At 41.2% G+C, this 230,237-nt stretch overlaps 1 protein-coding gene across 7 annotated transcripts; it reads right to left on the reverse strand.

The window, feature by feature from the left end:
• Positions 1-27,938: 27,938 nt before the first annotated feature.
• Positions 27,939-169,802, reverse strand: LOC121286943 (ankyrin repeat domain-containing protein SOWAHA-like). Of its 7 annotated transcripts, XR_005945119.1 has the most exons (15): positions 169,554-169,801; positions 155,178-155,239; positions 135,315-135,353; positions 134,697-135,068; positions 126,336-126,485; positions 113,447-113,509; positions 83,068-83,169; positions 80,150-80,162; positions 57,315-57,319; positions 53,880-53,966; positions 43,022-43,027; positions 36,440-36,512; positions 33,857-33,917; positions 33,027-33,122; positions 28,240-28,379 (listed from the first exon to the last, which is right to left on the reverse strand). XR_005945119.1 is itself a non-coding variant. In XM_041204261.1 (14 exons), exons 1-14 carry the CDS (start codon positions 169,693-169,695, stop codon positions 28,195-28,197), a joined length of 1,392 nt encoding a protein of 463 aa, XP_041060195.1. In that variant the 5' UTR covers positions 169,696-169,799; the 3' UTR covers positions 27,939-28,194. The 7 variants fall into 7 exon arrangements, 6 of the variants coding, with proteins under 6 accessions (XP_041060195.1, XP_041060192.1, XP_041060194.1 ...); XM_041204261.1 differs by lacking the exons at positions 33,857-33,917; positions 57,315-57,319 and adding an exon at positions 71,879-71,881 and having other exon boundaries at positions 27,939-28,379; positions 80,151-80,162; positions 169,554-169,799; XM_041204258.1 differs by lacking the exon at positions 33,857-33,917 and having other exon boundaries at positions 27,939-28,379; positions 169,554-169,799.
• Positions 169,803-230,237: the final 60,435 nt, after the last annotated feature.

The following is a 230,237-nucleotide window of genomic DNA, read 5'->3' on the forward strand; positions in this document are numbered from 1 at the left end:
CTACTGGGATAATCAGTTGAGTTTGTTCTTTTTACATTGCAGACACAGTAGAGTGGCTCTGAATAATGGCATGTAGCAATGGACACATGCCAGTAGGATGTCAGGCACCTCTGGCATCATTTTATCCATGTTGCCAGGCAGTGGTAGTGCTGCTAGGGTAGAGTTTCTGAATTGTGAGCTACGTGATATGTATTTTGTTCCATCTTTAATTTTCCCTCACATTTTGCTCCCTTTATTCCTCTTCTCCTAAAGAAAGTGGTTCACACAGGGGTACATTTCCTCATGGTATCTTACCCAGGTGTGCACTCTTCATGTGTGAGGCTAGATGGAGACCATTGTAGACTTCCTACCTACCAAGGGGGAGCAGAACAGCAGAGCCCAGCCCTGTCCTCACTTTATACCTGCAGTTAGAGGGTCATCGCAGATGGATCAGAACTTTTTTTTTTGTTCATGGGATGTGGGCATCACTGACAAGGTCGTCATTTATTGCCCATCCCTAATTGCTCCTGAGATGATGGTGGCGAGCTGTCTTCTTGAACGACTGCAGTCCATATGTGGTCGGTACACCTACAGTGCTGTTAGGAAGGGTGTTCCAGGAATTGACCCAAAGGAATGGTGGTATAGTTCCAGATCAGGATGGTGTGTGACTTGGGGGGGCTTGCAGGTGGTGCTGTTCCCATGCATCTGCTGCCCTTGTCCCTTGAAATGGTAGAGGTCACGGGTTTGGAAGGTGCTGTCAAAGGAGGTTTGACAAATTACTGCACTGCATCTTGTAGATGGTACACACTGCTGCCATAATGCTCTAGTGGTGAAGGAAGGGAATGTTTAAAGTGGCGAATGGGGTGCCAATCAAGTGGGCTGCCTAATCCTGAATGGTGTCGAGCTGCATGAGTGTTGTGGGAGCTACACTCACCCAGGCAAGTGTATTCCATCACACTCTTGACCTGTGCATTGTAGATGGTGGACAGGCTTTGGGGAATCAGGAGATGAGTTACTGTCTGAAGAATTCCCAGAAATGGTAAACTTTGCTCTTTTTCTCTCATAATGCACTGATGAAACAGAGATAGCACAGTTCTTTCTGTCTGGCTGCACCTATCACATCATCGTGTGTACCTCAACTGTACTGGTGAAGGGTCCGCCACTGCTTAATATAGCAGTGACTATCATATCTGTACAGCACACTTAACCTACAATGGAGTTCACTATTTACATACACAAAGAAAAGGAAATAAAGCCTTGTGTGTCCTTTATAAAGGAAAAAAAATGCATCAGTATTGTTCCTTAACATGCCCTCAGACATTCCAAAATATGTTATAACTAATGGAATCCTTGTGAATTGTAGTTATTATTGTTACCTGGTCAACTTCAGAGCCAATATGCCAATGACAATCCAGTACAATCAGCAAATGAATGAACCAGGTGATTTGTTCCAGCTCAATTTGCAATTATTCAAACTTTTTCTTTTTGCATGCCCTCTCTCCTGCTGCTTCATTAGTGGCCTGAATTACTGAACTCCAAGCCTAATGCCTTTGGTCTTGACATATCCATCCCCATTTTAAAGCCCTCCTCAGAACTTACCTCCTCAGTCACTTCCTCCAAGCTGCCACCCAAACTCCAGTCGGTGGCTTCATCCTCTTTGTGCAGCATCCAGTGTTTTCTAAAAGAGCTCCATCAGGGCAATTGTTATTGTTCAAATGTTCCCTATTTCTTCAAGGCCTGCTTGAACACTCTTGTCTGTGCCACTGACAGAATAATTCAAAACCAAACTGGTACCATGTAACTATTATATCCCACTTTTGACTGCTTTAATGCATTATATTTTAAATAATATGCAAAACATTTAATAGCTGTGATTTTAATTTATTTTGATAAATAAACACAGTACAGTTGATATGCTAAATGATAGTTATAATTTGAAAATCAAATGACCTTCAATATACCAGTCAGACGGTTCGGTGCCTAAATACAATGCCTAATGTGCTATTGACCAATAGAATACAAGAGCACCCCAGGTTGTTTTATGGTCTATGCTAGGTTTGCTAATCTGTGTCAAAGCAACAGTTTGTAAAGCAACAGTTTGTAACTGTTGCTAATTGTAACTACACAGTAGCACAGAGTATAAACAAGATACTGGAAGCTTGCCAGAAAGGTACAGCAATAATCATGTGGGATACATATAGACTGGAAAAATCAGATGGGCAAAGGTAGAGTAGATGAAGAGTTCATAGAATGTTTGCGGGATAGTTTCTTAGAACAGCACATTCTGGAGCCAACCAGAGAGCAGACTATTCTAGACCTGGTATTGAGCAATGATATAAGATTAATTGATAGCCTCCTAGTGAAGACACCTCTAGGTAGCAGCAATAATAATATTGAATTTTACATTCATTTTGGAGGAGAAACGAGTGCGTCCATGACTCGTATTTTAAATTTAAATAAGAGCTTTTATGAGGGCATGAAAGCAGAGCTAGCTAAAGTGAACTGGCAAAGGGATAGGCCAATAGAGGTTCAGTGGCAGACATTTAAGGGGATATTTCAGAATACACAGAATATATACATTCTAATGAGAAATAAAAATTCCAAGGGGAGGGCCCACCATCCATGGTTAACTAAACAAGTTAAAGACAGTATCAAACTTAAAGAGAAAACATAATTATGCAAAGACTGGTGGCAGGTCAGAAGATTGGAAAGAATATAAAGAACAGCAAAGAATGACCAGAAGATTAATAAGGAGGGAAAAATTAGAGTATGAGAGAGAGCTAGCTAGAAATATAAAGATGATAGAAGAGGTTCTATAGATATTTAAATAAGAAAAGAGTTAACAAAGTGAGCAGTGGTCCTATAGAATGTGTGTCTGGTGAATTGTTAATGGAAAATAGGGAGATGGTAGATTAATTTGTTACTGTCTTCATTATCAAGGGCACGAGTAACATCCCGGAAATAGCTGTAAATCAGGAAATGGAAGGGAGGGGGTAACTCAGGAAAGTCGCCAGGAAGTGGTATTGAGCAAATTGTGGGGCTGCGGGCTGACAAATCCTCTGGTCTGGACGGACTTCACCCTAAGGTATTGAAAGAAGTGGCTAGTGAGATAGTTGATGCACTGGTCTTAATTTTCCAAAATCCCCTAGATTTGGGGAAGATTCCATTAGATTTGAAAATCACAAATATAACTCCTTTATTCAAAAAGGGAGGGAGACAGAAAGTAGGAAACTATAGGCCTGTCAGCCTAACATCTGTCGCAGGAAAAATGTTAGAAGCTATTATTAAATATGTTATAGCAGGGCACTTAGAAAAATTCAAGGCAGTCAGGCAGAGTCAGCATGGTTTTGTGAAAGGGAAATCATGTTTAACCAATGTATTGGAGTTCTTTGAAGGAGCTACATATACTGTGGATAAAGGTGGATGTACTGTACTTAAATTTCCAGAAGGCATTTGATAAAGTGCCACATCAAAGGTTGTTGCAGAAAATAAAAGCTCATGGGGTAGGGGGTAACGTATTGGCATGGATAGAAGATTGGTTCACTAACACGAAGCAGAAAGTTGGCATAAATGGGTCTCTTTCTAGTTGGCAGGATGTGACAAGTGGTGTGCCACAGGGATCAGTGCTGGGGCCTCAACTTGTTACAATTTATATAAACGGCATGGATGAAGGGACCAAAGAAATTGTTACTAAATTTGCTGATGACACAAAGGTAGGAAAGTAACTTGTGAAGAGGATGTAAGGAGGCTACAAAGTGACATAGACAGGTTAGGTGAGTGGGCAAAGTTCTGGCAACTGGCATTTAATGTGGGCAAATGTGAAATCATTCATTTTGACAGGAAGAATAAAAAGCTTATTATCTAAATGCTGAGAGATTGCAGAGCTCTGACTTTCAGAGGATCTGGGTGTTCTATTGCATGAATCACAAAAGCTTCGTACGTAGGTACAGCAGGTAATTAGGGAAGTTATTAGAATGTTATTGTTTATTGTGAGGGAAAATTGATTACAAAAGTAGGGAGGTTATGCTTCAGTTGTACAAGGACACTGGTGAGACCGCATCTGGGGTATTGTGTACAGCATTGGTCTCCTTATTTAAAGAAAGATGTAAATGTGTTAGCAGCAGTTCAGAGAAGGTTTACAAGGCTAATACCAGGAATGGGCAGGTTGTCTTATGAGGAAAGGCTGGACTGGTTAGGCTTGTATCCATTGGAATTTAGAAGAGTAAGAGGTGACTTAACTGAAACCTTTAAGATCCTGAGGGATCTTGACAGGGTGAATGTGGAGAAAATGTTTCCTCTTGTGAGAGAATCAAGAACTAGGGGTCACTGTTTAAAAATAAGGGGTCATTTAAGACAGGCATGAGAAGAAATTTTGTCTCTTAAGAGGGTTGTGTATCTTTGGAATTCTCTTCCTCAAAGGGTGGTGGAAGCAGAATCTTTGAATATTTTTAAGGCAGAGCTAGATAGATTCTTGATTAACCAAGGGGGTGAAAGGTTATCTGGGGTAGGCAAAAATGTGGGATTGAGGTTACATTCAGATCAGCAGAGCATGCTTAAGGGGGTAAGTGGCCTACTGCTGCTCCTAATTCATATGTTCATATGTTAGTTAAGATAGCACTGTAACTGGCAGCAATCACAGTTCTACATCTTCTTTACTGTCCAGATAGAATATGGATGCCAGATTTGGGAATATTTGCGATGCACTCTGTGGATGAATAGTCCAATATTCACTTGTCCAGCTTCACATATGGGGAATATATCAATCCATTTTGGTGAGGTAGTGGAAGGCAGTGCCCAAGTTACTGTACTCCAACATGAGCTAGTTGTTCAGGAAAGTGGGCAGGGTAGAGAGGGTAAAAAACAGACCACAAGTCAAAGGAAAATTCTTCACTTATTGTCTTGGGTTAATTTTCCACTCTCTTGATTATCACCCATTTAGCAAATGTACTATTTCCTCACATTCTGAAGACTTGGTCCTTTCCTCACTCTGAATCTATCTGTTAAGAGATTCGGGCAGCTAGAGATTATATCAAGTACACAGGCTTGGCTGGTGCAGATGTAAGGCAGATTTGATGAGTTAAAGGAAAAGGGTTAAAAATAAGTAAAAGTAAAGATCGCATAATGTTTATAATTCTTTATTTTCCATTTTTTCCATGGATATCAAAACTTCTTGGAAACTTTACGTTGTGAGGTCATGCAGAGAACTAATTACTGACTTTCATGAACATTTTTAGGGAAAACATAGAATGCGAATTCTGAACAAGGCAAACGGAGAGCTCTGAACAACAAAGGGAGCTGTAATCTGAGTCTGAGCTGCACTCTACACAATGCTCAGTTGTTCAATAGAATGTGCAGCCACTGTAAGACAATGAGCGTCTAATCTTCTGAGCTAAAGGATCAAGCATTTACACAGCAGTTTGCGCTCTTCCAGCCTCATGCAGTGAGCCAGTATTCTCTTTGCCACAGCATGACACCTCAGGCTCCCCAACAGTGAGTCCGAGTTGCCCATTTGTTCTTCGGCCTACAACAGTGGTGTCTGAATGCATTGAAGGGACAGCACAGAAGTTTTGGATTATGGCTAATGTGCCACCATAGGCCTATAATCTCTTCAGAGAACTGGGTCAAAATAAGTATCTGTTACAGAAACTGCCTTCATCTTACCCCCTTCTGAGTCACCCAGCTCTGATACCTGACACTGAAACAACTGGGGCCATTCTGCACTAATCAGGCATTAGCTGCTAAAGCCGTATGGAGAACAGTTAATCTCCATATTTACTCCATCTGTGCACCTCAAACTGATTTACACTGGGCTTTGTAGATCAAAGGAACTTTGTAAAGTCAGATTATTGGGGTAAGGGGATGAAGAACTGTGCTAGTGGCCCAGCTATCCACTGATCTCATTAATGCTGCTGGAGTTTGTAAAAGACACTTCTTATAGTTAACCCTCAACCAGTTGTTTAGTGTCTTCAATCCTGTTAACACTTACTGCAGCATTCCTGAGCAGAGTAGAAAGACTCCTTAAGCTGTGTTATATTGGTCTACATTTTTTTCATATAATATACATGTATGGCAAACAGTGCAATCCTATAGAAAACAAATAATGGCCTTTAAGATCTCTTAACTTGTGTGTGTATATATATATATATATATATATATATAAAGGTGGTGTCTTTCATGTAATAAAATGTCCCAAGGTGCTTCACTGATACATTATCAAACAAATTGAGACACATCTTGGTTGGGTTTTATTGAAAAATTCCCTACATTAGCATTTATTGAGAGTTTGTAGTACCAATATTGAGGGATGTGCAGTCTGTGGTTTTTGCCTGCATAACACAAGATGGACAATTATCATTTATATAAGTTTAATGTCCCTGGGTTATTTGAAGAACCATGACCCAGAACCACTCCCTTCTCTGTTGGTCACTTTGTTTAACAGGGAAGAGGGAGAACAGTAAATAAACACTTTAAGTACTTAAAATACTGAACAACACCAAAATACATTAAAAGAAAATAAAGCCCCACATTCCATGTTGATGAGTGACTAAAGGCAATGCTTGGTTTGCTGTTGGGCTATATAGACTTGAAAGACCCAGCTCTGATATTTGCTCTGTGAGAGCTACCTGATCTCAGCTGGGACATTAAGATGCTACAGTTAGCTTTCCATCCAGCCAGCCTTCAACTATAAGGAGGAAAAATCAGCCAGCATTCCTACTCTTATCCTTGTTCAATCACCCTTGCAGGAAGGAGTATTTGTGTCTGTGTGTGTGTTTGTGAGTGAATGATGTGTTTTATAAAGATTTATATGAACAAGATCAGATTTGACTGTGATGCCTTTTAAAAAAGGCTTACATGACCATTTTCGCGACCACTGGATGTCTCCAAAGCGCTTTACAGCCAATGATGTACTTTTTGAATTGTAGTTGCTTGGTGTCGTCTGGCCACAAATATGCCCAGCCTCATTTATGAAAAAAAGGCTACATGGATGAGTTAGCAGAGGACTGCTGACATGTTTGGAACTGCACCTCAGCAAGAATCAATTCCTTCAGGTGAACAGCTTGACTCTTCAGTTGTGTAAGAGTGAACAATCCAGCTCATTCAAATTTCCCTCCATTGCTGGTTACACCATCAATTACCGCAGCTTCCAGGGGTTGATCTTTACACATGTTCTGCTGAGAACAACTGAAACATTCTCTGTCACTTTCCCTAAAACTACCTCGCCCTTTGCCCACCAGTGAGTGCAGGCAAGTTTACAGTAGGTGTGAACAGAGGGAACACCTAATTGAGAACACAAGAGTGTGTGAAATAGAAACTTTATTTGTAAATAGCTGTATGTTATTTGTTGTTTCATGTTACATTTCTGTGCATTGTGGATGAATCTGGAGGGCATTCCTAGGAGCCTGATTAGTAAATTAATTAGTTTGAATCCAATGAGCCTCTTGACATCATTTAGTAATTTTCCTAGGACCCACCTAAGTAGTTGCCTTGCCTTCTGCGCATACCCTCCAAACCAAAACCTGAACTCATTCAAGTGCAGCTGGAATACCAGCATATTGTGGATGGTTGCATTGGCATCATGTCCTTAATGAAATCTCTCCGACTGCTATAATTTCCATCACTTACCTGTCAAGACCGCCTTGGTGACATTGTGGTACTTAATTGTCCTCTGGGCATCTCACCTTGTTCCACCTCTCCTTCAGAATCCTTGTTCTATAACACCTTCCCAAATACACAAAAGATTTTCTCACTGAGATATCTTGATTGCTTTTTCCCCTCAGCTTCTGGACTGAACAACTTCTCATCCTGAGTGATTTTAACCTCCACCTCAATTTATCATGCTCTCTTCCCCTGAGTTCACTTCTCTTATTCTCCCTAACTCTCCCCCTCCATGTAAACGCCCCAGCTGATATACACAGCCACTGTTTTGACTTTGTCATCTTGTGTTCTTGATAGTTGTACTATTCTTAATCTTTGAAAGATAGTTGAGAGTTAGCACTATCTAATCAATCAATCAGGATCGACTGTAGCCAATATGGTGGGATGTTGTGTTTAACTCGAGTTCAAGATGGAATATAACACACTAGTTATACAGCAAAAACATACAACCATATTAAAGTACCAGTCTAGATTGGGCAGGCTGGCTGGCATATGCGGACATCTCTTTCTTTCTTCTTCTTCCACTTCTCAGTGCCCCAAGTCTTCTTGACTTCTCAAACCACTCAGGAGTGTTTGACTGGAGTCTTCCATAAGAGTTATTTTCCTCTGTCGACTGCACTGAGCTCTCCCAAAGTCTTTTACGTTTTACCCTTTTTCCAAGGGTAGATACCTGGATGACTTATTGACAAGGCCTTTTTGCCCTATAAATGATTTACTTTATTTTGAAAAACCCTATAAAATGTCAAGTTCTTCAGCTTGGGCTGAAAATTTTGCCTTTAATGCCATTCACCTGCCATTAGCTTCTTGAGCCTTTGCATATCTTTCTGGACTTGATCAATCACTCATCTTTTCCATATCACATCTCAAGCTTATCCTCCCAGTAACATTCTATCTCTGTCATTAAACAAACTCCCAAATTTGTATCTATTCCACTATCAGTTATATTTATATCCAAGGTTATTCATAATACCTGCTAACAAGCTGTTCATAATGGTCATTCAGTTCAGCCATCTGGCTATTGAAGTATGGTGTTGTTCAGTAACTTCTATTCTACTTGGACACACTAATGGACTTACTTTCCAGCAGACGCCTAATTAAGCAACGTTAAATGAAAAGCCTAACACAGCTTTGTACTATGGTTGTTTGCTCTAAGTATCTACCATTTGCTCTCACACTGGGCCTTGTCTGCCCATGCATCCTATTCATGCTAGGTACCACTGTCATTAAGAATAATCATCCCACTAGCATTGTTTCTAGTGCAACAAAATCTTGAGCAGTTTCCAGTAGAACAAAACTTATTTTACCTATTTTGGGGTTGCTTTATACATACATATAGGTTAGGTATAACTTTCAACATTATCTCACCGTATCAATCACGGTTAGGGCCATCTCTGATCACTTTCTCGTATCACTCACCATCCACATCCTTCTTCCATGCTCGATCCCTACCTCCTTCTGTACCCACCCTAGAAAATAACTTCCCCAATTCACTTACAACTGCACTTTCAAATACCCAACTGTCTCTCCATTCCCCAAAACATTTCTGCAGCTACTAATAATTTAAACAGCACTCCCTCCTTCACTGTTGATGCCCTAGTTCACAATAAAATCATTACTTGCTCTCACCCTAGATGTTTCCCCTTGTATGGCTTTCATCTCTACCCCCTGAAGTTCAAGGAGGCAGACTTGAAAGGATATGGTGGACAACTTTTTTATCCATTCACTGCCAGGTCTGGCTAAACCACATAAAACACTACTGGGTCCTGCTCTCATCTGCTAAAACCACTCACTGTTTCAGGATTACCCTGGAATGCAAAGATAACCCGTGGTTTCTTTTCTCTACTGCAAACCATTCTCCTGTGTCTTCTCCACCTTCACCTCCAACAAGAAGGTCAAGGTCATCAGATCCGCTGCCTCTGCTGTGTCCCTCTCTTCCACTCACCCACCAGGCAAAATTTCTTCTAAAGTCCCCTCGCCTGTCCTAGCCCTAAACTTTCATCTTTCTTTAGTTTCTCTCCTATCTCCGCTCATGCCCTCTCTGAACTCATTTGTTCATAAAATCCACCTGCTGCTCCCTTGATCCTATCCTCTCTAAACTGTTGAACAACCAATTTCCCCTCCCCAGCCCCTATGTTAGCCAATATTGTTGCCGGTTCTCTCTCTTCAGGTATTGTTCCACTTTCCTTTAAGTCTGATGTCATCACCCTCTCATAAAAAAAATCCTCGACCCCACTGCCCTTGCAAACTGTTGCCCCATCTCCAAACTCCTTTTACTTTCCAAAGTCCTTGAACATGTTGTCACCTCCCAAATCCATGCCCATCTTTCCTGGAACTCCAAGTTTGAATCCCTCCAATTACATTTCTGCCCCTACTGCAGTACTGAAATGGCTCTTACCAAAGTCACAAATTATATCTTATATGATTGTGAGAAAAAATAACTAACCCACCTCATCCTTCTCAACCTGTCTACAGCCTTTGACATGGTTGACCACACCATTCCCCACCAATGCCTCTTCTCTGTGATCCAGCTAGGTGGGACTGCACTCACTTGGTTCCATTCTTACCTATTTAATCATAGCCTGAGTATCAATTGCAACTTTTTTCTCTTCCTGCTCCTGCACCATTACTTTTGGTGCCCCCAAGGATCTATTCTCGACCCTCTCCTGTTTCTCATCAACATGCTGCTCCTTGGCAACATCATCCAAAAGCACAGCCTTAGTTTTCACACTTATTCTGATGGCACCCAACTCTACCTCACCACCACCTCTCTAGATTCCTCCACTGTTGCAGAAATTTCCTCCAATTAAATATTGGGAAGACTGAAGCTATTGTTTTCAGTCCCTGCTTCAAACTCTATTCCTTAACAACTGTCTCCATCCCTCTCCCTGAGACTAAACTAATTTGACCCCGAGGTGAACTACCAACCAATATAGTCATGCTATCACTAAGATTGCTTATTTTCACCTCTGTTACATCACCCAAAATTGCCCCTGTCTTAGCTCATCTGCTGCTGAAACACTCATTTGTGCCTTTGTAACCACTAGACATGATTATTGCAATGCACGCCTGGCTGGTCTCCCACATTCTACCCTGCCTAAAACTCTGTTGTCTGTCTTAACTCATACCTGTTCACCTATTACTCTTGTTCTCACTGACCTACATTAGCTTCTGGTTAAGCAATGTCTTGATTTTAAGATTCTCATCCTTGTTTTCAAATCCCTCCAAGGCTTTGCCTCTCCGTATCTATGCTCTCCTCCAGCCCAACAACCCTCCAAGATATCTGTGCTCATCAAATTCTGGCCTCTTGAGTATATCAATGATTTTAATCACTCCACCATTGGTGGCCTCACCTTCGGTTGCCTAGGACCTAAGCTCTAGTATTCTCTCCCTAAACTCTTTACTTCTCTTTCAAGGCTATGGGCCAAGTGCTGGTAAATGGGATTAGGTAGGTAGGTCAGGTATTTCTCACGTGTCGGTGCAGACTCGATGGGCCGAAGGGCCTCTTCTGCACTGTGTGATTCTGTGATTCTCTCTTTGAGACACTCTTAAAACCTGCCTCTTTGATCAAGCCTTTGGTCAACTGACTTAAAACCTTCTTATGTGGCACTCCTGTGAAGTGCCTTGGGATATTTTACGTTAAAGGCGCTACATAAACAAAGTTGTTGATCATTGATTCCAGAGTTTGTTAACTTGGTATTTCATGGTATGATATTAATTTGCATCTTCATATGTATATTTTTGACAACATTGTTTTATATCTAGAATGTGTTAGCTGCTCCCAATGGTTTTGCCAAGGCAAAAGAGGGAATCAACCTTAACTCCACAGCTGGAAGAACTACTGAAAAACAGCAGGAGATAGCTATCTACACATCAGGTTCAAGCTGTCGCACAGTGGTAGCATTGTTGCCTCTGAGGCCAAATGTCATGGAGTCAGGCTCCACTTCAGAGACTTTATAATCTAGGATAACAAATATGTACAACATTGAAGGAGTGCTGCCCTGTCAGATGTGCTGTTTTCAGCACGAGAAGTTAAATCAAAGCTACATTCTCAGGCAGACATAAAATAAACCATGGCACTAATTTGAAGAGAGTTTCTCTGGTATAATAATCAATATTTATCCTTCCCACTAGCATCACTAAAATAGATTATCTGGTTATAATCTATTTGTTGTAAGTGCAATCATGCTGTGTGCAAATTGCCTGTCACATTTCTTACATTTCAATACTGACTACACTTCAAAAGTGCTTCATTGGCTCTAAAGTGTATTGCGACATTCTGAAGTTGTGAGATATATAAATGCAAGTTTTGTTTTAATAGAAAGTTACTAAGTGTACACAGAGTCACAGATATTAGAATGTAAATTTGGCCAAGTCCAACATCTCTTCCTTTACTTTTCTCAAGATTGTTGTCTTTCCTTATTTGTCTTTGTGGGTGGCAGCTGTATCCCACCCATTGGATTATTCTTCATTTGTGAGCGTAGACAGTGCCAGTAATCTAATTGAGCTTGATCTGGTTTTGCTCCAATTGACTCCTGCTGGAAAGTGTGTACAATGCATAGTGATCAGGAACCTAGCCCTGCGATACTAAACCAATTGCAGAGAACAAAAGTTCACCTCAGCAGGGATCAATATGCTGAAGTTTGAAGCTGACACCTTTGGATCAGAAGGGCCATTGTAAAAGCTCCAACACCCTTTTCTAAACACAGCAAAGCTAGTAGTGCAAACTTTTGATCCACAACACAAAGTTTCCATTAGTACAGTGTAGATTACTGCAGTGTACAGAGTTTTAAAAATTACAGCTACAAGGCTTCAGACTAATTCATAGCACTTTTTGTATTTCAGAACTGCTTTATGAAATAATTTTGCAATAAAAGTTCAGATATTGAGTACTTTTCATGTTAGTGTGATAAAATACTTTGGGTATGTCCCAAATGAAAAAGGTCAATATGGTTGAGTCCAGAACTAGAGGTCACCCTTATAGGACAGAGATGAGGAGAATTTTTTTTTTCCCTCAGAGGGTCGTGCAACTTTGGAGCTCTCTGCCTCAGAGGGCAGTGGAAGCGGGGTCACTGAATATTTTTAAAGGTAGGGGTAGATAGATTCTTGCTGGTAAGGGAATCAATGATTATTGGAGTGGGGGGGTGCAGGTGGGAATGTAGAACTCGAAATACAAACAGATCAGCCATGATCTTATTGAATGGTCGAGCAGGCTTGAGGGGCCAAATGGCCTACTTCTGCTCCTATTTCATAAGTTTGTATGTCATTAGCTCCCCAAGGGCAAGGAACCTACCACCTTGTGAAGACTGTTCTTATAGGATAGGGACAAAGTATTTAAACTTTCTGCACTAATGTCATTAATTGGACATTCAAGCTAACCATGCATATATAGTGTGAAATGGTTAGGTTAATAATGCTCTTGCCAAGTCATTTTATTCACTTAACCGTTCTATTCTTTTATCAGTTTTAATTATTGAATAACATTTGATAAGGAGTCAGAAATGGAACACAGACTGGATTGCAACGACAGGACTGCAAAAACAGTCGTGATAGCTAAGTGTAATCGTCATTTACCACATTACAGCAGCTGTAAAAATAGATGACACTCGTTGAGCAATAGCACATAGTATTAATACTTAATCTTTATTTTTGAAACAGTTCATCAATTAACACATGCCTTTTAGCTGCAGTCACCCCTAGCTGGTAGAATGCTCAACATGGATCCGATGATACAGTGATATTCCAAATAATGTCTCCATTTAGCTAAAAATGATATTTTCAAAATTTGACGGGCCATGATATTGTAGTCCTATCCTCTAAATCTTCAATTTTGCTCCTTTCATCACCAAACAGATTCAACAATCCCAGCATCACAATACTCCCCAAAACACACCTCAATTCTAATGACTCTGGAGTTTGAACAGCATTAATCACAGGAGTTTCCATAATTTTATCCAGTCAAAATACTGTTGTATTATCATATCACCTCTGAACGTATTTCTCTGTGTATTTGCACCATCACACGTATGATATCCAAAATTGTCCGCTGTCTGTACAGTTCATTCCCTGATTCAAATGCTTCGAATATTTGGGATGAGCATCCCATTCTGATAAATTCTGACCGATGCCTTAGTCTAAAAGCTGGATTGCAATGTTGTATTTTTTTTGAGAGGGGAAGGGGCGGTTGCGGGGGTCATGAAAATCAGCTTCACATCAGGTAACACTGCGTTTGGACAAGCGCTATATCAAGAAACAATAATCCAAAACTACTGGAAAAAGTCATGGCATCTGCCACTATGAGTGTGCAAAAAAAAAAATCCAGCAATTGTAATGAAGGCGATAGGCCCTGAGGTTTGATTTTCTGCAAGTTCTCTCATGATCGATGCAGCTCCGCCCTTAGCCTTGCCAAAACCTGAAAAATCTCAGCATATGAGTCTCTCCATTAAAATTAATTGCAAATCATGAAATTGCTGGATTCGCATTGTAAATGGGAATTAATCGTACACTGGTTTTTGGGCTGGGAATTCATGTCAAAATGACCCATTAATGACGTGGTTCATGGTTCCAACTTGAACGGAGGCTCAGAAAAGGAACAAGCAAGTCTCATTCTAGCAGATAGTGTATTGTTCCTAGATACTTTTAAAACTTTAAAACAAAAATCCATCTTGGCAGCATTTTTGGGCTAGTCTTGCCACCCATGTTAAGGGCAGAAGGCAATAATTGTCAGGATGTAAAATGGTTCTGACACTCAAATGTAAATAGATAGATTTCTTTCAGAAAATCATTTGGGATACCATAAGAAAGTTTGTATATTTTGCACATCTACTCTGCCATTCACACATAAGAACATAACAGAACATAAGAACCAGGAGCAGGAGTAGGCAATTCAGCCCCGCCATTCAATATGATCATGGCTGATCTCATTTCGGCCTCAACTCCAATTTCCTGCCCTTTCCCAATAACCTTTCAACCCATTACTAATTAAAAATCTGTCTATCTCCTCCTTAAATTTATTCAGCGTCCCGGCATCCACTGCACTCTGAGGTAGTGAATTCCACAGATTCACGACCCTTTGAGAAAAGTAATTCCTCCCCATCTCGGATTTAAATCTACCATCCCTTAGCCTAAAACTATGGCCTCTCATTCTAGAATGCTCCACAAGGGGAAACCTCCAGTCCACATTTACTTTGTCTATCCCCTTTAGCATCTTATATACCTCAATTAGATCTGTCATCCTTCTAAACTCCAGCAAGTATAGGCCTAAACTGCTCATTCTCTCCTCATAAGACAAGCCCCGCATTTCTGGAATCAATCTAGTGAACTTCCTCTGAACCGCTTCCAATACGACTACATCTTTCCTCAAGGGGACCAAAACTGTGCACAGTACTCCAGGTGCGGTCTCACCAATGCCTTGTACAGTTACAACAACATTCCCTATTTTTATACTCTATTCCTTTAACAATAAATGCCAAAGTTCCATTTGCCTTCCTTATTACCTGCTGTACCTGCATACTAGCTTTCAGCAATTCATGCATGAGGACACCCAGATTCCTCTGCACTGCAGCATTCTGAAGTTTCTCTCCATTGAAATAATAAGTCGCCTTTTTATTCTTCCGACCAAAATGGATAGTCTCACACTTACCCACATTAAACTCCATCTGCCAAATTTTGGCCCATTCACCTAATCTATCCATATCCATTTGCAAATTTCTTATTTCTTCATTGCAAATTACTTTCCCACCTATTTTGCTGTCATCTGAAACTTTAGCTATAGTACCTTCTATCCCTAAAAGCAAGTCATTAATATAGATTGTAAATAGTTGGGTCCAAGGACTGAACCCTGTGGCACCCCACTAGTTACAGCTTGCCATCCAGAAAAAGATTCATTTATTGTGACTTTCTGCTTTCTGTTGGTTAGCCAATCCTCTATCCAAGCTAATATATTACCCCTAACTCCGTGTGATCTTATCTTGTGTATCAATCTTTTGTGCGGCACCTTATCAAATGTCTTGGAAGTCCAGATATACTACATCTACAGGATCCCCATTATCTACTTTGCTTGTCACATCTTCAAAGAACTCTAGCAAATTAGTCAAACACGATTTACTCTTCATAAGATCATTGCATTTTGGCTTTCCAAACGCCCCATTACTACTTCCTTAATAATTGATTCCAATAATTTCCCAATGACAGATATTAAACTAACTGGCCTATAGTTTCCTACTTTCTGCCGCCCCCCTTTTTGAATAAGGGTGTTATTTTAGCATTTTTCCAATCCACTGGAACCTTTCCAGAATCCAGGGAATTTTGGAATATTATAGCCAATGCATCCACCATCTCCACTGCCACTTCTTTTAAGACCCTGGGATGTAGGCCATCAGGTCCTGGGGACTTGTCACCATTTAATCCCAATAGTTTGCTCAGTATTTTTTCTCTAGTGATGGTGATTGTTCTAAGTTCTCCTTCTCTAGACGTCCGCAACTTTTCAAGCGCCAGTACAATTCTCAAGCACTGTTACAATGTTATCTTCTGCCTGTTCTATTTATTAATATTTTTGCACTTTTCTCTTTTAATCCATTATCCTTTTCTCTCTCTATTTCTCATCCTATATCTAATCTGACTCTAATTCACTCTACTTCCTTCTCTGTCATTTGCTGATTCTTTTGCTATCTTTAAATGTCATTGGTAAAGGGATGGACAATTGGGCACGATGCTCACGAGGTCCCAGATGCAAAGTTGACATCAGCGTGCCATTATCAGTTCTCATTTCCAGCAATTTTCTGTGTAAATATAATGCAATCTGAAGTGAGAGGAAAAAAAATCCCAATATCACTTGCCATGAGGTACACCAATGCAGTAATTTCTGGGACAATAACATTGCTGCCGAGATTTGTTTAACTTCTGGAACCAGTCTGAACGTAGATGCTGTTTGCTCTATATGGCACTTATATCTGCTGCAAATAACCACTACAAAAGCATCCTCAGTTCAGGCTTTTGCCAGCAATTAAAAAGCCCATTGTTTCCAGATCCATCTAAGTTGACGCACATGATGATGTCGACCAAGTATTTTCTTTAAAAATTGTGATTATGGATTGTTTTAAAAGACAAAATTCCACCTGGAATTGCTCTGAAAGAAAGATCTGAATCATCATAATTGTAAATTTCAGATGGTGCATAAATTGAGATCCAATGTGTTTCCAATGCTCTGTTGCTGGTTGATCAGCATCGTGAACCATTCTAAAGTCAATGTTGTGTCTGTAACTTTGAAGTGAGACAATCAGCCATTGTTAGGATCTGACTTACCTAGAGCTCCTGCCAGGCTTTTTTTTTTAAAGCTTTCAGCTGTGTAAGCAGACCATTTATTGGAATGTGGGCTGCACAGGCATTCTTAAACCAATGCCACAGCTTTGACTGAAGTGTTATTCTCTCCTCTCTTCCATTTTCTTTCTGGGTTTGTATTCTGATACTATTTATAACTTGATCTTTATTTTGTGACATGTACCCCAACCTGGGGGGACTTTTCGGCCCGTTCAGCATGACGGATTACTTTCACTTCGGAAGAGAACCTTTCTGTTTAGAGGTGGTGTTCGCTTTCTTCCCAGGGTAGGTTTCTGCTACAGGGGCTGGTCTGCCGTTAAAAATGTTGGTAATTTTATTTAGCTACATAAAGGCTGAGCCCCTGATGGCGTGGTTTTCCTAAACAAGTGATGCTCATACCCATTATTTGGTGAGCTCAAGCATCCGATAAGGTGAGAGATTAGGATATCAAATTGGTTATGGGCAATTTTCATACCCAAACAATAAAAAAGCTTAACACAAGACTTAGCCAGGCAGTATAACACTTGATTGAACAAATTAAGATTTATGCAATTTATTTAAATGTCTCATTCATTTGAAAGGGACAGCTATCATTGAAAATGGATTTGTGCATGGAGATTTTCTCAGACTTTTTAATGCAACTGTTCACTTAAGGCTATGGCTTTAGTTTTGACTGAAGTGCCTCATACCACTATTGATACATACATCACAGTCATAGCACAGGGGATTGACCAATTCAGTATTTGGAGCTACAGTGAAACATTGCTAGTATGCTCCTGAGCTCTGGCTTGATTACACACTGATTGACTAACTGCTGTGAAAATCATGAGCCCACCTGTCCAAATCTTAATCAGCCTGGCATAGAGGCAATGCAGATGGAAGGGCTGCAAAAGTATTCCTGCCAAATAATTACATCTGATCCTCCACCACCAAGAGGTTTCCAAGGATGTTGAGATCCATCAAGGATGGCTTTATCTGAGGGAGATTTTTTTGGAATAGCACTGTGCTGACAAATTGAGCAGTAGTCACCTCATCAGGAGTCTAACTTCAGGGATAAGGATGGTGGGTTGCTCTCTGAGACAGTGCCTTTTCAAAGCTTACATTTCCTTGTGTTGGATCATGAGTTACAACTCAGTGTATACAGATATATTCATGTCAATGCAAATTGGCTTTGGCTGCTTATCCACCCAAAAACAGCAGCATAGGCCAGAAGGCTATGAAGCACAAATCAATTAGGTTCAAAACCTTTTTCCCCAAAGTGTAGTGTAACTGGAGCCTTATGTAATGCTGGTATATTTACTATAATGGTTTATTCAATTGATTAATTGGGGATGTTTCATACTGATGTATTTTTGTAACGTCATAGTAAAATACAAGTATTTAAAAGGAAGACAAGTAATACTTGTATTTAAAAATTAAGTTGATAGAAGTATCTGTCTTAGCTTGCCTATGTTGCTACATTTTCCATTCCTTTGCCTTCTTCAAAATAACTCTGGGTTTTATGCTCCATCTCTTCCTCTCCCATTTCATATTTTTCCTTTTTTATTTGTTGCCATTAAAGCTGCTTTAGAGTTGTAGGGCAAAACTTAGATATTGTTCTGGATATAATCGTCAATCTAGTTAAAGTGACAAAATAAAATGTTCAATGGATGATGGTTAAAGAAATGCATCAGCTGGCAATGATTATTACACTTTCTCGCTTGCCATTTTCTACTCCCTCCTTCTCCTGAAAGCATTGACTCCATGTTGGGGTTTATTATTGATGTGTAAGTCTAAACAACAACTGACAGCATCGACAGACTACTTGACTGCATGGGGCACCACAAAGGAACTTGATCCTGACCTCCCCCAACATCTCCACTCATCAACTTGCAGGAGTTGTTGGATAGCTATCAGGAGTTGGAACCTTGGCTGACATCCCTGGTCCTAATCAGCATTGAAGCCAAATGTGGTACCCCTGCATTGTCTCAATTAAAATCAACTAACTCAGCAAAGGCCTAACTAGGATCAGTTTCCCCACTGATCCAATCACTGACTCAATAGACACACTTGCAGCGCCATAAGGGGAGTTTGGGGAAACTGATTTGTAATCATTTTCAAAGTGAGTTTAATTTTGCACCATCTGCCAGTCATGACATTTTCACTGTTGCACTAAGTCAGCTCAAAGTAAAGTCAAGAGAAAAACAAATTCACAGGTCTCTGCTTCAGGAGATAAAGTGGGGAAGGGATAAGGCTAGAAGAGTAAGTGACACAGACCAGCAAAGTCAAATTAATGCATTTATCTTATCTAGGATTAGTCAAACTTTTTTTTAATTCTTTCATGGGATGTGGGCATCGCTGGCAAGGCCAGCATTTGATGCCCATCCCTAATTGTCCTTGAAATGAGTGGCATGCCTCACCATTTTAGAGGGCAGTTGAATCAACCACATTGCTGTGGGTCTGGAGTCACATGGCCAAACCAGGTAAGGATGGTAGATTTCCTTCCCTAAAGGACACTAGTGAACCAGATGGGTTTTTAATGACAGTAGACAATGGTTTCATGGTCACCATTATAGAGACTAGCTTTTCAATTCCAGATTATTAATTGAATTCAAATTCCACCAGCTGCCTGGTGGGATTTGAACCCTTGTCCCCAGAATATTAGTCTGGGCCTGTGGATTACCAGTGCAGTGACATTACCACCATGCAACCATCTCCCCCATCACATTATTTCATTATTATGTACATCATTTCCCAGTATTTTCTAATAAGTACACAGAGGTTATATTGGGCTATGATGCACTGTTCATAGCTTGTCGGAGGCTTGCTTCTGCCTTTTTTTCTTTGAATTTCTACCTTCTTCTCCTGAAGGCTTTGTCTTCTTAGTAAAGTTCCAAAAGTCCTCACTTAGTATCCACGTGCACAAACTCCAGCAAAGGTTGCTATGACCAGTTGTAGGGTGCTTACTGATGCCCAAGCCAAGAAGAGATTAAGGACCATACCTGGGACCTTAGTCCACATCAACGAATACAAATTTGGTCATGTTTTCAGATGCTAAACTGGTGGATAAATCACCTACTTCGGGTTACTCAGCCACACAGTGGCCGTCAATTAATAGTTATTTTGGAAGAAACTTAGAAAGTGTAGGCCAAAAAGGTACCTCATCTACAGATGGGTCCTAAAACATAAACATAACATTTACAATGGAATTTTGCCCATTGTTACGATCCTTAGCCAGGCCCTGGGATATGGGGGGAAATCTGGTTAGGGACCAATAACATTTGGCTTAAAGTAGATAAAGGTCAAGATTCAAGACTCCTGCTTTTGGAATGAAGCCACAAGGTTCCACAGGTTTTGAACAAACTAAAAAAAAAATACTATACAAGTTCAGAAAGAGAAAACAATTTACAATATGTATCTTATACTCTAACATTAAGGGTGATGTTAATTAACAGACAAACTGTGTTGGACACACCACACTACAGAGTAAAAGACAGATGCAACCAAGACAGAGTCCATGGATTTCTCAAGAACCCACACAGATGTCAGTAAACACCAAATCAAATAATCTCGTTGAAACTCTGTCTCATGAGGGATTCCCAGCTTCACCTTCGAAGATCAATCCTTTGAATTCTCTCCAAAAGTCGCTCTCACTCGGACAGCTTTAACAGTGGCCCACCTCACAGGATATTAATCTTGCCTTCTGAGTTTCCTTCTCCCTAGATAAATTCCCGAGTACACTCAACACTAGCTTACAAGCACACTTTCAGATCCATGGCCATGCCAAGTAAAACACCACTGCTCCAAAGGGGGTATCTCTGCCCCAACAACCCTCTTTACTTAAAGAGTGCTCTTCACAGCTCTCTACCTTAACTAGGACCTGTTCCTGCCTCTGTGACACTTGCAGCCTGACTCCCCAAAACTGACTCTTGAACTGGTCTATTGACCTATCAAAACACTCCCTGAGGATGCCACTCTGGTTACTAGGCAGGAACCAATGTAACAAGCATTGGACCATCCTGTACCTTAAGTGCTAGAATCTCCACAGACTGCTAATTTAGCACCCAGGGACACAAAGTTTAATGATTTCATGACATAAAAAAAAATCATGTTTTAATAGTAAATATACTTTATTTAAGATTGGTAACACAAATAACACAATTTATTGGTAACATACATACTAATATATTAATATAACATAACATATGTATTTTTCCATGGATTCTGCTTGGACCTGAGTGGTTCCAGCATTTTCTGGTTTTATTTCAGATTTCCAGCATGTTGCTTTTATATTGTTGATATAACAATTGGTTGTAGAAATTTTGACATTAATAATTGCTGATTTAACAGAAAGAAAACTGACAAAATACAGATGAACAAAAACTGAAAAGCACAGCTTTGTGAAATTTGATGAACTTCCAAGTATTTCTGCCTCTACTGGGATCAATTACAGCACTGTCTGAGGAACACACCTCATGGTGTAACTCTAGACTCAATAATAAAGCCATTAACTTTTTCATTGCATTATATATATAAATTTAACCAGCTGGAGCAAATGCTCCATTTACTGGGTTCTCAAGCATTTCATATACCTGTCCTTTATCTAAAAAAGATAAAATTGAGTCAATTATAAAATAATTAACCATTCTTAAATATTAATTCCCCAAAGGCTGTCCACCAACCACAAGGTATAAGTCAGGTGTGTGATAGAATACTCTCCACTTGCCTGGATAACTGCAGTTCCAACAACAGGGCAAAGCAGCCTACTTGATTGGTACCTCATCCACCACTTCAAAAAACATTCATCCTTTTCACCACTGGCAGACAGTGTGTACAAAATGCAAGATGCACTGTAACAATTTGCCAAACTACTTTCCTTAGCATCTTCCAAACCCATGAAGAAGGACAGATGCAGTATTTGTATGGGAACACCACCAACTGCAAATTCCCCTGTTCCCCTCCAAGCCACACATCATACTGACCTGGAACTATATTGCTGTTCCTTCACTGTCGCTGGGTCAAAATCTGGAACTTCCTCCCTAACAATGCCATGGGTGTACCTACACCAGATGGACAGCAGTGGTTCAAGGCGACAGCTCACCACCATATTCTCAAGGGCAAATAAGAATGCACAACAAATGTTGGCCTGGTCAGTGGCACTCACATTCCAGGAACAAAAATAAAAATTAAGAGGTGCAATAGCAATAATGGAGCAAAGGGAGCAATGATAATTACAGAACAATTTGTATTTACATTGCACATTTGTGTAATATATCACAAGTGACATAAAGCAAAACTTGACACTGAAGCACATAAGATGACATTAGGACAGATGGTCAGAAGCTTGGTCAAAGAGGTAGAGTTTACAGAGTCTCTTAAAGGAGGGAAGAGAGATAGAGAGTCAGAGATGTTTAAGGAGGGAGTTTCACAGCTTACAGCCTTGGCAGCTGAAGGCATGACCACCAATGGTGGAGTGACTGAAATTGAGATGTATGAGAGACCATCATTAGAAGAGTGTAGATATATCAGGGGATTGTGGGGCTGGAGATTGTGGAGGTTGAAGATAATGGAAATGGACAAGATCATAGAGATAGGGATGGGTGAGACTATAAGAGGGATTTGAAAAAGAGGATGAGAATTCTAAAATCGAGTTGTTTAACCAGGAGCCAGTTGGTCAGCGAGGACAGGTGTGATCTGTGAAATGAGGCTTGCTGCAAGTTAGGACATGGGCGGAGTTTTGGATGACCTCAAGTTTATCAAGGCTAGAATGTGGGAGGTTGATCAAGAGTAGAATAGCCTAAAGGTAACAAAAGCATGGATGAGAGTTTCAGCTGATGAGTAGAGGGAGGGGGCAGAGCTGGGTTATGTTATGGATGTGGAAATAGGCATAGAGTTATTGAGGTCTACAGCACAGAAAAAGGCCCATAAAGTCTGCGCTGGTCAAACAAGTACCTAACTATTCTAATCCCATTTTCCAGCACAAGGCCTTGTATGCTATGGTATTGCAAGTGCACATCCAAGTACTTCTTAAATGTTATGAGGGTTTCTGCCTTTACCACCCTTTCAGGCAGTGAGTTCCAGATTCCCACCACCATCTAGGTGAAAAATTTTTTCCTCACATCCCCTCTAAACCTCCTGCCCCTTCCTTAAATCTATGCCCCCTGGTTATTGATCCCTCCATCAAGGGGAAAAGTTCCTTCCTGTCTACCCTATCTATGCCCCTCATAATTTTATATACCTCAATCATGTGCCCCCTCAATCTCCTCTGCTCCAGGGAAAATAACCCCAGTCTATTCAATCTCTTCTCATAATTAAAACTCTCCAGCCCAGGCAACATCCTGGTAAATCTCCTCTGCACTCTCTCTAGTGCTGTCACATCCTTTCTATAATGTAGATTTTGCATGGGCAGTAATCTAGTGGTGCAGATTGCTTGCCCATTTTAGAACTTGCCCCAGCTTAATGAAACCCTCTAATATTTGTCACCTTCCAGTGTAAGTTCCACCTTCCTTTGCTATTAATACTGATTTGATGACATGTTCTCTGCAGTACATAATCACCTTATAATTTAAACAATATAACAGTAAACAATGTTGTTAATCACATTAAAATTGCAACATAGAAACAGATATTTGCCCAGCCAGTCTGTATTTGTGCTAGTTCTCCAACACAAGCAGGAGTCTTAATCTGTTTCTATATATCTTTATTTCCCTTTCTTTCACTACCCTATCTAACCTATTCTTAAATATTGACATGGTCCCATGCTTCAATCACCATGTCTGGTAGCGAATGCTACAGTCTCAGTCCCTTGTGTAAAAAATGTTTCTTCTGCTCATTCTGTACTCTTCAATCATTAGAAACTGTTTCTAATTATCCTGACCAATCTGTTCCATCAAATCACACCTTAACCTTGAAAAAACTCAGCAGGTCTGGCAGCATCGGCGGAGAAGAGTTGTATTCACTCAGTTCTGTTGAAGGGTCATGAGGACTCAAAATGTCAACTCTTTTCTTCTCCGTTGATGCTGCCAGACCTGCTGAGTTTTTCCAGGTAATTCTGTTTTTGTTTTGGACCTCCAGCATCCGCAGTTATTTTGTTTTTATCACACCTTAACCTTTTCTGTTCTAAAGAAAGCAACCTCAGTTTTTCAAGTGCTTTTGTATTTGCATTTCTCCACACCAGGCAGTATATTAGAGAATCTGTGTTGTATCCTTTCTGTGGCCTCAACATTCTCTTTATAGTGCGGCATTCAGAACAGCACAATACTGTGGTCTTAATAGAGTTTTATATAGAATTAGATTCCCATCTTAACTTTTATATTCCAAGTGGACATTCCATTAGCTTTTTCTATGGCCTTTGTCACTAGCGGTGATGCTTATAATGTCTTGCAAACATGATCCTCCAAATCTCTGTCCTTCCATATCACCCAGTTTCCCCCAAGTATAATGCACCATCACACTGTGGATAAAGTCTCTACACGAGCAGTCATAACCTTACACAAACCCTCTAATGGATGGAAGGGGCTGATACAGAGTTTACAGTTCGGGACTACCTAGCACACATAACAATTCTGCTGTTAATATTAAAGAAAATAGTGCTAAATACAAACAATTTAGAGCCAGCAATACTATAGGCTATACTTCCCACTTATTTTCTTAAAACTCATCTTTTCAGGATGCTGTTAGATCAGGAATTGTGTGGTAATGTGCACATTTTATTTCATACAGTTAGACATCTTTGTATTTTCAATCTGCTTTTGATGTTTTTGAAATGTTTTAACTGGACAAGACTTTTTCCCCTATGTCCAGTATGGCTAATCCTAGCTACCTACTGACCAATGCAATGTTGCAGGGCACAATGTCTTTAAATTAAGATGTCACTTTGATTCGGAGGCTGGCATTGCCAAGAAGGGAGTTTGTCACCTGGTACCTGAATAAACAAGTTCCCCAATGTCCCTTCCACCCTTCACACCCCACCCCCCCCCCAGCCAATTAGCTCAAACAGTTCTTCTGAAAAGGATAAAGAAGCAGAAATACTTTTTCTACAGCACCCTCTTATGGCAAAGGCCACATCATTACTCACCTGTGCAATTTCACATATCATTCATTAAATGCAAAGATTTCAGAAAGAAAGTTATGAAAACACTCAGAACTAATTAATCTCTGCATATTTTGTAATTTAGTGGAACAAAAAGCATTTGGAAGGATAAACGTAGCATTCCTGCAGCTTTTTGTTCTGCTATCCTTACCATTTACTGCTTGATGATATTGAACAGTTGCACTTCAATATTAATCTGAATAATCCATTTCCTCTGATTTTCCTGAAAGCTGTGACTCATACTATGATAGGAGTCCATAAAGCTACCTTCTTCTGACATCTCACCAAACTGAAAATTTTCCATAAATGAGCCATGTGTATCTGGTTTATTTGAATGCTAGAGCATCTCAGCTGAGCCTGACTCTGTTCTCTCTTTGGATTTATACTTGTGGACTTCCAGTTAATAGCAACTGGCAATACCTCAGTACTGCTTATTAATCGACCAACTCAATAAAACAGCAGAGTTCAGTCTTGAAATTGTTCTGGTCAGTGTAGCTAGATTGTACACCACACAATGGAGTTACAGAGTAAAGCATCAAGAGCACTTTAACCTCCACTACATGCTAATTCAATGTATGAAAAATATATGTCTAAAACAACTTGAAGAATCTACATCAGGTTAAATGTGTCCATATTTTGAAGGTGATACTAAATAATTGCAAACTTAGTGATACAAACATTTTACTTTGGTGTCAGAAACTTGAAAGGAGGACACATCACAATTTGAACAACTCAAATCTACGCATGTGAACTCAGGTACTGCATTAATGTAGCAAAATATAAATTCAAAGTAAGGTAATTCAAAGTGGAGACATATAGAGAAACTGCTCTTCACTCTCTAAAGCTACAGTTGTACTGTATGTCATTTCCATATGGAAGACCTGTTAAAGGTAGATATTTAAGCAAAGGAACTTACAACTTATCAGAGCCTGATCTGATGCAAAGAGCACTAAAGCCAGGTGGTATGACAGACTAGCCAAGAGACTGCCCATACAACTTTACATTTGCACCAGCTGTAGAACAACTCCAGTGAGTTTGATCTTATATTAATCAGTATTAATCCTGTTTACCAACTGCACGTTCCACCTCAAACGAAACCAGTGGCTTCATGTATGACTGCAAAATTAACAAGACAGTAAAATTAATTGTGTAAAGTTGGTTACATCACTTTCACATGAGGTGACATTTTTATCCCTTCACAAAAACAAAGGATATAATTAGAAACATTATTGCAAGTTTGCTTGCAAAAGTCATGGAATAGACAATAATCTGAGTATATACCCTCATTGTTCTTGCAAGTTTATTTTATTAATGGGGGGAAACACCCAGTGTAATCCTGCTTCATGTCTACCTGCAACTGGGCTCACACACATTTTAGTACTCATGTTACATTCAAATAATTTGGCCCATTTTCAAATTAAATTCTGTCACAGAATTGCTGGTATTTGAGTAGCATGGGCCTACTTTCCATGAATTGGCCAACCACAATTCTATGCAGAAGGGTCGACAGAACTATAAATCTTTGTTCTCTAAATGAAGCACAATATGTCAACCGCATAGATTTATTTTTCACTTCATAGCCAGGAGTTTTAGGATTGTTAGGTTTCCCTTCCTGTTGCCTGAAGAGTCGGCAGCGAATGCATCCTTGCTGACATTGGCTGCCCCGCAGCCATTTAACACTTCAACAAGCATTAATTGATTGGAGATAGGACTTCCACCTCTCATTCGAGAGGAAGTCCTGCCTCAAAGAGCTGCCAGCCAATCTGATTGGCCCACTGCGCTCTGGTCCCAGTTGCGCCAGAAGCTGTAGTGGATGGTACTATGACTGTAAGAAGTCCCCAGAGTCTAGGTCCCAGGAGTCCAAGACCAGGCAACCGTGGGGGTCTCAGGTGAGGGAGGGGAGGTGAGGTCTGGGAGTGCGGGCAGGGGCTGGAGGGGGAAAGAAGCACTCACAGGGGCCAGACCTTGTTTGGAAGGGGTCACCCGATGTTGAAAGGAGGCTGTTGAGGGAGGTGCCTCCCCGCCTCCTGCCAGAGGCCCGAGCAGGATCACTTTCAGGGCCTGCCGCCGCCCTTGAACACCTCCCGCCAGCCTGAAATTGGAGGCTGGGTGTGAAACAGTCCTTAAGGGGCCAAATAATGACTGCTTAAGGGCTTCAACTGGGGCACGGGCAGACAAGCTGCCTAGACTTTGCCTGTCCTACTGTAAAACTGAGGAGAGGTGGGAGCGGGCAGAAGCCTGGTGGAAGCAAACCTGTTGGTGGGGGAATGTATAATTCTGTCCCAGGTTTCACCACTCTGGATTACTTCTCTTCCCAAGGTCCTTTATTCTGGTTGACATAATGGCATGATAGGTGCATCTGGCCTCCCAGTGCTTCCCCAAATGACTATACTCATATATGATGCCATATTGATCATGTTTGCGCTAGAGGCCAGCATAATGGAGTCAGATCATTGTCCTCCAGACAGGCCTCAATACGTGCTCATGACAAGTCACTGGGAGCTACAAGGAAAATAGACAGCGTTTGTTGAGCACCCATCCTTTGTGATGTAACAAATGGCTGGGTTAAGTGTACACAAAATTACTCGAATGTAAGGGCTTTGGAGTCTCTTAATTGCCTGGATGTTTATCGGTACAGGCACTGAAATAGAGTTGTTGAAATGTTGAGCTTTCTCCTACCCAAAATATAGGCCCAAATGTATATATTGCAAATAAATAGGTTCAAAGCAAATATTAGTTGCACCACAGAAAGGGAAAACATAACAAAATTGGCATACAATGCAAGAACCACCTTCTGCGCAGCCCCCGCCACCACCCCTCCCCTGTTGTTAATTAATCATGACCCTTCTAGCCTATGCACAAAGTTCCCCATCCCTGACCTTATGATAGGAGGCAGGCAGAACAAAGAACTCGAAAGTGTGTGCAAATAACTTTGTATTTGTGAAACCAATTAACTTGCCATTACATATCAAAAATTGCAGTAGGAATTTCCTCTGGTTTCTGTGCATGGCAACATTATACAGTAGGAAAAGAAGGCCCCAAAATACAGTTGCTTATGAGTGTCAATTTGCTGAACATTGGTATTAAGTCAAAATATGTGCAGTTCATAAAAACAATATTATAACAGGCCCACCAGCTTATATGAATCACACTTTCTAGTTTACTGGAGTGCCTTATCTGGAGAACTTGCGCACAGCTTTGTATGATGTCGGTACAGACAGGAATATGGAGCCATCTTTGTCTTCCATTGTCAGGTTCTCTACTGAACCCCAACTCTTTTTACTGCTTCCGTGGCTCTTCGGCAGGAAGAGTCCAGCAAGTTTTCGGTTCCGTCGTTCTCCCCGAGACTGCTGGAATTCTACAACATGAGAAAGGGGATCAGTTACCACAAACAATAAATGGAGCAGAGACATCAAACTTATTGCTTGACTGTATAGCAGTAATTCAAAGTAAACTACAAATATTAATAACGCAAAAAAGATTGCTCCAAATAGTTGTTTGTATGAAAACACAATCAAATAAATAGCATGTAGTTCTATTAAATTGAACGTCATATTCAAAGGACATTCCTGCTAACTAAGTCAACTTTTGGTTGGCATCACCCTCTGAAATTCTATTTACCGAGTAATTCAAATTAAATGTCACAGGTGATTTAAAAAAAATTCAAAATTTGAATTATCTAGTAATTAGAATGAAGTGACGGAAAATTAACAGCAATAGACTATGGCCAAAATTTTTCCCTTGATGGGCAGGTGGGCCCCACCGGCTTGGTGGCGGACGGGCAGCTGAACTCAGCCACCGGAACAGGGCCCACCGCCATTTTGAGTGGGCGGGCCTGAAGTGCTATGCGCTTCCTGTGCGGTGGGGAGGGATTCCCCAATCTGTCAAAGGGTGCTCTTTCGCACATGCGCGAAAGAGCGCACATTTCCCTGAGACTAAGTGCTGTCTCAGGGAGATTACTGACCGTGTAAAAAAAAAACTTGAAAAATAGAAAAATATAAAAATTAACATGTCCCCCTCATGTGACAACGTCACACGAGATGGGACATGTTAATAAGAAGCACATAAACTTTATTAAAGTTTTTAAAAAGACATGAAACCTCATCCCGCCAATGGATGAGGTTTCATGTATTATCAGAAGCGCTGGGGCTCCTGGCCTGCCCGCCAACCTTAAGGTTGGATTGGCAGGGTCTTTAATTATCTTAATTATCCTGTCAATGGCCTTAATTGGCCATTGACAGGTCAGCAGGCGAACAGCTGATTTCGTTGTCCGCCCGCCTTCCTCAATATTTAAATAGTCCGGGATGATGCCGGGGGTTCCTCCCGACGTCATCCCGTGTCATTTTCCTGTCGGCGAGCGGGCCCCGCCCCCAAATTGCTGACGGGAAAATTCTGGCCTATATCTAAAATTTTAAGATAAAGTTAAGCTGTCTTCAGACTAGAAACAAGTTTTATTATACTGCCAAGGAGGACGTTCTTCATTGCAGTATACAAATATCTGTTCTTTATCAAATTTACATTTCACCTTAACCGTATTTTTTTTTAGTATATTGAATTTTTCTCATGCCTCTATTGAAGTTGGGACTTCTTGTTAATATTTAATTTGGGTGAGAACAGGGTCAGGTTGTGATGCCCACATGGTTAAATAGCCACCAACATTCACTTACCAGGATCACATTTGAATAATAGGTTATAATATGTAGATGAGATATGGTTTACACATGTCAAACTATACCCCAGCAAGGAATCAGTGTGTTCAGGAACTAATAGTGGAAGATTATTGAAAAGCAATTGTGTGACCAGAATAACCTTTACACTGTTAGACTGACTAATTGGGAATTGGCTTTTGAAGCCAATTTTTAATGAAAGATCATAGTTTGGAATAGATTCCCTTTTATAAATGGACAATGGAACTTGTAAGACAAAGAAAATTAGGGTAAAGGGACAATTTTTAAATTAAACTGCCTAGAAGGTGGTATCGAACTGACTGCAAAAGTTTCATTTGTTTAAAACATTTTAAAACCAAGAACTGAGTCAAAAATTGGAGATTTTAGTGAAAGTGTAATTAGTATATTTTAAAAAGAATTTTAGTGTTGCTTTGTCACAACCACATTGATTCTTGACAATAGAATACCTCCATTCTGGTAATAATTGCTTGTTTCAATGTTATGGTGTGGGAGATGAAAAAATAGTCAGCCTCAGGCAACTGGAATCTGCCAGGACTTACCAGCAATTTATCTGTTTTGAAGTTTAAGAACTGATGCGGATTACTGTTATTACCTTTTACTATCAGCATTTTTGAGCCAATATTAACACTAGATCAGTCCCAGACAGATTAGCATGTTTTAAAAATATAACTCAATTGTTCCCCAGACAGCAATAATTTTAACTGTGAATACTTTCATAATAAGTGTTTATTGTGCATCTCAGTCAAAATAACAAATTTAACAAATGGCACATCATCCTGCTGCAATGTGGGAGACAAGACTCAAATATTGAAATGCTTTGTGAATGCCCACATTTGTATGAATCAGTAGGGGGTTCCCTCCACAGGCTGATGAAGAGCCTGTTTTGGTGGGGAGATGGAGTGTCCCATGTGGTGGCACAGCTGAAAACTAATGGAACTGAGCACACACAAATCAACGGAAGGTTATAAAGTCAGATAATGTCTGCAACAATATGCCACTGGCTATCTGCAATATTATAAAGATACCCACTTTTTAAAAAAGTATTGCAATAACTTGTAATAAACTTTATCCTAAACCTGTGAAATACTAAACTGAGACATTGCAATCAGTGTATTATAAATGAGGAAAAAAAAACAGCAAAAAATAATTTAGTGGCAATTTAAGCTCTTAGAATAACTTACAAATGTGGACTCTTGATAGAAACATGCACTTACATCTGTCAAAATAAAATGTCTGAAGCATTACATACAAGTGTTATCAGCACATTTTGACAGCTATGCGTTGTCATTCCAGCAAGATTTATGCATATTGGATCATGTTGATTTACAAAAATGATGGGGTTTGTTACTGTTTATTGTTTTAGCTTGCTTTAATAATACATGTCACACTTCAAGCAAAATAAAGCTAGAAGTACACCATTAGAATGCACAGAAAATAATTTGATGAGTCTGCTCAAGTTAACAGCCATCTTAAAAGGAAAGAAAGACTTGCATTTATATAGCACTTCCATGTGTCCTTAAGTGTTTTACAACCAATGACATGCAATGACTGTTGGAATGTATGCAACCTGGCAGCCACTACCTGCAAAACGAGGTCCCACAAACACCAATGTGATAATGACCAGATAATTTTTTTTTAAAAAAAGTGATGTTGGTTAAGGGATAATTATTGTTCAAAACATCAGGGAGAACTCTCTGGTTTAACGTCTTATCCTAAAGACAGCACCTCTGACAATGCTGCACTCCCACAGTGTCAGCTGAAACTCTGTGCTCCAGTTCCTGGCATGGGTATTGAACCCACAATATAGGCAAGAGTACTACTAACTGAGCCACGACTGACATGCAGTCTTAATTAAAGATCTTCCTCACATTGTAAAACACAGTTTCAAAGATAGCCAATCGCACAGAAGTTTATATAGTATTAATAATTAAGAGACACCTTCATGCAAATCCACTTCATATAGAATATGCAGCACAAAAACAGTATATTCTACCCTACCAGTCTATGCTGGCTTTTGTTCCACTAAAGCTGATTCTAATTATAATGCAATACATTTCATAAGTAGTGTGCACATCATGTAGGAACAAGCTGTACTAAGTCAATTGTGAGTGAGCCCATCCAATGACAGCCACCAGTTTAAATAGTATCGAACAGGTCACAAATATCTCTTGTTTTTTTCTGATGCATCTCCTCTAAAAAGTTATACCCATCCATATTCCTATGGTCACCAACATTTGTTTTCTCTCTTTCTGCAGTATTAGTGAGAATGTGGCAATGATCATTAAACCAAGCTGGAAGCTGAAGGTTGGACTTTGTTCCATGTTTGATCCTCAGAATTAACTGGTTTCAGCTAAAACTTGCTAAAATTGCCACAGCAGCCTTGGGTTAGGGAAGGGAACCTTGGTCGGGGTTCCCTCTCCTGATCACAATCCAATAATTCCTGCTGGATGTGTGTGTTAACACCAGTTGAAGAACAGTTTGAGCTCAGGTGTGACTATTTTGATATTTCAAGGATTCTAAATGTACTTGTGACAGACACAAAAACTGAAATAACACACAATCCATATAGCCATTCACAATTACAACAGTGTGCTGAAGCAGCACAAACTATCATACTTTAAACACAAGACATGCACCCATAAGGAAGCTGTCTGTATTCCTGCTGTACCGCATGCTGTAGAAATTGAATACGTGTCAAAGTCCAATTTTCTCCTCTCCTCTTTTGAAGCTGTGCTTTACCTTTGCTAAGGTAATTTTGCATGCATGTTGTCTGCCTTAGCTAAATAATCATTCTTCAGGAATGCTTGGTTCAGCTATTCAATGCTTTATTTAGCTCAGCCACTGGGGAAAAGACTGAAGGTTTTAATGAAAACAAATTACACTTATTGTAGGTATTATAAACTCACAAATATTGCAGTCTTAATCTGTCGTACTTGTGAGTTACAGTGGCATTTGTGGTGGCTTATTTATCATAACCACTGGTGTGTGGAAATCAACATAATGTGCATATATAACAAATTTATCATTTGCAAAATTCAATGTGAATTGTTGATTGTTGCCAGCACTTGAAACCCAAAAACACTTTTCTTCATCTGTATCACAAAAGTTTTGGATATTTAAAGAAACTAGTGGACTGGATTGACCTTCACAAAATGCATTGTAAAACAGTTCATTTCTCAGATGACTTGTCTGATTATCTGAATACAGTCGTCACTGTCAATACACTGTGCACCATATTGTGAAGATGAATCAGACAACCAGAAAACAAATCATAAGATCCAGTCATCAACAACACCAGTGGTATAAAAAAAACTTACGTGAAGAAACGTTTGAGCAATCAGTCGAGTCATCATTCTCTTTCAGATAGTGGGATGCAAACCGTCCACTATAGTCTCTCACATTTGTTTTTGCACCTGTTTAAAAAGTTTAAAAAGTGTTATTTTATATGGCTGTTTATAAAATCTCTTGCAAAAGTAACATTGATAAGTGGGTAAGTATAGCATTAAAACATTTCAACCACATGCTTTGGTGTTAATGATGCAGACAACACTATAAATGTTAACTGTCAATAATTCTTGTTCTAGTGAAGCTAGGAACTATTAAAACTAGAATATATCAACTAGAATATATTAGACTATTGAGTAATACTTTAGTAACATTGCTTAAAATAATTTGAAACCATTTCATAATTAAACAAAGTTTTTCACAGCACTATAAACAGAAAAGAACAGGCGATGCTCATCTGGTTATTAGGGTAACTATAAAAACTCTGCCTTACATGGGCGGAATCCACACCTGACTTGTAACTGCACCGATGGTATCTCAGTTCAAAATAGAAAATAGACCATTAGATCCATCTCTGCACCTCTTCATGTCCTTCTATAGTACACGATCCCCCAAGTCTCAGACTGAATTCTAACTGGAGCTGTAGTGCCCTTTACGCACAAATAACTTTAGTTATTTTAGTTGTCAGTGGGCCAGAGGCATGAACACAAAATGGCTTCAAATTCTAAAATGTGACAAGGTATGTCAAAGCACAAGAGTCACATTGGTTCAGTAGGGAGTTTGGTGGGGGGGAAAACGTGCTCTTCTAAAGATCAAGGTAATTAGAAGGGATATCCTGCCTTCTGATGGGCCAAATCCATACCTGACCCAGGAGTACTTGAGGCGGTCTCTGGGTTCAAAGAAGAGACACCAATAGCACCATCCTTTAGTTTGATGAGGACAGATGTGCAAGAAAAAGAAAGCAACAATGGAAGGAGATTGATAAGGAGGATAAAATTGAACAATAGGAAAAGCGAACAAAAAAATTAAACATTTTTCTGCAATTATCAGGATATTTCAACAGATGCCAAACTATGTACTTATGCTTTAATAATGGAGATACAGTGCAAATTAGAGAATAATGAGTAACTCAAAATGAATTACAACATACTAACCCAATCATGGAATTCAAAAGATTTGAAATTAAAATTTAACTGGCTTATGTTTGTAATATGAACACCAAGATTAGATTACCATCTTAAAATTGGCCAAAATGTACAAGATGATAAAATCTACCAATATGCCGAAATGTAAATAAGATTGTTCCAGAAATAGAAATCTGAGTCGCAGACAACGAAAGCAACAATAAACACAGCACAGTATATTGAAAACACACTTGACATGAATGCAGAATATATCTACCGTCATTTGATATTGCTGGAATATTTCTGCAGAATAAGTTTGTAATTGACTGAAGATGAATACCTAAGAATAACAAACAGGCCTGGAGTTTTCTGCATTGCACTTAGGCAGAAATTATACAAAAATTTAGTTTTCTACACCAATCTTGCTGACAGGAACACAGATCCAAATTTCCCAAGAATTATAGTAGCAAACCAGCATAAACAGTTGGAAAAAGCAGACAGCATATGTGTCTATCTTATTGATGTTATGGAAATTAAAATTTGAAGCCATCAAACAATTGCTTATGAATATTAAGCACAGCATGATTAAGAAAATGCAACTATGGAAGCTTTTGTTATTTTGGTATACAGAAATAGAAAAAGTAGTGCAGACCTCAGTTTGGAGAGAAAATAAATTGATAAAAAATGTCAGAAGTAGTGACTTTGGGTCCTGTGCACTTTAAATTTTTAGTCTGAATTTATATCCCATTCAGGACAGTAAACTCTCATTTACTGGTCTTATGCATGGCAGAGGTGGGCAGAAAGCTATATTAATGAACCAAGTGGAGTTTCATTTGGGAAGGGCATATAATGAGGTTTTGGAGTAAAACTGACATAAAACAATTACACCATTATTTTACGGGACAAACAAAACAGCATAACTTAGCCCTGAAATTGTACTTATGCCAAAATGTTTTTGGAAATTTCTGTCCTTATCAGTACCAGGAAGAGATAGAATACAGTAACACTCAAGGGTTCGGGTGAAGTCAAACTGAAATTGTAAGATCATTTGTAACCCAGGATTATGTACTTAGCTATTTCTCCAACCTGTTTCAGTTCAAACAGTACATATACAATATATAGACATGTACATAACATCATGTTTACACAGAAGTGATAAATTCAGCTTCTGGTGTATTATCAGTGAAATTCCTACCACATTTTATGCAAAACTCTACTATCAGAACAGAAAACTGGGCCAGTGACAAAGGGCACAAACTCAAAACCTGAATAGGAAACTTTAACAATGGAAGGGGCCATGCTGACCAGAATGGTCAAGGAACCCAACCTGATGTGTCCTAATTTTCTCCACTCCTCTCGTGACTCTTCATTGGAGTGCAGTGGCATGGACACTAGTCACTCTCCTAACCGAACCTAGTCGCGTCCAATCCTAATGTCTCTAACCACAGCTGATCGAGATTTTCTGACTCAATCTGGAGTTAACTGATATCAGTCTGGTTGATGATTGGGACTGCTACAATTGACTCCAGTACTTCTGGTGTAGGAAGGGGAAAACTGGTCACAGATTCAACTGTTAATTACATCCAAAGGTCCTGTGTGTATGTTGAAGTTAGATGAGTATAAAATTCAGGCTCCAACTGTTTAATGCCTCCCACATCAAACATCCCATCAACCCTTGGTACTAAAGCTTACAAGTGAATAATGGCTAAACAGGCGCTACACTGGAGGATGACCAAAATTCATGGAACGGTACTCCAGTAAGGAGTCAACACCTTGGAGCTAAGGATAGAATCTTGAGGAATGGAAACAAAGTAACAGAGCATTTATTGAAATTTTACAATAGCAAACCCACAGGTCACAATTTGAATATGAAAATCCTATGGCAGATATATGATGTAAAACAACAAATAGCTGGGAACGTTAGAGCAATTTTAAGATATTAAAAGATGATGGCACCTTTACAATGGCATTATAACTGATTGAATTATAGTTTCAGGCCCTTCTAGGATGTCCATTATTTAAAGTTCATACATTAGGAAAATGGTCCTGTATGACTTGGGTGACTGGAAAATGTCCAAGTAACAAAGACAATATGTTTTCTGAATACTATAAGACACAAATTCTTAATATTTGATCAATTAATTTTTGTATTATTTGCAGTATGTTATATATTATCCATAGTTTTAATGGAATAGGTTTCCATACTTCAGAATTCTAGTCTAAGGGGGATAGTTCACACATCTGCATTTTTGAATGTCTAGCAGCAATGAATAAAACAATAAAATATTACAGCAATAGACATAATTCAGCAGGAATCTCACCATAATTATGAATTAAAAGGTCCATGATGTTTACATGGGAATGGAGGGCTGCTATATGCAGTGGTGTGTAACCCTGGGAAAACAATAATAATCATTCTTATTTCAAGTGTATTTGCTCAAACTTGGTCAGCCAAAGTAACACAAAGATGTTTTGTTGGAATAAATGGAAAACCTTTTATTCAACTGTTAAGTAGATGACTGATATTTTCACTAAATGCCATTTGTCATAGTTTGGAAAAAAACGGTCAGCATGGCAGTCAATGTACTGAAGGCATCATGATTACTTCAACAATATTGCTAATTGTAAAAGAACATAAATCATTGGAAACTAGTTTTTTCCCCCCTTATACAGTAGCCACACTCAAACTTCAGATAGATCACAATTTCTAAAATTAAATCTTGTAAAAGAACATAAATCATTGGAAACTAGTTTTTTCCCCCCTTATACAGTAGCCACACTCAAACTTCAGATAGATCACAATTTCTAAAATTAAATCCCTCTTTCAAACATATTAAAACCTTGCTTCATGAGGGGGCCTTGTGAGATACCCTCATTATGTTAGGCATTTTGGATAGCTATAGACAGCTTTATAAAACCTTCTAGTATACACTTGCAGAATATTTCAACAGAATTAAACGAAGTGGTTCATGAGCATGTTCATTTACAGTTATATTACTTTAAAAGCTGATATGTTATTCACCCAGGCGTTGTTTAAAAGTGTTGCCTTTGTTGTTAGGTAGGATTGAATTTCACTATTGCAGTGCAAGTTGTGAAGCTGAAGGGGCACCATCTTTATGATCGTATCTGACAATCTTTTTATTCATTTATTTACAATCCCAACATGTAGTGATGCATGGTGTTAAAATGCAGCATGTTAAAAACATGGACACTTTGTCTTTTATTTCTCCCTCACTGGGGGAAAAAAAATCAGTTTTTTTTTTGTGAAAATTATATTTACCAACAAAAATTGATTTGGTTGAACATTAACCAAGAACTACAAGGGGGAAAAATGTACAATCAAACATTGCAGCAGTCCTATCCCTAAACATCAGTCTATGATATAAAGTACTTTATGTGATTGGAAAATTGGAATTAGATTGGAAAATAGTTATTAGTACACATAAATCTTTTAATAGTAACTCAGTGATTGCAAAAAGCAAAGTAATGTCATAACTTAGCATCAATGTAAAATAAAAAAATTAAAGGACATGCAATACTCACTCCCTGTAACAGAAGCAGAAGGCAAGACAATCACCAAAAGCAGAGAGGAAAGAAGAATAATTTTAATTAAATAAAGTACTCTTTCACGACATAATTTACAAGTTAACATTTTATCGAGACTCCTTTTTCCCGTCTGAGTCATTCCCCCATACTGAAGGCAGTCTCTTCAATGGAATTCCTAGTCAAACCCTTCCAATGCGCAATACACAGTAACATCAAGCTGTTGGGAGATGGAAGGAGAAATGGGTAAATATACTTCAGTCTGACATACTAGTTGATGAAATGGCAATAAGAGGGCACCAATTTAAGATAATCGTAAAAAAAGTTAGAAAAAATCTTGAGTGAGTGTGATTTCATTGTGGAACTTTGCCATAAAACATATTGAAGTAGAATCCACTAATTATTTTAGCAACAAATTAGGAAGTTACCGAGGAGTAGTATTAAAATTGTTGGCAGTGAGCAGGAGGTTGGAATTAGACTAGGTGGAGCAAAGTACAGGCACAGACTTTTTAGGTCAAAGGTGTGTTTCTATGCTATAATATTATGTGATTCTAAAGCATCTAGGCAGCACTGTTCGACAAATGTTGATCACTACTAATCTCTCTATACAACATATTTTGCTGCCCAGTAACATGGAATGGATTACCAAGCAATAAGCCTGCAGTGATAATCATCATGACTAATCCTTCATTGAGGACCCATACTGTATATTTTTCTTTATATTAAAATTGAAATTGTAACAGATTTTAAATCTTGAGATAATTTTTCTCTTTACAAGTAGATGATCACATTTGACCAAAGAAAGGATAAGGTAGGGGGAATCTGGCTTTCAAAAAATGATCTCAACAGCACTGTCAAGAGCACAAGAAATAGGAGCAGGAGTAGACGATTGGCTGATGTTGGGCTTCAACCCTACTTTCCCACCCACTCCCCATTTCCCTTGATTCACTGAGACACCAAAGATTTGTCTATCTCAGCCTTAAAAGTATTCAATTATAGAACATCCACAACCCTCTGGTGTAGAGAATTCCAAAGACTCACAACCCTTTGAGTGAAGTAATTTCTCCTCATCTCAGTCTAAATGATTGGCCCCTTGTCCTGATTCCCCAACCAATGGAAACAATCTCTCAGCATCTACCCTATCAAGCCCCTTCAGAATCTTGAATGTTTCAATGAGATTGTCTCATTCCTCTAAATTCCAGAGAATACAGGCCCAATTTACTCAGCCTCTCATCATAGATCAACCTCCTCATCCGAGGGACAAATTTAGTGAACCTTCGCTCTACTGTCTCCAATGCATATGTTGCAAGTCAATATTCTTTTTAGCTGAGTAACCAGGCAGTCCTTCTAAGTGCAACAGGAAGTACAACCTCCCAGTCAATTTCTCAAACAAGACTGGCAAAAATGGGACAATCATTTGAAGTTGGGTTTGAACACAAACAGAGGGGTCAAAGTTATATGATTGCAGTTACAAAATTGTCCTATGTTTGTAATTTGGTAAATAAGTAATTACTGTGACTAAACAATATTCAGCGCTATCACGGCTAGGGCTAGAAAAACTATAGGTCAAGGCATTGGCTACCTCATTTTATTAAAGAGCTTGAGCATGAGAGAAGCTGCTGTAGGGATGCTTCAGTGACCTGGGTTTGGGAAGATCCAAAAACAAATCACACCTAATTTACGCCCATTCCTTACACCTGTCACTGGGAAAATGTTTGGATCCATCAAGGAAGTAGCAGCAGGACATTTGAAAAAGCAAAATAAAATGATGTTGACTCTGCTTGATTGTATGAAAGGAAAATCATGTTTGACAAATTTATCAAGCTCTTTGAGGATGTAACAAGTAGGGTGGATAAATGGGAACCAGTAGATATAGTGTATATGGATTTCCTAAGGTGCCACAAAAAAGGCTACTGTACAAGATGAGAAATAGGATAAGAGGTATTGGGGGTAATATATTGGCATGGATAGAGGATTGCCTAACAGAGTAAGGAAAAATAGGTCATTTTCATGTTGGCAAGCTCCAACTAGTGCAGTGTCTCAGCTATTTACGATCTATTTAATGACTTGGATGAAGGAACCAAGTAATTTACAGCCAAATCTGGTGATGATACAAAGATAGATAGGAAAGCAATTGTGAAGAGACACAGTCTTGCAAAGGGATACAAACAGGTGAAATGAGTGGGTAACATTTTGGCAGATGAAGTACTAGTGTGGGAAAATGAGAGGTTATCCATATTGGGAGGAAGCACAGAAAAACAAATTCTCTCTTAAATGGAGACACACTACAGCATATTGCGGTATAGAGCGGTCTGGGTGTCCTCAGACATAAAGCACAAAGTTAGCACGCAGGATGGGATGTTGGCCTTTAATCCGAGGTGGGTGGAGAATAAAAGAATGGAAATCTTGCTATAACTGTACAGGGCATTGGTGAGACTACATCTGGAGTACCGTATACAGTTTTGATCTCCTCATTTTAAGGAAGGATATACTTGCATTGGAGGCAATTCAGAGAAGGTTCACAAGGTTGATTCCTGGGATGAAAGAGTTATCTTATGAGGAAAGGTTGAGCTTCCAGACACTCAAAGGACTGTTGTGGATCAGGCCCCCACTGATACAGGCCTCTGGACACGGCCACAAGAAGCCCGCTGGAAATATGGAAGAGGTCAGGAGAACATATGGTAGAGATGTCAGGGATTATTTTCAGCATTGTGTGGCGTATTTGGGAGGTAGGGGGGGGTCCATGCATGCCATGAGTTCTGTGTATCTCAGATATGTGCGCACATGGTTTCCTCCATGGATAGGTAGGCAATCGCTGTGGGGATCAAGGTTGAGCAATTGATCCATGTGCTTTGACCCGCACTCTGTTGCTCCAGCCATTGACTCCATATAGCAGTGGTTAGGCGAGGGGGGGCTGGAAATGAGACACCTTGACCTCTATCCAGATGTCCCTTCTCCTCAGGGAGACAGATGCGCACCCAGATGGGGCATGAGCTCATGCCAGCATTTTTTAAAATTCATTCATGGAATGTGGGCATTGCTGGTTAGGCTAGCATTTATTGCCTATTCCTAATTGCCCTTGAAGAGGTGGTGGTGAGCTGTGTCTTGAACCCCTGAAGTTCATGTGGTGTAGGTAAACCCATAGCACGATTAGGGAGTGAGTTCCAGGATTTTGACCCAGCGACGGTGAAGAAATGGTCATATATTTCCAAGTCAGGATGGTGAGTGGCTTGAAGGGGAACTTCCAGGTGGTGGTGCTCCCATCTGTCTGCTGCCCATGTCCTTCTAGATGGTTTGTAAGGTGCTGTCTAAGGAAGCTTGGTGAGTTTTTGTGGTGTCTCTTGTAGATGGTACACACTGCTTACACTGTGCATCAGTGGTGGAGGGAGTGAATGTTTGTGGATGGGGTGTCAATGAAGCAGGCTGCTTTGTCCTGGATGGTATCAAGCTTCTTGAGTGTTGCTGGAGTTGCACTTATCCAGGCAAGGGGAGAGTATTTCATCACACTCCTGACTTGTGCCTTGTAGAATGGTGGACAGGCTTTGGCGAGTCGGGTGGTGAGTGACTCGCTGCAGGATTCCGCTCCTGTAGCCATTGTATTTATATGGCTAGTCCAGTTCATTTTTTGGTCAATGGTAGCCCCCAGGATGTTGATAGTGGGGGATTCAACGATGGTAACGCCATTGAAGGTCAAGGAGTGATGGTTAGATTCTGTCTTGTTGGAGATGGTCATTACCGGGCACTTGTGTGGTGTGAATGTTACTTGCCACTTGTATGCCCAAGCCTGGGTATTGTGCAGGTTTTGGTGCATTTAGACATGGACTGTTTCAGTATCTGAGTCGTCACGAATGGTGAACATTGTGCAATCATCAGTGAACATCACCACTTCTGACCTTATGGTAGAAGAAAGGTCATCGATGAAGCAGCTGAAGATGGATGAGCCAAGGACACTACCTTGAGGAACTCATACAACAATATCCTGGGACTGAGATGATTGACCTTCAACAATCACAACCATCTTCCTTTGAGCTACGTAGGACTGCAGCCAGCGGAGAGTTGTCACCTTGATTCCCACTGCCTCCAGTTTTGCTAGGGCTCCTTGATGGCACACTCAGAACCACAGAATCTCTCAGAATCTTTACAGTGCAGGAGGAGGCCATTGGCCCATTGAGTCTGCGCAGGCTCGCTGAAAGAGCATCCTACCTAATCCCACATCCTTGCCTTACCCCCTTAACCCTGCACATACATTCTTTTCATATAGCAATCCAATTCCCTTTTGGATACCTCAATCAAACCTGCCTCCACCACCCTGTCAGGAAGTTCTTTACAGACTCCAACCAGCCTCTAGGTGAAAATTTTTTTCCTCACATCACTTTTACTCCTTTTGCCCATTATTTTGAAACTGTGCCCTCTAGTTCTTGTACTCTTGAGTGGGAACAGTTTCTCACTATTTATCCTGCCCGTATCCCTCAGGATCTTTAATACCTCTATCAAGTCTCCTCTCAGCTTTCTTTTCTCCAAGGAAAACAGACTCAACCTCTCCAATCTATTCTCAGCACCAGTTGTTTATCCCTGGAATCATTCTTGTGAATCTCCTCTGTACTCTCTCCAATGCCTTCACATCCTTCCTCAAGTATGGTGCCCAGAACTGGACGCATTACTCCAGATATGGCCTAACTAGTGTCTCCTTACTCTTGTACTCAATGCCCCTATTAATAAAATTTAGAATACCGTAAGCTTTATTTACTGCTCTCTCAACATGCCCTGCCACCTTCAATGACTGATGTACATTTCCACCTTTGTTCCTGCACCTTCTTTAGAATTTCTCCCTTTGTGTTATACTGTCTCTCCACATTCTTCCTGTCAAAATGAATCACCTCACTTTTCTGCATTGGACTTCATCTGCCATTTGTCTGCCCAATCCACCAATAAGTCTATGTCCTTTTGAAGTACAAGACTATCCTCATCACAGTTGACAATGCTTCCAATCTTCATACCATCTATAAATTTTAAAATCATGCCCTGCACTCCACAGTCTAGATCATTAATATACATCAAGAGCAGCAAGGGTCCCAGCAAGGGGTTCCCTTGGGAACTCTACCACAGACCTTCCTCCAATCTGAAAAACAATCATTTATCACTACAGTTTCCTGTCATTCAGCCAATTTCTTATCTATGTGCCTACTTTCCCTTTTATTCCATGAGCTAGAATTTTACCCAAGTCTGTTGTGTGGCACTGAATCAAATGCCTTTTGAAAATCCATATAAACTACATCAACAGCATTGCCCTTGGCAACCTTCCCTGTTACCTCCTCAATAAAACTCCAGCAAGTTAGCTAAACATGATTTTCCCTAATGAATCCATGCTGGCTTTCCTCAATTACCCTGCACCTGTCTAAGTGACTATTGATTTTGTCCCGAACTATAGTTTCCCTACCACTGACAACAAACTCAAATCAAACTTGGTCAAATGCGGCTTTGATGTCAAGGGTAGTCACTCTCACCTCACCTCTGGAGTTCAGTTCTTTTGAATTTTGTTTGAACCAAGGCTGCAATGAGGTCAGGATATGAGTGGCCCTGGCAGAATCCAAAGTGAGCATCAGTGAGCAGGTTATTGCTAAGCAAGTGCGGCTTGATAGCACTGCCGATGACCCCCTTCCATCACTTTACTGATGATGGAGAGTAGACAGATGGGGTGGTAATTGGCTGGGTTATTTTTGTCCTGGACATGCCTGGGCAATTTTCCACATTGCCTGGTAGATGCCAGTGTTGTAGCTGTACTGGAACAGCTTGGCTAGGGGCACGGCTAGTGCTGAAGCACAAGTCTTCAGTACTATTGCTGGAATGTTGTCTCGGCCCATAGCCTTTGCAGTATCCAGTGCGTTCAGCCGTTTCTTAATATCTTGCAAGGTGGGTATAATTGGCTGAAGACTGACATCTTTGATGCTGGGGACCAGAGGAGGCAGCCAAGATGGATCATCCACTCAGTACTTTTGGTTGAAGATTGTTGTAAATGCTTCAGCCTTATCTTTTGCATTGATGTGCTGGGCGCCCCCATCATTGAGGATGGGGATATTTGTGCAGCTGCCTCCTCCAGAGAGTTGTTTAATTGTCCGCTACCATTCACGACTGGATGTGGCAGGACTGTAGAGCTTCAATCTCATCTGTTGGTTGTGGAATCGCTTAGCTCAGTCTATCACTTGCTTTTGGGCAAACAAGTAGTCCTATGTTGTAGCTTCATCAGGTTGATATCTCATTTTTAGGTATGCTTGGTGCTGCTCCTGGCATGCCCTCCAGCACTCTTGACGTTCAATGACATTACTATCATTGAATCCCCCACTATCAACATTCTGGGGGATACCATTGACCAGAAACTGAACTGGATTAGCCGTATAAATACCGTGGCTACAAGAGCAGGTCGGAGGCTGGGGATCCTACGATAGGTAACTCACTTCCTGACTCACCAGAGCCTGTCCACCATCTACATGGCACAAGTCAGGAGTGTGATGGAATACTCCCCACTTGCCTGGATGAGTGCAGCTCCCACAACACTCAAGAAGCTCGACACCACCCAGGACAAAACAGCCCACTTGATAAGCACCAAATCCACAGACATTCACTTCCTCCACAGTAGTAGCAGTGTGTACTATCTACAAGACACACTTCAAAAATTCACCAAAGCTCCTTCGGCAGCATCTTCCAAACACACGATCGCTGCCATCTAGAAGGACAAGGGCAGCGGATACATGGGAACACCATCACCTGGAAGTTCCTCTCCAAGCCACACACCATCCTGACTTAGAAATATATCACCATTCCTTCACTGTCACTGGGTCAAAATCCTGGAACTCCCTCCCTACCAGCACTATGGGTGTACCTACATGACAGGAACTGCAGTAGTTCAAGAAGGTAGATCACCACCACCTTTTCAAAGGCAACTAGGGATGAGAAATAAATGCTGGCCCAACCAGCAAAGCCCACATCCTGTGAATGAAGAAAAAATACAATGAACCAGGGTTGATCCCCTGGCTTGGTGGTAATGGTAAAGTGGGGTATATGCTGGTTCATGAGGTTAAGAGTGTGGTGGAGTATAATTCTGCTGCTGATGGCCCACATGGCCTCATGGTTGCCCAGTCTTGAGTTGCTAAACCTAACGTCAACTCTTTTCTTCTCCGCCGATGCTGCCAGACCTGCTGAGTTTTTCCAGGTAATTCTGTTTTTGTTCTGTTTAAAATTTACCCCACTTAGCGTGGTGGTTAGTGTCACACAACACAATGGAGGATATTCTCAATGTGAAGACAGGACCTTGTCTCCACAAGGATTGTGCAGTGATCACTCCTACCAATACTGTCATGGACAGATGCGTCTGCATCAGGCAGGTTGGTAAGAATGAGGTCAAGTATGTTTTTCCCTCTGATAAAAGCAGAAAGCTGGAAATCTGAAATCAAAACAGAAAATTCTGGAATAATTCAGGTCTGACAGCATCTGTGGAGAGAAACAGAGTTAACATTTTGAGTCTGTACGACTAATAAGACTCGAAACGTTAACTCTGTTTCTCTCTCCCAGATGCTATCAACGTTGTTTCTTTCTCTACACGTGCCATCAGACCTGCTGAGTTTTTCCAGCATTTCCTGTTTGGTTTCATGTTTTTCCCTCTTATTGGTTCCCTCATCACCTGAAGACTCAGTCTAGCAGCTATGCCCTTTAGGGCTTGCCCACCCAGCTTGGTCTCTAGTGGTGCTACCGAGCCATTCTTGGTGATGGACATTGAAATTCCCCACCCAGCGTACATTCTGTGCCCTTGCATCCCTCAATGCTTCCTTTAAGTGATGTTCAACATAGAGGAGCACTGATTCATCAACTGGAGGGGGCAGTATGTGGTAATCAGCAGGAGGTTTCCTTGCCCATGTTTGACCTGATGCCATGAGACTTCATGGGGTCCGGAATCGAATTTGAGGATTCCTGGGGCAACTCACTCCCGACTGTATACCACTGTGCTGCTACCTCTGCTGGGCCTGTCCTGTTGGTGGAACAAGATATACCCAGGGATGGTGATAGTGTTTGGGACATTTCTGCTTGACTAGTCTGTTAGACAGCTCTCCCAATTTTGGTTGTTAGTAGATATTAGTAAGGAGGACTTTGCAGGATTGACAGGGCTGAGTTTGCCATTGTCGTTTCTGGTGCCTAGATTGATGCCAGGTGGCCAGTCTGGTTCCATTCCTCTTAGGCTTTGTGGCGGTTTGATACAACTGAGTGGCTTGCTAGGCCATTTTCAAAGGGCATTCACGAGTCAACCACTTTTACCAGACCAGGTATGGACAGCAGATTTCCTTCCCTAGAGGGCATTAGTGAACCAGATGGATTTTTACAACAATTGACAATGGTTTCATGGTCATCATTAGACTTTAAATTCCAGATTTTTATTGAATTCAAATTTTACCATCTGCCTTGGAATTCGAACCCAGGTCCCCAGAGCATTACCCTGGGTCTCAGGATTATGAGACTATGATAATACCCTGTGAAAAAGGCAAAACATGATACGAGAGCCTGTGTGGCCATGGGTTTCATCCATACAGCTGCTGAGCTGTGCGATTTCTATTCCTCCCATTGTCCACAACCAACACTCCACCTGCCCAACACTGGCTTCCTCCCACTTAGATCTAAACTCCCGGCACCTGCAAGTGGGTTTTTGAAAGTGGCATTTGCAACCCATGACTCTCCAAGTCACCTCCGACTTTATCCTCATCACCTGTAACCTTCCCAACATCACTGTGCTTTCCTTCTGTAACCCATCACTCTGGAATATATCATCATGGAAGTGTGCATGCCAAATTGCTCCCGAAGCCTACCCCCATCCCTGTCAAGATTCATCCTCTGATCATAGGCCCGCCCTGCATCACCGTTAGAGTTCCCGTTAGATCCTGTGACCTGCCATACGAGACCTTTGAAAATTCCTACCTCAGACTGGATCTACCCCACTATCAAATCGAACCACCCCTGTGACTGAACATTCCCTCTGCCAGCCAGCACCAAGTTTGGCCCACAGGATATATATATATGTGCACCGTACTGACCCTGCCCTTCAGGCCCTTCATTTTATTTATCTACAATGATTGCACCCACCTCCAAGATGCCAGGCCCTTCCCACTCCACACTTCAATGACCCAACCCTACCCTTTGTCCTCTCTCTGAGCCCTCTTCTATTGCTTCAGGCCCGACACCACCCACTGTCCTTTCTCAGAGCCCTCTTCCATTCCTCCATGCCCCAAATCTGCCCTTCATCCTCCTTTATAGCCCTCTTCCACTCCTCCAGATACTGACTCCACCCTCCAACCTCCTTCAGAGCCCTCTTCCACTCCTCCATGTTCCCTCACTCCACCCCCCCACCCCTTCTCTCTTCTGACATACCCTTGCCAAACCTGACTCTCCATGAAAGCTACAATTCTCCTGCTCCACTCCCTTGTGCCCAAAGACTACCAATCACCTCAGACACAACTGCACAAATCCGACTGATGCACGACACCGTGAAACAAATGTGAATTGGATGGCATGATATTCCCGTGTGCTGCTGACTTAAACTTAAAGGTAGGACTTAAATTCAAAAAGTTTTACTATAATGAGTTTTCATGACATACAAATTTAGTACAAGTGGGGATGGCATGAGATTGCACGAGACCTGACCCACCACTGTCACGCTGCCGACTTCATTTTTCATTCTGAACTCTCCATTGTGATTTCAACATTTCGACTTCCACCTGATTAACTCACGCTGCTTGCCATGTTTTCCACTCCCAGTCTTCACTAACTTCTACCTGATGTTTCTCCTCATGGAGGAATCTAGAACTATGGGATGAGGAGAAATTTCTTCTCAGAGTCGGGAATCTGTGGAATTTTCCATCCCAGAAAACTATGGAAGCTGAATCACTGATCATATTCAAGGTTGAGATAGACAGATTCTTGAACTATAGGGGAATTAAAGGTTATGGAGAACAGGCAGGAAAGTGGAGTTGAGGCCAAGATCAGATCAGCCATGATCTTACTGAATAGCAGAACAGGTTCATGGGGCCGTATGGCATACTCCTGCTCCTACTGCTTATGTTCTTATGCTCGAATAGCAGGTGAGGCTGGAATCAAGCTAGGCTAGGATATTCCCTACTGCTGAATAACCTGTTGAATGATGACTAAGAGTGGGGTGCCAGAGGGTAACCATATCAGTGAAGCCATACCTAAACAGGGGTTCAATGCTTGCAGGAGGGGAGAGGAGAAAACGGAGAGAACATTTGCAAGAAAAAACTAAAATAATGCATTAAGGGAATGGCAATCATATTATGTGCTCTACTTAATTTATCATGCAGTATGTTTGCCAAACATAATTATTTTTTTCTTTATAACAGAAAATAATTTTCAAAACAACGTTGTTAAAATAAACTTAAAAACTTACATGCTGTGTTTATCCATCAGTTGGCAGGAAGCAATGAAAGAAAAATGTGTTATTCGTTTTAATTTCAATTTAACTACAATTTTATATAACATACTGAAATAACAAAAAGATGGATTAAATATCCTAGATCAGAAGAAGAGATCTTTATGCCACATTTGTCCAGTATTCATCACTGTGTTCCATCTGGCTCCGCTGTGATTGCCCCCATGAAGGTGGCAAGGGTTCAACTAATTAACCAACCTCCTTCAGTATGTCATTTCTAAATGAAAATATTTCAGTACTTGAATTTCTTATCTGAAAGGGGCAAAGGAGTGGCTCAAATAGTAGCAGAAGCAATAATCAGAGAGAAAGAGCAGTGATGAACTGAGGACACCCTGGACAGAATAAACAATTGGCCATCTGATCGTTACTCATTTTATCACTTCAAGCTTCTAACTCTATCAATCATTCTGTCACACCCTTCTTGTCTCTTATCAGTAATACCGTAGCCAGCACATATCTGACCTTTCCCTTCCTATTTCTTTAACTCCATTATAAAACGTCCTACATATTGTACAACCTTTATTCAGTTGTAAATTCATGCCAATTTTTCCTCAGAACTCCCATGTTTGAATCCCTTTAATCATTTTTCTACCCCTGTCACAGTACCAAAAAATGGCTCATCAAACTCAGAAATTACATCTTATGTGATTAAAAAGTAAACCATCCCCCCTCATCCCTCTCAACCTGTCTGTAGCCTTTGATATGGTTGACCATACCATTCTTCTTCATGCTTCTCTACAGTTGCCAGCTGGACTGCACCTGCCTAGTTTCATTCTTATCTATCTTATCATAGCCAAAATATCACTGCACTGGATTCTTTTCCTGGTCTTGCACTGTTACCTCTGGATGTCTCCCAAGGGTCTATCCTTTGCACCACCTTATTGTTCATCCACATACTCCCCCTTGTCAACATCATCTGAACCCACAGCATTAGTTTTCATAACTACGTTGACAGCACCCTATCACTCTATCTCACTACTACCTCTCTCAATTCCTCCATTGTTGTTATATTATCCGAATCCTTGTCTGACATCCAATATTGGGTGAACAGAAATTTCCTCCAATTTAATACTGCTAAGACCAGATTGTTTTTGGTCCCAGCTACAAATTCCATTCCCTAGCCACCAACTCAGTTCCTCCCTCTGACAATTGTCTGGGTCTAAACCAGAGCATTCACAACCTTGATGTCATATTTGGCTCCAAAATGAGCTTCCAATCAGATATTCACACATTCACTAAGACTGTTTGTTTCCACCTCTGCAGCATCACTCGACCTCACCCCACTTCAGCTCTGCTGCCAAAACTCTCATCCATGTCTTTGTTACCGCTGGGCATGACTATTCCAATGCACTCCTGGATAGCTTCCCACATTCTACCCTGTGCAAATTTGAGGTCATCCAAAAATCTTCTGCCCATGTCCTAACTTGCATCAAGTCCCATTCACCCATCAACCCTTCACTCACTGATTAACATTGGCTCTAGGTCAAGCAGCACATCAATATGAATTCTCATCCTTGTTGTCAAATTCCTCTATGGCCTTGCCCTTCCCCATCTCTGTAATCTTCCAACCCCAGAAACCTCAGATAGCTGTGTACAATTAATTCTGATTTCTTGAACATCCCTGACTTTAATTGCTCCATCACTGGTGGCCACGCTTTAAACTGCCCAAGCTCTGGAATTCCTCCACTAAACCTTTCTTTACTCCTTTAAGGGCCTCCTTAAAACCTACCTCTTTGACCAATCTTTTGGCCATCTGCCTTTCGCGATTTGGAGTCAACCTGCTTTATAACGCTCTCGTAAAGCGCATTGGGACACTTTATTAAGTTAAAGGTGTTATGTAAATACAGTTGTTGTTGTTGGAGATGCATTCAGTGACACTTACCATCTTACTGTGTGCAACATTGTAGTTTGCTATGTACTATCTTAAAGTTCCTATATTTTTCTCAGGAGTTTCTCTCTAATTTTCTGCTAGCGATCAGTGATGTGTATTAGTTTTAAATTAGAAGCATTTTCCATCTTCTGCCACCATTTAAGTTCATGTAAAGTTTCTAAGTCTAATTTTGTTCTTGCCTAAATGCCCAAGTATGTATTCTGTCCATTATTTTCCTCCATCTGCCTGCTGTCTCTGTATTTGCAATGTCATTTAATTCCTTGTAAAACATTCTACAGTTTATGATAGGCTACCTATCTAAAAACCCCCTCTTATTCTGCTATAAATAGCTCTGTACATTTATCCGCTTATCTGTTTCCTTTGCTGTGTCTACCTATTTTGCATGTCTTCTATACACATTTGCTTACTTCTGCAAGTATTTGATTCTTGATTCACATGCTTGACTGTGTTTTCCACAACTGATGTGACATTTCCAATTAAACATGTTTGTGTTGCAGAACATGTGCAAATCATTTTAATCAAATACAGAAGTGTGTAATTATAGATAACGTAAATAATGCTGTCATTTTAGTGATATATACTTTAAATAGTATTGTTTTGTTGAAATAGGATTCAAGTAGGTTCGTGATTTGAATTATACAGTGCAAGTAATTTTAGGTATGCATACAATGCAAATATAAATATAGTTTTATATTATCTACACTATAAAGCTGATAGTTCATATTAAAAAACTTTAAATTCAGTGATTTATATAAACCACATTTTCCACCCTTGCTCATGACGTGCAGCCAGCTCTATCAGGTAATTTCTCATCCATTTTCCATCACCACAGAAGTCAATTGTAAAGATACTGCTAACAGCATGCCAGCTGTTTTAGGCAATTCAGTAAGTTTTGTGCACCTCATTAAAATGTGTTATTCCCTTCAAATAACTGTTTTAAAAGCTCTGCTAATTTCAGGCAAATTTAGCATCTTTCAGCTTTTGCTGCTATTCATCTGGTATGCAGGAGCTGACTACAGTCAGACATTGCTACTGTTTGTATTGGGAATGTGCTGAAAAAGTGGCTCCGTAATGGGATTACAGTACATACATGCAGTTACTCATTATAAGGAGCTTGAGCTTTGTTGTTCTGAACCCCTGTTTAGGAAGTTGATGATACACCTACGTGAACAAGACTGAGCTGGAAGATTGTGTCACAATGTAATTTTGGGCCAAAGGAAATCTTTGGGTAAAGAAGTTTCTTCTGAAATTCTGAAACTTTTTTTACCCAAAGAGTGGCAAGAATATGGAACTTGCTACCACAGTGAGTGATTGAAGCGAATAATATAGATGTACTTAAGGAGAAACTAGAAAAGCACATGAGGGAAAAGGGAATATGGGGTTAGATTGATAGACTTAGATGAGGAAAGATGGAGGAGTCTCAGGTGAAGCATAAATGACAGCATGAACTGGTTGGATGGAATAGCCAGTTTCTGTGCCATATATACTGTGTAAACCTACATAAAGTAATCTGTCAAATTACAGATACATGGCCTGAAGTGGACTGAATCCCCATGAAAAGGTGTGATTCAGCTGTAACCAAATAGAGCAAATCAAGCCTTTAAAAGCCAATAATAGCATGCATGTGATATTGTTTCATTTTTGAGGATTACAACAGTCCCCCAAAATTTGCAACTCCGGTGGGAGTAATGCTATAAAGGCACCAAAGATAATCTGGGAACAATACAATGAATACCATGGATATTATTGTCTACAATACTAATTTCTGAAGGTTTAATATCTGGTGCCAAACTTGGTTGATAGCTGAGTTTATTGGGAAGCCTGACAAAGAAACACAATAATCCAGACAAGCACATACAATCAACAGAATTCTGACACTATATAACTTACCCAGCAGAGATGCAGCAGACTTTGGCTCAAACTTTTGGCAGAAGGGGAAATGAAGCTTAAAATGAGGAAAAACTAAATGCACAGATCCTGGGGCTTGGTACAAAGCAATAACAGAACACCAACGTGGCTGTTTCTCCTGTTTCAGGTTGTTTCCCCAGTACTGAGCAAACTAGGCCATTCTCTTATGGTTTGTAAAGAATGTAGAATGAAGAAAAATGGTAATTCAAGTGACAGAGAGAGCAAGAAGTGGTCAAGCAAGTTTATGAGTTGTACTGCATTGAGTAAAGGAGTGGTATGGAGAGAAAAGTAGTTGAAAATTTAAATAAAAATCATTTTTTGCATTAAACAATGCATTTACAGCAAATTTCAATAAAATCAAACAATAGTATAGTTATCATATATTCCTTTAAAAGAATCAACTTACATATCACAAGTGTGGAAATTAAATTAATTTGTCATTTTGTTTTATTGAAACCAATGTTAGGAAACAGTCATAGTTGATATTTAAAACACCAATGTAACATACAGTTGTGGACATGGCGTGATATTGTTTTTTCAGAGGAAACAAGAGGCATGCCTATTTTTCTCTATGATTAACAACTCAGTAAAGAATCACATTCTCAGAAATCACAAGTTCAAAGACCATTGTTCCCGTGGTTTCGACAACAACATATTTATATGGTGCCTTTAACGCAATAAATCGTCCCAAAAGGTTTCATAGGAGCATTAGAAAACAAAATAAAACACCAAACCATAATAAGACGATATTAAGCTAGGAGACCGCTAGAGCCTGATCAAAGAGACAGTTTTTAAGATGTACCTTCAAGAGGAAAGTGAGGTAAAGAGGTGGAGAACCGAAGGGAGAGAATTCCAGGTCTTAGGCCCTAGGTAACTGAAAGCACAGCCACCAATGATGGAGTGACTAAAATATAGGATGCTCAAAAGGCCAGAATTAGAGGAGCACAGATATCTTGGAGGGTTGCAATGTTGGAGGAGATTACAGAGATAGGGAAGAGTAAGGTTATGGAGGGATTTGAAAACAGGGGCAAAGGTTTTACACTTAAAATCTGCAAGCCAATGTAGGCAAGTGAGCACTGGGATAATAGGTGAACAGGACTTGGTGCAAGTCAAGACGTCGGCTGATTGTTGGATGCCCTCAAGTTTACAGAGACCAGCCAAGAGTGCGTTGGAATAGTCAAGTCTAGAGGTAACATAGGCATGAATGAGGATTTCAGCAGCAGTTTGGACAGGGGCAAAGGCTTGTGACATCACGGAGTTGAAAATAGGTGGTCTTAGTGATTCCACGAATATGAAGTTAGAAGCTCACTTCAGGGTCAAGGTTCCGAACAAAATGGCTGAATCTTAGACTTGCCAGAGAGAGTGATAGAGTCACTAGCTAGGGAACAGAGTTTAGAACGGGGACCAAAAGCTTTGGCTACAGTCTTCCCAATATTCAATTGGAGGAAATTTTTTCTCATTCTGTACCGGATGTCAGATAGGCAGTCTGATAAATTAGCAACAGTGGAAGAATCAAAACAGATGGCAGTGAGGTAGAAGTGGGTGTCATCAGCGTACGTTGTACTCTTGGATAATGTCGCCGAGGGGCAGCATGGGAATGAGAAATACAAGGGGGCCAAGGATCGATCCCTGGAGGACACCAGAGGTAACAGTGCGGGAGCAGGAATAGATGCCATTGCAAGTGATATTCTGGCTACAATTAGATAGGTATGAATGGAACCATGTGAGAGCAATCCCACCCAGCTGGACAACAGTAGAGAGGCTTTGGAGGAGAACGATGGGGCTGTAGACGGGTCAAGAAGGGAAAGTTTACTTTTCATTAGCAGATTGTCAAGTATGCAGAAAAGACCCCTCCCATTTTTGGTTGAGAATTTTAGACCCAAAAGCTCCTGCTCAGCAGTAAAAGTACAACAATTAAAAACAAAATGTAACTCACTGCTCTGAGGTTGATATCTACACCCGCATTTATTAGCATGAGTGCCATTTTCTCTTTGCCATGTTTCGCTGCCCAGTGTAAAGCAGTCTGCCAAAAAAATAAAATTATACATCAAAAACGAGCAACTTAAATGTTTTAATTTAAAAACAAGGATTCTGAATCAAAATGTTTACCTCAGTTATTTTAAGCTTCTCCCTTCCCTTAGATAAAATGATTTACTTTGATTATTACATACGGACCCAACTATCTGGTGGGAATGACCTTAACGCATGGTACTGAATTGAACAGTTACAGACCTTTACCAGATAGTTTTGTTATGCTTCATGGTAAAAGCAAATGAAAAACCTTTTCTGGACCAGCAAAAAGATGAACATCTAAATAGGCAGGCACAGTGTCAATGGGCTTCACTTCACTCAGTACTGTTGAAATCCAATTTTCTTTATTTCTAAGGGATACATAAACCTATCAATCAATCTTTACATTAACAATGCAGGTACCAGAACCAGATATACATCAGTTACAGAGTCAGCGGTCCACAAATATGTGACAAAGTGTGGGATATATTCTTCAGACATAACATTGCAATTGCAGAATTGTTAGTATACCCAGAATGTGTTTTGTCTATGTTAACACTGCAACCTGTAAGACTATGCAGCCATGGTGATTTTCGTAGGTATTACTAAATGCCTTCAAAGCACTTTGAAAAAATGGACTAAGATTTTACTGCCGCATGCTTGGTGCATTATTCACTGTGGTTGAACTAAATTTGATGGGGATATGAGCAAATCTCTAAGAAGCTGAAATTGGAAAGTCAAGATGCTTTAACAAAACTTAATGTAAAAAAAGTTACTGTAAGCTCCAATTTCTTCTCCAATTTGCAAACTTTAGGACAATTCTGAAGATGTAGAACTGTAATTTTGTTGCTGTTCAACAGAACAAAGACATTCATCATGGGCCGGGAGAAGGGGAAAGGGTTAAGGACATTTTCCTTACATTCTACACTCATGCCACTTGAAGATCCAGGACAAATTACACCCAAAACAAATGCTGGCAGAATGAGGCCACTCAACTATGTTGAAATGTTTTTCATTCTCTGCTTTATTGATAGAAAGCTGAAAACACAGAACCCATAATGTGCATTTTTCTCAACTGTTTTACACTTGCAGTATATTCATCATGTTTAGTTTGCTTCCATTTATTGTGGTGGCAATGATGACAACAAATCAAACAGAAAGGTAATTGGTGTTAAATGCTTTAAGCTGCAATCCCAAAAGTTTTTTTTAAGCTTTCATGAACGGTATGTTGTGAAAAAATGCATCTACATTTATCTTCAAACAATATCAAGGCACTAATTTAAATTGTTATTGTGCTCCTATTCTTGACGTCTGGAATAGATTTGAAGTGTTTTTTTAAAAATTAGATGCCAGCTTCGACTTAGTGGTAGCACTCTTGCCTCAAGTCAGAGGTTGTGATTTCAGCTCCAATCCAAGACAGAGCACATAATCCAGGCTGTCATGTCAGTGCAGTAATGAGGGAATGCTGCACTGTTGGAGTTACCATCTTTCAGATGCAAAGTTAAACTTCCCTCTCAGCTGGATGTAAAAGATTGAATAAAACTAATAAAAGAAGAGCAGGTAAGTTTGCCTGATGTCCTAACATATTTAGATTGGCATCTGTCTGTCTCAGGAGACAATGGACTGCACCCACATCTGTATTGAACATTGTCTGTTGTGGCTGCAGAGGCCGATTCAAGAATGGCAGTCTCTTCTGTAGTTGGCACAGATGAATGGCATTGGTCAGAGATCGGCTGATGTTTATCCTTCTGGGAGGCTCTCTTTTTTACCATCTGCTCATTTCTTTCATCCTCTGTGTTTTTTTTCCACCATCTTCCTGATGCTTGTCTCCAGGCACTCCGGTCAGCAGCCAGGACTTACCATGCATCAACTCCGATTTTGGTCAACTTGAAGTCTCGCTTGCAGACATCCTTATATCACAGACATGGGAGACCAATTGGTCTGGTGCTGACAGCAGGCTTGCCATACAGCATGTCCTTGGGGATGCAGCCGTAACCCATTCGGCTCACATGATCTAGCCAACGGATTGCCACTGACTCAAGAAGGCAAACATGCTGGGGATCCCTGAATACTGGTGTACTTTCAGGACTCTGTCTTACCAGGAGATGCCCAACATTTGTCTGAGGCAGCAGAGGCGATATATATATATTTTAACTAATGCTACTAAAACAGGTTATCTAGTCATTATCACATTGCTGTTTGTGGGATCTTGCTGTGTGCAAATTGTCTGCTGTGTTTCCTACATTACAACAGTGACTACATTTCAAAAGTTCCTCAATGGCTGTAAAGTACTTCTGCATTTCCTGAGATCATGAATGGTGCTATACAAATGCATGTTCTTTAGTTCTGAAGTAAAAGTTCAATGTTGCTTACCAGCTTCCAGATAGTTCAATAAATTCATACAGGAAGTAGCTGGATCATACAGACTGAAATGTCCCAAAGTTTGATCCCTAACCTGAGTTTAGTGCCTGACACCTGTGCCCCAATCTTCCATCAGCTCAACTATGGATCAGGAAAGTCAGTAAGATGTCTGGCAGCTGGTCATTATCCAATTACTCTAACTGGGAATGGATGTTGTGGGAGAGCAGGGTTGGGCTCAGTGGTAACGTCCCTCTTACTTGAATAACTTTTTGGCACTCTGCGTCAAGGTTCCAACATGAACAATCCTAGATTTGAGCAAGGCATCATAGGGAGCCTATGAAACTGTGCCCCAGTGAGGAGTTACTCATCAGCAGAGAAGGAAAAAAAATGTCAATTCCAACAATAATCAAAGAGGAAAATATTTGCGAAGCCTAACATACATTCTCCTTCATCAAAACATTGTCTTTTCTCTTTTCAGAAGTTAACATACCTGTTGATTATTTCCAGCATTTGCAGTTTATAAATCACAATATTCATACCCTACTCATTTGCATTATAGCACCTGGACAAAGACAGTATTGGCATTTACTGAATAGGAATTGTATTTGCTGTGAAATAAAATACAACTCCAAGGCAAATCTGCCATCAAAACCCACGTTTAACACAGTTCTAATTCTACTAAACTTGAGGAGACAAGTATTCTCAGACCTGCAAATGACTAGAATCACATTTTTTAAATTTTACCTTAAAATAGACACACAGTTTAAATGCTATGCTGAAATGACATGATATTTTTAAAATGGATCATGGATCTGTCCTTGATGATCCTAAGAAATGTGTCAACCTAATACTACCTGATCAGCGTATTTTTTCCCTGGAGCCCCTGTGTTTGTAGTACACCGTCTGTTTCATTCTGGAAAATTCCCTGAATTTGCCAGCTGCACGAGGAGTGTATGTACGACATTTCCTGCCCATTTGGCCAGGCTAATTACAAAACAACAAACCAAGCGTGCCTCAAATGAAGCCAAGGTGTAAGTGCCTGTCAGGGCTGATGATTGATGATGTTTGCTGCGACCCATCGGCTGTGCTGAACAGGGGCCTAGTTATGCTCTCACCAAAATCCCACTCAGTGGGAATGTCACAACTGAAGCTTAATATTTATGTTAAAAATGATTTTAGTGAAAGAAAGAAAACCAAAGTAATTGCAATGGGCTCATTAGACACCTGGGAGAAGAAACTTTCACTAGAAGTCAATTTATTTTCATGAGACAGTATTATTACCACCTCATTATAATTGAGCAGCTTTTCTGATTGTCTCCTCGTAATCTAAACATTCAATTCAGACAATACATGCCTAGTTTTGGACAGTAATTTGTACAGAGGCGCAGAAGCTCTGATGTGTGTGGCAAAGGCATTCCTAAGACTGGCATTTTTCTGTCTAATGTAGAGATTTATTTATCTATAGACTTTTTTTGGTATGCACATATTATACACGCACATAAATAAAAGCCATCAGTTCTAAAAGCGATGTTCTCTTATTGAATTCTTTGAGGGTTTTCTCTTGCATACTTGAAGGATTTATGTGGCTAGAGCCTAGTTTCCATCAGTCCATCTGCCAGAGTCAGCAGGAAGGTGGCTCCATACTTGGTGTGGGGATAGGAGATGGGAGCAGTGGGGAGGCAATGGTGGGTAGAAGAGAGACAAGTTGACCAGGCTACTCATAGACCACCTTGTGGCTAGTTATAGACTGGCATTGGCAGAAATTTAAAATATATAAAGAGTAATTCTGCAATCTCACACTTGCAGGGGAGTGTTGTGCTTTCAGGAAGTACCAGAACATGGTCAGGTAATCGGAACAAGAACTCTTCAGTCCTATCTCCAGCCTTTGCACCTTGCGAGAAGCATGACATCCACTAATGCCAGATCAGAGAATTATCCCTTTAGTTTAATGCAGAATAAGGAATGAAAAGAATGTATTCTCAGATTGGAGAAATATACAAATCTCATCAACTTTTCACTGTAAAGCATCTTCAAGAAGAAAATACTGAAACATATTTTCAGGCTCAAGTGTTTTTAAAAAAACATTTCCAACAAGTTTTTGAAAAATTCACATTTTTATTCAGCTTTGTAAAGTACCAACACTTAAGGCAGTAGCATAGTGGTAATGTCACTGGATTTGTCATTCAGAGGCTCAGGCTAATGCTCTGATGCTCAGATGCCACCACAGCAATTGATGGGATCAATTAATAAATCTGGAATTGAAAAGTGTCCACAAAACCATTGTTAATCATTGTAAAAACCCATCAGGTTTATAATGTCCTTTGGGGAAGAAAATCTGCTGTCCCTGTCTGGTCTGGTCCGCTCTTAAATACGTTCTGAAATGGCCTAGCAAGCTACTCAGTTGTATCAAACTGTTACAAAGTTTAAAAGGAATGAGCTAGGCACCAGAAATGACAATTGAACACCCAGCCCTGTCAACCTGCGAAATCCTCCTTATTAACATCTGGGGGCTTGTGCTAAAATTTGGAGAGCTGTACCACAGGGAAGAAAAGCAACAGCTTGACATAGTCACACTCACGGAATTATACCTCTCAGACGCCACCATCACCATCCCACAGACAGGACAGACCCACAGACATGGGGGCACAGTGGTATACAGTTGGGAGAGTTGCCTGGCAGTCCTCAACATCGACTTTGGACCCCATGAAGTCTCATGGCATCAAGTCAAACATGGGCAAGGAAATCGCCTGCTGGTTACCAACTATCGCCCTTCCCCTCAGCTGAACTCAGTACTCCTCCATGTTGAATGCCACTTGGAGGAAGCACTGAGTGTGGCAAGGGCACAGAATGTACTCTGGGTGGGGAACTTTAATGTCCATCACCAAGGTTGGCTCATTGATACCACTACTGTCTGAGCTGGCCAAGTCCTAGAGGACACAGCTGTTAGACTGTGACTTTGGCAGGTGATGAGGAAACCAACAAGAGGGAAGAACCTACTTGACCCTGTCCTCACCAATCTACTAATCGCAGATGCATCTGTGCCATGACAGTACAGGTAAGAGTGACCACAGCACAGTCCTCAAGAAAACGAAGTCCCGTCTTCACAGTGAAGGTATCCTCCAACGTGTTGTGTGGCACTACCACTGTGCTAAATGGGATGGATTTTGAACAGGTCTAGCAACTCAAACTGGGCATCCATGAAGTGCTGTGGGATATCAGCAGTAGCAGAATTGTACTCAACCACAATCTATAACCTCATGGCTCAGCATATCCCCCACTCTATCATTACCATCAACACTGGTTCAAAGAAGAGTGTAGGAGGACATGCCTGGAGCAGCACCAAGCATAGCTAAAAATGAGATGTCGTCAGTGAAGCTACAATGCAGGACTATTTGCATGTCAAAAGGCAGAAGCAGCACGCAACATACAGAGCTAAGTGATCCCACAAGCAATGGATCATATCTAAGCTCTGCCACGTCCAGTCATGAATGGTAGTGGACAACGAAACAACTAACAGGAGGGGGAAGCACAGCACATTTGTGCAAAAGAGAAGGCTGAAGCATCTTCAGCCAGAAGTGCTGGTGGATGATCCATCTTGGCCTCCTCTGGAGGTCCCCAGCATTACAGATGCCAGTCTTCAGCCACTTTGATTCACTCCATGCAATATCAAGAAACAGTAAAGACACTGGATACTGCAAAGGCTATGGGCCCTGACAACATTCCGCAATTGTACTGAAGACTTGTGTTCGAGGACTTGCCACGGCCCTTGCCAAGCTGTTCCAGCACAGCTACAACACTGACATCAGCCTGGCAAGGTGGAAAATTGTCCAGGTATGTCTTATTCACAAAAAGCAGGCCAATTTTTTTTTTTATTCGTTCACGGGATGTAGGTGTTACTGGCTAGGCCAGCATTTATTGCCCCCCCCCAATTGCCCTTGTTCAAAGGACATTTAAGAGTCAACCACATTGCTGTGAGTCTGGAGTCACATGTAGGCCATACCAGGTTTCCTCCCCCAAAGGACCTTAGTGAACCAAATGGATTTTTATGATAATTGACAATGTCTTCATGGTCATCAGACTTTTAATTCCAGACTTCTTATTGAATTCAAATTTCAACATCTGCCATGGTGGGATTCAAACCTGGGTCCCCAGAGCATTACCCTGGGTCTCTGGAATACTAGCCCATTGACAATACCACTATGCCATGCGCCCCCCTGCGAATTCAACCCAGCTGATTATTGTCCCATCAGTCTTCTCTCAGTCATCAGCAAAATGATGGAAAGCGTCACTGACAGAGATATCTAGAGGCATTTACTAAGCAATAATCTGTTCACTGATGCTCAGTTTGGGTGCTGTAAAGGCTACTCAGCTCCTAAGCTCATTACAACCTTGGTCCAAACATGGACAAAATAGTTGAACTCCAGAGGTGAGGGGAGAGTGAATGACCTTGACATCAAAGCAGCATTTGACCAAGTGTGGCATCAAGGAGCCCTAGCAAAACTGAAGTAAATGGGAATCATGGGGGAAAAATCTCAGTTGGTTAGATTCACACCTAACACAAGGGAAGATGGCTGTGGTTGTTGGAGGTCAATCATCTCAGTCCTGAGACATTGCTGCAGGAGTTCCTCAGGGTAGTGTCCTCGGTCCAGCCATCTTCAGTTGTTTCATCAATGACCTTCCTTCCATCGCCACGTCAGAAGTGGGGATGTTTGCTGATGACTGCACAATGTTCAGCACCATTCGCCTCTCCTCAGATACCGAAGCAGTCCATGTTCAAATGCAGCAAGACTCGGACAACATCCAGGCTTGGGCTTACAAGTGGCAAGTAACGTCCGCACCACACAAGTGCCAGGCAATGACCATCTTCAACAAGAGAGAATCTATCCATCACCCCATGACATTCAATGGCACTACCATCGCTGAATCCCCCACTATCAACAGCCTGGGGGGTTACCATTGCCTAGAAACTGAACTGGACCAGACAAATAAAAACAATGGCTGCAAAAGCAGGTCAGAGGTTGGGAATTCTGTAGACAGTAATTGATCTTCTGACTCCCCAAAGCCTGTCCAGGCAAGGCACAGGAGCATGATGGAATACTCTCACTTGCCTGGATGAGTGCAGCTCCAACAACGCTCATGATGCTTGACACCAACCAGGACAAAGCAGCCTGCTTGACTGGTACCCATCTATAAACATTCACTCCCTCCATCACCGACGTACAATAGCATCCACGACATGCACTGCAGCAATTCACCAAGGCTCCTTCGACAGCACCTTCCAAACCCGTGACCTCTACCACCCAGAAGGAGAAGGGCAGCAGATGAATGGGAACGCAAACCCTGCAAGTTCCCCTCCAAGTTACACACCATCTTGATTTGGAACTATATTGCCGTTCCTTCACTGTCGCTGGGTCAAAATCCTGGAACTCCTTTCCAAATGGCACTGTGGATGTTTCTACAAAAGATGGACTGCAGTGATTCAAGAAGGCAACACACCACCACTTTCCTAAGGGCAATTAATGTTGGGCAATAAATGCTGGCCTAGCCAGCAATGGTCACATCCCATGAATGAATGAAAAAAATTGTTTAGAGGGAGGGAAAGTGTGAATCTTGTGTATTGCAGTTCCTGGAGTTTTACAAAATTTACAAAACTGAAGTTTACAAGATAATAGGGCAACTGGTGGATATATGAAGAGAAACTATTTCTGCTGGTAAGTCTGGGGCTAAGGGACATTGTTTAAAAATTAAAAACATGCCTTTCAGGAATAAAATTAGGAAACGCTTCTGCATGCAAAGGGCTGAAGTAGTTTGGAACACTCTTCCACAAATGGCAGTTGATGTTAAATCAATAGTTAATTTTAAAATGGGATTTTTGTTAACCAAAAGCTTTGAAGGGATATAGTGTAAATGCAGGCATATGGAGAAAGGTCATGGATCAACCATGATCGGATGAATGGTGGAACAGACTCAAGTTAAATGGCCTACTTCCATTCCTATGTTTTTGTGGAGACTGGAGGATTGGTGCAATGCTAGAGTAGGTTCAGACAAACTGATCCTTTTTATTAAAGATACCTTTGAATGCTTCAAACTCTCAAAATATCATGAAGATTTTGGTCTATTTGAGGAATACGATTACATGAATGGTAAGGTTTCGTTACCATATTCTTCACAAGTCAAAAGCTGGGCAATTAGTAGGACATTTCCACAACAGTCCTATCTCCAGCTATCTGACCACTAAGCCTTGCATCATGTGTCCCTGTTTAATGACAAAGTAGGCCACTGAAGGGCTGCCAGTCTACAAGAAACAGCTTTAAACCTGAAGTCCCAAGGCTGAAGTTTTATTATTTGTAAGCACAAACTTGCCTTACTTGGTCACGCTCCCAATATTGGATCAGCAGATTCAAGCTTTACATCAGAATTTGACTGCATAATCTAGGGTAAAACTTCACTGCAGTACTCAGTATGAGATATTAAACCAAGCTTCCATCTGCCCGTTTCAGCAGAAAGTAGCAAATTTTCCCAGAGGTCTTGGCTAACACTGCACTTTCAATCAATGACAAAAAAAAAAATCTCACTGTGACATTACTGGCACAGAATAGCTGCCTTCATAACAAGTCATTGCACTCCAAAAACTAGTTCAACATAACAAGGCACCATATGAACATATCAAATAACTGCATTCAGAATCAAACACTGACCACCTTGGAGCTGAGATCACCAGGCAGCTCATAACCGACTGGAGTCTGGAGTGGACGTAGTCGGGGGAGGGGGTTCCAGATAAGGTGGGAAAGCAGAAATGTTCCTACCAATAATCACTCTCCGTTCAGTACATCAGATAACAGAAGCTCATCTGATATCTGCATTTTATTTGATCGGGGTGGGGAGGGATGGCACAAAACAATGCAATAGCCTCAAAGAACAAAGTTGGTGGCTTTCACATAACCTAGAGCTCTGAAACAGGGTTCTGTTATACCACTACTGGCTAGTTGTCCTGAACAAAGCAAGTTTTTTTTATTCAAAAAGTATCGGAATCTGCCATTTGATAAAAATGTTCACTATCATCTGGGATAAGATCCTTATGCAAAACATTTCCTAGAAATTCCATAATTAAACTTTTTTTAGGTTAGATTTTTGGCTTAATAGCCCAATTGACTTCCTTTATCATTATTCCCAGGGGCAGCACCTGGGCAAGGCTTTGATCAAGGTGAAAATATATAGATCTTTTAACTCAAAGAAATAAGAGAGTACTGTAACTAACTTCTGGAAGACATTTGCTTGGCACTTGAACTAAAACAGAAAAATCTGCTTTGGCACTCACTCATATCTATGCATGGGTGATACTCAGTTTCTAAGCACATTATCTGAATAATAAACCTCTCAAATTGTAATTGTTTTTCAAAAATTAAGGTCGAAGACAGACAGGAACAAAAGGAAAGGAATTCCGTTTCTAAACCCATGGCAGTTTGCTCTGGCAAATTGAGAATTGCTCCCATAGCTGACAATTCTGCTGGGATTAAAGAAGTTGCCAGTTCTAACAGACAGGTAAAGCCATTTGTTAAGAGCCTCACCCCTTTGCTGCTTTTCTACCACACTGAAAGAAGAGCTCTAGAAACTTTGCTTTAAATTATTATAAGTAGATTTATATCACATCTCACTGGTCCCTAGATTTTTGGATTTCAACTGTGAGCTGGTAAGTCACTATGGCATTAAATCCAAAATTTATCGGACCTGGAACAGTTTAACCATTGGCCTCCAAATTTTCCTACTACTCCTCCTCTACGCAAAGAGACGATCCTGAATTTCCAAACTTGGCTTGCTGGATAATGCGAAGGGGTAGAGAGCCCTTTAATAACCTGCAAGCTACAAATCCTTTTGTCTTGTGGTTTCATATGTTATTGTTGAATTACTGAATCACTGATTGGCTGAAAAGTTTATTTTTTTTTCACAATTGGCCAAACAAATAGCGTGAAATTCAAAAACAAAAAACTGCGGATGCTGGAAATCCAAAACAAAAACAGAATTACCTGGAAAAACTCAGCTGCCAGCGCTGCCAGACCTGCTGAGTTTTTCCAGGTAATTCTGTTTTTGTTTTAGCTTGAAATTTAATACCATCAATTGTAAAATATTAGACAGTGGCAAAATCTGAGATGTTAGGCATACAAATGAAGAATGATAATCAAAAGATACTAAAAGGATCTAGGAATAAAATTAGACTTATCAGTTTTGTTGTACAGTTGTTCAAAATGGTGATACAAATAACAAAACGAAAAGGCTAACATAACATTGGAACATATAGCCAGAGCAGCAAAATATGGAGATTATTCCAAGGGTTTCTAATGATATTTACTCCACGTCTGAAGGTCACCAAGCTACAAAAAAGATGCACTGGGGAAAGTTTAACATCTCATTTGAAGGATAAAGACAATGTGATGATGTAAACTGCGGTTGAATGCTAGGCTGAGAGAATTGGCATACTACAGAAATTAGTTTTAGTAGACTGTAAAAATTGCTCAGAATGATAAAGGACAGTGTTTTGAATTTTTCCCAATCATCTACCTTCATTAACTATAATGTTTCTTAATATGATGCAAAATAATACTTACAAACTATTGTGAAGCACCATAATTTCCAACGTTGAAGAGATGATCCACAATTCATAGATGAAAAACAAATTGCAGTTGATATGGGAGAATAGAGAAAAACATGAGTATCAAAATGGGCACACCATACAAAAATATATTTCAATTTTTGCTCTATATGTAAATTTTAAATGTAGAAATGGCTCTGTGCTGCATAATATGAGCCAAGTTAGCAACTTGTATTTTCAAAATTTAATTGCATACAGACTCTAACTCACAGAGCAATCAACTGAAAGATTATCAAAAATAGCAGCACACAAGCAAGGGGTAATTTTATGAGTTAGTACTCTTGGAACATAGTCTTGCCTGCCAGGAGTGTATATTGGGAATTCAGGAATTGTCTGAGTTCCTGATATGTACTCCCATCAGGTAATGATCTGTGCTCTCTGCCTAAACTTGTAAAAATAAATTAGTGTTTATATTGAACATCATTAGGCAGGTATGAAGACAAATTCTTCCTACGATATATAGTTTTTTAAAAAAACTCTGGCTGAGAATGGATAGTTGTACAGAAATATAATAACATTTGTATTCGCTCTTTATGAAACTCTCACACATTTTATATCTCATTTCCAGTGTTATTTATTCATTCACCCTCCTCCTCTCTGGTGGCTTAGAATATTATTTTCTCTCATTTCTTTCTGTCCATCTTCAAATTTCCCCAATCTTTCTGAAAGTCCGTCCTTCGCTTCGTAACTTTTCTTCCGTATGACCTCCATCTGTGTATTCTGGTTCTTTTCTGTATATTTTTTGCTCTGTCTGCCTCTTTCTGCATATCCTTTTCACATGTTTCATTCTTCTCTCTCACCTTGAGTTCGTATTTTTATCTTTAGAATTTGCCTTACTTTCTTTCTGCTGGAGAGCAATAGATTCTAAGTGAATCATGAACTTGATGCATGTTTATGTTGAGAAGAGTTTGGGGATGTGGACTGGTGGTGAGGGATGAGAGGAAAATTGGATATGACTGGGAGGAAGAAAGTGGAAAAATACTGAGAATTGTTGAAAAAAAAAATGTCAAATTAAAAATGAGGTGAATTATTTAAAAGTAGGGAAGCAAGTTAAAAAAGGTCATAGTCCAGGTTTAGGTTGATGATCTTTATACCCAGATGAGTGACTTTGGCCTTTCTGCATCAGAAAAAAAATGGAATTGTTATCTTTATAGCATGTTAAAAATGTTAACAAATCCAGTGTTTGCAAATTTAGTCGAAGTAAAGCCTACAAAAGAAAAAGTGTTACGTTTTCACTGACACAAATTTTGGATACAATAATCAAGCTTTTTTGCTAGGCAAGAATCCCTCCTTTGTAACCTGCCTACTTGATCAACATAACTGAATTGAGACAACAGATTTTTCACCATTATCTTTTCTCTACTGTAAACCATCTTCAATCCCTCTCCTGACTCCTTCACCCTCACTGCCAACAAGTGCAAGGAAGTCATAGGGCAGAATTTTCCCGTTGGTGTGTGAGGGTGGGCCCCACACGCTGACACGTAAAATGACATGCGGTGACGTCAGGCATGCGTCCCAACGTCACTGCGCTCCATCGAAGGAGGGCACGCTATGAGTTTGGAGGCGTGCCCGCCATTAATTAACGGGCCAGTTAAGGCCCCTGAGGCAGCAATTGATTGCGATTTTTCGCAGCCCATGCGATCTTCAAGACGTCGCACAGGTGCAATGGGCAGACGGGTAGGAGACATTTGTATAAATCCCATCCAAGAGCGGGATAAGAGAGGTGAATGTGCTCTTTCAGGTATTTAAGTGTGAAAGTTACTTATAATTGCCTGTATTAGCAGGAATACTTCAAAATTCATACCAGCTGCTTGGACAGGAGTAAAACCCTTGGTTAGGACTCTACAGTAAAGATCATTTTTGGGGCCTGCAGCTTTCAGGAAGCCTTCCCTTAGCCTGGGAATGAGAGTTTTGCTCTCCACTGGAGGTACCTCCTCTGAGGAGAAAGGGCTAGAAGAGGGCAGCTCCCATGGCACTTACTCAGACACTCCCAGGTGCCGAGACTCTTCAGTGCTCCGGCCTCATTGGATGGATTGCTGCTGGGTGACAAGGGCTATCCCCTCAAAAGGTGGCTCATTATTCCTCTCCGCGATCCAAGAGTAGAGGCTGAGCAGCAATGCAATAGGAGCCAGGGCACCACAAGGGCTGCGGTGGAGAGAACCATCGGTTTTCTCAAGGTGTGCTTCCGATGCCTGGACTGCTAAGGGGGCACACTCCAATACACCCTAGATCATGTGTCACTGATAGCAGTTGCATGCACACTCTCCACAATCTGGCGCTGGAAAGGGGCAATGCAGTGGATGAGGAAGATGCAGACGCAGTTGCTCCGGATGCACACGATGAGTCCAGCAGTGAGTCTGAGGATGAGCGTGCATAGGAGAATGCTGAGGGGGCAGACTCTGACCCAGGCATACTCCAGGGAAGCAGGGACACCTGGGAAGCTTTAATCCAAAGAACCTTCATTTAGCCCACCACAGATGGACCTTCAACACACACCAGGGCTGCAGGCTCCCATACTCAATACTCGAGTGCTAAGTCTGCCTGGATAATTAATTAATTAAGGCCCTTGTCAATAAAGCTCAATGTCAAACAACTCGCTCATAACATCATGGATTCCCATCCACTTGCAGAAGTAAGGAATCACCCTGAGGCATGGCAACATGTCAAAATTTATTGAGGAAAGAAAACATAACTTCATAAGCCAAAAAAAAGGTGTTGGACAGCAGACCAAATCTTCAATAAATTACTATGGGCCAACATAAAAACACAAGTGATAAATCCGTGTTGCGCCTAAAGTGCCTTAAATTAACGCTTACAGGTGCTACACCAAGGTGCTGTCCCCTTGCTGGCACTGGCATCTGAGACAGCCTGCCCACTGTGCTGTCCTGTTGGCCTCGATGAGCTTGGCGGATGTCCTCTGGCCCATGGAGTCTTTGATGGCCCCGTCTGGGAGGGAGCAGCCAGTTCCACAGCTGGCTTCTCTCCAGTCGCCGTTGCCTCACCGGATGCCACGGTCACTGGCAGAGGGGCGGAGGAGCTGATGCCCTCATCCGGAGCGCCCTGAAGGGAGCCCGCAGAGACGACAGGCAGCTGCTGCACCAACATGAGGTCGCTTTGGACCTCCCTGCTCACCGTAGATGTATGGGCACCGAGCTGGGATACTTAGTGCCCAAATCATCTCCCACACGGGCATGGACCAGCTGAAATCAATGCTGCTGTGAGGGCTTGCAGGTCCGAGCGCAACCTCAGGAAGCCCTGATTGGTCTCCTGGAAAAGCCTCTCCACGAGAGTTGCCACTCTCTCGATGGAGCAAGCATGGTGCTCAGCCATGAGGCTCATTGCATCGGTGATGTTCTGCGTGGACTCCTCAAGCACGGGCACCATGCCATGCGTAGCCACATGTATTTCCACCAGATCGTCCCGCATACCCTGTTGCACTTACAGCATTTATTGCCTCACATACGACTCCAGAGGCACATCATCAGCCACTGACCAAGCATGTACCTGGTCTACAACAGTCCTCCGACTGCCAGCGCCCTGGGCACTCTCTGTCTCTGCCCGCACCTCAAGCGAGTGTGAAGCACCCTCACCGCTGTGCCCCAGGACACTAACCGAAGATCTAATTCCCTCCAAGGTGCTAGTATCTGCGCTAGTGCATGCCTGGCTGAGATGGTGTGACAGTAAGTGGATTTCCTCTGGAGCCTCAGGGGTGAGAGGTGGGCCCTCTGCCTCCTCCTCCCAGCTCTGCTCCGGTGATGCTGAAAGGACGAAAAAGGACATTTGATTAGTTTCAGTGCAGACAATGTCAACTTGCACGCTGCTCCCCTGGATCATTATGTGCTTATCCTTCCATATTCAATAGTCAGCCCATGTTGCTAACTTCAATTACTGAGCATTCAACAGTGCCATGGATTCTGGGACACACATGGTGACCTGAGTGCTCGCCAAACATGTGGCACCCCAGCCTCGCCGCCACCAGTGGACCTGGGGGCATGGCACCTCTCCAGATCCATGACCTGCTGCTCTTAAGGTGATAAGATTGCCAACTGAGCCTGGCCTCCGCCAGTCCGCATCCGTTCTGAGGAATTGTGCACAGTTTTCTCCTGAAAAGGAGAGAAGAGCATTGATTAGTCCAGCCTGCACCTGAATTCCCATCGCATCCCTACCAGCCCTAGCCAGAGTGGGACATTGCAGGGCTCCAGCTCTTCGTCACCCTGCAGCTACTGCACACTCACCAGCCAGGGCTGACCCCTACCATTGCCCAAATGCTGTTTCCTTCACATGTGGCACCATAAGGTGTTACTTTGCTAAACAAGGAGGCACAAGTGTGTGGAGCGCAAAGACCTGCAGATGGATCCCCTCCCAGCATGTTAGCACCCTAACTTTGACATGCTTCCCAGTTCCAGCACTATGCCTATGTGCAGATTCTTGACTTTCAACCCCATTCGATACTCTGGGTGTCAGTGTCACACATGCTGCGGATGCAAAACACATCCTAGCTCAAGCCTCTCAGGGTGAACTAGGCATGGGTAATATCTGCTGGCACACCCAGTGAGGGATACATGCCGTAAAGGATTCAATGCCTTTACTGCACTCAGTGTTGCCGGGGGCGGGGGGGAGGGTCAACATGGTCCTCACCCTTCCGAAGTGCAGGGGGTTGCTGAATCTTTTGCGGCATTGGACCTATGTGCGCCGCACCATATCATGGGAGCTGACATGCTCGGCCACCTCCTCCCTTACGTTTGGTCAGGTGGGGAGGCCTCTGCCTCCCATCCCTCGAAGAAGGACCTTCCGCCGTGCTGCCACCTCCTCCAGGAGGGCAGCTAGGCACTCATCGGAGAAACAAGGGTCACACTGCCCCACTGCCTTACTCTTCAGCCTGGCCTGCCCTAATGGCCTACCCTCCAGACTTGTGTGATGCACATTGACCCTTTGATGCACTCTTTGAAGCCTGCCCACTCCCGCTATCCTCGGGAGTCGTGAACTATGCTGGGCGGGCCTTAATTGGCCCACCTGCGTAAAATGGCAGTGCGGACCTGATTGCAGGCGGTGATCGGGTCCTCGCCCGCGCCCACAAGGCCTGCAACATGAAGAAAATTCTCCCCACGGACTGCTTTGATAACAAGACGAAGACTATCCTTTCAGCTGCTTCTGCTGCTTCCTTCCCTTCCCTTAACCCGTGGGGACAAATTCTCTCCAAGGTTCATCCTCTGCCCTAGCATCTTTCTCTAGTTTCTCCTCGATCTTCCCTTTTGACCTCTCAAATTCAACTTGTGCAAAAGAACCACTTCCTGTTCGGTTGACTCCATCTCCACTAAAATGCTGAACACCCAACTTCCCTTCCTGACTCCAATGTTAGCTGATAATATTAACAGTTTTCTCTCCTCAGGAATAATTCTCTCTCTCCTCCAAATCTGCCATCAGCATACCCTGATCAAAAAACTGATCAACCCTTCATCCCTACATTCTTCCAAACTACTGTTCCATCTCTTACACCCCTTTATTCTCCAGAGTCCTCTAATGTGGTGTCACCATCCAAATCTGTGCCATCCTTCTTGGAACTCCAACTCTTAATCCTTCCAATCGGGTTTCCACCGCTGCCACAATAGCTCTTATCAAAGTCAGAAATGACATTCCATGCAACTGTGCCAAAGGTAAACTCTCTCTCTTCAACCTTCTTGATATGTCTGTAGCCTTTGACCTGGTTGACCACACCATCTGCCTCCATGCTACTCCACCATAGTTCAGCTGGGTGGGTCTGCACTTGTCCGGTTCCATTCTTAACTATCTGATCTTAGTCAAATAATCACCTGCAATGGTTTCTCTTTCTGTGCTCACACGGTTACCTCTGGTGTCCCCTAATGATCTATCACTGGTTAACTCCTATTTCTCATCTATATGCTGTCATCGATGATATCATCTGAAAACACAGTGTCAGTTTCCATGGGTTGGATTGCACGAACCCCCAGCCCCCACCGATGTATCTGAACAAGGGGGAGCTCTTAAAATATAACAGGTGGCCTACCTACCCTCAATCTGTCTCCCATATTACTGTGGGAGGGAAGATGTCAGGAAGCCCAGCTGCCTTAGGGCCTCAATTAACGACCACTTAAGGGAACTTCCAGTAGTCCCTATAATGGCCACTACTCTATTCCGGTGTTGCTGGGCCTACAGAGCTGCCAGTCAATCAGACAGGTTGGCAACAGTCGGGGGTGGGATTTTGTCCAAGTTGGGGGTGGAAGTCCCCCTCTGACTCAAGTAAGGCTGCCCCCAGCATAATATTGCTGCGAGCAGCTGGGTTTTGGGTAGATAGGCTGACCACAGGCTTTTTGTGCGAGGAGGGGGCGGGGAATACATCTCCCCTGTAAAATCCAGCCCCACATGTACAGTGATGACACCCAGCACCACCTCACTGGATATCTGACATCCGGTACTGGATGAGCAGAAATTCCCTCCAAATAACATTTGAAACACAAACATTTGTCTTTGGTCGTTCTCCAAACTCTAGTCGCTAGCCACTGACTCCGTCCCTCTGACAACATTATGAGACTAAACCAGATCGTCCATAACTTTGGTGTCACATTTGACCCTAAGATGAGCTTCCAACCAAATAACTGCCATCACAGAAATCAGTGATCTCCACTTCACCCTCATCTCAGCTCATCTTTTGTTGAAACTCTCATTTGTGTCTTTGTTAATTTTAGACTTGACCATTCCAACACACTACTGGCTAGCTTCCCAAATTGTACCCTCTGTAAAACTGAGATCACGCAAAAGTCTGCTGGCCATGTCCTAATTCTCACCAGGTCCACTTCACCCATCACTTGCTATGATCCCCATGGAGATCAATAATTTTTTAAAAGAGAAATTAATTTCCCAGTGAACAACACAAAGGAGCACACAAGATTTTCTACAACAAACTAAAATTAACATTGACTAAATGTTACTGAACTGGCAACCAATACACTAAACTACAGAAAGAGTATTCCCCACTATAACTTCTTAACAGAACCAAAAACCCTATGCTATGTTTATATATTAGACAGCGTTCACATCGGTAATGTAGACTTGTTTTTCAAGTTCCAAGCCCCTTGCAGCTTTAATAAAATCTCTTCTCCTGCCCCACCAGGTGAATCTTCCAGTGCCCTTTTTAAACAAAGTCCCTTTGACTATAATCAAATGGACTTTCAGTAGCGAGGTACCCTCCAACGGATACATGTATCTACACAAACATCTTTATCAAGAAGGCAGTGTCGCGAGAAAATGAGTCATTTAACTGAATTTACGTAAAATCTGATCAACTCTCTAAAGTTATGGACAAGCAGATGTCAACAGAACAATTAGGAGAAATAATATGTCTCCACTTGTGTATCAGATTGAATTACATTTATTTTATATGTGATAATTAACAGAAATCACATAACAGGAAGATGTGTGGCTATGAAATATGAATTTTCTTTAAAAAAAATTGTGCTAACACATATGTCTGAAGCAGAACCACAGTATATTTTATGGAAAATTATTCCCCTCTCCCTTTCTGATGGCACTGAGCTTTTCTACCAGTTATTACCTTCCCCTGACATCCCAAGCATCCATCCTTTATAGATGATCCTCGATACTCAATGACGACAGGGTGCTTGGTTGTAGCAAGGTTGATGGTAATGACAGACACACATCCGGTCACTTTCTGGTTTGTATGGCTTGGTTACATTCTTTCCAAATTGATTGCTTGCAGGGTATCAACCCTTAGGGCAGAATTTTACGCTGATCGGGCAGGCGCTAATCTGGCATGAAATTGCGCGAGATGACATCAGGAAGTGCACAAAAGTCAGAAGCATGCCCGCCGACAATTAAGAGGCCAATTAAAGTCATTAACAGCTCAATTTTCTTTCATTTTACATTGCCCGTCTAACCTTATGACAGGATGAGGTTTCCATGATGAGATAAAATAAAAATAAAAATCGGTGGACAATATTTTCTTCATGTATGTGTTCAGGTGACTGTGATGCTTGGACATTTTTTCCCTGATTTTTAAAATCTTATTTAATGCTTTTTAAGTCTTGAACTCCCTGAGGCAGCTCTCTGCTTTCAGTGAGCTGTCAACGCTCGCCCACACAGAAGTCAGCATCCACCCTCCTCCCGCCCCCAACCCGGCAGCGCTGAGCTTCAGTGTGCGCTTCATGCAGGCTGGCCGTTAATTGGCCAGCCAGCGTGAAATCATGTTTGGGGGCCGTTTGTGGTCAGCAGTCCGTTCCCCAACCGATCCTGGACCCGCTGATCACGCCTGCCTACCGACCTAAAAATTCTGCCTTTAGTCTTGGTACTTGAATAACAAAATTACTTCCATTCTTGTAACATAGGTTTCAGAATCCACGATAACAAAGAATACGTACTTCTGTACAGTAAAAAGTAACAGAGCAGAGATTTGGTCGTTCCACAGTTCCACAGCTACGTATCAAAATACAGCAAAGACCACAACACAGACAATTTTTGCTTAATTGCACTCAACACGAGGTTCTCCTAATAATGTAGATCTTCTTTTATTTATTTATTAGCAGGTTAATTGAGTGAGCTTATCCTTGGGGAAGCTATAGTAACCAATTGCCTCTCCCATATCAGTAAGAACTATGTAACAACAGCTAAAGGGATGAAGCTGAATGCTGCGCTGTATGCAAGGGAAATGTTTTTATTTTTTCAACAAATAGCCTATCATTCCCTCTTTTATATTTTATTGTAGCTGCACTGTCACCTTCATCAAGGTCTCGCCAAGATCTCACTTTAAACAATTCTCAAATAGATCCACTGTATATGGTGCCGAGTACAAATTAAATAAAGAGTTTCGGATTTGGCAACCTACAGCCTCGCCTGAGTGTCTCTCACGAACTAGCTAGGTTGTTCCTGGGGTGTTCCAAGCCTGCCAGCTGTTTGACGTTGCTACAGAGCTTTGAGAAGTGGTCTCAGACCTGTCACTGATGATTTCCAAGATTTAATGCCAAACACTGCATGCAGGAATGCCTTCCCTTTCTTTCTCTTGCATCTCTAAGCTTCTTCCTTTTATCCTTCTCCTTTTTCTTGCTGTCCCCTCCATACTTTTCTCCTCACCTTTTGCCTCTTTCATGCTCCTCTTTTTTGCGTTATGTTTATTTTCTCTTTTCTTGCTCCATTTGTTTTTTGCTCTATTGCCCCCTTCCCAGTGATAACACTTCCCTCTCTAGTCTTCTCATTTGCTCCAAGCTCCACTAACTTAGTCAAGCCTCTCTTCCACTTTGTGCCTCAAGGCCTGGAAAAAGGAGCAATATTAAATTAAACTGAAAGGCTGATGCAGGAGTTGGAAGAGAGGCCTGAAAAACTCAGCAGAGATCTCAGATACGTGGGGGAAACTGGCCAACACCATGGAGAATGAAACCAGTGGTCCGAGGCTCTTGAGGAACCCTGCCCTCGGCTAAAGATGCAAAGTCTAGAACTGAGTATGGACCCAGGTACTTGTCTGGAATTTGATGGCCTCTAATGGGACAGACTGATTTTCTTCTGGATCAGAGGCAAGATTTCAGAGAGCATGGCTTCACCTGAGTATCTCTTTATTATATTTAAAGAGATGAGCATTAAAAGGTCATTTTTAAAATATGTTATGAAAACTGCTAGACCAGTTAAAGGACTTCATCATCTATTTTGTTGTTTGCAACAGAATCAAAACGATAAAAGCTTAAAATGATGATTTAAATGGTGTCATTACATCTGTTTTTGTGAAAGTATAAATACTTCACTATAATGAAAATTCATTAAAATAATTTAATAAAAAAACACAGAAAAAGTTGGCTGTGAACAGCAGGTTTAGCCAACAGCTGCAGGAACGTGTTAGGCAAATGGTTTAGAGTTCTGTTGCAGGGTTACACAAAAAAAAAATTACTTGGACTTTTCTCTTTCAACAGCTGATCAATGCTTGTTTATTTTAGCATACTCTATTTTAATTTTAAAGTTCCCAAATTTGATATTTTGCTTTTTATTGCAGTTCATAGATTTAGCGCACATTGTTTGCAATCTGTGATAAGCTGGTTAATGCTTACCAGCAAACAGTGGTTACACAATTAAAAGCTCCCACTTCCAACAGTAGAGTCCTAAACTTCAATGGAACGGGATTCATATTTGTCCACATCTGCTTTTAATAGCATAAAGATGCTAATGTTAATCAGAAGTAGTCTGAGCTAGTGCTAAATAAACACGAGCAGTCAACTGGATAACACTTGCCTTTAATGTTGATACTGACCTACTCTGTGATATCGGCAGATATGATTTGGATGTAGGCTCACTTTTAAATGAGGCAATGAGTTTTTAATAATTTTGGAAATCATGTAATTTCCTTGACGGATTCAAAGAAATCTTATAGAATTATAGAATGGTGACAGCAATGAAAGAGGCCATTCAGCCAGTCACGTCCCCACCAGCTCTCTGCAGTAGCAACTCAGCTAGCCCCATTCCTCCACCCTTTCCCAGTAGTCCTGCAAATTTTCTCTTCAGATGCGTATCCAATTCCTTTTTGAAGGCCCGATTGTATCTGCCTCTAATGCACACCCAGGTAGTGCATTCCAGATCCTAATCTATCATTGTGTAAAAAAAAACTTATCTCATATAGCTGTTGGTTCTTTTGCCAATCACCTTAACCAGTGTCCTCTGGTTCATGACCCTATAGCCAATGGGAACAATTTCTCTATCTATTTTGTCTCGACTCCTTACGAATTTGAACACATCTATCAAATCTCCTCTGAAGCTTCTCCTCTAAGGAGAAAACCCCAGCTTGTCCAATCTCTCCATCTCACTGAGCTCCTTCATCCCTGAAACCATTTTTGTAAATCATTTCTGCACCTTCTCAAAAGCCTTCACATCCTTCCCAAGGACACAATGCTCCAGTTCAGGCTGAACCAAAGCTGGCCAAACCAGAGGTGTACATACTTAGAGTACCCTCAAACTAAAAGTTAATTTAAAAAAAAACAGAAGTATTTAATAAAAAAATGAAGTTGAAAAAAGCTTTTCCACTTCACTGGGCTTCACAAGGCTTGAAGTAACAGCCTTGCAGTACTTCATCCAATTAACCACTCTTCACTGGCAAGGCTAGATAGTGAGGCTGCTTGGTAAGTAGCCAAGCCCAATCCTATATTCACCTGGCATGTGCATTGGAGTCACTGAACAGCGATCAGGAGCAGAAATCTTGACCAGCTTGATCTCTCTCTAGTTCAGGTCAACTGTAGTGTTGTGTCACCATTGTCTCAGGAAAGACCAACTTAGCACACACTAAAAGCTGAACTACAGTTCTTCCTTAACTAATACAGTAAAATGCAGCATGACACATTTATCCTGTGGTCCCATTAGTCCTTTACAATAACTATTTTTCTCAGTTCTCTCTTGCCCGATCTACACTATATTCTATAAGATGCACTACATAATGTTATATGAAGGCTTAATATGATCAAATTAAAATAAATAGCTCAGTGAGTGCTGCAACTAAAAAAGATACTGAGGAATTTAATGCAACACATCAGGTGATTGTAAAATAATAGTGAAGTGTAATAACCAAGTTAATAAAGTATGTACCTACCACATCTTTTAATGTCTATTTTGGTGTATTATCCTTTCCTCCAGTTCTTCTTATAAATCAGACTCCTTTTTAATTTTATGAAAATCTGTTGTCTCTACTTTTCTCGCACCCTCCCCAAATTCCTGTTAAACTAAAAATGTTGCCCATAATTACACAAATTCCATAACTTAGAAATAAAAACACAACTGCAAGGGATTATTGGAGCCAGTCTAAAAGATTGACTTATGTTAATACACAGACTGGGAGGGAAAAAATGCTTCTGAAGCTGGAGTAAATGTGCAGGATTTGGAGGACTGGAAGATGCCATGGTGAGTTATCTACACTGAGCCAGGAATAAAAAAAGGATTAGGAGACCATGAGAAATGTCTTTAACAAAGAAACAGTAAAGATTGGGGCTAATGTCAGGGATGTTGTCATGACCTTTGCAACACAGTTAAGACTTTCACTAGGTCCTAATATTCTCTGCAACATTTGCAAACTCACAAAGCAACATGCAAATAAGCCATTTCCTTTTGATATGATCAGTGTCTCACTTTCCGCGTATTTTAAAGCACAAAGCGAATCTGAAACTAACTTTTCAAAACAAAAAAAATAGCAATCAAAATTAAATAAATGTTTTCTGCAATCCAAAGAGCACTCTGTTTAACTGCCGGTTATTACAAACCAGCAATAAATTATATTACTAAAAAAATACAACATTTTGCTAAGTAGAACTAGATAAGAGTGTATTACTACACAGTACATCTCTAGTTTAAAATAATTGTTTTATTAATAAACAAAAAGGTTTAATCAACAGTGTTAGCATAAAAGAAGTCTAAATAATTAAAATGTATTCTACCGTCTTCTAGAAAGAATTTTACAAGTTGCAGTTTATGCTGGTCCTGAGCCAAAGAAGCCTAAAGAAAATTCTCAGATTTTTACAGGCCATGGAATGTTTTTGGTCAGGTACTTACCCCCTAACATCAGGCAGATTGTTTCACGGTTATTGGAATCAAACAGGAGGATTCATTTCATATATATATAGTGCAGGGGGGAAATACAAATATATTTAGTGAAGAACTTAAAACACGTCGATCTTCATACAAGTTCTGAAAGTGTTAGCTAATATGAAATTACTTAAAACTTAGAACATTTCTCAATTTATATTGAATATTTTGATTTCTTCTGTTCCTAACAGTACAGCTGGGTCCTCATATCCTCCACTGAAACAATATCATTGTTGATTAATTGTCAAACCTGGTGAACCAATCTTGAAACATTCCTGATATGTAACCAGTGGTTTGAGTAATCTGGATTATTGTGATATAGCATTCTGACATTTAATAGACTTGACCTGGGCCCCAGAAAAAGACTCCCCCCATTCCCAACATTACCTTTGAAGGTCGCTTAAATTATAAGCCTTTTAACTGAGAAAGTGACAATGTAGGCTCAGCAGATGGTTAGGTAACAAATAGGAGCAGCAGCCACTTCAAATTGATATAAAGTAGCGCTTTTATCTTCCATGCAAATTTAATACCATACACCAGTCTATTCTACCCAATCATTTAGTAATATTCATGTCTTTTCTTTGGGCTTTTTTGAAAAAGTAACTTGAAAAATAACCACATTTTGATCAGAATGAGACAAGGAAATGAAATTGTGTTGTTTAATAATTGAAATTTATAAATAATTCCCAGGCAGGAAAATTTCACTTGTTAATAAGGCAATAGTATTAACAAAGGCAACCTTTATACGTGTTAGAGCTTTTGAAAGATTATATTTGGAATACTTAGTTATGGATCTTACTGAAAGTTTCAAAGTAATTTAAAAGTCAAATGTTACAATGTGTATTTTCTTGCTTCCTTTATTGTGCATCAAGAAAAATCAGAGCAAGCTTCAGCCTCTTTCCCTGGATGTTTCCGATATGAATTTATCTTGAGATCTTTAAGAAAAAAATCTACCAGCCTTCAGATTTACTAAGGACATTCATTTCATTTGGCATGGGCAGAGTTTATTTCAGAAATAAAATTTAAAACAAGATTGGTCAGCAAGTTCAGCATTCATTCATCAAGGAAATAATTTTGCAAATTTCAGAGATCTGCAGGCAAATTCAAATAAAGTTATCAGATAAGCAAATTCAATTTCCAGGAATTTTAATTTAGTGTTTTAACACTATTCCAAAAAGTAGATAAATCAAGTTAAAATATTTGTGCATTACAAGTATCTCCAGAATACTATTTCTGATTTTGAAATATCCACAAAACATGAATGGAAACCAATAACTGCAGAGAGAGCATCTTGCAACTTCCATTGAGACATCGTTTTGTTTACATTTCTAATATTTAGCTCTAAAAAGCTATAAATATTAACACTATTTTAGGATTATAATATGGGAATTTGTAGTGCTGAAATGTCCACTGCCAATGGAGGGAAGAAGTAAAAACTTGCATAAAATTAATATGGGTGACAGTGACTGTTGTCAAATGGCCAGTAGCCAAATATAAGAATAGGTAGGAAAACCTATGTGCAAGGAGGATACAAAGAATTTGCAAAGGGATGCAGATAGGTTAAATGAGCAAAAATTTGACAGGTGGATGTATAATATGGGAAAATGTGAGGTTGCTCACTTTGGCAGGAAGAATAAAAAGAGTATTTAAATGGAGGAAGATTGCAGAATGCATTGGTACAGAGGGATCTGAGTGTCCTTGTACATGAATCAAAAGGTCAGCATGCAGGTACAGCAAATTATTAAGATGACAAATGGAATACTGGCCTTTATTGCAAGGATAATAGAGTATAAAAGTAGGGAAGTTTTGCTGCAACTAAATAGGGCATTGGTGAGACCACAGCTGGAATACTGTTAGCAGTTTTGGTCTCCCTATTTAAGAAAGGACATACTTGCATTGGAGGCACTTCAGAGTAGATTCACTGGCTGATTCCTTGACTGAAGGGGTTGAAGAGGTTGGGCCTTTACTCCTTGGAGTTTAGGAGAATGAGAGGTGGCCCAATTGAAATATATAAGATTCTGAGGGGGCTTGACAGGGTAGATGCTGAGAGGATGTTTCCCCTTGTGGGGGAATATATAACTAGGGGGGCACAGTTTAAAAATAAGGGGTTTCCCAATTAAGATGGAGATGAGGAGGAATTTCTTCTCTCATGGAGTCTTTAGTATGTGAGATCTCTCCCCCAGTGAGCAATGGAGGCTGGGTTATTGAATATATCCAAGTCTATGTTACACAGATTTTTGCTCGACAAGGAAGTCAAGGATTATGGGGGGCAGGCGAGGGGCTGAATGGCTTACTCCTGTTCCTTTTTCTTATTTCTTAGCCTTTTTAACAAACACCATTTAAAAACAAAGAAGCTTAGATAAAATACTCAGATGAAATGCATATTAATATTAAACTAAATCCTACATTTGTAATTTAACTATACAGTATAGTAACATTTCGCTAGCATTGTCAATCATCTCACTTATTTGGCTCCTGCAGTTGCTCACCAAATACATTGAATTATGTATGGGATTGGGTACAAGCTGTATTAAACATATCTAAATGCTGTACATTTTATATGATAAAATCAGCATTCAAAACAAAAGTCAGAAGTGTAACATGGTAACTTACAGATGTGAAGTCCTTTATATTTTCACCAGAAGAATTTATATGGAAGAGAGAGAAATTAGTTATTTTAACAGGTGCATTATTTTTGGTACCTTGTTGTCACCCTTCATACACACAGCCAGAAAGTGACAGCCCGCTAGCTGACCATGCAATATAGTTTCATCTGACACTTGTAACTTTCAGTGGGACTGATATCCAAACGTCTTCTCCTCCTAGGCCAGTCAGTTGCTCATCCCAGGACATGAGGGCCATACATGTACATAAAGAAAACCCCCACTGTTACCACCATAATGTTCACAAACCTCCTCAGGGCAACCCAGAGTTTTTTGCTACACTCTTTTGATAGCTCAGAATTTCCTGCAACAGCAAGATGGACGACACGAGCTTTAAATTTTGTCTGCCAATCTCTCCATTCCATCATACCCCCAAATTTCCTGGGGCAGCATTTTCCCGTCGACAAGCAGGGGGCGGGCAACATGTAAAATGGCACTGGTATCCCGGTATCACGGCGTGTCATTTAGATTTTCAGTTCGGCACCCCCGCCAAACTGTCAAAGGCCTATTAAGGCCTGCTAAAAACTAATTAAAACAATTAAATGAGCTGCCCGTCCAACCCTTTAGGTTGGTGGGCAGGCGAAGAGCCCAGGTGGCCTTCGCATATTTCATGGAACCTCATTCACGGGTGGGACAAGGTTTCAGGAAGTGTTTAAAAAAATCAGTAAAATTTTTTCCAAAATTTCATTAACATGTCCCAGCTCATGTGACACTGGGGACATGTTTCAAAAGTTTAAAAATCCTTTATTTAAAAGCTGAACACTGAAACAAATCTCCCTGAGGAACCTCCTTGCCTCGGAGATCTCTGCGCTCTTTCGTGCAAATGCGCGAAAGAACGCAGGGAACCACTCAGGGAATCGCCCCCCGCCCAGACAGGGAGTGCTTAGCACTTCTGGGCGTGCATCACGATGGGCGGGCCTTAATCGGCCCATCCACGTAAAATGACAGCGCGGACCTGATTGGGGGTGCCGATCGGGTTCATGCCTGCTCCCATCCGCCCCCGGACAACCCCCTTGACGGGGGGAAAATTTCTGGCCCTGGTAATCATATGAGAATATGCTGCAGCTAGTACAGTGGAAAATTAGATATGGCATGTCCAATGTTTGTGATTGAGGAGAAAAGGCAACATAACATGGATATTGTAAAGAGGGCTCAACCTTAATTAAATTTTAATCAGAACTTGCACTATTCTATTGTATTTAGTGAGTTGTAATATTGAAACTTGACTGCTGGATTTTTACACTGGAATTCTTAATTTTAAGTTGCTTCTTTTGTTTGCTGTTAAATAATGTTGTGCTGCGAAATAAATGCAACCATATGAGATGATCAGACTCATGAAAGAATACAAACTCAGTTCAGTGAAACAAAAACAAAAATACCTGGAAAAACTCAGCAGGTCTGGCAGCATCGGCAGAGGAGAGCAAAGTTGACGTTTCAAGTCCTCATGACCCTTCAATAGAACTAAGTAGAATCTCTGTGTTTAATTGACTGCCACTTCTCTTCAAGAAATGCCTACTTTGAAGAAGTTTTGTTCTAATCTCCATCAGGATTTTCAAATCTCTCTTTTGCCTTGTTCAGCTTCATTGCTTTCCATTTCTCTCCTGGGTTTGACAAGGTGTTTCTTTTGTCTGTGACATCTTTTGGTTATCTCCTCCTATCACTGCTTGCTTGTCCCAACAACACCCCCTCCCCACCTTAAACCAGCTTATATTTCACCCCTTTCCTATTTCTACTAAGTTCTGCTGAAGGTTCATGAAGACTCAAAACGTCAACTTTGCTCTTCTCCGCCGATGCTGCCAGACCTGAGTTTTTCCAGGTATTTGTTTTTGTTTTGGATTTCCAGCATCCACAGTTCTTGTTTTTATCTCAGTTCAGCTGCTCCACATCTGGGTGTCTCTGTACCAGATGCTTGGTGAAGCTACAAGCCATCATGTAAAAAAAAGACTCCATCAAACAGTTGGTCCAGCTGGGAGAATTTCAGAAATGTGCCCTTTTCAGGGGACTTGTACTGAACGCGAACTGGAAACTTGATATTTCTAAAGTCTCCTTGGCCAGAGAAATCCTGCCTCAAAACATGATCATCCATCACCCTCTAAAACTCTGCATTCTACCTGGTTATGCCAGACTCAAATGTAGGGCTGTGGTAATTAAATTCTGGTTTCTTCTCTACTGCCCTGGAATGAGGAATATTCTTAGCCAGCATTTCACTGCTCTGGGAGTTCTCCTCAATGTCTTTCTGGTATGCCTTATTAAGTAGGTGAGCTCTGCTTGATGAAACTGTGCATCAGAAATTTCATCGGCTTGCTGAGCTGGATGTACTCAGCTGTTCCTTCACAGGGAAATAGTCGGACAGGAGCAGCTGCTTGTTTGAGATAACCTGAGACATACTTGAATAGGAATCTGTCATGATCTAAATAATAATAACCCCAGTTGTCCGTGGGAAGCACCATATCATTATTCTTGGAAAAGAGGTTCGCCAGGAGAGTAGGAGACTGTCAGAGCTGTTGACAAGTATGTCATGCTCGATCAAGGACACCTGCTCTCCAACATTCTTCAATGTGACTGGCTGCTTACCTTGCTTGATGGCCTTACTGTTGCTGGACATCTGGAGATTCTCCTCAGCGTAGCCCAAGGTTCAAACCGACATTGCGGAAAAGAAAATCCATGCCCCAGAAATCATTGGATCTTTGTGGACTTATTTCTTCAGGGTCAGTGGCGAGTGCCATTCCTTCGCCACTGATGCCAAATATCAGTCCATAATATTGCATGATTGTTTTAAATAGTAGTATTTTTGTTTTATTTATATTTCTGAGGCTTTTTTTAGCTCCTACTTACCTCAAGATAAATTTGACTGGAACAAAGTTTACCTTTTTCATTGCCAAAGATGAATCCTGCCTGAGAAGATCACACAAAGCAGTTAAATGTCCACTTGCAGCACACTTCAGCCATTCCTTTTCCAAAGGATCCAACTGCAAGAAGCCAAAAATTGAGAAGACCATTTAAAATACATTTTGTCATTTGATAACAATCCTACTTGCTGTATAGATTTGTTGTCATTCAGTCTTGAGATAATAGGGTACTTCTCCAGGAAAGTGATTTATGACACAAGTATTACATCCCTGGATGAAAACATGCTACTGCATTAAATTCTAGCAAGTTTGGAAAAGTAATACCATTTGTATTAAAAGACTGAACCTAGCAGATCTGGATTTCCATTTTATAGAGCGCAATCAATGTCAGGTCCATTCCTGATGTAACAACCAGGATAGAGTCCTATTTATTTTTGGTGGGAGCTTCTTGCAGCTTGGCATTACCCAACCAGCTATGCAAGTGACATGTTATGAACAGAAGTCCAGCAAAACTGATCTCCACCTTACAGCAAGCTCAACCGTTAGAGTTATTCTCTATTATTACCAGTAATAGTGGTTTAAAATGTGCAAAGAGAACAGGGATGTAAAGTCAGTTCAAATCCACCCCAAAGTTTAAAGTATCCTCTGCCTGCCAACCATGAGTCTTTTCTCAGCTGCTGCACAATTTCATCCATTTCTTAAAGACAGTGGTTTCATAGCACAAAGGCTCCAAATTCAGGTCCAACTCTGCAGGAGAGAAGGTGCTTTTGAGGCTGGCGGGAGTTACTGAGCTCAAAATGAAAAGGTAACATACTAATAATGCTTGACGCTAACACTTGGTGGAATGGAAAGTGTCATTAGAAGCCCTCCCCCTTATAAGAAAAAGCTAATCAAAAAACCCTTATAAAATGAATATAAATTTTGAGGGGATAGGCAATAGTACAAGCCATTTGAACTCGACATACTGAATCCAGGTTAGTATCAATGAATCACCCACCATATGTTGGGCTCTTGATCTCAGCCACACCAACAAGCAGATGGAAGACACCTTCCCATACCTGAAGTCTGCTAAAAACTGAAAAGGGAGTGATGGCCGATTACTGCCAATAAGGGAGCATCAGGATTATGGCAAAAGATGAGTGGTATCAAATATCAATACCAAGAGTAAGAAACCTCTTTTACCTGTTGATAGTGGCCATCACGAAGCAAACTCTCACAGAATTCACAAATCAAGAGCTAAACTTAATAAAATTATTGGGGCCCATTGGTTTTATAGAGTAATAAAATAAATTTGATCCTGGTTTCATCTCCAAATGTGCACATACATGTAATGAATATTAAAACAAAGTTTTCTTTAAAACACACAACGTTTGGAGGGTTAAGGCCAGTTCCTTTCTTGAAGCAACTACAATTCCAGAAAATAGCATTAGAGTAAAGGCCATATATACGCTCCAATAGAATAAACACACAAAATTAAGAACTGCATGGTTTAATTATGGAAAAAAATGTTACCATTAATGCAAGCATTTGTAGTTGGGGTCTGCACACAGACTTTTCAGATTAAGAGCCTGAGCATTAATCTAACCCCAACAAACAGGATTAAGTCTCTTCTCTTCGCACCAGCTCAAAGCACCAGAGATGAAATTGGTCTGGATAGCCTCAATCCAGTTTTTAGTGGGCAATCCAACAGAACAAAATAGTAGTCTCTGTTTAGAGTAGCCAAATGATGACTAGCATGGAAAATGAAAAGAATGTTAGTATAGGATATGTGTCTGAGTTAGGCATTATGCATGTTTTATAAAATGAAGGATGTGATTTATTAAGCCTGAATGCACTTGATACTGACATCCAAAGAAAAATGTGTTCCGTGATTCATCACAACTAAATTGGGACAAAACTCAAAAAATATTTACAAAATATATTACCCTGGAATATCCATCTCCAAAATCCTGTTAGCATTCCCAATTTTGTGCCTGAGTAGAGCTTGGATGGAATGCAGCCTGACCAAAAAGTGGGATTGCAAATCCTGCTGAATCATGCATTTCAGTCTGACAATGACATGAACATGCACATCTTAGTGATAGGGTTGACAGGATTACATTTGTACATTTTATATAACTGACTTTTTAAAAATGGTATTTATTGTGTTACAGATTAATAAAACGCTTAGTGCTAGTCAACTGACAAAATGAGTGGCTAGGACAGAACAGGTACAGCCTTGGGGCAGGTGAGCATCAGTTATAGAGAGAGGAAGAGAGAGTGAGAGCATGTGCCCAGAGATTAAAGTGGGGTGGGGGAATGGGAGTTGAAGCAAAGTGAATAGGGCAGGCTACCATTAGCAAGGAGGTGCCAGCAAGTCCAATAGCAGGGGGAAGCTACCCAAGTCCTTGAGAGTGAGTCTGAGGCACTGTGGAGGGTTGGCAGGGGGAAGATGGGAGCTATTGGGAAGCAACGGATTGGGTCTTATGTGTGATGTTAGCAATTTAAATAAATTGGAGATTAAAATAAAACTTACCTGGAAGGCAACAGCAGGCCAGGGATAGAAAAAAAAAATCACAGAATCATACAACACAGAAAGAAGTCATTAGGCTCAATGTGCTTTTGCCAGCTCTCCGATTAGTTCCACGTTCCTGTATTCTCTGTATTCCTGTATGTTTTCTTTCCTTTGGCATATAATAAATTTATTTTCTGAAGTTATAAAATATAATAATAAATTCTGTCTCTACCACTCTTTCAGGCAATGGATTCCACAAAATAAAATTTACCTAGAGGCCTATGTGCCAAAGTTTTGAGGAACAATAATACCAACCAACTTTGGGGGATCTGAAGGGCAAGCATAATGGTAAGGGTGCTCAGCTTACAGCTTGAAAATAACTTCCAAGTGTGATTAGTAGTGATCGAAGCCAGGAGTAGCATATGTGACTGTTACAGAAATTGTTACACAACAGGAAGTGTACACAGATAAGAGTTCTAACATACAAGTAGTTAATCTCCCATGGGATTGCACAGAGTGAGTCAAGATCAAGAGCAGTCTTTAGTTGAGGGCAGGGAATAATTAGAACAGGGAACACAGATGTAATTCAGTTGCTAAGTCACGCACTCCATCCTTATTTTTATATTGGATTATAAATTCATTTATATCATATCAAAACATTTAAAATGGAAACAGTTTCGGTGAACTTCTAGTCAACAACAACTTGCACTTATATAGTACCTCCAACGTAGAAAAAAAATCTGTTTACAGAGATGTAATCAAAGATGGAAGGCCAAGCCAAAGAAAGCAATATTAGATATGGTGGCCAACAGTTTGGTTAAAAAAGTGGGTTTTAACGGAGGATTTTGTTAGGAATGCAAGGTTTTATAAGGTGGTTATTTTTTGACTCTCTTTTAACTTAAGGTAAAACAAGATGCTCTGGAAAAGGGGGATGGTGTGAAGTTGTACTGGACTCTGCCCGGCAACAGGTAAGGTGATGGTGACCTTGGAGACAGAAGGCCCAGGTCAAGACTTAGTGAAACCCAAGTGCCATGTTTCACACCTGAACACAAAGAGAGGCATATGTTTTTGCTTTGGGCAGAGAAACACCCAGGCAGTTTGATTAAATACATACAATTTAAAGTTTGCCAGGAAGCCAATATAAATATATTCCCTCAGCCTCTGGTTTCACGCCTTTGTAATATTTAATTTAAAATCACATTAGAAGATATGATCTGAAATCAAAAAATACCCAACAGAAGAAGGGAAGATACCCCATTGTACAGCAGATTAATTTGCCCATGTAAATGTAATTCCTGTAGATGATTGGAAAAAGTAGCTTAAATCCTGGTGCTATTTCCATTATTAAAATAATAAGGGAGAAACAATATTAAGTTGGCCAACGTATACTGAAGGATGAGAATTAATTTGTAGAAATAGTAGCTTAGCAATTATATTCTAAATGAGGTGTTCATTAACTGTATTGCACATTTTATTTACAAAGAAGTACATAGGATTCATGACATAGAAACAGGCTATTCAGCACAACCATCCATGCTAGTGTTTGGGCTCCACTCAAGTCTCCTCCCATCCCATCTCATCTAAATCTACCATCGTAACCATCTATTCCCTTCTCTTTCAAGTGGTTGTTTAGTTGCTCTTAAATGTGTGAGGGACTAAGTATGTTTTTATAAAATATGTATAGTTAGGTTCAATGCTGTGTCTAAAATTTTAAAACTGAACAAAAACCTTTAAAATGGCTGAACCTATGTCTGTGTGTGCTCGCCGAACAAAAGAAACTACTTAGCATTTCAGGAAAACTCGCACCTCGTTATCTCTGAGGAGCCAGTAATGACCACCCAACTTCAAAGAGAGCCAAATAAAGGCCATCTGCATTTAATAACCCAGGCTAGCCAGAGGAAGATGGATAGTCTGCTAAGACAAAGGCCCCGCAAACTTCCTTTCAATTCCTAATGGCTGAGGTATTTAACAGTCTTTGGAATCCAGACAATGGACACACATCCTTTGTAAAAGGCTTGGTGGAGAGGTGGGAGTCATGTGACATGGGCCTCTGACTTGTGGAACAAGTAATATTGCCTTGCTGAACTGCATATCTTAGTCGGTTTTTTTACCATCTAACTAGCAGCCTCACAGACAAACAGCTCTGCTCAAATGGAATACCTGAACTCCATTTACACAGCTTTTGGTGGAAATTCTGTACTATCACCTACAAGACTGATTCATCTCTGCATGCCTATCTCATTGTGTGAAGACAACACCAACGGAAAAATGAATTTTCCAACATTGGTTTTCAGCCCACTGACCTTCGTGAAGGAATATCTCATTGGATTTTGATTTTAGACTCTGGAATCCACATGAAACAATTTTTTCTGTCGTTTCTGTGCTATTAAAACCCTCTTCTCTCTACCCCTCTCTTTACTGCCTGAACATGGAGTGACATTGCGCCCTTCCTTTTGCATTTTGAATGTGTTCAATAAACTAGTCCTTTGAGTTCACCCTATTTTGAGTTTGCTGTGCGGTTATTAATAGAAAATTGGATCACACAAAAACCGAGGGATTGGGAAATTTGCCACCACTTATAAATAGGGAAACAAGTCAAAACACATTCCTGATTAGTACGGGTGGTGAGAGGAGAAACTAGTGCTGCTTAAATTAACCTCCTCCTCTTGTCCATAACAAACGCATCTATACTATTCACTTCAATCACTCCTTTTGGAAGTGAGTTCAACATTCTCACCGCTCTTTGGGCAGAGATGTTTCTTCTTCATGCCCTATTGGATTTCTTGGTGACTTTCTTAAATTGATGGCCTCTAGTTATGCTTTTCCCCGTAAGGGGAAACATTCTCCGTGTCCGCTCTATCAAAACTTTTGATAATTTAAGTACCTCTGCAGCCTTGTTTATTCAAAAGAGGTCCAGCCTATCGCCCCTTTCCTAATACATATACTCATGCATTTCTGGTTATCATCCTTGTAAATCTTCTCTACGCTCTCTCCAATGATCCTATATCTTTTTATAATATGGCAACTAGAACTGTATATACTACTTAGGTATGGCCAAGCAAGGGTCCATGTAGATTTAATATAATTTCCTTACTTTTCAATTCTATCCCTCTAAAAATAAAACCTAGTGCTTAGGTTTGTTTTTATGGCCTTGCTAATCTCTGGTGCAACTTTTAGTGATTGTTGCACTTGTGCCTGGAGATCCCTTTGTCCCTTTACCCCACCTAGATTTGCACAGTCAAAGAAATAAATAACCTACTCATTCTTCGTAACAAAATGTACTACCCCATATTTATCTTTGTTCATCAGATCAGCCATGATATTATCGAATGGCGAAGCAGGATCGAGGGGCCAAGTGGTATACTCCTTCTCCTAAGTCCAATGTTCCTACATCCTATGAATTTCATTTGAAAATTATATGCCCATTCTTCAAGTTTATTAACGCCCTCCTGTAATTTGTTGCAATTCTCCTCAGTATTGATTAGCTCCCAATTTGGTGTCATCCACAAATTTAGAAATTGTGTTTTTGATTCCAATGTCCAAATCATTAATGTAAGTTATGAACATCAGTGGTCCCAGCGGTGATCCTGTTGGAACATCACTTCCCACCTTCTGCCAATCTGAGTAACTATCCTAATTTATTAGAGTCATAGAGGTTTACAGCATGGAAAGAGGCCCGTCGGCCCATCGTGTCCACGCCGGTCATCAAGCCCCTATCTACTCTAATCTCATTTTCCAGCACTTGGCCCATAGCCAACAACTGTGTTGTGAACTTACTAATCATACCTTCTACATTCATATCCAGATCATTAATGTACACTACAAAACAGCAAGGGACCCAGCATCAAACCCTGCGGTACGCCAGTCGCAAAAACAATCTTCGACCATCACTCTCTGCCTCCTGCCACTAAGCCAATTTTGGATCCAATTTGCCAAATTGCCCTGGATCCCATGGGCTCTTACCTTCTCAACCAGTCTCTCATGCATGACCTGTCAAAAGCCTTACTGAAGTCCATGTAGACTACATCAACTGCACTACCCTCATCTACACACCTAGTCACCTCCTCAAAAAATTCAATCAAATTTGTTAGCCATGATCTCCCCTTGACAAAGCCAAGGTGACCATCCTTGATTAATCCTTGCCTCTCCAAGTGGGGATTAATTCTGTCCCTCAGAATTTTTTCCAAAAGTTTCCCAATGTTAGACTCATTGGCCTATAGTTCCCTGGTTTATTCCTACCACCCTTCTTGAATAATGGTACTACATTAGCTGTCCTCCAGTCCTTTGGCACCTCTCCAGTGGCCAGAAAGGATTTGAAAATTAATGTCAGGGCCCCTGCAATCTCCTCCCTTGCCTCCCACACCAGCCTGGGGATTTATCCACTTAAGCCCACTAAAACCTCCTCCCTCTCAGTGCTAATTTGTTCAAGTATTTCACAGTCCCCTTCCCTGATTTCTACACCTATATCGTCCTTCTCTATAGTGAATACAGTCTATTATGGGGCACCTTTGAAGGCCTTTTGAAAATCTAGATAAATTATTAATATTGTCTACTCTCGGTTACCTCCTCAAAGAATTCAATAAGGTTGATCAAGCAAGGTTATCCATTTTGAAATCAATGCTGACTATTAATTATTTTATATCTTATTTCTAGATGTTCTTCTATTCTCTTTAGTCATGTCCCTGCCAGAAGGCAGAAAGGGAAATATATATCTATGTCAACCTGGCTACTTTATAAAATTATTATTTTTACTTTAAAAAAATGGACAAGGCTTTACCCTGACTAGCCATGACTCATGACAGAGGAATTTCTAACCTTCAGAAACCAGTAGGGACAGTGTTATTTTTAAAGAGGTGCTAATGCCCTCTGTGACTGCCGACAATCTAATTCCAAAGAAATGCACCAACTCACTTTGCATTTTTAAGGCAGAACTCCGGCCAAAGGCGAGGTGTGTCTGGAGAGGACAAAAGGAACCCTGACTCCTCAATTAAACACCTCAAGATTCCAGACCTGGGAAAATACAAGCTTTGACTAAACCTAGGAGAAGTGGGAGTAATGTCAAATGACCTCCCTCAAGCTGCTAGAACCTATAATATTACCATTTGGAACTGAACCCAGGCAGCCTACCATTTTATCATTTAGCAGGTAGCAGTAAAAGAGCTCTGTCCAGGTGAAGTGCCTGGCCCTCTTTTTTTTTAATTCGTTCACGGGATGTGGGTGTCACTGGCTAGGCCAGCATTTATTGGCCCATCCCTAATTGCCTTTGCTCAGAGGGCATTTAAGAGTCAACCACACTGCTGTGAGTCTAGAGTTACATGTAGCCCAGAACAGGTAAGGAGAATGAACTACTGGAATATTGGAACTTCTGTATCTATGCCTTCAAGACTAATTAATCTCTACTTGTCTTGTCTCATTGTGGAAGTCATCCCTTCTGGAATGTCAGATCAACCTGCAACAGTTTCAGCCTGCTAACCTCTGAGGGTATACTCCACTGGACTTTTGATTCTGGACTCATGTGAAACCATAACTCTTATTTTTATCATGGTCTTGCCCTGTACCCTTTTCTTTCCCTTATCCCTTTTTTACTGTATGAGTGCAAAAAGGGGCAGACGTTGTGAAACCCCTTTCCCTTATTTTGTGTGTGCGTAAAATAAACCAACCCTCTTATTTTACCTTATCACAAGTTTTCTGTGGGATTATTAATAGAATATTGACCATTCCAAACTAAAGGGTTGTGAAAAACATGCCACCACTTATAAATGGAGGAAATCAGAAATTAAAAACACCTTTCTGTTCACGGATGGGTGGTGAGAGAAGAAATCAGATCTGTTTAAATTAATCCCCCTCTGGCCTGTAACAGAAATTGGGGGCTCAGCCGGCACAACCCACTTTGAATTTGGCCAGAGTAAAAAATTTTAAAACGAGGCTGAATTGGATACTGGAACTGACTGGAAACCAGGGAGGTGGCTGAAACTAATTTTCAGACAAGTAACTTCCCACAGAAAATTTCTTGTCCTAATGCTAAGAAAATGGCAACATTTGATGGCCAAATGTTTGTTCAGCAAGAGAATATGTGAGGAAATTTGGAGATCCTTTATACATATCAATTGAAAGCGGTAGCAAGGGAGATACAGTTCAAATTGCCCAGTAAGATCCAAAGAAAGGAACTAATCCTGGCATTGGTAGAACATCTGCATCTGACTTTACCAGCAGAACAGTCAGATGATGTGCTTAATCATGACTCAGAATCCTTTCCCCTAGCCAATTTCGAGCTGGAAAAGCTTAAATTGGAGGTAGAATTTCAGGAGACAGAAAGAGAGAAAGGGGGAGAGCAAGGGAACAAGAAAAGGGAAGAGAATTCCAGTTCCAAAAACTGGAAATGAAACTAGCTGCTCAAATGGAGAGAGAGATGGCAGATAAAAAGCCGCTGCAAGAGAAAATCTCTTATCGAGCAGCATTCCCTACCCCTTAAACCAGTACCACTCTCTGAGGCCCTCAAGTATGTGCAATTCCTTCCCAAATTTGAAGAGAGTGATGTGGAGTCATTTTTTTAAAACCACCTTTGAGAAAATAGTAGGACAGCTAAAATGGCCCTTGGAGATCTGGGCATTTTTAAATCAAGGGCAGCTGTCAGGGACAGCCCAAGATTTCTACTCTATGCTGCCTTCTGCGGAGGACTACTCATGTGAAGTCCTACTAGGCCAACTGGCTTGCCTCACAATCTCCAGCATTCGGGCCTGGAATGGCCTATTTTGTTGCATTGGGAACACACCAGCTTCCAGTGTCCCTAATTCATGAGCAGACTAAGGCTGCCATCCTAAGTGCCTACGAGTTAGTCCTGGAGGCATACCATCAGCAATTCTGGAATGCTTGTAAGAAGCCAACCCAAACCTACATCAAATTTGAACGGTTGAAACAAATTGCCTTCGACTGATGGATAAGATTCCTGAAAATCCCACGTACTTATGAGGGGCAGCATGAGCTAGTACTGTTGGAGTAATTCAAAAATTGCCCACCCTCCAACCGGCAAATATACCTAGAGGAGCAAAGAAACTTCACAGCCAGGGGTGCAGCAGTCACAGCAGACAGCTATGACTTCACCCATAGGCTTGTAAATTGTATTATACCCACGAGTATTGGAAAGAGAAGCAGGGCATCTAGGTAGGAAAGGGCCCATTCCCAGAAAGAAAAACACAAAAGGGGGTACAGAAGCTCCCCTACAGCCCGAAAGGAGTATTCCCGGAGGCTGGTGTGTTCTCACTGCAACAAAATAGGCCATTCCAGGCCCGAAAGCTGGAGATTGTGAGGCAAGTTGGTTGGCCTAGTAGGGCTTCACACGAGTAGTCCCCTGAAGAATGCCTCAATGAGTAATGCAGCAGAGCAGGCAGAGCCGCTTGCAACAGAAACTTACCCTTCGGAGGTCATGGCACTGTGTGTGTGTGTGTGTGTGTGCGTGTGCGCGCGTGTGCGCATGTGAGGCCGACAAACTCCCAGAGCGTTTCCAGAGTTTTGTGCTTTCAGGAACAGTGTCCCTATACCCCTCCCAAAATGTGAGCAAGTTCGCGGTGCTGCTCCAGGATGTGGGCCACTCAGTCCTTAATGTTGGAGGGAAACTTAAACCTACTCAGAGTCCTCCCTGAGGGCCAAAGCCCTGATCAGTGGAGTGGGAGATCTGTGTTTGCGCTCCTCCATAAGATCCACCTAGAGTGTGACCGTGTTTCAGGCCCTGTTACAGTAGGAACTGTCCCTAAGCTACCAGTAGGAGGAATCAGTTTCCTCCTTGGGAATGGTTTGGCTGGCAGCTAGATGTTAGCCAGCAAATGAGTCCAAGACCAAGCAGAAAGCTGGAGAAGGTTCCAAGGCCCAAAAGGGTGAGATAGCACCCATAGACCTCAAGAATGCCTCCCCGTCGAAAAGCTACCAGGGAGGGAAGCTGGAGCAGCACATCCACTTGAGGGCAGTGACATTCCAGAGGGCATGGAACATGTTTGGAGAGCACCTCCTCCAAAACCAAAGGTCCCAACCAGGAAGCCAGTGATTGATTTCGCTGACCACTATGGCAAATTTAAATGTGGAGAAGGAAAGTTCCCAAATTGGCCCAGAAAGGGTGAGGGCAATGCCTCACCCAGTTGATGAGCCATCCAGAGGTACAGCAAGAACTGAACATTCCCCAGAGGACAGCAATGCCCCTGCAAAAGGACTGGACAGAGTTAACCACTCCCTTTAAAATGATCCATAACACCCCATCAGGCTACATTTGACCATATCCGGTATGGATGTGGGAGAGGCCCCTGAAGGCCATCTTCCTGTCATCAAAGCCGAGAAATGCTGGCCCAAGTTCTGGGGCCAATTGCTCACCTGTTGATGTGCCAACCTAAAGCACCTAGCACCCGAAACAGTTGTGCTAGTGCCCAAGCCGGACCCCAAACCAGAATCCCCTAAAGAGGTCACAGTCCCTTTAAAACAACCCACTCACTTGACCCTCAGCCAAACCCCAGTCTCTGGGTCTGAACAGCTGAGCCCACAGGTTACCAAAATGGATAGGCAGGAGCTTGGCTGGACAAGAGCAGCACAGCCCTATGATCCCAGGGCCTGGCACCCACAGATTGAGATGTCCAGCCCTCCCCTGCAGATTGCACAGAGCAGCTTGACCACTCATCCTGAGTGCTAAACACCCTGCAAAAGCCCCAGACTGTCATTTCCCCTGTTAACTGTGTGTGTGATGTGCCAGTGTGAATGAGAGAATGCCTGTATACTTCGGCATTTCCTATTCTTCCTTCCCAAAGACCACATTAAAAAAATATACTCAACCTGGCTACTCTATAAAGTTATTACTTTTATTTTAAAAATGGACAAGGCTTTACCCTGACTAGTCATGACTCATACCAGGAGTTTCTAACCTTCAGAAACCAGCAGAGACAGCGTTATCTTTAAAGTGGTGTTAATGCCATTTGTGACTGCCATCTAATTCCAAAGAATTGCACCGAACCCCTTTGCACTGCTAAGGCAGAGCTCTAGCCAACAGAGAGAGTTTGTCTACAAAGGGCAAAAGGGACCCTGATTCCTTATTAAACTGCTCAAGTCTTCAGATGTGGGAAAATACATCCTTTGACCAAGACCCAGGAGAAGAAGTGGGAGTTATGTTACATGACCTCCCCCAAGCTGCTTTAACCTGTAATATTGCAATGTGGAACTGAACCCCAGGCAGTCTACCATTTTATCATTTAACAGGTAGCAGCAAAAGGGCTCTGTCCAGATTAAGTGCCTGGCCCTCATCTACACTATGAACTACTGGAACATTGGAACTTCTGCATCTGTGCCTTCAAGATTAATTCATCACCACGTGCCTTCTCCCATCATGGAAGTCCTTGCTTCTGGAAAGTCAGATCACCCTGCAACAGTTTCAGGCTGCTAACCTCTAAAGGAATATCACACTGGACTTTTGATTCTGGACTCATGGGCAGAATTTTGCTCTCAGATGGCATGCAGGCCCCACTGGCTTGGCGGCGGGCGGCCAGCCTACCCCCACCACTGAAACAGGGCCCGGCACCATTTTAAGTGGGCGGGCCATCTGTCAAATTGCACTCTTTCGCGCATGCGCACGAAAGAGTACAACGCTCCCTGAGAAAAGGTGCTGCTTCAGGGAGATTCGTGACAGGTAAGTTAAGTGTAAAAATAGAGACATTAAAAAAATTAACATGTCCCCCTCATTTGACCTCTCTCCTGATCACATTCTATTTTTTCTTATCATGCACTTTGCTGTCTACAGGCTTAATCAATGACACTTTCCTAAGCCTCAAATTATTGCCTTATGCCTTTATTCATCCATGAAGTTCCATTAGTGTTTAGTTTATTCTTTCCTTTGAGCGAAGGATATCTTTTTGCTGGACACCAGTTTAAATGTTCCCCATTGTTGTTCTACATTGCAGTTTGAGAAAATAAAACAGGAAACTATATCGGCAATGTCATATTCCAGTCTACGTGTCAATCCTTTATAGTTAAAAAACAAACGACTGGCTACAAAAAATATGGCCACCCAAAGGTCATTGGACGTCTTGTGGATTGAAACCCTCCCCTGCCTCAAGAGGGGACAAAAGGAATTTTCCAGACTGATGTTGACTCGATGCCTTTTCCTGAAACTAATTCAAGTGTATTTTCAAATTGAATGGGTCATTCAGATACAGAGACATTGGTTGTCTCAAACTTTCAAGGTATGAAAGTCATCATACAGGATGTATAATTGACCCAGGCACCCACTTTATTTGGAAAAGGACTTTGGACTTCTAATAGACCACATTTTGAGACAGCCATTTTTGTTGCCTGCTTTGAAACAGCAAAGTGCACTGGGCAGAAATCCATCAGTTCCACTGAAATCCATCAACCAGTTGCTAGACAACCAAGCAGCCAAGGTAATGAACAGCAATACCTTGAAGGTAGGGAATTCCTAACAAAGAGGAGGACTTTCCCCAACATGTTCCAACTTAAGCTCACTTGAGTATTAACCTTGTAGAAATTCAACTACAAAAGACTTTGCAGCTTAATGAAAATCCTTTGATTTACAAGGCCTTCACCTTAACCAAAGCATCAATTCACCGAAGAAAACACAGGCCTGCCACAAAGAGGCTGGGACAATCATAAACTGTAACTGCATCGTTTTTCCCCTCATCTGCACCTAACCTGAGAGTGATAACGTGGGTGAGCCGAGTGTGAGAGACATCACATTTTTAAACCTCCAATGCAAATGAGAGAAATTAAATAACCTTCCTTATTTTTAAATTCACAAAAAGCTTGCTGCTGGATTTATTTAAATTAGGACAATCACTAAGAAAACACACACTCCTCACATACAAAACACACTGATCACGGGCAATGAGAAAACACAAATTCTCTCTGTGACACAAAATTCTATTTTCACCCCTCAATATTAGCTTTTCTCTAATCTATTAACTTGGTTTTCATCATGCTTATATCTTTCTCTATCTTCATCTTGAAGCGTATTATATTATGGTCACTATTGCCTAGATGTTCTCCTACTTTTACTTCTTATCTGCTCTGGTTCATTCCCCATTATTCGATCCAACAGCGAATCTTCCCTGGTTGAGCTCTTTAATTACTGGGTTACAAAGGAGTCCTGTACACATTTTAGGAACTCCATCCCCTTAACCCAATTACCTACCTCTTCTGTCCAATTAATATCAAGGTAGCTGAAATCAACTATGAATGAAAAAGCATTGAAGATTAATCAATTCCCCAATTTGTCTACATATTTTCTCCTCCACCTCCCTTCCTGATCTATTGACACTATTTCTGTGATTGATCCTTTATTTCCTTTAATCTCTATCATATGGGTTCTATTCTTGTCTTGCTGATAGCTGTGTCCCTTTTTTCTACTGACATTATGTGATCCTGAATAAATATAACTACTCCACCTGCCCCCTTTCCCCTCTCTGTCTTTTTTAAATACAGGTTTAGAAATTCCAGGTCCTGTATTTTTCTGTAGTCATGTCTCATTTATCCCTATTATGTCTGATTCCTCCCACACATGATTGCCTCCAGCATCCCTGCTTTATTATGGGCACTGTGTGCATTGTTGAACAGGCATTTAACTGATTTTTAACTGGATATCTTCTCACTATGTTTAGTCACTTTTTTAGACCCCCATTCTATAATCAACTTATTCCCTTAAGCCTTTGCTAGTTCCCTATTTACCTTTGCCACTCGGACACAGGTCCTATCCCGGTTCAAGTGGAGCCCATCCCTTTATTACAGCTCCTTCCTGTCCCAGAACTGGTGCCACTGTCCCATCAAAAGGAACCCTTCTTTCCCACACCAGCCTTTTAGCCATGTTAATTCTCCTGAACTGTCTGCTCCTATGCCAATTTGCATGTGGCTCAGGCAATAATCCAGAGATTAATACCCTCATGGTCCTGCTTTTTAATTTAGAAACTCCTCATGCTCTTTCATCAGTACCTCCTCTCTATTCCTACCAATGCCACTTGTTCCAGTATAGACCACGACAAATGGATTTACCCCCTCCTTTTCCAAGTTCCTGTCCAGTTGCTCAGAAATATCCCTTTCCCTGGCGTCATGTAGGCAACACACCCTTTGGGATTCTCATTCTTGGCTGAAGATGATGCTCTTTATCTCCCTAATTATACCGTTCCTTATTACTACCACATTTCCATTCTGCTTTCCCACAGCTCTTATCCTGATAGCCTTCTGAGCCACAGTGCTTCGGTCTGCTTTGTGGCTATCTTCCCATACAGTCTTTCTCCTTGTGCTCGTAGGTAACGAGTACACTGTATCTGTTGGACAGGACAAATGGCTTTGGGATCCCATTCTCAACCTCTCTTAAATCCCCATTATCCGGTTCCCCGTCTGTCACACCCTCTCCTTCCTCAACCTGTGTTTTTTTTTCTGGAGTGTGACTATATCCTAGATAAAACTGGCCAGAAGCTGCCCCCCCTCCATTATGAGCAGCAGTCTCCCCAACTTGCACTCCAACTCAATAACTTTGAGCCAGAGAGATTGGAGATGGAGACATCTTCTGCAGATGTGTTTGCTTGGGAAAAGCTTGCTGTCAACAAACTCCCATAGCCAGCAGTCCAGACATCCCACCTTCCCTGCCATACCTCAGACTAACCTTAGTTCATTTATTTAATTAAAGACTTAATTTAATGATTATTTGTAGTTATTCAATTTAAAACAATACTTATTCTTAAATTACTGTCCTAGTTTTGAGAAAAAAACTGTAAGACTCATCAACTAATCACCTTCCTACTTACCTAATTAATGCCTCGGGACTTCAGTTCTCAGGTCTCAGTGTGTACTGCTCTCTCTCTCTCTCAGACCACTTCTTGTTCCATTAAGAACAGAACAGCATCTCTTCCTCACTGCACAAAATTCCCTCATTCACCAATTCCCCGATTTAAGTACTCTGTCTAGCAGTACTCTGTCGAGCTGGACTTCATGCTATCTACTTCATGCACAAGAAAAACCAATATTAGCAGAAATTCCAAAGACCTGAGTCAAGCCCTGTTGACTAGGGAGTTTGTTAACCAGCCACATTATTATCGAACTGTGCAGCTGACACTAGCAGGCAACTCGTTTACCACTATGACTGAATGGAGCTACAGTTTAATGTTAAAATAAATTAGATGCTAAATTTGACTAGATTTTAGAAAGATCAATCCTTAAAAATCCCCCGTTCTCCAAGTTAAGCAAGTACTCTGTCTAGCAGTATTTATTAATTATTCCACTTCTGTACAACTAAATGTCTAATGCCCTCATCCCTGAAAACATTCAGAAATGACATATTTTCAAGTTAATATGAATCATCCTCATTCTATTAAGTTCTGCCAAAATTTACCCTCATGACTTGTGCCTGAACTAATGCAGGTCAAGATCTAGTCAGAGGTCGAGCAGCTTAAAGGACAAGGAAGCTAAATGGACCTAGACTTTAGGGCAAGGGTAGGGCATGACAAGAGAGAGAGATGGAAGATGATAGAGGGGAGTAGGTGAGGATGGGGAAATTGATGGGTGTGCAAACAGCAAGCACAGGAGCAGGTGGTTTCAGATGAGGCTGATTACTGGAAAATAAATGTGCCATGCAGTTAGTCAACCGGCCAGAGTGAAAGGAAGTCTATGGGAGCAGATACAATATAAATAATATCCTGGTTTCAGTGAAATTTCCTGTACCACCAACCTAATGAAAACGGGAGTATTAACTTTTCACTGTTTCCATATGACAATTGGAAGTTATCTGTCAAGTTAGTACTTTTTGTGTGATTCCTGTGCTCACAAAGGTAGGAAATTCTCAAAAGATTTAAATTCATTAAAAAAATAGCATTTAAACCCAATTATTTATCTGCTTTATGTTCCTATACCAACATGGTTGCTAAATAACACAACAAAGAGCAAAAGAATTAGACTGCTCCACAGTGACACACAGTGGTTAGATTCTGGAACGAAATCCATCTCTTTTACTATTAATTTTCAGTGCATTTTTTAATTAGATTGTTTTGACAGCTAATATCAAGTAAAATTTAATACTGAAAATATCCATTGTATCACCATGGACTGACATAACTGCTACTGCAAGTAAATGTTGAGACTTGTATAATGAAATGGGATAAAGGTTTTTCCATGTATTTGAAACAAAATGTTATACTCCACTCAATTACAATTAAATATAATTTAAATCTTTTGAGACTGTCCTACCTTTGTGAACACATAGGAACCACACAAAAAGTACTAACTTGACACAGAGCTTCCGATTGTCACATGGAAACAGTGGAAAGTTAATACTCCAGTTTTCATTAGATGGGTGGCACAGGCAATTTCACCGAAAACGGTATTATTTATGTTGTATCTGAACTGATGTTTTGGATTGTAGCAATCCCTCATTTAACACTCAATGTGTTCCCCAAAAAACAGCATGCTAAACAAAAACATGCTAAATGAAAATTTTTATATTAAAAACTTACAGGCTGTCTTGAAACTAACTGGCCCAAAAATCCTCTTGCTAATTCTTATCAACTTGCTAAACTCTTACCACTTATCTCTGGTTTGCCGCCTCCCACCTCCAGCTCGCCACTTCCCTTCCCAACCCTCCCACTCACCGCTTGTCCCAACCTTCCCGCTCACTGCTTTCCACCAACCCTGCTGCTTGCTGTTTCCTCCCGGATTCTCCCTCTCTCAATCCTCCTTCTTACAGCTTCCTGTCATCATCCCTGCCTCCCACTCGCAGCCCCTCTTGCTCTCGCAGCCCCTCTTGCTCTCCCATCCCCCTCCCAAGCCTTCACTCCAAGAGCTTTGGAAAGGAGCGGCAAGCAGGACAGTTGGGGGAGAGAGCAGGAAGAGCAGCGAACAGGAGGAAGGTGGAAAACGGGAGGTCAGGTGAAGGGAAGCAATAGTTTGTTTTTAAAAGGCTGAGCAAGATTTGCGCTAAAACGAAAACGGAGGCAGCGCTATTTAGGAAACATCACTAATTTAGAAACCGTGCTAAAACAAAAATACGCTATTGGAATACACTTTAAACTGGGGGTACCTGTACAAAACAATGGAATTTCCATACAAAATTTAATATTACATCAGAAAATACATGGTAATGATATTTGGAGCAATAAAAACTGTAGTGTAATCTTAGGGATCATAGAACGCTATCCACTGCAAAAGTAAGGTTGAGTGGTTTATCCTCAAGTCATACAATCCCAAGCTGCTCTTTTATGTTTAGAACTCTCTTGTGATAAACTACTGATTTTTCTTTCTGGTCCACTGAAATTCTTGTCAATAAAGTCATTTTTTTCTACTATTTCTGTCTACATTTTGCAGCTGTATGGAATTGCTTCTGCTCCAAGTCTCACCAAATTGTGCTACAGTGCTAATACCTAGTCACAAAAAGTCAGCATCCAGAAGGAGATTATAGTTAGCTGCATTACATTTCTAGTCACCATTTTGCAGTATTTTTACATAACTTATTGTATAATCATATGAGCCAATCTGTCAGTTATTATTTTATTTCATCTCAATTATAATAAAAAATGCAAATCAGTATGGCTTGATTTTAAAAAATTGAAAGGATAATACCAGATATAAAAAAAATAGATCTTTGGCAGTATCCCAGTCAGATTTAGCCTGTGCCTGTGTCTGTCTGATGGATGATTACATAGCATTATTACTGACAGAGTTAAAGTATTAAGGATAGTTTTTGATGTGCCCAGTAATAGGATCTAATTTGCTGATCATTTTCTGCAATCACAGTTGCTTTAATGTCACCACTTTAGTGTAATTACATGTTGGAATAATACACTATGCACATCCATAAAGCGGCTTTACACATTCCCAGAATAAAATTCACTTAGTATCAAGGGATTACACCACTACTTATTCACTGCATCCCATTCAATGAAGAGTGACCCAAGGCTAATAAAAACAGATCTTGGCAGTCTGTTAAACTAGGCTTCTGCTTTTATGATAAATGATCTTTCAACAACTGCAACAGCTCAAAATTGGCATTATGTTTACTGTTGGAAATATACTTCAGAATCAGTGACCTTTAATAAGTCAATGCATACACAATACCTTGCTATAGTTCAGGCACCTAGTATGAGAATGACGTCAAAATTCAGTGTGACACTATATATCTCTTTAAGCATACTTACTTCAACAGTAGAGACTAAGTGTGTCTGACTGACATTTTTGATCCCTCTTGTAAACAACTTGAGATGTCTATCACATTTCCACAAAAGATGCCTTCAAAGCTGCTCAACTATTCCCTTCTAAGTGTTCTCAGATGTCCACAATGTTGCATCCATTACTTGTCCAAGTGACACGTTTATAAAGAAGCTCTATAGACTTGGACAATATTGTACACTGAAAAGCTCTGTGGACTATAAGTGCTGGCTAGGAGGGTTACAATTATAAATCAGTGAAGGTCAAGTGGTATGGATCACATCAACTCAAAACAAAATGTATGTATATATTCATATACAGACCATAACTTTCCAGATGATACATGGGGAATCGAGCTTGAGCTCAAAGTTTCATGCGTAGCAAATTCCTATACCCAGCTATGTTGTTGAAGGATATATGAGCAACTACCAGATAATTTCTGAAAGGGTAATGGGGAAGAGAGAAAAGCAAACCATGAGTTACCTTGAGCTTGTCTCACATATCTTTTTATGGTTGGACGCAAGCAATGTTTTACTTGCTGAGATGAATGTGGGAAGAGAGAAAACCAATAGCAGATACAACAGTTAACTGATAGCTTCAGGTATCTTTTCAACTATTAGATAAACTAATGTCAACCTTTATTTCCAATGGCGTACAGGATGGAACATTATCCAAGAGGTCCAAGATTGTAGACATCACCATATTTAGTAAAGTGGCCAATGACACAGCTAATACACAATCTGGAAGGTTAGATTAATGTGCAATGAGTAGTACATAGGCTCAGCAAAAATGAGACTGAAGCCTAGAGGTAGAAATAAGGATGTGGATTACATATTAAATATCAACATAGATTAGGAAAGAGATCTAGAGGTATGGGGTTAACAAGTGGTGAAAATAACAATAATGGAATATATAGTTATGCATATGACTTAAGTCGAAGGAGGTGAGGTTACAGAATCATAGAATGATACAGCATAGAAGGAGCATGTGCCAGCTCAGGACAGCTATCAAATTAATTCCATTCTCCTACTCTATCCTCATTGTTCTGCAAATCTTTCCCCTTCAAATATTTATCAAATTCCTTCTTGAAAGTTACAATTGAATCAGCTTCTAACACTATTTCAGGCAGTGTATTCCAGATTATAACAATTTGCTGCTTAAAATTTTTTTCCCTCACATTGCCTCTGGTTCCTTTTTCAATTACCTTAAATCTGTTGCCTCTGGTTGCTGGAAACAGTTTCGTCTTATTTACTCCATCAAAACTGTTCACGATCTTGAAGATCTCTATCAATTCGCCACCCAAACTTCTCTGTTCTAATGAGAACAGTCTAAGTTTGTCCATATATCTGAAGCTTTTAATCATCAGTAACATTTTATTAAATCTCCTTTTTTAAATTCATTCATGGAATGTGGGCTTCACTGGCTAGGCCTGCAATAATTGCAAGTCCCTAGATGCCTTTGAGAAGGTGGTGGTGAGTTGCCTTCTTGAACTGATGCAGTCTATATAGTGTAGGTACACCCACAGTGCTGTTAGGGAGTTCCAGGATTTTGACCCAGCGACAGTAAAAGAACGGTGATATATTTCCAAGTCAGGATGTTGACTGATGTGGAGGGGAACTTGCATGTGGTGGTGTTCCCCTGTATCTGCTGCCCTTGTCCTTCAAGATGGTAGTGGTCATGGGTTTGGAAGGTGCTGTCGAAGGAGCCTTGGCGAATTCCTGCAGTGCATCTTGCAGATGGTACACACTGTTGCTACTGTGGTGGAGGGAGTGAAACTTTATGGATGTGGTGCCAATCAAATGGGCTGCTTTGCCCTAGATTGTGTCAAGCTTCTTGAGTGTAGGAGCTGCACTCATCCAGGCAAGTGAAGAGTATTCCATAACATTCCTGACTTACACCTTGTAGGTGGTGGACAGGCTTTGGGGATTCAGGTGGTAAGTTAGCTGCCACAGGATTTCAGCCTCTGACCAACTCTTGTAGCCACGGTATTTATATGGCTAGGCTGCTTCAGTATCTGAGGAGTCGCAAATGGTGCCGAACATTGTGCCATCGGTGAAAATCCCCACTTCTGACCTTATGATGGAAAGAAGGTCATTGGTAAAAGCAACTGAAGATGGTTGGGCCCAGGACACTACTCTGAAGAACTCCTGCCACTGATGTCCTGGAGCTGAGATGACTGACCTCCAACAACCACCACCATCTTCCTTTGTGCTAGGTATGACTCCAACCAACGGAGCATTTTCTCCTGGATTCCCATTGACTCCAGTTTTGCTCAGGCTCCTTGATGCCACACTCAGTCAAATGTGGCCTTGATGTCAAGAGCAGTCAATCTCACCTCAGGAATTCAGCTCTTTTGTCCATGTTTGAACCAAGACTGTATGAGGTCAGGAGCTGAGTGGCCCTGGTGGAACCCAACTGGGCGTCAGTGAGCAGGTTATTGCTAAGAAAGTGTCACTTGATAGCACTGTTGATGACCCCTTCCATTACTTTGCTGATGATCAAGAGTGGACTGATGAGGGGGTAATTGGCCAGGTTGGATTTGTTGTCCTGCTTTGTGTATAAGACATACCTGGGCAATTTTCCACATAGCTGGGTAGATGCCAATGTTGTAGCTGTACTGGAGCAGCTCGGCTAGGGGCACGGCAAGTTCTGGAGCACAAGTTTTCAGCACTATTGCCGGAATATTGACGGGGCCCGTTGCTTTTGCTCTATCAAGTGCCTTCAGCTGTTTCTTGATATCACGTGGAGTGAATCAAATTGGCTGAAGTCTGGCATTTGTGATGCTGGGGACCTTCAGAGGAGGCAGAGATGGATCATCCACTTGGCACTTCTAGTTAAAGATTGTAGCAAATGCTACAGCACTATCTTTTGCACTAATGTGCTGGGTTCTTCCATCCTTGAGGATATTAGTGGAGCCTCCTCCTCCAGTGAGTTGTCTAATTGTCCACCACCATTCACGACTGGATGTGGCAGGACTGCAGAGCTTAGATCTGATCTGTTGGTTGTGGAATCTCTTTGCTTTGTCTATCGTTTTCTGCTTATGCTGTTTGGCACACAAGTAGCCTGGTGTTATAGCTTCACCAGGTTGATCTCATTTTTAGGTACCCCTAGTGCTGCTCCTGGCAAGCTCTCCTGCACTGCTGGGTAACAAATGCTGGCCCAGCCAGCGCTGCCCACATCCCATGAATGAATTTTTAAAAACTGAACCAGGGTTGATCCCCCGACTTGATGGTAATGGTAGAGTGGTGGATATGACAGGCCGTGAGGTTACAGATTGTGTTCAAGTACAATTCTGCTGGCGATGATGACCCACAGTGCCTCATGGGTGCCCAGTCTTGAGTTGCTAGATCTGTTTGAAATCTATCCCATTTGGCACGGCGGTAGTGCCACACAACACAATCAAGAGTATCCTCAATGTGCTAGCTTTCATTTATTATATCCCCTTACTTTTCTAAGTGCCAATTACTCGTGTGCTAGATTATTGCTTTTAAGTTTCCCTATGAATGATATTAGACTTAATGTCCTATAATTGCTGAGTTTATCCCTCTTTTTTTTATTTGAACAGGGTGCAACATTTGCAATCCTCCAGTCCTCTGCTACCACTCACTTATCTCGTGAGGATTGGAAGATTAGCCAGAGCCTCTGCAATTTTCATCCCAACTTCCCTCAGCAACAAGGATTTACCTCAACCAAACCGACTGAATTTTGCTTTGAAAATTGCCAAACTTTTACCGTATATTTTAACAAAGATTCAGCACTTAATGCTGGGCTGAATGCCTTTATGCTTGTAAGTAACTTTGAGTCAATTATCAGGTTGTCATGAATTTAAATAATTATTACAACCAAAATGTGATGTCACTCAAATCATATGGAACATTTGAATTTAAATTGAATAGTCACTGTTTTTCAGACAAAGAGCCTAAGCACTGCAACAAATTGATATTCTTCTGCAAGTGAAGTTTTTTTTTAAGTGCTTGGAGACCAGAAGACAATTAAAGTAGCTAATACCAAGCCAAAGGACTTTCAAACTTCTGTTACCTTTAAAGTAGTGCTTGTCAATTCTGGATGCTGGTTTTATATTGGTGTTACCAAGAGCAAAAGTGAAAAAAAAAAGGGCGCAAGACATCCCACCTCACTTGAATGTGTACACCCAAAAATGGGTGGATGCTCATGCCATCAAATAATGGCAGTATTTGGGATATGGGCCGATATTGAAGTGATCTCCTAAAGCCCTTTCTTACTCTGAAACTGATTAGCAGAAATTGGGTGGACAGCAGCTGAAACTTGAGGCCTGGGCACGTAGAAACCAGAGTGCCAGGATTAAAGAAATTTACCCATTTTAAAAGTAACTTCCAAAGGATTGTGGATTGACAGAACTTGAAAGAGTTTACACAATTTGAAACAAAAAAGGTTTTTTCCATTAGGTCTAATCACTGGATCTGTGCAACACCACAATTTTTTGTGATGTTTTGCTAATCTATTAGGATTCTTATTTGAGGAAAACAGACTGCGAAGTTCCTGATTGCATCAAACCCTCATGTCAATTGAGTTGCTTATGGCTATGCAGGCACAACTAAATTGTACATTATTCAAATCCAGAGGCCCAGGGCAATTCTCGGGGGACCTGGGTTTGATTCCCACCACAGCAGATGGTGGAATTTGAATTCAATAAAGTCTGGAATTAAAAGTCTGATGATGACCATGAAACCACTGTCAATTGTTGCAAAAATCCATCTGGTTCACGAATGTCCTTCAGGGAAAGAAATCTGTCGTTATTACCTGGTCTGGCCTACACGTGACTCCAGACCCACAGCAATGTGGTTGACTCTTAAATGCCCACTGAAATGGCCTAGCAAGCCACTCAGTTGTAGCAAACCACTACAAAGTCAAAAAAAAAGGAATGAAACCAGATGGACCACCTGGCATCGACCTAGGCACCGGAAATGACAATGGCAATCTCAATCCTGTCAACCCTGCAAAGTCCTTCTTGCTAACGCCTGGGGGCTAAAATTGCGAGAGCTGTCTCGCAGATGAGTCAAACAGAAGCCTGACACAGTCATCCCTCACGGAGTCATACCTTACAGATAATGACCCAGGCACCACCATCATCATTCCTGGGTATGTCCTGTCCCACCTGCAGAACAGGCCCAACAGAGGTGGCGGCACAGTGGTATACAGTCAGGAGGGAGTTGACCTGGGAGTCCGCAACATCGACTCTGGACTCCATGAAGTCTCATGGCATTAGGTCAAACAGGGGTAAGGAAAGCTCCTGCTGATTACCACGTACCACCCTCCCTCATGATGAATCAGTGCTCCTCCATATTGAACACCACTTGGAGGAAGCACTGAAGGTGGCAAGGGCGCAGAGTGTGGTCTGGGTGGGGGACTTCAATGTCCATCACCAAGAGTGGCTCGGCAGCACCACTACAGACTGAGCTGGCCGAGTCTTAAATGACATAGCTGCTAGATTGGGTCTGCAACAGGTAGTGAGGGAACCAAGAGGGAAAAACGTACTTGACCTCATCCTCATCAACCTGCCTGCTGCAGGTACATCTGTCCATGACAGTATCGGTAGGAGGGACCACCGCACATTCATTGTGGAGACGAAGTCCCACCTTCACATTGAGGGTACCCTCCATGGTGTTGTGCGGCACTACCACCAAGCTAAATGGGATAGATTTCAAACAGATCTAGCAACTCAAGACTGGGCATCCATGAGGCGCAGTGGGTCATCGGCAGTAGCAAAATTGTACTCAATCTGTAACTTCATGGCCCAGCATAACCTCCACTTGACCGTTACCATCAAGCCAAGGGATCGACCCTGGTTCAATGAGGAGTGCAGGAGAGCTTGCCAGGAGCAGCACCAGGCACACCTAAAAACGAGGTGTCAACTTGGTGAAGCTATAACACAGGACTACTTGTGTGCCAAACAGCATATGCAGAAGTGATGGACAGAGCTAAACAATCCCACAACCAACGGATCAGATCTAAGCTCTGCAGTCCTGCCACATCCAGTCATGAATGGTGGTGGACAATCAAATAACTCACTAGAGGAGAAAGCTCCACAAATATCCCCATCCTTAATGATAGAGGAGCCCAGCATATCAGTGCAAAAGATAAGGCTGAAGCATTTGCTACAATCTTCAGCCAGAAGTGTTGAGTGGGTGATCCACCTTGGCCTTCCCCGGAGGTCCCTAGCATCACAGATGCCAGTCTTCAGCCAACTCAATTCGCTCCACGTGATATCAGGAAATGGCAGAAGGCACTGGATACTGCAAAGGCTATGGGCCCTGACAATATTCTGGCAATAGTGCTGAAGACTTGTGCTCCAGAACTTGCCACGCCCCGAGCCAAGCAGTTCCAGTACAGCTACAACACTGGTGTCCACTCGGCTATGTGGAAAATTGCTCAGGTATGTCCTGTACACAAAAAGCAGGACAAATCTAAATGAAAGGGGTCATCAACAGTGCTATCAAACGGCACTTGCTTAGCAATAACCTGCTCACTGACCCAGTTTGGGTTCCGCCTGGGCCACTCAGCTCCTGACCTCATTACAGCCTTGGTTTAAACATGGTCAAATGAGCTGAACTCCTGAGGTGAGGTGAGGTGAGAGTGACTGCCCTTGACATCAAGGCAGCATTTGACAGAGTGTGGCATCAAGGAGCCTTAGCAAAACTGGAGTCAATGGGAATCAGTGGGAAAAATCTCTGCTGGTTGGAGTCATACCTAGCACAAAGGAAGATGGTTGTGGTTGTTGGAGGTCAGCCATCTCAGCTCCAGGACATCACTGCTGGAGTTCCTCAGGATTGTGTCTAGGGCCCAGCCATCTTCAGCTGCTTCATCAATGACCTTTCTTCCATCATAAGGTCAGAAGTGTGGATGTTCGCTGATGATTGCATGACATTCAGCACCATTCGTGACTCCTTAGATACTGAAACATTCCATTACCAAATGCATCAAGACCTGGACAATATCCAGGTTTGGGCTGACAAGTGGCAAGTAACATTTGCGCCACACAAATGTCAGGCAATGACCTTCTCCAATCAGAGAGAATTCAACCATCACCCCTTGATGTTCGATGGCATTACCACCACTGAATCGCCCACTATCAACAGCCTGGGGGTTACCAATTACCAGAAACTGAACTAGACTAGCCATATATATATACTGTGGGTTACAAGAGCAGGTCAGAGACTAGGAATCGTGTAACGAGTAACCCACCTCCTCGCTCCCCAAAGCCTGTCCACCATCTATAAGGTGCAAGTCAGGAGTGTGATGGAATATTCCCTACTTGCCTGGATGAATGCAGCTCACACAACACTCAAAAAGCTTGATGCAGTCCAGGACAAAGCAGCCTGCTTGATTGACATCACATCCACAAAGATTCACTCCTTGCACCACCGACACACAGTAGCAGCAGTGTGTACCATCTACAAGATGCACTTCAGGAATTCACCAAGGCTCCTTAGACAGCACCTTCCAAACCCACGACCACCACCATCCAGAAGGACAAGTGCAGCCATTCATATCACCACCTGGAAGTTCCCCTTCAAGTGACTCGTCATCCTGACTTGGAAATATATCGTCATTCCTTCACTGTCACTGGGTCAAAATCCTGGAACTCACTCCCTAACAGCACTATGGGTGCGCCTGAACCACGGACTGTAGCAGTTCAAGAAGACAGCTCACCACCACCACATTCTCAAGGGCAATTAGGGATGGGCAATAAATACTGGCCCAGCAAGTGATGCCCACATCCCATGATGAATTTTTTAAAATGCAGCTCACTGAAAGATTCATTGAACAAGATATCTGCATTTTATGTTTTAGCTAATGAGGAATAACCTGAAGATACATCCCGACAGAAGCAACAAATACCTTGGGAGTAACTTTAGACCAGCCTAAAAATAAGTCTCAATAATGGTGCAGCAGGTGGCCTGAAGCTGACATCGGGAGTTCTGAACAATTTTCAGCTTCGCTCAAATGTTGCTAGTGAGCTACAGGCACTTCATTGCAACTTGTTTGGGGGAAAGCAGTTGCGGGAAAACAATCCTACAGAGGACTGAGCTGTGGCCAGCAGGAGGAGCAGTCTTGCACTTGCTAGCCCCAAAAAAATTCTCCCAAAGACATTTTTGAACTGTATCCCGAGTGGCCGCCAACAGTCCCTTTAAGAGCAGCTGATTTGGCTGTTCAACAACTGTTGTAATTGAGTGAATCCACTTGTAACTGAAAATTGCAAACATGGTCCTACAACTACAATCAGCGTCCAATGTGCATACTTAAGCAGTTTCAAACTGGAAAGAGTCAGGCATGTTGATCGCTCATTTACAGATTGCCTGAGAATTGCACCAGTGATGCTTTGGATGTCAACGGGACAGCTGAGGTAATCCTTGACTTTAATCTGCTGGCTGCCCGCTTGTCCAGCTGAGAAACGGGCAACGAACAGTTGAAAATTAGCTTCCTTTTATCTAGAGGTGAGGGGGATTGGGGGTGGAGGAGAGAAGAGAACAAGTGTAATCACAACTTCGTTTTTCAAAGTCATAAAGACAGATTTACAAAAACAAGAGCCCCACTTTGCCTTTACAGATCAACGAAATTTACCAATCAACTTGTCGGTCCCGATCATCTTATTGTGAAGGTGTTACTCTTTCCATAATAAAGAACACTAAATTTAGCTAGAGATCGCAAGAAAATGACCCAGAAACAATTATTTCATGTAGTTCATAGTGTATTCTTCTGATGCTCAATTAGAGTTGTAGTGAGCTTGGCCTGTGTCTTTAGGGGAGCACATGCTGAGTAAAATTAGAAGTTAATTGTAGATAAGAATATGAAAGGATTTGGAATTAAGGCATATGAATGGATTTAAGATATCAATCAGCCATGATTTAACTGAATGGTAGAATAGACTCAAGCTGCTGAATAGCTTACTTCTGTTCTTATATTTGTACATTTAGTTGTTTGGTAGTACAGAACTTGAGTATTGCTGAAAAAAGACATTTTGTCGAAGCTTTTCGTCTTGCACTCATCAGGACAATTGCAAGAATACCAATATCAGGGAAACAATTACTTTATACCGTATGAGAAGAGAATGCTGATTGGTTGGCAAGTGGACTCTGATTGCTAGAGGTGTTGCCAAGGAGAATGCACCAGTTAATAGTGACTGACAGTTAACTGCCAAGCATTGTTTGAAATTTTAAACCAGACAGCTTGCCTCTGATTGATCATGGCATTGCCCCAAGCAATGAACCAGCGAATGACTGTCACTTATTTTGTTTAGCTGAAACAGGCATAATATGTGTGCATATTGTTTCTGTCCGCAAAGACTAGGGCACTCTGTATTAACATATGTAGCTTTCACTACACGCAAACGCGCCACACTGCGAGACAATCTAAAATTGGTTGTTTGCATAATCTTTAGCACACAGAGGATTATGTAGCAAACGTTGTCCAATCGCGGAATCACATCTCATGTTGGATGCTGTGTTTTGAGTTTTGTAAGCACGGGCTGGTTGAGCATGGTCTGTACCTTGCCCATTGCGAACAGTGGAAGGGACATGCTGTTTGATGCTATCCGCCAGTCTCTGGGACATATCTAACATTTCACTGGCATTTAAATTAATATATCACATTACTCATTTGTGTGTTAGGCAGAACATCTTTTTGGGTTGACTTCAGCATCCTATTAGTAGCAAATACCACTCGGTGCTACTGCATAGTAATAGCGTGAAACAGCTGTTACAGCTTCGTCTGTTGCTCAAATTTTTGCACATTTGTACATTTTGTACATTATAACTTAACTCACAAATTTTTGCACATTTCTGAGTTAAATTCGAAGCTAAGAGCTGTTCCTGAGAGAAGGTTGGACTGGAGAAAGAATCAGAAAAGAAAATCCAGAAGACACTGGGAGTACCAGAGAGGACAGGCAAAATGAGGAAAAAATAGTCACTAATAAATCCAATAAGCAATTCAGGAGAAACTTCCTTACCCAGAGAGTGGATAGAATGTGGAACTTGCTGCTAAATGGAGTAGTTAAGATGAATAGCACAGGCACATTTAAAAAGGAGGCTTGATAAGCACATGAGGGGGAAAGGAATAAAAGGATAAACTGATAGATTAAGTAGTTAGGAAAAGGCTTGTGTGAAGCTGACCTGTTGAGTTGAATGCCCTGTTTCTGTTCTGTAATTTCTATGTAACTGGTGCCAAACAAAATTGTCTCTAAGGAATATGCAACAAGGCCAAAGTTAAACAAGATTTCCTTGTTTGAGTATTGGGAGTGAAGCAAAAGCACCTACATTGTGTAATGTTTGGAACAAATATAAAGCTTGAAAATTCACGATTTACATTATTGGAAACAGTTCTCTACGAAGTAATTGCTCTACAAACAATATCAAATTCTTGCCGTCATAGTGATCTCTGAATATTACTTTTTTCTTTTACTGGTAGAAAATATAAATTGAATTATGACTATATTAGTTGAGAAAGCAGAAATACTGCATAATAGCCTACAGTTCTAACTTTAGAAGCACAGGCTGCGTATTAATGACCATTACAAACATGTTTTATGCTAAGACAGCACTGTTCAATGTGACTAAAAGAGCATTGATATCTGGTAAATGATCTTGCCAATTTTCAGGTTAACAAAATAGAAGTGAGTACAATGACATGATTAAGTTGCAACTACATTCAGCATTACAAATTGGGCCAGAGTTTGCTGTCAAAATAATGGTGGGACTAATGGTGCTCACTGTTATTTATCAGTAAATATTACAAAAACTTCAGGTGAAGGAACAGATGTATGGTAAACTGCAAATATCCCAAAGATGCTCTCTGAGGTGCACCAATCAGTTATTAATTTGGTGAAAATGGTATTCCGTTGTCTGCCTCACCACTGACAAGCACTGAATGACATGATGTTGCTACCTTGTTAGTTACCAGAGTTCACTCTGGGCCCAGATGCCCTGTTTCTCTTAAGGTGTTGCTACTAGCCTGAATTTTCAACATTTGTGGGCAAATTCTAACAGTTGTTGTTCAATGTCCTGTTGTAGCAAAATTTGCTCACTATTTTTTCTTTACTTCATCAAAAATAAATACAGGGAGAATGAGATGATGTGGCGGAAACACTTGTTGATTCAGCTCACCAACAGGTTAATGTGCAAGTGCTGCAGCATAGGAAGCATAGAGGTGCATTTATCCACTTGGCAATCTTGGAAGTAATTCAATTTACATTTAATAGTTTAAGCAACTTTGCTAGCTCTTTTCATCTGAAAAGCTCACTGGCGACCAGTGAGCAATCCCTCATTTATTTGTGGGCAGACAGTATCATTTATTGCCTTAAGTGTGTATGTACAGTGATCTGCAGTTTCCAATTCTCCATCCAAAAGTTCTGGAAACATAGGAACAAAAGCAAGTGGACTCTTCTGTACTTCAGAACCTCTGTTGTTTTACAAGCAGTCAGTAGTAAAACACTTAAGCTAGCTCTGCATAAAACTGCATTATTTTAAAAATTGTATTTTCATAAAAAATATATTCAGTTCTACCAATATGAATGGGCAACTTTTAATTCTTCCAGACAATTTAATTTGGAACATCTTTGCTACATAACTCCAATAAAATAATAAATGTTTTACAAATTTGGGGATTTGGATCAGAAAACAAGGCTGTGGTAAATGCTGAAAATGTGCAATTAGACAAAAGTGAAAAGAGTTCTCATTTAAAAAGCATCATACTTACAGCAACAGATGGTGACCCCATACTTCCACTGCCATCTTCAAATCCATTTTGCTCAGAGTCATCCTGAAAGAAATACTAAATATCAATATACAAATTTTCACTGGCAAAAGCAGTTGATACATTAAGTGTATATCACTCATCGTACAACATAACTTCTCTCCTTTAATTTTTTTAAAAGGCATGAAACTTATCAATGTTGATATTCCAAGAGAGGTTGGGAGGGGGGTCGGGGGGGGGGGGGGGGGGGGGGGGGAGTAGAAAAGACAGGGGATCAGTTAGCTAGATGACGAGACCGTGATGCGCAATGATGCCAATGGTGTGGGTTCAATCCCTGCACTGGCTCTGGTAGCTCATGGAGGCCTGCCTCCTTGCCTTGCTCCACACTTGCGGAGTGGTGCTCCTCAAGCTATCAATAACTAATTCTCTCTCTAATGGAAAGAGATGCCGACAGTACTTAAGAAAATTATGGCGAATTACTACTCAGAGGGTGTGCTAATACAAGGAATACAGAAAAGTATGCATGCAGGTACAGCAAGCAATTAGGAAGGCAAATGGCATGTTGGCCATTATAGCAACGGAATTGGAGTACAAGAATAAGGGAGTCTTGCTGCAACTGTGCAGGGCCTTGATAAGATCATATATGGAGTACAATGCACAGTTCTGGTCTCCATATTTAAGCAAGGACATACCTGCCTTGGAGGTGATACAGTAAATGTAGACTAGACTGGTTCCTGGATTGAGAGGCTAGTCCCATGATAAGAAGCTAAGTAAATTGTGCCCATGCTCTCTGGAGTATAGAAGATAGATAGATGAACTAATTGAAACGTACAAGATTCTAAAGGGGTTTGGTAGGGTAGACACTGAAGTTGTTTCCCTTGGTTGGGGAACCTAAAACATGATAATACAGTCTCAGGATAAGGGGACTATTATTTGCGATTGAGAGAAGAAATTTCTTCACTCAAAGTGTTGTGAATCTTTGGAATTCTGTACCCCCGAGGCATTGTGTATGCTCCATTGTTGAATATATTTAAGGCTGAGATAGGCATATTTTTGGGCTCTCATGGAATCATAGGATATGGGGAACAGGCAGGGAAGTGGAGTTGAGGTAGAAGGTCAGCCATGATCGTATTAAATAGTGGGGCAGGCTCAACAGGCCATATGGTCTATTTCTGCTTCTACTTCTTATGATCTTAATAAGCTGTTGATCCCATTTACTGCAACTGACCAGCGATGCTGGCAGTTTTACTATTAACATGCTGGCATAGTACAAGAGATTTTATCAGCTTCAAACTGGTTTTCATGAACAAACAGAGTTTGGTCCCTCTTGCACGAGCACAACCAGTCAATTAGTGCCAGTGGCTGATATCAACTGAGTGCAAAGGAAGACTATACTCTGAACTGAATGTTAGCTTAAATGGGGTTGCGGCTTAATGCTGGTAAAACAAACTTTCACCTACCTTAAAAGAAATACAGGAGCATAAAAATGGGAAGTAAATTACATTTAAAAAAAATATACAATACTTTTCTTTACCCTTTCAAGTGACTTGGCTCCATAATGAGAAAAACTTATTCAAAAGCTTTGATTTATTCTCAAATCTCATACTAAGAATATCATTTATCTCTGTTCAAAGTGAATTACTCTACAATTGTAAAAAACTATCAAGTAATCATATTAAACTTAATTTAATAAAAATATTGAAAATAAAGGTAGTCTACATGGTCATTCAAATCTAAAAAAAAAATCAGAAATGTTGCTTTTATCATATTGCATTTTGTTGGTTATAGATTTAAATCTTGTTGGAAGGAATCAGAGCTCCACTCATACCTAGAAATTAAACTAAGTTTAGTTATAAGGTTAAAACATTGATAACAACTATGTAGGATCAACATGATAACATTCAGGATTAGTCATTTATGGAAATTAAATCACAGAATGGTGAAAGCTACAAAATGGTTTCCATTTGTAAACTGCTGATCCCAATGCCTGTTCCAGACATTCATCATCACTGATTTATAAACATTTTGGAAGAATTTAAATGTTTGCTTTATTTTTCAATTCTTGATGAGAATAACTATTGCATGTTTAGCAAAGTGTTGTGAAGCAAGGTACATGGTGAAATGGACCAAAATTTGAGAATAATCATTCAATGATATAGGTCAGAAATGAGAGCAGAAAAAATGAAACCAAATAGATTTTGGCATTCTCATTCATTCCTCTCTGCCCCCTTTCCCCTCCACGGTGTTGGGAGTAGTGCCATGGGTGCTGACAATCTTCCAATATGTTCACGTGCAAGTAAAGTGCCTGCTATTCAACTGTGGGGACATTACTTTTTTTGCTAACCACTCAAAAAACAGAAGTTAAAATACTGCATGGTTAACTGGTACTTAAAATTTATACTTCTTAAAAAAAACATTCAAAACATATCCATTATGAAAATTAAAATCACTGACTTACCAATGAAAAACAAAGGGAACTTCAATTTATCGTTTTCTTTGTGAAGTAAGGTCAAGAATAATTTGTTTGTTACTACTGATATTATTTAAATATTGTTCCAGTAATGTACTTTTCATCCTATATTTAACAATGACAAGCCTGAACGCGGTGTAATCAAGGTTAACTATCATTTCAGATTCAACTTCATTTTATAGGAAAAAATTTTGATGCAATTTCTGCATTTTATTCTGCAATGGAATAAGTGTTAGCATTATCAAAATATTATGGACTTGCAGGATTTTCTCAACCTGGTTAAATTTCTTCATGAATCGGCACCCGTCATTATGTGGAAAATTAAAAATTGGAAAAATATCAAGAAATATCACTTTTGTGACATTTTTTAAAAAGCAAAAACAAAGGTGAAATGAAACTAAGGATTTACCCAATCCTGTCTACCTGTATTAAGCCTTGGGATATTTTTTTTTCTACATTCATGGTGCTAAATAGATGCAAGTTGTTCTGGTGGGTATTCCTAATTCTGTTGCATTAACCATTTCCACCAAAGAGGAAAGGTAACCGTGACAATGATCAGATTAGTTGGGACATTCTTCATAGAGACTTAATACAGTGTTCACCAATGCAGAACAACTTTTATACAAGAGTTATAGCTGTTTTTACAAGGTGAAAGAAAAATAGGTATCACAGCTGTCATTACCCATTACTTATATGACATTTCTTAATTCAAATGCAAAATAAATCTCTTCCTTTATCTTGTGATTTTATTTTTGAACTGACAAATGGAAGCAATTTCATTATGGTATTTACACCATAGTACTTAAGCTCCAGTAAAATAGCACCACATGATTAATACAAGTGCTAGATTCATTTGTTACCTTCATAGCCAAAGTACACATACAGTAATAATCAGTAGTTACTTTAATGCGCCCACTGGGAAACTTACTGCTGCACTAAGAGGCAACCATCCATGTAGTGTAGGCTCTATGGTTGTATTTGACGGACCACTTCTATAATTTTTGGAGTAGGTCTTCCGTGGACAAATGTAACAACTGCTGCACATACAGATCAGCAGTTCATTTAACCATTATGGAACATAACAGAGGGACAGCTAAATGTCACTTCCAAGTATAGTTTTCCCATGTGACACAAGGTACTAGAGGACTTCTGCTAACAGTGTTGTTGTACATGCCCCTCTCATCCTGATGCAGAATAACAAATGCCATCCTGAGTAGCCTGCCATGATAGCGAATAGCACAATGAACAGGCATGATGACAGTATAGCAACATAATCACTATAAATGTAACAGCTTTAGAATATTCAGTTAAACTGAAACAAAGACAACAAATTATTGTTTGGGGGGGGGGGGGTGGTGCAAAAACTGGACAAGCTCAGCAGGTCAGTCAGCACATGGAGAGGATAGATGTTAACACTTAAGGTGTAAAAGGGGAACAGCATTTAAAAAAGGAGCAGAACAAAGAAGGGATTGGGTAGGAAGAAAAGCAAAAAACATAAAAGGTAGGTTTAACCTTCTCCTATTACTTCACAGGTTATATGGTTGACAGAGGCAAGACAGGAGAAAATAAAGACATTTACAAGAGGCAGAGAATGCGTGAATAGAGATGATGGTGGGCATAAAACAGATCCTAATGGAAGCAAGGAAAGTTTGTGAAGTGCAGAATGCTCCAGTTCCCCAAGAACTTTTGCTGTAGTGCACAATTTTTATTCAACATAGATGCTGGCATTGTGGAATTGTTTTGAGAGTGGTGCTGTGGATGAGAGATGAGTTAGCACTTGGAAGGTAATCAGAAAACATTCTGCCCCCTTGATGTTGACCAATTTTGTGTCTCTCCCAACTGCCCCTTGTGACATCATCTAAAGGCATGCTGTTAGATTTCATATGCATGTCAACAACTCCCAGCTCTACTTCACTACCACTTCGCTCAACTACTTGACTGCCTCATTGTCGTCAGATAACTTGTCTGACATCCAGTCCTGGATGTACCATAACTTCATCCAACATTAGGGACAGAATTGTCCCAGATTTGCAGGAAGTGCGGTAACGGGCAGAAAAAAGGACGTTTTACCCACTGGCCGCGATGGTGGCTTTTCACACCGTATTATCCCAATCCTGTCACATTAATCATGCATTCCCAGGAAACACGTCATTTTGCTGGTGGGCGGCCTCCAATTCACCTGCCACGCCGTCACCTCGCCGCTTCCTCATGCCTGGTGCCATATTTAAAGTGCAGCTATGCACACACCTCTCAGTGCTTCCAGTCCATGACAGCTGCACAGAAGACAGGCCCCAAAAGGCAAGAAGGTTGCAGCCCTCCAATTTAGTGATGCATCCCTGAAACACCTTTTGGATGCCTTGGAGGCCCACCGTGTTGTCCTCTACCCCTGCTCTGGTCACAAAAGGACCATAAGTGTCACCACTCCAACTTGGGAGGCAGTGGCAGTGATTGTCAGTGCCAATGTTGCATAGAAGAGGTTCACCATCCAGTGCAGAAAGAGGATGAATGATCTCATCCTTGCTACCAGGGTAAGGCAGCCATCTCGTCACTCTAAACTTGCAAACTCACAAGCCCATCATGCATTCACTGGCATCTCACTCACTGCCAGCTCAAGGAGCATCACCACTCACTCTCTCACACATATCTCCATCTGGACTAATCTCCTCAAGATTGCATCCTCAGCGTCACCCTCTTGAGGCCACTTGCAGAGATCAACATGTGAGCCCACACACACCCTGGGATACCCCACTTCCCCAATAATACCCTAGCCCTGCAATCTCTTCCCTTGCCTGAGGCCACTTCAACCCCTTCCCCAAGCAAGCCATAGACCTGCAGCCATTGAAAAGCCACCCCTGCTTTACAGCTGCCTGTGAGCCCTCCTAAAAGTAATGTGGTGCTGCCTGTGAAGCCTGGCACTGATGACCACAGTGCTGCCCGGCAAACAAGCCTCAAAGTTCCGAGCAAAGTGCAGCTCGCCAGGTGTACATCGCTTATGTTCAATTGTGAAATACGCCAGGAGGAAGTGCAGAGGAGATTTACAAGAATGTTGCCAGAACTTGAATATTGCAGCTATGAAGAAAGATTGTATAGACCAGGGTTATTTTCTTTTGAACAGCGGTAGCTAAAAGGTGACCAAATTAAGGTGTACAAAATTATGAGGGGCCTAGATAACGTAGACAGGAAAATCTGGTTTTCCCTAGCTGAGGCATCAATTACCAGGGGCATAGATTTAAGGTAATTGATAGAAGGATTAGGGGGGACATGAGGAAAAACTTTTTCTCCCAGAGGGTGGTGGGCGTCTGGAATTCACTGCCTAAATTGGTGGTTGGGGCTGAAACGTTGAACTAATTTAAAATCCATGTCTATATGGATTTCACTAAGGCATTTGACAAGGTCCCACATGGCAGACTGGTCAGGAAAGATCTGAGACCACATGGGATACAAGGTGGCAGGTTGAATCCAAAAACAGGATCAGTGACAAGAAACAAAGGGGAATGGTCGATGGGTTTTTTGCGAATGGAAAACAGTTTCCAATGGTGTTCCACAGGACTCCGTGTTGGGGCCCTTTCTGCTCTGTTGTGTATATTAACGATTTAGACTTAAATGCATGAATGGGAAATTTGCAGACGTCACAAAAATTGGCTGTGAAGAGGATAGCTGTTGATTCCAGAAAGATATCAATGATTTGGTTGAATGGGCGGAGAAGTGGCAAATAGAATTCAATCCAGAAGAGTGAAAGGTAATGCATTTGGGGAGGGAAAACAAAGCAAGGAATGCTCAATAAACAGGAAGTTACTGAGAGGGGTTGAGGAAGTGAGAGACCTTGGAGCGCATACCTACAGGTCTTTGAAGGTGGCAGGGCAGGTGGACAAGGTGGTCAAGAAAGCGTGGAGTGCTTTCTTTTATTGGGCAAAGTATTGAATACAAAAACTGGGATGTAATGATGGAACTGTATAAAACGCTGGTTAGGCCACAGCTGGAATTATTTTGTTCAGTTCTGGTTACCATATTACAGGAAGGACATAATTGCTCAGGAGAAAGTGCAGAGGAGATTTACAAGAATGTTGCCAGAACTTGAAAATTGCAGCTATGAAGAAAGATTGTATAGACTAGGGTTGTTTTCTTTTGAACAGAGGTAGCTAAAGGGTGACCTAATTAAGGTGTACAAAATTATGAGGGGCCTAGATAACGTAGACAGGAAAATCTGGTTTTCCCTAGCTGAGGCATCAATTACCAGGGGCAAAGATTTAAGGTAATTGATAGAAGGATTAGGGGGGGACATAGGGAAAAACTTTTTCACCCAGAGGGTGGTGGGCGTCTGGAATTCACTACCTAAGTTGGTGGTTGGGGCTGAAATGCTCAATTCATTTAAAAAGGTACCTGGATCTGCACCTGAATTGCTGTAATATGCAAAGCTACCAACCAAATTGGTAGCTGGAAATTGGGATTAAAATGATTGGCTAGTTTATTTTTTCTTTTTTTGGCCGGCACAGACAGAACGGGCTGAATGGTCTTCTTCTGCACCATAACCTTTTGTATGGTTCTAACTTCCAAATTCCTGGGACCATTCACAAATCTAAGGAATTTTGGAAAAACATAGTCAGCGTATCACTATTTCTGCAGCTATCTCTTTCAGATCCCTAGGATATAGACCATTATGTCCTGGGAATTTTTTGAATTGTACTCCGAGTTTCTCCAGTACTTTTTCTCTGCTGATATTGATTGCCTTAATTTCCTCACTCTTATTAGCCCATAAGTTGCCCTCTACTTCTGGTAAGTAACTTGTATCTTCTACTGTGAAGACAGACAAAATATTTGTTCAATGTCCCTTTGCCATTTCCTCATTCCTCTTGGTAATTTCTCCTTTTATTGCTTCTAATAAGGGACCAATGTTAATTTAGCTACTCTCTTCCTTTGTAAAAACTCTTACAATCTGTTTTATATTCTTGGCTAGTTTATTCTCATATTTTTAAAAATCTTTTCATCAACTTATTGGTAGCCCTTTTCTGTATTCTAAAATATTCCCAATTCTCAGAGTTACCACCGTTCTTTTCAACTTCATAAATCTCTTCTTTAAAGCTAATACTATCTTAAACCTCCTTAGTAAGCCACAATCGTCGTTGCTGAGATTTTGTTTTTCAATGAAATCTATTTTTGTTGAATATTTTGAATTGTTTATTTAAACATTTCCCACTGTTTATTTACAGTCATACCTTTTAATCTATTTTGCCAATCAATCCAAGCCAGTTCTCTCCACATACTTATGTAATTAGCTTTAGATTCAAGATTCTTGTTTGCAATTGGAGTATATTGCATTCAATGTTGAATTCAATTGTATTATGATCATCCCTGGGGATCTTTTACTATGACATTACACTCTGATGCACTATTACTGTTAAACTCTTTGTCCTGGCCTGTACCACTCAGCTGATCTTAATCCATGCACATATACTTTTCTATTGCCTTAACTTCTATCTTTGGATTTCTAAATCTCCCTTCTCTTGAACCCTTATCTGCCTCCATTAGTTGAAAGCCATTTTTGTGTTTCAAATTTCTAGCATTTGCAGTTTTCTGCTTTTTAGTAAATAAAATCTTGCATTCACGCTTACAGCTTGTGATGTCATCTGAGTCCATCAACCTAGCTATGGCCTTGGACTACTCAAAGTTATATTTAAGTTTCACAAAGAACTAAGAACACTGCATTTTTGTAAAGTTCTTTTTTGCACTATACATTCAAATGAAATGGTTTAAAAAAACCTTACCTGACTAACAGCACAACATACAAGAGGGTGCAAGATGCGACATCAAAGTAGTCAATAATCATTTGAAGGCCATGGTCTGTTAGGAGACCAAGCTCTGAAGAGGAGTCACATGGGCTCGAAGCATTAACTCTATTACTCTTTCCACAGATGTTGCCAGGCCTACTGAGTTTTTCCAAAATTTCTTTCTATGTCAAATTTCCACCATCTGAAGTATTTTGCTTTTACTGTAGTAGTCCTTGAGTTTGGAGAGCAATTGGGCTTTTTTTAAGATCAGTACTGAGCTTAAAATGAGAAAAATCAGCCAGTGACCTCTAACAGGAAAGGGTGTGTGTAGGTATCAAGTGAGAAAAGATCAGGTTCATTAGTCATGCTCTCCATATCTGACTAACCTATGCAGATTCATTCTCTTGGCTCATACATGAAGAATGGTCACTTGGGTATGATCCCAGTGAGTGAATGGTGCTCATGAAACCCATCAAGTGCTTTCAAGAGAGGCCAGGGGGATTGGGGCAGGGGGGAAAGAGAGCTGGAGGAAAAATTGAAGTCTCAAAGAAAACACTAGTTTCATTTTTATGACAATATAAATCTTACAGAATATTAGGTTAATTAGACACAATTTGTATATGCAACTTAGGTTAACTGTTTATGGGACATGACAATGAATCCAGATTTTAAAGATGTGGAATGTCATGTCCTGTGTTGTTTCTGATAGTGGCAGTGATAGATTGCTGCACTAAGCAGAGTATACTTTGTAAACCAGGGAGTTCATACTGCAGAATAGCTACAGTAGGTAGTAAAGAATGATACTGGCAATTACACCATCATATTGCAATAGGCCATAAGCACATTATATATCATTAACAACCTGGGAGCTGTTCAAGCAATAAATACAATTACAAATCAAAGAGGAAATGCAGGACTTTCCTCTCTACAGCATTTTTCCCAAAACATAGGGAGCCTAGGCCAATTTCAAAAATGACCAGATGGTAGAGATTGCAAGACTTCTACGGTGAGGAACGAACAATTAACATTAATAAATAAAATTAGGTGGCCTATTAGTCTTGCTGACTGGGGAGATAGCTAAGCTGTTCCATACAGTAGTATCTGCAACAGTGTAACAAAGGTAAAACAATCTGATAACAATTAGCTTTGAAACTATGTTGTAATAAATGGCAATTTCCATGTCAGTTTTATCAGTTAGAATTTACTTTGCCTCAGTGTTATAATTCTGACCCACAGTCAAGCAGAACTTGGCTTTGATAGAAATGGCGGTCAGATCTGAAATTATTCCGGGCTACATAAACAAACCTCTGCCAAAATGCTAAATCCTGAAGCAATTATCATTCCTCCTAATTCACTGCAATTTTACACAATTTCATTTAATGTTTGACTATTACAGATTCTATTCTAAATTGAAGTATTTTCCATGTTCCAGCATTTGAAATCTGGATGCACTGATCTTGACCAAAAGAAAAAAGCATTAACATATAATTTGTCAATTCAGAAAGATTGTTTTTGTCCCTCTCAAAAAACTGCAACAATTTATTTTTAAAAATGATAGTTTCTATTTTTCCAGAATATTCCCAAAACATTTATATTCAAATCTGGATATCATAAACTTAATCCAATCTTTATACAGTCATGCTTGTTGGACACTTCAATTTGAATTTATTCTGCAATGAGGTCCTTTCTACTCTGGACATTATTTGCAACTTCGCAAGAAGGCACCTGTTTTCTATCATGCAACAGCTGCAGAAACAAAATTAGTGGGGAAATTAGAAAACAGAATCAACAGAACATTTCTTTGTCCATAATACTATCTGAAAAACAGCAACACCTTTCTTTCACTGCTCATCTCTCCACCCCAAATGAAAATGTTAAAAACGGACAGCAAGTACGTATTCATAAAATATATACACATTGGGAATGTCCTCAAGTTATATTTCAATTTGCTTCTGACTCATTTTTATACTCATCACCTTCAGAATTATTTCTTCTATCATTTTCACTATCAACTGATTGTTTTCAATACATTAGGTATTGTCCTTCTCAAAGTTTAACTGTAGCAATTTCTTAGTTGTCTGAAGTCTAAAGTTCATGAATATTAGAAGAGAAAAAGTATTGGAGGAACTTAAGGGACTAAAATCTGACAAATCCCCAGGATCTAATGGCTGACATCCTAGAGATAGCTGCAGTGGATGCTCCAGCTATGGTTTTCCAAAATTCCTTAAAGGCTAGAATGGCCCAGTGGATTTGATGTTATAAAATGTAACACCACTATTCAAAAAGAGAGGGAGAGAAACAACAGGGAATTACAAGCCAGCTAGCCTAGCATCAGTCAGAGGGAAAATGTTGGAATCTATTATTAAGGAAGTCTTAACAACACTTAAAAATCATAGTATGATCAAAGTCAATGTGGTTTTACGGAAGGGAAATAGTGTTTGACAAATTTATTAAGTGTTTTTTTGAGGGTAGACAAAGCATAATCAGTAGGTGTGGCATACTTGGATTTCCCATAAAACATTTGATAAGGTGCCGCACAAGATGTTAATATATAAGGGCTCATTGGAGTTGTGGGTAATATATTAACATGGATAGAGGACTCATTAATGGACAGAAAGCAAAATGGAGGGATAAACAGGGCACTTTCAAATTGGCAGGCTATGACAACTGGAGTGCAGCAAGAATCAGTGGTGAAGTCTCAAATTTATAATTTGCAGGAATGCCTTAGACAAAGAGACCAAGAGTAATGTATCCAAGTCTGGTGATGATGGTAATTAGCTATAGTCCATGACGGACAATAGGCACCTCTCTCCGTTAGAGAGAGGCAAGTGGTTACATAGCTTGAGGTGCGCCACTCCTCATCAAGCATGGGGCAAGGCAAGGAGGCAAACCTCCATGAACTACCACAGGCAGTATGGGGATTGAACTTGCACCCCTTTGACATCATTCTGTACTACACTCATCTAGCCAACTGAGCTAAAAGAGCCCCACTCGCTGATGATATAAAGCTAGGTAGGAATGAAGCTGTAAGGAGGACATAGAGAGGCTACAAAGAGGTATAGACAGGTTAAGTGAGTGGGCAACAAGGTGGCTGATAGAGTTTAATGTGGGTAAGTGAGGTTATTCACTTTGGTCATAAGAATAGAAAAACAGAACTAAAATAAAAAACATGGAACATTTAAATGCTGATTTTCAGAGGGTCTTGAGTGTACTTGTACAAGGATCACAGAAAGTTAGCATACAGGTACAGCAAGCAATTGGGAAGGCAAATGGCACGTTGGCCATTACTGAAAGGGATTGGAGTACAAGAATAAGGAAGACTTTCTACAATTCTACAGGGCTTTGGTGAGACCACATCTGGAGTACCGTGCGCAGTTTTGGTCTCCATATTTAAGGAAGGATATATTTGCATTGGAGGTAATAGAGCGAAGGTCAACTAGATTAGGTCTTAGGATGAGAGGGTTGTCCTACAATGAGAGGCTGAGTAAATTTGGCCTATATTCTCTGGAGTTTAGAAGAATAAGAGCTGATCTCATTGAAATACTCAAAATTCTGAAGGCACTTGAGAGGGTAGACACTAAGCTTGTTTCCCCTGGCTGAGGTACCTGAACATAGGGATAAAGTCTCAGGATAAGTGGCTGATCATTTAAGACTGAGATGAGGAGAAATTTCTTCACTCAAAGCATTGAGTGTCTTTGGAATTCTCTACCCCAGATGGTTGTGAATGCAGAGTCATTGAATATATTTAAGTATGAGATTGGTGTGTTTTAAGTGTCTCATGGGATCAAGGGATATGGGAGACAGGCAAGAAAATGGAGTTGAGCCAGAAGATCAGTCATAACCATATTGAATGGCGGAGCACGCTTGAGTGTCCTTATGGCCTGCTCCTGCTCCTATTTATATTCTCATGTTCAAAACAAACTCACATCAGGCTCACTGGCTTATAGCACCTCCCCATTTTCTTTTTTCCTCCTTTCTTGAACAGCATGCTTAGATCTGTGATCATCCAATCCATGGGGATTGTTGTAAAATCTAGGGAATTCTGGAAGATCAAAACCAATGCATTCACCGTCTCTGCAGCTACTTCTTAGGCCTATGAGGTCAATCAGTCTATCCATGACATTTGTGGCCTTTTAGTCCCATTAAGTTCCCAGTACTTTTCCATTACTAATATTAATTACTTTAAGTTCATTTTCCCAAAATTTCTAGTGTGTTCTGTGTTTCTTTTTCCCCATTAGCTGATGGTATAAGGACTAGGGGATACAGATTTAAAGTTCTGGGCAAAAGATATAGGGGGATATGAGGAAGAACTTACCTTACTTAGCAAATAGTAATGACCTGAAACACACTGCCTACAAGGGTGGCGGAAGTGGACATGATGAATGATTTTAAGAGGAAATTGGATGGGCACTTGAGGGAAATAAAGTTGCAGGACTACAGGGATAGAGTGCAGGAAAGGGACTGGACTGCTATACAGATGGGTGGCATGGACTCAATGGGCTGAATAGCCTCCTTCTGTAACAAATGACTATGGCTTGCAGTTTCATAAATTTTAGGTTTGGTTTTAATATTATATATCAACTTGGCATTCTGTCAGCTTGCTTTTAATCTTCCTAATTTCCCCAGTGATTATGGGGAGACAGGTTTGTAAGATTACCTTGAACACTGAATCAAATTCCTCCTCTTGGGGTTCTTCCACCTTTACTTCAATCTGCACTGGATATGCTGTATCACCTTCAGATGCAGTACAAAGCTCCTTGCCCTGTTTTTCTTTGAACGCTTCACTGGAGCAAAGACTGGGGTTTTCCTGCAATTTAATCAATGAAAAGGTCAACAGCTGGTGCAAGTCAATTATATGTGAAGTAAAATCCTCAGTAGGTTTTTATTTGAACAAGGCTATTTGTACTCTTTCTTAACCTCTAATTTTTCCCTTCCTACCTCTTGTACAGTAAACTACTACCAAGAGCTCTACTAACTCTCCAAATGGCCATTCTTCATGTGCTCTCCCAGCCAATATGGCCACTAGGCTATTTTATCACCAAAAGGAATCCAATCCTGCATTAGCCCAATGGTGACAGACAGATGCTCTAGAGAGGCTACTAATTAATGAACAAAGAATGACTTCCCCCAAGTGTTTGAAGCCAAATAAGGAGGGTTAAGAAAGTGTACAAATAGCATTGTTTAAATGAAAACCTAAATCCTGCCTTGGCACAGATTATATAACTCAGCACAGACCAGGAAATAAATCAGGTGCATACATGTGGCCTAATACTATATAAGGTGATATCTTTGTTCACTAAAGGAACGATGGAACAGTTATCTCAGACCAATATCAGGTAGTACAGCAAGTACAGTATTGGGTACATTAATCAGAAGAGAGTTTTGAATATTGAGAAATACAGGATGAATGTCCAAAATCCGGCACCCTTGGGACAGAGAAGATGTTGAGTTTTGGATTTTCCCAGATGAATAAAAGATACACGAAATAAAGTAAAAGTTTGTTTCAAATTAAGTATGAATAATAATACATAATGTTTCCAAAGCTTTAAAAAAATAAATACTTTTTTGTACTTATCAAATATTCTTCCTGTTATCAGCTTACAAAGTTAAGATACACAAAAATGGATACTGGGTTACTTATATCTGGCTGAAAGGAGTGTTTGAGGGAGGGGGCTCAACTGGGGTTGATGATGGACCAGCTTTAGTATTTTCCAGTTTTGAAATTGCATTTGAAGATGCAGTTAAAGTTGAAGTCAGGTCAACAGCGCTCTGCTGAGATGCTTTGTTAAAGAGTTCGGCTAATTTAATTTGCTTTGTGAACTTGGGCTTCTCTTTGATTAGTTTTACTTGAACACTGCAAACCTGCATTATCTATTGCTCTGTTATGAAGCTATATGTTGTGTCAGGTCATTAATTAAATCTTCACACATTTATATATTTACCTACAGACACTTTCTCTACTTGATTACCAATGTCATCAATGTCATCCTCACTCTTTTTATCTTTCTCCTCTGGATGTAAAACTATTTCCACAATTTCACCAGCGTTAAGTGTGAGAATAACAGAAGCATCACTGTCTATGTTCATAACTTCTTCAAAATCTTGTTCATCCAATGATTATACAGCTTGAGAAGACAATCCTTTCACGTACTCTCAGTTTTCTTCTCATTAGACACACCAAAACCTTCAAAATTAGCATCAGCATCTTCATCATCATCAAACATAGTTGCCAGCCACAGATTGTGCCAAGCAGTAGTCATGGTGTCTTTAGTCACTTGGTTCCATGTTTAGGCAGCAGTCCAGATGGTGCCCTTCACCGAAAATTCTTTTTGGAACCCTCCTATTCCCAGGCCTTAAGGGTTCACAGCACTAAGCAAACACCTCATAAATTTGTCTTTATACTTCGACTTCATGGACCTTAAAATTCCTTGGTCCTTTGGCTGTATCAATTATGTTATGCTAAGGGGTAAATATATACCAAACATATTTCTTTTCCTGAGAACTTCAGCATCAGGATGTGCTGAGCAATTGTCAAGCAACAATTTCTTACACTTCTCATCAAACTCAACTGACTTACAATGAGCATGAGCATCAGGAATGAAGTGCTTCTCAAACCCGTCCAAAGAAAATTTCCTGGTTATCCATGCTCTCTTGTTAGCATAATAATGAACTGGAAATATTCTTATCCCTTTGAAACGTCTTGGTTGCTGGCTTTCTCCGATACACATCAACTTTCACTTATGTATCCCAGCCGCATTAGCACAACCAAGCACAGTAAGCCTTTTTTTTGCATCTTTTACACCTATTGATGCCTTTTCATCAGCTAAGGTTTTCCTTGGTGTGTAATGCCAACATATTGATGTTTCATTGGTATTATAGATTTGTCCAGCAGAAAGGTTTTCAGCAATTAGCTTGGCGAACCCATCTATTAATTTTCAGCTATCTCATGATCTGATCACCACACACTTTTAATTGTCTTATTCCATGACATCTTTTAATTTGGTTAACCATATACTTTCTGAAGTATAGTTGCACAGAGTTGAAATATTCAGTTCATTGTGGAAAATCTTGGCTTGCTTAAATCAACTTCTGCCAGTCAATGGCATTCTTTCACTCCACCTCTGTCACATCCACTCCAACATCAATCTGTCTAAAACATCATTTACATGTTTATGCAGTTTTTCATTTATTCATTTCGTTCTGAAAGTCACTTTCAGCATAAAACTTCATTATTTGGAGTTTCTGTTTCTTTAAATTTGCATGGTGGATAACCCACCGCATACTCCTCACTCAGCTTTCACACAGACGCATGTCTATCTAGTTTCTAGAATAATTCCACTTTCTTGGCTATAGACAACAAATTAGGCTTCCTTTTTGCAGTGCTACTCATGGAAGTATCTGCTGGCCTTTTTTATATGATATGACAGGTACAACAACAGCACTAACAGTGCAAGGGCAGAAGTCAGACGGTTTGGGCCAGGTCAATAGTTATTGGCTTGGAATGTAGGAACTAGACAGGAGCGCCATGTAAATTAAACAGCGAAGCCGCTAACTAGCCCAGCACACCACTGAGAACCAGCACCGAGCCAAATTGCTCTGGTAAATCAGAATTTAATTTAACTAAATATGAACTGGAACATTTTCAAAAATGTCTAATTTACAGACAATTCCAGTTTCGGACAGCTGGATTTTAGATGTCCAGCCTGTATAACATTTCCACTATAAAATCTCTTTCCTTATTTTCTATTTAAGAGTCTAAGAGTCATTAGTACTCGACTTTGGGAGGAGCAGTGAAATCAAGGAAAGCAGCTCAGAAATTGCAGAATTCAAGATAGACGGGGGAAAAAAAAGAGATAAAGAAAGAGCTTGTATTATACAGTGTATTTCACAGCTTCAGGAATCTCGAATGCTTTACAGTTAATTAAGTACTTTTGAAGTGTAGTCACTGTTGTAATTCAGGAAACAGTAATTGATTTGCACTGAGCAAGGTCCCACAACAGCAGTAACATAAATGGCCAGATAATTTGGCTTAATGACGTCAGTTGAGGGATAAACTTTGGTCAGGACATAAGAACATAAGAGGTGCAGGGATAGGCCCTTGGAGCCTGCTCAGCCATTCAATAAGATTACGGCTGACCTTCAAATTCAATTCCACTTTCCCACACTGATGCCATATCCCTCGATTTTCCAAGAGTCCTAAAATCTATCTCAGCCTTGAATACAGTCAAGAATGGAGCATCCACAGCCCTCCTAATTCCAAAGATTCACAACTTCCGAGTGAAGAAATTCCTCATCAGTTTTAAATGATCAACCCTTTACCCTGAGACAACCCCTAGTCCCCTAGTTTTAGGCTCTCCAGCCAGGAGAAACAACCTCCCAGCATCTACCCTCTCAAGCTACCTCAAAATTTTTTGTTTCAATGAGATCACCACTCAATCTTTCCATACTCCATAAAGTGAAGGCCCGATTTTCTCAACATTTCATCATATGACAGACCCTCACATCCCAGTAATCTAGCAAACCTTTGCTGCACCTCATCCAAGGTGAGCATATCATTCCTTAGATGAGGAGGCCAAAACAGTGTGCAGTGCTCCAGGTGTGGTTACATTGATCACTGTACAATTGCAGCAAGATTTCCATACTTTTGTACTCAGCCCCCTTCCAATAAAGGCCATCATGCCATTTCCCTTCCTAACTGCTTGCCATATCTGCATGCCAAGGTCATGTTTATGAAGAAAAGTTTTTTTCCCCCTGGTGTCTAGACAAAGTTATTAGAGTTTTTCAAGCATACCCCTAACGTTGTGTTTCTTATACAAGCACACCCAAATCTGTCTGAACCATCAAAATTTAAAAGTTTCTCACCATTTAAAAAATATTTTGCTTTTCAAACTTCCTACCAAAATGAATTACCTCACTTCCCCACATCACTTGCTACTCCATCTATCCTACTGCCTGCTCACATGTCCATATTCCTTTACAGCCTCTGCATCTTACTCAAATCTTACTGTCCCACCTAGCTTTGTAGTGCCAGTAAACTTGGGTGCAATACTCTCTGCCCTTTTACCAAAGTCACTAATATGGACTTTGCTGAGGCCACAGCACTGATCCCTGCAGTATTCTGCTAGTTGCAATCGGCCTATTTCAAAATGCCCGTTTATCTCTACTTTCTGCACATTAACCAATCCTCTACCCTTGCTAATAAATTACCCCTATTCCGTGGCCCCTCATCTTGTGTACTAGTTTTTTGCATCTTAGCAAATGCCTTTTGGAAATCCATATTATGCTACATCCATTGGGTCCTTTATCTGCCCTGTTAGAGGTATCTTTGAAAAACTCTAATAGCTTTTGTCAAACACAAAGAAAATAACTTCTTCATAAAATATTTTCATGGGATATTTTGCTTCTACTAGAGAGGCTAAATAGAGCCTTGGCTTAACATCTCATCTGATAAACACTGGCTAAGGCAGAGGTGCACTTCCTCAGTACTGCAATGAGTTAGGCAAAGATTAGTACATGGGCCGAGCATTAACAGATGAAGTGAAAGCAAAGTCATAAATATAGAAAGAAAAAAATGGCCAATGCAAACTCCATGAATAATGCGGAAATAGATAAGAATGAAACAGAGAGGAAGAGTCTTACCAAGCTTGGTGCTAAACATGTCTAAGCAATGCAAAAGAAGTAATGGTGGAAAAAGAATACCAAACTAAATAGATAAAATAGTAGAATACAAAAGATAGAAGTAATTGTAATCAGGCTGACAGGAAACTGGATAAACTTAAACTCTTCTGCCAGAAAAAGAGGTGTCTGAGGCAATCCTGCAGGAGGTGCAATTGAGAGTATTAAAAGATTGATCCATACATGACTTTAAATTAAATTACCAGCGTTAGGATTAGAATTCGAAAATTTAACTTCACACAAAAGTATTTAACAAATGAGACACTTGTAGGTTTAAGAGCTGAAAACCCTACAATCATCTAAGAAACAAATGTTCCAGTAAGGGTTTTGGGAGGGGGCGGTGAAAAAGAGAGTCTAGGGTGTTTTTGAATAGATGAAGTAATTTAGATCAAACCTATTGTTTCTCCAGTTAATGTGTATTTTTTTTAAAGAAGCATCTAATTATATGGTTCAAATCTGAGAGTACAAGAAACCTGATCAGTTAATGATCTAAACAAATAGGACCGCTAAAAAGCACCACACTCGCAATCACTATATTTTGTGTGCCATTTATTCACAAATAACTGAACTTCTGGTTTTGTGGCTCTGTATTGCAAACCCGACAAAACGGGGGAGATAAGCAAGATGTGGAGGTAAAGCAGTGGCTTTCAACTAACCACATTTTGTGTTGCCGCAATATACATGGCCTGCTGTGGTTTAAAACATACTCTGTGCTTCCGCTTTCTTAATGCTTTTCTTTCCATAAAGCCCACAAAAATGGTTTCAATAAAAACAAATAGGATAATAAATTAGCTTTTGAACTGCTGTAACAGAGTACCACGACTTAGGCCTTGAAATTACAATTTAAATAAATAGGTAAACGCCTGTTTAAAAAAAAAAACAGCAAATTGCTTATGAACATGTTAAGAGTTTGCATGCCAATCACTGCACATTATAATTTCAACACCATAATTATTCAAAAGCCAAACACTATCCAGTCAATTATTATTTAGGCATCTAGTCAGGAGTCTCAGAACATGGATCTGATACAGAGCAAACATGAGCAATATTAAAGAAAAATGGCAGACCTGCAGTGAAGCACATGATGGATGGAATTTTGTACTTAAACATTAAATACTATGAAGATAAACAAGCATGGACTCTGATATCAATCACCTGCCTAATGAGACTAACATCAAGTGTTCCAGTGTGCCAGCCAATTAACAATATATTGTACATCATCTAACTACTCAGGCATTGCAGTATGACACTTGGAGTCGCTCCTATTTCACCCCATCCTCCACCCATTTTGTGAACATGAACACCAGACAGAAAAAATATTTTGGTTTGAATAATGCAATTGCATTGTGAAAATTGATTTAGAGCTTAAATGATTTTCTGAGATACTGCTATAATACTTTTGCTAGGGAGCGATATTGATGAATGGCTTTACATTCTGGTTGAAATTCTGATTTTCTTTATTATTTCAATTTTATGCTTTATGCCCCTCAGATAGCAGCAATCTTTTCTAATTGTCAGCTACACCCATGTTAATGGAGTGCGCGGTGAGTGCTTCAATTAGAATGAAGTGAAAAAGATGCAAGATAGTGCAAGTGAGCATGTGGATTGAGTGTGCTTGTGACAGCATGCAAGAGGAGGACTGTCAAGATGCACATGGTCTCCTTATTTGAAAAATGATAAAACTGCATTTGAAGCACTTCAGGGAAAGTTCACTCGACTATTCTTGGGTTGAGGGTCTTATCGTATGAAGAAAGGTTGATCAGGTTGGGCCTATACCCACTGGAGTTTAGGTGAGAGCGAGGTGATCTTATTGAAACATATAAGATCCTGAGGGGATTAAATAGGGCAGATGCCAGGAAGATGTTTCCACTTGCGGAAGAGACCAGAACCAGGAAACAGTTTAAGAATTAGAGATCTACTGTTTAAGATGATGAGGAGACACTTTGAGGAGAAGAATTAGTACGTGGCGGACTCTTCCCCAGAAAACAGTGGAGGCTGGGTCATTTGATTTATTCAAGGCAGAATTAGACAGATTTTTGATAGACAAGGGAGTCAAGGGTATTGGGGGGCAGACAGCAAAGTGGAGTTGAGACACAACCAGGTCAGCCATGATCTTATTGAATGGCGGAGCAGACTTGAAGAGCTAAATGGCCTACTCCTGCTCTTGAGTCTTATGTTCCAAGAACAATCGTCAGGCGCATGAGGTAAAGTATTCAAGAGAAGGCTGTCATTATGCATTCTTGAGACACAAAATATGTGAGAAACAACAGGTGCCAGTCCATTTGTGAGGTTGCAAAATTTGGATTCTCAAGACCTGTATGCTGTATAGGGTGCATTAAATAGGGTTGTAACCATTCTGTTGCTGTACATTGTCTTTGCATTGACAATATGGCATGCACCAAACCCTATTTTAAAAATGTTATCAAGGAGTTCACTGTGCCAAGAAAATTAAGTACTCCATTCCAAAAATGCTTTGTTTGTTTTTCAAAACAATAGGGACACCTCATGAATTTCCCCTTTCCCAAATCATACCTTGGAATCACCTTGGAATCCATGAGCTAAGCAGTTTATATTAGAAATACAGTAAAAAATAAAATGCTCTGCAGCGTGCCGTATCCAGTACTACTTCAAAAACCAAATGTCACACAAAAATCAAGACTTAAATTTAGATTCAACTAAACAGCATATTGCTGGTGGAAGTTTCAGATGTCTTTATCAGTATTCCCATCAATATTTTTGAAAATATATAACTGCATGCCCAGGTTGCATCTGTGGACCTAAAGTCAGACCTTCCATTTCAGATACCTGCTTCCTAATCTCCATTTTAAATTATCAGTCAGGTCTGCTGGACAGTTGAATCCTTTAGTTGCATTTTTATTCAACTTTTGTTTTTGCCCTCTGCTTCAATAATAGTTAAGAGAAAAAAATTGATGTTTGAAGTTGTGTTATACCTGCAGCATATCAGTAACTGAGCCAGATAGACCAGAAACATGCCAAATCCATGGTCTTTGGTGAGTTAGCTTGTCTAAGGCAGAGGTAGGAGCATTTCAGCTGTCTCGGCACTTTAACACTAATGAGAAGAAAATCACCCAAGTTTCACACTGCTATCCAGTGACTTCTGTTGGAAGTGCACTTAAGTGGGCATTGAATGGAAACGGGGTCAAATTTAGCCGTGGTGCTCTGCACCACACTGTCTGCTAGTACTCGCTGTTCAGACTTATACATGAAGAATGGTCATGAGAGGGCAGTGTGAGAGAATGTCCAGAGGAGGGCTCGATGCTGTCAGGAGAGACAGAAGATAAGAGAACAAAGAAAACTGTCAAGAATAAAATAAACACTGTACCTGGCTATCACTGGTTCGTCCTGAAGGCGCCTGGGACTTTGTGTCAGCCGTTGGTGTTGGTAATTCTTGTACAATCCACTCACACATGTTCACTTTCTCTGCTGTAGGGTTTACAGCAGAGGCCTTACTACTTAGAATTCCGTTGATGTCTATATTTTGTATGGTTTCTTTCTGAAAACTTTTCTCGATCTTTGGGGCATCAGAATTCTCCAGCTTTTCTTCCCCAGAACGGGTGGATGGTTCTTCTTTCTCTAATTGTTCAACCGACTCTTCCACAGGACTACTCAATGTCATTTTTTCTTCTTTATTGCACCCACTTCTTTCCTGTACAAGATGCTGATATTTCTTTCTAAGAACAATATATTTTTCACCCTAAAATTTTTAGAAATTAAATGTCATAATTAAAAAAAATACATTACCAATATTTTCTATACATTTTCACAAAAAACTATCCTCATGTTAAAATATCTACAATAAATTAAAGAATATGCCACAAGTTAAATCTATGTCAATTCCAGCAATATATGAGAGTACATAACCCACAAGCAACTTAGGCACAAGTGCTCTTATGATCCCCTTAAACAATTCTACAGAATGAAGGCTGGGCCAAATGGTCACCTGTGTTTTTCTTGCTTTGCACATCATGTGTATACCATTCTGGAAGAGAGTGATGAATAAAATATAAAACTTTTTGCATTGCGAAAATGGGGTTTGAGGTTTAAATAATAGAAAAAGCTAGAAACACATACAGGGGTACATAGCCAGTACCTGAGAAGAGACAAGAAACATTTCAACCAGTTGCTGATTAACAATAGGTTGTGAAACATTGGCTTGTCTGTCCTTTCAATAGATGCAGATTGACCTGTGTGAATTTCTAGCATTTTCTGTTTTTGTTTCAGATATCAGCACTTTTTGTTCTTTATTTTTCGAAGGTTCAAAGCTTTCTAAATGAGTGAATAATATAGTCAACATTGCTTGATCAAGACATCAAATTGTTTGAAGTACTGCGATCTTGCTTCAATCATGCTTTTAAATAGATATAACACCAGGATTTAATACATAAACATCACCATTCACTGTTGAATGCTGGAAACTTGAAGTATAAGTAACAGCCCATTAAAAATCAAAGTCACCCTAGATAGTTTACTCCTTCCGCTAATAATAGGCCTACCATCTCCAGCAGTTTCAAATATAGATCAGTTTAATTCTTAGATTTGAAGATGGGAGTCTTAAGGGTTAAAAATGTTATAAAAACAAAAAAACTGGGGATGCTGGAAATCCAAAACAAAAACAGAATTACCTGGAAAACCTCAGCAGGTCTGGCAGCATCGGTGGAGAAGAAAAGAGTTGATGTTTTGAGTCCTCATGACCCTTCGAAGAGGGAATTGTGGGAATACACAGAAGACCAGAGTGAGTGTGAGGAAAGGATGATTTGGGGGCTGGTGTTGTACAGCTGGAGGAGGTTACAGTGATAGTGAGGGGTAAGGTCATTAAAGGATTTAAACATGAGGGTCAGAATTTTAAATCAAAGGTGTTTGAGACTAGGAGCCAATGCAGATCAGTAAGAATTTAGATAATGGATAGGTGTAATATGATATGGGCAGCAGAGTTTGGAACAGCTAAATTTTATGGAGAGTAGAAGATGGAAGGTCCATCACAACAATGCAGCCCAGTCTAGAGAGTGACAATGTCATGGATGGGGGTTCAAGCAGCAGGTGGGCTGAGGAGAGGTTAGCAATGCAATGGAGGTGGAAGTAGGTTATTTTTTGATGAAGTCTATGGAGTTAGCTACGTATTGTAAACACTTTTAATATAAAATGCCATCTTTGTTTGATGGGTAACTTAAGTTTTCTTGGAATTCAGTGGCATGATGGTTTACCCCCTGTTGCAGAGTGCAGCTGAATCATTTGTTCAAATGTACAAGACTGTTTCCTGACTCAACAAGCTAATTAAATAGATCTAGCATTTAGTAATGAGCCTGGCCTTGTATCAATGTCCACTGTGAGGGGGAAACATGTTCAGGACAGAGACCACAATATTATATGGTTTCAACTAACTGGTATAACTATAGGCACTAAGAATCTGTAACTCAGATTTAAGGACAGCAAACTTCGAGAGAATGGCAAACTATTTTAAAACAGGTAAATTGGCTAACACTGCTAGGTGGTGATGAGACTAATGTAGAATTTTTAAAAATTCATTTATGAGATGTGGGCGTCGCTGGCTAGGCGAACATTTATTGCCATCCTAACGGCCCTTGAGAAGGTGGTGGTGAGCTGCCTTCTTGAACCACTGCAGTCCATGTGGTATAGGTATACCCACAATGCTGTTAGGGAGGGCGATCCAGGATTTTGACCCAGTGACAGTGGAGGAATGCTGATATATTTCCAAGTCAGGATGGTGAGTGGTTTGGAGGGGAACTTGCAAGTGGTGGTGTTCCCATGCGTCCGTTGCCCTTGTCCTTCTAGATGGTAGTGATCATGGGTTTGGAAGGTGCTGTCTAAGGAAACTTGGTGAGTTTCTGCAGTGCATCTTGCAGATGGTACACACTGCTGTCACTGTTCGTCGGTGGTGAAGCGAGTGAATGTTTATGGAAGGGGTGCCAATCAAGCGGGCTGCTTTGTCCTGGATGGTGTCAAGCTTCTCGAGTCTTGCTGGAGCATATATATAGTCCAGTTCAGTTTCTAGTCAATGGTAACCCCCAGGGCATTGATAGTGGAGGCAATCAGCGATGGTAATGCCAACGTCAAGGGGCAATGGTTAGATTCTTTCTTATTGGAGTTGGTCATTGCTTGGCACGAGTGCGGCGCACATGTTACTTGCCACTTGTCAGACCAAGCCTGGATATTGTCCAGGTCTTGCTGCATTTGGACACGGTCTGCTTCAGTATCTAAGGCGTTGCAAATGGTACTGAACGTTCTGCAATCATCAGTGAACATCCCAACCTCTGACCTTATGATGGTAGGAAGGTAATCAATGAAGCAGCTGAAGAAGGTTGGGCCTAGGACACTACCCTGGAAAGTTTTCAAGAACACAATAAAATATGAAAGTTAAATAGGTACTCAAAGTGAAAAGAATAAAGTTTGCTTTTTTGTAACACAAGGCTGACTATGTACAATGACAAAGGCTATGGAAATCAATAAGTTTCTACAAATTAAAAAGAACCTAATACTCAACTAAACAGTTGTGTACAAGGAACTGCTAGAATAAAAACAAAAGCTGCTGTTAGATTAACTATAAGACTAATGAGGAAAAAAGGGCAGACATTTGTAGAAATAACGGTTAAAGCTTTTTCAGTTATGTGGAAAGTCAGAGAGCTGTCAAAGACTGAATTGCAACTCTGAAGGATGTTCAAGAACAGCTTAAAAAGATATGGCAGAAATATTAAATCAGTTAGGTGTTCACTGTTGAAGATGATACTTAGCTTTTAAAATTGAATGTCTTTAAATAATAATTGTATTAATATTAAATTAGGTGAGCATATTACGTTAGAAAAAAATTAGAGGCTTGAAACTGGATTGAGGAACTAGGTCAGATGATATACTAGAGGGTACTCAGAGATGGGACAAGTGCTGTGCATGCCCAGCTTGAATTTTTAACAGCTCACTGGTCTCCTGCAGACTGAAAGGAAGCTAATATAGTTCCCATCTTTATAAAAAGGTGACAATACCTGGTATAACAGGCCCATTAGTTTGGCATCAGTAACAGGAAAGATGCCAGTGAAAATCATTAGGAGTGCAATGTTTGAGTACTTGGATGGTGAGGGAAATATTAGGAACACCACACATGGCTTCATTAAAAGCAGATTATGTTTTACACATCTAATTGCATTTTTTAAAGAAATTATGAAGCTGGTAGGTGAAAGAAGCCAAGTCAACGTTTTCTACTTAGACTTCCAAAAACCTTTTGAAAGGGTACTGCACGTGAGATTTCCTTACAAGACTGACGCCTCTGCTCTGGTATTAGTGGTTATACATTCTGCTAGACTGAGAACTGGTTGGAAGGACATAGGCACAAAGTAGTTATAGTTGGAACAGTGCTGGAACCGTAGCTCTTTCCTATTTTAATAACGATCTGGAAGTAGAAGTTGGGACACGATCTGCAAATTTGCAGATTGTGATGACCTTTGGCCTGGAAGTAGTACAGGGAGGGAAATTTGTAATTACTTTAAAATGTCTGGGGAGTCTGTAATTGTTTAAGGATGGTTGTAAAGGACTGCTCATTTTCTTGAATGATAAGAAATACTGGTCCATGTGTTTTGGAAATCCTTGAACTGGAAACAGTACCAACAGGAAGGAAGTTAACAGACGAAAGCTATATGGTCAGGCAGAGAGGAGGGCTTAAGACAGAGGAGGACTGCAGACAAGGTACATCTACAAGGAGCTGTGTGTGTAATTCAGTTAAACAGGACAGAAAGCTGAAAATAGAGTGCTGCTTCAGTTTTACCAGAGCTGACCAGACCATTCAATGGGATTTATTAAAGGGTTCCGATTAAGTCTCCAGGGAATCTGTGCCATCAAGACTATTGTGAACCTAGCCAAGGAGGTTCTGCAGGTGTGTGCCATTCAGGTGACAACTGTCCTTGGGGATCTCAGACGGAATACAGTTGCTGGTGAGCGAGGGCTGAATCGATTGAGTGGGAATGTGAAAGATCCTACATACCAGAGGCCGATTCAGAGAACTTCGGAACTACATGTGGTGCTACATGTCTGTGGGGAGTGATGCGGGTGCTTGTGTAAGATGCATCTTTGCTGTATTGACCATTTAAAGTGAAATTTACCTTTTTATTTGAAATATCATTTACCTGTTAATTCATATTTAAATTGGTGTTGGTTCTGATTCTCTGACCTGCTCTTATAGCCACAAATTTGTATGGTTGGTTCAGTTCAGTTTCAGATCAATGGTAACACTCAGGATGTTGACAGTGGGGGACTCAGCGATGGTAATCCCATTGAATGTCACAGGGAAATTGTTAAGATTCTCTCTTGCTGGAGATGGTCATTGCCTGGCACTTGTCTGGAGCACATGTGTTACTTGCAATTTAACACCCCAGATTTCATTAGATGTCAGGAGGTGGCTCTTTCCCCAGTGAATAATGGAACTCAGGAACAGGCTGATATTTCAAGTGGTGAATGCTGATTCACTAAATCCATTTAAACGACAGCTGGACTTGCTTCGAGCTGGGGTGACATCACCTCTTACCTTAAGGTAGGCAACTGCTGGGTATTCAGGGCCCAAGGTTCGAGTTTTGACTGTCTAAATGGGCTGGACAGGAATGTAAGAGTTGCTTTCCCCAAATTGGCTTGCATTTTCAATTTGATTTGTTTTTTCCAGGGGACTACATAGTTTTCGGTAAGGTGGGAAGTGTATAAATAGGGATAAACAAGATAGCGCAATTGTGTGGAAAGAAATAAAATAGACTTGAATTTAAATAGCACTTTTCATGATCACCAGACCTCTCAAAGCACTTTACAGTCAATGAAGTGCTTTTTAAGTGTAGTCACTGTTGTAATGTAGGAAAACTGGCAGCCACTTTACACATACAAGATCCTGTTGTAATATGCCTTTAAGGGACATCATTAGGAGGAAAGTGTTGCGTGCTATCCAGTCTTAATTTCACCTTTGCTTTTGAGCAGAGCACACCCATACAGCTCTGCTGCTGTCTTCAAGCTTTCTATCCATGTATATCTGTTCTCATGTGCCTAGTCTTAATAAATGAACCCATAACATGTTTACCCAATTCCTTACAAGTGATTGGTGCTTTATATCAGTATAACACCAAGACATAGTGTTCAGTGGTGGTGAAACAGGGTGCAGCAAGGTATTAATGACATGGTGAACAGCCTTAAGATTGTGCTACACGGCATGAGACAATCCTCTATGTTCTGGTCAGACCACAATGGAGTTGCAGCATTGGAGAATGTTGAAACCGCAGCGTGGTGACTGTGCAGAAAAGTTCTGAAGATGTCGTGTGTAGGGATAGTGTTCAAATAAGGAGCTGGTAAACAGACGGATCCCTCATGATGAGATTGCAGCACAGAGCCAGTCAGTTCCATAAGTGGGACAGCTCGAGGGGACCAGCATGGGTTAGCTCAGTCGGGAAAGGTGAGTGACCAGGGTGTGGGCTAGATCGATAGTGAGTGAGGGAGAGTCAAACAAGAAAAAAAAAACAAACGGAACCATCATAAAATATTGGGCCAGAGAATGTTGCGATTATAACGGGTGAAGCTTTGGAAAAGCACTTGAAAGCAGTTGGCTACAGCAACACTCATCCCAAGTACTATAGGAGGAGGAAGGACAGAGATATTGTCAAAATGTCCACAAAGTTCCCTGGTTTGAATTGGGATACAGCTGACCTATTATCCGAATTCAAAATGTTTCAACAGCATAAGGAGCTATGCCATAAAAAAGCAAGCCATAAAAATTCTCCTAGCAATTGGGAATGAAGGTCTACACAGCCTGAACATATCAGGGTTAACAGCAGGCGAGATGAAGGATCCCTTAAAGATACGGACTACACTGGAAGACCAGTTCAGAATCAGATTAAACTTCCGTATTCATCAACTAGAATTCATGTCCTTTCAACAACAGCCTACAGAATCCATAGACCACTTTGTCAGCAGGTGCAGAGAAAAGCATATGTACTGTGGTTTTTTTCAGATGCAGAGCTAGCAGACAATTATTGAGTTGGCGATCCCATCCACTCCCATGGAAACATTCCAGAAAGATCTGTTGGAGAAGCCCAAAACATATAGCACCAAAAAACTACTCAAGGATAGACAACCCCAATTGTTGACGGACTTACTAGAACACCCAAACCTAGCAAAACACATGGGAGGCGTGCCCTTCTGCATGCACCAAGGAAATGCTCAGCTTTCCACCAATTCTACAAGGCATGCAGCAGAAAGGGCCATTAACAGCAGCAATGCAATAGAGCAAAGGCTGATGCAGCCACAAAGAGCTATGCGCTGATTCAAACAGACCTTTCACAAGAAGAGCCAAAGAGCGTTGAGCACTTTTCCACACCATCAATCTCATGGAAAACTGAAGATGCCATCACACCATCTGACGTGTCTGCCAAGATTCGAATAATCTGCTCTAAGAAAGTTGGTAACCAGATCTTATTGGCCAACATTGACACAGGGACAAGTGCCAACATACTACCCCTGTGAATTCTAAGACATGTATCCACAGGCATGGAAGGCCATGGCAAACTTTCAGTATATAATAGTTCACTAATTCCATGTGCAGCATCCATATGCCTGGAGTGCAAATATAATCAATCCTCCTGGGTGTCACAGATATTCTATCTTGTGGAAACGAAAGACCCAGCAATTGTAGGTCTATTGGCATGTGACCTCACACCAGTAACAATCCATGGAATCAGTCAGACCTCACATGGCAGAACAACCTCAGAAACTATCCTATCACCTCTGTTCACGACCTATCTAGAATGTTTTGACAACATTGGCAATTTCAAGGGAGCTGTAACATTACACTTGCAGCAGAATGCAAGTCCATCATTTGATTCCCACACAAGTGCAGCATCTGCTTACAAGACAAATCAAAGTTCGAACTAGACAAAATGGAGAAAGATTGAATCATTAGAAGAATACAAGAGTATACAGATTAGTGCAGCTCAATTACATGCATCATAAAGAAAGACAAATCATTGAGACTATGCTTCGATCCGCAATGTTTATTCGCAACTCAGAAACATTGCCCTTACAAATTACCCGCATTAGAAGAACTAAATCTGAGATTTGCAAGTGCAAAATTTTTCTCAAAGCATGGTTACTGGTCAGTACATCTTGTGGTGGAGTCTCAACAGCTTACTACATTTCGTACCCCATTTGGACAATACTGTTTTCAATGACTTCCTTACAGGCTGTTAGATAGGATCTCTTTCAAAATCATATGGACTGCATTACATGCACTGTGCCAGTATGCATCTGCATCGCCAATGACATTGCTGTTGTGGGAGGAACAAAGCAAGAATATGATCATAATCTGCACTTATTGATGCAAGCAGCACGTAAAGAATGATTGGTGTTCAGTGAAATCAATGGGCAGCAAATCAATTTCTTTGGTTTTATTTATTCCAGTGCTGGATCCTAGTAAAACAGAGGATATATATATTAAAGCTATGCCAAGTCAAGATAAGGGCGATCTGTGAAGATGTCTAGCTCACTTTAATTTCCTGTCTCCATACCTTCACAATTTTGCTCAAAAATCTTCATCACTGGGGGAATTGTTGAGAAAGGATCTCCCTTTCCTATGGCATGAAGACCACCAATACCTCCTCGAAGCACTGAAACAGTCAATATCAGAAGCATCAACATTACAATTTTGGAATCCTAGGGAGACAACTATCCTGGAAATAGAAGCCTCACAAGACAGGCCTGGGAGCATGCATACTACAAAAAGACAAACAGATTGCATTTGCTTCAAAATCTGTCTGTAAAGCAACCCAACTGCTTTATCATCGAGCAGGAAACATTAGCTTTGGTGTTTGGAATCATACGTCTTCGTGGTTATCTATTTGGCAAAAGATTTGTGGTAGAGATCGACAGCAAGCCATTAGAGATGATCTGGTAAAAACCATTGGCCACTGCACCATCAAGATTGTGATGTCTCTTGTTAAAGATTCAAGGATGAGAGGTCAGGTACAAGCCAGATAACTTGGTGGTCACATCAGATACATTTGGCAGATTGCCTAACCCAGTGAAAACAGAAGTTATATCCTTGGATCTACAAATTGATCTCATTGACATTTAACTTGAATATGTTCTCCAAATTGATCTGGTAGATTTTGTGCAATGCAAATGCTAACAGCTACAAGAAGAAATGGCAAAAGGTTCTACACAACAGAAACTGTGGAAAACCATGGCTGAAGGATGGCCGAATTCAATTCAGCATGTCCACAAACACATGAGACCACTTGGCCTTACCAGGACGAGCGCAGCATCTCCTGGGGAGTCATTTTTAAAGACAATTAGCTCAACATACTACCGGAATCTTTGCAACTTGATATTCTTCAGCAACTTCATCATTCACATATGGGCATAGATCAAATGAGAAGAATCACAAGAGAGACAGTCTATGGCCAGATAAGAACGATGGCCCATCGTCAAGAAGTGCGAGGCATACCAAGAACCTGTCAAGTCATCACAAAGCACCACTGATTACGCACGAAGTTCCTACCCATCCTTGGTCCAAAATTGCAACCAACCTCTTCCTCATGTCCAAGGCACTGACCTCATCGTCATCGTTGACTACTTTACCAGGTACCCCATTATTCAACAATTGCAAAACACCAAGGACTATAGTTGCGCACACTCTAGGTGCTATTTTCAGTTTATTTGGTGCGCTAGACAGATCATTATGGATAACGGTCTGCAATTTATTGGCAAGCCATTTCTGGATATGATAGAGAAGTGGAATATCAATCACACTACTACTTCTTTTCATTATCCTAGATCTAAAGGCCTAGCTGAACGAATAATTCACATGATCCCTAATTTTCAAATGTAGACAGACCAAGCAAGATCTACACATTGCAATGTTACACCTGAGAGCGACACCTTTAAGTACAGCTATTCAATTACCAGCAGAACTCATGTTTGGCAGACCAGTGCGTCCCAATTTACCTACTCTTACCCATTCTACCCTCTCAGAAACTAGAGCAACTTTTAAAACTGTAAGAGAAGATGACCAACATGTACGATAAAAATGCAGATACGGGATTGCTAAGTTTACAGTTGGGACAACAAGCTCGCATCAACAGTCCCATAGAAAGTATGTGGAAATCAGATGAGATGACAAGGATTTGTTCAGAACCAAGGTCCTAAGAAGTCATTACACAAAGTCACAACGCTGAGGCGTAACCCAGGATCTATTCCAGCTGAACCACCGTACAGTCCTATTGCGTCAAGGACAAGATCCCAAATGCAGCCAGGAACATCCAAGAATGACAATCCCACAGGTCACTGTCAGCAATTAAAGAAACCCCCAAACAAGGTTACATTACAAGATTTGGACGTACCAGCAGAATACTCTGTTTTGGAGACTCAGATTCATCAGCTCTATACTTTTGTAACGGTAACTAAACATTTTTCTTATTCATTCATGGGATGTGGGCGCTGGTCAGGCCAGCGTTTATTGCCCATCCCTAATTATCCTTGAGAAGGTGGTGATGAGCTGCCTCCTTGAACCACTGCAGATGATGTGGTGTAGGTACACCCATTGTGCTGTTAGGGAGGGAAATGAACATGTATTGTAAATAGTTAACTTCTCTGGAAGGGGGGGAAAAGTATCTTTAAAAAGAAAGGGGGATGTTGTAATATGCCTTTAAGGGATAGCAGCACGTCATCACTAGAAGGGAAGCGTGTCTTACGATTCAGTCTTGGTTTCACTTTTGCTTTTCAGCAGAGCACACAGTGCTCTGTTACTGATGTCTTCAAGCTTTCAGTCCATGTATATCTGTTCTCATGTGCCCAGTCTTAATAAATGAACCCACAACGTGTTTACCCACTCCGTTATGAGTGATTGGTGCCTTTATGCCATCAGAACAACATGACAGCTCCCAAAAACAGCAGTGTGGTGATCACCAGATAATCTGTTTTCTGCGATGTTGATGGAGGCATATATATTGGCCAGGACAATGGGCATAACTCCCATGCTCCTCTTCGAAATAGTGTCCTGAGATTGCTTATGTATATAATCCAGTGTTCCCTTAATACTGCACTGGAGTATCAGCCTTGTTTGCTGAGTGGACCAGAGGGTCTTTACCTGTATCATTGTGCAGATGTTTGGACAAAATAGGTCATCAAGGTTGTAAGTGACTTGACTTAGTGTCAAAGTGATGGCCAGAGAGATAGAGAGAGACAGACAGAATCACTGGCAAGCATACAGAGTTTTTGGTAGGGGCTACAGAGAATGGCATCAGGCTTCTCTATATTTAACTGGATTAGAACAGCTCCTCCAAGCCTGGGTATCAGTAAACAAACTGACAGTGCAGAGAGAATTGATGGAAAAGTAGAGCTTTGCATCATCAGTGCCCCATGTGGAAGCCAACCCTACATCTGCAGATTATCTCACCTAGGAACGGCATCTAGATAAGATGGGGGCCTCTTAGGACTGCTGGAAAGGAAGACATTGTTGAAAATATTCTGGATACAATTGGATAGGCAAGAATGGAACCAAGAAAGATCAGTCCCACTGAACTGCACGACAGAGGAGAGGCATTGGAAGAATGGATAGTATGGTCAAACATTCCAAAGATTGCGGGAAGTCGGGAAAATTCATCACAATCCCAAAGAGTAACATGTGGGATTTAAGTGCTGTGATAGGGACAGTATCTGATTCAAGAATTCAAGCATGCAGTTGTTGGAAAGGTAGGCATGGATTTGGGACTTGAGAGAAAAGTGAGGTTAGAGATGGGATGGTAATCTGCAAGGAATGAGGTGTGGAAGATAGATTAATCGAGGAGTAGTGCGAGTCAGCAGTTTTGAAAGGTGGGTGGGGATGTCAGTACCTCTGGAGAGGGAATCAATTAAAATGTCAGTTAGGATGGGGAATGGGACCAAGGGAAAAGGAGGTGGGTCTCTGTTAGAAACAATGTATAACTTTGAGTTTAATTTATATTTTGTATTTGTATGTTAAGAAAGGTGAAACCTGGGTCTAGCTTCATCTCATTTTTTTTTAAAGAATTGGGTGCCAGCAAGTCTGGGGCCCTGTTTGTAAACATGTATTTTTAATGAGCTTTTATAACTCTTCAAGTGAGGAGACGAGTCAGCAAGGGGTTAGTAGTTTAGTGAAGTTAGAACAAAAACAAAATTTTTAAAAATTGTGCTGTTGCCTAGCAACAGGGGGCAGAGACACAGGAAAAGAGAAAAGGGCTGTTCAAGTCAATTAGTGTGTGGATACCAGAGAGTGCAGGCAGAAGGTCTAAAACTCTTAAGAAAAAATCCTGCAAATTGCTGAGGAACTTAGTTTAGGGAACTCGTGTTTGCTTTGAAGTTAAAGTAATAGAGTCTAGTGTGGTTTTTGGGTGTCTTGGGGAGAGATACCAATTGAGGAAGGGCACCTTAGTGAATGTTCAAAAGATTGCTGGAAGAAAACTGGAACTGAGCCAGCCTAAGCTTTGGTGTTGAGATGGTGGTAAACCTTTGTGTCTGTAAGGGTATTGCTAAGATAAAAGGGACAAAGTGTGAGGTTGAATCATTTTCTCGTATTTGTGTTGAAAACTTACCAACCTTTTGGCTCGTGTAATATAGTTCATTTTTCTTGTTTAATAAATGTTTTGTGTGTGTTAAAAGTACACTGGCAGATATGTGAATGTGTTCAGTAACTGACCTCCATGGTTTTCTAAAAAAACAATGTTAGGATCAACCAAACCAGGTTTCACTCTGGGATCTGACTTGTCCAGTATTATCAGCTGGGATCGTAACAAAGTGGGAGCTTGTCCAGGATTGTAATAAAGTGGGGGCTCCTGTGGGATTAAAAAATCATTGAATTTCAGTGGGATCTGTGAATCCTCAAAGAAATGAGTTTGTGGAGGTACTGTGCATAGGAACAGGATTTGCTGTAAAAGTATTGGGTTGGAATTCAAAAATGGCTTTGACTACTGCTAAGATGTAACAGTGGATTATTTGAAAACCTTGACTAAGGATAAACTGAGAAAGGTAGCAGATAAAAAGCAGGATTTTGTAAAGATGATATGATTGAAGCGATTACCGAGCATTTAGAATTAAAAGAGGGACATCTGAAATTCATGTATTGTAGCTAGAATTATGTCAAGATTCAGTTGCAAATGAAAAAGCCTTGGATTGGAGGAAAGAGAGAAAGAGAAATAAAAAAAAACTCAATTTAGAAAAAGAGAAAGAAAATGAAATGGAAATGAAAAAGCTCACATTTAGAACAGGGAAAATAAAGGAACATGTGAAAGCTTGAGCTTCAAAGAGAGAAAGAAATCAGACAAGGTTTGGCTAGAGGAAAGCTCAGAATAAAGGAAGAAAGAGAAGATAGTAGTTCAGAGGATAATCCTGATTCCTTGAAGAATTTGATTTAACTAAAAATCTTCATCTGGTGTCTAAATTTTCAGAAGATGGAGTTGAAAGATATTTCATAGCTATCTTTACAAATGAGGTGAAGTTGAAGAGGTTAAAAGATGCTTGGACCTTAATGTTACAAAATGTCCTGTCAGGTACAGCTATAAATGTGTACACTCGTCTGTCAGAAGAGCAGTCTGCAGACTATGAAGTGGCTAAAAAGGCAATACTCAATGCTCATGAGCTTGTCCTACCAAGCTATCAAGCCAGGTTTCACACTGGGATCTGACTTGTCCAGTACTAACATCAAGGGGAGGTGATGGTGTAGTGGTATTGTCACTGGACTGGTAATGCTCTGGGGAACCAGGTTCAAATCCCACCATGGCAAACGATGAAATTCAAATTCTATAAAACTCTGGAATCAAATCTGATGATGACCATGAAACCATTGCCAGTTGTTGTAAAAACCTATCTGGCTCACGAATGAGGACATTTGCTGTCCTTACCTGGTCTGGCCTACATGGAACCCCAAATCCACAACCATGCCATCCAGCCATGTGGTCGACTCTTAAATGCCCTCTGAACAAGGGCAATTAGGGATGAGCTAGCCTAGCCATGTCATGAACGATTTAAAAAAATCAGCTGGGATCATAACAGTCTCATGGATTAGATGAGCAGGGAATGGGCATAAAGAGAAACTGGAGAAATATAAGGGATCAGGGAGTGCCTGATGAGATGGGGGGAGGTGGGGGGAAACAAAGGCAGCTGAAATTAATCAAACAGGAAAAACGCAGTGTCCTTAAAAAAGAGGCGCACAGTTCAGTGAAGTGATCAGAGTACTGCTATTCAACATTATATATTGCTCCTTTAAACTACTTGCTGTTATTCACCTTATTATACTTTATCTCTTAGCTAAGCTGTATGAGTTGGTATACAATCAAGTAAGACAAAACGTCCAGTAGCAAATCTTGAGAAAGAGAAGGATAGCAGCAAAAATTCCAGATAAATTATAGGACAGTCCCCATTACTTGTAGCAGGTACTTTCGCACAAAGGTGATTTGCCCCATGCTGCAACACCTGATAAAGACAGCTGAAACAATTAAAACAAAAATGTCAAAAAACACAGCATGTCTGCCAGTACCCGAACATCATCAGATGGGCTTATGCTTTGGATGCCTATACATCCAAACGTTACTAACTTCATTACAAACGACAATTCAACAGGTAATTTAATCCGATTTATTTTAAGCGGGCTGGCTGTAAGTACCAATTCAGTGAATAGGTAAAAGAGTTCTCTCTTTGCATTGGTCAATTCACTCAAAATAAACACACTGTAATTTTCAAATTATGATGGGGTCCCTTTTCTTCACTTTTCACCCATCAGCCTCCGCATTCAAAGGATCATCCTCCACCATTTCCACCAACTCCAGCATGATGCTACCACCAAACACATCTTCCCCTCACCTCCTCTGTCAGCATTAGGTAGGGATCATTCCCACCGTGACACTCTGGTGCACTCCTCCATCACCCCTAACTCGTCATCCCCTTCACATGGTAGCTTCCCATGCATTTGCAGAAGGTGCAACACCTGCCTCTTTACCTCCTCCCTCCTCACCATCCAAGGCCCCAAACATTCCTTTCAGGTGAAGCAGTGCTTCACTTGCACCTCCTCCAATTTGGTCTACTGTATTCACTGCTCCCACGTGGTCTCCTCTACATTGGGGAGACTAAACATAGACTGGATGATTGCTTTGCGGAACACCTTTGCCCAGTGCGAATGCATGACCCAGACCTTCCTGTCGCTTGCCATTTCAACACGCCATCTTACCCCCATGCCCATCCTTGGCCTGCTGCAATGTTCCAGTGAAGCTCAATGCAAATTGGAGGAACAGCACCTCATCTTCCAATTAGATACTTTATAGCCTTCCAGGCTTAACATTGAGTTCAACAACTTCAGACCATGAACTCTCCTCCATATTTACCCCTTTTTTAATCCAATTGTTGTTTTTCAGTTTTAATTTTAATTTGTAAAAGAAAATATTATTATGGAATACTGTGAAGCAGGCTTGTGGGGGTTGTGTGTATGTTGTGTGTGAGAGAGACTAATTTAATTAGATTGAAAACAGACTGCAAGGTTTACATCAAAGGGTTAGGTGTAAAGCAGGCACTTTTGAAGTGGAAATGAACAAACTAAGATGGGATACCTGTAGGTACAGCATGAATAGGAATTTGCCTTAGGAGATAAATGAGGAGTGAATTTTTAGCTATTGAATTTCAAAGAGAGAAAAAGGACATTTTACAACTGTCAAAGATGATAAATAAATAAAGCAAAGTTATTAAGTTTATTTTTCACGAAAGTGGTGGCCTTAAAGACAGCATGAAAAATTTTTAGATTCTGGGAAAGGTAACTTTCTTTTAAAAATTCATTCACGGGATGTGGGCTTCGCTGGCTGGGCCAGCATTTATTCCCCATCCCTGGTTGCCCTTGAGAAGGTGGTGGTGAGCTGCCTTCTTGAACCAATGTAGTCCACGAGGTGTAAGTACACCCAAAGTGCTGTTAGGGAGTTCCAGGATTTTGACCCAACGACAGTGAAGGAACGGTGATATATTTCCAAGCCAGGATGGTGAGTGACTTGGAGGGGAGCTTCCAGGTCGTGTTACCATCTATCTGTTGCCCTTGTCCTTCTAAATGGTAATGGTCGTAGGTTTGGAAGGTGCTGTCAAAGGAGCCTTGGTGAATTCCTGCAGTGCATCTTGCAGACAGTACACACTGTTGCTACTGTGTGTCAGTGTTGGAGGGGGTGAATGTTTGTGAATGTGGTGCCAATCGGGCTGCTTTGTCCTGGATGGTGGCAAGCTTCTTGATTGTTGTGGGACCTGCACTCATCCAGGCAGGTGTGGAGCATTCCATCACACTCCTGACTTGTGCCTTGTAGATAGTGGACCAGCTTTGGGGAGTCAAGAGGTGAGTTACACGTCGCATGATTCCTAGCCTCTGACCTGCTCTTGTAACCATATTATTTATATGGTTAGTCCAGGTCAGTTTCTGGTCAATGGGAATCCCCAGAATGTTGATAATGGGGGATTCAGTGATGGTAATGCCATTGAACATCAAGGGATGATGATTCGATTCTCTCTTGTTGGAGATGGTCATTGCCTGGCACTTGTGTGTCATGCGTGTTACTTGCCACTTGTCAGTCCAAGCCCGGATATCATCCAGGTCTTGCTGCATTTGAACATGAACTGCTTCAGTATTCCAAGGAGTCACAAATGGTGCTGAACATTCTGCAATCATCAGCGAACATCCCCACTTCTACCTTATGATGGAAGGAAGGTCAATGATGAAGCAGCTGAAAATAGTTGGGCCGAGGACACTACCCTGAGGAACTCCTGCAGTGATATCCAGTGAGATGACTGACCTCCAACAACCACAACCATCTTCCTTTGTGCTAGATATGACTCCAACCAGCGAAGAGTTTTTCCCCAGATTCCCATTGACTCCAGTTCTGCTAGGGCTCCTTGATGCCACAATTAGTCAAATGCTGCCTTGATGTTAAGGGCAGTCACTCTTACCTCCCCTCGGGAGTTCAGCTCTTTTGTCCATGTTTGAACCAAGGCTGTAATGAGGTCAGGAGCCGGGTGGCCCTGGCGGAACCCAAACTGGGCAACAGTGAGCAGGATATTGCTACGCAAATGCCGCTTGATAGCACTGTTGATGACCCCTTCTATTACTTTACTGATGATCGAGAGTAGACTGATGGGGTGTTAATTGGCCAGGTTGGATTTGTCCTGCTTTGTGTGTACAGGGCATAACTGGGCAATTTTCCACATAGCCAGGTAGTTGCCAGTGTTGTAGTTGTACTGGAATAGCTTGTCTAGAGGTGTGGGGAGTTCTGGAGCACAAGTCTTCAGTACTATTGCCAGAATATTGGCAGGGCCCATAGCCTTTGCAGTATCCAGTGCCTTCAGCCATTTCTTGATATCACGTGGATTGAATTAAATTGGCTGGAAACTGGGATCTGTGATGCTGGGGACCTCTGGAGGAGGCAGAGATGGATTTTCCACTGAGCAGTTCTGGCTGAATGTTGTAGCAAATGCTTCAGCCTTATCTTTTGCACTGATATTGAGGATGGGAATATTTGCGGTGCCTCCCCCTCCAGTGAGCTGTTTATTTGTCTATCACCATTCGTGACTGGCGGTGACAGGATTGCAGAGCTTAGATCTGATCCGTTGGTTGTGGGATCGCGTAGCCCTGTCTATCACTGGCTGCTTATGCTGTTTGTCACGGAAGTAGTCCTGTGTTATAGCTTCACCAGGTTGAGACCTCATTTTTAGGTCTGCCTGGTGCTGTTTATGGCATGCCGTCCAGCACTCTTCATTGAACCAGGGTTGATCCCTTGGCTTGATGGTAATGGTAAAGTGGGGGAGATGAAGGGCCGTGAGGTTCCAAAGGAGCTTTCATGGACAGTTAAGAACAATGGGTTTAAAAATGAAAGGGGGAAAAATGTATTTAAGGATAGACTGAAAGCTGTATGAGCTGTGTGGCCATATGATTTTGAAGAGTGTGCTGTGTGAGCATAGCCCTGTGAAGTAAGCAGCTTCTAGCCACTCCAGAGAAGTATCTAATGTTCTAGAAAGCAAAGTTTTGTCACAAGCCTTGGATTTCCATTGCCAAGTGAGAGGGAAATACTTCCCCTCTAGCAACAGTGGGCACCTTGCAGTAATATTACTGGATGTTTTATAAATTAAGAATCCATTGGGACTGTTGCCTGGAAATGGGTATTTATTCCTGAGTCTTGCTAAGTGGAAATCTTTTGGGAAATGTTATGAGTAAATTTAACTGCGTAACTGTAATCTTGTGTCTTTAAGTTTTCTTTTGTTAATAAATGTCTTAATTTAATATTTAAAATCTACAAAGGTGGTAGTGGAATCTTTACATCTGACTTCAGTATACGTACCTTCTCATAATAAATACAAATTGCAAAATCATTATGACGGCCAAGTTTCCCTTTGGAATTTAGTCAGCTCAGCAAATACCACCTGCCATCTCATATCAAATTGTAATTAAAATTTATTTTTATTTATTTATTCATTTAAAATCCTTTTTCCCCAAGCCCACCTCCACAGGGTCATCTACCACTGGTTTCTATGTGGGGCTTTCACAGAGCACTGACCTTTGTTCTGCTATTAGCACATTCTGCACTTCCCTTTATGCCACTATCAGCACCTTCTTTACTCTTTACCACTACCATTAATACTTCTTTTAACTTGTGCCCATGACACCTTAATTAATCTCTCCTTGCCTACCTATCCCTGGCCATCTATCTTCCCCCACCCCTTCTTAAACAGTATAAAATCCATCACATTTCTATTTCTCTTTAGCTCTAAAGAAGTCATATGGATTCGAAACGTTAACTGTTTCTCTCTCCACAGGTGCTGCTAGAGCTGCTGAGTTTTTCTGGCATTTTTTGTTTTTATTTCAGGTTTCTAGCATTCACAGTATTCTGCTTTCTTCATAATTTTGAAATTGGCATTTATGCAAATTAATAATGGTTAGTTAGCATTTTTTGCCGATATAAGTGACTGCCAGTTTTAAGTGGCGGGAACTGTTTCCAGTTGAGTGCATTTACTCTTTTGTCAGAAATTTCCACACTCAGGTGGAACTACCCGCTTGCTATACTGTGTACAGTATGTGAATTGGACTCAGCCTCACCAAACACTCAGATCAGGTGAATAGAATGCAGTTTTGAGTTGTCCTGTAACCTCACTGAAAAAGTACATCCTACTGCACTAATGTAATAGTTCTATTTTCCAGATCAGGTGTTTCTTTATTCTTATTTATTATTAAAGTAGGACTGTAATTGGATAATGATCTGGCAAATTTAAAATGTGTAAAACAGGATAAAGTGATTACTCCGAGAGTATAATTAACAAAATAACAAGCGAGCAAGATTGGTCAACGATATGTGATTATGACATTGGTGTAAACAGAGTACTGATGGAATAAAAATATAACAACTCTTAAGTTATTAGTATTGTTTAATCTTGCACAGAGAACAATTACAATAGTACATGTCAATCTTAGAAATATCCAGTTGTCGTGTTTTTACAAATATCACTGCCAACTTTCTCCCTTCCTCTCCTGGAGGAGCTGTCTCTTGCTATGGTATGGTTTTAAAGGCGTAGACACCCATCAATACCCTACATTTCTGAAAGGTTTTACTTGCTAGCCAGATGTTGTCCTCACCCAATGCTCACACATGCTTACACAAAAGCTGGAGGGTGGTGGGGTGAAAAATCACTGAATAATAGGAGTGAAAACCCTACAAAATTATCACATCTAGTTTGGGGAGAATGAGGTCAACCATCATATTACTACTACTAGCATTTCTGTAGTACCTTTAATGGGTACAATGATCCAATATCCTTCACAGGAACATTAATACACAATTCTGGATTATTGCACATCCCCAATTATCATGTAACATAGCTTCAACTGCCTAGGCCCCGAGCTCTGGAATTCCCTAACTAACCCTCCGGTCCTCTTTCTCTCTCCCTTTAAGGCATTCTTTAAGACCGACTTCTTTAACAAAGTTATTAGTCATTTTCCCTAACATCTCATGTGGCTTGGAGTCAAACTTAGTTTAATAACTCCCCTGTGAAGCTCTCTGCAACATAAATGCAAGTCATAATCATTGTTGGTGGTGGTTATAGAACTAGAGGACCTTAGAGATAAAAAGGGACAAGGCCATGGAGGGATTTGAAAAACAGGATGAGAAATTTTAAATTGAGGCATCGTCAGACCAGCTTCCAAGCTAGATCAGTGAGCACAGGGGTGATGAGTGAACATGTCTTGGTGAGTTATGATAAGGACAACTGAATTTTTGATAAGGTTGGTGATGCAGGTGCCAGTTGGAAGACTGGCCAGGAGAGCAATGGCATGGTCAAATGTTGACTTAACAAAAGCATTTATCGTAAAGTGCGCTAATTTAGCACGGATGAGAATCAAACTTTGGTTTGTATGGGTCATTTACACACTATAAAATTAGCTCAGAAGATATCAGTATAGCATTCTAAAAGCTCTATAGCCTTCATTTTCAGCCCTGCTGAAACAAACATTCTTTGACCCTATTCTTTGGTCCATCTAACAGTAAAAGAAAAAAGTTAATAGCATCTGCTGGTTTATGCTTAGCTAACTGCAATTCTTTCTGGCTAGAAGCACTTGCAACTGTGCAAAATTATGCATTTACACTCATTCAACATCTTTTATGGATTTCCTCTACTGGTGATATGCAGTTGGCCAGTTGGGTGTAACCAAAAAATGGGTTCAGCTGGAAAGGACAAGCAGAAACTGCAGATGTGTGAAAGAGGGAAAGGGCAAGAGCTAGTTAGATATTTAAATAAATAATGCAATCTAACCAATACTTACATCTTCCTGCTTAACCAGTGCAATCTTGTTGACAATATCTTTGAAGACATCACGATATTTAGCTGCAGAAAAGTAACATTTATTTTAGTGCTGTTTACACTGACTCCAATCTTAAACATATAATAATTATATTTTTAAAACATTTATAATAGTGGTACAAGATACTGTATGGCTGACTTCATACAATAAACCAAAGACTGTTATCAATGTCTTACCATTTGCCTACAGCTTCCATATCAACTATCCTAATTTGAAATTTTGCCATAGGAATTAACTGACCACAGCTGATGCTATCTAAAATATGTTTAAAGCAATTTCAACCTAAAAAAAAACCCTTAGAGCTTTCTGTTCTTCCATTGTATTGAGAGTATAGTTACGTAAACTTCAAAGTGAGTGTAGGTGCAAAACCTATAAGGTGCAATTAAAGACTAGATTTTATAATAGGGGCACTGAGTATAAATTCAGTGAGCTGAATTTGCACAGGACATTGGTTAGGCCACAAATTGAGTGGTACTCAATTATATGAAAAATATTAGAGACATAAAAAAATTCTCATGAATCTTTGCATGCTCTAAGATAAGGTAAGCTCAAATGCTGCTCCTAATTCTCTTCTTCCTAGCTCTCCTTTTTGAATCAACACTCTTCCAACGTAAATGTGTGAACTCACGTGGAATGTAATTATGTCTGTATAACTTGATTCAGCTTTCTGACTCTCTTTCTGACAATATGACATGACTCACATATCTCCCTCTCTCTCCCTCGAGGGGTGTCAGCCTTCAGGCAAATGTTTACAATCCTCCAACATAAACTTATAACAACAATCCATATGTACTGATGTATTTGAACCTCGCAATTGTCATAAATGCTGTGATCATGACCATTTGTATTGTGTGAATGGTTTCGAAATAAATAAATGTCAACAGAAATGAAGTTAAATGTAAGAAAAGGGTGCAAAAAAAAACTGGGATTTTTCCACTTGAGCAAGATATTTATGGGATAACCACTGCAAGGCATAGTACATTTATACACCAACGTGAACTACCATTTGAGCCTCTCCAATGCGTGTAAAATAAATAATTTGATGACTGAAGATAACTTCTAAATGGTAAAAAGGGTGAGGGCTCATAAAGTAAGTGAAGAAGCGAGAACAAAATCTCATTGTCTGAGGAATTTGAGGACCTGAAAATATTTCAGCACCACCCAGATTATAGTTAATTTAATCCAGTCATCATGATGCAGCTACAGGATCTTTCTGCTTCAAACTGTACTCTTGCATAACAGCAGTATATCCATGCTTCTGAAAGACTGCCACTCAAGGCCATTCACATTTACGCAGCTTGATTCAATTGGTAGGACTTGCATCCGAGTGAATGGGTTGTCAATTCAAGTGCTATTGTAGATGGAAGCCTATTCCATTATAGCACAGTATTGAGAAAGTGCTGAATTGCAGTTGAGACATTAAAGGTTCTGTTCAGATGGAGCAGAGTTCCCCTGGTGCCCTAGCTAACATTTCTATCAACAAACAGCAAAAAAAATCAACTATTCATTCATTCAGTTGCTGTTTGTGGAACCTTGATGAGTGCAAACTGGCAACCACACCTGTCCGCTATATTGCTCCAATAGATGACCACACCATAAACAGTACCCATTTGAAACACATAAGCAACAAAAACTCACTTAAGTGGAAGCAACTTCCCAATGCAATTAGTCATGCCACTAAACACGTAACAAATCTCTCTGATCATATACTCTCAGAAAGCAAGGAGTTTGTTCTTGCACAAGGTTTCAATTTTGTTGTGCCTTCATCCCAAATCAAACAGGAAGAGGCATTAGCCGAGTTTGAACTGCTCTTCGCCCAACTATCCCGCCGCAAACCAGTGTCAAATGAAGACACCAAATCCTTGAAAGTGCGCCTAGCTGACCTAACGTACACATACAGCGTGATTCCAAATGACCTGTCCGACTTTCATATGCAACACGAATGTCTTACAACATTGTGAAACCTTAAGACCAACCGGGACATACACATCCGTAAACCTAACAAAGGGAGGCATATAGTCATCCTTAACAAATGTGACTATATCAAAAAAATGCACACCATTCTTAGTGACAGGTCCAAATTTGTATGCATTGGACCTGCCGCTCAACATGACCAGACAGCCTTGCTCGAAAGTAAGCTAAAAAAAAAATTGCTGGACTTGCGTAACAGCGATGAGCTACCGCGTGATATACGTGACAGGGTTTGTCCTCAGAGTTCACTACATCTGCATTTGTCCCAAGACACACAAAATTATGTCCCTCTATGCCCCATCTTATCTATGACTAGATCTGCACAACAGGATTTGGCCAAATGGTTGGGCAAATTGTTACAGCCAGTTTTGACTAAGCTTTCCAAATATATGGTGAAGGACTCTTTCACATTTGCAAAGGCCATAGAGCATTTGCATATCGATAGCAATGTGCTTATTTGACATTGCTAGCCTATTCACCAATGTTCCACTTAAGGAAGCCATAGATATTTGCATTGCAGCATTATATCATGGCAATTTAGACCCGCCACCGCTGCGTGAATCAGTATTCATTGAACCTATCAACGTGGAAACTCACACAGTTTAGTTTTAATGGCACCATGTATGCTCAAATAGATATTGTTGCCTTGGGATCCCCTCTAGGCCCAGCTCTCACAAACATCTTTGTTGGGTTCCATGAGAAACATATCGTTGAAGAAATGATATCTAGCCTCCTACCCCTTGCATATTTCCAATATATGGATGATATGTTTGCTATATTTAAATCCATGCATGTAACAATTTTCTAACATGTCTTAATGGGCTCCATCCTGCGCTCAAATTCACCTATGAAATAGAGCAGTCAAATGAACTCCCCTTCCTTGATGTACTCATTGAGAAATCAGCCAGGGGATTCTCTAATACGGTCTACTGCAAGCCTACCTTCACTAGTCAATACATGCATTGGGATTCTTGCAGTTCCACAACCTATAAGACTGGTAAACAGGGCCCAAGCCAGTTGCTCACCATGCAAGCGTGATGCTGAAATCGGGCACATCAAAGGCATCCTGCAGGATAATGGCTACCTTGATCAGAGCATTTCACACTGTATATCATGCAAACTCATGAACAGGCTTAAGGCTGTCACTTTCAGATCTGAAAAGTAACCTCAGGTTACCCTGGAAGAGTAAGGTATCTCAAAAATATGAGCAACAGGTGAACTGTTTCACGCTCCTACTGTGCAGTAGCAACATGAGTGGTATTTGCCACTGACAGGATGCTGTTGTCAAGCCAAAATGATGTTCTGGCTACCACACAAATGAGTAATGTGGTATATGAATTCCAGTGCCAGTGTGATGCTAGGTATGTAGGCCTTACATCCCAAAGACTGGCGATTGTATCAAACAGCATGTCCCAGCTGCTGTTCGCATCAGGCAGGGAACAGACCATATCCAGCCAGCCCATGCTTGCAAAACTCAAAACAGAGTCCAATGTCTGATGTAATTCTGCGATTGGACAACATGTGCTAAATAATCCTTAATGTGCTAAGAATTATGCTAATAATCAATTTAAGATAATCTGTCGAGCTTGCAATGTGGCACATTTGCGTGTACTGGAAGCTCCATATATTAATACACAGGGCTCTGTTCTTGAAGGCAGAAAGAACATGTACATACATTGTGCCTGTTTTAGCTAAACAAAATAAGTGACAGCCATTCATTGACTCGTTCCTCAGGGCAATGCCTTGACTAATCAGGGTCATGCAGCCTGGTTTAAATTTCAAACAATGCTTGGCAGTTAACTGTCAGTCACCATCAATGGTGCATTCTCCACGGCAACGCCACTTGCCAACCAATTCGGACAGTTCCATACACTGCTCCTTACTCCAAAGCAAAATTGCAGACCATATTTATTTGTCTGCTATAATCATAAATTGGGAAAAAATTAGTTTGTACATCATAAATTAGATCATATTCTTTTATAACAAAAGATGCTATCTCTCTGGAAGAACCCAAAAGAAATGTAAGGGCATTCAAATATAGGACAATGCTGCTGCGACAGATTTGGTAAATTAAATTGAGTATTCTTCCTCTACTTTTCTAATACTCTGATGTGAAAATAGGCAGAATCTCTTGTGCCTCTAAAATTGGGCTAGATATCATAAAGACTCCATGTAAAGTTAATGAGGGTGCACATACACATTGCCTACAATATTAGCTGACTTTACATTTCATTGTTTGCAATTAATGAACTGCAACAATTGCTGACAAAACCCTTTACCTAGCTCAAAATCTAAAATACACAATCCAATTAGGACTTAGATCAAAACGTTGAATGGCTGAAATGCAGATAAAACCTCTCTGGCAGTCATTTAATATTCAACAAAACAGGGAATTCATCCTCAATCTCAGGCTTTTCAGAATATAAACAAGTCAAACTGGGCAAAATTCCAATGTTTATCACATCTAAACCTGAATAATAAAACATGATTCTTCTGGGATCTTCTCACATAAAGTGGCTGTCTCCCTTGTTATTCAAAAAAGACACTGTCACCTTTTTCAACAGTTACACATTAGCTCTTGCATGACATTAGATACCTGCTTCTGCATCACTGTTGCCCAGAAACATAAGCAATCCAAAAAAATCTGAAAATGAACCCATCCACTTAGCACAAGCATCGCAATGCCCCTTTGCATGTCAGTTAATCGGAAAGATAACTGTGCTATAACAGGGATACCACAATATCTGTTGTCAGGAAATTGCTACAGCTTATGATTAAGGATAAAGTGACTGAACACCTTGAAAATTTTCAGCTGATTGGAGAGCTAGCATGGATTTGTAAAGGATAGATCATACCTAATAAATCTAACTAAATTTATTGAAAAGGTAACTAAAGTAGTGACAGTGAAATGTTTATGGATTTTGTTTCTACTTCCAGAAGGCATTTGATAAAGTCCCTCATTAGAGACTCCTAGCTACAGTTGAAGCTCATAGAATTGAGGACAAATCACTGACCTGGTAAGGAAATTGGCTGAGTGGGAGGAAAGAGAGTAGGGGATAATGGACAGGTACTTTGATTGACAGGATGTGACTAGTAACATCCTACAGGGATCTCCACTGGGGCCTCCACTATTCACTGCATTTATTAACGACTTATATATAGCTGGATAGAGAGCCACATATCCAAGTTTTCCGATGACACAAAGGTGGATGGCATTGATAGGAGCGTAGATGGAAACATAATATTATAAAGATGTTACTCGATAAGTGAATGGTGGGCAAAACTGACAAGTATGTTTCAGTGTAGGCATGTGTTAAGATCATCCACTTTGGACCAAAAAAGGGATGGATCAAGAGTGCTTTCTAAACAGTGAAAACCTTGAAACAGTGGAAGTTTAAAAAAGCTTATGTGTCCATGTACATAGATCATTAAAATATCATGAACAGGTACAGAAAATAACCAAAAAGACTAAAGCATTGCTGGCCTTCATATTTAGAACTGCAATTAGTCTTGGTGAGGTCAAACCTGGTGTACTGTGAACAGTTCAATACACCACACTGCAGGAAGAAGACATTGGTCTTGGAAGAGTAACATCTTAGATTTACTAGAATGGTACCTGGACCTCAAGGATTAAATTATGAGGAGAGATTATACAAACTAGGGTTGCTTCCTCTGAGACGTAAAAGATAATCCAATACTTGGAGCACAGAGCAATTCTGGGCACCATATCTAAGGAAGGATATATTGGCCTTGCAGGGAGTGTAGCATTGATTTACTCGAATGGTACCTGGACTCCTTGAGTTAAATTACAAACCAGATGTCACTGGTTCCCATTAGAAGGTGGTAACTGATAATTTCTCTCTATATGCACTACTTCGGCAGGTTTGGGAATCTCGGACTGGGGGATATAGCCTTAAAATTAGAGCTAGGTCTTTCAGGAGTGAATTTAGGCAATACTTTTACAAAGGGTGGTAGAAGTATGAAGCTCCTTTCCATAAATGACAGTTGATTGGTCAACAGTTAATATTAAATCTGAGATTTTTGTTAACTGAAGGTATTAAGCGATATGAAGCAAAGGTGGATATTTAACGTTAGGTCACAGATCACACATGATCTTATGGAATAGCAGAACAGACTTGAGGGGCTAAATGTATGGTTGCCACTTATTGCTACCAAACTGGACCTCAGCAAAAGCAGTTTTGTGCACCAATCGGAGTGCTTCAACAACACGAAGCATGGTGTTACCCGGTAAATTTACAACCAAGCTACTTCCTCACAGTTTCAGCTGTGTCATCAAAGAGAATCTCCATAAGAGGAAAGAGTGTTCATGGAACAGAAAGTGTGCAATTTATTGCTGTGCATACAGACTTTGTAGTTATTTCAAATTGTGCTTTTACTAGTAATCGAGGAACAAATTGCCTATCTATAGGTCAGGAAATGCAGTATTGGGGATAGGCAAAGCAATGACATTTTGCACTGAACTAAATCATGAAAAGTTATTGGAATCGTAAATCAATACAAAAAAAGGTAAACTCTCTCTCTTTGCGTTTCCTGTGGCAGCATTCAAGAGTTTTGTAGAGCAGCATACACTCTCATTTTTGCCAATTCTTCTAGTCAATATTGGCATAAAAACCATACATATGGCATGAGAATGTGCATCAGGGAGAGGTCCTTAAAACAAAGAAGATTTCTGAAGTATGTAAAGCTCATGCGTGTACTGAATGGCTGCACGCTTAGCTTTTCAATAAATGTATGTACGCAAATAAACACAGCTCAACTGATGAGCCACATTGAAGACTTTAATTTTGTCCAGTGCTTCGTAAACTAAAGCAACTGCACTATTATTTCAACACAACATTTTGAAAGCTCCACTCAAATTATTAACTTTGAGAAATATGTCATATTAAATGCTGATTGTAAACAGCAGGCTGCTCAGTCGCAACTTGAAAACAGTGGTTCCAGCAATGTTAGTGTGAGCTAAGAGGAATGCAATAATTTTTTGAAAAAGATAAACATATTGCAGCCCACCCACCATAGATTGTGATACTATGTTAGACCACATAAAACTCAGACTCAGTTCCCAGTCTGGTGGGTTTAGGTATTTAACTGGGGTAGCAAGTCAGACTGCCTTAAGAATCATGCTTTTACTAGTAATCGAGGAACAAGTTGCCTGTCTATGTTTTAGGCCAGGAAATGCTGCATTGGGGAAGGGCAAAGCAATGATACTTTGCACTGAAATAAATCATGAAAAGTTACTGGAATCGTAAATCGATTCAAAAAAAAAGTAAACTCTCACTATTTGCATTTCCTGTGGCAGCATTCAAGGGTTTTGCAGAGCAGTATACACCCTCACCAAAATAGAGGGGGATCCAAAAAATGAAAATCAAGCGATCTTTTAGGAATACAGATTCTGAAAATTAGTCAATGCCAGCTTATTAGCCAATTAGACAATATGGTTTGATGGTGTTATTTTACATTTCAAAACATGTGACTTGAGAAATACTGTAACCAACGATTCCAACTCCACCACCTTCCCCCACACAAACCCAACCCAGGTAAAGGTTTCACTTCAATCAAAAGTTCTCACTGTCATGGAAGAATAGATATAGAACACAGAGATAAAAACAAAAAAACTGCGGATGCTGGAAATCCAAAACAAAAACAGAATTACCTGGAAAAACTCAGCAGGTCTGGCAGCATCGGCGGAGAAGAAAAGAGTTGACGTTTCGAGTCCTCATGACCCTTCGACAGAACTTGAGTTCGAGTCCAAGAAAGAGTTGAAATATAAGCTGGTTTAAGGTGTGTGTGTGGGGGGCGGAGAGAGAGAGAGAGAGAGAGGTGGAGGGGCGGGGGGGGGGTGTGGTTGTAGGGACAAACAAGCAGTGATAGAAGCAGATCATCAAAAGATGTCAACGACAATAGTACAGTAGAACACATTGGTGTTAAAGTTAAAGTTGGTGATATTATCTAAACGAATGTGCTAATTAAGAATGGATGGTAGGGCACTGAAGGTATAGCTCTAGTGGGGTTTTTTTTTTATAATGGAAATAGGTGGGAAAAGGAAAATCTTTATAATTTATTGGAAAAAAAGAAAGGGGGAAACAGAAAGGGGGTGGGGATGGGGGAGGGAGCTCACGACCTAAAGTTGTTGAATTCAATATTCAGTCCGGAAGGCTGTAAAGTCCCTAGTCGGAAGATGAGGTGTTGTTCCTCCAGTTTGTGTTGAGCTTCACTGGAACAATGTAGCAAGCCAAGAACAGACATGTGGGCAAGAGGGCAGGGTGGAGTGTTAAAATGGCAAGCGACAGGGAGGTTTGGGTCATTCTTGTGGACAGACCGCAGGTGTTCTGCAAAGCGGTCGCCCAGTTTACGTTTGGTCTCTCCAATGTAGAGGAGACCACATTGGGAGCAACGAATGCAGTAGACTAAGTTGGGGGAAATGCTGCTTCACTTGAAAGGAGTGTTTGGGTCCTTGGACGGTGAGGAGAGAGGAAGTGAAGGGGCAGGTGTTGCATCTTTTGCGTGGGCATGGGGTGGTGCCATAGGAGGAGGTTGAGGAGTAGGGGGTGATGGAGGAGTGGACCAGGGTGTCCCGGAGGGAGCGATCCCTACGGAATGCCGATAAGGGTGGTGAAGGGAAGATGTGTTTGGTGGTGGCATCATGCTGGAGTTGGCGGAAATGGCGGAGGATGATCCTTTGAATGTGGAGGCTGGTGGGGTGATAAGTGAGGACAAGGGGGACCCTATCATGTTTCTGGGAGGGAGGAGAAGGCGTGAGGCGGATGCGCGGGAGATGGCCCGGACATGGTTGAGGGCCCTGTCAACGACCGTGGGTGGAAAACCTCGGTTAAGGAAGAAGGAGGACATGTCAGAGGAACTGTTTTTGAATGTAGCATCATCGGAACAGATGCGACGGAGGCGAAGGAACTGAGAGAATGGGATGGAGTCCTTACAGGAAGCAGGGGTGTGAGGAGCTGTAGTCGAGATAGCTGTGGGAGTCGGTGGGTTTGTAATGGATATTGGTGGACAGTCTATCACCAGAGATTGAGACAGAGAGGTCAAGGAAGGGAAGGGAAGTGTCAGAGATGGACCACGTGAAAATGATGGAGGGGTGGAGATTGGAAGCAAAATTAATAAATTTTTCCAAGTCCCGACGAGAGCATGAAGCGGCACCAAAGTAATCATCGATGTACCGGAGAAAGAGTTGTGGAAGGGGGCCGGAGTAGGACTGCAACAAGGAATGTTCCACATACCCCATAAAGAGACAGGCATAGCTGGGGCCCATGTGGGTACCCATAGCCACACCTTTTATTTGGAGGAAGTGAGAGGAGTTGAAGGAGAAATTGTTCAGCATGAGAACAAGTTCAGCCAGACGGAGGAGAGTAGTGGTGGATGGGGATTGTTCGGGCCTCTGTTCGAGGAAGAAGCTAAGGGCCCTCAGACCATCCTGGTGGGGGATGGAGGTGTAGAGGGATTGGACGTCCATGGTGAAGAGGAAGCGGTTGGGGCCAGGGAACTGGAAATTGTTGATGTGACGTAAGGTGTCAGAGGAATCACGGATGTAGGTGGATAGAACACACTTGGACTATCAAGTAAGGGTACAGTGCAGTAGCATAAAGAATACACATATACCACTATACAAATATTACACATGCCATAGATGTTTTACTAACCATTGATTTGGGTTTAAGATTCAATAAGAATCAATATCAAAAATTTTAATCAAAGTTTTTAAATTCTGCTAGCAGGTAGACTCATGATCTTTATTAAAGAAAGCTAATCAATTTCCATATGATGTTATACATAGCTAGTTCTGAGGTCCAGGAGAGGTTGTGGTGTTTATTTGCTTAACCTGACCTAGTCCTTAAAGCCATTGTTCAAATACTTTCTGTGCTGAAGTGATTTTAGATTGCAAAGCCAAATAATTGTAGCCATTTGGCAACTCCTGAGGCCAATGAGAAACCAGTTGTAACAGCTTATAAATTTCTGGCTTCCACATCAGAAGAACCCATCATGCAAAGACTGACTTTCATACTCTTTCTCTAGATTTTTGGTTTACATGTTCAACGTGTGCCACTGGTAATGACTGTCTGGAGTGATACCAACATGGTCCACCTTTGGTTACCTGAATTTACTTTGCTGCTGAGTGAATCAGCACTTTAAGAATAGGGGTTTTAGGTCAATTAGCAGTGTTAGTCACTGATTTACCAGCACTGGGATATGGAAATAGACCCAAGCCTGAACAGTACAAAAGTGGATTATCAGGGTTCATTGTTATTTTAAAGCAGAACCAAATGCCAAGTATCACTGTGAAAAGAACTCCAGGGGCTAAGAGAACTAAGCAGTGAGGGACAGGGAGTACTGAGGCATAACACAGAATCAGAGATCACTGGGAGATGGAAACAAAATCCTCGGGTCTTAGAGAATCAGGACGTGCTTGAATAGCAGTCTCAATCTGCAGAATGTGAAAGAGGTTTTGGATTGGGAGTGTGCAGGAGGTGAAGGAGCCCAGGAACATTGAGGTGGGTAGAGGGTAGGTGCAACAGTATTAGGATCAGGTTCTGGCAGCCTCAAGAGAGGACGACACAAGTGACTTAAAATTGTCCTTGGCCTCTTTTGGGCTATTATGTATACAAATACATTTGTACCTTTGAGGTTCCTCTCCCAAACACCTGCGGCCTTAGAGCCAACAAGCATCCCCTCCCTTCTCCTGTCATCAGCCATTCCCTACCCTTAAGTTCTTTACTTAAAGCACAGTGTCAAGTTTCAGTTGATAAAATTCCTGAGCTGGAGGTTTGCGAAAGGTGACTATTTCTTGACAGGAACAAGAATTTGAAACAGATCCTGGATCCACTGAGTTTCCACCCCATTTACATCATGGCCCCAATTCAAATCGGGAAGGGAGGGCACACACCCACCCCTTCCACAGTTTTAGTTCCTATTTCTTGGCTGCCATAGGAATTCCAGCCAACGAGCTATGGTTAGGCCCAGCAGGAATAACAAAGAGAGCAGACATCAGTTTTGTAAAGTGTCTTAAAAATATCGCAACCATCTAAGGCAGGCAAGGTATGAAACAGGGAGTTGAGTGCCTTATAGTGCCAAAATGTTAATCCTGTGGAATAAAATTATTTTCAAATCATCGCATTAGTCCATTAATGGCCTTTTGCTCCCCTCCATCGGAACATCACCCTTCAGCTGTGATTTTCTGCTGCTTCCTTAGGGATCAACATCTCTGTCCTGCATGATTTGTTCATGCCAAGTATTGAAATGAACTGATCCCCATGATTTGTGGCCAATCATTATACTTTTCTGTACCTTTGGTGCAGAATACAGACTCCAAAATTTCAGTAACATAAAAGCAAAATACTGTGGACACTGGAAATCTGAAATAAAAACAGAAAATGCTGGAAAAACTCAGCAGGTATGGCAGCATCCGGGGAGAGAGAAAAACAGAGTTAATGTTTCAAGTGCATATGACTCGAGTCATACCAACTAAAAATGTTAACTCTGTTTCTCTCTCCACAGATGCTGTCAGACCTGCTTAGTTCTTCCAGCATTTTCTGTTTTTACTTATTCCAAAATTTCAGACCGAGTTTTAAATACACAAAAAAAACAAAGTGCTTTAAAGTTTGTTTTGGAACAACTTTCAAGATTCGCACATTTTCATTGTGGAAGACGAAAAATTTATTTGAAGCCAAAATAAAGAGAAATGTGCTTGTTGTGACTGATATGGAGAGCAGCCAATCAGGAGGAACTCTAACTTGAATTCATCTTTAGATTGCAGTTGTTGCTTAGCTAGGTTTAAAACATTTAAGAAAAAACAATACCAATCATACTGCATATAGTCATAATTCTCAGATATGCTTGGTAACTACCTTTACTGGTTCTTGAGAAAACATATCCAACTGAACCCTAGGCTTGAGTCCTCTGAGGCTGTGATGTTGAAACTTTACTGAAGATACAAGAGGATTCATCGGATAAATTTGATCATGTTGTCATGAAACGCTATCTTTAGATGCTTTTATTTTGGGCATTAGAAATTATAGCTGCAGAAAGAAAAAAATTCTGTTTAAATTGTAGAATTTGTTCACTGCCTTCTTTCTGACAGTTAAGTTCTTGTAACTTGTCATTAAGGAATGGCTGGGTTCCTAAATCCTTAGCGGTTTCATATCAGTAGCCTTACAGCCACCCTAATCATTTTTTTATTCATATATTCCCTACCCCTTCAGCTTTGATTTGCTTTTTTTAAACTTTCAATCAGCTCATTGTGACAGGAAAGTGTGAAGTTACAAGAAAGAAGCTTAAACAAATACAAGACATTTGCTTATTTATCACCAGAATGTATATCACAGTCTCAAAAAAATCTATGTAGACATGTTGCACAAGTATAAATAAACTTCAGAATGATGTGATGGCTTATCTCTCCATCTCAACTATCATCATCCTGGCTCAACTTCCTATTGCTATAACACATTACACTTTGTTTCAAATTACATTCACAATCTTACTAGAACTGCAATCTAATTTATTTTACATCCAAAATTCATATGATCCTCGCTACTTTCCATCTCCTTCACAAACCAACATGTTCCAAATCTTCAATGTGGTTCAACAGGTATCAAACTCTTATGCATTCCCCATCATGGTGAACTGCAAAAACTAAATTGTGGATTGGTGCTGAGGACAGCATTGCACAACTATCTCTCTCAAGAACTGTACTAAATTCACAGGGCCACCTATATAAACAGCAACTAAGCTTTTTTTAAAAAAAATGTAAATTCTTGACCTTGACAGTAAGGGGTACAAATCATAATGCACCCAGCACTTTTTTTGGCTTATTACTCCCAGAATTTCCTTTTCCAAATACTAATGTCTCTAATACAAATAAATCCAGGAATCAGATACTTCTGAGAAAAGGTTTAATTGGATTAGGAAGGGCAAGGCACTGAATTATACTACATTTCAGAGTTAGAAACATTGTTTATTGAAACCTAATTTAGTGAATTCCATGGAAAACAACAAGTCTCAATGAAAATACTTGACTACAGAGATAGATATAGTTATGCTTTCTCTTTTTAAAATAGGCACATCAATAAAGGCATAAAAACAAAAAACCGCAGATGCTGGAAATCCAAAACAAAAATAGAATTACCTGGAAAAACTCAGCAGGTCTGGCAGCATCGGCGGAGAAGAACAGAGTTGACGTTTCGAGTCCTGTTCTGTTGAAGGGTCATGAGGACTCGAAACGTCAACTCTTTTCTTCTCCGCCAATGCTGCCAGAACTGCTGAGTTTTTCCAGGTAATTGTGCTTTTGTTTTACATCAATAAAGGTGACTTCTGAGTGCAGTTGCACAACCAATGGCCATGGGCACAGTACCATATGCATATCTAGCCTGAGTAAAGACCATTAAGCTGTGATGGCTATTACTACTGAACCCAATTTGGCTCACAGTCAGTCTATTAGTAATCAACAGAGAGATCAGGACCAGAAAACTCTTGGTCATTTTAATTCAGGAAGCAATAAGGCTAATTATCTAGCACAACTAAACTTCTTGTCTTCAAGACCAAGGGTTGAAACACTGATCTTCTGGTCTTTATGATCCAGATATGTATTTACCCACTTGAAACACAGAAACATAGAATGATTACAATTCAGAAGGAGCCCATTGTGTTTATGCCAGCTCTTTGTAAACAGAACTATTAGCCCCACTCCCCCACAGGCCACTAAGTATTTTCTCTATTGGTGGTTATGCAATTCCCCTTCCAAAGTCAGTACTGTATTCAATCTACCTCCACCACACTCAAGTAATGCATTCCACATCTTAATTATTTTCCGTGTAAACAAGAAGTTCTTCCTCATGTCAGTATTGCTTCTTTTGCCAATCGCTTTAAATTGGTGTCCTCTGGCTTTTAACCTTTCTGCCAATGGGATTAGTTTCTTCCTACTCTGTCGAGACCCGTCATGATTTTAAGGCACCACTCATCTCCCACTCCAAAGAGTCAAGTTTAATATTGAAGTTACTCCAGCTAAGACTATGTCTCAGAATGCAGGGTTTTGGTCAATACTTTAGGGACCTTTTCAGGAACCTTAAGAGCCCATAATCAATCAACCAACCAAAAACAAACAGTACCTGCCACTAACCTCTGGCACTCAAGTACTCCCATTCCTTAACTCATCTAAATGCCACCCAACTCCCAAGGTTAAACTTCCCCCTCCCATTGTTTACCAAACCCGCGCATTCCACCAATGATTGACAGCCAGGTTGGCCATTCACACAGCCAGAAGCGTTGGCATGCGGAGCGCCGCGAGTCAACCAGGGTAGGAGCGGCTCTCCAGGAAGGCGGGCTGTCTCCTCATTCCCTCACCTTTCAGCTGCGGCTCCGGGGCGTTGATTAATTTTTTAAACCTCTCCACTAGCTCCTTGTTTTTCACTCGGCCGCCTTTCTTCGCTAAGAAGTCAATCAGAATATCTTCTTGCAGATCCTCTGCGGTCCCGCATTCCGCCATGGTTGTGTGTGCGGTAAGTAGGCGTTTGGTAGGCTCTGAAATAACGGACTCGGTGCCAAACGCCCAGCGCGCGCGCGCCGCCCGCCTCCTGCTTCAGATTGCAGCTGGCTGGCTCCGACTGTCGGTGCGCATGCGCGGCGCCCGGCCACACCTTCCGGAAACGCGCCTGCGCAACCGCCCGTCTCTTTCTCCCCCACCCCAATACCAGTGCATTCCATTGATGAAAGTCCTCAATGACATGGATAAATCAAAAGTTATCGACATTAAACCAAGGAGATCAGTGCTCAGCATAATAAAACAGGAACTTTTTTGAGTCATTTTACATCGGATATGTAGCTCAAAAACAGACTATTCAGTTTAACTAGTCTGTGCTGGTATTTATAATCCACAGGTGTCTCCAACTCCCATTCCATCTATCTCGTTTTAGCCTTTCAGCATATCTTTCTGTTCTCTTTTCTCTCATGTACTCGTCTAGTTTTCTATAGAAAGCATCTAAGTTACTTGAATCATCCACTTCGTATAGTATCTGTTCCACACGCTGACCATTCTTTAGAGCAATGAAACTTTTCTTTATTTCCCTATTGGATTTATTGGTAACTATCTTGTAAATATGGCTCCTAATGTTGAATGCTCCCTAAGGAAACATTCTCTCCGCGCCTTCCTGTCCATTCATAATTTTAAAAACCTCTATCAGGTCATCTCCAAGTCTTCTCCTTCCTGAAGAAAAATGCCTTTTCAGATAGCTGTAATCTCTGAGTTCAAGTGTCATCCTTGTGAAAAAAAACTTTGTACTTTTTCCAGTGCTGAATCAGGGTTCCACACACATTTAGTGTAACTTTGTTACTTTTGATTTCTATACTCTTAGAAATAAATTCCAGTACTTTGTATTTTAATTGCTTTGTTGACATTAAAAATACTGTTTTTAATGATTTGTTCACCTTTTCCCCCAGATTCTTTCACTCTTCTACCCTATTAAGTTTCATATGTATGACACACTGTAAAATCTCTGATCCTAGGTAAATTGTTATGTTCCTCTAATTTTGCTAAAGAACCTCTTACATCTACCTGAAAGGGCAGATAGAGTCTCAGATAAACATCTCATCCAAAAGGCAGCACCTTTTTTAGTATAGCGATCCCTCAGCATTGCACAAGATTATGGCCGTGATTTTCCACTCCTGCCTGTGGCGGGAATCAGTGTGGACAGTACTGGAAAATTTGGAGAACAGTCAAAAGTCTGTTGACTTTGGGTGGGAATTTTGGGAGTGGAAAATCCTGCCCTATGTGTTCAAGTTTCTGGAGTGCTGCTTAAGCCTACAATCTTTTCTCTCAAAGATAAGCGTGCTACCACTGAACCAAGACTGACACTGGAGAGAGTTTTCTTTCACATTTAGCTAGCTCAAAGATTTAGTGGGATAGGGCTTTTACCTCATGTCAGAATAGCCCCTGGAATAATCTCCCAAAGCTGTCAAACCTGTTTTTGATGATGGTCACTTTAATTTTCTGATTTGCCGGACATTCTCTTGTATGGTACTCATTAATAACCATGCCCACTCTATTCATAGTGTTTGTACAGTCAATGCTGCTTTTTTTTTACAACAAACAAAGCATAGTGACATTGGGCAATACAGAGATAAAAACAAAAAAACTGCGAATGCTGGAAATCCAAAACAAAAACAGAAATACCTGGAAAAACTCAGCAGGTCTGGCAGCATCGGCGGAGAAGAGCAAAGTTGACGTTTCGTGTCCTCATGACCCTTTAACAGAACTAAGTAAAAATAGAAGAGGGGTGAAATATAAGCTGGTTTAAGGTGGGGGGAGAGAAGTGGGGGGGTGGTTGTTGGGACAAGCAAGCAGTGATAGGAGCAGATAATCAAAAGATGTCACAGACAAAAGAACAAAGATATGTTGAAGGTGGTGATATTATCTAAAAGAATGTGCTAATTAAGAATGGATGGCAGGACACGCAAGGTACAGATAGCTCTAGTGGGGGTGGGGTGAAATAAGACTAAAAGGGCAAAAAAGGTATAGATTTAAAAATAATGGAAATAGGTGGGAAAAGAAAAATCTACATAAAATTTTAAAATATATAAATTCAACAACTTTAGATATTGAACTCCCTCCTTCCATCCCCTTTCTGTTTCTTCCCCCTCCCTTTTGTTTTTTCGAATAATTTATATAGATTTTTCTTTTCTTACCTATATCCATTATTTTTAAATCTATACCTTTTAGTCTTATTTCACCCCACCCCCACTAGAGCTATCTGTAACTCTTTCAAGTACAAACATGTTTCCATCTGTTCCTATTCAGATGAAGTTACATTGTTTCATAGTTTACCATTGTGAGATTTGAACTCTCAATCTTGGGGTTACAAACCCAGTACCATAACCGCTTGGCTATTTAGGCCAAGCCCCTAAAGCTATCTGTACCTTGCATGTCCTGCCATCCATTCTTAATTAGCACATTCTTTTAGATAATATCACGACCTTCAACACCTCTTTGTTCTTTTGTCTGTGACATCTTTTAATTATCTGCTCCTATCACTGCTTGCTTGTCCCTACAACTACCCCCCCCCCCAACTTCTCTCCCCCCCCACCTTAAACCAGCTTATATTTCAACCCTCTCCTATTTTTACTTAGTTCTGTTGAAGGGTCATGAGGACTTGAAACGTCAACTTTATTCTTCTCTGCTGATGCTGCCAGACCTGCTGAGTTTTTCCAGGTATTTCTGTTTTTGTTTTGGGCAATACAGAACTACATTCAAAAAATGTGGAAACTTGGCATGCTGAGAGAGGTCATTCCACCATTTTATTTTATCATTTTATTTTAAATGTGCCAGTGGGAGTGGCATCAGTTTACACCAGATGATACTCGCAATGAACCAAGCGGTCTCCTTTTGGAAGGTACATAGATGTGTACCAGAGTTGTGAACAAGGATAACCAGGTAATCTTATACATCTGGGGCCTGAACCCAGCAGTTTTGGCCAGGCTTAGGAACCAGTAAGTGTTCTGACCTACTCTTGCTGCATATTAGATCCCTAAGATTAGCATTATAAATTCATAAAGGCTTTGTTCCAGAGGCTGTGGATGGGTCAGATGCAAATAGATTGGGCACATTTACTTTAGTATTCTTGCAGAACATGCCACTGAACATAGATTTTTACATTCTAGAGAGAATTTTAATTAATTTCAAAAAGATTCCTATTTTTTTCCTTCTAAGACAGAAAATGTGGCCAAGGGTGCTTTTAAAAAGTATTGAATTTTAAGATAAAGCCATTTATCATTTTTCTGAAGAAATCTGCTAACTAATATTTGGAAAATGTTTGCATCTTTTTTCTTAAGGTACGTAGCTATAAAAGCTTTTTTTTGCAAAAATATACTTTATTCATAAAATATCTGAAAGAACATTACAAAACATTTCAAAACGGCCATCACAAAAAGTGCAATAATATTCAAGTTTTCTCCATAGATCATGTTGCACCCTGAGGTGCTTCAATATAATCAAAGGAACAGTACAGACATTTCAAAATGGTCATAACAGAGAGTCAGACAGTGCAATATTTTATTTAAGTTGTCTACATAGATCACGTTGCACTCTGAGGTGTTTCAATACAAATGTGATACATGTAACGTTCACTGCATACATTCAAGGCGACTCATACAGCCCGAGGGGTCTATACAATTCTCAGCCCCTTGGTGCATTATGGCTGAAAGGTCTTAGACAGCGCCTGAGGTGGTTGCCCCAAGCTTTAGTGTATCCCTCAGCACGTAGTCCAGGACCTTGGGATGTGCCAGTCTGCAACACTTGATCAGGGACAACTCTTTGCACTGGAAGACCAAAAGGTTTCAGACAGACCAAAGAGCGCTATTCACCGAGTTGATGATCCTCCAGCTGCAGCTGATGTTTGCCTCAGTGTGTGCCCTTGGGAACAGCCCGTAGAGCTCAGAGTCCTGTGTCACAGAACTGCCCGGGATGAACCTCAACAAAAACCACTGCATCTCTTTCCAGACCTTCTTTGCAAAGGTACATTCCACAAGGAGGTGGACAGTGGTCTCTTCCCCACCACAGCCACCCCGAGGGCGACATGCGGAGAGGGTGAGACACCTGGCGTGTAGGAAGGATCTTATGGGGACGGCCTTTCTCACCACCAGCCAAGCTACATCTTGGTGCTTGTTGGAAAGTTCTGACGATGAGGCATTCTGCCAAGTGACTGTGACAGTCTGCTCAAGGAAATAACCAACAAGATCCGTCATTTCCTTTTCCTGCAGTGCCTATAGGACGTTACATGCCGACCATCGCCGGAACGACTTGTGGTCGAAGGTGTTTCTCTGCATAAATTTTTCCATGAGGGAGAGGTGGTATGGCATGGTTGAACTGCTTGGAGCGTTCCATAGCAGCCTGGCCAGACCTATCCTTCACGACACCAGGGACAGATATAACCATAGTGACATTTGGTGTTTGCATATTGAGGGTCTACACACAGCTTGATGCAGCCACACAGGACATCAGGATGAGGGCGATGTTGGGTATGTTTTTTCTCCCTTTATCTAGAGGTTTGTACATTGTGTCCCTGTGAACACGGTCCATTTTCGACCTCCAGATAAAGCAAAAGATGGCTCGGGTGATCGCCACAGCACAGGAGTGAGGAATGGGCCAGACCTGTGCCAGGTACAGCAACACTGAGAGTGCCTTGCATCCGATGACCAGGTTCTTACCCACAATGGAGTGGGAGCGTTGCTCCCACATGCTCGGTTTTTTATTTCACTATGGCTACTCACTCCTTCCAGCTTTTAACGCGTGCCCTGGTCCTTCAGAACCATATCCCCAGCACCTTCAGGCAGTCTGACCTGACGGTGAAGGGAATAAAGGATTGGTCAGTTCAGTTCCCAGAGAACATGGCCTCACTCTTGCCACGATTTACTTTGACACCAGAGGCCAGTTTGAATTGGTCGCAGATGTTGATCAGTCTGCAGACCAACAGCAGATCCAAGCAGAAGATGGTGACATCATCCACGTACAGGGAGGCTTTGACCTGAGTGCCTCCACTGCCTGGGATCATCACTCCTCTAATGCCCGAATCCTTCCTGACGAACTCAGCAAAGGGTTCAATGCAACACACAAATAAGACAGGGGAGAGAGGGCAGCCCTGCCTGACATCAGATTTGATCATAAAGCTTTCTGATTCCAACCCATTGCTGTTTGGTGCAGTATCTTATCGCTCAGTTTGGAATTAACCTTCTTTGGCTTTATCATTGTACAAATATGCATAACACACACATGTTTCAGTTGTGTTAACTGTATTGTAGGTATTGCCAAAATAATCTGGCTGCATTTGTTAAAACAGTACATATACCAGAATTCCCAAAACCACTTAAAATGTCTAAGAGTTTCATACTCAAACAGTATTTGTTTACTTTCTGAGTTGATCGCTAAAATATTTCGATGTCAGGCAAAACACTCTTGTAATCCTCACCCTATTTGTAAGTCACGGTAGCTCATGTTTACATTGCTTCCATGTGGAAAAGGAAAAGAAACTCTTAAGCAAATCATGGGAAATATGTTATGTGCAACATGTTGAGATAGCTTAAAGATTGCTCATTGAAAACCCAAACTTCTATATATTCATATGCTAACCATCAACTTTTTAACCTGACAGTCAGGGTTTTAGCTCATGAGTCACCCTGTCGGCATTTTACCAGGAGTATTCTTTTTCACAGTGATTAGAATCATATTGATTGGATGGTGGGACTGGAGTTATTAGAAGGTATCAGACCAATATATTTCACTTTTTGTCACTGCTAGTCGCATACAGAACTCAGAGAGAAATATTTTTAGATGAGCTTATGGTTTCGGAAATTTGCAATTATAAGCTTGTTGCTTAAGTGCTTGTCCTGAAGAATTTTCATGTAACAAATAAGCTACTAAAATGTGGATTCAATTTCCACAAAGTTACTTTCTTGACAATGATTAACAGTTTGCCTCATGTGAAGACTAATTGTCTTCCAGTTAAGTTGCATAAGTTTTTGAGAAAAGGAAGCAGTTCCTGCTGTGAATACATTAACTGACTTTTTTTGAGCATTGCAAATAAAAGAGGGAATGGGGTTGGAACGGTGACAAGGTTTACTTAGAATAAACCAGTTTACAGATCCCGATAGATAGAATTTTACTATCCTGTACTGCTGTGATGCATTTGATATGTTTGCAGTGAGTTGTAGTGCCTGGCTAGGCTTTGTAACTATAAAAGTGCTTTTCAGTTTGTTTATTTGCTCATGCGGGTGTTCTCTATTACCATGTGATAATTGAGAATGGGATTGCAGCATTTTCTTGGAATGGGAAATATCCATGGGGGAAATAAGATAAACGAATGAATAGATAAATAGAATTCAAAGCAAAGACAATTAGCCAGGTCCACCTGAGAGCTCAAAATTCAGCTCCCGTTCCTGCAAATCATGGTCTTGTACAATTTAGTTTTGTTTTAATAATTATAATGTTTCTTATTTCTCAAATAAACTTTTTTGAAAAGAAGTTACAAAAGAGCAGTGCAGGTCAGAAAAGACTGATTGTTAAATCAGGTAAATGCTTAACACATTTGAATTTGTTTCCCCTGGCTGCTATTTTAATAGCAAACATTAACCCATTTATTTTGAAGAGGTTCACCCCTGACTTAAAGGAGCAAAGGGAGGAATGTCATGCAAGCTTTTTAGGCATTCATTTGCTATTGTCACCAACAGTACCCTCCAGCATCATGTGATTTATTTATTCTTTAATGGGATGGGGGTGTCGCTGACAAGGCCAGCACTTGTTGCCGATCTCTAATTGCTCTCGAAAAGGTGGTGGTGAGCTGCCTTCTTGAAACCGCTTCCATCCATCAGATGCAGGTACACCCACAGTGCCATTAGGAAGGTAGTTCCAGCATTTTGATCCAGTGGCAGCGAAGCAACAGCTTAATAGTTCCAAGTTAGAATGGTGTGTGGGTTGGATGAGAACTTATAGGCGGTGGTGTTGCCAAGCATCTGTTGCCCTTGCCCTTTTAGGTGATAATGTTTGAGGATTTGGAAAGAACCATCAAAGGTGCATTGGTGAGTTGCTGCAGTGCATCTTGTGTGTATTGCAGATTGATATCACCGTGTGTTGGTGGTGGCGGAAGTGAAAGTTAAGTTGGTGGATGGGGTGCCAATTGAGTAGACTACTTTGTCCTGGATGTTGTCAAGCTTCCTAAGTGTTGTTGGACCCACACTGATCCAGGTAAGTGGAGAGTATTCCATCAAATTCCTGACTTGTGTCTTGTAGCTGGTGGACAGGCTTTGGGGAGTCAGGAGGTGAGTTACTCACTGGAGAACTCCCAACCTCTGATCTGCACTTGTAATCATAGTATTTACATGGCTGGTTCGGTTCAGTTTCTGGTCGATGGTAACCCCCAGATGCTGATGGTATACGATTCAGCGATGGGAATGTGGTTGAATGTCAAGGGGAGATGGTTAGATTTTCTCTTGTTGGAGATGGACATTGCCTACCATTGTGTGGCGCAAATATTACTTGTGACACATGAGTGCAAGCCTGAATGTTGTCCAGACCTTGCAGCATATGGACACGGACAACTTCACTACATGAGGGGTTGCGAATGGTGTTGAACATTGTGCAATCATCAACGAACATCCCACTGTTTCTGAAAAGGAGACAAGTACTCTTGCAGGCAATGTGTGAACTGGCTAAAGAAATGTCTAAAACCTGGAAAGCTATGTGAATATCTCAGAGATGCTAAAGAGCTGGGTGTTTTCCCAGAAGTGGTCAACACGTGAACTGGGGTGTTATTGGTTGGTAAGTTGAAAAAGAAATCTGGAAAGCTACACCTATCTGGACTGTCGTGACCAGAGTGAGAGACTAAAGAGAGGGTTCATAGAAGTGTGCCTTGTTGATGATAATTGTACCTGTGAAACTCTGAGGTTGAAAGCTGTTTTTGGTTAGGACTCCTGACCTACCCTGCGTGAATAAAGAACAGCACATTGTGGAACTGTATATCTATGTAATGCTGTACATGCTGAAGGGAAATACTTGTGGTTGTGAAAGTTTGTTGTATCGACTATTTAAAGTGAAATTGACTTTTTTATTTGAAGTATCACTTCCTTGTTAATTCACATGTGAAAGCTACAAAAAGTGTAATCTTGTTGGTAATTTCTTCATTTGAGGGGTCATTCAGTAAATCTGGTTATTTTGCTTACCGTTTCCCATGGGGATCATAACATGGGACATTACCACTACGTTACGGTCTTCCAGCAAATGATGGAAATGTATTAAATGCACAGCAGGTTAATCAACATCCAAAAGTGAAATAGACAAGTTAATATTTGGGTGTGAGCCACCAAAATTTGTGTCTATGATTTTGTTTCAATTATATTAACTCACTTTAATTATCTTAAAATTATCCTCAATGAATTTAGTTATATTTACTAAATACTGTAAAAGTTATATAGAAGTCCACACAACTTTTATTTTTATATTTAAAATATTTGTAGCCTTTCCAGAGAAATAATTTGGGTTCAAAAGGTAGAATTACAGTGGACACCAAAATATCAGCAAATGCACTAAGTGTCAAAATCAAAATTTTGGAGATGTCCTTAGCATCTGTCTCCTTCTACACCCCACAAAATCACATCTTGCCTTCAGTACTTACAGCTTCCTTCTAAATCAGCGATACGAAGAATGTTGTTGGCAAAATTGCAATTTAAGTTATGACATTACTTATAAACCTCATCCCACTGCACTTTCACTCCAACTCTTCATTTTTATGCATCATAAATCCTATATGTCAAATTATTTTTCGTCTATTCATTTTTTAGGCAGCTTTGTTAGCCTTTTTGAGGGCGTTTCAACTTTTTTAAGCTGTCCGCTTTTATTTGCTTTCTAGTTTAGCATGTATGCATGTGATTGGAATGCTGTTTTCAACAGGAGTGACTCATAAGGATCTGTTTAGAACTTGGTAAAGTGCTGCTGTGCTCGTCTTAATTTACTTATATCTGTATGTAAATAATTCTGATTATACTGAAAATCGTTGCAGAATTAGTTTTTAAAAGCATTGTTTCTTAGCACCATATGCCTAAGTCAACAATTAATCCAAATCAAGAGTCTTCTGAAATAACCCAAAGTGCTTCACAAGGCATTAGGAAAGGAAAAAATAAATGTTCACATTTGGCTTTAGTGTTTCTGTTTTAAGGCGAGGAATGGGAACTACAAGGACTGCAGCAGTTGAAAAAGGCAGCTCACCACCACCTTCTCAAGTGATGCGCAACAATTGCTGGCTTAGCCAATGATGTCCACATCCCATGAAAGAATAAATTTTAAAAAACAACTTGTGAGTCAACCAGCACAGAATCCAAAATACAGAATTCTCATTTCACTAGGCTGGAAGCTGAACTCTGATGGCCTCACAGATCCTGAGATCCCTTGCAGACTCCCTAGTGTCCGCAGAGCTTAATTTGAAATCCCATGGAGTAATTATAGAATCATGCAGCACAGAAAGAGGCCATTTGGCCCATCATGCCTGTGTCAAATTGAAAGCGGATTTCACACAATTCATTTCACACCCCTTGATGTTGTGTGCAGCTCTGCAATTTTATCCCCTTCAAGTATTTATCCAATTCCCTTTTAAAAGTTACTACTGAATCGACTTCCACTACTCTTTCAGGCACTGAATTCCATTTCATAACAACAACATCAAAACAAAAATTCTCATCTCCCAATCACAATAAACAGGATATTTTATTCTCTTTGGATAGGTTTTATTTTAGAAAGTAAAAACCAGACAGAAGTTTATATTAGAAATAACTTTGTCTGCCAGCACATTATTGATGCAAACATTTATTACATGCAGTTTCCACAGCTAAAATGTCACCAGTTTTATGTTAGGGCATCATGAGGTTTACATGCATGAAAAATGTCTTATTTAAAATGTAGCTGTTCCTTTGTTATTTATCGCTTTTAAAAGAAATCCAATAATGAGTCACTGTTGGTACATTAAAATACTGTGTCAGTTTAATGAAATATCTAATGTAATGGGAATTGTTTATTTTTAAAAACTGCAGAAAAACTTCCCCTGCACATAGAATGTGCAGCTCAGAAAATTTGGCTCAACTAATCAATGCTAGTGTTTATACTCGACACGATCCTCTCTCCGCCCCTCATCGCCTAATCCTGTCAGCATATCCTTCAATTCCTTTCTACCTGATTTAATTATCTGGCTTCCCTTTAGCTACATCTGTGCTAATCACCTCATCTATTCCATGCAGTAGGGATTGCATTCTAAACACTCTCTGGTAAAGAAGCTTCTCTTGAATTTTTTATTGAATTGATTAGTGACATTATTATATTCATTGCACACATTTAATTACTTCCCCCCTCCCCTATCTACATCCACCCTATCAAACCTTTTCATAATTTTAAAGGCCTCCATTAGATCACCTCTTAGCCTTGCATTTTCTAGAGAAAGGATCCAAAGCCTCTTCAGTTTTTCCTCATAGTTACAACCTCTCACTTCTGGTTTCATCCTGATAAATCTTTTTTATATTGATGGCACTTAGTTTTGATCTTCCCCACAAGAGGAAGCATTCTGTCTGTATCCACTCTGTCAAAACCTTTCATAATTTTAAATATCTCTGTTAAGTAGCCTCTCAGTCTTTTTTCAAAAGAGAGACCCAATCTTTCAATCCTTTACTGACGTGTATACCCACCTATTTCAGGAAATCTTCCTTGCACCCTCTCCAGTGCCTCAATATCTTTTTTGTAATAAAATAGAACTGCACACAGTATCCTAAGTGTGGTCTAACCATGGTTTGATACAGATTTAGCATAGCTTCCTGATTTTTCAATTCTATTTCCCTAAAACTAAAGCATAGTGCTTGTTTTACCTTTTTCCACAGCCTGCTAACCTGTGCCGCAACTTTTAGTGATTGATGTACCGCGCAATTCCTTTGTTCCACTACACCAGCTAGACTTGCACCTTCCAAGTTAATAAGTGACTTCTCTATTCTTTGTACAAAAATGTACTACCTCACATTTATCTGTGTTGAACTTCATTTGCTGAAAACCCATCTTTTCAACTAGACATTTGATAATCTCTGCTAACCTCTATGACTCAGGATCCATTTATGCGGTACACTGAGACATCATAGTTACAATAATGGTATCATATATTTATAAGTTGTTGCTCCTGTTGTTCAATAGCATAAAGTGCCCCAGAACAGAATTTGGACCTCCCAGAAAGTTATTCTGTTACTTCGGTCAATATTAGACTTTGGAGCCAGTTTTCAGTCTCATTGGCTATTTTTGTATTAATTCCAGGACTCTTAAAATCTGCTCTGACCAAGCTTTTCTCGATGTCAATATCCAATTCTGCATCTATGAAGTGCCTTTTTCATTTCCCTTTGTTAAAGATGGCATAAAAATGTAAATTGTTGTTGAATTTTCATAATTATGGAAGGTTTTGAGTGGGTAAATAATGAGTTTGTTTCCACTTATTGGTAAATGACAAATAAGACATAAATTCAAGATTCTCATTGCAAGTTGGAAGAATTTTGTTTCACAGAGAATATGGAATACTCCACCATAAATTGCTATTGAGGATTTCATTTAAGAGGGAACTGGATATGAAGAGGAAACATGTAAAAGTTGAAGAATTAGCTAGCCAGGGTATAAGCACATTGAGTCAAATTGCCTCTTGTGTAGTAAATACTGTTAAGGCTAATTGCACAGTATAAGTTTCTTCAGCTGATTTGGAAAGATTTTTAGCTGGATAAATTGATGTTCAACAATGCAGAGGTACAAAAATATCTTGCCTCCAAATATTAACATTGTGTTTGCTTATAATCTGATTCAAGGACGAAACTAAGTAAACAAGAAAGACGGAAATGTCACAAGGCCTTGTTAGTGATGATGATGTGAGCTACCGTGTGCACACTCTCCTATTCCTTGCACTAACTACAGCCCACTCTTTTTTAATACCTGATCAGCCTTGGTGGGGTTGTGGGGGGTGAATACAGTTTTTAAATCAATTAGTCCCCTAAAGGGAAAACTAGGCCACATCTATCTCAACTGCTGTAGCCTCAAACACAGCATCCCAAAGCGTGCAAAGAGCTGTACTCAACATATGCAAGGACTGCAGTCTTTGACCAGAATTTTACCTTTGCAAAATGGATGACATTAGAGGAGAGGGATCAGCATAAGATTGCGGGAGATGGTGTCAGGTCAGGCCCCCGACATTTTTACGCTGGGAAGTGATTTCATCAGGGGTTGATGGCGAGTCAACTGGAGACTCTGCTCACAATCTCTCAATGAGAAATCTAAAACCGATTGAGATCATGTAGGACGTAACTGACGGTAATTTTGTGAGCCCACAGAATTTTGTGAGCAACACACAGGCAACACGGGGTTTGCTGCAGGCTGCAGCTGTTCATTTGAGTCATTTCCTCTTAATTGCAAGGAAGGAGAAAGGGAACCATTTGTTTTGGTTCGAGGCCCCTTTGAACAATTAGTCCTTCTGGCAGGGGGTCATTGGAGAGGGACCTAAAAGGTCGGGGGTGGTGAGCAGTAGTGGGAAAAAGACTGAGCGGAGTTTCTGCAGCCACAAGAAGGATATTCCTTGTTAAAGTGTCATTGCCCAGGTGGCGTGGGGATTCTGTTTCCCAGAAGAGTTTCCTCCAGTGACGAGGAGAACCTGATGGGAAGGGAGGAGTGGGCAAATGGAAATGGACATCAGCTACCTCCCAGCTATCTGAGGGACCATCTTGTGATGGGGAGATGGCTGAAGGCACAGAGGGGACTGGACACAGAGACTGTCATGGAGACGAGGGTACCTATTGGTCAGGGTGCACCAGTAGTGGATGAGCTACCTCTAGATGTCAGATTGATAGTGTTGCTGAAGATTGTGCCTGTCCCAAGAGGCCATGCATCATGATGGCAGAAGAGGTGAGTCCTAATTGCATTGCTGGACATCCAATGCCAGAGGCACTCAAGCTCACTATTGTCCTGAATTTCTACGCCTCAGGCTCATTCCAGAGGCCCATGTGCCATCTCCCAGTCAGCTGCTGCACAACACTTAACGTGGTGTTAGATGCCCTCTTTAGGAGTGCCAACCAGTACATCAAGTTCAGACCTGATACAGATAGTCAGGCTGAGTGAGCCAGAGGCTTTGGAGCCATGGCTGGATTTTCCCAGGTACAAGGGCTCATAGGTTGGACGCATATGGCCATCAAAGCTTTCACAGGCCATCTAGGGGCCTTCATCAACTGGAAAGGATTTCATTCCCTCAACGTCCAACTCATCTGCAATCACCGGCAGGGGATCCTCTAGGTATGCATTCATTACCCTGGGAGCTGTCCTGGTGCTTTCATTCCCCAGCACCCCCAGATGCCACAACTGTTCACCTCTACTCTCCCGTCCCCAACACCACATTGGTATGCACTGGGCAAATGAATGAGCACACACAAGCATTGATGAACCCCAGCAGGGCCCTGGGTCGCCACATCTTACTCTTGCTGGAAGTCCACCAATACTGCATTGAGATGTTCATAAACCAAATTTAATATTTATTACAAGAAAAGTTGCATACAAACAGACAATCATTACTCTTATGAACACCTGTGAAGCTGAAGTGCATCGTTTCTTAACTTTCTTGCAAGTGCTCCTTTGCTGCCAGCTATGGTGGAAGCAGGCTGCTAACCTTGTTGCCTCCTAGCATGGGATGACCTTGGCAGCCATCCTCTGGCTGTCTGAGACCTGAAGGACCCCTGGCATGTTTTGGGACTCCTGCAGTGATGCAGGAGCCTTCTCGGTCTTTGGGGCTACTTGATGCACTAGTATCCCTGACAGAGGGACTGAGGAGGAATGTCCATATCAGGAACACCTTGAGAGGAGCCCTTTGCATGTAGAAGTCAGCTTCCCCTCTTCACTTGTAAGGCACCTTGTACCTCCCTGCTGACCTGAGATGGACGAGGGCCTAGTGGTGTCTCCAGACACCTTCACCTCCCCCAAACCCCCTTGCCTTAACACTGCTCTCTTGAGTTCAGGGACAAGATGATGGTATGCAGATTTGCATGCATCTCTGGCAGCCACTTTCTGGTCTGCTGGATGTGGCTGTCTGAGAGCTGCTAACCTGTCTGTGGAGGAAGTGAAGCACATAAACGAGAGGGAGATTGCAGCAATGATGGCCTGGTTGGATCCCACCTGGCTGGACTGCCTGAGCCAGGGCACAGATACTCTCTGGAGGCTCCGTCAGATCGTCACACACCTCCTGCTTAACTCTGCTGCCTTATGGATGACTCTAGAGGTCAGTCATCAGCCTGTGGCTCAGCATGAGCCTGGCCTCCCATTGTCCTCCAAGTGTTATTGGCCTTGGCTATCGTAGCCTCTGACAGCTGGTCAGGCATGTGTATGGTGCTCAAACCAAGTTGTGATCCCAAATTTACCCCTGAGCGCAATCACCAAGGTGACATTTTCTGAGCTGGTGGAGGATAGGGGGCAAAGATATGAGACTGCATCCTCTGAGATCTTCTCCTCAGAGGTGAATAAATGTCACCTGGAAATGGCAGCTCTCTGATCCTTGATTGACCTGTGTGAAAAACAGAATTATCAGACCCACTTGACCCTCCAGGCGAGAGCCCACAGACTCGAACACATGTTTGATAATTGAACAACACAACCATCCCTCATGCTTACCTGATGCTTCCCCGTGCCTGGTTGACACTCTCAGCTACTTGAATTCTGGCCCTTTCAGCTGCAATGGAGTGGCCACCCCAATATCCTGTCAGCTCTATCAACCTCTTGCTCCATTGGGGTCAGGATTGTGATGAGCAGAATGCTGCCACTGGTACTCTATCATCCCCTGGTGTTCTGGGCCCTGTTTTCCTGTGTAAAGACAGGTAAATAATGTTATTGATCACACTAGAGCAAGCACAATGCTTAATTGCTTTGCATGATTGCTGCAGCATCTGTGACCTGTGGTATGTATGTGACATTGTCGCGACTTTGCATGTGTTGACAGTGCCAGACATGCATTCCCTCAGAGAGCTGCAGCTGTTCCTTTCTAAGGAGATGCTGCAGCTTCCACCCATTGCCACCGACATCATGGGCTCTCCCTCCCCTGCCTGATCCACACTATCACGCTTCCCCTTGGGTTAACTTATTCCCAAAGATGTCTGAGGTTTGCCCTGGCAGAATGGAGAAGGTTGTTGATCCATTTGCAGTGCTGCAACCAGGCTCTCCGGATGACCCCATAGCTGCTGACCTTCATCCAGGCTTGTTTGGTTAATTGGTGGGGTCTCCTCCTTTTCCTTCTGTCCCTGGGGAAGAGGACCTCCTGCCTTGTCTGAGCAGCCTGGATGAGGATGTCCATGGAGTCAACACTGACCAGTGAGGCCACCTGGATTCTGGCTTCCACCTTACCCACAAGCAGCTTCCAAATGTTCTCGTTGTCAGACTGGTGGCAGCTGCTTGTCTGAGGCTGACAGGTGTTCTTTGATCTCAGGCAGAAAGAATTTCCTTGGTTTGAGGCTGAGGAAAGGGTGGCTGCAGACTGACGAGTGACGGTCTCAGGCAGATATGGGGTTGTAAGCAGTTGAGGAATTGTAGGTAGGTGATGGGTGTTCTCTGGTAGATGAAGGGTGGTGTCAGGCTTTTGAGGGCTGCTCACAGTTCGCAAGCTTCCTGCTGGACCACAGCTGCATTCAGGAATCGAGTGCTGATGAGCCCTTTAAACGTGCCACCAAAACTTTCTGTGTCAGGTGACAATGTGGCCACTGCCTCAAGTTCTACCCATGGATATTGAGCTATCGGCGACCCCATCTGCCAACAATTAATTGGCTGACTAGCGCGAGATCAGAATGTAGGTCGGAGTGGGAGAATCTTGGCAGGTAAAATTCTGGCCTCAGTGTGCAACTTCTGCCCTGTGCTTAAAAACAGGCAAATTCCAGCAGAAATTCAGAAAGGCAAAGCAAAAAGCCTGTACTGGTTATCCAGGTTCAGACTTAAAAGTACTGAAGTTCAGCTGGCACTTACGGAAGCATATGTCAGTTCAAACCAACTCCACCAGACAGAAGGAGTGAAAATTGTAACTTGTGGAGGGAGGGGGAAGAACTCAGCTATGATACCCCTTACTGAGCATGTCAATTAAAGCTGCCGTTTATTTCTTTTTATACCACCAAGTGTAACCTCGCCCTGGGGATTGCTTTTTTGCCACTCCCATTATGACTCTTGAGTCTTCTTCCTCCAGAAAACCATCTGCCAGAATAAACAGAAACGCATTGCCATTGGTCCACACGGTACACAGATAATCCCTGAAACACTTAGAGCAGATTCCTCCCTGGTGACCAAACCAAGGCAGTTACAATTGGAATGTAATTGTTTGGAGATTCTGCATCATGGTAACAGTCTGGAAACACAGGAAATAACCATTTTGCATACAGAAACAAACAGTTTGTCATTTTTTAGACAATGCAGCTGGAATAACATTGTGTGAACAAAGTATATATGAATACACTGAACCTTTAAAACATTCTAAATGGTTTTGAATCATCTTTCTTCCCACAAACACACTGAGGAAGGAATCAGGTTCTATGGTACCTGTATTTTTTTGGCACGACATGATGTTTTAATATTCAAAAATGATGTCCGAGATGGGCACGCAGACTTCCAAAGTCAAATACTTGGATGCCACCTTGGTAAAGGGGTTTGAATGGATGAGCAAGTAATTACTGTTGGCAGGCAGATTATGTTGCCAATCAGTGTGCAGTGCTGATTTGATGCCAGCGCTATCATTTTTGAATCCATGCTGCAGCCTGTGCCCTGTGTTAACCTCATACAACTTGACACAATGGCATGAAGGACCCTCCACCAATGTTATTTAAAGGGATCATGAATTATTTGCAGGCTAGTTGCCGAATTATTTCTCCTGGCCCCTGCTGCAATTTGTGATTTTGCAGCTTTCCTAAAGTTTCAGTAGTCTACAGGGAATGGTCTAACTGGTGCAAAAATGCATTTTTGGTTTGGTCCTAATACTGATCCCTGGGAAACTCCACTATATACATTCCTGCAGTCTGCAAAATAACTGTTCACCCCTGCCTGTCCCTCTGTCCCCATCCCGTCTTCCAATCCCAGCCCGGCCACGATACCCCCTGACCTTCCCCTCTCCGATGCTGAATGTTCAGTGCTCAGCAAAGGACTTAGTTTCATACCCTTATGCCCTCATCTCAATGAATTTCGGGCTCGGCATGATGCTGAACTCTTCTTCAGCCACCTTCATCTCCATGCTCACTTCTTTGGGCAGGAGTCCTCTCCCCGTTCAACGGATCCTTTTACCCGCATCCAATATTCTACCGCTACCTGGACCCCTCCTTCTGGATTCTTACCTTCTCTTGATCTTTTCATTGAGAACTGTTGGCGTGACATTAGTCGTCTCAATTTCTCTGCTCCTCTCACCCACTCTAACCTGTCTCTCTCTGAACTTGCTGCACTCCATTCTCTCAGGTCCAACCCTTACATTGTCATCAAACCCGCTGACAAGGGTGGTGCTGTTGTTGTCTGGCGCACTGACCTCTACCTTGACTCCATTCTCTCTCCCCTTGTCCAGTCCCTTCCCACCTACATCCGTGATTCTTCTGACACCCTACATCATATCAACAATTTCCAGTTCCCTGGCCCCAACCACCTCTTCACCATGGACGTCGAATCCCACTACACCTCCATCCCCCACTGGGATGGTCTGATGGCTCTCCACTTCTTCCTCAAACAGAGGCCCGAACAATCCCCATCCACCACTACTCTCCTCCGTCTGGCTGAACTTGTTCTCACACTGAACAATTTCTCCTTTAACTCCTCTCACTTCCTCCAAATAAAAGGTGTGGCTATGGGTACCCGCATGGGCCCCAGCTGAGCCTGTCTCTTTATGGGGTATGTGGAACATACCTTGTTCCAGTCCTACTCCAGCCCCCTCCCACAACTCTTTCTCCAGTACATCGATGATTGCTTTGGTGCTGCTTTATGCTCTCACCTGGACCTGGAAAAATTTATTAATTTTGCTTCCAATTTCCACCCCTCCATCATTTTCACATGGTCCATCTCTGACACTTCCCATCCCTTCCTTGACCTCTCTGTCTCAATTTCTGGTGATAGACTGTCCACCAATTCCCACAGCTACCTCGACTACAGCTCCTCACACCGCGCGTCCTGTAAGGACTCCATCCCATTCTCTCAATTCCTTTGCCTCCGTCGCATCTGTTCTGATGATGCCACTTTCAAAAACAGCTTCTCTGACATGTCTTCATTCTTCTTTAACCAAGGTTTTCCACCCATAGTGGTTGACTGGGCCCTCAACCATGTCCAGCCCATCTCCGCCCATCTCCCGCCCATCTGCCCCCAAATCTTCCTCTCCCTCCCAGAAACATGATAGGGTTCCCCTTGTCCTCGTTTAGCACATAACAGGATTCAGTTGTAACAATAAACTTTTCGAAAGATACTCCGTATAATTAGTTATGCACTGCTTGATCAATTTACATCATTCCTTACTGCAATATAATCACTTTTAGACCATTTAATCCATTAGACAATTTAGCTGACTAAAGCTCTATTCCACACTATGTCAGGCTGTTGCTTGACCAGAACAAAAACAGAAACAGAAATACCTGGAAAAACTCAGCCGGTCGAGAAGAGCACAGTTGACATTTCAAGTCCTCCTGACCCTTTAACAGAACTAAGTCAAAATAGGAAAGGCGTGAAATATAAGCTGGTTTAAGGGGGTGGGGGGGGTCTTTGTTGGGCCATGAAGCCAGTGATAGGTGGAGATAAGCAAAAGATGTCACAGACAAAAGGACAAAGAGGTGTTGAAGGTGGTGATATTATCTAAAGGGATGTGCTAATTAAGGGTAGAAAGCAGGACAAACAAGGTACAGATAGCTCTAGTGGGGGTGGGGTGAAGGAATACTAAAAAGGCTAAAAGGTAGAGATAAATCAATGGTTGGTAATACATTTAAAAACAATGGAAATAGGTGGGAAAAGACAAATCTATATAAATTATTGGAAAAAACAAAAAGACGGGGGAAGAAACGGAAAGGGGATGGGGATGGAGGAGAGAGTTCATGATCTAAAGTTGTTGAACTCAATATTCAGTCCGGAAGGCTGTAAAGTGCCTAGTCAGAAGATGAGGTGCTGTTCCTCCAGTTTGAGTTGAGCTTCACTGAAACAATGCAGCACGCCAAAGACAGGTATGTGGGCATGAGAGCAGGGTGGAGTGTTGAAATGGCAAGCGACAGGGAGGTCTGGGTAATGCTTGCGGACAGACCGAAGGTGTTCTGCAAAGCAGTCACGTAGTCTGCGTTTGGTCTCTCCAATGTAGAGGAAACCACATTGGAAGCAACGAATGCAGTTTGCATTCGAATGCAACGAATGATGCCACTTTCAAAAACAGTTCCTCTGACATGTCTTCCTTCTTCCTTAACCAAAGTTTTCTACCCACGGTGGTTGACAGGGCCCTCAACCGTGTCCGGCCCATCTCCCACGCATCCGCCCTCATGCCTTCTCCTCCCTCCCAGAAACATGATAGGGTCCCCCTTGTCCTCACTTATCACCCCACCAGCCTCTGCATTCAAAGGATCATCCTCCGCCATTTCCACCAACACCAGCATGATGCCACCACCAAACACATCTTCCCTTCACCCCCCCTGGTGGCATTTCGTAGGGATCATTCCCTCCATGACACCCTGGTCCATTCCTCCATCACCCCCTACTCCTCAACCCCCTCCCACGGCACCTTCCCATGCAACCGCAGAAGATGCAACACCTGCCCCTTCACTTCCCCTCTCCTCACCATCCAAGGGCCCAAACACTCCTTTCAAGTGAAGCAGCATTTCACTAGCGCTCCCTCAACTTAGTCTACTGCATTCATTGCTCCCTATGCGGTTTCCTCTACATTGGAGAGACCAAACGCAGACTGGGTGACTGCTTTGCAGTCTGTCCACAAGCATTACCCAGACCTCCCTGTCGCTTGACATTTCAACAATCCACCCTGCTCTCATGCCCACATGGCTGTCCTTGGCTTGCTGCATTGTTCCAGTGAAGCTCAACGCAAACTGGAGGAACAGCACCTCATCTTCCGACTTGGCACTTTACAGCCTTCCGGACTGAATATTGAGTTCAACAGTTTTAGATCATGAACTCTCTCCTCCATCCCCACCCCCTTTTCATTGCTTCCCCCTCCTTTTTGTTTTTTCCAATAACTTATATAGATTTTTCATTTCCCACCTATTTCCATTATTTTTAAATGTATTATCTCTAGCTTTTAGCCTTTTTAGTATTCCTTCACCCCACCCCACCCCCACTAGAGCTATCTGTACCCTGTTTGTCCTGCTTTCTCCCCTTAATTAGCACATTCCTTTAGATAATATCACCACCTGCAACAGCTCTTTGTGCTTTTGTCTGTGACATCTTTTGCTTATCTCCAGCTATCACTGGCTTCTTGTCCCAACAAAGCACCCACCCCCGCGCCCCCTTAAACCAGCTTATATTTCACCCCTTTCCTATTTTTACTTAGTTCTGTTGAAGGGTCATGAGGACTCAAAACGTCAGCTGTGCTCTTCTCCACCGATGCTGCCAGACCTGCTGAGCTTTTCCAGGTATTTCTATTTCTGTTTTTGTTTTGGACTTCCAGCATCCGCAGTTCTTTGCTTTATTTCTGTGTTTAATTGATTGCCACTTCTTTCAAGAAATGTCTACCTTGAAGAAGTTTTGTACTACTCTCCGTCAGGATTTTCGTATCTCTCTTTTGCCTTGTTCACTTCATTGCTTTCCATTTCTCTCCTGGTGTTTGACCAGGTGTTTACTAAAACCCGCTTTCACAGCCATATTTCCTTTCTCGGTGACTGTCTCCGTCTCCGACTTATCCCATGTGGATTTCAACTGAAATTCCATCTCTCATGTTTCGAACCCACCCAGGATTACAAGTATCTCCGGGACATACAACACTTCTCGGACTGCTCTTCCCGTCGCATTCTGAGATCCACACTCAGTGCCATGCACCGCCATATGAACACACTCGACCTCTCCCTCCAGCAGCACCGCCGTACCCTTTCTCAAAGCTGCGCGTGCCCCCAGTTTCATTTTATTCTTCGTCTCATCCGAAGCCTCAACAAGAAACTTTTTCTCTTTCTCTCAAGTGCTAAGGAACACAAGCTCCAACAACTCATCGACACCAACACCTATCCAGGACCCTCCACCCCTGCCTGTCCCTCTGTCCCCACCCCATCTTCCAATCCCAGCCCTGGCCATGTATTCACCATACCCCCTGACCTTCCCCTCTCCGACGCTGAACATTCAGTGCTCAACAAAGGACTTAGTTTCATACCCTTATGCCCTCATCTCAATGAATTTCGGGCCGGCACGATGCTGAACTCTTCTTCCCCCACCTTCGTCTCCGTGCTCACTTCTTTGGGCAGGAATCCTCTCCCCGTTCAACGGATCCTTTTACCCACCTCCAATATTCTCCCTCCACCTGGACCCCTCCCTCTGGATTCTTACCTTCTCTTGATCTTTTCGTTGAGAACTGTCGGCGTAACATTCGTCGTCTCAACTTATCTGCTCCTCTCACCCATTCTAATCTGTCTCTCTCTGAACTTACTGCACTCTGTTCTCTCAGGTCCAACCCTAACATTGTCATCAAACCCGCTGACAAGGGTGGTGCTGTTGTTGTCTGGCGCACTGACCTCTACCTCACAGAGGCTGAGCGTCAACTCGCAGACACTTCTTCCTACCTCTCCCTGGACCATGACCCCACCACTGAACATCAAGCCATTGTTTCCAGGACCGTCACTGACCTCATCTCCTCTGGAGATCTTCCTTCCACAGCTTCCAACCTGATAATTGCCCAACCTCAGACTTTGGTTCTACCTCCTACTCAAAATCCACAAACAGGACTGTCCCGGCAGACCGATCATGTCAGCCTGTTCCTGCCCCACGGAACTCATTTCTCGCTATCTTGACTCCATTCTCTCTCCCCTTGTCCAGTCCCTTCCCACTTACATCCGTGATTCCTCTGACACCTTACGTCACATCAACAATTTCCAGTTCCCTGGCCCCAACCACGTCCTCTTCACCATGGACGTCCAATTCCTCTACAGCTCTGTCCTCATGGTGATGGTCTGGGGGCTCTCCGCTTGTTCCTCAAACAGAGACCCAAACATTCCCCATCCACCACTACTCTCCTCCGTCTGGCTGAACTTGTTCTCACACTGAACAATTTATCCTTTAACTCCTCTCACTTCTTCCAAGTAAAAAGTGTGGCTATGGGTACCCGCATGGGCCCCAGTTAAGCTGTCTCTTTATGGGGTATGTGGAACATTCCTTGTTCCAGTCCTACTCCAGCCCCCTCCCACAACTCTTTCTCCAGTACATCGATGATTACTTCGGTGCTGCTTCATGGTCTCGTTGGGACCAGGAAAAATTTATTAATTTTGCTTCCAATTTCCACCCCTCCATCATTTTCACATTGTTCATCTCTGACACTTCCCTTCCCTTCCTTGACCTCTCTGTCTCAATTTCTGGTGATAGACTGTCCACCAATACCCATTACAAGCCTACCGACTCCCATAGCTACCTCGACTACAGCTCCTCACACCCCGCTTCCTGTAAGGATTCCATCCTATTCTCTCAGTTCCTTCGCCTCCGTTGCATCTGTTCTGATGATGCCACTTTCAAAAACAGTCCCTCTGACATATCCTCCTTCTTCCTTAACTGAGGTTTTCCACCCACGGTGGTTGACAGGGCCCTCAACCGGGTCCGGCCCATCTCCCGCACATCCACCCTCACGCCTTCTCCTCCCTCCCAGAAACATGATAGGGTCCCCCTTGTCCTCACTTATCACCCCACTAGCCTCCGCATTCAAAGGACCATCCACTACCATTTCCGCCAACTCCTGCATGATGCCACCACCAAACACATCTTCCCTTCACCCCCCCTGGTGGCATTTCATAGGGATCATTCCCTCCATGACACCCTGGTCCACTCCTCCATCACCCCCTACTCCTCAACCCCCTCCCACGGCACCTTCCCATGCAACCACAGAAGATGCAACACCTGCCCCTTCACTTCCCCTCTCCTCACCGTCCAAGGGCCCAAACACTCCTTTCAAGTGAAGCAGCATTTCACTTGCACTTCCCTCAACTTAGTCTACTGCATTCGTTGCTCCCAATGCGGTTTCCTCTACATAGGAGAGACCAAACGCAGAACGGGTGATCGCTTTGCAGAACACCTTCGGTCTGTCCGCAAGCATTACCCAGACCTCTCTGTTGCTTGCCATTTCAACAATCCACCCTGCTCTCATGCCCACATGTCTGTCCTTGGCTTGCTGCATTGTTCCAGTGAAGCTCAACGCAAACTTGAGGAACAGCACCTCATCTTCTGACTTGGCACTTTACAGCCTTCTGGACTGAATATTGAGTTGAACAATTTTAGATCATGAACTCTCTCCTCCATCACCACCCACTTTCAGTTTCTTCCCCTTCCTTTTTGTTTTTTCTAATAATTTATATAGATTTTTCTTTTCCCACCTATTTCCATTATTTTTAAATGTATTTCCACCAATTGTTTTATCTCTACCTTTTAGCCTTTTTAGTATTCCTTCATCCCACCCCCACTAGAGCTATCTGTACCTTGTTTGTACTGTTTTCTACCCTTAATTAGCACATTCCTTTAGGTAATATCACCACCTTCAACACCTCTTTGTCCTTTTGTCTGTGACATCTTTTAGTTATCTCCACCTATCACTGGCTTCTTGTCCCAACAACCCCCCCCCCCCCCCCCCCAAACCAGCTTATATTTCACCCCTTTCCTATTTTTACTTTTGAAGGGTCATGAGGACTCGAAACGTCTACTGTGCTCTTCTCTACCGACGCTGCCAGACCTGCTGAGTTTTTCCAGGTATTTCTGTTTCCGTTTTTCTTTTGGATTTCCACCATTCGCAGTTCTTTGCTTTTATCTTTGTTGCTTGACCAGTATGTGGGACAGCTCTCCTTATTGTGGCACAAGCCCCTACAGGCTCTGAAGGAGGACTTTGCAGGATCAACAGGTTTGCCATTATCAATTCCGGTGCTTAGGTCGATGCTGGATGATCCATCCGATTTTATTAAGCGGTTTTGATACAATTGAATGGCTTGCTAGGCTATTTCAGGAGGCAGTTAAATGTCAACCACATTGCTGTGGATCTGGAGTCACTTGTAAGCCAGACCAGGTAAGGGTCGCAGATTTTCTTCCCTAAAGGACATTAGTGAACCAGATGGGTTTTTACAACAATCAACAAAGGTTTCATGGTCACCATTACCGAGACCAGTTTTTTCTTTCCATTCCAGACTTATTAACTGAATTTTAAATGGGGGATTTGAACCCACGTCCCCAGACCATTAGCCTGGACCTCTGAATTATTAGTCCGATAGCATTACCACTATGCTACCGCCTCTCCCTGCTGGATATAATAACATTGGTGTCTGTGGGAGCTTGTTGAGTTCAAATTGGTTGCTATGATTCCTACAATGTAGCATGACTGAATTTTAAAAATATTTTATTGTCCATCATGTGCTTTGGAATGTCCTAAGGTCCTGAAAGGCCCTTTATAAATACAAGTTCTTTTCTATCCCCATTCCCCATGCTTGTTGTTCATGACCTGACAGTAAAATTCTCTAAGATGCTCGCAATATATGAAATGTGCTGTGTTGAGGCACTGGAAAAGGTGGAAAAGAAGATTTACTAGAGTGATACAAGAACTGAAAGATTATACCTATCAGGCAGATTGAACATGCTCTTTTCTCTAGAAAAGAGAATGTTGATGGGTGACCTGATGGAGACCTTTAAGATTATGAAAGGGTTTGGTTGGGTAGGCATAGATAAGGTGCAGATGAGAACAGAACTAGGAGCAATAAATGTAAGATATTCACTTACAAATCTAATAGATAATTCAGGAGAAACCTCTTTACCCAGAAAGTGGTTAGAATGTGGAACCTACTACCACAAGGAGTAGTTGAAGCAACTAGCAGTGAATCTAGATAAACATGAGGAAGAATGGAATAGAAGGATATGTTGATTAAGTTAAATTTAGAAGGCTGGATGAAAACATCAACACCAACAAAGATGTGTTATGCCGAGCGATCTATTTTTATGCTGTTAATACAATATAATACTCCTATGTAAGATGTTGATAAATGGATACTTTTATCAATAATAAATTCATTTTTAATGTTTTTGTTCTTTTTTAAAAAAATCATGCTCACAAATTGTGGCAATTCTGAAGAATAGGATGTTTTTCTATTTTGGATATCTAATGTAAACATCATCCTTAAATGGAACAGTGTACCAATCGCTAATCTTCAAGTAGAAAAAAATGTTCTCACAAAATATAACAAAATTGAAAAGGTGCAAGAGGGTTAACAAGTCTCAAGAATATAGATCAGCAGAAACTCTGGACAAACACAAGTGTTTCTTCTTGCTATTGGATTGAGGATACATTGTTTTTTCTTTCAATGAGTTACAGTAAGTTTTGCATCTGACTGATAGATCTGGTGTCAAAAAAAGGTGCAGTAACTAATACCACACAAAAGAAACATCAATTGAAAAGCATACATTGATGCTTTCACTGGTATTGCTGCACTGTGAAGATACTAGGAAACACTTTTCCAGTTTGTAAGCCTAGTGTCAAACAGTGCAGGAAGTGCCATGTCAGTGTAACATTAGATGGTTTTCTAACAGAGGGCTACAGGGAAACATTAGCACAGTTACTTGCCAATGTTTATAAAAGTTTTCTAACAGCATTATTGTCCAAAAGCTGTGAGGTGCACAATGCCAAAATCTTGCTTTCAGGATTGAAGCTGGGAACTTGGCTCGGGTTCAAAAAGTTTCGTGCTACAATTAAACCTTTTAAAGGGCCCCTGTTATTAAGAATGTCTGACTTGTAAAACCCCTTTTTTGCTTTGGCAATCTGATTGTATGTAGTAGTGATTCAAAATGCATTAGAAACCAGAAGCCTAACAGCAAGATTTACCAACCCACCAGGATTGTCCCGGATTCCCCTGGAATTAAGTATTAATCTCCTGGACACTGCTGAGAACAATCCAGGAGAAAATAAACATATGGAGCATTAAAAAAGTGTCTTTTCTCTTTCTTTGAACACTTTCATTTATGATTCTTAAAAATATCGGAAAAAGAAAAGAAGGATGTTTGAGTTGACGGAGCAGCTGGAAATGGAAGGGCATGTGGTGAAACCATCAGGAATATTTCCAACTAGAATTGGCAACCCTGCAAGCACCACAACAGTATGGTGGTTTAAAATGCTGCACCCTCAGGGGTAGCATCCAATTTTGGTCTTACAATTCCCCTTGGGGTGGCCAATGCTGGAGGTCTCCAAAACCAGAGAATTTCACGATGCACGTCGGTACATGGTGGTGTCATCCGATTCATAGATTCAGTGCCATTGGAGAGACAACGGTGGAGACTGGGGTGGCAGGGGATGTGAGAATTGCATCAAAACAAACAACTCTTACATCTCAACACATCAAGGCTGTTGCAGACGGGGAAAGGAATTAGCACAGGGCCCTGCCAGTGGAGTGGACTGTGGGTTAAAATACTGGATGTGAAGCCATTTGGTACAAGACAATGGCCAGATCGGATTGCTCCCCAGGAAGCCGGCATGGTCTCACTGGGCCGAATGGCCTCCTTCTGCACCGTAATTGACTCTATGTCCAGTACAAAACCAGATATCTGGGCACACTACTTCCCTACTTGTTATAAAACTGAGATCGGGGAGATTTTAAAGCCTCCCACCAGGTGCAAATCATTGGGAAGAACTTACTGCCCAATTCCCACCATCACCATTTTGTCAGTACCCTCATAATAGGCAGCAGACTAAATCAATTTAGCATTTAAGTTGGGTTTCTATGACATCAATAGACCCCTGATGCCATGTAATTATTCAATTGGGCAGAAGGTTGATTATGGACACTCCAACCAGTATCAACTGTGCTTGATTTGTCCTTTATTCCGTTGATTTGGTTTGATTGGTTTAACCCAAAAGATTCCAACCAGTATCAACTGGATTTATAGTAAAAACCAGGCAACTACCACATTATGGAGTCATTTATGGCACAGAAGGAGGACATTCAGAAACCACCACCCCCCCGCCCCCACCCCCGCTTCCCAAGAATGGACCATCCCCCTACCATTTCAAAGCCCAAAGGCCCAGGGACTTTGGCTTTCCCAGTATGCTTGTTTTCCACTCACACACCCCTGATTCTGTGTTAATGGGGTCTGACCCTGAGGTGCTCGATTTATGTCATCATCCGCAGTCCATCCAATCCAAAGAACTTTACAAAATTCAGGCAAAATACATAGGAATTTAGCTGAAGAAGTCTGTACTATCACACTTAATAGTTTCAAATCAAAAGGAATTTGACCCATAAAGTGGAAGTGCAAATATTATCTAAAAAAATGCTGCAAAAATCAATTATTCCTTTTGTCCATTTATTGAATGGCAGACTAATTACCAGGCCTTATTAGAACTTTGAAAGCTCAGTAGGATGTCACATAACTTTTCTTGCCAGATCTCTCCCTTCATCTCTGGGTTACAGTCTCACATGCGCTAGGCATCCACTGGTAGCTTGCCCAATTGGCAATCATTCATTAGTGAAAACTATTCAACTGCAGCAAGTATCACAGCCAACCTCATCCAGGCCTCAACAGTCCTCCCTCTGCACTTATATATTTCAGCAGGAGTTACTGGAAAGTGATCACAAGCAGGAATCCTGGTTAACCTCCATGCCCAAAATTCCATAGTCCAAAGTGTTGTCACTGATTGTAGTTCCATCTGAAATCAGCCAATAGCACAGATCGGAGATCAAAACCGGGATCTTCCTGATCTATGTGATTTAGCAGCATGGTGGGTGATGCATCAACAGTGATGGCAAAAACAAATTTATACTGTCATCCTTTTAAATATTTATTTTGCAGCATAAATACTGTTAGTGCCACTATGTCTTTTGCGTTCTCAGAGCAAATTCCTATTTCATCTATCTGGTTTATTTTAACAACACAACTTATTTACAAACCTAACAGCTGTTGTGCTGATTGTTTTAAGTTCAGTAGATCTACCCATGCTTAAATAATCACACGTGGGTAATCTTCTGTATCTCTAGAACTAAGAATGTGATAGATACCATCCTGCTATGCGTTTGTGCAATCTGCCTTTATTATCTGCTACATCAATAGTCTATAAGATCATCTTTATGCATCTGTCACTTCAAATCCTTGGGTCTGACTCCAGTATAGGCGAATTAACACGGGATGAACCCTAATTGTCAGCTGTAGCTTAGTGGTAACACTCTTGCCTCTAAGCAAGAATGTCATGGGCTCAAGTCCACTGATCCAGAGGCTTGAGCACAAAATCTATGTTGACAATCTGTAGCTTGTTGGAGGTGCCTTCTTTCAGGTTAAATGTTAAACCAGGATCCCATGGTATTATTTTGAAGAAGAGCAGGGGTGTTCCCGCCAGGATCCTGGCTGATAAGTATCCCTCAGCCTCATTAAAACAGATTATCTGATCATTATTGCAGATCTCTTTATGGGACCTTGCCATGCACAAATTGCCTGCTGCATTTCCTAAATTAAAATACTTAAAAAGGTCTCTATTGGCTGTAAAACACTTTGGGACATTCTGAAGTCATGAAAAACGCTATATAATGCAAATCTTTAGACGGATATACATACCTTGAGAGCAAATTTAATTAGAGGGTGAACTCCCTCTTTCTTTTACCTCCCTGGTCTCCCTGGACCACAAACTAATTTCAACCTCTAGCACAAATCCCAGTGCTTTTCCAATGTTGCCCTCAAATAATCAATGATTAAGAAGCATAGCTCCCCACAGCTACCTGTGTCCTGATTTTGTCATGTTATTAAGTTGCATTTCAACATACTGTGTAAACATGCCAGACACCTATGCCTCCTAGGTCGAGGAAAGTTAAGAAATAACTAGGATTCCCATTGCTGATCACTATACACACTGACTCCTAATGGAACATGTGGCCCATGATGAAGATAGAAGCTCTGCTTTTTACAGTTGAAAAGCTTTCCAAAGGCCACTGCTAATGACTGCACATTCCCATTCCTGTTGTGCAGCACTTCTTGTCTATTCACACATTGCTTTCAAAATTAATTAAAAATTAACGATTAATTTCCTTCTCTCATAAAGGAACTAATTAATGCTGGGATGCAATTCTATAGGCACATAAAGCTGTAGTCCACTGTAGTACTCAGTCTTATAACAAAACTAAATAGAGATTGTCAATAGGCTGTTCAACTCTGGCAGCATCAGACCTACTCCTCAATTTTGCCCAGTGCTGACCTATGCACTTTTCAACATAGGACACTAATGATTATGAATGAGAACTCTGGCCCACCACCATCACCACTCATATCTTCTTCCTTCTTCCCAGCCCAGGGTACTGAAAATAATTATAACACTGCTACTGCTGGACTGGGTGAGGTCAGCCAACTGTTCACTTACAGAAAAATCAGCTTTGGACCCTCACAGTCTCTGCTGAGCAGAGCATTTCTTAACTTAGTGGTTCTCAAACTGGGGTCCATGGATCCCTGAGTGTTCTTGGAGACTTTCCAAGGGTCCACGTAAGAGGGGAGCCAGGAGGGGAAAAAAGACATGATGCATCTTGTATAAATTAACAGTAGTTAGTATTAGCCTTGCATGACCAGCTGACAAATTTCCATCCCCAAAGCTCTCGCACACTTGGACTTCTTCACTGCCATGATATTCAGCGGTGAGTCTCACATTTATTTTCAGTGGGAGGAGAGGTGGGAGACCAGCTGCTGCTGTGATACCAGGGTATATTCAATATGGATTTATGCAGTGAACAAGAGCCATTTTAATGCTGCCTGTACTGCTGAGTATTTTCAACATTTTCTGTTTATATTAATCTCTTGTCGGTTTAATTCTTGTAACCGTGGAAATTCTGTCAGTCTTCCACTTTGTTGCAACAGTGTAATTTCCTTAAATGATTAGATAACACTGAGGAATGTGCTATGTTTGTACAGATCTGTAAAATATTCCAAAGAATATCACATTTATGTGATTATTCTGTAATAGAGTTGAAAGGAAGGAAACTTGTAAGTTTCTAGGAAGTTATTTTTTAAATTAAAAATAGTTACCTGCTTTGAACATGTTAAACATCTAAATATGGTGAACCTGCTATTAATATTAATTTGGCCAATAGCTGTTTGTATTAATGTGATCTGTGAACTGATTGGGTAGTTATGCCATAAACAGGCAATCTTTAACAACATTACAATGAGTTCAGATGGCACCTGAGTAGAATGGCCATGGAATCATACTTATCCATTATCTCTGGTTTGTTTGGTTTGTCTCATCAATCTCTACATCAGTGAAATTGTCCTCAAATTAATATTCTAAGTAATACTTTCTTAAAAGCTTTATGAAAACTCTCTATTGAATGTATCAATTTTGTATTATGAATATTATATAATATAATTTAGCTGAGGGGCCTGTGATTATTAATCTATTTGAAAAGGAGTCTTTCAGCCAAAAGTATTTGAGAACCTCTGTCCTAACATAGCTAACAAGGTTTTTGAAAGTATTTTCTCCCTCCACCACATACTTATGTAAATTGAAGTAGGGTGTTGTGTGTCGGGGGGAGATCTTTTGTTTCAGGCCTCCCCCAGTGCTTCTGAAATTAACCACAAGGATTGTACTAACATTGAACAGCCTCATCCTCTTTCCCTGTGAGGAAGCTCTGAGCCTCCACCCATATCTATCCCACGATATTGTAGCAGGAATACTGATGTAGATTTCCATCTTTCCTGCCTAGGCAGTATCTGCAAAGCAAAAATCAATCGAATTAAAATCAGGTAGGCTATATAACGAGGAGCAGCCATAATACTAGATTACTGTACAGGAGATGAAATTTGTTCCTGGTAAAAATGCATTGAAAACCTCAATTTAAAATAATAAAGTCTAGTTATTGTGGAAAAATAGACTACTGTTTTAGAAACTAGACATCTTGTTCTTATTTTAATAATTAACTGGTGGATTTTTTGTGATATTGCCCAAAGAAAGTCATGAGAAAGTGAGTTTCCCTTAGTGCATTAATGATGCTGTGTTTATACCCGTGGGGATCTGCAGCTTCTGAAGTTTCATCTTGTTTCAGATGTGTGCAGCTGCAGGCATGACTGTGGGACTGATAGCTTTACAATGGAGAAAATCCAATCTAAATGTCACCTAGAGGCATTATGGAATGATGATGCCCCTATAAGAAGTCTGTGACTACCTGGCAAACATACTGTATTGTAACTATCGGTTGGACAAGGCATTCAAAAACCAGACTGGATGGCAACCCCGCAGCACATCTTTAAAAGTTAATTCTCGGACATGAACATTGCTAGGATTGCTGGCATTTATTATCTATCTCCAGTTTCCCTGCAAAATTGATTGTACAACTGAATGACTTCCTGGGCCATTTCAGGGGGCAGTTAGGAGTCAACCACATTGTTATACAACAGGAGCGATGTATAGGCCAGAGCAGCAGGTTTCCTTTCTTCAAATATATCAGTTAAGTTTTCACAATCATCCAACATGGTCAAGATCACTTTTGACTGAAGCCAGAGATCAGATAGGTTTTTTTGGGGTTTTTTTTGGCACACGGACAGAATACTTAGAGACACAGAGATCTGCATTTCCTGCATTGTAGTTGAAAACAAATCAGCTTGTAGTCTGAGAACTATAGCATCACTTTCATTGCAAACAGCTAGTAAAATTGAAAGGATCTGCAGAAGTTAAAGAGAAAGATCAATTGTTTAACTTGTCGGAAACTCTATTGGCATTCAGCCTTCATGAGGGGGTGGCATTTCTCAGACCTGTGTTAAAAACTGACCTTCAAACAACAAAACTCGATTTGCGTTATTCACTACCAGGATATTGGATTTAGGATGAATTTAAGCAACATTGGGACAGATTTCCAAATCAGGATTTGAAAGAGCTAGCTAATTATATCTTGGGACTGGTGAGGTAACTACTGGTCCCCAGCACCAAACAAAGGTGAAAATGGCACCACCTTTATTAGGGAGTGACTTAGGTACTTAAGCACAGCAGTTATGGTCATGGGCCAGGTACCCAGACATTGTGAGTTCAAATCCCACCAATTCAATGATTTGGTGCCAGAAAAAAAGCTGGCAGATTGCTTCACCAGGGTCCCTCAGGAAAAAGAACCTGTCACCCTGACCCAGTCTGGTCTGCACTTGACTCCAGTCCCACACTATGTGGTTGACTCAATGCCCTTTGAAGTGGCATAGTAAAGCACTTAGTTCTAATACAATTGATTCAAGAAGGAGGTTCAACATTACTTTCACAGGACAACCGGAAATGGCCAGTAAGGTGGCCATGTCTCTATTGTCCACATTCTGAAAACAAGTATATATTTTTAAAAATCTGTAGGATTCACATATTAAGTTTAAATCTACATTTACACGAAACCGTGAATCCTGAAATATTTTGATGTTCAGATTTGGAATTTATCCATCAGTCAATATTTCATGTGTGTATATGTGCTGATATTCAGTGGATGCGGCTTGATATCTATCATCAATGGCTAGGGTGGCAGGAAGGAGTTTGATCCATGTTGGTATGCAGCAATATAGTACCAGATCATCTATGTTGTGGAAGAAGGAAAAGGACTGATGAAAAGATGTCTTACTTGAAAGGATATGAAGAAGACGCAGCAAACTGGGTATGTTATGCCATTCATCTATTCATATTTAAGTGGGCAAACCCAAGGTAAATGGAGTTAAATGTGGGGATATGTAGGTTTTTAAACAGCTTTATAGAGCATTGTTGCAAATTTGGTACTTGGAGAGTTAAAAAAATGACCAGTCTGTATATATAAGAATACAAGGAAAATATTACACTTGTGTATTTAAGTGATTTTAATAATTGCAGTACTAATTTCAGTAATCTAGCAACACAAGTGTAAAACCTCCTTTAGCATTCCTCTGAGTGATGGAGCATATACTTGGTTAAGATATTTTTTTCAGTGATGTCATGTCTAGACAATGATGAATTACAGCTATTAATGTGTCATTTTCTCAAATGTTATTTTTGATCAAACAAACTTAGTCTGGAGTTATTTGTAGTTGCTGTTTAGTTACCACAGTACAAATTCTACAAATGTTTGTATTTTAACTTTATCATTGATTTTGGTTTTTATTTTGGGTTAAGTAAAATTGGGATTAATTGCATAAGTCATGATTAAGGTCTTTAAGCTAATTTAGTGATGTTAAATTATTGCACAAACATTTTCAGTAGGGTATTGTAATTTACAGAAAAATTCTGTCATGAGGGCTCCCCTGACAGCTCAGGAGGGCCCCAGGATTGATTCCTGCTCTGTGCTGAGTTAGCTGATCACAGCCAAAGAGAGTAGAAAGGAGCTACAATTACGATGGCGTCCCTGGGATAGGTAGGGAAAACATTGGCCACGGCCTTCGCTCTTGATGCTCACGTCTGGCCCAATTAGAAGATCTGCATTTTATCCGGCGTGGATTCAGAAATGATCCGTGCATCAGGTTCCTTACCCCAGGTTGAAAATCAAGCCCAATAAGTGAGCAAAAGTACGGCAGATGGAGTTTCAGTGTGAGGAAGTCTGAGATCATCCTATTTGGATCTGAGAAAGACAAATTGGAATAGCTTCTGAATAGTGAAAGAACAATGGGATTTAGGTGTATACGAGTTGCTAAAATCTAATACACATGTATAAAAAGACTCATGAAATGTTTGCCTTTACTTCAAGGACATTGGAATTCCAAAATGAGGAAGTGATGCTTCACTTGCAAGAAGCCTTGGTCAGATCAGATCAAGATTATTGCATTTCGTTTTGGGTACAGAACCTCAGGAAAGATATAATGACTTTGGAAGTGATATAGTGCAGATTTACCAGATTTATACTGGAGTTTAAAAGGATGTATTTTGAGGACAGTTTGCATAAACTTAATTTCTATTCCCTTGATCTTAGAGTATTGGGGGGTGATCTAATCAAGGTATTTTAAAATGATTAAGGGATTCAATAGGGATTATATGGGGAAGCTCTTTCCTATGCTAGGGGAATCTTGAATAAGACGGTGTAATTTTAAAATTAGAGCTAAGGCTTGTCGAAGTACATTTTCAAACGAAGGGCAGTGCAAGTGTGGAACTGGCTTCTCAAGAAGCTATGCCTGCTGGATCTCTTTACATTTTCAAGCCTGAAATTGATAGACTCTTATTAGATGAGGGTAGCAAGGGATATGGAACAAAGACGGGGGTGGAATTTTGTTGTGGCTTTGGTGGTCTCGACAGCTGCTGGAAAGCAGACGAGAGACCCATGGTTAAAAACAAAAAACTGCGGATGCTGGAAGTCCAAAACAAAAACAGAATTACCTAGAAAAACTCAGCAGGTCTGGCAGCATTGATGGAGAAGAAAAGAGTTGACGTTTCGAGTCCTTATGACCCTTCGACAGAACTGAGTTTGGGTCCAAGAAATAGTTGAAATATAAGTTGGTTTAAGGTGTGTGTGTGTGTGTGTGTGTGTGTGTGTGTGTGTGTGTGGGGGGGCGGGGGGGGGGGGGGGGGGGGGAGAGAGAGAGAGAGAGAGAGAGAGAAGTGGAGGGGGGGGGGGTTGTGGTTGTAGGGACAAACAAGCAGTGATAGAAACAGATCATCAAAAGATATCAACAACAATAGAACAAAAGAACACATAGGTGTAAAAGGTGGTGATATTATCTAAACGAATGTGCTAATTAAGAATGGATGGTAGGGCACTCAAGGTATAGCTCTAGTGGGGGTGGGAAGAGCATAGAAGATTTTAAAATATTTAAAAATAATGGAAATAGGTGGGAAAAGAAAAATCTATATAATTTATTGGAAAAAAAAAGGAAGGGTGAAATATAAGCTGGTTTAAGGTGGGTCGGGTGGGGGGTGGGGAGGTGGTGGTAGAAGTGGCGGGGGTGGTGTGGTTGTAGGGACAAGCAAGCAGTGAAAAACAAAAGAACACAGAGGTGTTGAAGGTAGTGATATTATCTAAACGAATGTGCTAATTAAGAATGGATGGTAGGGCACTCAAGGTACAGCTCTAGTGGAGGTGGGGTGGAAAGACTAACGGGGCATAAAAGATTTAAAAGTAATGGAAATAGGTGGGAAAAGAAAAATCTATATAAATTATTGGAAAAAACAAAAGGAAGGGGGAAGAAACAGAAAGGGGGTGGGGATGGAGGAGGGAGTTCAAAATCTAAACTTCTTGAATTCAATATTCAGCCCAGAAGGCTGTAAAGTGCCTAGTCGGAAGATAAGGTGCTTTTCCTCCAGTTTGCGTTGGGCTTCACTGGAACTTCTCAAGTTCTCTCAATTTCTCTGCTCCTCTCACCCATTCTAATCTGTCTCTCTCTGAACTTACTGCACTCCGTTCTCTCAGGTCCAATCCAACATTGTCATCAAACCAGCTGACAAGGGTGGTGCTGTTGTTGTCTGGCGCACTGACCTCTACCTCACGGAGGTTGAGCGTCAACTCGTAGACACTTCCTCCTACCTCTTCCTGGACCATGACCCAACCACTGAACATCAAGCCATTGTTTCCAGGACTGTCACTGATCTCATCTCCTCTGGAGATCTTCCTCCCACAGCTTCCAACCTTATAGTTGCCCAACCTCGGATGGCCCGCTTCTACCTCCTACCCAAAATCCACAAACAGAACTGTCCCGGTAGACCGATCGTGTCAGCCTGCTCCTGCCCCACGGAACTCATTTCTCGTTATCTTGACTCCCTTCTCTCTCCCCTTGTCCAGTCCCTTCCCACCTACATCCGTGATTCCTCTGACACCTTACGTCACATCAACAATTTCCAGTTCCCTGGCCTCAACCGCTTTCTCTTCACCATGGACGTCCAATCCCTCTACACCTCCATCCCCCACCAGGATGGTCTGAGGGCGCTTAGCTTCTTCCTTGAACAGAGGCCCGAACAATCCCCATCCACCACTACTCTCCTCCGTCTGGCTGAACTTGTTCTCACACTGAACAATTTCTCCTTTAACTCCTCTCACTTCCTCCAAATAAAAGGTGTGGCTATGGGTACCCGCATGGGCCCCAGCTATGCTTGTCTCTTTATGGGGTATGTGGAACATTCCTTGTTCCAGTCCTACTCCGGCCCCCTTCCACAACTCTTTCTCCGATACATCGACGATTACTTCGGTGCTGCTTTATGCTCTCGTCGGGACTTGGAAAAATTTATTCATTTTGCTTCCAATCTCCACCCCTCCATCATTTTCACATGCTCCATCTCTGACACTTCCCTTCCCTTCCTTGACCTCTCTGTCTCAATCTCTGGTGATAGACTGTCCACCAATATTCATTACAAGCATACCGACTCCCACAGCTACCTCGACTACAGCTCCTCACACCCTGCTTCCTGTAAGGACTCCATCCCATTCTCTCAGTTCCTTTGCCTCCGTCGCATCTGTTCTGATGATGCTACCTTCAAAAACAGTTCCTCTGACATGTCCTCCTTCTTCCTTAACCGAGGTTTTCCACCCACAGTGGTTGACAGGGCCCTCAACCGTGTCTGGCCCATCTCCCGTGCATCCATCCTCATGCCTTCTCCTTCCTCCCAGAAACATGATAGGGTCCCCCTTGTCCTCACTTATCACCCCACCAGCCTCTGCATTCAAAGGATCATCCTCCGCCATTTCCGCCAACCCCAGCATGATGCCACCACCAAACACATCTTCCCTTCACCCCCCGGTGGCATTCCGTAGGGATCGTTCCCTCCGGGACACCCTGGTCCACTCCTCCATCACCTCCTACTCCTTAACCCCCACCTATGGCATCTCCCCATGCCCACGCAAACGATGCAACATCTGCCCCTTCACTTCCTCTCTCCTCACCGTCCAAGGGTCCAAACATTTCACTTGCTTTTCCCCCAACTTAGTCTACTGCATTCGTTACTCCCAATGCGGTCTCCTCTACATTGGAGAGACTAAACGTAAACTGGGTGACCGCTTTGCAGAACACCTGCGGTCTGTCTGCAAGAATGACCCAAACCTCCCTGTCGCTTGCCATTTTAACACTCCACCCTGCTCTCTTGCCCACATGTCTGTCCTTGGCTTGCTGCATTGTTCCAGTGAAGCCCAATGCAAACTGGAGGAAAAGCACCTCATCTTCCGACTAGGCACTTTACAGCCTTCCGGACTGAATATTGAATTCAAGAAGTTTAGATCTTGAACTCCCTCCTCCATCCCCACCCCCTTTCTGTTTCTTCCCCCTTACTTTTGTTTTTTCCAATAATTTATATAGATTTTTCTTTTCCCACCTATTTCCATTACTTTTAATCTTTTATGCCCCATTAGTCTTTCCACCCCACCCCCACTAGAGCAGTACCTTGAGTGCCCTACCATCCATTCTTAATTAGCACATTCATTTAGATAATATCACCACCTTCAACACCTCTGTGTTCTTTTGTCTGTGACATCTTTTGATTATCTGCTCCTATCACAGCTTCACAGCTTGCTTGTACCTACAACCACACCACCCTGCCCACTTCTCTCCCCCACCCCCACCCCCCACCACCTTAAACCAGCTTATATTTCACCCCTCTCCTTATATTCACCTAGTTCTGTGGAAGGGTCATGAGGATTCGAAACGTCAACTCTCTTCTTCTCCGCCGATGCTGAGAGACCCATCGTGCCTCTTTTTTCAGGAAGGCCCTCTGAACCACATGCCAATCAGATAGTTGCAAAGCCAATGGCAGGTCTTTCCCTGGAAGCAAAACCCAAGGCTGTAAGTTCCGTCGAACGAGAGTTGCCAGCCTATCAGAAACCATCAGCTCTTATGTTCAGCAGTGCCACTGAGGAAGCTGTAGCTGCTGCTGGAAGGACAGGCACCGGAGTCCCAGGATGGCGAAGCAACACTGACGACAGTTAAGTAATGTTGTGGGAGGGGAGGAGGCGGTGCACAGGAAGAGGGTGTAGGGGGTTAGATGCAAGGACAGAGGGCTGTCAGCAGGCCCCCCTCCCCCCTCACTTCCTGCTGTCCAGTCCCTCAATCAGACACTGATTGCATTTGATCAAGGGACCACCACCCCACCTGAGATGACAAGCGGCCTGCACAGTTTCACCTGTTGTGCACGTTGCATGGCTTCAGGCCTGCCTGCAGCTGGGTTAATTCCAGCTGCAGGCAGAGCGATGAGGCCTTTAAAGTCATCATTAATTTGCAGGTGGACCATGGACTGCAGGGATCACAAAATAATCCTGAGCAGGGCCAAGTATGATACGTGATCTGCTCACCAGTAGTAAGTTTAACCTAGGGTTGCTTCAACAAGCTTTACACTGCTAATTATCATATTCAAGGAACGCAACACCTGTTTTAGGTCACTCATATCTAAAAAAATGGACCCCATAAATTTAGCAGTAGGTCCAATGTCTGTACAAGTTAGGCGCAGGCTATTCCACTGGTAACTTGATATGTTTTATGGCTGAAGAATGAGAAAAATGCAATTATATTTCTATCCATTATCTGGAAGAGGAGTTGCATAAACTGAAACTAGTTTACTGTTTCAGCAGTGACAATGGAATGACATTAAATATCTTATATTTGCTGCTGTCTATACAAGGTGTCTCTGAATCACCACAAAGTAAACCACAGTGATGTGTATCTGCTTAACTCACAAGTTTCAGCAGTAGCCTGGTTGCTAGGTTTCTCATAAGCTATATATAATGTGTTGTATAAATGGAATAGTGCCAACCATTGTATAAAGTACAGGAATAAAGCAGCTTTGAATTAATTGTTCAATACATATTTAGTCGGTTTGGATTTGTTGTCCGATCCCTTTAAAAGAAGAGATATGCATGTTTCTCCCATCGTTTTCATGTCTTGTTCTGACACTGTAACAGGCTGCCCCCTCTGGATAAGACCACACAGGAAAAGTAAAAGCTCTCCGATGGCCTACTGGTGTGTAAGCAGTCATATTTGTCTAGTGGTTCATGCAGCTGAGGTTTCAATCTTCTTGATCGAGGTCTAACTAGAGGCAAATATCCATTTTCCCTCATACTTTATGAATGGAGCAGTATTCCACAGCAGTTTGTTCAGCTTTACACAGTAAACTGGAGGATCGAGTTCTTGAATACTCAAACTTTAGGATGTTTGCATCTGAATCCCAAATTGTAATTTAATTGAACAGTATGCTGATGCCCATTTTGCTAAGACAGGACCTAGTTTTGCTATGGTGGCATCCAGGTTCAATAATTCAACTCTTCATTTTATAGTGGATGCAAGATTGTATTACATCTTAAAATATGGTAGTATCTCAAATCCGGCTACCCAAAAACTAATGATATCTGAAAACAGGACCTTTTAAAATTGCCATGTATGATTTTTAATTCTTATCAGATGAGTAAAATACCTCACTGGCTTGTTTGCCTAGGCACTCACAAGTTAGTCTTTTCCCATGGTCCAGGTGACCCTTGACCCCACCCAACCCTGCTCAGCCTGATTCACTGGATCCGAAATCCGGTACAGACTTGGTCCCAAGGTTGCCGGTTTCAAGACACTATACCTGTATTTCTGTATCATAAGTTTTTGATTTTCATTTTTAAGCAAGTCCAGATATTGCAGGTTCAATGTATGGCTTTGGCATCTGTGTCAGTAGTAAACTAAATCTGTATTTTTACTATTTAGTCTGACAGTATGATGCACTTACTTCTATTGATAAGATTAGGAATATAATGTAGATATTTGAAAAGTGGAAGGTAAGCAGAGACACAGGACCCGTTTTTGACTCTGTTCACGTGGGTAGTTTTGAATGGGTTAAATTCAGGCTTACAGTTCCAGGAAGTAGAAGACACAATTATTTTTACTTTTCTGAGCAACACCAGAAGAGATCAACTAACTGTTAATGATAAATACAACTTCGGAGGTGTTAGTGCTTTGTGGAGCGTGTTGAAGTCTTTCTCTCTTAAATTACAATGATATGGTGTCCTGGTAGCTCAGTTGGAGGAGCTGCATTATTTGCAAACTGCCCACAAAAGTGTTCTCTATGGCATTACAGACAGCTGTCTAAGTGAGAAATCTGTAATGTTTGACATCAGTTAGCATTGTTGTTTAATCTTTGAAGATTTCTTGCCAACCACCAAAAAAATTACACGTTTTCATGGTATGTGCCACTGTTTTTAATCTTTTAAGAAACAAAATTAAAGAGTTTTAAATCTAGAATCGATTGCTGTGTATAGCTAAGAAATGTAAACTTAGGCCAGAAACTTCAAACAGATCCCTCTTTCCAACACAAAAACAGAATAACCTGGAAAAACTCAGCAGGTCCGGCGGAGAAGAAAAGAGCCGACGCCGCGAGTCCTCATGACCCCCCAACAGAACCCCCCTCTTTCCAACCTCAGCCCACATGAGGAAGGATTGCTTGTTTTCTGCAGTGAAATCAGATGTCGATACACACAGAATAGTTCTTCTCCCTCGTTTGATACAAAAATGACCTGTTTTTAGCTATGCAACACTTTGAGCGGTTATTTGAAGTAAATTTCCTTCAGAAACTAAGATAAGCTAACTCTTGGTACTGCAAATTTCAGTGCCTGTCACCATGTGAAACACTGGCTTAATCTGACTCAGTAAGCTATCCTTCTTTAATGGAATTGAAATATCTGTGCAAGAATCACAGCACCCCTCCACCCCAAGCTGTGTACATAACAATATTTTGGTCAGCTGGTGCCTGACATAATAGGGCCTAGGTCCCAAAAAATCCTTTCAGCTGGGCTTCTGCTGTAACTTTAAGGGGGATGCCAGCCAGATCAGCTTGAAATAGGCCAGGAAGTATGATATGCTGTTCCCAGCATTGTGCTGAGATGAATAGATTGGCCTTATTGGGATGCAGTCATAAACCTTCCCTTACAAGGCCATTGATGAAAGGAGGTGAGACAAGAGTTAGAACCTCCTGATATTGTAGTTCCTGCACCTCAGGCTTCCTTATGATCAGCGCCAGTACACCTGGTGAGACTAGGTATAGCTGAAAACCAACTGACAGTATTGTCATACTGGGGCCACACTGGGAGTTCGGCACAGGAAATCTGACCAAGACTCTACCAAAGACTTCCTCAGTACATTTTTTCCCATAAATTGTTTAAATGGCACCCTTGAAAATAACCTGACAATAAAAAATTACAAAGCTCTGTGTCACCTCTGTGTATTGCTGGGACAGACCCCATTTGTATTCTGGGAATTTTTTGCCACTCTTTCTGGGATTAAGGGAGGTTTAGAGGTGATGGAGGATGGTAATGCCTCAGCTGTGTCCAAGCCCAATAAATCCCCTTATCCCCACAAGGTCTGTCACTGGTGTGTGCATTTAAATCTTTGGGTTTGAGTGAAATAATCATTAATTCCCACAGGATTTATTTGTTTCCTTCCCATGCCCCTTGAATGGACCAATGTATGTTGGATTAAGTCCATGAGTGTTGGCAGCCTTGGACACCTCAAATGCACACTTTACTGGTAGGATTTTCTGTATGTGCATCCACTTTCCAGCCTCATTGCTCTGTGTGTGTGCTTGCAAAGAATAAACACCATCAAGGTCCCATAGGTGAAATGCACTGTTGTTCCTCACCACAAAGTATTTCTAAAATGGCCAACTCAGTTTGTGTGAGATCGAACCTGTGTCCTACATAATTGGTGCTGTAGCGTGCTGAAAACCAAAACACAGCTGTGAGATAATGCTACTTCTGAAACAATCATGGAACATATTTGCAATAATACCCACATCGTTTGACTTTATAAAATAGTCCAACTTTGTTATTGCAGATTATGTCACCTAACTGCTGTTGGTGTTGCCATAGTAACAGTGCAAACTATTCTAATCCAGACCCATACTGCTCCCCTCATTGTGTCCTCCTTGTTTATTTTAATCCTACAGTGCCTCTTGATATTTACAGAACAACTCAAGAACAAGATGCTATTAGTTTAAAAGAAAATTGACGATGCAAACCAGGGGTGAATTTACCATCCAGGTTTTCTGTAAGTCCTTTTGAAAAAAAACATTGGTCTTGCTCATCCGTTCTCCCAAACAGACCATTTTTGTGATGGGGTGTGAGGAGGCAGGCTGGTGCATGGGGAAGCTGAATTTTTTTTAAAGCAGAAAATATGTTTATTTTGAATGTCTTGGAAGGATGAAAATTAACATGGAAATTTCTTAATGCTTAGAATTAACCTGACAATAAAAAAAATACAAAGCTGATAGTGTGTTGCTTCCATGCGGTAACTAGTGCTGGGACAGATCCTCTATGGGGTAATAAGGTAATGGAACTTGCGGTCCAGTGTGTTGAAGCTAACACAGCATAAATGAGATATCTGCTTCGATTCGTCAAACCTCAACAAACGTCTTATAAAAATTCATTGACCTGTGAAAAAGGGGTATTTGAACAGATTAATGAAATCCCACAGTTAATTTATGCAAACAAGGTCGGAAAAGAAGAGCAAACGTGGCTTTGACCATGCGCCATTCCCAGGGTCCAAGTCTGTGGGTTTTGCGCCTTTTTTTGTCAAAGCCAGAGAAAGCAAAACCACAGTCCTTTTTTCCTTGGCTCTAATCACTTTAATAAAAAGCCTGTATGCTCTTTTATCAGACTGATATCTTATGAATTCAATACTATGCAACAGCTTTGTTTCCAACCTGTCTCATATGCACATTAAAACACAGTCTTTCTTTATCCTGCCCATCAATGTTGACATTTCTGCTACAGTTTCCATGGACAAGGTCAAAGTTCATAAAAACACTGAGGAAATGCCAAAAAGGAGACATAAAGACTCTTTTTTTTTGTCGATAAATCTGTGTAAAGGTTATTTATTGCAGAGTAAATGTTGTTTAGACTTTAGTTTCTGGTGTGGGGAGGATTAAAAATGAAAGAAGCTAGTTTAAGCTGATTTTTGAAAGTCTTTGCATGGGAACCCTATCCAGCCCATCTGCACATTAGTAATGCCCTTGTCTGTCATGTTTTTTTCTCACCAGTACATGCTAATACATTGTCACACAATCTGTACTCAGTCACAGCTAGCATGAGTGATCACTGGAGAATTTTATGGTTTATAATGACTGTTTACCACAGTAATGCTTACTGCTTAATGAGGCTACGTCCATTTTTATACCCCGTAACTAACCTTTTCAGCTTTGCAAATAGCAAGTTTGAAAACTTACTATTTGGTAGGCTTCCACCTCTAAATGCAACATATTTGAATTTTCACGAAGGACGTAACACACCACCCCCACCACCACCACCACCACCACCACCATGCCCAGATTCATCTCTCTTGTCCTGAACGACCTGACTCTTGCTGGGATATGTTTTAACAGACACCAGAATTACCATTCTTCACGAATGTGAACATGGACTGAATATTGACAGGTTACTCCAACATGGACAGTATCTATTTCAATCTCAAGCCCTATTTCAATCTCATCTGACATCCTCAATCAATAGCATGAAGCATTAAGAAAAAAAATGTGCAGTTCTAAATTGCCTTATCACATCCTTGGGATGTCCCAAAGTGTTTCACAATCAATTAATTACTTTTTGAAATGCAATCACTGTTATTAAATGGACAATAAATATTTAATGGATAATTAAATGAATGGATGCACGATACTGCGGAAGGTGAAAATGGAAGTTGTGTCGGCACTAACCATAATTGTCCAGTCTTCCTTGAACTCAGGTGTGGTGCCAGAGGACTGGAGAATTGCAAATGTTGCACCCTTGCTCAAAAAAAGGGTATAAAGATAAGCCCCACTCTTACAGGCCAGTCAGTTTAACCTCAGTGGTGAGGAAGCTTATAGAAATAATCATTTGAGACAAAATTAATTGTCGCTTGGGCAAATGTGGATTAAGGAAAGTAGTGTGGATTTGTTAAGGGAAAAATGTTATGCTGCTCATCCAACCTAACAGTTGGCGGGCAGGCGAAAAGGCCAAGCAGCCTTCAAGTTTTTTAGGAAACCTCATTCGTGAGCGGGATTAGGCTTCCTAAAGCTTTTACAAATTAAATAAAAACATTTTCTGAAAAATAAAAACATGTCCCATCTCATGTGACACTAAATTTTTAGTGCATTTATTTGTTTATTTAAAAAGCGCTTCAATCTCCCTGAGGTACAGAGCTGCCTTAGGGAGATTGAAGCGATCTTTCACACGCATACGTAACAAAATGCTGGACCCAACTCTCCCTCCTCCCCCCACCCACACAGGTAGCACTAATTGACCCGCCTGTGTAAAATGGCGGTGCGGAGCCAATCTCGGGTGACTGTTGGCTCCGCGACCACTCCCGTCCAACGCAGGAAAAATTCAGGCCCACGTTAACTAACTCGCTGACATTTTTTGATGAGGTAACCAAGAAGGTTGATGATGGCAATGCTGTTGATGTGGTATATATGGACTTCCAGAAGGCATTTGATAAAATACTGTACAACAGACTTATGGGCAAAGTTATAGCTCATGAAATAAAAGGGACAGTAGCAACGTAGATACAAAATTGGCTGAGTGACAGGAAACAGAGAATAGTGGTTAATAAGTACCATCCACCTCTTGAGGCTTTTTTTTTTAGCATTTTTAGCCTATCTATAATTCCAACCATGCTTGCAGGCAATGCATCCCAAGTCCTAACCACTCACTGTGTGAAAAAGATTTTTCTCATGTCGCTTCTTTTGTCAATTACATTAAATCTGTGGTCTCTGTCCTCAATCCTTCCACCAATGGAAACATTTTTTTTCCTATCTACTCTGTCCAGACCCTTCATGATTTTGAATACTTCCATCAAATCTCCTCTCAATCTTCTCTTCTCCAAGGAAAACAGTCCCAACTTTTCCAATCTATCTATGTAACTGACGTTCCTCATCCCTGGATCCATTCTCATGAATCTTTTCTGCATTCCCTCAAATGCCTTCACATCTTCTCTAAAGTGTGGTGGCCAGAACTGGACGCAAAACAGCACTCAAGCTGAGGTGAACCAGTGTTCTATACACGTTTAACTTAACATCCTTGCTTTTATACATTACGCCCCTATTGATAAAGCCTAAGATGCTGTATGCTTTATCCACTGCTCTCTCAACCTGTCTTGCCACATTCATTGATTTATGCATATATACACTCAGGGTTCTCTGCTCCTGCACCCCCTTTAGAATATGGCACTCATTCCAGATTATGTTGTCAAGTTCTGGAGTGGAATCGTCCCAGATTTGCACTAAGTATGGTAGTGGGCGGGTAAAAGGATGTTTTACCTGCAGGCGGGAATGGCAGCTTTTCACACCATATCATCCAAATCCTGCCTCATTAATTATGCAGCCACAGGAAACATGACCTCTTTCTGGCAGGCAGCCTCTGAATTGCCCATTATGCCATTACTTCATCATTTCCTCACTCTGGGTGCCATATCTAAACTGCAGCAGCCCACACAGTTCTCAAAACTTGCAGCCTAGGACAACTCCAGTGAAGACATGGCCCTGAAAGCCAAGAAGAGTTCAGTGACCCATCACTGGAATGCCTTTCGGAAGCCCACCATGATGTCCTCCACCCCTGCTCTGGCCGCAGGAGGTCCAGCAATCTCACCACTCCAGCTTTGGAGGCGCTGGCAATGGTAGTCAGTGCTAACACTGCACAGAAGAGGTTGGCCATTAAGAGGATAAATGATCTCATCCTTGCTGCCAGGGTAAGGCAACCATCTCATCACTCTAAACTCACATGGTCACAAGTCCATCATATATTCACTGACATCTCACTCACTGCTAGCTCAAGGGACATCACCACTCACTCTCTCTCACACTCACCCTCACATCCCCATCTGGCCTCATCTCCTCTGGAGACTGCCTCCTCAGCCTTCATCATCTTGAGGCCACTTGCACAGATCAACATATGTCCCCACAAACCTAGGATACCCCCCTTACCCAGTACAGCCCTCGCCCTGAAGCCTCTTCCCTTACCTGAGTCAACTCCTCCCCTTCCCCAAGCAAGCCCTAGCCCTGCAGCCATTGAAAAGCCACCGCTGCCTTACGGTTGGCTAGTCTGGTAGGTGTGAGCCCCCCTAAAAGTGATGTGGTGCTGTCTGTGAAGCCTGGCGCTGATGACTGAGAGTGCTGACTGAAGCCAGGTAAGCAAACAAACCTTGAGGTGCAGCCCTCCAGGTGTACGTCGCTTATGTATATTTGCGAAATACATCGGCGTGCAATCACACCAATGTGTCCGAATGATCCAGCGTGGGGGATGATTCGAGCGAGCAGGGCTTATAATGGTATGCAGATGTATTACAATGAATTTCCTGCCATGACGCCCGATGCCAAACTTGAGCTGGATGGTATTTATGTTAAAATATTATGAAAGACCAGGCAGGAGATTTGTGGACAGCATGGTGGTAAATTGGAAGTAGACCAATATGATGCTCACATTCAAAAAGAATGAAAAAGCAGATGCAGACAAATATACTTCTATGCAGAGTACATTTTGGAAGCAAGAATAGGGAAGGAAATGTTACTTTAAGATCCTAAGTGGAACAGAGCAGCAGAATATCCATGTCTTAGAGATACATAGGTCATTAGTTGTGGTAGTGGAAGAAGATAAAAGCAGAAGGAGACAAGTAGAGTACTTGTTTTTGCAACCAGAGGTATAGAGTATAAAAACAAGGAGGTAAAGTTGAATTGTACAAGAATCTTGTTATGTTGCAGCTAGTGCTTATCTATTATTTGGACATCCTATTACAGGAAGGATATCAAAGTGAATGAAAAAGATGCAGTAAAGATTCATTCAGATGTTGCCAGCAATAAGGGTTACTGTTATAAAGAAAGGTTTGAGAAGTTAAGGGTGCATGAAAAGATCTTCAAGTTTATAAAGGGCTATGGTCAAGTGAATAGAGATAGATTTTTCCCCACCAATTGATCAAATTGTGGAAAATCAGAAAAAGAGTTTCACAGAGTGTGGTTAAAGCATAATCTTAGGAAATTAAATAGACTCTTAAATAATCATTTTTGTTATTCAAAGGTACCTTGTTTGTATAATTCATTTGGGCTGGGGTCTTAAATGACATGCATTCCACTCCCTTCTCAGAACAAACCTTAAATGTTCTAAAAATATGAATTTATTGACACAGAGCTGATTTACATTTCTCTATCTTCTATATAAGACAAATAGGTGCAGGAATGGGCCATTCGGCTCCTTGAATCTGCTATTCAATAAGATCATGGCTGATTTTCTACCTCAGCTACATCTTCCTGCACTATCCCCATACCCCTTGATTCCTTTAGCACCAAAAAAACTCTATCAGTCTCCATCTTGAATATATTCTATATGACTGAGATCCATGACTCTCTGGGGTAGAGAATTCCCAAGGTTCACAACTGTTTGAGTGAAGATATTTCTCCTCAGTCCTAATGACTGACCCCTTAGTTCTAGATTACCCAGAACAGGGGAAACATCCTCATAGCTTCTACCCTAGCAAGTTCCTTAAGAATTTTATATGTTTCAACTAGATCACCTCTCATTCTTCTAAACTCCAGTGAATATAGGCTTTGTCTACTCAATCTCTCCTCAGAAGACAATCTCCTCATCCCAAGGAATCTGTCCAAAGAACCTTTGTTGCACTCCCTCTGAGGCCTTACTTAAGGAGACCAAAGCTGTACGCAGTACTCTAGGTATGTTCTCACCAACACCCTATACAATTGCAATAGGATTTCTTTTCTCATTGGAAGACGTCTAACATACCATTTGCTTTTCTAATTGCTTGGTCTACTTGCACAATAATTTTTTGTGCTTCATGCACAAGGACATAAAAGACACAAATATAAGTTCTTTTTTTTAGAAACCTAGGGAAGAATTTTCCCCCCTGTTGGGTGGGAAGTTCGGGCGCGCCCCCATTTTACATGGTTGGGCGAATTAAGGCCCACCTTTGGTGACATCTGCCAGGAAGCGCTATGCGCTCCCTGTGCGGGCAGGGGGATTCCCTAAGCCGAGAGTTCGCTTTTTTGAACGTGTGCGTGAAAAAGCGCACTCACTTCCCTGAGGCCAAGTGCTGCCTCAGGGAGATCGGCACCAAATTCAAAAATGTGAAATATAGAAAAATAAAATTTCCCTGACATCTCCCCTCATGTGACACTGCCTTAAGGTTGGACGGGCAGGTCCTTTAACTACCTCAATTATTTTTTGAATGGCCTCAATTGGCTGTTGACAGATTGGCGGGTGCACTGCTGATTTGGCTACACCCCCGCTGACTTGAAAATTGAAATGACACAGGGTGATGTCGGGAGTTCCACCCCATCTCATCTCGTGTTGGTGAGCAGGCCCCGCCCCCCCCGCTCGCTGACCTCAATATCCTGCCCCTAAACTAATGTCATGAAACATTGTTTAAATCCATAATGTTAAAATTGTAGCTGCATTGCTATCTAGAATAATTAAAAACTTGCATGTAGTGTACATTTCCTGTGTGTCACACTCAAGCCACCACACATCCAATGTCACACTTTAAACTCTTGTCTGTTTCACCATGAATAATGCATAAAGATCTGTTAGTAATGTATTAAAAATCTTTTTTATACCCTGCATTTCCTGTGTATGCGCTACGTACTTCTTAAGATACATTTTCATAATGCTATTGCCATCAGGCTTTAAAACTTAACTATTCATTATTCTGCCTGTCCATTGAGTCCTCCCAGAAGTGAGTCTAAAGTCATGTCAAATTTGCCTTAGGCTTACCAACATCTGACTAGTCATTTGATGGTTGTCACTCCAGCGCCTGCACCAACACCCCCAATCCACCCCCCTCCCCCCACCACCTGCTCCTCCTCCACCTCCATCACCCCTCCTGTCCATCAACCTCCCGTGTCTCTCCTGCTGATTAACATGATAACCAAGTCACTTAGGTGGTCTTCAACCACACCACCCTCCCTTGCTGGCTCTAACCTACACAACAGGCCAATACCACCCTGCACTCAGTAGTACAAGAGCTATGTTCCTCACAATGGCCTGGAATTGGCTTTTGTTGCTTACAAATTTTCTGTGCTTTAACTAGACTACGTTTAAAAAAAAAACAGAAAGCACTTAAATGACTTAAGCCCTTTTCGCAGTCGTTGCTGTGAATTGGTTTTTGAGTGGTGATGGTGAGGAATTTTCAAAGAGCATGAGTGGAAATCTGCTACTTTTCTTAGTGACAGCTGCAATCCACTTCTACGATCTGCCACATTGTATTTCCAGACATGCCAAAACCCAATGTTGCTGCATCCCATCAACACTCTTACACCACTACTATAGCTTAATACACCAATCACAAAGACTCTCTCTCCCATTCCCCAATACTCCCAGATCTTAATCTGATTGAATTTCACATTCAGTTGAGGGAGAGAAGAGTGGGTCTAAGACTAATGTTTTAAAATTAAATAAGGGCAATTATGAGGGCATGAGGACAGAGCTGGCTAAAGTGAACTGGAAAATTAGGTTCCGGGATAGGTCAGTGGTGATGCAGTGGTGGACATATGAAGAGATATTTCATAACACTCAACAAAGATACATTCCAGTGAGGAAGAAAGATTCTAAGGGAAGGACGCACCATCTTTAGCTAACCAAGAAAGTTAAAGATAGCATCAAATGGGAAAAAAAACATGTACAATTCTGCAAAATTAGTGGTAGGTCAGAAGCTTGAACAAAACATAAAAATGACTAAAAAAAAATGAGGGTGCAATTAAAGTATGAGAGGAAGCCAGCTAGAAATATAAAAACAGATAGTAAGAGTTTCTACAGGCATTTAAAAAGGACAAGAGTGACTAAATTGGCTGTTGGTCCTCTAGAGAGTGAGTCTGGAGAATTAATAATGAAAAATAAGGATATGGCAGATGAATTGAACACATATTTTGTGTCTGTCTTCACTGTAGAGGATACAAATAACTTAATAACATCCCACAAATAATTGTAAATTAAGAAGCAAAAGGGAGCAAGGAACTTAAAACAATTACAATCACCAGGGAAAGGGTATTAAGAAAATTATTAGAACTAAAAGCTGACAAGTCCCCTGGTCCTGTTGGAACTCATCCTAAGGTCTTAAAAGAAATGGCTGCTGAGATAGTAGATGCATTTGTTTTAATTTTCTAAAATTCTCAAGATTCTGGAAAGGTCCCATCAGATTGGAAAATAATGAATTTAACGCTCTATTCAAGAAAGAGAGCGGGGGGTGGGGGTGGGGGTGGGGGGGATATAAAGCAAGAAACTACAGGCTACTTAGCCTAACATCTGTCATAAGGAAAATGCTGGAATCTATTATTAAGGAAATTAGAAAATTAAGGGCACTTAGAAAATTTCAGTGCAACCAGGCAGAGTCAACATGGTTTTATGAAAGGGAAATTGTGTCTGAGTAATTTATTAGAGTTTTTTGAGGAAGTAACAAGCAACATGGATAAAGGGGAACCTGTAGATGTGGTGAACTTAGATTTCCAGAAGGCACTTGACAGGGTGCCATACCAAAGGTTACATCACAAAATAAGAGCTGCTGTACGATTGTGGGGAGCGATGGGGGTGGGGTGGGGGTGAACATGGATAGAGGATTGGTTAGCTAACAAGAAACAGAGAATAGGCATAAATAGATCATTTTTGGGTTGACAAGATGCAACGAGTGGTGTGCCACAGGGATCAGTGCTGGGGCCTCAACTATATACAATCTATATCAATGACTTGGATGAAGGGACCGAATGTATGGTTGCTAAATTTGCTGATGGCTCAAAGATAGGGAGGAAATTTAAGTTATGAATAGGACATAAGGAGGCTGCAAAGGGATATATACAGATAGGTTAAGTGAGTGGGCAAAAATTTGACATATGGAGTATAATGTGGGAAAATGTGAACTTGTCCACTTTGGCAGGAAGAATAGAAACGCAATATAATATTTAAATGGAGAGAGATTGCAGAATTCTGTGGTACTGAGGGACCTGGATGTCCTGGTACATAAATCACAAAAAGTTTCTGAGCGAATGCAGCAAATGATTAGGAAGGCAAATGAAATGCTGACGTTTATTGCGAGATGAATGGAATATAAAAGTGGGATGTTTTGCCACGGTTGTACAGAGTATTGGTGAGACCACATCTAGAGTACTGTGATAAAATCAAAATACTGCAGACTCTGGAAATCTGAAACAAAACTAGAAAATGCTGGAAAAACTCAGCAGATTTGACAGCATGCGTGGAGAGAAAAACAGAGTTAACGTTTCAAGTCTGTATGACTCTTCATCTTAACACATCTTCCCCACCCCAGTCGGCATTCTGTAGGGGCTGTTCACTCTGGGACACCCTGGTCCACTCCTCCATCACCTTCCTCCCACGGCACCTTCTCATGCAACCACAGAAGGTTCAACACCTGCCCCTTTACCTCCTCCCTCCTCATCGCCCAAGGGCCTAAACACTGCTTTCAGGTGAAGCAGTGCTTCACTTGCACCTCCTTCAATTTGGTCTACTGCATTTGCTGCTCCCAATGTGGTCTCCTCTTCTTTGGAGAGACCAAACGTGGACTGGGTGACTGCTTTGTGGAACACCTTCAGTCTGTCTGCAAGCATGATCCAGACATTCCTGTCGCTTGCCATTTCAACACACCATCCTGCTCTCGTGTCCACATGTCCGTCCTTAGTCTGCTGCAATGTTCCAGTGAAGCTCAACACAAACTCATCTTCCGATTAGGCACCTTACAGCCTTCCGGACTTAACATTGAGTTCAACACCTTCAGACCATGAACAATCTCCTCCATCTTGACCTCTTTTTTACTCCCTCTTCTCAACATTCATTTTTATTTTATATCCACTTATTTTTATTCATTTACTCATTGTTTTATCCCCACCTTTTATTCTATTTTCGATCTTTTTTTCCCACCACTGTCCCCTCCCCCCCACATCCCCACAAGGGCCATCTGTCACTTGTTTGTGTTGTTCTTTTCAGGTTACTTACCCTTGTCCTGCTATTATCACATTCTGCTTTCTTACCTTAATGTCACCATCAGCACCTCCTTTAGCCCTCACCACTACCATTAACATCCCCTTTGTCCTTTTGTTCATGACACCTTTGTCAATCTCTCCTTCTCCCCGACCTATCACTGGCCTTCTATCCAGATTCATTTGCTTCACCCCGCTTAAACAGTATAAATTTCATCACATTTTTGCTTCTCTGTAGCTCTGAAGAAGAGTCATACAGACTCAAAACGTTAGTTCTGTTTTTCTGTCCACAGATGCTGTTCGACCTGCTGAGTTTTTCCAGCATTTTCTGTTTTTGTGTCTAGAGTACTGTGTACAGTTTTGCTTTTTGAATTTAAGAAAAGACATAATTGCATTTGAAGTAGTTCAGGGATGGTAACTCGACTGATTCTTAGAATGAGGAGTTGTCTTATGAGGAAAGGTTGGACCAGTTGGGCCTATATCCATTGAAGTTTAGAAAAATGAGAGGGAATCTTATTGAAACATATAAGATCCTGAAGGGATTTTACAGATTGGATGATAAGAGGATGTTTCACCCTTGTAGGAGAGACCAGAACTAGGGCACACAGTTTAAAAATAAGGGGTCTCCCATTTAACACTGAGATGAGGAGAATTTTTTCTCTCGGAGGGTCGTGAGTCTGTGGAACTTTCTTCTCCAGAGAGTGATGGAGACTGGGTCATTGAATATTTTTAAGGCAGAGGTAAATAGATTCTTGACTAACAAGGGAGTCAAAGGTTGTGGGGATAGGTAGGAAAATGGAGTTGAGGCTACAACCAGATCAGCCATGATCTTATAGAATGGAGAAGTAAGCCATGAGGGGCCCAATGGCCTTCTCCTGCTCCTATTTCGAATGTTTATAACCTCTCTTTACATCACCCTTCCAATTCCATTAAAACCACATGACATAACACTCACTGCTTCCATACATTTCCCACACACTTAGAAAGTGGAGCAACTTTATAATCTTTCTTGGTAACCTTACAATCTTCCTCTGTATCATGCAATCTTCCTCTGTATCATGGACTTCTAAAAAATGTATACCAGAGCTAAATAAACACACAAACATTAAAACTGTGAAAATGTGGATATAAACCAAACTTAAGAATAATGCTAGCTCCATGATACTCTATATTAAACATACAATCACTGTAAATCAGTGGCCCTGGACAATATGTTATACAATGTATTGTCCAATCACCTTGAGCACCATCAGAGAGGATTTCAAATGATGTTCAAGTTAGGAAACAAAATAATTATGGGAGAGTGGATGAAAAGGAAGGAATAGTATCAAATTCACCTCAGGAATAGCTCACTTTTGCATCATTCTCAAATACCCCAGACATTTACTCATTGAATTGAATTATAATTTGCAATGTAACAACCCATCATGGCCAATTTATACTGGATTTTCTTTCAATGAGTGGTTTAAAAGGAAAGTATATTAAACTAGAGTAAACTACATTGTCTGTGGCATTATTTTTGTCTGCAGCATCACCAACTTCATTTTTATATTATAAATATAAATACTTGGCAGAAACCAATAAAATGGTATATACTTATCAAGTAAATAAAATCATAGAATTCACAGTACAAGGTGACCCATTTTGTCTGATAGACCTGGCTTCATAACAAACACAGTTATTTATTGTTCAATCTGCCCAACCTTCACCAAATTGGTTAATTAAATATAAGTCCCTGAAATAATCCATCAGTATTTACTGATAAAGCAACATGATCAAGGCCATTGATTTTTGTTTTGCATGTAAAAACAGACACTGAAGACACAATTCAAGGGTAATAGTAAAAATCCTGGAATTCCATGTTACACAACATTTGGTTTATTTATTTGCCATAAATCAGTGACCCTGATCATAAAAGAAGAAGTGTTGCATTTATATAGCACCTCACATGACCACAGGGAGTCCCATAGAACTTTACGGTGAAGTAATTTTTTAAAGTGAAATCACTGTTGTAATGTAGGAAACACAGCAGCTACTTTGCAAACAGCAAACTCCAACAAACAACAATGTAATAATGACCAGTTTATCTGTTCTATTATGAAGATTGTCAGTTTAATGTTGGCTAGGACACCAGGGCTAACCCCCTGCTCTTCTTCAAAATAGTACCATGGGATATTTTACAGTCACCTGAGAGGTCATTCAGGACCTCAGTTTAACATCTCATCTGAAAGACTTTCTTAGCACTGCACTGGAGTGTCAGCTTTTGGATTTCAAGTTTTGGACTGAGACTTAAACCCACAACTATCTGACTTAGAGGCAAGAGTGCTACCAACTGAGCCACAGCTGACACTAATCGTCATTAAGAACAAAAGAAAACTTTGGAAAAGTCTGATCTATTTCTCGTCTAAAGCTGTTTCCCTTGAAAAAGGCTGAAGGAAAGGATTAAAAAAATGAATTGCCTGGAAGTACAGGCAACTACATCTGAACATGTAGAAGATAATCAGTGAAATGCAAATGCCAGTCAGATTACAAAGTTAAAACTGATTAAAATCTCTTCTCTGCAGATGTGCTGATCGGATGGGCTTCCTAAACATGGATTTTCTCAGAATCAGTAAAGCTCCCTCTCGCAGTTTACACAATGCAACTGTGCTGTAATACAGTGATTATCTGTTATAATTATACATAAACACAACATCTAAGCTCTCCAATGAAGGTGGATTTAATTTTAGTTGAGCACTAAAAGCAGAAGCTTACATCAGTGTTTATGGCTGGGAGACACATCATTAAACCTATTTAACCTTTCCACAGACTAAATGCTGGTTTAAACAAAACCAGTTTTGTGTGGTAATAGGAATAATCTCCAATGATAGAAATAGTGATATGACAGATTACATTCTCTTTCCCCAAATCATAAGTTACACTGTAAGTAATTGTATTCTTTAAAAAAGCTAAGTTTTTCTTGGGCAGAATTTTCCCCCCATTGGTGGAGTGGGGGGTTTGGGGGAGTTTAGGATCAGGCACGCCTCCGATTGGCATCCCTGATCGTGGGCGTGCTGCCATTTTACGTGGGTGGGTCAATTAAGGCCCGTCCAGTGTGACATCTGCCAGGAAGCGCTATGCGCTCCCTATGCGGGTGGGAGGAGATTCCCTAAGCCAAGCGTGCGCTCTTTTGCGCACGCGCACGAACAAGCGCACTCATCTCCCTGAAGCTAAGTGCTGCCTCAGGGAAATTGGTGCCAAATTCAAAAATGCTAAATGTAGAAAATTAAAATTTCCCTGACAAGTCCCCTCCTGTGATACTGACACATGAGTTGGGATATATCCATCACTTTTAATTAAACTTTTGTTAAATTTTTAAAAACCTACATGAAACCTCATCCCGCCTGTGGATGAGGTTTCATGTTTTTTTTCTGAAGCCTTCCAGGGCTCCTGGCCTGCTCGCCAACCTTAAGGTTGGACAGTCAGGTCCTCTGACGAAGTCAATTACTTTTTAAATTGTTGTTGATGGGTCAGCGGGTGCACAGCTGATTCGGCTGCACCCCCGCCGACCTGAAAATTGAAATGACGCGGGGTGACATCGGGAGTTCTGCCGACTTCATCCCGCATCATTTTATGCATTGGTGAGCGGGCCCCACCCCCACTAGCCAACCTTAATATCCTGCCCCTTTATTTAGCAGTCTGCTAAGACACTCCCCAGCAATGGCTGCTGTTAAGTGTTTGGATCTGGCCCTTAACAGGAGTCTGGGACATCCACAGCTAGCTTCCCTCCAATCGGCACCTTGTTCTTCTGATAAACGATGAAACAAGGGGCATTTGCTTTGGAATCTAGGTTCTTTGTGCAATCACTGGATTATTGTTGCTTTTGGTGGCATTGTCATCACTATAGGTGAAACTGATATCAATGTTCTGTGCTTACTCATTTAATGTGAAGAAGATGCAAAAATAGGGCTACCAAAATGGCTTATGTCAACGATATATATCCAATTGTTAGGCACTTTATCTGAAAGTATGCATTTTCTTATAATAGCTTACAATTTGACTGGTTCAATTTTTCTCCCTTTCTTCCCCCTCCAATTCCCATCTATTTTCTCCCTTCTTTCTCTGCTGAAGGTGCTGGCTTTTTCTGCAGTACAATTCCACAGGCCTTTGCTGAAATGGCCATTCTTTTTTGTGAGTTTAGGCAAACTGTTGAGGGTATCACAGTCAAGCCAATCCTTTCCTCAATATTAAGAAGGGAGGGAGAGAGAAAACAGGGAACTACAGACCTGCTAACCTTACATCAGTGGTAGGGAAAATGCTAGAATCTATTATAAAGGATATGATAAATGGATACTTGGATCATCATGATCTGATTGGGTGAATGGGGAATCATGTTTGATGAACGTTGGAGTTTTTTGGGGATGTTACTAACAAAATTGATAAAGGAGAGGCAATTGGCATAGTATACTTGGATTTTCAGAAGGCTTTTGATAAAGTCCCCCACAGGAGGTTGATTAGCAAAATAAAAGCACATGGGATAGGAGGCATGGATTAAAGATTAGCTAACAGGCAGAAAACAGAGTAATTCTCTCATTGGCAGGCTGTGACTAGTGGGGCACCGCAAGGATGTGGCCATGTCCAGCCACCGGGGAATTTTCCCAGTGGCAGGCTGCAAACTGCCCATTCCATGGAGACAGGCAACTGTTTTACATAGTTAAAGGCCATTTTACAGGGTGGCTGGCATTTTGCCAATGATAGGAAGGCCCCCTGTTGCATGGGGACATGGGCAACATCACAGAGATGGCCTCCTTTTTGCAGTCGGGGGGTGCAGGCCATCGGCTCCAGAGCCCAAAGAGGGGTTGCATGGGCTGGACAGGAATGGCAGCCTCGCGGCCCCAGCAATTCCTCCAGAGGATTTTAAATTCACCCACCTGGAGGCACCCTGCGGTCTCATGCCTGCTTCATCAGCACCCACCTCTCCTGATGGCACTGCTGGTGCTTTGGAGATGCTGGTCTTCTGATTGGGCTGACAGCATCAGGAGCCCACTTACTGTGCTTACTTAGACAGCAAGCTATTTAAGGGGCGGCCTGTGGTAAAATCACCAAACCAGCCCTGCTGTCAACAAGTGCAGGCTTGGGACCTATTTCTTTCCCCAACATCTGGGTCCCAAAGCACACAGTAAAATTCAACCCTTAAGATTTGAACAGAGGGAAAAACAGATAATGTGCTAATCTACTGCGCCATCCGGTGGCCCCACAAACAGTATAACACCAGCAATGATAACACCATCAGCAAATCCTTCCTCAACTATGAAGAAAGAACAAACTTCTACTTTCATAGCACCTTTTATTACCTCAGGACATCCCAAGGCACTACACAGCTAATGAAATGCTTTTGAAATGTAGTCATGTTGTACCATAGGGAAACAAGTGGCAAATTTGTGCAAAACAGGGTTCCACAAACAGCAGGAAGATGAATGATCAGATAATGTTTTATAGCAGTGTTGTTTGAGGGATTGTTATTCAGGTGGGAGCAGAGGGAATCGGCCAGAGTGCTAGCGACCTACTAAAAATATATACGTGTGAAAGCTAAGTAAGAAATCACTCTTCAAAGTCAAAATGCTTGCCAGCACTTGTGCGCTGGACTCACATTTGAAGAATGGTTGCTTGTTATCAGATGAATTGTACACTTACATGAAGGGGAGGGGAAAAAATAGAAAAATGACCTTCTGTTAGCACAAAGTCAGCTTTAATCCTTTAATGTTGGGGAAGGGAGATAGGGAGGATTCTTGCTTTAATGTTCAAGTACATTATAAAGCTCTAAGTACTATGCAGAGTTTCCTTAAACCATCTATGGAATTATAGTTACTGTTAGGACACCTAATAATTTAGTTTTCATTGCATCAGTAGGATGAGATGGTCGGAAGAATTTTGAGCACTATCTTATCAAGAAAGATGAAATTCATACAGTTTGAAGTGAAAATCTCAGAATAAACCAACTCATGGGCAGTAAAATATAGCTAACTGAATATTCATACAATAAAACTATAATAAATACAATTGTTTAATGTGGCATTGTCTAAGACATGACCTGCAAGCTTCATGAACTGAGCCTACAGTCCATTTCTTCTGTTTACATGCATTAACTTCAAACTCCTAGGGTGTTGAAGATCAAAAAAGGAGGTACTGGTGAGAGTTTTGTATTTATTTTGAGATCTTTGATTTTTAGGCATGTGCAGAACTCAATGGTAGGGCCATAGGTAACCAGTAGCCTCTTTGAATGCTGGACAGTTTAAAACATGAGAAATTGAAGCACACATGAAACAATAGGTGAAGTCAACAGTTTTTCTTGGCTGCTTGTATGGTATGGAACAAATGCAGCTGAAGTTATCCAGCCCAGTGTATGAATATCCTGTGCAGATGATCTCATAACACTTGGATTTAGTTCAGGACCCGAGTTACCCATATACTTTCACGTTGAGATACAAAATGCCGTGCATGAATGCAAAAGTGGCAATAGAACTGCAGCCTAATAGTTGAAATCACCAAAATTGCTGAGAGAAATGTTTAGGCTCTTTGAGCATCTGCATGATTGAAGCATTTTTCCTGCATTTTCTGTTTTTGTTGCATGATTGAAACTACATTCAGACTTGCATGGCAGCAGATAAAACAATGGGACAACAATTCCACACCTCAAATGCAACAGGTTTAGTTGGTGTCCTTCAATGCAAAACTCAAGGGTGAATCCCAAGGACTGCCCTGTCAAATTATTTTATTTGACAGAGTTAAAATAACAGTTTTCAGGTCACTGTTGAAACTATTACTTGCAATAGTTCATGTGCTCAGAGGTTTAAATGGTAGGTACAAGTTGTAATGAATTCAATTATAGCCCCAATTGAAAGTCAGTAAAAATATCTCTGAACTTTTTCCAATATAACAGGGTGCCACCAAATCATATCTTAATAAACAAAATCATAATACGTCAAAAAAGAAAACAGATGTCCCATGGACCCCCCCAATTGAACAATGCCAAACAAATATTAGAGAGATGTCGACACATTCTCGTGTATGACAAGATGCAAGAATAAGTAACTTAATAGAATATAATATTGTATTTTGTGTTATGGGTACCATTACTAGAAGCCCTGCAAGACCTAATTAAGGCTTCTGAATTAGAGGGAACAAAAGTCCTTGGTGTGATGGTCACTGTTGTTCAGCGACCAGGCCACTAACCAGAATGTTTCTGAGCTCATATCCAATGTTTTCTGAAAGAGAGTATGATTCTGGTTGTGTGCCACCCACACCTCCACCCTCATCCCCCACCAACCATTTTTTTCTTAGTTTTCAGTCCCACCAGTGATTGCCTTCCCATGAACATTCTTCATGAATATAACCAGAGAGTATTAGTAGAATATTTGACCGTATAGGATGTCAGATGAGCTCATCCTTCTCTTCACCTGACATTGGCAGAGCTGTATTTTGCAGTGGGCATTGCTGGAGAAAGAGGAGTGGACATCCTGTTTAATTTTTCTTGCTGCTGCTGTCCTCGTTCCCCCTCCCACCGTAATCGAGCCTAGCAACAAGGATATCAATTGTAAAACAACCTTTGCCCAACCTTGATCCGCTAGTTCACCTCCATGTGCCCAGTTCAAAAGATATAAGCAGATGAAACAAAAACCAAAGTATACACCCACAATCGATGATTTTTTGACAGCATGTTGGAGATGGGGTTTTTAGCTTGCAAGGACAGAAGGGTCAAGGGTGGCTTTAGTGAGGTTAGGATGTCAATAAAGGAGAAGAGCATTAACAATCAGTTAGCATGGGGCCCTGGAAGGAAGTTGGGTGGTCAGCAGTTTGGTGGGAGTAGGGTTGGGGAAGCAGGTGGTGTTAATTAAAAAGATGAGCCCAGAGAGGATATGTGGGAGTTAGGAGAGACACCAAGAAAATATAAGAATTGAATGCTAAGGTGGGTGATCTGGGGGGAAATATGGCTTGGGGGTGCTGGTTATAGGAGGGAAGGAGCAGAGGCAGCTGAACAGATTGTCTTAATTTTTGTGACACCATGAGCACATCACACTTGTGTGAGAGACAAAGACGTCACGCTGTATAATAGATAGATAGATATCCTCATGGCTATTTCTAAAATTTAAAAAACTGAACAAAGATCTTTAAAATGACAAACTGCGTTTGTGACCCCAGAACAAATGAAGCCATTTTGCAGTTTTGGAAATCTCACACCTTGCATCTCTGAGGAACCACTAATGATCCCCTGTGGACTGTCCATCCCAACTTCAAAGAGAGCTGTACAAAGGCCATTTGCACTTAATAACCCAGGCTGGCCAGAAAGTGATGGATCACTTAAAACCATGGCTCCACAACCTTCCTTTCAAATCCTAATGGCTGGTCTTTAGAATCCAGGTGATGGATACACATCCTTTGTCATATATGGTGGAGAGGTGGGACTCATGTGACATGGGCCTCTGGCTTGTGGACAAGTAATACTGCCTTGCTGAACTTCATAGTCGTCTGCTGTTTATCATCT

The sequence above is a fragment of the Carcharodon carcharias genome, chromosome 14 (genome assembly GCF_017639515.1).
Source record: "Carcharodon carcharias isolate sCarCar2 chromosome 14, sCarCar2.pri, whole genome shotgun sequence".
NCBI lineage: Eukaryota > Metazoa > Chordata > Chondrichthyes > Lamniformes > Lamnidae > Carcharodon > Carcharodon carcharias.

Bases quoted from the DNA above. Each gene is read 5' to 3' on its own strand.
- LOC121286943 (XM_041204258.1), bottom strand. From the start codon at position 169,695: ATGGCGGAATGCGGGACCGCAGAGGATCTGCAAGAAGATATTCTGATT. The intron at 155,240-169,553 runs GTGAGGGAATGA...ACTTTTCTGCAG, and splicing joins CCCGGAGCCGCAGCTGAAAG to CTAAATATCGTGATGTCTTC. The intron at 83,170-113,446 runs GTAAGTATGATG...GGCTTCTTGCAG, and splicing joins TGGGGTCACCATCTGTTGCT to TTGGATCCTTTGGAAAAGGA.